The sequence below is a fragment of the Lithobates pipiens genome, unplaced genomic scaffold (genome assembly GCF_037356315.1).
Source record: "Lithobates pipiens isolate NorthernLeopardFrog02 unplaced genomic scaffold, aLitPip1_a1.2 Scaffold_22, whole genome shotgun sequence".
Lineage (NCBI taxonomy): Eukaryota > Metazoa > Chordata > Amphibia > Anura > Ranidae > Lithobates > Lithobates pipiens.
The window spans coordinates 310,961,332-311,249,689 of NW_027507784.1; the positions used below are offsets into that span (position 1 = coordinate 310,961,332).

At 43.3% G+C, this 288,358-nt stretch overlaps 1 protein-coding gene and 1 long non-coding RNA gene across 2 annotated transcripts; one reads left to right on the forward strand and one right to left on the reverse strand.

Moving 5' to 3' along the window:
- Positions 1–96,391: 96,391 nt before the first annotated feature.
- On the forward strand, positions 96,392–217,409 carry HS3ST6 (heparan sulfate-glucosamine 3-sulfotransferase 6). The gene is made up of 2 exons (XM_077449388.1): positions 96,392–97,062; positions 216,143–217,409. The coding sequence occupies exons 1-2, from the start codon at positions 96,623–96,625 to the stop codon at positions 216,759–216,761; spliced, it is 1,059 nt and encodes a 352-aa protein (XP_077305514.1). The 5' UTR covers positions 96,392–96,622; the 3' UTR covers positions 216,762–217,409.
- LOC143924884 (uncharacterized) lies at positions 207,815–242,261 on the reverse strand. Its single transcript, XR_013261919.1, has 4 exons — positions 242,131–242,261; positions 214,747–214,804; positions 213,164–213,305; positions 207,815–208,083 (listed from the first exon to the last, which is right to left on the reverse strand). It is a non-coding gene; the product is annotated as an uncharacterized LOC143924884 (long non-coding RNA).
- Between the last annotated feature and the right edge of the window lie 46,097 nt (positions 242,262–288,358).

Sequence of the window (288,358 nt, forward strand, 5' to 3'; positions counted from 1 at the left end):
GTCCCTTGAAGTTTTATTCCTGTGCTATGTCCTAATATCTCAGTGTGAAGTGCTGGTGCTAATGCTGCCCAGCTCTGCCCTATTGTTGTGTGCAAGTGACTCACCTGCGGACCCTGTGTTTACATGTAAATAACCGGCATTCATATGTAAATAGCGGCGACAATACTAAGTAAATAGTTGCGGCTGGCGGCATTGATTTGTAAATAAAGGCGGCATTCCTATGTATATCATGCTCCCCTGCTGTGAGGAGGTGATGTGCTGTAACCTCTAGCAACTAATCAGTGAGCCGTAACATGTGCTGTAACCTCTAGCAACTAGTAGTAAGCAGTAATGATATGCTGTAACTGCTGGCACCCAATCACAAATTGCTGCCTGATCTGATACAGAATGTATGTATGTTTCAGAGTAGGTGGAGAGGGAAATTGCATGGGGGGGGGGGGGGGGGCCAAGAAAAATCTTGCATGGGGGGGGGGGGGCCAAGAAAAATCTTGCCCAGGGCCCTGCCCAGCTGCCCTAATGAAATAGGCTGAACACACCTATGCTCAGCAATGATATAAGCAGTGGGCTTGCTCTTGGGAGGAGCTATGAAAATACTTTGCCAGGTGGGTGTCAGTCTGGAGGAGTAAGCGTTTTTTAGATAGGCTGTATTTGCATGGTCCTTCAAAGGTCCTTTTAAACTACCCCCAGTGAACTTCAATTTTCCTTATTTTTCTGCATATCATATTTATTTATTTTTAAATATTTACCAATAAAATACACCAAATAGGGAAAAAACGCAAATATATTTTGAGAATAAAAAAATAAACAAAGAAATAGATACACAAGGGAAAAGAAATATGCTAACATTTGTGCTACTACTCTTTTTTAAAAGAATTTTTCATTAACTGCTCCATTTTCCTTTTTTTTTAAATGAATTTTATTATTATTATTATTGATATTATATTTTTTATAAGTATCAATATTGGTGTATTGTCTCTTTACATTTTTTTTAAGTTGCTATTTTTGCTTCTTTTTTCTTCATATGAAAAATAAAAAACACCAGACATAAAAAGAATAAATAAATGTATAAATAAATAAAACCACAATGGCAAAGTAATATACTAACATTTGTGCTCAGACTTTTTTTTTTTTTTTTATAGTAATAAATATTTAATTTATATCATTTTTCTAGTTCTGTTTATGTTTGATATCATTAGTTATTTAAGCTTATTGGCAATGCCGGATCATATTTAGTGGTGGCAGCTGTGGGTCTATAAATTTATTGAAATGTTGGTAGCATTGTGATACACACGGGGCCCCGTGGTTTGTGTAACAGTTTGTAACATGATATATGTGAGAACATTAAAATTTATGTAAAACCCTCTCTAAAAAAACGATTTGTTTGCTGAAACACTCTGCATTATTAAAAATTTTTCATATTAATAAAAATAAAATAAATGAATAAAAATGTATTATAAAATAATAAAATACTTGTTTTCTGTTTTGTTTTTATTGTTACATCTCAGTGCTGAAACCACTTGCAGATTTTTTGCTGCCACTTTCTGTCTCCATACACTCCACTGATAGCAGCTTTCCATTTTTTAGGGCAGATTTGCTGATGGTGACAACAGTGGAGCATGTGCCCTGCAAAGTCCATCAGCTCAGCTGCTTGTGGTCTCCATTGATAAAGCATGGGACAACGTTCCCTTCTAATTGGTTGTATGTAGCCATTTCAAATGCTTACCATTGTAAAAATAAATACAAACAATAACCTACACTATATTGTCAAAAGTATTGGGACACCTGCCTTTACACACACACATGAACTTTAATGGCATCCCAGTCTTGGTCCGTAGGGTTCAATATTGAGTTGGCCCACCCTTTGCAGCTATAATAGCTTCAACTCTTCTGGGAAGGCCGTCCACAAGGTTTAGGAGTGTGTCTATGGGAATGTGTGACCTTTCTTCCAGACGCACATTTGTGAGGTCAGGCACTGATGTGGATGCGAATGCCTGGCTCCACTCTAATTCATCCCAAAAGTGTTCTATCGGGTTGAGGTCAGGACTCTGTGCAGGCCAGTCAAGTTCCTCTACCCCAAAATCGCTGATCTATGTGTTTATGGACTTTGCTTTGTGCACTGGTCCAAATCATTTGGTGGAGGGGGATTATGGTCAGGGGTTGTTTTTTTCAGGGGTTGGGCTTAGTCCCTTAGTTCCAGTGAAAGGAACTCTTATGCCCTGTACACACAGTTGGACATTCCGACCACAAAATCCGTCAGATTTTTTCAGACAGATTTTGTCTGAAACTTGTGTTGCATACATATGATCAGACAAGTTGTCGGAAAATCCGATTGTTCGGAACATAGTGATGTGCGCTATGTACGACGGGACTACGTAGAGGCTAGTAGCCAATAGCTTTGGTCTCGTAATTTGATCTGAGCATGCGTGGCACTTTGTCTGTTGGAATTCTCTACAAACAATCGGAAAAAGTCAGATCGGATTTTTTTGTCTGAAAATTTTAGATCCTGCTCTCAAATTGTTTCCGTCGGAAGGTCTGATAGAGCTCACACACGATCGGATTTTCTGTCAATATAATCCGATGGGACCTTTTCCGTTGGAATTTCCGACCGTGGCTTCTTTCACACTGGGGCATTATGGATTGCGGGTGCTAGTAGTAATTCGGCCACTAGCGGGGAAGTTTTAACCCCCTGTAGCGGCCGAAAAAGGGTTAAAACCGCCCGCAGCGGCGCTTTGCAGGGCGGGTTTGCAGCACTGCCCCATTGTTTTCTATGGGAAGGTGTGCTTTAGGAGCAGTACATACACCGCTCCTACAGCGCTCCAAAGATGCGGCTTGCAAGACTTTTTTGACCATCCTGCAAGCGCACCACCCGAGGGCTTTCACACTGGAGAGACAGCAGTGGCTGTTTCAGGGCGCTATTTTAGTGCTGTAGCACCTGCAAAGTGCCCCAGTGTGAAAGGGGCCTTAAGACGTCAGCATACCAAGACATTTTGGACAATTTCATGCTTCCACCTTTGTGTAAACAGCTCGGGGATGGCCCCTTTCTGTTCCAAAATGACTGCGCACCAGTGCACAGAGCAAGGTCCATAAAGACATAGCCAGTTTGAGGTAGAGGAACTTGACTGGCCTGCACAGAGTCCTGACCTTAATCCGATAGAACACCTTTGGGATAAATTAGAACAGAGACTGCAAGCCAGGCCTTCTCGTCCACATCAGTGCCTGACCTCACAAATGCGCTTCTAGAACGAAAGGTCAAAAATTCCCATAGACACACTCCTAAACCTTGTGGACGGTCTTCCCAGAAGAGTTGAAGCTGTTATCGTTTTTTCATTTTCTCCATCAGCTCACCTCCCACAGTTATTACCTTTTGTTTCCACGTGACCCTCCCTTCTAGAGTGTAAGCTCTAATGAGCAGGGCCCTCTGATCCCTCTTGTATTGATTTGTATTGTAAATGTACCGTCTGCCCTCATGTTGTAAAGCGCTGCACAAACTGTTGGCGCTATATAAATCCTGTATAATAATAATAATAGCTGCAAATGGTAGACCAACTCAATATTGAACCCTACGGACTAAGACTGGGATGCCATTAAAATTCATGTGCGTTTAAAGGCAGGCGTCCCAATACTTTTGCCAATATAGTGTACATTTTAAAGTTATTTTTAATATAAAATACCGATATATTTTCAAAGTCACAATGGGTCTGTATTGCATGCAAGCAGTACATTCCTTTGGATCCCACATAGATTTTCTTTACTGACACATGAAAAAATAGACAGAGCTTCATTAAAGTAAAGCACGCATTATCCAGCTATTATGACTTCAGTGGGGGCGCACCTGCCAGGGAAGGGAAACTTTAACGTCTGGATGAAATTAGACATGCAGGTACCTGATGGTTGTGGAAAAAACATTTATCTTAATTCCCTCACCCCCCCCCCCCCCCCCCCCATCCAGAGGAAGCCGGGTTTTAAAGGGTGGAAGGTTTAGAGCCCCCAACATATGTGCCTCATTTGTTCTTTACATTACTGGTGGCTCCAGGTTACTTTCAACTGCATCATTGCCTATCTAATGCCATATTAGCCATATTAAAGTGTACCTGTCTCTGACACTAAGACCCCTTTCACACCAGGGCGTTTTGCAGGTGCTATAGCGTTAGAAATAGCGCCTGCAAAACGCCCTAAAGAAGCTGCACCATTGTTTGTAGTGTGAAAGCCCCGAGGGCTTTCACACTACAGCGGTGCGCTGGCAGGACGTCAGAAAAAAGTCCTGCCAGCAGCTTCTTTGGAGCGGTGAAGGAGCGGTGTGTTTACCGCTCCTCCACCGCTGCTGCCCATTGAAATCAATGGGGCAGCGCTGTAATGCCGCCGGCAAAACGCCGCTATTGCGGCGTATTGCCGGCGGTTTTAACTCTTTCGCGGCCGCTAGTGGGGGTAAAAGCGCCCCGCTAGCAGCCGAAATGCACCGCAAATCCGGCGGTAAAACGCCGCCAAAAATAGCGGCGTTTTACCGCCGACGCAAGGTGCGGTGTGGTGTGAAAGGGGTCTTAGGGAAAGTAGCTGTTTTGTACAATGAACCTATGCTCCTGAACAAAAGAGACTGGTGTTATCAAATATGAAGGGGTAACTTTGTCACACTGTAATGTACAGCATTACTTCCTTTTTGGCAAATTAGAGATTTACGATGGGGAAGTCAAGGGTTAGAACCCCTGTCAGGTTTTATTGCTATTGCACATGCCTAAGAGGCAGTAGATCTCCTATTATTATTATCCAGTATTGTAAATGACCATGTCATTGGTCAAGCACACTTGCTTTGGTGGTACCAGATCATCCCCAAATAGAGGAGTCCAAATATGTGAGAAGCAGTAAAAGTCCCACACCAAAGGTCATAGAATCTAGAATTAATTTTTTTTTCATTATATGAATAATAGAATAGGAAATTCAACATGTTTCAGGGGTTGCAAGGGTCCTTTTAAGGCTTGGGCTGGAAGATCTAAGAAATTGAAATTTGATTATAATGCTCTTGGAATGCCTCTTCCAGCATTCTGTTGGTTGAACTCGATGGACTTGTGTCTTTTTTTCAACCAGACTAACTATGTAACTATGAGTTTGGCAGGTGAAGGATGCTAGAAAATGCATTCTGCAAGTATTATAATCAGTTTTGCATTTCTTTGATCTCCCAGCCCAAGCTAGATCTCAATTTTTCAAGCCTTAAATAAGCGGGACCCTTGCCACTCCCACAAAGTGTTGGATTACTCCATTAATAATTTTTGCCTTAAACAAAAAAAAAAAAAAACAACAACATTGTGGATTACACGCTTCACCATAAATTCACAAGATCTGCTCCTGAAGACATTGCAAACTGATGACGAAATGCATAGGGCGGGATTCCTGGGTGACTTCATACCTGATACTCTGAGAGCACGGCAGCCATATTGGAAGCAGTACTTCCTGGTTCTAATAGGTGGCTTGATGTCTTAAAGCAGACCTTCAGTCTATTTCTCATGTTGGCTCTGTATGAATGGTCCCCCCCCCATCTTTAATAGCATTGGAATAAAACACAAAATTTTTCTATGTGCAAATACCTTTTTCTGTACATCTGCTCTTCAGCCCATGTTAGTCACCTAGGCGAATGACATAGGATCTTCTAATCCCCTTGACACCTGGGATGTTTTCAATGCTAGGAGATTCAGCTGTGAGGGGAAAGCTGGAGAAAGTCTGGAAGAAGGGCTGAAGGGAAGAGAGGGGTGGAGACAGGTGGAGAAGGTCAGAGACCATTACTGCGCATGCGCAGTGCTGTGTTACAGTAAGGTCCCTGCCACTGTACCGCTGTGCCGCACTGAATATGTGCCCCCCACACTTCTGTACTGTGCACGTGTGTGATTTGACTCTACTGCAGGCAGTTACAAGGAAGCGAAAGGGCGATGGCTTAATTTGCCCAGAGTTAACATGGTGGCGGTGTCATTACAAGGTTAATGTTGTTCCAAGCTACATTCCATAGGATTGGAGAGGCTTTGGAAAAGTCCTGGAGGCGAGTATGGGAGGAGGTGATGAGCAAGCTAGAGAGCAGAAGGTTTTGAAAGGAACGAAGAGAACGAGTAGGTTGGTATTTAGAGACTAGGCTAGTGATGTAGCTGGGGGCTACATTGTGGATGGCTTTGTACGTAGTTCTTAGTATTTTGAATTGAATTCTTTGTCCGAGCGGAAGCCAGTGGGTGGATTGACAGAGAGGTGTAGCAGATACAGAGCGATTGGTAAGGTGGATGAGTCTGGCAGCAGAATTCATGATGGATTGAAGAGGTGATGGACTATGTAGAGGTAAGCCAATAAGAAGGGAGTTGCAGTGGTTGAGGCGAGAGATGACCAGCGAGTAAATTAAGAGCTTTGTTGTGTCATTGGTTAGAAAGGGGCGTATTTTGGAGACGTTGAGGAGGTTGAGGCGTCAGGATTTGGACAGTGATTGGATGTGTTGCTTAAAGAGGAAGTAAACCCTGATGGGTTTACTTCCTCTTTTTTTCCCTGCAAAGGCAAAGCATAATGGACTACTATGCATCGCATAGTAGCTCATTATGTGTCACTTACCTGACACAGGAGCCAGCGAAGTCGCCGCTGATCCCTGTAGTCCGCCGCGTTCATCTTGCTGGTGGCGTCTCGCAGCTCCGACCAATGACAGCGGCGAAGCCGCGATGACGTCACTCCCGCGCATGCGCACGGGAGTCGCGTCTCGCAGCTCCGACGCTGCCATTCGGCGAAGCCGCGATGACGTCACTCCCGCGCATGCGCACGGGAGTCGACAAATTAGGCAAATCCATTCTTGGACTTGCCGCATTTAGTGCGCCTGCGCGCCGCTGTCTACGGCGCATGCACCGTAGACAGCGGTGCCCATTTTCGGGCAAATATCTCCTAAACCATATAGGTTTAGGAGATATTGCTTGGACCTACAGGTAAGCCTTAATCTAGGCTTACCTGTAGGTCAAAGTGGTTTGAAGGGGTTTACTTCCTCTTTAAAGGAGAGTTCAGAGTCCAGGACTACACCTAGAACCTTGACGTGTGAGGATGGGCTTCTAGTTGTGCTATCGATTTTGAGATCAGGGGAAGGGGCATATGGGGGAGGAAAAATTATAAATTCGGTTTTGGATAGATTGATTTTGAGGAAGTGGTGTGACATCCAGACTGATATATCTGATAGTAAATTAGTGATACGTGAGGAGACAGAGGGAGTGAGCTGAGGGGTAGAGAAATAGATTTGGGTGTCGTCAGCGTAGAGGTGGTATTGGAAGCCATGGGAGGCTATCAGCTGACCCAGGGAGGTGGTGTAGATTGAAAATAGGAGAGGTCCAAGAACAGAACCTTGGGGGACCCCAACTGAGAAAGGAAGAGGAGAAGAGGAAGTAGAGTTGTAGGAAACGCTAAAGGTGCGGTTGGATAAGTAGGAAGAGAACCAGCGAAGAGTACAGTCATGGAGACCAAAGGTGTGGAGTCTTTTGAGGAGGGACTTTAATTTAATGTCACCTTATGGAACATTTGCAATATACAGTATCTCACAAAAGTGAGTACACCCCTCACATTTTTGTAAATATTTTATTTACGGCACTATGGTTGCTGGTTGCCTCAGGGCCGGATTTACCACAAGGCCACCGAGGCCAGGCCTTGGGGCGGCAGTGGTGCAGGGGCCTTGTACCGGCCCTGCGCGAGACCATTTACTGGAGGAAGGGGGGCACAGTAGAGGCCACTCTACAGGCCGCCTGTCCTGGGGCCACAGCCGCTTTGATCTGTGGCTGCAGCGCTCTCCTTCCACCTCCTCCTGTTGTTTGTCACACAGCGCTGGGAGTGCTGTGTGTCAGGGAGCCGGGTCTGTGTGTGTTTTTGGCGGCGCCGTAACAAGGACCCACCCCTCTAGACCGGCTCATGTGGTAGCAGATTTAATCAGTGTTCCACCTATCACACAAGCCGTTCTAGGGGGGGGGGGGGGTGAGACCTTGTTATGGCGCCGCCGAACACACACACAGACCCAGCTGTGTGACACAGTGCTGCGGGAGGTGTGTGATCCATCCAGGGCAGGCTATAGTGAGTCTGCATTCATAGGCAAAGTGAGGCACAGAGAGGCTGCAAATATGGTCACAAAGGCTGCTAATATGGGCACAGAGAGGCTGCGATTAAACTTTTAAATACTTTGTCCTACGAAGATATTATCGATGAGTTTGCCAAAGGAAAAGTTAGAATTAAAAAATTGTAGGGAGCTTCTTACTGCTATAATCTTTAAAAGGCATTTTCTGCATTACAGAGTATTTATAGTCTTTACAATTAAAGCCAGTTATTTTCAGTGTTCTCGTGTGTGGAGATGAGATTTTTAATTGATCTATTGTAGCAGTCATCGATAAAGGACAAGAGTGGTGGTGTGTGTGTATGGGGGGGGGGGGGGGGGGTGGCATTGAAGGACCCGGCCTTGGGGTGGCAAAGGGAGTAAATCCGGGCCTGGGTGGCCTTATTTCTAAATGACCCTGAACCCAAGTGTGGCCAATCGTTTCCTGTTTCTGAACACAGAAGCAGATTGCACAGCATCATGTGACCAAAAACTACAGACACACCCAGAAGAAGAGGCACTTCTGCTGACTCCGGCTACAAAAGATTTGATAAAAATTATAGAAATCTATAAAGATTCTATAAAAATCAGATTGAAACCGAATTGATCTCGGTTTCACCAACAGCTGTAACGTTTCCTAAGGAGGCTTGGCAGTTCATGGATTGCTTTTACTTGTTACTCTGGAGTTTTATATACTTGTCACCCTTTTTAAACATATGTCATCATTTGTTTATATTGCCTTTTTTCCCAACTGGAAAATGAAATGTGAAATATAGGAAAAAGATGTTCCGGATTACCATATATGAGCCACCCAGTTTAACAAAGAGCCCTTGCATGACACGGAGAGGAAGTGAGATGTTATCGGGCACTTTACTCCACGTAACATTCAATTACAATTCACACGGGATGTCTGGAGCACGGTGAAAAAAAACATCTTTGGAAATGGGATGAAGAGGAGTCCCGAGCGTTACCAATTCTGACACACATATAAAAAAATAGATCTTGTATATAAAGATTGTCATAGCCTAGTGCAGCAGTTCCCAACTTTTATCACTTGAATACCCATTGGCAGCCTATTTGCATGAGTTGTACCCATCAATGGTGGTGGAACAGTGGGCAGAGTAGAGGGTATGACCAACATTTGGGCTCAAAGTGGCCAAATTGTTCTAAAAGAGGGAGGGGCTTAAAGCAGTACAAGTGTAAAAGAGTAAAAATACTGCTGCATTGGTGTCAGTGGGATGAAAGAGTGAGCTTGGAGCTGGGGTAAGCAGTCTTTGGGGTGCACTATATTGCAGTGTTATATTTGGGCCTGTTTAGGGGTATAGCCTGTGACACTGGGTTTCATGGTTCTGGGGTCTTGGTGATTCTGTGGGTTGGCGGGTAGGCATTCCTCCATGATGTGCATCTAGGCCATGGAGGATGTAGCTCATTGGTACAGTCTTTTGGCTCACCTGTATATCACAAATCAAGGAGAGTCATAGCAGCTCCATGAAGAGTTGAGTGGAGGGAACAAATTCTGTAGTGTGGTACTGCTCTTATTTGTTGAGAACACTTTAATGGACTGACAGCCAGTGTGACCCTGCGAAGAGGTGGTTTGGGGTTATTCTGGTGTGGCTCAGAACTTAGGACTCAGGAAAAAAGGATCAGGTCTCAGGACTTAGAACTCAGGACATAGGACTCAGGTCTCAGGACTTAGAACTCAGGACTTAGAACCCAGAGCAACAGAGCAGACAGTGGTGACTGACAGTCATGGCTCTCAGCTCAGATTGGCAGGGAGGACTGAGCAATTAGCATTGTTTGAACGCTCAGTTCATACCCTTAGAGACAGCGGGAGACAGATGCAGCATCGTATCAATGCTGCATCCACCTAGGTAAGTATGATTTAAAAAAAATCCCATTCTTCTCTTCAGGGCCAGATTAACAGCATCATGGGCCTGGTGCTGAGGATTTTGGTGGGCCTTTTTTACGGAAACAAAATGAAAATGCAAAAATGTTTTGCTAAAACAAATTAAATATACTTTCACCAGTAATATCGGCCGTGCAGCCTTTGAGCAGCAGGAACACCCCCAATACCACCTGCTATGCGGTCTCTCAACAGCAGCAACATAGGAGACCACATTTCCAAACTGCCATTCAGGGAGATCCCCCCCTTCCCAAAAAAAAAAAAAGAGGGGGGATGTAGTCTCGGGTTGATGGGGAAATAGGTGGCGGGGGGTGATTTTTCAGGCAAATGGCACTTAGCACTTAAAATCATCCTGACGCTATGCTTGATATGGCATCGGGATGATCAAATTCCATTATTTCTATTACTACATTGTAATATATAGTGAAATAGTTCAACTCACCATGATGCATTATCAGTGGGAACCTGAGCTTGTCACTTCCCACCAGATGCAGTGTGTCGCTTGCCACCATTGCCTGCTGCCAGATGCCACCCGCAGCCTGCCACCAGATACAGTGTGCCACTTGCCACCAGATACAATGTGCCACTTGCCATCAGCATGCCACCAGATACAGTGTGCCACTTGCCACCAGCAGCCTGTCACCAGATACAGTGTGCCACTGGCAGCCTGCCACCAGATACAGTGTGCCACTTGCCACCAGATACAGTGTGCCACCAGATACAGTGCCACTAGCAGCCTGCCACCAGATACAGTGTGCCACTTGCCACCAGATACAGTGTGCCACTTGCCACCAGCAACCTGACACCAGATACGGTGTGCCACTTGTCACAAGCAGCATGCCAGATAGTGTGCCACTTGCTACCAGCAGCATGCCACCAGATTAAAGCGGGATTCCACCCTAAAGTGGAACCTCCGCTGATCGGAACCCTCCCCCCATCCGGTGTCACAATTGACACCTTTCAGGGGGGAGGGGGGTATTTTCACCCACTTCCGGGCATAGACTCCCACGGGAGTCTACGCCATTTCCTGCCCTGCCGCGCTGTCTGCTGGGACACACACGGGTCCCAGTGACAGCGCGGAGATTTCCTATTGCGCGGCGCAGCTCGCGCAGTAGGGAACCGGGAAGTGAAGCCGATTCGCTTTACTTCCTGATTCCCTCACCTAGAATGGTGGCGGCAGCAGCCGAGGCACGAGCGGTCGATCGGCCTCGGCATCGCTGGAACCCGGGACAGGTGAGTGTCCATTTATTAAAAGTCAGCAGCTGTAGTATTTATAGCTGCTGGCTTTTAATATTTTTTTTTGGGCGGAATCCCTCTTTAAGTGTGCCACTTGCCACCAGCAGTCTGCCACCAGATACAGTGTACCACTTGTCACAAGCAGCCTGCCACCAGATAGTGTGCCACTTGCCACCAGCAGCATGCCACTTGCCACCAGCAACCTGCCACCAGATACGGTGTGCCACTTGTCACAAGCAGCATGCCAGATAGTGTGCCACTTGCTACCAGCAGCATGCCACCAGATACAGTGTGCCACTTGCCAACAGCAGCCTGCCACCAGTTACAGTGTGCCACTTGCCACAAGCAGCCTGCCACCAGTTACAGTGTGCCACTTGTCACAAGCAGCATGCCAGATAGTGTGCCACTTGCTACCAGCAGCATGCCACCAGATACAGTGTGCCACTTGCCAACAGCAGCCTGCCACCAGTTACAGTGTGCCACTTGCCACAAGCAGCCTGCCACCAGTTACAGTGTGCCACTTGCCACAAGCAGCCTGCCAGATATAGTGTGCCACTTGCCACAAGCAGCATGCCAGATACAGTGTGACACTTGCCACCAGCAGCATGCCAGATACAGTGTGACACTTGCCACCAGCAGCATGTCACCAGATACAGTGTGCCACTTGCCACAAGCAGCCTTCCACCAGATACAGTGTGCCACTTGCCACAAGCCGCCTTCCACCAGATACAGTGTGCCACTTGCCACAAGCCGCCTGCCACCAGATACAGTGTGCCACTTGCCACAAGCAGCCTGCCACCAGATACAGTGTGCTACTTGCCACAAGCAGCCTGCCACCAGATACAGTGTGCTACTTGCCATCAGCAGCCTGCCACCAGCAGCAGTGTACCACCAGATACAGTGTGCCACTTGCCACAAGCAGCATGCCAGATACAGTGTACCACTTGACACAAGCAACATGCCACCAGATACAGTGTGCCATTTGCCACAAGCAGCCTGCCATCAGATACAGTGTGCCACTTGCCACCAGCAGCATGCCAGATACAATGTGCCACTTGCCACCAGCAGAATGTCACCAGATACAGTGTGCCACTTACCACCAGCAGTGTGCCACCAGATACAGTGTGCCACTTGCCACCAGCAGTGTGCCATCAGCAGCCTTCCACCAGATAGTGTGCTACTTGCCACCAGCAGCAGTGTGCAACCAGCAGCCTTCCACAAGATAGTGTGCTACTTGCCATCAGCAGCCTGCCACCAGATACAGTGTGCCACTTGCCACCAGCATGCAACCAGATACAGTGTGCCACTCGCCACCCACAGCCTGTCACCAGATACAGTGTGCCACTTACCACCAGCAGCCTGCCACTGCCTCCAAGACTCTCCCCAATTGGTTAGAAGAGACAGGGCCTGCATAGTCAATCAAATCCCTGGAGCCCCCACCCCTCCTGAGCTGGGATGGTATGGCTGTATGCCAGGAGTTTTGTTTAGACCAAGTTGTACAGGGTTGTGTGTGCAAGCTTTTGGGCTCACACTGGTGTGCTGCAGTTGGCTGCACTGCTCATGTATCTGCAGTTTTAGCTGCAGTCCTATTGATTTATATCAGGTTGCAGGTTTTTGCTGCATTTTCTGACAGTGTGCCAAAGATGCAGCATGCAGGAATTTTGGTGCGCTTTCAGAAAATGCAGAAAAAACAAACAACCTAATAGAAATCTATAGGACTGGGGGTAAAACGCAGGAAAACTGTGGATACACCAGCAATGGGCCAAAACACAGCAAATCAGTGTGAACCACCTAAAAGCACAAGGGACCACCAAGCACTGCCACAGGCTGATGACACAATTCTAAACACTTTGGCTGCAGTTATAACAGCTACTGCTGGAGAAAAAAGTTAAAAACGAGGGAAAGGGATATAAGAAACCAGTCACTGAGCTCACATGTGGACGGTCCCTGGAGGCTCATCACTCAGAGATATCCTGTTCACCTTCTATCTGCCGGTGTTTCCCACCCACACGGCTCCTTCACTGCACAGACTTCACAGAGGGGGAGGGGAAAGGCAGAGCCAACTCAGCCTCTCCCATTTGTGTAGGGGGGGAACTGTGCACTGTGACATTGTAATAACCACAGTGAGCAAACACAGATGCAGCCAGACACCCCTACATTTACACACACTTCTCCTGTCCCATAGAAGTTTATGGACAGGAAAAAAAAAAAATCGGGCTTATGCTGCTGGCTGGGTGGGCCTATTTTAAGGCAGGGGCTTGGTGCTGCAGCTCCATCAGCCCCTATGTTAATCCGGCCCTGCTTCTCTTTTAAGTGTAGCGCTATGGTTTTTGAAAAGTTAATTTGCCTGAAGCCACAGTTGGGTTTCGGTACTATTTCTCTAAATTTCTGGTCTCAGTACCACTCCAGCTGGGTTTCACTGGGTTCTCCTTGACCGCAGGTGTCACTGCCACTGCCAGCAAGAGTAGAAACGCAGTCTAGCTGGGTGCATTGAATGCCACTATTCTCTCGGAACCAGCCCAGTGGGAGTGTTTTCCTGCTGCGCATTCCGGGGGGTGGTATTTAAGGTACCGATGCCACGTTGGCGGGGAGATTATTTTCTGTCTGTTCAGTTCTGGTGGTCCTCCTGATCCAGCCCCATGGCCCTCCTGGCCTGGGGTGTGGAACCATGCATCTTGAGTCTTGGGGGCCTGCTGGCCTGAGGCGACGCAACTGCAGGGACAGGCCCAAGTGAATTTCGTGGCCTACTGATCCAAGGGTGGTCTGGTGCTGTCTCATCTGAAGGGAGAGGCCCAGCAACTGAAGAACCCCAGGGGAGGACTCTTTCAGGAGAAGACCTTGCGCAAAGCTGGTTTCTCTGAAGGAGCCTGGAGGCTTAGTTGAAGGACGTAACCTGGATCAACACTCATACGGTATCGCCGGATCGGCTGAGAGAAACTGGTACTGTATGTCAGTTCTTTAAATTTATCTACATCCCTTAGTAACGCTCAAGTGTATCTCACAAGTCTGTGGCAGAGACTTTGTCGAGCATCCCGCCGGCTGCTAGGCTTAGTGAGAGAGGTCTATGCGGGGGGTTGATAAATCAAGTTGTGAAACAGTTTCTATTCTCTGGATTTTCTCTAAAGACTTCTATTTTGCAATCTGACCTCACTCCTAACCCTCTACCCTTTATTGAGAGACTTTGTTTTGTTTTAAATGAATAACCCAAAAAGAGGATTCACTGTCAGTTTCCACATTCTTTGGGCCATCTACCACGGGAACCCCAAGAGGGAGAAGCAAACAAGTGAGGTAACGGTAAACCCAAATAAAACCAGCAGCTCCTTCGGGGGTCAGTGCTACATAAGTAAAACATTACTTTTGAATATGCAGTCACTATAACAGTCAGAGATAGCAGTTGCACCATTAGGAGTATGATATCAATCAGGTGTTGCAATCCTACAAGGAAAAGCTAAACAATTTCTCCATGCAGTACAGTAATAGCTAAAAGCAATATGCATATTTTTCTGCTTTGGCCTGAACAGCTCCTCAATCATATTATAGCCCAAATACAGGTTCATAGATGACATCCCTTGTACCCACCACTGGAACACAGTTCAGTACGGTCAGTAAATTCTGTCTGTAACTTCAGTTACCTCCACTAGAGGTCTCCCCATCACACACCAGTCAGAATTCTCATTGGATGCTGATCACATACTGAACTTTTAACCAGTGACCTTTACCTTGCAGACCCAGACTGGATGCGCCCGGGGCTAAAGAAGCTCAAATTAATGTCAAATAACAAAAAAAAGAAAAAAAAATACAAGCTTCTTTGTCTGAGGACCTAATTTTTCTGTTATTAGTTTAGAGAAACATTGAGTGAAGTTGAATTCTGAGCATGGGAAGAATTATTCTTATAATTCCATTACAACAAATGGATGGTACGGTTTTTGGAATGTTATTCTGTCAAGCCTGTCCGACTCGTACCACGCCGAATACATCCCTTTTCCCAGGCTGCTCATTCGGGGTAATGTGCATTTTCTGAGATGCGGTAATGGAGCTGTATTGAAGAGTGTTATTTTCTCAGCGGGATCTGAAATGCTAAGCGTTATGGCAGCTAAGACAAGCTTCTGCCTGGTAGCCGTCATTTTTCAAATTCAGATAGTGTTACATTTAATAACAGTATAATAATGGGATACTGCATTGCAGCTGAAGGTTAAAATCAGGCTTGCAATTAGGGCTGTCTGGTCTGTAAGATGAGGGAAGGAGCACTGAGTTGGCCCCATTAGTTCAGCAGTGTTTGGCTGTAATCCTAGTAGTGGGGGGACAGGGTGGGGGAGCAGTGGTATGGAGTTGGCAGGTTTGCCAACTTTGAGTGTAATAAACCATTCTGACCAGAACGCCTCCCTAAAGAAGCTTGAAATCAAATCTTCCTCCCTGTAGTCACACACGCACACACTAGTGCCAGTTTTATTTGGAATCAATCCACCAGCAAAAACATATCGTTGGCCATAGCAAATCATGCGACTCCCGTTGGGCCCAGAGTTGTTTGAGTACAGAGTAATTTACAGTATACAGGTACCCTGTTTCCCCGAAAATAAGACCTAGCGTGATTGTTGGTGATGGTTGCAATATAAGCCCTACCCCCCCAAGTAAGCCCTAGTTAAAGTCCTTTTAGGTCTTATTTTCGGGGAAACAGAGTAGGGCTTATTTGGGCTTATTTGGGGGGTAGGGCTTATATTACAGCCATCACTGACAACCACGCTAGGTCTTATTTTGGGGGAAACAGAGTAGTAATACCATTTGGATATAAGCACATTATTAGGTACACCTTGCTAGTACCGGATTGGACCCCCTTTTGTCTTCAGAACTGCCTTCATTCTTCGTGGCATAAGTAAAAATTTAAATTATGTGGAGTGCTCAAAACGTTGAAATACATATGTATACAAACTAATGTACACTGTGCAATGACTAGTGATGGACAAACTTCCGACGGGACGTTTCGCGAACGCGGCCGATAGTTTGCGAACCGTAACGTTCGTGGCGGCCCCATTGACTTCAATGGGAGGCGAACTTTGCAAACCTACAGGTCAAATTTGCAGCCACAAAATAATTACTAGCTGTGCAAACATAGTCCCACCACATGGCCAATGACATAACACATCTATGAGGTGAATCTGGGATCGACAACTACAAGCATTCTTTTTTTATATGTGAAATTGTTGTGACAATTCAGGACTGTGGAGCGCATGAAGGCAATGGAGGAGAGGGAAGGTCAGGGTAGGCAAAGAAGAGGGTGCAGGAGATGATCACCAGCAGCGTGACATACAGCAATGACACCTGCACCGTGATAGAGGGATCTGACACCAGCACCGTGATAGAGAGCACTGACATCAGCAGCGTGACATACAGCAATGACACCTGTACCGTGATAGAGTGATCTGACACCAGCACCGTGATAGAGAGCACTGACATCAGCAGTGTGACATAAAGCACTGACACCAGCACCATGATATACAGCACTGACACCAGCACCGTGATAGAGAGCACTGACATCAGCAGCGTGACATACAGCAATGACACCTGCACCGTGATAGAGTGATCTGACACCAGCACCGTGATAGAGAGCACTGACATCAGTAGCGTGACATAAAGCACTGACACCAGCACCATGATATACAGCACTGACACCAGCACCGTGATGGAGATCACTGACATCAGCAGCGTGACATACAGCAATGACACCTGCACCGTGATTGAGTGATCTGACACCAGCACCGTGATAGAGAGCACTGACATCAGCAGCGTGACATAAAGCACTGACACCAGCACCATGATATACAGCACTGACACCAGCACCGTGATAGAGAGCACTGACATCAGCAGCGTGACATAAAGCACTCACGCCAGCACCGTGATATACAGCACTGACACCTGCACCGTAAGCAACCCCAGGAGGAAGTCAGCATAGCACAGGGATGGTGGGAGCCCCTCATAATAAGCAGCCCCAGGAGGAAGTCAGCACAGCACAGGGATGGTGGGAGCCCCTCATAATGAGCATAGCACAGGGATGGTGGGAGCCCCTCATAATATGCACAGCATAGGTACAGCCCCAGGAGGAAGTCAGCACAGCACAGGGATGGTGGGAGCCCCTCATAATAAGCAGCCACAGTAGAAATATGACACCGCTCAACCTCTTCAAACAGGAGGGTACGGGCATATAGTACAGTGTGCTTTTTTTGGACAAGGAAGTCTACTGGTCACATGTGTTGAATTCCTCCGAGATCCATGCCTCATTCATTTTTAGAAATGTGAGGTAGTTAACACTGTCGTGAGCTAGGCGAGTACGCTTATCGGTCACGATCCCCCCTGCTGCGCTGAACGTCCTTTCTGCAACTTCCCACTTTGGCTCAAGCCTGTTGCTCCTGCCCTACCCCTACCACCCCTGCGGAAGGGCCTGCCTCTTCCTCTGCCTGTCATTTTTTAAATGACCCTGTGACAAAACTCTCAGTCCCTATACTGATAAAGGACTGCTGCAGTATAGGGCAGCAGTCAGCAGTAGTGCACCTCAACCCTATGTTTTGTGGACCTATACCAGTCCTTAAGGAATAGCAGACTGTACCTCACTCAACCCTATGTACTGTAGTACCCTATACCTTACCAGTCCTTATAAGGACCTTTGTGGAACAAGTAGGTTGTGAATGATTAGCAGACTGTACCTCAGTCCCTATACTGATAAAGGACTACTGCAGCAGAAGGGCAGCAGTCAGCAGTAGTGCACCTCAACCCTATGTATTGTGGACCTATACCAGTCCTTAAGGAATAGCAGACTGTACTTCACTCAACCCTATGTACTGTAGTACCCTATACCTTACCAGTCCTTATAAGGACCTTTGTGGAACAAGTAGGTTGTGAATGATTAGCAGACTGTACCTCAGTCCCTATACTAATAAAGGACTACTGCAGCAGAAGGGCAGCAGTCAGCAGTAGTGCACCTCAACCCTATGTATTGTGGACCTATACCAGTCCTTAAGGAATAGCAGACTGTACCTCACTCAACCCTATGTACTGTAGTACCCTATACCTTACCAGTCCTTATAAGGACCTTTGTGGAACAAGTAGGTTGTGAATGATTAGCAGACTGTACCTCAGTCTCTATACTGATAAAGGACTACTGCAGCAGAAGGGCAGCAGTCAGCAGTAGTGCACCTCATATTCTTTCTATATTTGGAAGAAAGAATATTATACCTGTACAAGCCTATTACCATACCAGTCCTGAAAAGAACCTTTGTGGACCTAATAGTAACAGCTACTGATTAAACTGACTGTCCCTCACTGCCTCACACACAGCTTCCTGCCTGTCCCTATTTAAACTGACAAAACAGAGGCTGCTGGAACAATAACTTGAATAGCACTTTTGTGGACCTAATAGTAACAGCTTATGATTAAACTGACTGTCCCTGCAGCACACAGCGTCCTGTCCCTCTCTCTACACTGACAAAAGACAGGCTGCTGCAAAAATCAGTAGCACAGCAGTGCCTCAAACCTATATCCTGAACTACACCTAACACCTATACCAGTCCTGAAAATAACTTTTGTGGACCAAATAGCTAGCGATTTGGGTCACTGCAGTCTCTCCCTGCTCCACACAGCAACCTCTCCCTATAGTGACCGTAGAAAGAATGTAAAATGGCCGCCGGATCGGGTCTATTTATAAGTTAGGGGGAATGTCCAAGTGTCCATGTGCTGTAATGTCTCAATTGGCTGTCCTGTACCCCATGATGGATGTGTCATCATAGGTCAAAGTTCTTTTACACAGTAAACACGGAAGTCCGCCGGGCGAACGGCGGCAATAGTCCCGCCGATCGGGTGGACGGCGAACAGCCGAAATTTGCAGCGAAACAACCGCCGGGCGAACCCTTCGGCCATCCCTAGCAATGACCACAAAAACTAATAATAATGAAAATGAGATGTGAAATTCACACCCAAACTAAAGTCCATGTGCCATCATACAAAAGTTGTTTTAAAACATATATATATAGCAATCTTTAAATAAACAGTGAAAACAAATTGTTTAACTAGAATTGGGTTTCCAGGTGACATCAATGTAGAGGTGAGGACACAGACAGCAGAACCACCACTGGTTAGTGAAGAGGCTTACCGGAGTGAGAGGACTCAAATGGGCATATGCTCAGTGATGCCGCGTACACACGATCGGAATTTTGGTTGGAAAATGTTCCGATGGTATTCACGACGGAATTCTAACGGGATTTCGCTAAAGCTGTCTTGCATACACGCGGTCACACCAAATTCCGACCGTCCAGAAATCGGTGACGTACAACACGGACGACGGGACTAGAAAAAGGAAGTTCAATAGCCAGTAGCCAATAGCTTCCGTCTCATAGTTTAATCTGAGTATGCGTGAGTTTTTGCGTGTCGGAATTGCATACACGCAATCGGAATTTCTGATAGAAACTTTTTCCGTCAGAAAAATTGAGAACCTGCGCTCAATCTTTTGCTGGCGGAAATTCGGCCAGCAAAATTCTGATGGAGCATACACACGGTCACATTTTTCGACGAAAATCTCTCATCGGTCTTTTGCTGGCCGAAATTCAGACTGTGTGTACGCGGCATGAGTCAACAAGGCTTATGGTGCAACCACCAAAATATGGGACTTCCTGGGATCCAGATCAAGTTGTAAGGCAATCCAATTGGTCAAGAGAAGTCACCAAGAAGCGGTCTTCAGAAGCAGCCAACTTGTCAGATCAAATCCTCTCAAGTGTTCAAAGTAGCTTGACCAAAAAAGAAAATACTCCACATAGTGTGAATCCGTATAAACGTAAAATTTATTAAAAGATAATTGGAAACACTCACATTTAGAAAGTGGATCAAGCTCTTAAAATTGAAGTTTGTGGGTAACGCAATGACATCAGCAGGGCTCGTCCCTTTATTAGGTACACCTTGCTAGTACCAGGTTGGACCCCCTTTTGTCTTCAGAACTGCCTTCATTCTTTGTGGCATAGATTCAACAAGGTGTTGGAAACATTCCTCCGATTTTTGGTCCATATTCACATGATAGCATTACGCAGTTACTGCAGATTTGTCGGCTGTACATCCATGACCTGAATCCCCTGTTCCACCACATCCCAAATGTGCTCTATTGGATGAGATCTGGTGACTGTGGAGGCCATTGGAGTACAGTGAGCTTGTTGTCATGTTCAAGAAACCAGTGGTGAGATGCTTTGAGCTTTGTGACATGGTGCATCATCCTGCTGGAAGGAGCCTTCAGAAGATGGGTACACTGTAGTCATAAAGGGATGGACATGGTCAGCAACATGGCGTTTAAACAATGCTCAATTGGTACTAAAGGTCCCAAATTGTGCCAAGAAAATATCCCCCACACCATTACACCACCATCTCCTCTGACCTCAACAAAGCATTTCCTCCACACCACTGCCGCTCACTGGATATTTTCTCTTTTACAAGCCATTCTCTGTAAACCCTAGATGGTTGTGTGTGAATATTCCAGTAGATCAGCAATTTTTGAAATACTCAGACCAGCCCATCTGACACCAACAACCATGCCATGTTCAATGTCACTAAAATCCCCTTTCTTCCCTATTCTGATGCTCGGTTTGAACTTCAGCTCAAGTTGTAAGGATTAAGGATTCTATATATTAAGATAAAAAAAACTTCAGTGTGCAGCAGCCCCCCCCCCCCTCAATACTTACCTGAGCCCCATCTCTATCCAGCGATGTTGCATGAGAGACTCGACTGTCCAGGACTCTCCCTCCTGATTGGCTGAGACACACAGCGGGCTCCATTGGCTTCTGCTGTTGTCAATCAAAGTCAGTGAGCCAATGAGGAGAGAGAGGGAGCGGGGCCGAAGTACAAAGCAAACACAAAGCAGCGGCTCTGCTCGGGTGCCCCCATAGCAAGCTGCTTGCTGTGGGAGCCCTCAGCAGGAGAGAGGGGACAGGAGTGCCGGCGGGGGAGCCGATAAGGTGAGGATCTGGGCTGCTCTGTGCAAAACCATTACACAGAGCAGGTAAGTATAACATGTTTGTTATTTTTAAACAAAAAAAACATGAAACTTTGGTATCACTTCAAGGCCTCTTTCAGACGAGTATTTTTTCAAGTAGACCTGATGGGACCCTCCATTATTCCCTATGGACTGGTAGATGTAAATGGACATGTGTCCATTTACACTCACCATGAACAAAAATGTAAGAAGTACTAATGCACACAACCAAATATCTACTACCTATAAAAAAGCCAATGTCTAAAAAATATATTGGGAAGCTGCCAACATATAAAAGTGATCTCTGCACAGTTTTAGGAATATTGATTAATGATATGTGGCGCTACCTCACCATAGGAGTATTATAGGTGAGGTAGCGCCACATATCATTAAAGCGGAGCTCCACCCTAAAGTGGAGCTTCCGCTCATTGGAACCCCCCCTCTGGCGCCACAATTGGCACCTTTCAGGGGGGAGGGGGGTGCAAATACCTGTATAGTACAGGTATTTGCACCCACTTCCGGCATAGATATCCGCAGAATCTGCGGATATTTACGCCACTTTCTGCGGGTCCCTCGCTGTCTGCTGGGAAACACATGGATCACAGAGACAGCGGGGACCATCCTTATTGCGCAGCGCGACTCGCGCATGCGCAGTAGGGAACCGGGAAGTGAAGTCCACTTCCTGATTCCCATACCCAAGATGGCGACGGCAGCACCCGAGAGCCGATCGAGAGATCGGCTTCGGGTGCCGACATCGCGGGCGCGCTGGGCGGGTAAGTGTCCTTATTTTAAAAGTCAGCAGCTGCAGTATTTGTAGCTGCTGACTTTAAAAAAAAACGGCGGAACTCCCGCTTTAATCAACATTTACACTCGCCGACATCCAGTCTGATCTGATTCGCTAAAAACAGTCAGATGTTCCCCTTCCATCTAGCGCAGGGATATGCAATTAGCGGACCTCCAGCTGTTGCAGAACTACAATTCCCATGAGGCATAGCAAGACTCTGACACCCACAAGCATGACACCCAGAGGCAGAGGCATGATGGGACTTGTAGTTTAGCAACAGCTGGAGGTCCGCTAATTGCCTATCAATGATCTAGTGGATCGGATGGCAGTCGAGAGTACATGAACAGGTGGCACATAAGCAGAACAGACACAGACCAACCATCTGTCTGCTCAGCGGGGATCAGTGGATAGAGGCCCATGTGCAAGGGCCTAAAGTTGCTGGAGCATCCCACAGTTACCCTATACCAGTGATGGCGAATATTGACACCCCAGATGTTTTGGAACTACATTTCCCATGATGCTCAACTACATTGCAGAGTGCATGAGCATTATGGGAAATGTAGTTCCAAAACATCTGGAGTGCCAAGGTTCACCATCACTGCCCTATACTTGTTCAAGATCAAGCTTTTTCCAATAAAGCATCAGAAAAGCATAGCTCTAGACTGATTACTGAGCGAAGAGACTGACCGATGTGTGCTAGCTGTGAGATCAGCTACTGGGAAAGAGTCTAGGGACCGAAACTGCAATCTCCTACGGGGGTGAGCGCTAGATTTACATTCACATTTAATGCACCAATACAAGTGAACATTGAAGAATAGACTATGATCTTATGTCTATGGCTAACTCCAGAGACTGTTCCTCAAATCTGAGCTCACATTATCTCAGAGGGTTCTCCAGACTTATAGACTCGCCCCCCCCCCCCCCTTTCTGGGAAGACGCCTGCACTACAGACAAAGGTCTTGGTAAGATTTGTTCTCTAATAATTTCTTGCGGCTGTAAGTATGTATCATCTACTGTACTTCTATAGGACTGTGGGGACTGGAGAGGTGGTAATATATAGAGTTCATTTCTCCATAGTCTGCCATTTGTTGCCCCGGAATGGACACAATACGAAGGGAAGAGTGTAACTCCTGCGTTAACCTTTCCTCCGGTCAGAGCTATGCCGGGGACCAAGAGAGTTATGATATGTCTACACACCAGACACAAAGGGTAATAAACTTTTTGTTTATGTTACTTTCCAGATCATATGATTGATTAGTATCAGGGGCCATGGCAGGGCTATTCCTATCATAAGCCAAGGTGAGAAATTGGTCCAAGGTGGCACCATATAGGGAAGGCATGTATTACCATTATCACCTTGGCTTGCCGATCTCATCCTGGCTCTTGCCGTAAAGTAGATCTAAACCCTAATTAGAAAACATTAAAACAGAACACCAATTTTTTTTTTTAATTATAAGATCCCCCTTCTGTTTTGAAAAAAAAAAAATGCCAATCTCTACTTAAGCTGGCCATACATGGTCGAATATTCCAAAGAACTATCTTTTGAAAATCAGAAAATTTGTGCGTTTTGTGATCCGATGGTGCCACCATTGATTTCGAAATTCGGCCAACCAAGCCTTCAATTTCACCTCACGTTGCTACAGAAAAGAATTTTGGTGGCCGGGAATCTTCTTTTCTTTCCAGGAATTTTCTTTTCTTGTACATGTGCATTTCTTTTTCGATTAAATTTCTAGCACGATTCTCCCATCATTGATTAGAAAATCGTTTGTTTTTCAAAAAATTTCCAACATGTCCGATCACTCAAATTTGATTGCTGCACGGAAATCGTCTGTTGCTGCAGCCCACTAATGGTGCGAAATACGAATGAAAATTCTTAGAAAATGTTTTCGAAAGAAAATTCTTTCAAAATTCGATCCATGTATGACCTGCCTTACCCTTTTCACATTCCGGCTCTGTCCCCGACTTTGGTCAAGTGTTGTCAATTCTTTTTGGGGTAGAATGACACTTGTGCCATTCTTCTCAATTCTTTATGTGAGCACGACCTGTCCTGTGCCTGACCACTAGGGGGCGTCTCATCACACAACCTGGGCCCACAGTACTCCAGGATTGATCGGCGCTCACATATCATTAGGTAAGGGATGTTCAGTCCTGGAAGAATGCAGAAGAAAGAAGATAAAGTACTTGTGATGTCCCTGGACCAGGAGGAAGACTATAGCAAAAAGGGTACGCATAGGGGTCTTTATAGCAAGGTTAGTCAAAAAGCTAAAGTTCCACTTTAGTTTTTCTAAACAACTGTGTATTATAAACAGCTGACAGTTTTTTTTTGTCTGCACTAAATACACCAGTATCAGTTCACTAGTGTCATTTCTTTTTACATCTCAGTGCTGCTCATCTCCTGCAGCCTCCTTCCCCACTTCTTGTCTACATGCGCTTGTTCCAGCATCGGCTGCATATCACAGCTCTAGGCCTGGCTTCCTGACATAGACAACGATAGATCAATGTGAGTCAGCATGGCCACTTGTCATTTCCATCAGTTTTAGATGTGACAGGCTGATAACAGGAGCACCATTGGTAGATAGTTGTCATCCCACAACAGGATGTGTCTAAAGAGGGACCTTCATGGCAAGATCTCCAAGTATTATTTTAATAAAAGCTGCTGATTTTAGAAGATTGAAAATAACTTTTTAAATGATATTAGCATGACCACTTGCTACCCAGGCCAATTCTTACATTTCACTCCTACATGTAAAAATCATAATTTATTTGCTAGAAAATTACACAGAACCCCCATACATTATTCATGTTTTTTTTTAGCAGAGACCCTAGAGAAGAAAATGGCGGTCACTGCAACTTTTTATCTCGCGCGGTATTTGCTCAGCAATTTTTCAAACATGTTTTTTTTGGAAGAAAAAACATTTCATGCATTAAAAAAACAAAAGAAACAGTATAGTTAGCCCAATTTTTGTTGCATAATATGAAAGTTTTTTTTTTTCTAATTGTTAATTTTACTTTTATTTTTCTAGTTTGATTTTTTCTTTTGACATTTTTTTTTTTGATCACTTTTATTCCTGTTAGAAGAAAAGTAAACATCCCTTGTAATAGGAATATGGTGTGAAAGGTCCTCTTTACAGTGAGATCTGGGGTCAATAGGTCCCCAGACCTCACCTCTAGGCTGGGAAGCCTGAATAAAAAAAAAAACGATCCGGACTTCCCAGCCGAGGCAGCGGCAGTTTTTGAAATGCAGAGGCCGTGCGTGACATCATAACATCGTGCCTGGCCTCTGAACCATCATAGAGACTTTGCGGACAATCTGGCCTGCCGGAAAGCTCTATGGTCAACCAGTCGGTTCCTTCTCCAGTCCACCGATTGCAAGGGCGAGCTGGGAGAAGCACCGGAGGGCGTCGGGTAGAGGGGGGACTTCCACTCCCGCCGCCTGTAAGAACAATCAAGCGTCTGAACACCTGCTATGATTGTTCTTATGGTGAAGGGAATTGCCAGATGAAAAAGAAGATATCTGAATGATGCCTGTAGCTGCAGGCATCACTCAGCTACCACAGCTCAAAGTCAACAAAGTCAACGTCCAACCGTTGGGCGGTTGGGAAGTATTTAAGGCTTCTGTGAGATTTTGGTAATTGGGTCAAGATCTCAACATACATTGTGAACATAGTTTTATGGTGCAAAACCTGCACTCTACATTTACAGTGATGTCCCTTAAAGCAGCAGAACCCCAATCTTTATTAACTTCTTGCCACCCGCGCTATAGCCGAAAGAGGGCTGAAGAGCGGCCCTAATTTCCGGGAGGGCGTCCATGGACGTCCTTCCAAGCAAGCACAGGCAAGCACAGGCAAGCACAAGCACCAAATCTATGAGATTCGGCTGATCCCAGATCGGAGTAAGGGGTCGATCCTGGCCCCTTACCACGTGATCAGCTGTCAGCCAATGACGGCTGATCACATGATGTAAACAGAAGCTCGGTAATCAGTATTTTTTTTTCCCTCACGCTATCAGTGTATCGGGGAAAAAAAAAATCCTATCACCGGCTTCTGTCAGAGGGACATCTGCCCCGCACTCAGAAAGCTCTGGCTGTGCCCACCAGTGTCACCTGCCAGTGCCCACTGTGCCACCTACCAGTGCCACCTATCAGTATCCACCAGTGCCACCTACCAGTGCCCACAGTGCCACCTACCAGTGCCACCCATCAATGCCCACCAGTACTGCCAATCAATTAATGACCATCAGTGTCTAATAATCAGTGCCACAGATCAGTGCTGCCTATCAGTGTCACCTACCAGTGCCCATCAGTGCCACCCATCAGTGCCACCTATCAGTGCCCTACAGTGTCACCCACCAGTGCCGCATCATTAGTGCCACCTATCAGTACCCATCAGTGCCCATCAGTGCCACCTATCAGTGCCCATCAGCGCAGCCTATCAGTGCCCATCAGCGCAGCCTATCAGCGCACATCAGTGAAGGAGAAATACGAAAATACGAAACTGTTTTTTGTTTTTTTTTCCAAAATGTGAGCCCCTTTTTGTTTTATTTAGCAAAAAAAATAAAATACCCAGTAGCATTTAAATACCACAAAAAAAAGCTCTATCTGTGGGAAAAAAATTATAAAAAATTCATTTGGGTAAACTGTAGCATGACCGCGCAATTGTCATTCAAAGAGTAACAGTGCTGAAAGCTGGAAATTGGTCTGGGCAGGAAGGGGGTTTACATGCTCTGTAAGCAAGTGGTTAAAGAATGACTAAAGAACATGGTAAACAAACCAGCCAGGGATTTGTCATTTAGTGTTGATAGCACAACCACTGCTAAATGACAGCTCTCCAGAGGGTTTCTGTTTTTAAACCAACCAGCGGGGGATGCTGGAAAATATTATTGGTGAAACCATGACCTTAAATGGACAATGATGTCATGCAGGATCCCCGGGTGGTTTGTTTACAAACAGCAGCCTGCCGGGGATCTGTCATTTTGCGGTGGTAGTGTTGGATTGGGTGGCGATATTTTCATGCAGAGGGTGGATTTATTGGCAGAGTAACATTATCGAGAGGAGGGTAGTTGCGGCATTGGATCATCTATAGTACATTGTTGGATGACTTACATCTGGGAACATTGTTTACATTTTGTATATTGTAATGTACAACCCTAAGTCCAAAAAAGTTGGGATGGTGCGTAAAATATACAAACATGCAATGATTTTCAAATCTCAGATTTTTTTCACAATAGAAAACATGTCAAATGTTTAATATGAGACAGACCTGGTGGCTCATACAGGCACAGTGGCATTCTGGGTGCAGGGTGTGCGCGCCCCCCTCCCAACTCCCGCAAGGGAATTTTGTCAGCAACTTTCAACCTATGATTCATGGCCGAGACCTGCTAATCGGCTGTGTCCAATCACAGCTCAGAGCCCTGTGTTGACAAACACACAGTGATCTGTACAGAGGGAATAATATGTGTCTGTTTTCTCTCCCTGCAAACAGATATTTAGCAAAAAGCAGCACATATTACACACATTAACACTTGTTAGGCACAGACTTAACCCCTCGATTACCCCATAATGTTAACCTCTTCCCAGCCAGTGTCATTAGTACAGTGACAGTGTATAATATTATCACTGATCAGTGTGTCAGTGTCACTGGTGATGTCATTGTCAGTTTGTCTTTCTCCCACCTAGTGTCAGTTAGTGTCAGATTGTCACCACACTATCACAGTGCCACTATAAGTTGCTGACCACTGTCAATTTCAGTATATATACTATAGTTTGTAGATGCTATAACTATAAATCAAACACCACTGTGCTCTGAGCAGAGAGTTGGTGATTGTCAGTCAATTAAATGACAATTGCGCAGTCATGACTTAGGCCGCGTACACACGCGGGGACTGTTCGCCCAACTTTGTCCGTCAAACAGTTTCGGCAAACAGTCCGCTCAAAATTAGCATGGACGGACATGCCCACACACGACGAACGAACAGTTTGCTGAAACCGTGCGCGATGACGTGAACGGCACGTACGACGGGACGAAAAATACGACGTCCTATACACTGCATTATAACTTTCGGCGTGTAAATCCTTTCTGAGCATGCGCGGAACTTAGTTTGACGAACAAGCCTACACACGGGCGGACTGTTCGCTCAAACAAGGTTTCAGCGGACAGTTTTACGGAATTTCCGAAAAACCTTGTTCGTCAAACTGTCCGCTGAAACTGTCCGCTGAAAGCCCACACACGAGCGGACTGTCCGCCCAAACACTGTTCAGCGGACAAAGTTGGGCGAACAGTCCGCCCGTGTGTACGCGGCCACACTGTACCCAAACAAATGTTTATCATTTTTTTCCCCACAAATAGAGCTTTCTTTTGGTGGTATTTGATCACCTCTGCTGTTTTTTTTGCTAAACCAATAACAAAAAGACTGAAAATTTTGGAATTTTTTTTTTTTTTTTGCTTCGGTTATAAAATTTTGTAAATAAGAACGTTTTCTCTTTCACCGATAGGCACTGATGAGGCTGCACTGATGGGCACTAATAAGGCAGCACCGATGAGGTGCCACCAATGAGGAGGCACTGATGAGGTGGCACTGATGGGCACTGGCGAAGGGCACTGATAGGTGGCACTGATATGCAGCACTGATGGGCATTGATAGGCAGCACTGAAAGGCTGTACTGATGGATACTTATGAGTGGCACTGATAGGTGGCACTAATGGGCATTGATGGGCACTGATAGGCAGCACTGATGGGCATTGATGGGCACTGATAGGCGACACTGATGGGCATTTAATGAGTGACACTGATAGGCGGCACTGATGGGCATTGATGGGCACTGATAGGCGGCACTGATAAGCACTGATGGGTGGCACCGATAGATGACACTGATAGGCATCACTTATGGCACTGGCAGGCATTGCTTCTGGGTACTGATTGGCATATCCCTGGTAGTCCAGGGCAGCATACCTGGTGGGCTTCTTTTGCAGGCATCCCTGGTGGTCCTGGCAGCATCCCTGGTAATCTTGGGCAGGCATCTGTGGGGGGGGGGAGGGGGCTGTGCTGATAAACAATCAGCACAGACCCCCCTTCAGGAGAGTAGCCGATCGTCTCTCCTCTACTCGTGTCTGACTGATGTTGGACTAGAAGGCCTGGCTCGCAGTCTCCGCTCTAAATCATCCCAAAGATGTTCTATCGGGTTGAGGTCAGGACTCTGTGCAGACCAATCAATCAGCCTCCACCCCAAACGCGCTCATCCATGTCTTTATGGACCTTGCTTTGTGCACTGATCCAAATCATTTGGTGGGGTGGGGATTATGGTGTGGGGTTTATTTTCAGGGGTTGGGCTTGGCCCCTCAGTTCCAGTATCCATTAGAATGCATGTGCCTCCACTGTGGGGACACTCATACTTTAGTGTTAGGACCACAGATACAAGGGTGCCTTGACGAGGCTCTGTGGCTTACGCATGCGTTTGCAAATGCGTGCAGACTAAACCCCTGTTTTTAACGTACTGTTAGACAGGTCAATTTGGTTGTCTGCGAGCTGGTGGTAAGTAGGCTTGGATTTTTCCTGGGCAAACCCCAGGCCTTGTTATTACCTCAGTTCCAGTGAAGGGAACTCTTAAGGCATCAGCATACCAAAAGCGCACAAAGAAAATAAGTGTAGAGTAACTCTCCAGCTGCTACTTATAAATAATATATAGATGTGTGATTTCGAATGAATAAAATAGTAGCGCTAATATTCACAACTGAATGAATAAACTAAAACAATCACCCTGTGAATTCAAGTGATCAATAATAATAGTGTCCATAAATTCAAACTCAAGTCCGTGAGTAATTAAATAATTGAAACATCCAAGTGATTAGATTCCAAAAGTGAACAGATAATCTTGAAGTGAATTGAAGCAATCTTCCACCACACCATATGTGTTCAGTGTCACCGCTCCCTTAAGAAATGCACTGGCCAATAGAACATGCCTTGCACTCTCATGCTTGGCAGTATCGCTGTCAGGTCACCTTGAGGCGAGGTGACAGATGCACCCCGTAGGGATCAGGAGTGCACCGCAAGGTTGTGGACCCTACGACTGACTGCTGCAGACGGGGGACAGATCCCACTGGGGTTAGAGCGTAAGATTCCCTGGGGCGCGGAGTCTAAGAGCCAGCAGGTGTTCACCAGCACCTCTGGTGGTGAGGATGGACTTGGCTGCAACTGGCTCCAGGTCGCGACCCCCAGGGTCCCCCAGCTCACACCCACAGTAGGCAACAGGAGGATAGGGATGGTGAGGGACAAAGCCAAGGTCGGGGCCACAAGCAGACAAGAATAGTCGGGACACGCCAAAAGGTCAGGATCACAGGCAAACAGGGATAGTCAAACACGCCAAAGTCGGAAAACAGAAGCAGAGCACACGGCAGGAAACAGGAAACTAACACACAAAGGAATACACAATGGTTGATCAGCACTGATGGCCTGCAGTGCACAGGTTAATATAGGGCTCCCTGATAGGGCCTGGGGTGGAGCCATGCTTAGAGGAGAGGTTATAAAAACCACCAGGTGGAAGTGGCTGGCCTCTTAGTCTGAAGACATGAGGGGAGGTAAGCAAACACAGGAAGATCACTGCATAACCATGACAATCGCTTAATATCCCCCAAGGGTATCAAATAATTCCAAAGGTGTTCTTTAAACAATTCGCAATCCTTTTATCACACAAAGACGCTTCAACATAAACTTATCAAAGTGGGGAATTCGCAGTGGTAACACGATGTAGTGCGGTCTCGGCGGACCTAGAAATACCTTGTAAGTCTCACCCTCCACTCCGCTCGCTCTCCTATCCACTCCACTTTTCTCCACTTCAGATGCACTGCACACTCAATGGCCGGTATCTGAACGTTATAAGCTCCTAGTATTTGCCGTGTAGCCATGCCCAGACATGTTTCGCCAATACGGCTTAATCATTGGGGTTCAAGTCACTTCAAGATTATCTGTTCACTTTTGGAGTCTAACCACTTGGATGTTTCAATTATTTAATTACTCACGGACTTGAGTTTGAATTTATGGACACTATTATTAATATCCATCTTTTCCACAGTTTACTTAAATTGTGAGGTATGCCCCTGTTACAATAGATTTGTTGTTCCTTCAGAAGGTTGTCATTTACTTGAAGGCGCCATTCCTCAAATAAGGGTACGCTCGGAGATATCCACTTTAGTGCAATTAGCTTTTGTGCTATAAACAATAATCTTCTAACTGATATCAGTATTTCGATGGGCAAAAACTCTTAATCAAGTAAGTCCAGTAAACACGTCTTAGGATCCAAATTGATATGTGTGTTAAAAGTCTCATTAATTGTATTCACCACCTTTCACCAATAGCTATCCAGTTTCGGACATTTCCACATCTTATGTATTAATTCAGCGGGGGGGGATTTTTGGCATCTTGGACAATTCAGAGAATCACGCCTACCCCACTTAAATAAATGTATGGACCTCAAAAGGGTATGGAGCTACATGCTTGGAAGGCAAACTTCCTACTGGATGCGCTGAACCTCCTTCATCGTTAACTGCACTTTTGCTCATCACTAATAAATAGTGTTATCATACTGCAGTATAACGAATTGTTGGCAGGCTATCTAGCATGTAACAGAACAGCCCAGGAACCCCATTATCATAAAATAAGGCCTGACTCCTGGACAATTCCTTAGCACAGACACTGAGGATTCATTGCTGGATATTTAATAAGGTCCGTATATCAGAGCTCGGGCTTTGCAATGCCAAGCTACCAGAGAAGCCCATATATGAAATGCTCATGAATTATGAACCTTTCTATTAATAATCTGTATAGGCAATCACCATGTTTTATTGGCTGCGCTTGTCTCTGCAGACCTTTGGCCTCTTCTTCCTGCCTGCAGAGTTCCAACAGCAGCTACTTAATATTAAGGTTGACAACCATTGGCTTTAAAAATACCATACCTCCCAACCTTTTGAAATGGAAATGAGGGACACCTTTTAGGACAAAGTATATAGGGAAGGGGTACATTTATCTATTATATATTTGCATCAAATCCGAAAATGCCTATTACCTTACAGCTCATTTTCTTTCCAAAGCAGCCATAGCCTCTTAAAAAAGGCCTGTCCCCCGCCAGCATGCCATAGAGAAGGACCCTTGCTCACTGTGTGGAAGTGGTGGCCTCCCTATCGAGGTCTGACACACACCCTGCTGATTTAGTCCTCCAATCAACAAACTCATGCTCCTTGTTAATTGGGGAGCTCAAGCTCCGACCCTGCAAGAGGGAGTGCCGGACCCCTGCATAAAGACCCCTGCTTCCCGATAGACTGCAAGAGTCCTTCTCTGCAGCATATTGGAAGACACTGGCTTTTCTACTCAGGATGTTGCTGTGTTCTGTTTAAAATACTGCTTTATGCATTGACATGATTCGTTTAATATAGAAGAAAAAAAATTGGGCTATGGACTTTTTAGGCACAGTACAATAGCTTGATAGGTTAAAAATATAAATTTGTATTTACAAAAAATTCTACAACACATAATAACTACAAAGACATACAATAATAGATCAGAGAATCATCCCTATTATGTTACCGCTGTTTGCTAGAATGATGGAAACCACCAACAAACACTCTAAAAAGTGAAATAATAGATAATCCAAAATTATGTTAATGTTCCGCCATTTTGGATTATCTATTATTTCACTGTTTAGAGTGTTTATTGGTGGTTTTCATCATTCTAGGATTGTTTTAAAACGGTGGTAACATAATAGGGATGATTCTCTGATCTATTATTCTATATCTTTGTAGTTATTATGTGTTGTAGATTTTTTTGTATTATTGTATTATTGTATTGTATTATTTTTAACCTATCAAGCTATTGTACTGTGCCTAAAAAGTCCATAGCCCAATTTTATTTCTTCTATATTTAAAGCCCAATTTTAGGACGTGGCAAGTTTTTACTTATAACGCTGTATCCACCTTACCACATGGTGCATTGATACATGTAGAAATTTTCGACATAACTAGACACAGTAGGGATTATTTACTAAAGCTGGAGAGTCCAAAATCTGGAGCAGCTCTGCACAGAAATCAGCTTCCAGGTTTTATTTGCAAAGCTTAATTGACCAAACTGAAATTAGAAGCTGATTGGCTAACACGTACAGCTACACAAGATTCTGAGTGCACCAGTTTAAGTAACTCAACCCTGTCTGGCCAGTATGGTCACCTGCTGACTTGGTACCATCCACAAGCAGCTTAAAGTGGTTGTTAACCCACTAAATTAAAATTACACCATCCTCGCTGTGTATTCATGTAATGTCCCCCTGTGACTGTGCTCTATAAAAAAAATGCAGCTGTATACCTGTTTACAGAGCGCAGATTGGCGCTGCAGTGGGCGGGTGCTGAGGATCCCCCGCTGATGTCAGTCAGGTGGGGAGGAGGAGAGAGGCGGCCCCGCTCGCTGCAGCTGTGATATGAGAGAGGAGAGAGGTGGTGGGTCACGTGAGCGCCGATATGTACTCTGTAAACAGATATATAGCTGCATTTTTTTATAAGGCACAGTCACAGGGCACATTACATGAATACATGGAGAGGATGGTAATTTTAACCCTAATTTTAGTAGCAGGAGGGGAGGGGGGGGGTACTGGGTACGGGGGGGGAGGACAGAGGAGAGCTGCGGATGATGGTGGCAAACTGACCATGGTGTCAGGGCTTAGCAGCCATGATAAACTGTGGTCATTTTACAAAGGGAAGGGCAGAACCAGGTAGCATCAGCCAGGTATTTCAGGTGATACAGGGGACCAAAAGATACAGAAAAGTTCTTGTGCTGTGTCAACGTGCTTTAAAGGAACAGGATCTTTATTTTTATTTTTTTAGGTTAACAAACGCTTTAACTCATCAATAAAATACGAAAGTTAATTTGGATAATTGCAGTACAGAGGATGTTTTTTTCCCCAGTTTTTTTAAATGAAAGAAGACAATGATTTTTCAATCCCTGTCTCTGTATATATCTAACTGACTGAGGGAACATGGCAGAAGTGGAGAGGGTCCTAAATAGCCCTAAACAGGAGGGCAGGACAGAGGAGGATACCAAAATCAATTAGCAAACATGCTATAGTGGCCAGAAACTACCACTAGATGTCTGCATACTACAGAAAAATGATAACCTCATGTAGTTCAACACAACAAATAAAAATGAAATGAAAGTGTGGTACAATAGGTGGCAAAAATTAAGACATTGCAAACCTTTAGTTTTGATGCACTTGCTATGTATTAAGCTGGTTTCAATTTAAAATTAAGTTGGGCTTTAAACAAATCATTTTATATATAATAAAATAACAATTCATAAGACTCCCGAAGAAGCAATATTTTTGTGAAACCTGTAGAGCTGAAGTTACTGTATCAGTACCCAAGCCGCACAGATCTTCAGTGATCTTTTAAGAATTATACCTTGATGGTGTTGTTTTTAACATTCTGTAAATACAATAAAATTGATAATTATATTATATATAAAATGTTTTTGTGAAGTATTGGTTTTGGCACCTTTAAAATCCCAATTTTTTTATTTTTTCCATCAGATCATCAGAAACTAGGGACATGCTTCAGGAGACCATCAGAGATGGGTGCATTATCCAGGAGACCATCAGAGATGGGGGCATGCTTCATGCTTCCGGAGACCATCAGAAACTGAGGACATCAGAGACTGCGGACATGCTTTAGGAGACCATCAGACACTGGAGGCATGCTTCAGGAGACTAACAGAAACTGGGGACATGTTTCAGAAAACCATCAGAGACTGGGGACGTGCTTCATGAGACCATCAGAGACTGGGGACATGCTTCAGGAGACCATCAGAGAATGGGGAAAGTCTTCAGGAGACCATCTGAAACTAGGGTTATGCTTCAGGATGCCATCAGAGACTGGGGACGTGCTTCAGGAGACCATCAGAGACTGAGGACATACTTCAGGAGACCCTCAGAGACTGGGGACATGCTTCAGGAGACCATCTGAAACTGGGGTTATGCTTCATGAGGCCATCAGAGACTGGGGACATGCTTCATGAGACCATTAGAGACCGGGGGCATACTTCAGGAGATCACCAGAGACTGGGGACATGCTTCAGGAGACCATCAGAGACTAGGAGCATGCTTCAGTAGACCCTCAGTGACCAGGGATATACTTCAAGAGACCATCAGAGACTGGGGGCATGCTTCAGTAGACAATCGGAGACTGGGGACATGCTCTAGGAGGCCATCAGAAACTGGGGACATGCTTCAGGAGACCATCAGAGACTGAGAAAATGTGTCAGAAGTTCATTAGAGACTGGGGAAATGCTTCAGGAGACCATCAGAGACTGGGGCCATGCTTCAAGAATGTTTGGTGACTATGGGCATGCTACAGAGGGCAATGTGAGACTAAGGATATGCTGTAAGACATTATCAGAGACCATGGAACTGTTACTGAAGGCTGTCACTGGCTAGACTGGCTTCACTTTAAATCCTTGTAGGTCAGTAAAAGGTTTACCGCTAACCTCCAGCCTTTTGTTCAGTCTTGCGCAGTTGTGCAGGTTCCTCTCCTGTACTGAAATAGATTTTACTGCACACTGAGCTTCTCAAAATGTGCATTAGAAGTTGCAACAAGTCAGATAGATCACACTTCATGGCAGCATCATCTAGCGCTTTTCTCCTCAGCCTGACTTTGCCTGGCCTGCCCCTTTCATTCTTTGTATTTCAGTTTGTTCAATCATGGAGCTTCAGCATCACATGTAAATGTTAACATAGTATGCCTGCAAGTGCATTCTGCCTAGGAACGCCCATTCCTCCAGACTGATACCCCTCCATTTGGAGATTTGGATACTTGCATAACTCCTATCAAGAGCCATCATACTGCTTGCATCGGGGCTGATGGCTCTTGAGTATTGAGGCAGTTTTGAGGCAGGGTGCTGGGATGTTTTCGGGAAGCTCCCTGCCAGCAACTCTCGCCAGCCATGATCTGCCTGCATTGTATAGAGAAGCGCAGAGATCCAATGATGACATGAGTGTGTCAAAAAAATATTTTTTTTAAAAAGTTTTCATTAGCATGTTGATATTGTGGGGTGGGTGTCAGGTAGGGCAAAATTTTAACAAAAAAACTGCTTTAAACACTTAAATTTTAGTGTGATTGGCCAATTTTAGAAATAATGGTGTGCTCTTGCTTGACCAGAAGATGTTTTTTTTCCCTCCGTACCTCTATGTTTGGAGCAGACAGGTGCCCAGCATGGAGGATTAATCGCAGGGATGAGACAGCCTGGGACAGAAGAGCAGAAGGTCAGGGGAAAGGAGAGCAGCTGCCCCCTCACCCCAGAGACACTATGACAACATGGACAGACCTGATCGGGCTCTTCTCCGAAGACCAATCTGCCCCAGAGAGGACAATGCCTGCTGCTCTCTATTATGACCGATATAACACCGCTTATTGCCTGCCGGATTCAGGCGTATAAATTATGAGCAGCCAAGCAGAAGGTGAACGCGCACAACGCGGCCGGTTAAGGCACAAGTGGGCTCAGGGCAATGATTCAATTAACAGCCAGACTGCTATAAATAAAAGGGACATATGTATTCCTGAAGAAGTCTATAGTGACTTTCTCAAGAGAGTAGCTCAGCAGTAGATAAATGTCTCCAGGATCCAAGGACAGTTCCCCCCTTTCAAGATCTCTGGAATTATTGTCTCTGGAAATGTCTCCTTCTATTGTACTGGTGTCCAGTTTACCATAAATTCTTTTGCCTATATTATATTTGCTTTTTTTTAATCCTTCAGCAGCCAGATTGAGTAGGGCTTTCACAGTGCCTCTAGGCAGCATTATGGCTTCTCAATATAAACCTCCTCCTATATATATATATATATATATATATATTTTTTTTTTTTTTTTTTTTGAGGAGAAATCTGCTCTGGCAGCTTTCTCCGGATTTTACTATCTTCTGATGGGGCTTTGTAGTTTCCGTCTTGGGTGGGACGGAATCTCCAACCCTGTGTCCGGGTCTTGAGGACAGCCAGCAGGGTGTGTGCCCGGGTGCACAAAGCCCATATAATGAGGGGCTGGTGAGAGCAGAAGTGGAAGGAAGGTGGAGTGTGAGCAGCTTGCTGCTGCTGTTTGAAGACAAACCTGTGTTTGGAGAGTGGTCTGTCCTGTGGGAAACTGTAGCCCGTGTAAGGGGGATTCTTTGCCCAGGGACTGGGAAAGGCTGGCCAGCCTTGAGAGTCGGGAAGACTATGGAAGCCAGTGAGTCCAGGGGGCTGTAAAGAATCAACTCTGTTGAAAGCAAGCAGAGGAACAAGAGAGAGCCAAGTGGCTTTGTATATTTTCATTTATGAGTGCTTAATAAAGTTAAACTCCTGTGTGGGATTTCTGGATGGACTTTTGTGTTGTATTTCCCTTTAATAAACGTGGGGTATCAGACCCTTGACTATACATGCCTGTCTGATGTGGACTCACTGCACAAAAATGCATCTATCCACTTGAGCTAAACACCCCAATATCACAATATATATACATTGGGTATAGAAAAGAATCCCCCCCCCCCCTTAAAATAACTACATTTAGTTGCTTTGCAGCCTGAAATTAAGACAGACACGGTTTTTGTTTTATCCAGCTGTATTTACTAGTGCAACATGTAAATACCCCCCCCCCCCTGTCAATATTTTGCTGAACCATCTTTTGCATTAACCACTTCAGCCCCGGAAGATTTGGCTGCTCAATTACCAGGCCATTTTTTGCGATTCGGCACTGCGTCGCTTTAACTGAATTTGCGCAGCCGTGCGACGATGAACCCAAACAAAATTGATGTCATTTTTCCCCACAAATGGAACTTTCTTTTGGTGGTATTTGATCATCTCTGCGGTTTTTATTTTTTGCGCTATAAACAAAAAAATAGCGACTTTTGTACTTTTTGCTATGATAAATATCCCCAGTTTTTTTTTTTTTTTAAAAGGAAAGAGCCTAATGGCCACAACATCCTCTCACTAGACTTCATGGTAGGCCCAAAGACCCACTCTCCATAGCTCTCAGGTGTCCCTGATTTTGAGGGACTGTCCCTAATTTGGAACAGTCCTGCCTCCATCCATCTTTCCCTCATTATGGTCTGATCTATATAGTTGTATATAAAATGCACTATTTATCTACCATGAATTTTTTCCCAGTGCTAAACTTTTTATCCAATTTCTAAATTGCGGTATTTGTAAATGTCAAAAGCCAGTATAAGAGAATAGTAGTGGTAATAAAAGCACTTGTGGGTTTAAATAATATTTTTTTTGTAGAATTCTTTTTTAAAAGGGGCATGACATAAGGTGTGTCCTATGCCTACATACTTTGCTAAAACGTGTCCATCGTTCTCATCCCAAAAAGTTGGGAGGTATGCACACCCTAGCTTGTGAGTGAAGAAGAAAAACAGAACACATAAGTGTAGGGTGAGGCACACGTGGAGAAAAAAAAAAAGAAAAGCAAAATAAAAAAGTGCCAGGGGAACTGCATTGGCTAGGCCTTGCAACCTGATAACAAAAATTGCCCCGGTTTCAGCCAAAAGTTGTGGCCCATGAGGCGCAATGCAAAAAGCATCTGGTGAAGTGACCTAGTGCTGTTTCACACATGTGGTCCCAAACCTATGGTGATACCCTGGCACTCACGCGCACCACTTCTAAGGGGTGCTTGACACCATGGGCCCTTTGGTTTCCCAGCCCCCGACTAGACAAGGTTGCACAGCCAAATCAAGAAGAGGCAGTAGGCCCCTCAGGATCTTCCATATCAGAGAATTACTCCTGTGCCCCACCTTACCCAGTGAGTGTCCCAGTTTCTGTTCCCAGGGGAAGATCCCTCAGGACCCCCATCATAGCAGAAGGGGTATTATATTGACAGCCATTCCAGACTGAAGGTCAAAATGGCAGTGAGTGAAGCACCCCTACCGCACACTGATAAGCACAGATACTAAGCTTGATCTTATCCAAAAGGCTGGGAAGTGACCACCTCACAACTTACAGGACTTAAAGGATTTGCTAGAGTTCTAGTGGAGTCCATGCCTGGAAGGGGTTATGGTGTGTGGATATATTGTTATGGCTGATTGGTGAATATACAGTGCCTTGAAAAAGTATGCATATCCCCTTGAAATTTTTCACATTTTGTCATATTACAACCAAAAACGTAAATGTATTTTATTGGGATTTTATGTGATAGACCAACACAAAGTGGCCCATGATTGTAAAGTGGAAGGAAAATTATAAATGGCTTTAAACATTTTTTACAAATAAATGTGTAGCACTTACCCCCGAAGGAGCTGCTTTATTTTTCTGGGCTTACCGATTACCTCCTCCAGCTCGTACTTGTTGTCCTTGTCTAGGGGTTCCCAGGGTTGATAACCCAGTAACTGCAGAAACCGACACTTGAATTCCTTGTCAGGATTTTTATTTTGCATAAAACGGTTGAACAAACTCAGTCTCTAAGTTGGGAATAGAGGGTATCAGGGTAGAGTTTAGCTCAGGTGCTCGGAACTGCTGACTTCAACAAAAGTCTCTCTCTATGTACACAATTCAGGGAACAGCCACTCGCAACTGGACTCTTTAACTGTTGGATAAATCCTTGAGTTTGGGTTTAGCAGCCAACAGGTAATTCTAGCATTCAAAGTCTCTCACACAGATTTGGTTGGAAACTTGGTTACAACTGGAAGGGTAGAAGTAGGAACTTTTCTTACTGTACCAGAATCTTTCAACCGGTCCGGCAATACCGTAAGAATTGTAGATTCAATCAATGTCCATGGTAGCTCAGCTTCCAGGTTCTTACCGAGCAGCCAGCCTTGTGCGTGGTTCTCTCAATGAAGAGTCCTCCCCTGGTCGCATGTAGAGTTGCTGGGCCTCTCCAAAACCCAAGGTGGCACCAGAACACCTTAGAATCCTCCTTCCAATTACTGTGCCTTGAACTAGCCAGTTCTGAGGCTCGGAAATGGATGGATCCGCACCCCAAGCTATGAGGGCTCCTGGGGGCTGGTCAGGAGGACCAGGGCCATGGAGTCAGCAACAACTTCTGGACCAGAATCCCGAACCACGTGACTTCGGCACCTTAAGTACCCCTTCCCGGATTACACAGTGAGACAAACGCTCCCACTGATTGGTTCCGAGATAGAGATTGGTACCCAATGCGTCCAACCAGACTGCGTTCTATAGCCTCCCACAGGTGTACAACCCCACCTATGACCAGGCAGAACTTCTATACAGCCCAGCCAAACTGATTCCAAAGTACAATTTAGCACAATTAGTCCCAAAACGCATTACAGTTTTGGGCAAAAACTAAATTGAAACATATAGCGCATACTTGTTAGGAGTACCGGCGCTACAAATGTTTGAAAGTGTGGTGTGCATTTGTATTCAGCCCCCTTTACTCTGATACCCCTAACTAAAATCTAGTGGAACCAATTGCCTTCAGAAGTCACCATTAGTAAAAAAAGTCCACCTGTGTAATGTAATCTCAGCATAAATACAGCTGTTCTGTGAAGCCCTCAGAGGTTTGTTAGCGAACCTTAGTGAACAAAAAGCATCATGAAGGCCAAGGAACACACCAGACAGGTCAGGGATAAAGTTGTGGAGAAGTTTAAAGCAGGGTTAGGTTATAAAAAAAATCCCACGCTTTGATCATCTCATGAAGCACTGTTCAATCCATCATCCGAAAACTGAAAGAGTATGGCACAACTGCAAACCTGCTAAGACATGGCCGTCCACCTAAACTGACAGGCCGGGCAAGGAGAGCATTAATCAGAGAAGCAGCCAAGAGGTCCATGGTAACTCTGGGGGAGCTGCAGGTGTTTAGGCAGAGTTGCCAGTAAATTTAGTTTGTCAGACAGTAGTTGCCCTTGGTTAATTTTTAGTAGATCCACTGATTCCTCTATAGTTCCTCTATAGTTCTGGACTTGCTGCACCTTCTCTCTTCTGTTGTTAGGTGGTGTTATGCTGGTGACCAGTGATGTAACTAACGGAGTTAAAGTAAACAGCGTTACTTAACGCCGTTACTTTAGAGGGTAACGAGTAATCTAACTGATTACTCTTCCCCTCATGGTAACGCTGTTCCCATTACTTGGGCGGCATTACCACAGTTACATCTACCGCCACTAGTGGCACACCAGCCGCAATCCGCGGAGCGCTCCGCGGCCTCGGCCTTAGGAAAGGGTGCGGCTTCGGCCTAGCTCAAATGATGGAGCCATCACTTGTAAACAAATCATGATGACGCCAGTTCCTCTCTCCCCTCTGTGTACAGATCTGTACAGTGGAGGGGAGAGATCGGATGGCAGCAGCGCTGTGGGCTGCTCTGTGACAATTGCAGTCACAGCCATCCCTCCATACCCTGCCAATACTCTGCAATTCCCTGCCAATACTCTGCAATACCCAGCCAATACTCTGCAATACCCTGCCAATACTCTGCCAGTACTCTGCAATACTCTGCAATACTCTGCAATACCCTAACAATACTCTGCAATACCCTGACAATACTCTGCCAGTACTCTGCAATACTCTGCAATACTCTGCAATACCCTGACAATACTCTGCCAATACTCTGCAATACCCTGCCAATACTCTGCAATATTCTGCAATACCCTGCCAATACTCTGCAATACCCAGACAATATTCTGCCATACCCAGCCAATACTCTGCCATTCCCAGCCAATACTCTGCCATTCCCAGCCAATACTCTGCAATACCCTGCCAATACTCTGCAATACCCTGCCAATACCCTGCCAATACCCTGCAATACCCTGAAAATACTCTGCAATACCCTGACAATACTCTGCCATACCCTGCCATACTCGGTAATACCCAGCCATACTCTGCCATACTCAGTAATACCCAGCCATACTCTGCAATACTCGGTAATACCCAGCCATACTCAGCGATACCCAGCTGTACCCAGCCATGCTCAGCTGTACCCAGCCATGCTCGGCCAATATTACAGTGGGGGAGATGACGTAGATATTACAGTGGGGGAGATGTATATTACAGTGGGGGAGATGTATTTTACAGTGAGGGAGATTGTGGATATTACAGTGGGGGAGATTGTGGATATTACAGTGGGGGAGATTGTGGATATTACAGTGGGGACTATATGGTAGTGGAATTTTCACAGGTTTTTGCAAATTGAATTATTATTTGCTGATCCGAAAAATTATCTGATCCGTGACTCTGATCTGAGGAACAATCTGATCCGTGAGTTTGGGGGGGGGGGACAGATGTACAGAGGGGAAACAGATATATGTGTATGGGGGGGTGACAGACGTGCAGTGGGGTACAGAGGGGGAACAGATATATGTGTGGGGGGGGAACAGATGTGCAGGGGGGTACAGAGGGGAAATAGACGTGCAGGGGGGAACGTGCCCCTTGCTTACAGTCACAGTTACTTTGCTGAGTAACTAATTACTTTTCCAATGTAGTAACTGAGTTACTAACGCAATTACTTTTTGGGAGAAGTAATTTGTAACTTAACTAATTACTTTTTAAAGTAAGATGACCAACACTGCTGGTGACATTAGATAGACAAGGGCTTAGCAAGGTCAGGTTACAAATGGATGGGATGTCTCAGCCAATGGGCAGGGGTTTCTTTAAGCTCCTTGGCCTGCTGGGAGAGCCTATTTATTTGGGTGGAGTGGTTCGGTGCCTCCTTGACAGCTGTCTTGGTTAGGGTTGCCACCTTATCCCTTTAAAACCGAACATATAATAATTACACAGGTTCTGAGGCTAATTTAGTGTAGGTAAGGCACAAAGTGAATTTCATTACCACCGTAATCAGCCACTGAACCTGTGTAATTAATATGAGTTTTGGTTTAAAGGGATGAGGTGGTAAGCCTAGTCTTGGTGGATGTGTATTATGCTGCCCCGGGCTGCTAGTCCGGAATCCTGAGGCTTATTCCAGGGACATCTGGCTGGGAGGCTGCCTGAGGACCTATCCAGAAGCAGGATTGGGACTGCAGGATTGGAGTCCAACTGAGAGTAAAATTCAGCCGGACGAGGAACCAGTTGTGGTCGAAAGTAGAGGGGAAGCTGTTGCCACTAAGGAGCCAGCCACCTTGTTACTGGTGGAGACCACTGTGAGTAAGCTGGAGCCAGTACCAGCCAGGAACGGTGAAGAAGTGGGAAAAATTGAGCAAGTGCCAAGCCAGGGACCCAGCAGGACAGCAAAGGTGACACTTGAGGAGCATCAGTGAGTGCCAAGCCAGGGACCTAGCGGGTGAGCAGAGGTGATACTTGAAGAGTACCTGTGAGTGCCAAGCCAGGGACCCAGCAGGGTGATGCTTGAGGAAGATACAGAGTTATGGAAGTGGATAAGCTCAGGGGATCCAGTGGCGATTGGGTCTGAGAGTCTAGTGAGAGACTAGGAACTCAATGAGTAAAAGTCTACAGTGAGAGACTGTAGTGTAAGAGAAGAACTATTCTGTGTTACCAATAGTTAAGTAAAATACGGTTAATGACTGTCACAAGATTTGTTGCCACAGCAGACAGCAGTCCTACCTATACAGAAGTGGTATCCGGCTGGAGGCCTTCCACTGTATAGCTGTCTACCTATAGAAGTCTCGAAGTCTGCCAATTATCATTGCATCTACTTAAGGGTGTCCTGGCCCTAACCCACTCTCCCACAGTTCTGTTAAGAGACAGTAAATCTCTTGCATTCAAAAAGTGTCTGGTGCCCATCACTCTATCTTGCATCACACCCACCATGCCTTGTAACCCACTTCACAAAGATGGATGTAAGCTATCCAGGGGCATACCAAGAGCATTCAGCACCCACGGTGGATCCTTTACCTTGCACCCCCCCCCCCCCCCCACGTTAAAATGTAAAAACACCTTACGGTGCCCCCTGCATAACTCTGCATCCTTCAATATCTCTTTGTTACTACTGTGTACCCCCTCTCCACAACTGCACCTCTGGAACCCTTTACATTACACAGCCCCCTGCACCTCTGGACTCCTTTACATTACACAGTACCCTGCCCCAATGGACCCCTTTACATTACACAGCCCCCTGCACCTCTGGACTCCTTTACATCACACAGCCCCCTGCATCCCTGGACCCCTTTACAGTACACAGCTCCCTGCACCTCTGGACCCCTTTACATTACACAGCACCCTGCACCTCTGGACCCCTTCAGTGCATGGGCGTCCGCACCATAGGGCAAGGGGGGTCAATTGACCCCCCTCGGAATCGTAAGAGTGTTGAAGTCAGAGTGAAGACACTTGCCCCCTGTGTTGCAATGGCTGCCGCAGCCGCCTCCGTGGCAGCCGTGGACTTTTTTTTTTCAAAGTCTGCTGCTGGTCTGGGGCCTGGGGCTGCTCTCAGTCTTTTCCGACTACACATCCGTCCCTCCCTCCTCACCCCCAGCCCGAGCATCAGATTGGCTCTGCTGCTCGGGCCTCTGCATAAAGGGATTGTAAAGGTAAACATTTTTTCACCTTAATGCATTCTATGCATTAAGGTGAAAAACATCTGACAGTGCTGCCCCCCCCCCCCCCCAGCCCCCTATTTTAATTATCTGACCCCTTGAAAGTCCCGCGCTTGCCTCCGACATCCTCTTCGCTGCTCAGCCTGGCCGTTGATTGGCTAGAGTGGATGGATTGAAAGCAGTGCAGCCATTGGCTCGCGCTGCTGTCAATCACATCCAATGACGCGGCCAGCCGGGGGGCAGGGGCGAGTGATACAGTGAGCGGCTATAGCCGCCGGCTGTATCACGGGATCGTGCCCGCAAGTACTTCTCACCATGCGAGGGAGCTCGCATGAATGTGAGAAGTACTTGTGGGGGGAAGCAGAGACAGCCGCTGAGGGACCCCAGAAGAGCAGGTTCGGGGTCACTCTGTGCAAAACGAGCTGCTCAGTGGAGGTAAGTATAACATGTTTGTTATTTTAAAAAAAAATTATTACATTTAAAAAAAAACTTTAACATCACCGTGACCCGGCTGTTCCGTGATTGGCTGCTGTCTCAGCCTGCTTCTGCCTGTGTAAGTGTTGTGCCTATGCCGATCCGGCCGGCGTGGCACTGTCTCCTCCCACAGGTCACAGGTGCATGGCGTGCAGTGGCCGAGACGACAGAGAATACACTGCCTGGCTGCCAGTGCCTGTCCTGGACCTATCGCTGAAGAACCACAGGTAACAGCAGTGCCTGTGCCATGACACCACTGTGTACATCTTTTTGTATTGCAAATTGCAATACATGACTTTAAAATGATGCCCCCCCCCCTGAAAAAAGTTCAGGGGACGCCCATACTTCAGTGCAAACCGCCCGCCCTTCAGTGCAGAACTCCCTCCAGTACCTCAGATCAGCGTGACACGTGCACAGCAGGCCCCCTCCACCTGTGTACACATAAACAGAGAGGAGGGGGAGGTGGCTTCACTCTGCTCGGCTGTGCCTGTGTGACATTCGGGACCACTCAGACAGCCCGCGGCTACGATGGTTGGTGCAGTGGTTTCACGCTGCACCCCCTGCCCCCCCCCCCCCTTAGTTTTAGTGCCCAAAACTAAAACTGGTAATGCAATATTGCTTAAGCTCTGCTCTCCACCCACAGGAGAGATCCCTCAGATGCGTTTTACCCCCTAATGGGTTTAATCGTTGAATCCTCGCTGATTAAGCTCGCTAGGGGGCAAAATATGTGAGAGATCTCTCCTGGGGGTAGAGAGCAGAGCTGAAGCAACTTTGTATTACCTGGTTTTGTTTTGGTCACAGTGAGTTGGCGTCCTGTGTGCGATCGGTTGCCGTTTTTCTGTAGGTGTTGTTGTGCATTGTATTTGGGCAGCCCATTAAAATCAACAGGCTTCCGATGCACCAAAATGTCCCAGAAAGTCACACGTCTAATAAAATATTTGCTACAGCAGAGTTCAATACACTATGGTGTGATGCCTTGCATTGCTTTATTGCGGGGGTCAGCAACCTGTAGATTGTGAACTACCGGTAGATTGCGGACAGGACGCTGATCGCGATCTGGGCTCGCTGACCCGCCATTCCAGAGCATCAAACAGAGTGCACTGCAGAGAGACTACTTGTAAAGTTGTAGGTGTAGTAGGGAACAAGAGCTGCATAAGCCGATGCCTCCTCTGTAGTTCCGGCTTCTCTCCCATGTGGAGTGATATCAACTGCACTCTGCCATTTATCCCTACTAGTGGTCTCCAGAGTGGTGCCAGCAGCTGTAAAGAAGAGATCTTCAGGCCAGTGTGAAGAAATACATCAGGCATAATAGTATAGGGCTGCTTTCACACTGATCTGCTGCGGTTTACCCACACCACGGGTGCAGTGCAGTGTATCTGCAGCTTTCCTGCGGGATTTGCTACACTTAGCCATAGACTTCTATTATATCCTGCGGGTTTGGTGTGCTTTAGCAAGTGCACCACACCTGGAGCAAATGTAGCAATAACCCAGGAAAGTCACAGATGCTCTGCGCTACACCCACGGTACAGGTAAACTGCAGCACATCACTGTGAAAGCAGCCTTAGCGGGGGCAGAAAGGAGAACAGTAAGGGTTCATATACTGTACATTGGTTCATATACTGTACTATTTGGGGGGGGGGTGGTAAAACTCCATGGTTAAGATGTGTATTTTATCACCCCCCAGTGATGGCCAGTCCATTAGGGGCACCGCCCCACTATTCATGCGTCCGGCCCCCTTATCTACATGCAGGGTGCTGCACGAATGGATTCTAAGGGCTCTAATAGGCTTCAAAAAAGGGTGGGCTCAGGGCACAAAGCACTGCACCCTGATCATACCCAGTTGTGTGGCAATTGCGAGTGAATAAGAGGAGGGAAGAGCCAAATGAGGAGGGAGGTGATGCCCGGGCGGAAGCCATCATGATGCCTGCGGTGGAGAGCAGGGGAAGGGGAAGCTGCTGCCTGTTACCTAGGATGCCTGCAGAGGAGAGCAGGGGAAGCCGCTGCCCATCACCCGTGATGCTTGCGAGGAGAGCAAGGGAAGCCACTGCCCGTTGACTGTGATGCCTGCAGAGGAGAGCAAGGGAAGCGACTTCCCATTGCCGTGAGGCTGAGGAGGAGAGCAGGGGAAGCTGCTGCCCATCACCCATGATGCCGAGGACGAGAGCAATGGGAGGGGAAGCTGTCACCCAGGTGAAGCGTTGTCCTTCATAGATGGGGTAAGTGCCGGTTCTCCTTATGACCCGACTGGCTGTGGGTGCACTGTTTGCCGCCCTCCCACGTCAAAAAAAGTAACCACCAGCTGCCACTGCCGCTGCTACCCCTGCCGCAACCGTAACTACAGGGGTGTACACATGTCGCAGCCGCAGCAGGAGTTATATGCCCTGTCATGGTTGTTGGTCCCACAGAAGCATGCAGTTGCAGAGCACTTGCAGAGTGGCCCCATTCACTTGGGTCGTTATTGGCGGGCGATAGTACCCACCAAAAGCAACAGGGGGTATAATTCTTGCTGCGCTATATGTACACCTTTGGCTGCTGATCAGCCGCTTAAGGTGGTAGGGATTGTGGGGTGGTAAAACCGTGACTCGACCACAGGGTTTTACCACCAACCCCCCCAAATGATGTGTAAAGCTGTCTTAAGGGTGCCACTGCTGATCCTCTGATAAGCAATCTGAGTGTGTTTGATAGGTGGCGATGAGGCGATATATTGCCTCCTCACCACCTGATTTAAACCCATGATTGCGGTACAATGCAGGCGATTGTGAAATAGTAGTACGGAAGTTTGGGGTGTAAGGAGTACTGTACTGTGCCTGGTGATCTTGGTGATCCCATGTTGTTCAGGTAGATCTCCACCTCTGCCTACCCCTACTTTAGTGTGTTGGGGTGCTATTCTAAATGAATGGCAGTGCAATGCCTCAATGCATGTAACGTGTGTTGCGATAATGCGTGTGCTAACAGTATGTCAAGGCATAGATGTAAATTGGACATTAAAGCTCATGTGAAATTTTGGTTATTTTTTTTTCTTTTTTAAAGCTCAGTATGTGAAAATTTATTTTTCTGGTTGTATTAAAAACATTTTTTGGAAGTCTAAAGCCTCGTTCACACGATCTGATTGTTCGCCAACAAAACTGAATTTTTGTCTGAAGGGCATTGGCCCAAACTTGTCTTGCATACAAACGGCACACAATTTTTGGCCAACAATCATGAACGTAGTGACGTACTAAACTTAACATGGTTTTTCAGCTCTTTAGCGCCACCCTTTGGGCTCCTTCTGCTAATTTTGTTTCTGAAATTTTCATTCCGTTTCTGAACAAGCATTCGTCAACCAGCCATGTTGCGGAATCGGAGGATATAACGTGTTATTTATTATTGGCCTTGGAGTTATTGCTTTGACATTATATTTTTTGTTGAATAATAATGATTTGATTTGGTATATTTTCTATAATTTTGGATGTATAGAATGTACTTTTTGGTTAAGTTCTATTGGCAGATAGCGTGTCTAATTTTATTTGTTTTATTTTTTAATGCACAATAAAAAATATTGTGTAGAATAATACTTGGCTATGTGTTTTACTTCAAATGACAGTTAGTGAGTAGGCAGTTACATTAAAAAAAAAATACAATGTAAAATTGACAAGAGACACCAACATAGTTGTATCTTTGATCTTAAAAACTGCATAATAATGACGCTGTGGTAATTTGCCCAAAAAAATCAAATAAACATAACACAATAATATTATTCTTGATATCATTAGAAAAAAAAGCCTTTGAAAATGTGTTTGCAATAACTCCATCAGTATCACCAGCAAAGCAGCTTTATTATTATCCCATTAAAGAAGAAGAGAATTGTGCGCTGCATTTGGAGATTTCATAATTTGCCACGTCATGAATGTTAATTCTCCATTACAAACGCTAGTTTACAAGACCGACCGCTTCTGCTTCCGAGCATGCGTGTTTGTACTTTGGACTTTTGTCAGATGGACTTGTGTACACATGTTAGGAAAATCCGACAACAGACATTTGTCCGCGGAAAATTTTAAAACCTGCTATCCAACATTTGTCCGCGGAAAATCCGGCAACAATTGTCCGATGGAGCGTACACACAGCTGGATTTTCTGCCAACAGCCTGTCATCCAACATTTCCCATTGGACAATCTGATTGTGTGTGCGAGGCTTAACACTTGAGCCAACCAACAATGAGAACGCAGAACCTACTAGGGAAGTTTAGGTGAGAACGGTGCTTAGTGGAATGAAATCGGTCATCTTTGAGTAGAGTTTCCCTTTAATGTTGCAGCTGAACGCTCCCCAGGCACCTTCGAAGTTTTCCATGTATGATGTATGGAGGTCACATAAAGTTTATTGGCGGTGGGGGAGTCTGACAGAGCGGAATGGTCACCTCACCTCTTATTACAACAACAAATCATGTTATGTAAAGAGCAGTAGGAACAGGCGATGAATGGCCGGCGTCCCTGTCTGCGCCTAATGAGAGTCTCTCATTTGTCTCCTGAGCGGCAGATGAGTCCATTCTAGAATAATAACCGAATGATACTACACCGAGGCGGAGGGGACCTGCAGCCTAATCATTACACACTGCTAAAAAATAAAGGCCTGGTCAGTGGTCATAGGAGAGGTCAGCGGTCTGCTGCAACAAAGACTGCAGCTGCTGCAGAACTTCTTCATCAGTACTGCTGGTAATGCAGGTCCGCTGTCTGCGGCTTGTGTGTCTGTGAAGGTTCTTGTGTATTCAGCTCATACTATAGCTAGTAGTATTTATTGAAGGTTTACACAGTATAGCACCAACAATTGACATATATTGTACATTCATATCAGTCCCTACCCCCAAGGAGCTTACAATCTAATACTAGCCATACACCTGTTGAAAAAATCCATTTGATCGGGTTTTCGAAAAATGAACACACGGTTGTGAGAGCAAACAATTTTGCCATCATGTAATCAATAAATCAGTCAGTGGACATAAATTAATCAGTTTTTCGTTCATTTTGTCACATGTGCCTAGTGCAAACTGTTCAAGGGAGAAACATATTAGGCCGGGTTCACATATGTGAGAATTGGATCAGGGCTGGTGCAAGAATTTTTGACACCCTAGGTGAAACCTAATTTCGCCGCCCCCTTGGCTCCACCCCTGACCCCACCCTCTTTCCCCTGCCCATGTAGACCCCACCTTTTTTAATGAAGCACCCATCAAATGCAGCCTCACCAGTGCTCATCCAAGACAGCCTCACCAGCGCCCATCAAATGTAGTCTCACCAGCGCCCATCAAATGTAGCCTCACCAGCACCCATCAATGCAGCCTCGCCAGCCTCCATCAATGCAGTCTCACCAGCGCCCATCACATTCAGCCTCACCAGGACCCATCAAATGTAGCCTCACCGGCGCCCATCAAATGTAGCCTCACAAGCGCCCATCAAATGCAGCCACACCAGCGCCCATCAAATGCAGCCTCACCAGCGCCCATCAAATTCAGCCTCACCAGCGCCCATAAAACGCAGCCTCACCAGCACCCATCAATGCAGCCTCACCAGCCCCCATCAATGCAACCTCACCAATGCCCATCAAATTCAGCCTCACCAGCGCCCATCAAATGTAGCCTCACCAGCGCCCATCAAATGTAGCCTCACCAGCACCCATCAAATTCAGCCTCACCAGCGCCATAAATGCAACCTCACCAGCGTCCATCAATGCAGCCTCACCAGCCTCCATCAATGCAGCCTCACCAGTGCCCCTCAAATGTAGCCTCACCAGCGCCAATCAAATGCAGCCTCACCAGCGCCCATCAAATGCAGCCTCACCAGCGCCCATCAATGTAGCTTCACCAGCGCCCATCAAATTTAGCCTTACCATCCCCCATCAATGCAGCCTCACCAGCCTCCATCAATGCAGCCTCACCAGCGTCCATCAAATGTAGCCTCACCAGTGCCCATCAAATGAAGCATTGCCAGCGCCCATCAATGCAACCTCACCAGCGCCCATCAAATGAAGCATTACCAGCTCCCATCAATGCAGCTTCACCAGCGTCCATCAAATGTAGCCTCACCAGTGCCCATCAAATGCAGCCTCACCAGCGCCCCTCAAAGCAGCCTACCAGTGCTCATCAATGAATGTTTGCTTGCTTCCATTCATTCGGGAGTCGGGACACAGACACAGTCCTCCTCCTTGCCTGCTGATGCTGAGACTTAGTTACTTGCTGCAGAGAGAAGAGAGTAGGAACACCAGTGGCCGGGCACCCTAGAACATCAGGTAAGTTTTAGGGGGGCTGGGGCGGCTGCTGCACACAGAAGTTTTTTTTTATCTTATTTTTTATTTTTATTCTTTTAATTTGAATAACTATATATTACTATATCACCCAATCAATTAAAAAATTGTTTCAGGAAAAAAACTGCCATCACTTTATGTGTCCCCATATACATCAAAGCAATATCAGTGTAAATTAGTGAGGAGCATATTTCCATACCATACAAATAGCCCAGCAATAGTTGATAAATGATAAAATAATGCAAATAAAATTTTCTGTTTCAAACGTTTTTACTGATATTTTGAAAAAAGGCATAAAGTAAATGAGTACTATACAGAGCTGCAGCAAGCGAATAAACTTTTATCAGATAAACAATGTGTGTGTTTTCTTGCTAAGCTTCTTGAAACCTTTTATCTTTAAATAATATATATATATATATTTATATATATATAGACATTTATGTGAAAATGTGCAAAAAGCTGTGCTTCAACTACACAAATAATGTACACTGCTCAAAAAAATTAAAGGAACACTTTGAAAACACATCAGATCTCAATGGAGAGAAATATCATGCTGGATATCTATACCGATATGGACTCGGTAATGTGTTAGGAATGAAAGGATGCCACATCGTTTGATGGAAATTATCAACCTACAGAGAGCAGAATTCAAAGACACCCCAAAAATCAAAGTGAAAAAATGATGGTGCGGGTTAGTCCATTTTGCTGAAATTTCATGCGTTGTACCAGAAACATAATTTTTGTGTCTTTTTAAATAGGATAAAATGTATGTTATTCAGGTACAGTAAAATTAACACCGGTCAAAATAGAAAAAAAATACATCTTTTGTGTATCCACTGACCTCCTTCAAGAGGAAGTAAACTCTCCCACGCTGATGCTTCTTTTCATTTAGTCCATTATAATAAGTAATTATCAAACTATAGCCACTGTAATCCAGCCCAAATCACATATTACTTACTGTTTAAAGAATCTTTAAAAAAACTTGTTTCCAGGGGTTAGGCAGCTCCATGTTAAGTATTGTTTTCTGAGTCCACAGTGGAGTGTATTTCCACCCTTACAATGAGCACTTCCTGTACTGTTAACCAAGCCTCCTTCTCAATCCAACGTTTCTATGGCAACCCGGCTTCCCTGCTCATAGCTGACTTGTTTCATTTCATAGTATTTACTTGTGCTGATTCTATCTGATCTAGTGTTTGCATATGTCAGTCTTATCAGCTTCAGCTGATAAGACTGCAGTAATGCTGTCCAATGCCCTGGTTTACATTGCATGTGATGTCACATGGTCACATGGGGTGTAGGAGGAAGCTCTGAATGATTCTGCAGTTTCCTGGGATTTCAGTGTTGTGCAGTAGGAAGTCCTGATAATAGATAGACAAAGTACACAGAGTGTTCCGTAAATCAGGGGAGATCTCGACATGCTCAGTGACATAATTCTAAAGAACAAAAAGGATTACAACAATACTAAGCAAGTAAGGAGATATCTACAAGCAGTGTTCATTAGGGGTTTTTATGCTGATTTACATGGGACAAAGTTGTGGGGGAGGGCTTACAGCCACTTTCATGACTAGGACATTTTTTGCTTTTTGAAACTGCTATGCTTTAGCTGACAATTGTACGGTCATGCAACACTGTACCCAAGTGGAATTGATATAATTTTTTCACACAAATAGAGCTGGTGGTATTTAATCACCTCTGGATTTTTTTTTATTATATAAGAAAAAATATTTTGAAAAATAAACCCAATATTTTTTGCTTTCTGCTATAAAACATATCCAATAAAAAATGGTATAAAAAAAAAATCAAAAATGTATTATGTATATTTTTGGTTAAAAAAATATTGATTGGTTTGTGCAAAAGTTAGAGTGTCTACAAAGTATGGGATATAAAGTGTACTGGAATTTTTATTTATACTAGTAATGGAGTTGATCAGTGGGACTGTGATAGTATGACGGACAATCTGACACTAACTGACACTTTGTGGGAACCAGTGACACTAATCAGTGCTAATAATATACACAGACACTGTACTAATCACACTTGCTGAGGAGGAGTTAACATCTAGGGGCAGTCAAAGGGTTATCTGTGTGCCTAATGCCCCATACACACAGTCGGACCTTCCGACCACAAAATCCTTCGGATTTTTTCCAACGGATTTTGGCCAAAACTTGTGTTGCATACACACAGTTGCACAAAGTTGTCGGAAAATCCGATCGTTTGGAACGAGGTGATGTAAAAAACATATGACGGGACTATGTAGAGGCCAGTAGCCAATAGCTTTCGTCTCCAAATTTTTTCTGAGCATGCGTGGCACTTTGTGCATCGGAATTCTCTACACACGATCGAAAAAAGTCAGATCAGATTTTGTTGTCGGAAAATTTTAGATCCAGCTCTCAAACTTTTTCCGTCGGAAATTCAGACGGAAAAAGTCTGATAGAGCCAACACACGATCGGATTTTCCAACAACATAATCTGTTCGGACTTTTTCCGTTGAAATTTCCGACCGCGTGTATGGAGCATAACAGTGCTTGGTGCATTCGTTGTGTGCTGTTTTTACTAAGGGATGCACAAGTTTTTATTCCTTGCCTTGCAGGGAAACAAAAACCGGAACATCCCTGCTCTGAGGACAGAACTCTGTGTTGTTTACATTCACAGAGCTCTGTCCTGTCCTCCTCATCACCGATGAGCAGGTCCCCTCCGGCAATCAATGGCAAGCACCCATTTAGCAGCTTGCACTGTGATTAATCACAGCACAGCTGGGAGAGCAGGATCACGTTTTAGCAGGGCCGGTGCTACCACCAGGCGAACTAGGCAGCCTTCTAGGGTGCACTGCTGTCTAGGGTGTAGCCACAGCCGCTGGTTCGTACTGTTTGACCTTGACCTACAGTAGTCCCTGACGTTTTTATTTTTATTTTTTGGATGCCTGAGTCTTTGGGGTCATGCAGACAGGTTGTCCCACACTTCCTGTTGCCTCCAATGTCTGGAGCTCGGTATGCCGCTGCTCTGCCCTCTTTCAAGATGGCAACAGCAGTCATTGGTTCTGCTGTGGGTCTTGAACCTGGTGAGCACTGCGCACCGGATGGGATACTGGTGTGGGTGGTGCCTTCTCTCCTGTGGGGAGTATACGGGGAGGTTTGGTAGGTCTGTAGCCTTGTGGTGGCACTGCTGGTACTGTTCTTTGTTTCTTTCCCTGGATTGTGCAGTTGGACTGGTAAGCCTGTTACAGCCTTGTGTTCATTCAGGGGAGTTTATTTCATGTCCTATATTTCTTCACAGATATAACATTGCTGGGGGGTAGCTGGCCTTGCCTAGGGTGCAAAATAGTCTAGCGCCGGCCCTGCGTATCAGATACGTGATCTAGTGCAGGAGAGCAGTTCTGCTGCCAAACTTCTACGTGAGGTGGCCAGCAAGTGGGTATTGATTACATTGGAGTAAACATATTTTTTTTTTGCAAGTTGTTATTGCCAAATGTAATGTTTGTCCCCAAAAAACAATGAATATACTGTATTTCTTTGTTATCTTAAATAATAGCGCTGTTATTGCTGAAAGAACCAGCCCATAGTGGACATGTAAAAATTGTTTTAGTCCAGGTAGAAGAGCTAAAGAGGTTATCAGGAATTTATAGGAAAATCAGATTAACCGAAATGAGCTTTCGGACTTTAACACAATTGCATTTTCTCCTGGATAGGATTGGCTCCCCACTGATGGATATTGCTTGTTCCTCGGAGATGGACCTCTACAAGAAGAGCATCCCTCTCCTGTTGCAGATGTGGATGAGGTGCCAGGTTCGTACAAAGGCTTGTGTTAGAAGGGGACCCTCAGGAAGGAAAGTGATATGGAGCAAAGGGACGAGGCTTCCTCTTCCTCTCAGTAACTGAATCCACCATTCTGCTGACAAGAGCTGACACTCGGTCCTCCATCGAACACATGTTCCTTATCTCATAGAATTAGCCAGCTGAGTGTAATACTAAGAAGGCTTCAACTGTGACAGAGGACTCAGAGCTCTGTACGGCCTACGTCTCTCCCACCTCTGCTGGGATGAATGATAAGGCTGGGTGCACTCAATGTATGGAGCCTCTATGATCTTATTTCTCAGATTACAGATAATGTGCAGCTGTTTGTACAGTCCCCCAGCTACACAGCTAACAATCTGTATATATATATATATATATATATATATATATATATATATACACAGTGCCTTGAAAAAAAGTATTCATGCCCTTGAAATTTTCCACATTTTGTTATGTTACAACCAAAAACATACATTTATTTTATTAGAATTGTATGTGATAGACCAACACAAAGCGGGACATGAATGTGAAGTGGAAGGAAATGGTTTTCCACATTTTTTTTTTTTTTTTAATTATTTTTTTATTGGGTTTTCAAATATAAGTACAAATAAGGTTTACAGATACATTTATAATAAAAATAGTAAAAAGCTTGATATCCATAGTTATCATATTCAACATATGCATGAACCATACAAGAATCGATTTGCATCGTAAAATTGAAACAGTATATATTAAATTACCGTCATATACACTGTGTTGTTTTACACTAAGACCGATGAGAAAGAAGAAAAATTTAGCAAATCCCTGTATGTTGTGTTGCGACATTTCTATAGTAGTATATATAACGTATATAAACAAGTATAAACAGATATAACAAGTATAGTAAGGCAATATTTCCAGTTTGCGGGTGACCAAATTAATTCGTCTTATTAAATTTGTCCCATAAGGACCACTGGGCTATTACTTTTTTTTGGTTTCCCTCCTTCCATGCTATTGTTTTTTCGTATGCGCATGAGTCATTTACCAATTGAAAAACTTCCCTGATCAGGGGGGGAGAAGTTGACTTCCAGTGACAAGCTATGACCAGGCGGGCAGCTTGAAGAATATGTAGCACCAAGGTGCGGCAGGTGCTGGGATAAATATCGAAGTCAATACTCAGGATCGCCATTATTTTTTTTTTTTTGTCAAAATATTTTATTGAAATTGTCAGAAAGATATACAGAAATATCCAACAGAGAGAGATATGCTTGGTTAAAAAGAACAACATTCGTAGAAAATCATAAGGGGGGAAAGACAAGGAGGGGAGGGGGGGGGGGATTTGGGTAGGGGTACAAGTGGCACAAACAGTCTGAGCCCCTTTCACATGGACGGCTGTTCTGCCGCAGTTTAGCATGTTTATTTTTTTCTGTGAAATTCAAGACTCCAGGCACAGCGATCAGCTGCATTTGTACAGTGCAATTACCTGCGTTTATGTGCGTTTCTGTGCAGTTGCGTTCAGCTGCAGTTATCTAATATAGTCGTTCCCATAGCAACCCTTTTTTTTTATTTAAATTTTTTGATTCCTTCTCACGCTGCTATCCGCAGTTGACACAAGCGACTGTGATTACCTGCGGTTATGTGCATATAGCTGCGCTACATTGCACCTGGACACATTCAATTCTATTTTTTCTATTCGCACCGAACCGCATGTAATGAAATCGCAGCTAAACGCTGTGTGTGAATGGGGCCATAGGAAAGCATTGTGTGCTTTTAGCTGCGGTAGAAAACTAGAAAATCTGAAGCTAAAAGCACCATTCTATCCGTCCGTGTGAAAGGGGCCTTAGACTTTGTCAGAATAGTTACATAGTAAGGTTGAATAAAGACACCAGTCCAACCATCAGTGTACTTTGCACACTCACATCAGTCCCTACCCTCAAGGAGCCCACAATCCAAGGTCCCCATTTATATACTAGGGCCAATTTTGGACAAAAGCCAATTAACCTACCCACGTGTCTTTAGAGTGTGGGAGGAAACCCACGCAGGCACAGGGAGAACATGCAAACTCCAGGCAGGTAGTGTCGTGGTTGGGATTTGAACCAGCAACCCTTCTTACAGCTAGGTGAGAGTGCTAACCACTACACCACTGTGCTGCCTGCTCTAATCTGCTTTACCAACGTAATGCATGTGGCGATGTCTGTTCCCACTTTGCCACCCCATATGGGCTTTAACTGTGGCAAAGCAGGGGCAGCTCGCCACAAAAGGATATTTTGGCAGATAGAGTGTGTTAGGGTTATTGTGGCTTGATTACTATTACTTGCGAATGGATATGCTAATGTTGCTGTACCTTTGTTTCAGACAAGCTATCAAGGAGTATCAGTAACTGGGCATGGAACAACGTGTGGAAATGTGGCATTCAGATAGTAATCTCATGACCGTTAACAAAGTGACAGTATACACGGGTTATGACAGTTACACGGGTATCCATAGCGCCAAGCAGGTGTGTGCAATCGGGTACCCATCATTGCTATGTTCCCATCAGTACTTTAGGCGTCACTGACCATAAGTTAAAGATTAAGATGGTCCAATGCTCATGTGTATGGTAACCTTACTTCTACATGATTGCCTAAGTTATGATTGATTTGGCCTGCGGAATAATGTAGGTATTGGCTTTCCAAATTTTTTACAAATAAGGCTCCATGCACACTGGATGTTAAAATAATGTTATAAAAACTCCAGTAGCTTTGCAGTGAGTCTTTCCATATTTTTTAAAGTTTTTGCAATAGCGGGTTTTTTTTAGCGTTTTTTCTCGTTATCGTTTTTTTAGCGTATTTTTTTTTTTTTGGAAATGTTTTTTTTTCAACGGATCAAAAACGTTGGCTGGCGAGCCACATTTTTGAGAGTTTATCGATGTTTATTAGCGTTTATGAGCGTTTGCCATTTTTGGTGGTCAGAAAAACGACTCCTGAACGCGATTTTATGGCGTTCAGAAAACAGCCCATAAACTCCACTGCTGATAAACATCCGAAAACGTCCATGTGTGCATGGACACATCGGATAACATAGACAGGAGTTTATGGGCTGATAAAAAAAAAAACGCCCAAACTCCCAAAAACAGGCATTTATGAGCTTCAGTGTGCATAGAGCCTCAAGGTTTTTTAACGTTTTTGCAATAGCGGTCATTCGTTTTTTTGTCTTTTTCTGCGTCAGCATTTTTTAAAGCTTTTTAACATAGAGGGGAGTTTATGGACTGTTAAAAAAAAACGCCCAAACTCCCTAAAACGGACGTTTATGAGCTCCAGTGTCCATGGAGCCTAAATATGTGAAAAGTGTGGCGTGCATTTATATTCAGCTCCCTTTATTCTGATACCCATAACTAAAATCTAGTGCAGTGATTCTCAACCAGGGTTCCGTGGAACACTAGGGTTCCTCCAGAGGTTGCTAGGGGTTCCTTCAGCATTGGGCAATTTCTGCCTCTCAGATAAGTTCCCACTGACACCATTGATCTTTTTAGCTATCTGTAAGGAGGTAATTCTTCCCAATGACCACAAGTGTAAGGACCATTCTTCCCACTGTCCATCACACTAATGTATCATGAGTTGTAGATTTCAAATTTTTAGAAGGGGTTCCTCGAGAACGGAGAACTATTTCAAGGGTTCCTCTATGTTGAAAAGGTTGAGAGAGGCTGATCTAGTGGAACCAATTGCCTTCAAAGTCACCTAATTAGTATATATAGTCCATCTGTGTGTAATTTAATCTCAGTATAAATACAGCTGTTCTGTGAAGCCATCCAAGGTTTATTAGAGAACCTTAGTGAACAAACAGCATCAAGAAGGCCAAGGAACACACCAGACAGGTCAGGGATAAAATTGTGGAGAAGTTTAAAGCAGGGTTAGGTTCTAAAAAAAAAACATCTCACGGAGCACTGTTCAATCCATCATTTGAAAATGGAAAGAGTATGGTACAACTGAAAACCTACCAAGACCCGGCAAGACAGATAAAAAAAGAAAAGGATTATTACTCGTTCTATCACTTATCCAAAAAAATAAAAACATTAGATTATTCCTCATTGTAGAATAGTGGGTGTGTAGGCAGAGCTTGGCACAAGGCACTCACTCGGGGGGGGGGACCATATAAACACAGAGCCTTAGCACTGCAATCGTTTTAAAGTAATGGTTCTCAATTTGTGCAACCACAATTGGAGAACGTTATGGCATCTGACAAAAAAGACAGTTTCAACACAGCTCACTGTAGAATAGTTTTTACAGTAATGTTAACGGAGAACGGCTTCTGCTAAAGAGGTGGTGGTATTTTGTATAACCACGCTCTACCGGCCCACTGAAAAGGATCCTTGGAAGGTTTTTCAGCACCGGACATTGTTTCTTATTCAGGTCCCACTTGCCAGAAACTTTTCCTAGCGCCATAAACTGTCCTAACCAGCAGAAGGTCCCTCAACCTAACCTACCACTCACAAAAAGCGCACCCGAATGATGTGGATTCCCCTATTTAAAATCTTCCTTGTTCAGATGGCTGCCTAAACTTTTACAGGACTTTGGCCTTAAAACAGATACCTACCTTCCCAGTGAGCAGGGGAGGGCTGGCAGCCTTAGGCCTGGGGGGCAAGTCTAGTCAAGTGGCCCATTAATCCACGAATCACCTCACCATCAACAGTGCCCATCAATGCAGCCTCACCAATGCCTATCAATGCAGCCTCATCAGTGCTCATCAATGCAGCCTCACCAGTGCTCATCAATGCAGCCTCACCAGTGCCCATCAGCTCAGCCTTGTCAGTGCACATCAATGCAGCCTCACCAGTGCCCATCAGCTCAGCCTTGTCAGTGCCCATCAATGCAGTCTGTTCAGTGCATGGGGATTAGAGAGAGAAAAGCTGCTGGATAACACAGAGCGGAGATCTCCTGCTTACCCAGTGCGGCTTCTGTCATACGAAGTCGTGCCTCCTGGACCAGGTTCTATGATAGATGTCACCAGTGTGCTCTTTATCATAGGACATCCTTGGCTTCCTGGCAGTACACTGAGGTACACGTCACAGAGGAGCCGATGCACGTACCCGGTTGCTGTGATATCTGCCGGGCACCCGCAATCGCTCATGACAGAGCAGGAATGTGGATCTGTGTGTGTAAATACACAGATCCACGTCCTGTCAGGGGAGAGGAGACAGATCGTATGTTCCTAGTATATAGGATTGGTCTCCTCCCTAGTCAGTCCCATCTCCCCCACAGTTAGAATCACTCCCTAGGTAACACATTTAACCCCTTGATTGCCCCCTAGTGTTAACCCCTTCCCTTCCAGTGATATTTATACAGTAATCAGTGCATTTTTATAGCACTGATCGCTGTATAAAAGTCACTGATCCCAAAATAGGGTCAAAAGTGTCCGATCTGTCCACCGCAATGTCACAGTCACAATAAAAATTGCAGCATTACTAGTAAAAATAAAAAAATAATAAAAATTCCATAAATCAATAACCTATTTTGTAGACGCTATAACTTATTACTGCTTATCGCAATTTTTTTTACCAAAAATATGTAGAAAATTACACATCAGCCTAAACTGTTAAGCCTTAAGTTGGCATATTATAGCAAAAAGTAAAAAATATTGTGTTTTTTTTAACCAGTTCCCGACCAGCGCACGCCGATGTACGTCGGCACAATGGCACAGGCAGGCATATTGGCGTACAGGTACGTCCAATCTGGTCGGGACCCCTGTGAGTCCGGTCGCGGGTCCCGCGGACTCGATCGCCACGGGCATACCCGCGATCGTCTCACGGGGCGGCTGAACGGAGAGATGCTGTTGTAAACAGCATCTCCCCGTTCTGCCTAGCAACAAATGACGCTGATCTCTGCTCCATGTGATTGGAGCAGAGATCAGTGACCCCCCCCCAGTTAGTAACACACCCCTAGGAACACTTAACCCCTACACTGCCACCCCCTGGTTAACCCCTTCACTGCCAGTGTCATTTACACAGGAATCACTGCATTTGTATAGCAGTGATTGCTGTATAAATGACAATGGTCCCAAAAATGTGTCAAAAATGTCCGATGTGTCCGCCACAATGTCGCAGTCACAATAAAAATCACTGATCGCCGCCATTACTAGTAAAAAAAATTATTACTAAAAATGCCATAAAACTATCCCCTATTTTGTAAACGCTATAACTTTTGCGCAAACAAATCAATAATCGCTTATTGCGATTTTTTTTTTACCAAAAATATGTAGAAGAATACGTATCGGCCTAAACTGAGGGAAAAATAATTTTTTTTATATATTTTTGGGGGATATTTATTATAACAAAAAGTAAAAAATAATGTGTTTTTTTCAAAATTGTCGCTCTATTTTTGTTTATAGCGCAAAAAATAAAAACCGCAGGGGTGATCAAATACCACCAAAAGAAAGCTCTATTTGTAGGAAAAAAAGGACGTCAATTTTGTTTGGGAGCCACGTCGCACGACCGCCAAATTGTCAGTTAAAAAGGGAGTTCGCCGGGAGTCCGCTTTTTTTTTTTTTTTTTTTTAAAGCCAGCAGCTACAAATACTGCAGCTGCTGACTTTTAAAATAGTGACACTTACCTGTCCAGCGCGCCCGCGATGTCGGCACCCGAAGCCGATCTCGCGATAGTCTCTCGGGTGCTGCCGCCGCCATCTTGGGTATGGGAATCAGGAAGTGGAGCCTTTCGGCTTCATTTCCCGGTTCCCTACTGCGCATGTGCGAGTCGCGCTGCGCAATAAGGATGGACCTGCTGCCTCTGGGATCTGTGTGTTTCCCAGCAGGCAGCGGGGGACTTTCGGAAAGGGGCGTAATCTACGCCCCTTTCCGCAGAGAGCTATCCCGGAAGTGGGTGCAGATACCTGTACTGTAGAAGAATTCCAATGAGCGGAAGGTCCACTTTAGGGTGGATCTCCGCTTTAAAACGACGCAGTGCCCGAATCGCAAAAAAGTGGTCTGGTCTTTGGCCAGTAAAATGGTCCGGGGCTGAAGTGGTTAAAGTTGGCACTCTTTTTTTGTTTAAAGTGCAAATAATAAAAACCGCAGAGGGGATCAAATACCACCAAAAGAAAGCTCTATTTGTTGGAAAAAATTAATTTGGGTACAATGTTGCATGACCGCACAATGAAAACTGACCTGGGCAGGAAGGGATGAAAATGCCCGGTATTGAAGTGGTAAATTAATGAAAGTGTATTTCTTCCAAAAAAAATTGTATTTGAAAAACAGCTACATAAATACCGTGTGACATAAAATATTGCAACAATTGCCATTTTATTCTCTAGGGTCTCTGCTAAAAAAAATAAAAAAAATAAATTATATATATATATATATATATATATATATATATATATATATATATATATATATATATATATATATATAATGCTATAATGCTTGGGGGTTCTAAGTAATTTTCTAACAAAAGATTTGTTACTTGTAAAGAAGTGTCAAAAAAGGTTTAGGCATGAAGGGGTTAATAATATCAGCTCCCAGCTTGAAACAATGGGAAAGAAGTGAGAAATCTTCATAGTGTAATAAAAAATAAAAAAAACACATTTACCAAAAAACTTACATTATCTGTGTTCTGTCTTTAGGATCAGCCTCATGGGGTGACAGTCTGCTCCCCCACAGCCTCTCGTTTGTTCTCTTCCTGTGGTCAGGCTAGGGAATTTTTTGCGCCCAGGAATTGCTATTAGGCCACTAGGACTACATGTCCCATGATGCTTTGCAGCTGCTGGAGGCTCTGATGGGCTCCCTCCCTCTACCAATGAGGAAGCAGGGGAGGGAACAGAGTGGGCGGACGCTCACACAGGCTGCAAACTTCGGAGGAGAGGAGAGGAGGGGAGGGGGGGGAATGAACTGACAGGTCTGGTTGGCTCTCACTCCACTGTCAGTGGATTAGTGTGAGTGCGACTGATGGGAGACAGAGACAGAGAGGCAGGGAGGACAGAGCGGCCTCCACTACATAAGTGAGTGTGAGTGCCTCTTGAGTTTCCGCGCCCGTCCCTCTGCCTCAGCTGGCAGCCCCTGCCCTGACCCAAAAAAAAAAAAAAAAACGGGAGCAGTGGCCGCCGGCCATTATGTGTATATTGTTAGGGCAGCCTAGGGGGAAATTGCCACCCTGCCCCCCGGCCCAGCCCGCCCCTGCCAGTGAGGACTGATAGAGTCCATATGGGGACAATTTTCCTTCACAGATCTCTCTTCCCCTGTAGCATCAGCACAATGCAATCTTCAGGAAGGAACAATACCTGCACCTGCCTACAGGCGGAGCCATGTAAATTCTTCCTTTATGCCCCAAGCAGCCAAATGCAGACACAAAACCACTGGTGTATAGTGCAAATGTAGCCTAATATTATAAAGCAGTCTTTCTCAACCTTTTCAACACAGAGGAACCCTTGAAATAACTCACTAGTCTCAGGGAACCCCTGCTAAAAATGACTATATCTACAACTCATGATACATTACTGTGATGGTCAGTGGGAAGAATGCTCCTTACACTTGTGGTCATTGGGAAGAATTACCTCCTTACAGATAGGTAAAAAGATAAACAGTGTCAGCAGGAACTTATCTGAGAGGCAGAAATTGCTCATAGCTCAAAGAACCCCTAGCAACTTTTGGAGGGACCCCAGTTGAGGAACCCTGTTATAGGGCCATTTATTAGCTTTTTAGCCATTATCAGTGCAGTGTATGCAATAGACTGTGGGAAACCGCCATAGAAGTCATGGCTTTAATACACTGCACTGTGACCAAAAAATCTGAAATATTATGTACATAGGAGCATTATACATACTCAGACTTACTCAGACTCCTATTATGTAGTGCTACACAATGGTTGGCCTGCCCCTATCTGGAGCCTTGTCCCCTGGGGGTGGGGGTGGGGGGTGGGGATTGAGTTCCCTTCTTCTTGGAGGTTGAATACCTCTTACATTGTTTTGTGTGCTGCTATTTCATGGTTCACCTTTTTTGTTGACAGGGCACCAACAAGCACTGCGGAGCTCTGAAAGAGAAAATAAAACAATGGTGGTGCCTTACTGCTCCAGGTATATGAGTTGCATATGTAGATAAAGGAAAGCTGGCAGCTCGATCTTCCGCAATGAATACATTTATTAATCCAGGCATGGTACAAAATAATACAGGGCTTACGCATTTCGGCATGTGGCCTTAGTCATATGAGTCGCATACTTACCAACATATTAGTCCCAGTCCCTGACGTCAACTTTCCGAATGGTCATGCCAAGACCACACCCCCTTTCTGGTGTGGACCTACCCCTATTTATGTGTGTTCCACCCACTTACATATCTAATATCTTCAGTTAATACTTTTTTTTTTCATTACTGCACAAGCTTAATAACTTAAATAAGAGTGATGCTGTGATCCCTGGACACAGCCCGGGACTGAGCATCATCATGATGGAGGCTCAAGATGTAGGACTGTCCTGGTTAATCCAAGACAGTTGGCATACATAGATGTGCCTGTTTTAATCATCAGCAATGTGAGTTGCTAAATGTTGTACCTTCATTAAATGTAACCATATTGTACACACGACTTTCCGACATAAAGGTCCTACAGTCTTCCTGACGGTCTTCCCGACGGAGTTCCGACCGAACGGACTTCCCCACACACAAACTGACTAAAGTCTGTGATGACGTACGAGGGGACTAAAAAAAAGAAGGTCAATAGCCAGCAGCCAATAGCTACTCTTGCGTCGTATTTGGTCTGTCGGACCAGCATACAGACAAACGATTTTCCCGATAGAAATTGATTTCATCAGACAGATTTGAAACATGTTCTATTTCCTGGTCCTTCTGAATTTTTTAAGAAAAAAGTCAGATGAAGCCCACGCACGATCATAATATCCAACGGAATGATTGCATCGGACCTTTTCTGCTAGAAAGTCCGGTCGTGTGTACGTGGCATTAGAGGCGTCTCTCTTCTCTTTTATACTCTGTAGCTCCTGCTGGATTTTGCTTCTAATCCCCTTGTGGAGGCTTCAATTTGTGGATGGACATGTTACACAACCTGGTCACATTAAAATAATCTTTTTATATGGACTATAAACTGAAGGACTTACGAATAAATTGTCGTGGAACGAATCATTTGAGTTTCCATAATTTCTTTTGGGGAAATCCAATTTGATATAAGAGTGCTTTGGATTACAAGCATGTTTCTGGAACAAATTATGCTCGCAATCCAAGGTTTTACTGTATAGGCGAATACCGTTTGTTAAGCGACATTATTTCATGTGGACACTTTAATACATAAAACCTCAGAACTGCAGCCAGAGGATTGGCATGAGAACCAGCCAGCAGGTTAAGAAGCTACCTTGTTCTCAATACCGTGAAATCCTCTTGTCCTGATTTTGCTCCTTTCCTTTCAGGCATTACTCTCATTGTGATTTGTGTCCTCTATTATTAGAGCGAGAAGGCGCTGCCAGTCCTGAGCCGTATAATACTTCGCCGACTAACGACCTGCAGCCGCCGTGATAAATTTCGAGTTTGCTCTGTTTCATGCAGATACAGCAGAAAATAGCGTGCGGCATAAAAACACGGGCTCACCTCGCACCTGCTGAAATATCGCCAGCTAACCTCATTCATTCCCCAGCAGGATCCATGAAGATTAAAAAAGATCAGCGGGTCTGCTGATAAACACTCCATACATGTGGAAGGGCTCAGGAGACAGAATGGACACAAATAAGAATACAGAGTCTTTGCTTCCAGGATACAAGTGGAGGCTTCTCCCTTATTCAATAGTTACATAGTTAGTAAGGTTGAATAAAGACACCAGTCCATCCTGAGTGAGTGTCTACAATTGCCCCTATCCCTGTACATTGCACACTCACATCGGTCCCTACCCTCAAAGAGCCCACAATCCAAGGTCCCCATTCATATATTAGGGTCAATTTTGGACAGAAGCCAATTAACCTACCTGCATGTCTTTGGAGTGTGGGAGGAAACCGGAGTACCCGGAGGAAACCCACGCAGGCACAGGGAGAACATGCAAACTCCAGGCAGGTGGTGCTGTGGTTGGGATTTTAACCAGCGACCCTTCTTACTGCTAGGTGAGAGTGCTAACCACTACATCACTGTGCCACCCAGTGTCTCTAAGTTCAAAACAAAAATGGAATATAGTGTAGCTTACCAGTCACTTCATGTCCTAGGGTGACAACGCTCACTGCACTGTATATCTGGAGGAGCAGTGTTGTCATCAGGGCTGGTGCAAGGATTTTTGGCACCCTTGGCTCCACCCCTGACTCCACCCACATTGCCCTGCCCATGTATACCCCACCTTTTTTAATGAAGCGACCCATCAAATGCAGCCCACCAGCGCCTATCAAATGTAGCCTCACCATTGCCCATCAAATGCAACCTCACCATTGCCCATCAAATGCAGCCTACCAGCACCCATCAAATGCAGCCTTACTAGCACCCACCAAATGCAGCCTCACCAGCGCCCATCAATGCAGCCTACCAGTGCCCATCAATGAATGTTTTCTTGCTTTCATTCATTTGGGAGTCAGGACACAGACACGGTCCTCTGCCGCCGCTGTGCCTCTGATAATATGTGCGAACGGAGTGGAGGCTGAAATAATTGGATTTTTTTTCCCACTCTAAATGCCTGTTGCTAGGGGGTTCCTCGTAGTCTGCCTCCTTCATAGCCCGGGCTGGTGACGTCACTTCCCCTCGGCGCCGCACAGTCATCTGGGACCTGCCACGTGTCCCAGATAACTGCGGCGTATCACGGCGCCACTCGCGCATGCGCAGTGGGTGCCCGGCTGCAAAGCCACAGCCGGGTGCCCACAGTAAGAACGCCGCGAGCGGAGCAGGGAATGAGGAGGGGCTTCGTTCCTCCGCATCGCTGGACCCTGGGACAGGTAAGTGTCCGATTATTAAAAGTCAGCAGCTGCAGTATTTGTAGCTGCTGACTTTACATTTTTTTTTTTAGGGGGCACCCCACTTTAAAGAGGAAGTAAAGTTGGAAAAAAAATTACACCATGCAAGTCAAAGACATAATGAGCTAGTATACATAGCATACTAGCTCATTATGAATTACTTACCTGAGATCGAAGCCCCCACAGCGGTCCTCGGCTACCTCCTCCGTCGCCGCCATGATATCTGGAGTGACTTGCATGCACGTGGGAACGTCATCTTCTGCTTCACTTGCGGCACGCTCAATGCGCCTGCACCGTTGTCTACAGCGCGCATGCGCCGTAGACGTTGGTGCCCGGTTTTTGGAAAATATCTCCTAACTGTGTAGGTTAAGGAGATATTTCTTGGACCTACAGGTAAGCCTTAATCTAGGCTTACCTGTAGGTCAAAGTGGTCTGTAATGCCGCGTACACACGACCAGACTTTTCGAGGGACTAAGCCTAAAAGACTTTCGACGGAGTTCTGACAGAGTTCTGACGGACTTTACGAATGAACGGACTTGGCCACACACAATCACACCAAAGTCCGACGGATTTGAACGTGATGACGTACGACTGGACTAGAATAAGGAAGTTCATAGCCAGTAGCCAATAGCTGCCCTAGCGTCGGTTTTTGTCCATCGGACTAGCATCCACACGAGCGGATTTCTGGGTCCGGCAGAGTTCTGTCGGAAAAATTTGAAACATGTTCCATTTCTAAAGTCTGTCAGACTTTTGCAAATCAAAAGTCCGCTGCAGCCCACACACGTTCGAATAGTCTGCCGGAATCATTCCGTCAGACTTTTGATGTTGAAAAGTCTGGTCGTGTGTACGGGGCATTAGGGTTTACAACCACTTTAAGTTTAAAGTGATATTAATGTAAAGATTAAAAAAACAAACAAAACAAATAACAACCATGTCATACTTACCCGCCCAATTTGGACGTTTTAACTTAGGGGTATACAAATTTTTGTTGCCAGTGGTTTAGACATTAATGGCTGGGTGTTGAGTTATTTTGAGGGGACAGCAAATTTACACTGTTATACAAGCTGTACACTCACTACTTTACATTGTAGCAAAGTGTCATTTCTTCAGTGTTGTCACATGAAAAGATATAATAAAATATTTACAAAAATGTGAGGGGTGTACTCACTTTTGTGAGATACTGTATATATATATATATATATATATATATATATATATATATATATATATATATATATATACAGTATGTATGGATTTGAGCAACTTTGACAAGTGCCAAACTGTACTGACTAGCCGACTGGGTCAAAACATCTCCAAAACTGCAGCCCTTGTGGGATGCTCTGGTCTGTAGTGGTCAGGACAACCCAAAACTGGTCCAAGGAATGAAAACTGGCAAACCAAATCACACACCACAATACTGCCCAGCCACCCAGTGAAAGGTAGTGATGTGCTGTAATCTCTAGCACACAATCAGTGAGCGATAATGATAAAAACTTTTTTTTAGATACTGTAAGTCTATGTGCGTGTTTGTTTTTTGGAATGTTGGGGTGGAGAGTGAAATTGCTAGGGGTGGGGAGCACGAGAAAAATGTTTGCCCAGGTGTCCCCAGGCTGGTGGGGGATGAGCAGGCTGGCACACACTGGGGTAAAGCCATGGAGGTTTCAGCCAGCTGTAATACCCCCCCCTGAGAACATCTCATCAGCTGCAGCCAATAGCAGGCTCTACCACCGTCCTAGCCTTCTCCCAAAGCCTGCACCACATAGCATGGTAGGCATTGTAGTTCTTCACACCACACACTAGACTTGGCCCGCCAGTGCCTGTGCTCTGTAGAGACTACACCTCCCAGAATGCACTGCAGGCACTCAAAGCAAATGTGTCTGCTTCTCCTGATTGTAGTAAGGGATGGAGGAGTGTATGGATCATCTTTATAACACAAAAAGGGCAGGGGAGACGGGGAAGAGGGAAAACGGGGGATTTTTATACGGTGCTAAGTATAACAAAAGATCTAATTACGATGTACTAAAAATTCATAGAAAATTGTATTAATGTACATTAAAAAACATGACAACAGCAAATGCGATGTGTGAGATTGTTAAAAACAATGTGCACAATGTTACTCTGCGGGTGGAATCCCAGAGATAAAGGTTGACAGGCTGACAGCACTTATTCCCAACATGTTTCGCAGATTGCTTCGTCAGGGGAAATATGCAACTAACAACAAACAATAATAGTAATTTATATATGAACAAAGAATGACATACACTAAATTCATAATGCATAACTAATAATTTCAAATAAAAAATGATAACATCACAATTAGAAAACCTTGTAAAGTAGCAAGCCTAAAGAGGTGTGATCTAATGGGATGGCGCTTACCCACTATTTGCCAGAAAAACCGCTTGCCATAAGATCACAGCATAGGTGTAAAACAAGGTCTACACCTGACCTAATCACCAGCCGCCTCACCCTAAAGGAGGACATAGATAGGGGTAAGTGCAGTGCTAAGGTAATAGGAAAAGGATGATGAGGAGTAATTATATGGGAGAGACATATGAAATGGATATATGAAAAAATTATTATGAAAAGTATTTTTTATAAGGATAGAGAAAAATATAGTACAATGATAAGACAACCTCAATACTATGAGGAAAACGGGCAACAGCCTCAATGACTAGAATTGGGTAAAAGGGACAAGACAGATGTAAGAATAAGATGATAATTGGTAAAAGAAATATGAAATAACAAATTCAATCAAAATAAGGAAAAAAGGAGGAAATATAGGAGATGAGAAAGCGTAATAAATAAAATAAAAAATGCATTGTAAAAAGGAATTAGTGGCAGATTGAAATGAACTTACTATAATGATATAATTAGTAATGGAACAGATATCAGTATCCACTAAGGGGTTTCTCACACATGTGGTTTTTATGGCTCAAGAATCTGTCTGGTGTGTTTGGTGGCTGCTGCAGCAATGTAGTGTTACCGTGTTAATAAGGTGACAGTTTGCTTGTCATTACCATAATAAGACCATCTATTGTATGATGTCTGCACAGTCTCTGGCCATCTCTTGTATCATGTCTGCAGTCTGTGACCATCTCTTGTATCTCATGTCTGCAGTCCCTGGCCACCACTTGTATCATGTTTGCAGTCTCTGACCATCTACAGTATAATGTCTGCACAGTCTCTGACCATCTCTTGTATCATGTCTGCAGTCTCTGACAATCTCTTGTATCATGTCTGCAGTCGCTGACCATCTCTTGTATCATGTCTGCACAGTCTATGACAATCTCTTGTGTTATGTCTATAGTCTCTGACCATTTCTTCTATCATGTCTGCACAGTCTCTGACCATCTCCTGTATCATGTCTGCAGTCTCTGACCATCTCCTGTATCATGTCTGCACAGTCTCTGACCATCTCTTGTATCATGTCTGCAGTCTCTGACATCTCCTGTATCATGTCAGCACAGTCTCTGACCATCTCTTCTATCATGTCTGCAGTCTCTGACCATCTCTTCTATAATGTCTGCACAGTCTCTGACCACCTCTTGTATCATGTCTGCAGTCTCTGACCATCTCCGGTATCATGTCTGCAAAGTCTCTGACCATCTCTTATATCATGTCTGCAGTCTTTGACCATCTCTTGTATCATGACCACACAGTCTCTAAACAGCTCTTTTATTATGGATGCACAGTCTCTGAATATCTCCTAATATCTCCTATATCATATTCTTACAGTCTCTGACCATTGCTAGTATTATGTCTGTACAGTCTCTGACCATCCCTTGTACCATGTCTGCATTCTCTGATCATCTCTTGTATCATGTCTTCACAGTAACTGACCATCTCCTGTATTATAGCCGCACAGTCTTTGACCATCGCTTGTATCATGTCTGTAGTCTGTGACCATCTCTTGTATCCTGTCTGCAAAGTCTCTGACCATCTCCTGTATCATGTCTGCAGGCTCTGACCATCTCCTGTATCATGTCTGCACAGTCTCTGACTATCCCCTTTATCATGTCTGCAGTCTTTGACCATCTCCTGTATCATGTCTGCAGTCTCTGACCATCTCTTGTATCGTGTCTGCAATCTCTGACCATCTCTTGTATCATATCAGCACAGTCTCTGACCATCTCTTGTATCATGTCTGTACAGTCTCTGACCATCTCTTGTATCATGTCTGCAGTCTCTGACGATCTCCTGTCATGTCTGCACAGTCTCTGATCATTTCTTGTATCATGTCTGCAGTCTCAGACCATCCCTTGCATCATGGCCGCCCAGTCTCTGACCATCTCTTGCATTATGGACGCACAGTCTCTAAATATCTCCTGTATCATATCCTTACAGTCTCTCACCATCGCTAGTATTATGTCTGTACAGTCTCTGACAATCTCTTGTACCATGTCTACAGTTTCTGACCATCCCTTGTACCATGTCTGTAGTCTCTAACCATCTCTTTTTTTTAAACAACAGGAGTGCTTTATTGTCAAACATACATATACAGTATAAAATGAAAAAGAATACAATGGGTCAAACTACCGGCGCAGCCGGAGCACAGTAGAGTGTAAAACACATTACATACATCAGCATACGTCACTCAGTAGTGCGAGGATACAAACTCAAAGGACGGGGGGGCTCTACAAAGACCCAGCAACAACATCAGCATCCCGATGTCCATGGGAGCCAGATTCTATCAAATTTCCACGGACAACCTCGATTGAGGTAAGTTATTTTATACAGAGGCAAAATATTGTTCACACTGTTCTCCCACTTAGTCACACTAGGAGGAGTGGACGAAAACCACTTACAGACAATTTCTTTCTTGGCATAAAAAAGTAAATATGAAATCAGCAACTTAGTGTAGTAGGGTTTATGTTCATCTGCGTGAATGCCCAGTAAGGCCATCTCAGGGGTCCAACCATCTCTTTTTAAATGCAAGTTGGAACTCTGGGGACCTTGATGTAAAGGGGAATGCTGTGCACTCTTATATAAGGTGATCTCTGGTCACCAGAGCCCCCTTACATACATCAAAGTCTGCAGCATTCCCCCTTAGATCATGATCCGCAGCATTCCCCTTTACATCACAGTTCCCCTTGCACTGTAAGGGGGAATCCTGCAGACTCTGATGTAAGGGGAAACTCTTTGTTGGCATTAACCTGAACTTCATGGTTTTTTACCTTTGTTATAACTTACACACATTGCTAGTAGCAGCCACCCAAATTGTATCTATCTTTGTGTGTGTAATATATATCTATGTTTAATGATATTTGATAAAAGAGTAATTGGTTAGAGAAAGTTTTAGAAATGGTGAATTCATAGTTCATGGGATTTAAGACTCCTAATAAATGCAATTTATATAATTCATTTCAATCGCTTTAATTATTTTTCCTATTGCAGAAGTGAGTGGGGCCCCATGTCTAAGATTTGCCTAAGGCCTCATAAAGCCTAGAGCCGCCTCTGCTTCAGATGTCTAGTGGAGTCCATGCCTTGATGGGTCAGGGCTGTTTGGTGGCAAAAGGGGGACCTGCACAATATTAGGTGGGTGGTCATAATGTTATGGCTGATTGGGGTATATATAAAGTTTATATATAATGTATATATCATATGTTTGCGATACACAGTGCTTTAACAAATTAAACTCAAGAGTGAAGGCTGCACGGCAAAGCATATGCTGAGAATAATGGTGTTAGACATCTCTTACCAGTAGTGGTGCATCCATAAAGGGCGCAGAAGTGCCACCCCCTCTCTCCTGGCACAGCTCTATCACCATAGACATATTCATGCATTGCATGAATCTATCTATGGTCGCCGCTGATACCCCCTATTCAGGTGTCTGGGCCCTTTTCGAGCGCCGGGTACCTGAATTACAGTGGTGGTAGTGTTTTCTGGAAGCACCCAAAAAGGTGAAAAGCGGGCCAATGGTGTGCGTTCGCTGTTCACTTAGCTGAGTGTTAGCAAAGCAAAGGAATTCCCTTTGCTAACAATGAACCGCCTCTCAGCCAATCAGGTCTGTTACCTGTCACCTGATTGGCTGAAACGTCAGGTGTTGTGGACACCTGATAGAGAGGATGGAAGAAGACATCAAGAAGCGTGCAGGACACCGCCGCTGACCCATTGCGATTCAGGTAAGTGTCGGGCGATGCACACTGGCAGCATTTGATGGGGCACAGTAGCGGCAATTGATGGGCACACTGGCAGCATTTGATGGGTACTGTAGCTGCGTTTGATGGCACAGTGGCTGTGTTTGATGGGCTCAGTGGCTGCGTTTGATGGCCACAGTGGCTGCACTTGATGGGCACAAGGGCTGTGTTTGATGGGCACAGTGGCTGCACTTAATGGGCACAGTGGCTGCATGTGATGGGAGCAGTGGTGGCAATTGATGGGCACAGTGGCTGCTGTTTGATGGCACAGTGGCTGCGTTTGATGGGGACAGTAGCTGCGTCTGATGGGCACAGTGGCTGCTCTTGATGGGCACAGTGGTGGCAATTGATGGGCACAGTAGCTGCGTTTGATGGGCACTGTGGCTGCGCTTAATGGGCATAGTGGCTGCGTTTAATGGGCACAGTGGCAGCTGTTTGATGGCACAGTGGCTGCGTTTGATAGGGACAGTGACTGTGTCTGATGGGCACAGTGGCTGCGCTTGATGGGCACAGTGGTGGCAATTGATGGGCACATTAGCTGTGTTTGATAGCGCAGTGGCTGAAATTGATTTTTTCTTTTCAGTTTGCGCCCCCCCCCCCCCAAAAAAAAACTCAATACACGAAAATTGGGTCATACTGCAATTTTTTGCTTGCGATGTGGGGATGCCTTGGAAGAGATGTCTTTCAACATGAATGACACCACTATACACCAACGCATGCACATGGTGCCGCAATGCACTTGTGTGAATGAGCCCTCAATGCTAGGGGAAGGGAAAGTTTCTTTTAAAGTGTTAGGTTAATGATTAGGTTTAATAATTATAACTCCGGACAAAATTTGGTTTGGCTAGATTCTTTGTTTCTGATATCCGCTGCACTCCGGTTGTGACAGTTTGGTAGAGTGTTTGGTGACAGAGTGTCCTCCCCTGCAGTGAGCAGTTGTGCCGTGTGTTGCAGAGTGACGTGCTGTGAGTCGCAGTGTGTGACAATAAATTATGTGTAGTCCTCAATCCTCTGACATCAACAGGTGCTGATACCACAAATTCGGGGCACTGACAGTGACGCCACAAATCTGTCACCTTCCAGACCAGACAGAAAAATCCCAACAAATGACTCCGGGAAAGAATGTGGCTTCTGTTTTTATACTGTTCTATTCATATTCTTTATCTGCTGATCCAACATGGCTGCAGCCACATCATACCAATAAGCTACGCAGTTGCAGGGGGCATACAGTAGGCTTTAAGGGAATAAAAAGTGGGGTTTATACCTATTTTGTTATTTATTTATAGCTATTGGAAGTAAAACAAAACAAAAAAGAAACAACTTTTTTAATATGTTTCTTTTAAATATAAAATGTTACATATTAATATTGTGTTCCTTCCAGAATTAATATTGCAATAATAATATTGTATTGTTTTTCCTTCCAGCAGATGAAGCTATAGTATCCTCTTTCCCATATTTAACTATTTCAGCTTTATACTGTGCAAAAATAAACCTTATCAAACAGTCAGTCAGGCATTTCATCCAAACAAACTCAGACACACAGCAGTCAATGCCTGCTTTGTTAGTTATCCCACTGGGCTGTAGAAATCCTTTTTCATGTATTAAAAAATGATTTTTAAAACAAAAACTCTATACATATAAAAAAAAAAAAGAAAAGAAAACCTTAGATACAATAGTTTAAACACTAATACACTAATAATAAAATAAACTAATGCCGTGTACACACGACCAGACTTTTCCGGCACAAAAGGTCAGACGGAATAATTTCATCGGATATTCCGATCATGTGTGGGCTTCAGCTGACTTTTTTTTTCAAAAAGTCTGACGGACCTAGAAATAGAACATGTTTTAAATCTTTCAGACGGAATCAATTCCTATCGGGAAAACCTTTTGTCTGTATGCTAGTCCGACAGACCAAATACGACGCAAGGGCAGATATTAGCTACTGACTATTGAACTTCCTTTTCTAGTCCCGTCGTACGTCATCGCATTCGAAACTAACAGACTTAGGTGTGATCGTGTGTAGGCAAGTCCATTTGGTCGGAACTCCATCGGAAACTCAGTCGGAAAGACCATCAGAGTTTATTGTGATGGAAAGTCCGGTTGTGTGTACGCAGCATAATAAACTATAACTGGAGTATCTTCAATTTTGAAGGTTTGCCTTCTTTGCCTAAGAAAAGGGGATTAGTTGACACACACCTTTAGAGCAGTGAAAAGGGTCTTCGTCTGATGTTAAACATAAAACTTGGTGGGAAATATAACGATTTAGGCCATGGGTCTCCAATCTTTCCAAAGTATAGAGCCAGTTTATTGTCCTTCAGACTTTCAGAGGGACAGATTTTGCCCAGTTGGAATTGAAAATTGCCTGGCGTCAGTGGATGTAACCAATGCCCCATCATTGGTATTAGTGGGAGGAATGGGGCCCCATTGTTGGTATCAGTGGGCGGAATAAGGCCCCAAAGCGGCTGTCTGTGGGAAGAAGAGTCTAAATCACTGGCATCAGTTTGAGGAATAATGCCTCATATCAGTGGAAGAAATAGTGCCCCAGCATTGGTGTCAGTAGAAGAATGCCCCATCGTTGATTTCAGTGGGTAAATAGTGCCAAATCGTTTGTAACAGCTGGAGAAACAGTGCCCCATTGTTGGTGACAGTTGGAGATATAGCGCCCCATCATTGGTGTCGGTGGAAGGAAGAATGCCCCATAGTAGGTATCAGTGGGAGAAATAGTGCCCCAAGGCCCAGATAATGGCTTGTTTGGAGACCACTGGTGTAGGCCATTCCCATGTCATGCAAATTAGCCTTAGCCTCTCTAAAATGCATATGAAATTTCCACACCAGTGGAATAATCAGATTACAGTGAGATGTTTGCTTTATTCACTTTCAAGGATCTCTCACCCTGTGAAATGTATAGTCCCTGTCTCTAAAATCCAAGAGGCAAATCACTTTTTGACATGGTGGCCTGCCCGGAAGGAAGGGACGCTCTTATACACACGATCAGACTTTACGACAACAAAACCGTGGACTTTTGTTTGAAGGATGTTGGCTGTCTTGCATACACACGGTCACAGAAATGTTGGTCAACAATTACAAACGTAGTGACGTACAAGACGTACGTTATATCTCATTACGAACGCTACCTTTACAAGACCGAGCGCTTCTGGCTAGTCCTTGCTTCCGAGCATGTGTGTTTGTACTTAGAACTTTTGTCCGACGGACTTGTGAACACACAATCAGAAAGTTCAAAAGCAAACATTTGTTGGCGAAAAATTTGAGAACATGCTAGCCAACACTTGTTGGCGGAAAGTCTGACAACAAATGTCCGATGGAGCATACACACGACCGGACTTTCAGCCAACAAGCTCACATCCAACATTTCCCATCAGAAAATCTGATCCTATGTACGTGGCATTAAACTTAATAACAAAACAGGGAGAGAGGTTATTCCCACCAAATTTTAGAAATTCTACAAGTTGATTGTCTGCCATTTTTTAAGAGAGGCCAACCAGATGAAAATTATTCAGATGTAAGCGATTCACAAGGTCTTCAACCTTTTTCAGCCAATTTCATTCTATTTTGCAGTATTTAGTAGGGTCCAAAAATATTCTCAAGATCACTGATATTTTGTTTACCATTGAACCATCTCTACTACTAGGCTTGTGCAATTCGTTTCGTAACGAATCGAAATTCGGCCGAATTTTGCATCTTTCGGACATTCGGATGCATCCGAATGTCCAAATAAAAAATAACAAATTACAACGAATACGAAAGAAATATAACGAATGAATTCAAATGAATTCGACATGATTCGAAATTATTTCAACCGCATTCGAAATTATTTCAACCGCATTCGACATTATTTCAACTGCATTCGAAATGATTTCAACATGATTCGAAAATATTTTGTGACCCGACTTTAGGGCCATGTATCTCAGGGTCACTTGGTGCTAGACACTTCAAATTTGGATATGTTGTAGTGCTAGCATTATTATAAATTTGGGGTTTCTAGCTATAAGTGACCCCGAGATATGTGGCCCCAAAATCGGGTCGCAAAATGTTATTAGTTATTAGAGCAGAGAATGACATTTTGCGACCCGATTTTGGGGCCACATATCTCAGGGTCACTTATAGCTAGAAACCCCAAATCTGGTATGCAAACACAATGGTACTAGCACTACAACATATCCAAATTTGAAGTGTCTAGCACCAAGTGACCCAGAAATACATGGCCCTAAAGTCGGGTCACAAAATATTTTCGAATGCGGTTGAAATAATGTTGAATCATGTTGAAATAATTTCGAATGCATTCGAAATTATTTCAACATGATTCGACATTATTTCAACTGCGACCCGATTTTGGGGCCACATATCTCGGGGTCACTTATAGCTAGAAACCCAAAATTTGGTATGCAAACACAATAGTACTAGCACTACAACATATCCAAATTTGGAGTTTCTATCAGCAAGTGACCCCGAGATACATGGCCCTATATTCGGGTCACAAAATATTTTCGAATGTGGTTGAAATAATGTCGAATCATGTTGAAATCATTTCGAATCCGGTAGAAATATTTTCGAATTTCGTTGAAATATTTTCGAATGTGGCCGATTTTTCGAATTCGGTAGAAAACGAAACGAAATCCGAAAACGAATTTAAGGAAGTTAACGAATATAAATAAACGAAATTAATGAATTAACAAATTAAAACGAAACGAAACTAAACGAATTGTTTCCTTTTGCACATGTCTATCTACTACATGCCATTTCTGAGGATGTTGAGACCCAGCTGCTTCTCAAACAGCTCTGGGAATGCAGGAGATATTGGGGTCGGCAGGAAACAGCTGCTAGCTTGAATTGGCTACACAGCCTCATGCAAGGTCCTCAGTGGTTGCATCTTGAGGTGTCCCATCCATGGCCCCAAAACCACCACGGGAATGAGAGAAGTGTCTATGGAGCAGATACAGGCTCAGTGGATCCCTACGGATGGAGCTTGGAGGCAGGATGGCTCAGGATTTTCGGGTGCTGAGATGGAGCACCGGGATTAAGCATCCTCCCACACAGTGTGCTTGGTGTTCAGCTTTAATTAAAAAAAAAAAACTTATTAAAGAACCACTTTTGTGCCACTTCATATGCCTCCATCCTAAACAAAAATTGAAATATGAGTTTTGGGTGGATTAACCCTCTAAGTGGATGTTTAGCATATAAATATTTAGATATATTTTTTTTAAGTATCTTTCTATCAGCATGCAATGCTTGGATCGGTTTGCCTTTCTTGTGATAATTGGACTGTACATGGATGAGCTAACAGATGACAAGTAATACAAGACATTCTTAGTAAAAATCACATTCAGTACATTTTGCTTGTGATGTTCTCCTCTTATTCCATCCCATCAGTCAGTATTTACTTAAATAAATCCAGTTGTCTATCCTCCCCTCCAGGAGTATTTGTACGTCTTTCACTTGTCCTTGCTTTCTCTGTGGCGTCTTAAAGAATTTTGCAGAGTCTCCTAGAAGAAAAATATCAAGTATCATGGATATAAAAAAGAAAAGGAAGACCTTTTTTGTATTTTTAACAATGGAAATAGTTCAGAGTTGGTTTACTTGGAGGCAATCTTGCTTTAAAGCCAGCTCCTATAAAACATTTCTATAGAATTATTTTAAAATAAGGATTTGTTGAAAGACCTGGCTTTAGGTATTTTAGTTCATGTTAAGTTTATGCAAGTGAACATGTTAGGTTCAAGTAATGTGTCACTGTAACCCTTCCAAGTATTTATTAGCTGTCACAGAGATTACGGTATTCCCCCTGACAATGCCTTCATCTGCTTTTCTCTCCAGGATGGAGCCATGTTTCTTCAGGCATCATACAAAGTTACCACCTACTCCCTGGACTGCTATGACTGCTTAGAGGTGACACAATCATGTAAAATCCCAGACTTGTGGAGTTCTTGAGAGTGTTCACAAATACACTATATTGTAAAAAGAATTGCGATACCTGCCTTTACACACACACACGTGAGCTTTAATGACGTCTTAGTCCATAGGGTTCAATATTGAATTGGCCCAACCTTTGCAGCTTTAAGGCCGGTTCACACTGCGGCGCGAGGCGAGGCGACACGGCTCGCCTCGCCTCGCTCCCGCAAGTCGTCCCCATTGAGTACAATGGAACCGTTCTGAGAGGAGCGACTCGAGTCGCTCCGACTCAGAAAAAAGGTTCCTGTACTACTTCGGGGCGACTTCGGGGGCGACTTGCATTGACTTCTATGCAGAAGTCCTCTGCAAGTCGCCGCTGACCCCCCCTGCAAGTCGCGGCGAGGAAGTCGGAGACGCCTCGCCGCGGCTCGCAGTGTGAACCGGCCCTTAGAGTCCATTCACACAGGGGCAACACGACTTTGAGTGAGACTTTGGGAGGCAACTTGGACACGACTTGAGTATGAATCACAGCACGACTTGAGGCAACTTGAAGTTGCTTCCAGGACAGGGGACTTTACCAGTGGTCAATCACATAATAATCAGCTCTGTGGGAGGGAGGGGTTTGCAGAGAAAACTATTTTTACTTCCAGGAAAGTTGCTTCAGTTAAGACAGGGGATCAGACTTGGAGGCAACTTCTATTGAAATCAATGGGTACAAGTTGCCAAGAAGTCAGATTGAAGTAGTACAGGAACCTTTTCCGAAGTCGGAGCGACTTCAGTAGTGTACATCACTTACATTGATTTTATCATGTTGCCCGACTTGAGGCAACATGGGATGACTTCAAGTCGGATCCAAAGTTGCTCCTGTGTGAATGGACTCTTAAGAGCTTCAACTTTTCTGGGAAGGCTGTCCACAAGGTTTAGGAGTGTGTCTATGGGGATGTCTGACCATTCTTCTAGAAGTGCATTTGTGAGATCAGGCTCTGATGTTACACAAGAAGGTCTGGCTCGCAGTGTCCGCTTTAATTCATCCCAAAGGTGTTCTATCAGCTTGAGGACAGGACCTTGTGCAGGCCAGTCAAATTCCTCCACCCCAAACTCGCTCATCTTTGTCTTTATGGACCTTGCTTTGTGCACCGTTTTTCAGGGGTTGGGCTTGGCCCCTTAGTTCCAGTGAAGGGAACTCTTAAGGCAACAGCATGGGCATTATTATGGGGTTGACCAAACTTAACAGTCTTCCTTCTTTTGGGAAGACTTTCTACAAGATTTTGGAGTGTGTTTGTGGGAATGTGCACCCATTTAGCCAAAAGAATTTGTGAGGTCAGGTACTGATGTTAGATGAGAAGACTTGGCTTACATTCAGTGTCTCAATTCATCCCAAAGGTGTTCAATAGGGTCAGCGGCATAACTAGAACCTTCAGGGCCATGCTGCAAGAAACCATGAAGGGCCCCCCTGACCCCCAACTTTGACCCTTCCCTCTGTAGTGAAACACCAGGGCCTGGTCGCAAATGCACCCTTTGTGACCCTGGTAGTTCAGCCACTGGTGTCAGTAGTTTTTTTTTTTTGTTATTTTATTTTATTACCATTTTTTTATTTGTATTTTTTGGTTTACATATTTATTTATTTTTACCTTTTTTCTAGAAGCCCTATTGGGGGGCGTTGGTGAAATAACAGATCTCTGATGTTTCACCTTTGAGAAAAAGAAAGGAGATTGAAGATACAGCCCTCAATCTTCTGCTCTGAGGCATCAGCAGCACAGAATGAGTGGACAGGAATAGCTCTGTACAGAGCTTCCTGTTCATTCACAAACTGAAGCATTGTAAACACAGTTTACTATGTTTCAGTTATCAATGGACAGAGTCAGTGGTCAGTATGGATCACTGACTCTCCATTCAGAAAAAGAAGGGGGAAGTAACTGACACATATACAGGCCCTTTCCCCTGCTCTCCATCCTGGCAGATCTGACAGATTCCCCACATCGGCCACTGGTAGAGGGGAGGGGGAAACCTGGCAGCGCTGCAGAGGACGAGGAAGGGGGCCAGGTGAGAGCCAGAAAAGAGCAAAGGGGGACTGCAGAGCACACAAGGAGGCAGTAGAAAGAAGCTGGATAGGAGGAGTGGAAAAGGCGGCTGCATATAGAGGATACATTCTCTCTATTTTCCTCCTGAATGCCTGCATGGGGGAGAGGAGGAGACACAGGCATTCATTGGCTGCAAATGTTAAATTATAGTGTAGCGCTATATAAAATATGATTAAACCACTAAGTGATGTGACAATAATATATAAGTATCAAAATTGCATGACATACAAAAGTGCTTGCCCAAACTGCCCAGCAATTGCATAAATAATGAAAAAATTATGATGAACCCAAAAAAATGTGAAAACAGTCCAAAAAATCTGTTATTCGATTAAATCCAATCCACACGTGAGAGGGAAAGAGCCATCCACCTTCGTCCTATGAAGATCACATGCAGGCACCCTGTGGCATATCCATCACCAAATAAGATGTAGGCTTACCAGATAGAATGGATCCAAACGAATATACATTCGAAGGATCAATCAAACTTCAGAATATTCTCATATAGAGTTGTCCAACATAAAAAGGCTCTCCTGGGAATTCTCAATCAAGTATTCAAACGATGGGAAAATCTTCCACTTTAAACCTCAACGCCCATTGTAGAACTCATACAGGAGGAAAAATGAGGGCCACAATAGTGTAAATCCGTTTTTAAAAAATTTAATGAAATAAGTAATGAACTTACATGAATCCAAATGAATAAAGCGCTTTTATCATAAAAACAGAGCTGCAGTAGGAGTCCCGACGCGTTTCGTCCTCAAAAGACGTCATCTGGGGTACTACTCCACTGCAGACCACTTCCTTTTATACTTAACTTACTAATTTGGGCGAAAATTCGATCTGCCTGTGTCACCGCATATTACTTCCGGTTCGACCAGACTTCCGGCGTGCGTTCCACGCCTCGTTACTGTGTTATTTAATAATTGACCCCGTATTAATATATCACCGAATGATGGAATAAAGCTTAACTTAATAAGCGTCAAAACCAGCCTCATAAACGTTACTGAGTAAAGAGAGGTGAGTATATTAAGATCGTGACATTATGCATAGTACGTCACTTCCGGGTCACGAGTACCAGTAAGCTGGTTGACCAATCAAAGGGCCAACCCACAAATTATTCCGACATCACTTCCGCTTTTCGCTGAGCTGTGACGGAAGTGATGTCAGCCAAACAAAGGCTAAGACGCACCACGCCTCCGGAATTCCCACGTGAGGACACGTCGAATCCCGAAGTCCTCACGTGGGAATTCCGGAGGCGTGGTGCGTCTTAGCCTTTGTTTGGCTGACATCACTTCCGTCACAGCTCAGCGAAAAGCGGAAGTGATGTCGGAATAATTTGTGGGTTGGCCCTTTGATTGGTCAACCAGCTTACTGGTACTCGTGACCCGGAAGTGACGTACTATGCATAATGTCACGATCTTAATATACTCACCTCTCTTTACTCAGTAACGTTTATGAGGCTGGTTTTGACGCTTATTAAGTTAAGCTTTATTCCATCATTCGGTGATATATTAATACGGGGTCAATTATTAAATAACACAGTAACGAGGCGTGGAACGCACGCCGGAAGTCTGGTCGAACCGGAAGTAATATGCGGTGACACAGGCAGATCGAATTTTCGCCCAAATTAGTAAGTTAAGTATAAAAGGAAGTGGTCTGCAGTGGAGTAGTACCCCAGATGACGTCTTTTGAGGACGAAACGCGTCGGGACTCCTACTACAGCTCTGTTTTTATGATAAAAGCGCTTTATTCATTTGGATTCATGTAAGTTCATTACTTATTTCATTAAATTTTTTAAAAACGGATTTACACTATTGTGGCCCTCATTTTTCCTCCTGTATGAGTTCTACAATGGGCGTTGAGGTTTAAAGTGGAAGATTTTCCCATCGTTTGAATACTTGATTGAGAATTCCCAGGAGAGCCTTTTTATGTTGGACAACTCTATATGAGAATATTCTGAAGTTTGATTGATCCTTCGAATGTATATTCGTTTGGATCCATTCTATCTGGTAAGCCTACATCTTATTTGGTGATGGATATGCCACAGGGTGCCTGCATGTGATCTTCATAGGACGAAGGTGGATGGCTCTTTCCCTCTCACGTGTGGATTGGATTTAATCGAATAACAGATTTTTTGGACTGTTTTCACATTTTTTTGGGTTCATCATAATTTTTTCATTATTTATGCAATTGCTGGGCAGTTTGGGCAAGCACTTTTGTATGTCATGCAATTTTGATACTTATATATTATTGTCACATCACTTAGTGGTTTAATCATATTTTATATAGCGCTACACTATAATTTAACATTTGGAATTTTCTTCACTACTGTATATCCTTGTGATTGTGTTAGCAGCTTTTTTGTATGTAATTTTTGGGGTTAGCGCAGTGTTGATTGTCATTGACAGTTTTTTTTGGATATTCATTGGCTGCAGGAGGAAAATGTAGAGATCAGTTCCTCTATATGCCGCTCCTATCCAGGTGTACAGGGGGGCCGCATGGGCTCCCTGCAGCATGGGGCCGAGTCGCAATTGTGACCCCTGAGACCCCTGTTGGTATGCCCCTGAGTAGGGTTGAATTAAGGAGTCAGTACCCACCCATCAGTGCCCATCCGTGCCACCCATAAGTACCCATCAGTGCCACCCATAAGTACCCATGAGTGCCACCTATGAGTGCCCATCAGTGCCGCGTATTCGTGCCCATCAGTGCCACCTATGAGTGTCCATCAGTGCCACATACCAGTGCCACCTATCAGTGCCCATCAGTGCCACCTATCAGTGCTGCCTATCAGTGCCCATCATCAGTGCCTATCAGTGCCACCTCATCAGTGCCACCTCATTGGTGCCACCTCATCGGTGCCCATCAGTGCAGCCATATCAGTGCCCGTCAGTGCAGCCATATCAGTGCCCGTCATTGAAGAAGAAGACTTACTTTTAACAGAAACAAAGAAAAACTTTTTTTTTCAAAATTTTCGGCCTTTTTTTATTTGTTGTGCAAAAAATAAAAAACACAGAGGTGATCAAATACCACCAAAAGAAAGATCTATTTGTGGGAACAAAATGATAAAAAAAATTGTTTTGGTACAGTGTTGTATGACCGCGCAATTGTCATTCAAATTGCGACAGTGCCGAAAGCTGAAAATTGGCTTGGGCAGGGAGGTGTCTAAGTGCCCGGTATTGAAGAGGTTAAACCTTTTTGGATTTATGTTCATACTTTTTTGCAAAACCTTTTGAACATTGATATTCCTTTGAATCCTATCCATTATTTGTTAGGGCCGCCTTTCCCGGAAATCTCCAAACATGAGCGCAAGCTAATGACTTACGTCTTATTAGCAGCCAAGTGAGTTATACCGTATTGCTGGCTATCTACCTCTCCCCTACACATTTTCAAATACTGTCTTCTATTGAGGATATTCATAAGATGGAGAATTTAATTGCTTTGGCTGAGGATTTGATGTTGAGATTTACCAAAATTTGGGACATTTGGGATAGCTCAAAGTATTGTCTTGGTAAAACATCTATAGATACCTAGCTAGATATCTCTTATGATTTTATGCTATGCATGCCTACAGAATCATGGTGTCCCCACTTCCCTTTTTTCTTTTGTTAATTTCTTATGCCACTATAGTTTTGCCTGTCTTATTGTATTATGGTATAATGCTATTCAGTTGTTGATATGCTCTCACACTTATTAGCAGCTTTCATTTTTGACATTTCTCATACTGATAACAGTTTTCACACTTCTGATATAGATTTATACTATCAATGTTTTGTATTTACTAAAAAAACTCTATAAACATATAATAAAAAAAAGTACTAAAAAAACCCAAAGAAACAAAGAAACAAAAAACAAACAAATGGCCAGTTTACTGTGTGTCAGTGGGAGGAAGAGTGCCTCATCATCGGTGTCAGTGGGAGGAATAGTGCCTCGTCATCGGTGTCAGTGAGAGGAATAGTGCCTCGTCATTGGTGTCAGTGGGAGGAATAGTGCTCATAATTGGTGTCAGTGGAAGGTATAGTGCCCCCATCATTGGTGTCAGTGGAAGGTATAGTGCCCCCATCATTGGTGTCAGTGGAAGGTATAGTGCCCCCATCATTGGTGTCAGTGAGAGGAATAGTGCCTCATCATTGGTGTCAGTGGAAGGTATAGTGCCCCATCATTGGTGTCAGTGGGAGGAATAGTGCCTCATCATTGGTGTCAGTGGAAGGTATAGTGCCCCATCATTGGTGTCAGTGGGAGGAATAGTGCCTCATCATCGGTGTCAGTGGGAGGAATAGTGCCTCGTCATCGGTGTCAGTGGGAGGAATAGTGCCTCGTCATTGGTGTCAGTGGGAGGAATAGTGCCTCGTCATTGGTGTCAGTGGGAGGAATAGTGCCTCGTCATTGGTGTCAGTGGAAGGAATAGTGCCTCGTCATTGGTGTCAGTGGGAGGAATAGTGCCTCGTCATTGGTGTCAGTGGGAGGAATAGTGCTCATAATTGGTGTCAGTGGAAGGTATAGTGCTCCCATCATTGGTGTCAGTGGAAGGTATAGTGCCCCCATCATTGGTGTCAGTGAGAGGAATAGTGCCTCATCATTGGTGTCAGTGGAAGGTATAGTGCCCCATCATTGGTGTCAGTGGGAGGAATAGTGCCTCATCACTGGTGTCAGTGGAAGGTATAGTGCCCCATCATTGGTGTCAGTGGAAGGAATAGTGCCTCGTCATTGGTATCAGTGGGAGGAATAGTGCCTCATCATTGGTGTCAGTGGAAGGTATAGTGCCCCCAATCATTGGTGTCAGTGGGAGGAATAATCCACCATTGTTGATGTCAGAGGGAGTGAGGGGAGAGGGAAGAGTGTTAAAGGGCTGGATATTGGCAGGCAAAAGGCTGCATCTGGCCCATGCGTTGCAGTGTGGGGACCCCTGATCTAGGGTAAAAAGGTTGCAGAAGGATGGTTTAGGTTCTATTGATACTTTTGACATGCCGTTTTTACAGAGGCTGTCTCACTGATAATGTATTTTCCACCATATTCTCTCCTTAGGAGGGGTTCACCTTTAGAAATGTTAAAAATTCAGGACCTTGAAAAACATATTGTGGCTGGACTTGTACAATATTTCAGTTCATTCTCAGCCTGTAAGGAATTCTTGTATACTCTTCTTATACATACACGGGCCAGGTGGAACGTACCTGTTTTAATTACTGTAATTCTGTAATTGTATTTTGCTATGATCTCTAAAGTGCTCATTTGTGGTCAATCTTCTATACCTTGTTACGCAACTTTGAAAAACCCAATAAAAAATTTAGTAATGTAGAAATGTAAAAAATTCAAAGCAAATACTTCAATAGGCGTGGTTGGTACTCTTAAGCCAAGCCCTATAAAACATCCCATTTCTGTGTATCTCAAAAGATGTTGATATCCTTTAAGTGCTTTTTAAGAAAAAAGTTGTAAGTCTCCCACGTTCATTAATATGGGGTGTGTATTTAAAACTTTGGATTTTTTTTTGTACAAATAAAGGAGGGTTTGAAAGGCAAAAGGTTTTTTTTTTTTAAATCAGATTTTTTAGTTTTAGATGCAAACATTAAAAACGATACAAACAAATTATCCAAACAGAATCACATAAACCAAACAGACACTACATAAAAATAAATAAATAAGACAAACCCTCCCCCACCCTATTTCTTGGATTATGTAAAAAAAAAAAAAAAACTTTAATTCATTAGGATGGTCATCTACAAACCAACATCTGATATTACAATATACTGTACATAATATAGATGTGATGGTGATGGTGAACCTTGGCACCCCAGATGATTTGGAACTACATTTCCCATGATGCTCATGCACTCTGCAGTGTAGTGGAGCATCATGGGAAATGTAGTTTCAAAACATCTGGGGTGCCAAGGTTCGCCATCACTGGTCTATACCAATGCCAGAGACATAGACTCAAGACACTTTGACCAGATAGCATCAAACTTATTCATGGTGTTCCTTAAAAAATGTATGTTTTTCAATTATCATAATCCCATTAAGGTCTGAAATCCAGTCAGATACAGTTGGCGGATGGAGAGAGATCCACTTAAGGGCAATCTGTCTGCGGGCACAAAGAATGCTCGCCTAATAGTGTTGCCTGTGGAAAAAGTATAAGTAGAGATATCACAGTAGCCCAATAGGCACATCAGTGGTTCAGCCGAGACATTGATATCCAGTAGCCCATTTAATGTACCAATCACCTTCGCCAAGTATCTCTGGAGTTTGGGACACCGCCAGAGAAGATGAATCAATGTACCTGTGTTACCACATCTAGCATAGACTGGCTCAGATCTCAAGCCAATGGTATGCAAAAATTGAGGAGAGGGATACCCAAGGCAAAGACCGGAGAACATCATCCCAGACCTCTTCAGGAATGGGTCCAAGATCCTGTTCCCATCTGACCCTATGGAGCGAATGGAAAAGTTCAACAGAATCCTATCTAACAGCACCCTATATGTAACAGAGGTAAGACCCTTTGTTAACCTTGCTTGTACGATCTTGTCAAAAACAGGGCTAGGGGGAAAGAGTATTTCAGAGGATGAAAACTGAGCATGCAGAGCATGTCTCAATTGAAGGAATTGATAAAACCAATTTGATTGTAAAGGAAACTCTCCCCTTAACTCTTCAAAGAACTTAAGTGAACCGTTCTCATACAGCTGAACTAGCGTTGTTATTCCTGATTTTTCCCACCTCTGAAAGCCTCTAAGAACAGAAAGTTGGGAGAGTCTATCATTTTCCCATATCGGAGTATATCTAGTGGATTATGAAATACCCATTTTTTTTTTGACTGTATCCAATATTTTACAAATTAACGTACAGGTGGGCATATCCGTACATGAAACACCCCCTCTTACCCTGTCTGGAACATATAGTGGTGACTGACCCTTAAATACATAGGAAAATTATCGTCGAGCAGGAAGGGGTAGCTGTTCAAGCTCCTATCCAGCAAAATGCTGTATTTGTGATGCAAAGAAATATATTCTTGGGTTAGGAACTGCCAATCCACCTGCATTTTTGGGAAGTTAAAGACTCTCCAATTTAAAACGGGGGTTTTTATTCTGCATATTACCGCCCAAATATACTATTAATCTTAGTAAAAATCCATAAGGGTATCCAGATTGGAGCATTATGTAAGAAATACAGAAGCTGAGGCATCCATATCAACTTAATTAGATTAATACAGCCTAATAACTAGAGAGGGAGTTTATTCCAGATTTTACTTTGGTCTTGGAATCTAGTAGTCAAGTATGTTGTCTACAATATACGACTGAGGGGAGTCAGAAATAGCTATGCCCAAGTATTTTATGGAAGACACAACCCCGAGCTGAGAAAGTGAGGATGGTAGTGGGTCCTGGAGGGGAGATCTAAGGGCATCAACATGGACTTCTCCCAATTTATACCTAACCCGCAAAACCTACCAAACTTCTTAAGATATTTCATAATTGCCGGTAAAGATGAGTGGATATTGGTCAAAAAAAGAAGAAGATCGTCTTCATATAATGATACCTTTTCCTCCATGTCTCCCCTAATCAGACCGGTAACATCACATGAAGCCCACATAAGACAAGCCAGGGGCTCTATAGCTGTGGCAAAGGGCAGGGGGGGACAATGGGCACCCCTGACAATTCCCCCGGCAAAGTCTGAAACTAGAAGATTGGAGGCCATTAACCCTAATTGATGCCATAGGAGCTGCATACAACAACCGCACCCATTGTCAAAAATTAGAACCAAGCTCGAATTTTTCCAGAATGGCCCATAGATAAGGCCATTCAACACTATCGAAGACCTTTATGGCATCCAGTGCCAAAAAGGCACAAATTGGATGATCCGGGACCGGAACCTGCATATTTAAGTATGCACATCTAATATTAACTGCTGTTGACATATTGGACATAAATCCTACCTGATCTGAGTGAATAATACGTTTAATAACCTTGTTTAATCTGGTAGCGAGTACAAAAAGCAGCAAGGCAAGTAGAGAGGCAAAAGGGTAATTAACAAATAATGAGTTCCTCAGACTTCACTTTCGAAAAAATAAAATGTCAGAAGTATTAGAATTATTGCGAGCAGTAGGGATGAGCCTAAAGTACTTGGATTTGGTATGAGGGAGGTTTTATGAATTGTGCTGAGGTTCTCTGACAATGATAAAAGTAAACTCTGACAATGATACCACATTTAAGCAATATATCAATCAAGTTAGTTGTTTTCAATTAAAATGACACTAATGATATGCTCCAAAAGTGTTCTTACTGTTAGAAATAAAGAGACTTGTGATCGCTTCTGCATGTTCTTAGCCGCCGCCATCACAACTATGGTCCTTCCGTGTTTGTGCTGTGCTTTTTTTCCGCCCTCAGTAGGTTTCCCTGGACATAATTCCGCGCATTGCGCATTATTCGCCGCATCCATGCCTCGTTTTTGTTTCCGGTCACTACAGAAACCTTCTGCAGCGAATAGAGGCTGATCCTGTTGCTGCCTTAGGCCGCGTACACACGCGGGGACTGTTCGCCCAACTTTGTCCGTCAAACAGTTTCGGCAAACAGTCCGCTCAAAATTAGCATGGACGGACATGCCCACACACGACGAACGAACAGTTTGCTGAAACCGTGCGCGATGACGTGAACGGCACGTACGACGGGACGAAAAATACGACGTCCTATACACTGCATTATAACTTTCGGCGTGTAAATCCTTTCTGAGCATGCGCGGAACTTAGTTTGACGAACAAGCCTACACACGGGCGGACTGTTCGCTCAAACAAGGTTTCAGCGGACAGTTTTACGGAATTTCCGAAAAACCTTGTTCGTCAAACTGTGCACACACGAGCGGACTGTCCGCCCAAACACTGTTCAGCGGACAAAGTTGGGCGAACAGTCCGCGCGTGTGTACGCGGCCTTACTCCAGAAGGGTTAGAAGTCTTGCAGGATCTTGGGGCCAACAGTAGGAAATGAGGCAGCCCCGGCATAGACCCGGTATTTTTCCAGCAGGGTCTGTGCTTGCCGGAAAATTAGTTCTCATGGCGCTTGCACAGATGCTGTCATTTAAAAGAAAAACAACGATTACTCAGTAAAAAAGCAGGTAAGACAAGAATAAAAAAATTGAAAATTATACTATAGCCTGCGATTATTAATTTATTGAAAAAATATCAGAATGGGTATACAGCCACTTTAGTCTTAATATAAATTCCAATATAGTCAATGGGAGCCAAATCTTTCAAATCAATTCTGGCCATTTTCAAAGTTAATAGGCAAGGGATTGTTAAAGTGGTAATAAACCGCCTGCGATATATATATTTTCTTAACCTGCAAGGTAAAATTATAATGTGCTAGTATGCATCGCATACTAGCACATTATGTGAAACTTACCTTAGAACGAAGCCCCTGAAGGCGCTTCCATCTTCACCTAGTTTACCTTCCGGGTTGGCGGATACCATCAGTGTGAGTGGCCGGAGCCGCGATTACATCACTCCCGCGCATGTGTGCGGGACCCGCTGTTTACTGCACAGGACTCTGAAGGAATGGCTTGGGTGGCCGTTCCTTCAGAGCGAATGCGCCGGTAATGTTACCAGCTGCATGTACAGTGAATATTCCCTAAACGGCAGACATTCAGAAGATATTTACAGTACCAATAGGTAAGACTTATTATAGGCTTACCTATAGGTAAAATTCATGCATGGGAGTTTACTCCCACTTTAAACAAATGGCATGGTGAGATGGGCACTGCCCTGAGGAATATGTACCAATGCAAGAAACATGTAGAAAAAAAAACAGTTTGGAGGTAGCCACAATTTTAATAATGCTTCAAGTGAAACAATAAAAATAATGTGCCTGGGGAAGGCTGGGGCGTCCTTAAGCTGAGCACATCTGTTCGCTGTATATAGTCTACTACAACAAAACTGACATTTACAAAGAAAAAAATAAATGACCACTAAAGAACAGCTCCCAGCGCCTTCCCTCTGTTTGTAAACTATATCCTTATTCTTGAAGGGGGCTCTACTTAAAAATAAAACTTGCGCCCCCATCCCCCCCTCCCCAAAATCCATACCAACAATTTCTATGCATGCAGCCTGGTTGGCCAAGAATGAGGGTACTTTGCCACGGGGGGGGGGGGGGGGCTCCCTGGCAAGTATCCTTTCTCAATGTTGATGAGGTCAATGACCTCTTCTCAACAACCCTGGCGCAGTGGTTGTGGGGCTCTGTGGTTGAGGGTGCTAATCGAAATCTGGAAGCCCTCTTCAAAAATAAGGGGTCCTTTAGATTCTTCACCTCCCATGTGAAGTAGTAAGGAGTACACAGTATCCCTGGATACTCATTCACAAACAAACTGAAAAGTAGATAAAGACCAGGAAGAAAGACCACAACTAACGTGCACAGTGCCTTCCAAATAAACAAAAGTAAACAGGAAAAGGATAGGATTAGGAGCCCATGGAGGGCGTTCATAGGAGGCAGAAAAACTCACTAAGAAACTATTTTGTCAAAAATGTATTACATGACAATGTATGTATGGATTGTTTTGGGAGAAAAAGGATATCAGTTAGTGTAGATTAATGGGGCCAGTTGAGTGGCAGTAAAACCGCAGTTTAATTGCATATTTTTACTGCCTCCTCCGCCTGTGTGAAGGAGCCCTTAATGCAGGGGTGCCCAACCACTGGCCTGCTGGCCACATGTTCACCCTCTGATGTGGCCCATCATGTCTTGTTCTGAGATGGTGGATCGGCAAGCCCAGATCGTGGGTTCCCGACCCGCCATCTCCGAGCATTAGTGCGAAGAACAGGGCCACTGCTAGGGGAAGCAGAGCCGATGCTTCCTGTATAGCACCGGCTCCTTCACAGGCGGAGTGATACCAAATGTACTCCGCCTGTGACAGGAAGCACCGGCTCTGCTATCTACTGCAGCTGCATGCTTCTGTCACAATTATGCTTGGGGATGGCGGGTCAGGACACAGGAACTTGCGATCTGGGACAGCAGCCACCAGTATCAGGACCAGCCACCAGTATCAGTACCAGCCAGCAGTACCAGTACCAACCAACAGTACCAGTACCAGCCAGCAGTACCAGTACCAACCAACAGTACCAGTACCAACCAGCAGTACCAGTAGCAGCCAGCAGTACCAACAGTACCAGTACCAACCAGCAGTACCAGTACCAGCCAGCAGCATCAGTCGTCAGTACCAGTACCTGACAGAAGTACCTGCCAGCAGCACCAGCACCCACCATCCATACCAGTCATCAGTACCAGCCAGCAGTATAAACCAGCAGTACCGGTAACAGCCAGAAGTACCCGCCAGCAGTACCAGAACCCACCATCCATACCAGTCATCAGTACCAGCCAGCAGTATAAAAAAGCAGTACCTGTACCAGCCAGCAGTATCTGCCAACAGTATCAGTAACAGCCAGCAGTGCCAGTACACACCAACAGCACCAGCAGTACCAGTCATCAGTAGTAGTACCAGCCAGCAGTGCGAGTACCTGCCAGCAGTGCTAGCCAGCAGTACCAGTGAGCAGTACCAGTACCAGCCAACAGTACCCACCAGCAGTACCAGCACCTGTCAGCAGTACCCACCGGCAGTATCAGCCAGCAGTACCAGCCAGCTGCAGGAATCCTGAGGAAAAAGTGAAGATTGAGGTAAGTTGAGGAGCAGATAGACCGCTGTGAAAGCAGCCTTAGGCCCCTTTCACGCGATTGTTCCGATCGGATCCGCATGTCTGTTTTTCAGGTGGACTCAAACGGACTCTCCATTCACCTCTATAGACGGCAACAGAAAACAGAATCGTGTCCATTTACACTCGCATATCTGCAATCCAATCTCCTTAAAAATAAAAAAACAGAAGAGGATCTGTCCCCTTCTGTCTGGGCAGAACGGAGGGCCCTTAGGGTAAAGTGGGTTGCATCTGTGTCTGCTCTACATATGCAGAGTAGACACAGACCTGCCATCCCCTTTACGCTCATTGTGGCCCACGACCGGTTACCAAGTCGATAAAGGTTGGGCACCCCTGCCTTAAAGTATAACTAAAGGCAAAACTTTTTTTTTAGTTTTGGATAGAATGGAGAGCGATTAGAACACCTGTCAGTTTTTATTACTGTCTGTGCCCCCGTAAGGGAGAGTCACCCTCTCTATTTGTCCTGTTTAACATTATCATTGAAAGTAAAAGAAAATCCCAAATTTTGGGTTGTCCCCAGAAAAGTAATAGGGGAAATCTTCCAATGGGGACACCAGTTCTGGTGACCTCAGGATCCTCAAAGAATTCCCCTAATTTGCAGAGATTTCCTCTCACTCCCTGTGTTGGCTATGGCACATGAAGTGAAGGGAAATCTCTGCAATGAGACACAAAGTGAAAAAAATCTGACAGGGGTTATAACTAGTGCTGTGGAAATTAAAGATGAATTCCTCGATTAATCGATTAATTTTTTCGATTGATCAAAATTCTTTTGATCGGTACTCACCTCTCCGCTGCCTTCCAGGTCTTCAGGGAGTTCCGTTGGAGATCCGGTGATGTGCCTGAGGCCACAGACATCATTCAGATATCAGCATTTTCAGCCGGCGATTCCCTGCACCATAAGAACGATCATAGTGGCTGTTCCGCCGTTTGATCATTCTTATGGGCGGCGGGAGGGGACCCCCCCTCCCGCCGCCCTCCGGTGCTTCTACTGACTCACCGCTTCCATCGGTGAGTCGGTCACAGGATCCGCTGGCCCCCGGATGATACCATAGAGATTTCCGGTGGACCAGATGGTCCCTGGAGACTCTATGATCGTTCGGAGGGCGGGCGCGATGTTATGACGTCATGCCCGGCCTCTGAATTCAAAATAACGGCGCCACCTTGGCTGGGAAGCCGTGATCGTTTTTAAAAATTTTTTTTATTTTAGGCTTCCCAGCCTAGAGGTGAGATATGGGGTCTTATTGACCCCATATCTCACTGTAAATAGGTCCGATAGGTGCCATATTCCTATTACAAGGGATGTTTACATTCCTCGTAATAGGAATAAAAGTAATCAATTTTTTTTTTTTTTAAGTGTCAAACTAAAAAAATAAAAGTAAAATGAACAATAATAATAAAAAAAAATTAAAGTGCCCCTGTCCCCGTGAGCTCCTACGCAGAAGCGAATGCATACGTAAGTCCCGCCCACATATATGAAAACGGTGTGCAAACCACACATGTGAGGCATCGCCGCAAATGTTAGAGTGAGAGCAATAATTCTAGCACTAGACCTCCTCTGTTATGCAAAACATGTAACCAGTAAAAAAATTTAAAGCGTCACCTATGGGGATTTTTAAATACCAAAGTTTGGCGCTATTCCACGAGCGCGTGCAATTTTGAAGCATGACATGTTGGGTATCTATTTACTCGGCGTATCTTCATCTATCACATTATGCAAAAAAATTGGGCTAACTTTACTGTTTTGTTTTTTTTAAGCATGAAACTGTTTTTTTTTTCTGAAAAAAACGCGTTCGAAAAATTGCTGCACAAATACCGTGCGAGATAAAAAATGGCAACAACCGCCATTGTATTCTCTAGGGTCTTTGCTAAAAAAAACATACATAATGTTTGGGGGTTCTATGTAATTTTCTAGCAAAAAAATTATGAATTTTACATGTAGGAGAGAAATGTCAGAATTGGCCTGGATGCGAAGTGGTTAATTACTAATCTCCCTTTTTATAAACCCTTGTACTATATCACTATACCTGCCTTCTTTATTCCTCTCTTTATAACTATCTATCTATTCTATCTATATCTATCTATCTATCTATATATATATATATATATATATATATATATATATATATAATATATAAAATATTGGGCAATCATCTATTGATTTATTGATCTATTTATCTATCAATCTCTCTCTCTACCTATTTTTTATTTTCTTTCTTTCTTTCTCCTTTTCTTCATCAATCTATCTCATCTTACCTTTCTTTCTTTATCTATCTATCTATCTATCTATCTATCTATCTATCTATCTATCTATCTATCTATCTATCTATCTATCTATCCATTTATCTTCTGTATCTATCTATCTATCTATCTATCTATCTATCTATCTGTCTATCTCTATCTATCCATTTATCTACTGTGTCTATCTATCTATCTATCTATCTATCTATCTATCTATCTATCTATCTATCTATCTACTGTATCTATCTATCTGTCTATCTCTATCTATCCATTTATCTACTGTGTCTATCTATCTATCTATCTATCTATCTATCTATCTATCTATCTACTGTATCTATCTATCTATCTATCTATCTATCTATCTATCTATCTATCTATCTATCTATCTATCTATCTATCTATCTATCTACTGTATCTATCTATTTATCTACCTACTTTTTCTTTTTTTCTTTTTCTTTCTTCTTTTTTTCATCAATCTATCTCGTCTTACCTTTCCTTCTTTCATCTATATCTAATCTTTCTTTCTTTCTCTGACGTTTCCTTCATCAACCTATCTTTCTCTTAATTACTAATCTATCGATCTATCTATATATCTATGTATCAATCTATCTACTATTTTTTTTATCCAATATTGAGCAATCATATTTTTATTTTTAGTTCTTTCTTTTTTTTTCTTTTGTATCTATCTATTTTTCTATATATTCTTTATATATTTATATATAAAATATTGGGAAATTATCTATCTATCTATCTATCTATCTATTTTCTTTTTTTTTTTTATTTCTTTCTTTCTCCTTTTCGTCATCATTTTATCTCGTCTTACCTTTCCGTCTTTCATTTATATTTATCTAATCTTTCTTTCTCTGACATTTCCTTCATCGACCTATCTCTCTCTTAATTACTAATCTACCACTTAAACCTTTCTACTATACTTCCTTGCCTTTATTCCTATCTAACTCTCTATCTATCAATCTACTCTTTTTTTATCTAATACCGAGTAATCATATTTTCATCTTTCTTTCTTTCTTTCTTTCTTTCTTTCTTTCTTTCTTTCTTTCTTTCTTTCTTTCTTTCTTTCTATCTCTCTCTCTCTCCATCTAATAATGACATATTCTTTATGTATCTATAAATACATCTTCCTTTCTTTCCATGGACTTTTTATAGTGGATTGCAGACTTTGGTCTCCTAGCTGGGTGCCCGATATGAAGTTAATTGACCTTCTCCACCATGATCCATTCATGAGTCGGGTTCGGTCCATTCATCATGTTGCAGGTTCTAAGCCTGTCCCATTTTCTCAAAAAAAGTAAATAACAATGTACGACTGTGTGTTCTGTAGTGGCCGGTTGGTTGCACAGAATTGATCATGTATGCTGAGATCTGTTCTGGAAAGTAATATTGTATCCTGTGATGTGTTACATTGTGGAATGTGTAGACAGAGGTAAATGTTTGATGTGAGAAGCTCTGATGGAAGCTGTGTTGTGATGTTAGGAGGAGCTGTCAGATGTCAGGCTCGCCCCCCCCATACACTCCCCCTAGCAGCACAGAGCACGCTGCACTCATGAAAACTCCAGCACTGTGTGCAGACAGTCCATGTACAGAGCGCACAGTCCTATCCTCATCCTCCGGCTTCTCTCCTGTGGATCTATGGATGGATGATGCTGTCCCCTCTCCCCCCACACACCCCTCTCCTAGGACTTAGATCTCAGCACAGGCTCGGGTAGAAGTAGTGGGCACAGCAGTGCCATGCCTGCCCTCCCTGCCCCCCGGACCCACTCATGGGATGTGGCACCCTGAACCCCACCATCGGATCTGCCGGCCACCTGGAAGCGCTGCGGGCTCAGCCCAGAGTCTCCCTGCTGCTGACTATGATCTTCCTCTTCACCTTCTTCTTCTACAGCCTGAGCGGCTCTTCCTGCGACCCCCAGCCCGGCCCACCATTGTACGGACAGCGCTCTGCGGACCAGTCGGCGCCGACCCTGCTGGACTATCATCAGCCGGAGAGAATGAACAGGACGCGGGACCTACCGCACAGAACCCTCCCCAGTCACAGCACCTCCGGGACCAAGAGTTTCCCCCAAGCCATCATTGTGGGGGTGAAGAAGGGGGGGACCCGGGCCCTGCTGGAGTTCCTCAGGGTGCACCCCGATGTCCGGGCGCTGGGCGCTGAACCCCACTTCTTCGACAGGTGCTATGACAAAGGGCTGGAGTGGTACAGGTGAGGACTCTGCTGTCCAACATCGCTTCTGTCTATGCATCCGATATTATTACCTCTCTAATATTATCTATTCTCAGTTTATATATCCGATATTATCTTCTATTCTGTGTCTATCAGATATCACCAAACACCGGGCTATTATCTCCTTTCTTTTCCTTTTCTTTCTTTCTTTTTCTTTTTTTCTTCCTTCCTTCTTTTCTCTGACCTGTTCATCTATTTATTTATCCATCCACCTATCTCTTATCTATCTCTGTCCTGATGTTAACTATATCTATAGTTTTCTTTTTCTTTCTTTCTTTCTTTCTTTCTTTCTTTCTTTCTTTCTTTCTTTCTTTCTTTCTTTCTTTCTTTCTTTCTTTCTCTGACCTGTTCATCTCTATCTATCTATTTATCCATCCATTATCTATCTCTGACATGTTGTCTAGCTGTAGTTTTTTCTTCCTTCCTTCCTTTCATTCATTCTTCCTCTGACATATTTATCTACCTATTTATCCATCCATCCATTATCAATCTCTGACCTGTTGTCTATTTATAGTTTTTTCTTTCTTTCTTTCTTTCTTTCTTTCTTTCTTTCTTTCTTTCTTTCTTTCTTTCTTTCTTTCTTTCTTTCTTTCTTTCTTTCTTTCTTTCTTTCTTTCTTTCTTTCTTTCTCTGACCTGTTCATCTCTTATATCTATCTATTTATCCATCCATTATCTATCTCTGACCTGTTGTCTATAGTTTTCTCTGTCTTTCTTTCTTTCTTTCTTTCTTTCTTTCTTTCTTTCTTTCTTTCTTTCTTTCTTTCTTTCTCTTACCTGTTTATCTCTTAGATCTATCTATTTATCTATCCATTATCTATCTCTGACCTGTTGTCTATCTATAGTTTTCGCTCTTTCTTTCTTTCTTTCTTTCTTTCTTTCTTTCTTTCTTTCTTTCTTTCTTTCTTTCTTTCTTTCTTTCTTTCTTTCTTTCTTTCTTTCTCCTGTTCATCTCTTATATCTATCTATTTATCCATCCATTATCTATCTCTGACCTGTTGTCTATAGTTTTTTCTTTCTTTCTTTCTTTCTTTCTTTCTTTCTTTCTTTCTTTCTTTCTTTCTTTCTTTCTTTCTTTCTTTCTTTCTTTCTTTCTTTCTTTCACCTGTTTATCTCTTATATCTATATATTTATCCATCCATTATCTATCTCTGACCTGTTGTCTATAGTTTTCTCTTTCTTTCTTTCTTTCTTTCTTTCTTTCTTTCTTTCTTTCTTTCTTTCTTTCTTTCTTTCTTTCTTCCTTTGACTGACTTGTCCATTTTCTTCTATCTATCTATCTATCTATCTATCTATCTATCTATCTATCTATCTATCTATCTATCTATCTATCGTTGTTTCTATCTATTCCTTCTTTCATTTCTTGCATACAAATCTATGACTATATTTTTTTAAACTCTTCTACCTATAGTATACCCCTCTGCCTTTTTTCTTCCACTCTATCTCAGCTGTGCCCTGGGCAGGCAGTTATTGGGACCTTCTAAAAAGTACACATTTTGGGGCAGGAGGCATGGAATACCTTCTATCTTCTCCCTAGAAACTGAGCTGGGCCTCTGTAAGAATCATCTGCCTCCCTTGTTCTTGTAGTGCAATATAGACAATTGTGCGCTGTAAATGTTCAGTAGAACTCAGCGAGGAAGCCTTATATTACATTGTAGACAATCTGAGCGTGAATCTGGAAGAAGGTGAAGAGTTGTAGGTAGGATAAGAAGAGTCGTAGGAAGGTGAAGAGTTGTAGGAAGGATAAGAAGGGTTCATAGGATGGTGAAGAGTTCTAGTAGGGATAAGAAGAGTCGTAGGAAGGATAAGAAGTGTTGTAGGAAGGTGAAGAGTTGTAGGAAGGATAAGAAGAGTTGTAGGAAGGTGAAGAGTTATAGGAAGGATAAGAAGAGTTGTAGGAAGGTGAAGAGTTGTAGGAAGGATAAGAAGAGTTGTAGGAAGAATATGAAGAGTTATAGGAAGGTGAAGAGTTGTAGGAAGGATAAGAAGAGTTGTAGGAAGGTGAAGAGTTGTAGAAAGGATAAGAAGAGTCGCAGGAAGGATAAGAAGAGTTGTAGGAAGGATAAGAAGAGTTGTAGGAAGGTGATGAGTTGTAGGAAGGATAAGAAGAGTTATAGGAAGGATAAGAAGAGTTATAGGAAGGATAAGAAGGGCCCAGGGGCGGACTGACAACTCATGGGGCCCCCGGGCAATAGGAGATTATGGGGCCCCCAGGCAATCTGGATTTTTACATACTGTCCCTGGTTTTAATGAGGCTGGCAACCCTGATGGGGCCCCCTAGTGGCCCGGGGCCCTCTGGCAGTGGCCAAATGGTTAGTCCGCCCCTGGAAGGGCCGTAGGAAGATGAAGAGTTGTAGGAAGGATAAGAAGAGTCACAGGAAGGATAAGAAGAGTCGTAGGAAGGTGAAGAGTTGAGGAAGAATAAGAAAAATTGTATGAAGGATAAGAAGAGTTGTAGGAAGGTGAAGAGTTGTAGGAAGGTGAAGAATTGTAGGAAGGATAAGAAGAGTTGGAGGAAGGTGAAGAGTTGTAGGAATAATAAGAAGAGTTGTAGGAAGGATAAGAATAGTTGTAGGAAGGTGAAGAGTTGTAGGAAGGATAAGAAGAGTTGTAGGAAGGATAAGCAGCATGCACTCTATTTCCAGAAAGGTGACACAATCATATACCAGAATCTACCTTCACATTCTAAAAGGATGGATCAGCAGTTCTGTTAGCAGGGATGATTCAGGCAGCAACATTCATTCTTTTGCCTTAAATCAGAAATATAAAATCAGAGATCAATAATGTAGCATCGGTCTGCAGACTCCATAACAAATTGTTTGCTGTGCATTGTAAATCGTAATGCGTTCGCTGAGGACATAGCAGTGGAAAATCAGTAAATTTAGAACCTTGTGTTTTACACCTTGTATTTGACAGCAGAGACCTGGACAGTGCCGGGAGCTCTATAGACACTGTGCTGAGTCTGAATTCTGGTTCTGCTGACCTCGATAGATCCGCTGGCCATCCCTGAAAAGGTTCCATAGTTTTAAACTGCCCTATGCATTATAATTAGTCAACTTTGTTGATGTAGCAGATGTAATGTGAAAGAATATCTGACTGTGTGTATTCAGCTCTAGCATGCCATTGTAAAGCAATGGGCGCCGGGGCACAGAATGGCATCCAGCATCTCTCTGGCATTCGTTATCCGCATAAAAGTGGATATAAGGGCTCCTGTACACCATTGCGTTTTATGTGCGCTACAATACTGGGTCACAGCGAGCTAAAAGCCCATGAAAGCAAGTGACCATTGTATTATGAAGTTGTTCAATATGTGTGCTGAGTTAGTTCCCATTCAGATCTGACGTAGCGGCAACGTACGTTCCCACTCGCAATTTTTTAAGCGCAATTTACACACGTTTCAGTGTGTCGTGCATAGGGCAGCCCGGTCACATCAATAAGCTGTAGCGCTTTAGTCATCCTAAATAAGCTCATGCTCCCTTTTTAGGCAACGAGCTTCATGCGATTTTTAAAGGACCATTTCGGTGCAATCCTGTCAAGCGACAATTGTAGCAAAATTGCACCATATTTAGGGTGCCATTAAGAACAATGGAATTCATGTGCTAGTCCGTTAAATACTGTATATAAACACAAGTTTTTTTTTATCAGCCCTTCATTAGTTTTCTCTTTGGACTACAGAACACCTTCCCCATTGTTATGGAGTAAGGGGGGGGGGGGCGTCTGTAGTTCTCAGGGTGACAACACTGCTACTTCATATGCAAAGCTGCTGTTAGAGATCACAGGGCCCCATACAGCCTACCTGAGAGGCCCCCCCCCCCGGCCAAAAGTGTCTTAGGACATACTGTAGATTTATTAGTATCTTTCTATGTAGCCTCAGCTGCACAGGTGAACAAATAGAAAGCACTCTGAAGCTTCCTGTTCTTTCACACACTGAAGCATAGTAAACACAATTTACTAGGCTTCAGCGATGAACGGGCACAGGACCGATTGGTACCGATCGCTCACTATGTTCATTCCGCAAAGGAATGGGCCAGTAAACAACATATTTACCTTCTCCCTTCCCTCGCTCTCCATCATGAAACATCCCCCTATGTGCCCACAGAAGTCTCTCGGCAGGAGAGGAGGGAAGCTGTCAGCGCTGTAGGGGGAAAGGGGCACACAGGAGGGCCCAAACAGCAGATGGAAGGTGCTCATGTGCTAGAACAAATCCCCTGCAGGGGGAAGCAGAAAAGGATCGGTGTCTGCAATAAGACAGTACAGCCAGCCCTCCTGCTCAGCAGGTGCCCGGGCCCCTTTTGAACTGATGAGGCCCGGACTCAGTATAGGAGGGCCGGCTACACTGCCCTATCAGCAGCCCTGTCCATACACACCTTCTATTGGGTACACAATGATACCCTGGGAAACAGGGTGTGTTACCTGTAGTTAATTACGATTGAAAGGGGTTTGTTATATCTGTTTGGAAGAGAGAACGGGTAAAGGGCCACAGGGCCCTAATTCAGACTTTACAGGCAAGATGGACAATGAAATAGTACAAAAATATATTTTATTAACAATAAGTCATATCAAACAGGTCAAGTAAAAAAGAATTAAAAACATACAATAGGCATATGATAGTAATGAGCATCTAGTGTAAACAAGAGAGTTGACACCAGATAAACGGCAGCAAGCCCTTGTACATCAACGCGTTTTGCTGTTTTACTTCATCAGGACTAGGGGCGGACTGACAACTCATGGGGCCCCCGGGCAATAGGAGATTATGGGACCCCCAGGCAATCAGAGATTATGGGGCCACACAGTATACACACACACAGTATACAATCACACAGTATACACAGACATGTTTCTATTGGCTGAGAAGGTACTGGAGAGGTGGGGCAGCTATAATTTATGGATTTTTAGACCAAAAGCATGTCGGTAAGGGACATTTCAGAGACAGATGAAAAAAAACACAGATTTTTACATACTGTCCCTGGTTTTACTGAGGCTGGCAACCCTGATGGGGCCCCCTAGTGGCCCGGGGCCCACGGGCAGTGCCCAAGTGGCCAAATGGTCAGTCAGCCCCTGGTCAGGACACACTCGGGGGTAGTTGGAAGGAACAGGTCTCACTAGCAAAGATAAAATAAATCCATCAGAAATTATATTATATTATTATATATATATATATATGATAAAAAACTTTCAAATATTGCTATATCCAGAGGACATACGCACATCAGATACAAATTGCTACCTTGTCAGCATGTTTGATAAGTACAAAAATACCTGAAATCAGGTGGGCAAATAACTTTCCGTAGTGGGAGTCGAAACTACAAACATTTTTTTAGCAGTTGCCTCTGTGGACTACAGAACACCTCCCCGTGTGTTATGGAGGTGTTCTGTAGTCTTGTTCTAGAGTGACAACACTGCTTCTCTATACATACAGTAGGGGGAGCGTTGTCACCATAGGACAGGTAGTTTGTTACTGGCAGGTGAAAAGCCTTTGCAATCGTAGGTGACCAAAGCAGGGAATCCGCACTTTTCCCAGTTGATGATTCCATGGTCCTGCCCTGCCATGTCCAATTTTCCAGAAGGGTGGAATTGCACTTTAATTCTTCCTGAAGCGTCACTCAGTCATTACGACCGAGCCTCAGAAAAGCAGTCAGTGTGTCAGATGAGACGGCTTTATCACAACCTATCTATTTCGGCATTATATAAGGCGTCTTTTTTGGTAAATTAATCCCGGGATTTATTAGCTGTGCCGTTCCGGCTGAAGCGGCAAAATTTATTGTTGGGGAAATATATCTGATCGCCAAGGTTGCTAGAGAGGCAAGCAGGTCTGTCCTGGAGTTTAAATGGAACAGCCGTGACCGGAAGCTGCATTTACTTATTCAAATTTTTAATTTTTTTGAATCTTTCTGCCCAATTAAATGATTTAACACCCAAGCACTTGACAAGCCTAAACACATCTAAGCGCAGAAAGTGTCAAGCGTTTTTTTTTTCTGCCAAAACGCTGCTGCCAGGAGGAAAGGCGTCTAGGAGAGATGGCCAAATGGCCAGTGTGTATGAGGCCTAACCGCTGATGTTTAACGCCTTGGCGCCAGCTGCACGCAAATATGCGGTCTCTCGGCAGCTGGGCCTTGGTGCTGATTGGCCACATATTTGTGTGCAGTAGTCCAAACAATTACATATATACAAAGTGCAGCGCTAATAAAATACCAGCATAACAATATTTTCAAATTTTGAAGTAAACAAAATGTAAAAAGGAAAACTAAAGCAGTGTCCCAGTGAAAAATTTCAGTCCATGAATAATGAGTAAAGCAAACATCCATCCATTGTGAGATATGGGTGGCAAATTACAAAGATTGAAATCGTGAAAGATCCTTCAAAGAATGTGCATCCAACTCCACCACCCAAGTGAGTAAGCAGGCTGCTTACCAGCTATCTGTGACTACTAAAACAGTAGTCTCACCCAGCACAGGGAAATCGCTCTCCCCAAGACCATTAACCACTTCAGCCCCGGAAGGATTTACCCCCTTCCTGACCAGAGCACTTTTTGCAATTCGGCACTGCGTCGCTTTAACTGACAATTGCGCGGTCATGCGACGCGGAAACAAAATTGACGTCCTTTTTTTCCCCACAAATAGAACTTTCTTTTGGTGGTATTTGATCACCTCTGCTGTTTTTATTTTTTGCGCTATAAACAAAAAAAAGCGTCAATTTTGAAAAAAAGCATAATTTTTTACTTTTTGTTATAATAAATATCCCCAATAAATATATAAAAACGTATTTTTTCCTCAGTTTAGGCCAATACGTATTCTTCTATATATTTTTGGTAAAAAAAAATTCCAATAAGCGTTTATTGATTGGTTTGCGCAAAAGTTATAGCGTCTACAAAACAGGGGATAGTTTTATGGCATTTTTATAAATTTTTCTTTTTTACTAGTAGAGGCGATCATCAATTTTTATTGTGACTGCAACAATAGGGCAGACACATCGGACAATTTTGACACATTTTTGGGACCGTTGTCATTTATACAGCGATCAATGCTAGAAAATGGCATTGATCACTGTAAAAATGTCACTGGCAGTGAAGGGGTTAACCACTGGGGAGGGGTTAAATGTCTCCTGGGGAGTGATTCTAACTGTCTGGGGGATGGGCTAGCAGTGACACGACAGGGAGCAGACGATCAGTGTCCTGTCACTAGGCAGAATGGGGAGGTGCTGTTTACATTGGCATCCCCCGTTCCTCAGCTCTGTGACACGATTGCGGGTATCCCAGCAGCGATCGAGTCTGCGAATCCCGCGGGCATGGTCATGGAGCTTGCAGCAGGTGCGCGCTCATGCAGGGTGGGAAATTCAAAGTAACATACGGGTACGTTACTGCCCAGCCGTGCCATTCTACCGACGTATATTTCCTGACAGCTGTCAGCAAGTGGTTAAAGATGTCTGGAACCACAGCTAGGACGATGCCATTCAGAAAATATAAAAGAAAAATCTTCCATAGTTCAGTACTTTATACAATTGAATTTAATATAACAAGTGGGTTGCACTTACAGGATATAAAATTTTCAAAGGCGATACAGCAATTTGTCTCATAATGAAGACCGTGGCATCTTTTCAAGCTTACCTTCACTTCCTATTCCATTCACCCATCAACCTCCTCAGAGAAAAAGCGTGCTGACGTCACCGACGTATACTCCACCCTACGTGTTTCGTCACTAATGGACGTCCTCTGGGGATTGGCATTGTCCTAGCTGTGGTTCCAGACATTTTTAATGGTCTTGGGGAGACAGATTTCCCTGTGCTGGGTGAGACTACTGTTTTAGAAGTCACAGATAGCTGGTAAGCAGGCTACTTACTGACTTGGGTGGTGGAGTTGGATGCGCATTCTTTGAAGGATTTTTCACGATTTCAGTTTTTGCAATTTGCCACCGATATCTCACAATGGATGGATGTTTTCTCTACTCTTTATTCATGGACTGAAATTGACACTGCTTTAGTTTTCCTTTTTACATATTTTTTCACTTAAAAATTTGAAAATGTTGTTATGCTGGTATTTTATTAGTGCTGCACTTACTTTGTGTGTGTGTGTATGTATATATATATATATATATATATATATGTGTGTATATATATATATATATATATATATATATATATATATATATATATAGTGTATATATATATATATATATATATATATATTTTTTTTTTTTTTTTTGAGTTCTTGTATTAGACTTTTTTAGTGCTGGCAGCTTAGTCTATTCACTATATTTCACATATAACACTAATAACCCTTTTTTTTCTAGTGCAGCGTTAGCCTTTGGGCTTCTTCTTTTATCACATTAGTCCAAACAGTGCTGTGCGGGCAGCACGTGCCCTGCGTGCCCCGACACAGTTACCAATGGCTGACGGAAATTTCCCGATTCAATTGGGAGATTTTTGATCATGTGACAACCAATCACGGTGGTCACATGACCTTAAGCCCACCCCCTCCTCCTGGCATGTAAAACTCCTTAAAGGGCCAACAGGCACTGGCTCTAAGGGGTTGAAGACCAACTCCATCTACAAGCCCTGGTTCACACCAGTGCAGCTTTGAAATTGTGCTACTTCAGTCATGTTCCTTTAAGGGGAGAGTATCACACTACACGCAGGGCCGTCCACATGTCTGCACTTTTTTTTTTTACTATGCATTTTTAAGCATATTTTATGCCTTTTTCCATTAGTCGCAGTGTGTTTCCGGAGTGCGGTTTGATGTTTTTAATGTTCATTTTCTATTTTCTGTCCATTGTGTGCAGCTGCCTGCTTTTTTAAAGTGTACGAAAACCCTAAACCTAGATTTCACTGTGTTTGGCATAAAAAAACAAAACATTGTTTAGATGTTTCTTAAGAAATTTTTTTTTGCTAATCTGTTGCAAAGTTCCTTATCTGGAGATCCTACCAGTAACAGCATTTCCTGTTGCAAGCTATTAGCCATCTGTGTCAGCTTGCCATAGGGGCTCCTTCAGTTGGTTGTTGGGCTGCCTTAGCAGGTCTGCCCATGCCTACTGTAGACCTGTTCTAGAGCTGGGGGTGTATTTGGGTAAGTTTTCTTTTTATTTTGAGTTCTTTGCAGTTTTTGTTCGTTTTGTGTATTTGATCTTTTTTTTTTTTACTTTTTTTTGCTGTCTGATTTTTTTTCTTTCGATTAGGGACCATTTTTTGGAACCAGAACAGGTCCAGTAAAGTAATCTTCAGCATCCATTTAAAACGTATTAAACCCTTTAAAAAACCATCAAAAGCCAACCAAATTTTATCTATGCCTTTGACTCTAATATAGAGTTAGGTCCATATATATTTGGACACAGGCACCATTTTTTTCATACTTTTGGCTCTGTATGCCACCAGAATAAAAAGAAAATGAAAAAAAATCCAAATTAATTTGAAGTGCACACTTTCAGCTTTAATTCAAGGGGTTGAACATAAATATCAAGTACAAATTTTAGGAACTGCAACTATTTTTATACACCACCCCCCCATTACAAATGTAATTGGATAAATGAATATAATCGTAAATAAATTGTTCATTTTTAATATTTTGTTGAGAATCCATTACTGGCAATGACTGCTTGAAGTCCGGAACCCATGGGCATTACCAAAGACTGGGTTCCCTCCTTTCTGATACTTTGCCAGACTCTAACTGCAGCTGTCTTCGGTTGTTCTTTGTTTGTGGGTCTTTCTACCTTTAGTTTTGCCTTCAGCAAGTGAAATACATACTCAATTAAGTTGCGATCAGGCGATTGACTTGGCCATTGCAGAATATTCCACTTCTTTTCCTTCAAAAGCTCCTGGATTGCTTTTGCAGTGTGTTTTGGATCATTGTCCATCTGTGAAGCACCATCCAATCAACTTTGCTGCATTTGGCTGAATCTGGGCTGACAGTATATCTCTAAACACTGCAGAATTCATCCAACTGCTTCTGCATTCTGCCACATCATCAATAAACAACAATGACCCAGTGCCGCTGGAAGCCATGCATGCCCATGCCATCACGCTGCCTCCACCATGTTTTACAGATGACGTTGTGTGCTTTGGATTATGAGCTGTTCCAAGCCTTCTCCACACTTTTTTCTTTCTTTCATTCTAGCACAGATTAATCTTAGTTTCATCCATCCAAAGAATGCTTTTCATGTTCATGTTTTTTGCTGAAAGTTTGGGATAATGACATGAAAACTCTTCAAAGTTTACACTTTTTCATTGTGGCAATGGGGTTGATTTACTAAAACTGGAGCATGCAAAATCTGGTGTAGCTCTGCATAGAATCCAATCAGCTTCCATTTTTTTGTCAAAGCTTAAATGAAGAAGCTGAAGATAGAAGCTGATTGGCTACACCAGGTTTTGCACTCTCCAGTTTCAATAAATCAACCCCAATGAGTACTAAAATGCATGCATTAATGTGCTCTACCGCAACACATGGCAACGCACCTGCATTATATGTGGTGCATTGCAATGCCATTCACTTATTGTGAATGGTACGCCAACCATTGTACAGAAGAGTTCAATGCACAACGCATCACAGTGTACTACAAGATATAGCCCATGCATTTGTGGTGCACTTGCATCCCATTAATAATGAATGAGCTGGCTGTCCTAATGTAACACACATTAACACATTGTATTGCATTGTGTGCATTAACAGATAGCAACAGAATTCTTTCATTTGAATGAGCCCTTCATTTCACTCACCCCTATGGTTGGCAACTGGGGATCCTCATTTTTAAAGATTTCCTCTCCTGTTGTGTCTATAGCACAGGAAGTGAGTGGACATCTCCCCAGTAAGACCCAGATGGCCAAAAACTATTAACCAGTTCCTTCTCTATCCAAAATAACATAAAAAACTGCCCCATGGTGGCTTCTGAAAAGAACTCTTTTCAAAACGTGGACTAATGTGAACATAGCCTCAGCATGGTTATATAGAGTAAGATAAAACGCACTTCATGAAGATACATTGACGATATCTCTATAATAGGAAACAAGGATGCAGAACCCCATATGTTTTAGATACAGGAAAGTATACCTATACACAGAGGTGTAAATAGGCCCGCGCACTAATCCTTTCCTTGGCAAGCGTATAGGCTGTCGCCAATCGCCATATACATCTAAATCCGGTTTCTTTTTAAAGTTTTCTCCAGCAGCTGTTCCGTATTGAATGTGAAAAGCCCGCTCTTCAAGTATTCACAGAATCAAACGTTTTCCCTCGCACTGTAATAATTAATAGTGTTTGATCTCCCGTGTGTGTCCCTGCCAAACATACTGTAGAAGTTTGTAAAAAATGACTTTGGAGGAATAGCAGATGCAGTGGTGAGGGGTCCTGGATGAAAAGGAAGTGCGTTTTTTATTTGGCCATTGTATGGAGGAAAAGCTGGCTTTAATTTTTTGAGATTTGTCTCCAATATCTATATTCTGAAGGCTAGCATTGCACGGTAATCGTTCTATGCTGTAGGCCACGTATGGGATTTCAGAGGCTGTCACAAGTTATAAGACACCTAAGAATTAGAGAATTATAAAATACCATTAAAAGCCCAACTCCAGACATATATTTTTAATTTGGATGGCGCAAAGCCAATTCAGAAGCTTTGTCAGTGTTTAGTAACTGTATGAGAGATCACTTCCTGCAAATAAAAGCAATGGGGGGCACACCAATGGCATCCTGGAACTTTAGTCAAGGTTTTTGAGTAGGGAAGAGTAACATTTAGCACCCACTGCAAAATTCACACCTTGATCTATGAACCTGACGCGTTTCATCCATATGCTTGGGCCCTGCTATGGGTTAAACACGTTAGAGGCATGACTGAAGATGGGAGCTTTGCAGTGTGCACTATATGTTACTCTTGTCTTCTCAGTGAACTTGACTGAAGTTCCAGGATGTCATTAGTGCACATTCTTCTTACTTGCAGGTAGCATGGAGCAAAAACAGGCTCCTGGGAATTTCTCAAATGGGGGGACATACATAAGTTCACTTCTTTTTCAGAAAAGTTTTCTGATGGGCAGAAAGTGAGAAAAATGCCCCCATTGGACACAACAGTGACATAGGGATGGGAGGATAAAAACGACACACAGAGAGGGACACAGACATCCAGTGCACAGAGAGGGACACAGACACCCTGAAAGTGTCAAATGTTGCGTGAAGGTAGGAGACACATATCACCAAAGAGGTGCTTTTAGGACCTTCTCTTTTACAGGGCACCTTTATTTGGATTTTTTTAAAATCCTGACAGGAAATATATAAGAAATACTGTATTGGTATTAGACAATAATTTTTTGTTTAATAATTCTTAATGGTCCCCAGAACTGGGGACATGGCAGGGTGTGTGGCTGTTGGCTTTTGTGCTAAAGGATGTCCCTCATTCCCATAACAGAACATTGGGAGGTATGTAACAGAATAGCTAAACAAGCCACCACTACCTTTTGAAGCTGCAGACAATGTGGATCAATTCATCTTTGATGTTTACATAAGACAGTACTTTCAGTTTCAATTCAGCATCTCAGCCTCCCTACCTCCCTTCCAAGTAGTATCTTCTAATTGCTAACATAAACACAAAGCAGGCACACAGGAAGAGGGGAGAGAGCAGAGCGCTGAGACCCAACTTGAAGAACTTTACTGCTTCTCTGTATAACTTTAAAGCGGAGCACCACCCGATTTTAACATAACATCTCAAGCTGGTTGCATACATGTCATCCTTCAAAAACGGAAAGTTTTTTTTTTTCAGCATTACCTTTTTTTTTTTTTGTTATGTTGTCCATTTCCTGTCTATGGTGATCGCGTATATGGGTGGGGATAGTGTGGATAGTTCGTAATATCCTCAATCCGCACTGTCTCCTTGTGTTCCCAGGAGTAGGTTCCACGGCCCGCTGACGCGAGTTATCATGTGATTTCTTACTTGCACAGCTCCGTTGCCATCACAATGGGGCGGGACTTCTGACGCCGCCGCCAGTTGCGATGGCAACCTTAGCTGTTGACGGCGCTCCTCTTTACAGTTACTGCGCATGCGCGAGATCGGGAATACAAGGCGCAGTGCCTCCTGGTTGAGAAGGGGCAATGTATCCTGGAAGAGGATGCCTGTGGGCTTCACATGCCCACAGGTAAGATGAGACCCGGCTACAAGAATTATTAAAAGTTGATATTGCTATAGAAAACGGACATCTTTAAGACTGAAAACATGCAACAAGTGAGTTATAAATGTTAAGGACATAATCTTTGTGTACCAAAAAAAAAAAAAAAAAAAAATGTTTAGGGCAGTGGAGCCCTGCTTTAATGCTTCTCTGTGTTCACAGCTACAGATGTCAGTAAGGGTTTGTTATTTTTTTCTATATATTTGAATATCTGTAGCTTGGCCACAGTTCTACTTGATCCTTAATGCTACACTGATGAAGGCGTAGTGATGAGGTGGCATTGATGATGAGACCACACTGATGAGGCAGCACTGACGAGGAGGCACTGATGAGGTGGCACTGATAATGTGCACTGATGATTTGCACTGATGGGAACTGATTAGCACTGATGGGGCTGCACTGATAATCAGGGGGCATGTTGGAGGCGTGGTCCTGGGAGGACATCCAGGGCATCCTCCTAGAACTGGAGAACCACTCTGTAGCTGTCTTTTGGCTATAGTGTGGGCATGAAGGGGTTAAAGTGGACCTTGTACTTTAGGCAAGTTCTATTTATTCAGTGAGCTTCCTTAAACGCTGCATAAGAGTCCAAAAATGAATCTGTAGAGGGAACTCATCTATACTCTATACCAGGAGTCTTAAACTGGTGGCCCTCCAGCTGTTGCAAAACTACAAGTCCCATCATGCCTCTGCCTGTGTGAGTCATGCTTGTAACTGTCAGCCTTGCAATGCCTCATGGGACTTGTAGTTTCACAACAGCTGGAGGGCTGCCAGTTTGAGACCCCTGCTCTATACTCATCTATAATCTCATTTTCTTAGTGCAGGGGGTGATGTCATCCTCATGCCAACAAGATCCCTGGTAGTGTTGAGTAGCTAAAAGAAGATGATCCTGCACTGGTGAGCTACTCAACATTCTCCACCACTAGGGATGTTATCGCCCTTGCCTAGTCATTGTTGGAGAAAGTCAGAGAAAGATGAGTATAATGTCTAACCACTCCACCATAAGTTTTATCTTCGCACTTATATTGAGCGTTTTAGGGAGGCAGGTGCAAGGTCTGAGGTGCAAGGCCCACATTCTTGTGATCTACCTTCCCGCGGGTTACAGTTGTGAAGAACAGTCTGTTAAAGCTGCCCTGCGTGCCAGTCTTTGACCAGTCTTTCATGTTAGAAACTTTATTTTGTAAAAATTAGCAACCACATTGAGAAAGGAAAGGGTCTTTTTTTTTTATTTTTTTGCCAAATAGTTCAATTCAATTTTTAAAGGAGAAATTCATGTTCTGATTAAGGCAAATTTTAAAAAGACAGTGCAAATATCAAGTAATATTTTTCAATGATACAGGCAGTATAGTAGTTTAGTCGTTAGCACTTTTCCCTTGCAGCACTGGGGTTCTTGGTTTGAATCCCAGCCAAGATACTATCTGCATGGAGTTTGCATATTTCCCCTGCGTTTTTTTTGGGGTTTCCTCCAGGTATTCAGGTTTCCTCCTCCACTCCAAAGACATGCTGGAAGGTTAATTGGCTGCTGTTTAAATTAGCCTTAGATTGTAAGAGGCTTGAGGAACTTATATTGAGCGATGTGAATATACAGTATGTAAGGTTCTGTGTAAATTGTTGGTGCTATATAAATACCTGTAATATAAAATAAGATTTTTTTTTAAGATGCAAAGAAAAGCGTTTAAATCATCATCATTTGAGGTTGTCGGAATGCAAAGTTTCCATATAAATATAGCACAGGCTCCTCTATTTCCAAGTCTCAGGCATGTATGTTACATGAGAAGCCCTTGTGTTCCTGATCTGTGTTCTGATTTACAACCCTCATGACAGCCATGAAAATGCCTTCTCTGCTGCCGTGAAAAGAGAAAGCCCCTAAATATTTTCTGTGTATCGTTCACGCCACCTACAACACCACTCGCCATTCAAGAGCGCAGCTTGTGGCATAAGTGTGAGACACAACAAGCCATTATGTACCAACAGGCCCCAGAAGTCAAAGGATCGATCAGTGAAGAAGATTATCAGTGCTGAGGCATTTCCCACTTTCTTACAATAGACCTTTTAGGATCGTAAATGTGTCTGGACCGTTCCTAGGCCAGGAATGAGGTGACCTCTGACCTTCGGCCCCTAGGCAGTTGTTATTTTGGAGTATAGTTTCTCTATTAGGGTTAACAAGAGGGTCACAGCCTTTGTAACGTGAGAAATGGCAGATCTGAGGACTTAGGTGTCAGAGTTCTTAAAAGGTGCCAAGTTTATGAGAGGCCTCTAGAATATTAACTTGGCCATTGTGCTTAAACTGCTACAGCTTAAAGAAAGCCCATTCTGAAAGTGCCAGAAGACCTTAGAGAAGGTTCAGCATTCTATCGGTCTGGCGTCAGTTTGTGGGGAGTTCATGTCTTAACAGGAACCTTTTTGACCCTTTCCAATGCTCCCTGGACAAGCATGCTCAACTGAAAGTGCAGGCTGTGGTGCATGTTATTCTTAATAACTATATCTTAAAGCAGAACTTAAGTTTGGGAAAATGGCTAGGAGGTATAATTTCTGGTCCTTCTGTCAAAAAACTTTTTGTTTTTTTTATGTAGTACAATGCAGTGTACATTATCAGTCCGCTCTTGGCATCTGTAGGGTGCTTCAAATGGTACCAAATGGCAGAATAATTTGATGTAAAAGAAGCTGCTGAGAAGATGGCGCTGATGTAGTTCATGGACTTGTCAACGTTGGAGGACTTTATGGAAAGTGCTCTAATGGCCAGACCAACCTCAAGTCCTACTTTAAAATATAGTTCATAAATTTGTCAAAGTTGGAGGACTTTATGGAAAGTGCTCTAATGGCCAGACCAACCTCAAGTCCTACTTTAAAATATATCAAATTTTTTGAGTGCGTTGGAAGGATTAGAACCTCTGTCATGTTTTTATTGCTGTCTATGTCCCCACTGGAGAGATTTACCCCCTCATTTTGTCCTAATAATCATTATCAATGGGACAGAAAGTGATGGGAAATCCTAAATTTTGCAGTAGCCACCAGAACAGAAGGGGAGGGTAAATCTTCAACAGGACCAACTAAATCAGGCCATGAACCAGTTGAAACTTCCATTCAAAATTATCAAAAAAGTTAACTACTTTGGTTTGAAATTTTCTATCCATGTCTACTGCTTAAGAATTTTTGAAGAAAGAACAAGCAGCGCTGGTCTGTACTCCTTTCTATACTCACTCTTGGTTACACTAGTGAGACACTTATTAACCATATAAAATATGTGCTACAATAAGCTGTGAACCAAAAATATAGTAAATAGTAACTAATGCCTACATAAAAAATATATACCAATCAAGTGATCAATATCTACAAAGTAGTACAATCTTGTCCAAAGGCAACCTGTAAAAAATGCTTAATCATAGTGCAATTAATGCATGAAAGTGCAAATACAGTGCTATAAATATAATTAAAAAGAAAGTGCAAAGTGCAAAATAAATTGTTCAATCAAAAATCAAAAAAACGTCCACATGTGATTCAGAAGGAAAAATCCCAAAGAAACACTCCAAACTTGTGCTGTATCCTTCTTAAAATATTATTCAGGTCACAGCATGCAGCACCCAATGTGATCCTTCACCCTCCACACTACCACCCTTAAGGGTTAATCGCCACAGTACTGGCTTCCGGTTTAGTCTCTCACACTTGAACCCTCTCATGCAAGCCCCAGCCACACATAGAAGCAGGATAGAGAAAGCAGGCTTTCATAACGTAAAAACATTTTTAAAAACAGGAATTATTAAAAAAAAATTAAACCCCTCACATGTGCCGAGTGTCTCCCCGACACTAGGGCAATAACGCTTGTTTGTGTTGCCTATTGTGTAGCACAAGCCGCGAGTGTGATACTGGCGTGCGGGCTGATGTCAGCCTCCTTGTCCCGTCCTACGCGTTTCCTCATGTGACATCCTCACGGAGCAGAAGGCATTGATTACTTACTATTTAATATATGATTTGTGGTTCACAGCTTATTGTAGAACCTATTTTATATGGTTGAAAAGTCACTTTTTTCACTAGTTACTAGTGCAACCAAGAGTGAGTATAGAAAGGAGTACAGACCAGCTCCACTTGTTCTTTCTTCAATAGTGTTTTTGGTGTATCACCAAAATAAAGTGGCATTGGTTTCATATGCTCCCCTATTTCCCAACAATATTCTTGGCGCTGTACTTTCTTTTTTTCTTTTACATGTCTAGTACTTGAATGGAATTCCAGATGTATTTAATGGGTTTCTGTTGTGTCACAATATGTGTAATTTTTCCCCAACGGAAACCACATCGACGGCTAGAAATCTGTTTGTTCATTTAAGAAATTAGAAAGATTTTCCATCCTGCTTCTTTAAATGGTCGAAAATGATTGCTGATTTGATCCCACTAACCAATAAAAATTGAAGGAACAAGAACATTTTCAAGCAAAAATGTTCCCGGTGTATGGCCAGCTTAAAAGAAACTTTGGAGAGGCTTACCACTTCCGATTGTGTCCCCAGGAAAGGAATTAAATCTCCCTAACAGGGCACTAACTTGTCAGGGTTTTACCCATTCTATACTCAAACCAAACTAAAATGTTCTGGCTTCATATACACTTTAAATGAAAAATACAGTACACATAGATTGTTAGCTTATAGGGTAGTCAGTCCTAATGTTTTATATATTTGTTTTGTATATTATAAAGTTTTTGTTTTACTCTCTTTGTTTAGTGCTATGCTGAGGCTATTTACATCAATAAAATAGAAATGAATAAATGGTCCACGATCTTCTAAGACATTGCACAGGGCGAGCTTGATTACACCATGTCCCTGGAAATTATTCTAAAACATGGGCGTTCTGCCTCTCCCAGATTGAAAGGCAGAATTTAAATACTGTCCTGAATAGAGCACATCTTGGAGCTATTGTAAGTGACATACAAATGGATTAGTCTGAGTGACAGAGACGGCAATTATGCCACTCAGTATAACTTGACAGGGCAACTTAAGGTCAACATTGAAAAAGTCTGCGGTGTACAATGGCATCTATGAGCTCCCGAGGGATGTTCCTGACACATATTGATTGCACAGACCAGGGGAAGTCAGTCTTTACATACTAGAGATCCAAGGAATGTAGCGCCATCAGTGTCAATTCTTTAGGAATGAACCTGCTAATGTTCCGATGTGGCCAAGTGGGACATCCTCCAGATACCCTAGGAGACATTCTGGTCATGGTTACATCCTTTTTAAAACTTTAAAGAAGAAATATACTTAAGTGGTGCAATGTTTCTATCATTTTAAACAAAAAAAAAAGCCATAACACTGGACATAAAGTAATAAAGTAATAAAAATATAATTAACACAACCAATCATTGGAACTTGAATTGGCCAGGGGACTCCAGCCAGTCAATATTATTAACAGGCTTAAAGGCCACTGGGAGTTCCCTCTGGCTCATCCACTGATTGGCTGAGTAGTGATGTCAGAACCCAAAGCAGACTGAGGTTATTGTCCCTACTTTTTATTGGCTATGTGTTGTTTTTTGCCCAGATATTAACATAAATGACTGTTTTTTACCTGAATTTTGTCACAATTATCCCTTTGTTACTCAAGTAGTGCCTAAATTGGCAATTTGTTGCTTATGTAGTGCCTTGATTGCTCATTTATTGCCAATGTAGTGTTCTGTTTGCTCTTTTGTTGACACTGTATTGCCATGATTGCACCTATTACCTTTATTGCCCATTTGTTGTCCATGTATTGCCATGCATGATTGCCTATTTGCATGCCTATGTATTGCTATGACTTCCCTTTTGTCGCCTACGTATTTATCTGATTACAGTTTGTTACCTAAATTTTGTCACAATTATCCCTTTGTTACTCAATTAGTGCCTAAATTGGCAATTTGTTGCTTGTGTAGTGCCTTGATTGCTCATTTATTGCCAATGTAGTGTTCTATTTGCTCGTTTCTTGCCACTGTATTGCCATGATTGCACCTATTACCTTTATTGCCCATTTGTTGTCCATGTATTGCCATGAATGATTGCCTATTTGCATGCCCATGTATTGCTATGACTTCCCTTTTGTTGCCTAAGTATTTATATGATTACATGTTTGTTGCCAATGCTGATTGCTTACCTATTGCCACATATTGTCCTGATTGCCCATTGGTTGCCTGTGTTTTGTCCTGATTGCTCATTTGTTGCCAATGAATTTCCACAATTGCACATTAGGCCGGCCATAGATGGTTCAAAACTTGGCAGGTTCAGTATGAACTGGCTGAGATTTGAAACGTTACTGGGCAGGTGAATGTACCAAGTTGATCGATTAATCAGCTTGGGTACAACCAGACTTCTGGATTCACTTACGATTATCACAATAAGCCATAACCACTGTCTTCTCTCCCCCCCTTTGGCAGAAGGTGATGGCCCGGCAGGAGGGATTCCCACATCAACACTGTATGTGTTGGTAGGGGAATCAAGCACATTTCTTTCCTGCAACCAGTGCTCCATGTATGGCCGGCCTTAGTTGCCCATGTGCTTTCCTGGTTGCTTATGTATTGCACATGTATTGTCTTGACTTCCCAGTGTTGCCCATGCATTGTCCCGATCTCCCATCTATTGCCCATGTTTTGTCTTGATTACCCATTTGTTGCCCATGTATTGCCACAATTGTCCATCTGATTTCCATGTATTGTCACAATGCCAGTGTAAAACTCATGTATGCCACAACTGCCGGCATATTACCATTATTATAAGCAAATCCCAGGCTTGTCACTATTAGATCACATCTCTTGTCACTCCTCTAAGTGCCTGTGCTATGTGTGGTACCCCTTCCTCTACAGGATCTCAAGCTGACATGTTTACAAAAGTCCCCAGTTAAGAAATCCACCCTGCCAAAATATAAATGACTTTTTCTCAGGTAACCATTGCAGTAAAAGCTCAGATCGTTTATTCTTTAAACACACAGCACAATTCCATATTAACTGCAATGTCAGCTGAAATGCAAACTTGTCATAGCACATTTCTGGCATAGTCAGCTCTGCATGGGTCCTTATGATTCTCTACACACATTGAATAATGCAGAATGCTATTGGCTGTAAATAGAGCGATTCTTCCTTTTACAGTTATATGTAATGTGTGAACATAAGGCAGACACAGGAACATATGTGGGTGGGGATTAGGGGTGATCATTGGGAGTGAAAAGATGGATAATGCAGATATATTTTGAGACTTTACCCATAGAAGGACAAAGTTTGCTATGACAATCCCTACCCAAAAATCTGAAAATACTTTCCATTTGTTTCCCTTATGTTATCCATTTTTTATCCCATACTCCTTTTGCCTAGTTTTATTCAGAGACAGTGGTGATGCTTTTCAAAATATAATTAAAGGCATATTCAATATTTTACAAGAATTTAATAAATGCACCCACATTAACCACTTGCCTACCAGGCACTTTCACCCCTTTCCTGACAGGCCACTTCACAGCTTTCATCTTTCTTCATTTCTGTTAATTTTTTTTGCAAATAAGTATTTTTTTTCTTCATTGATGTATCCTGATGAGGCTGCACTGATGAGGAGGCACTGATGAGGAGGCACTGATGAGGCTGCACTGATGAGGAGGCACTGATGAGGAGGCACTGATGAGGCTGCACTGATGAGGAGGCACTGATGAGGAGGCGCTGATGAGGCTGCACTAATAAATGGGCACTGATAATTTGCACTGATGGGCACTGATAGGCTTTACTGATGGACACTAATGGGCACTGATGGGCACTGATAGGCTTCACTGATGGGCACAGATGAGGCGGCACAGATGAGGAGGCACTGATGAGGCTGCACTAATAAATGGGGACTGATTGATTGCACTGATGGGCACTAATGGGCACTGACAGGCTTCACTGATAGGCACTGATGAGGCGGCACTGATGAGGAGGCACTGGTGAGGCTGCACTAATAAATGATAGTTTACACTAATAAATGGGCATTGATAGTTTGCACTGATGGAAACTGATAGGCTTTACTGATGGGCACTAATGGGCACTGATAGGCTTTACTGATGGGCGCTAATGGTCACTGATGAGGAGGCACTAATGGGCACTGACAGGCTTCACTGATGGGCACTGATGAGGAGGAACTGATGAGGCTGCACTAATAAATGGGCACTGATAGTTTGCACTGATGGGCACGGATAGACTTTACTGATGGGCACTAATAGGCACTGATAGGCTTCACTGATGAGCACTGATGAGGAGGCACTGATGAGGCTGCACTAATAAATGGGGACTGAACGATTGCACTGATGGGCACTGCTAGTTTGCATTGAGGGGCGCTAATGGGCACTGATGGGCATTGATAGGCTTCACTGATGGCCACTGATGAGGCTGCACCAGGGCTGTCTTTAAGGCAGGGCAAAAGGGGCAGCTGCCCTGGGCCCTGTCATTGTTGTGGGGCCCAAAGCAGCTGCCTCATACTTGCCAACTATCCCAGTTTAAATTCCCTTGAAGTTTCAGTGCCGTGCTGTGTCCCGATATCTCAGTGTGAAGTGCTGGTAATAATGCTGCCCAGCTCTGCCCTATTGTTGTGTACAGATGACTCACCTGCAGATCCTGTGTTTACATGTAAATTCCCTGGCATTCATATGTAAATAGCTTAACCCGACGTCATAGATATGTAAATGAAGGTGGCATTCATATGTATATCATGCCCCCTGCAGTGAGGAGATCATAGACTCCAACCTCTAGCAACCAATCAGTGAGCAATATTACTGTACAGTAATCTCTAGCAACCAATCAACAAGCAGAAATCATGTAGTGCAGGGATATGCAATTAGCGGACTTCCAGCTGTTGCAAAACTACAAGTCCCATCATGCCTCTGCCTCTGGGTGTCATGCTTGTGGCTGTCAGAGTCTTGCTATGCCTCATAGGAGTTGTAGTTTTGCAACAGCTGGAGGTCCACTAATTGGATATCCCTGATGTAGTGTAACATCTAGCAACTAATCAGTGAGCGGTAATGTGTGCTGTAACCTCTAGCAACCAGTCAGTAAGCGGTAATGATACACTGTAACCTATGGCAACCAATCGCAATTGCTGCCTGATCTGATACAGTAAACTGATTTTAAGTCTAGATGCTATTTATTGTAGGTCTCAGAGCAGGTGGAGAGCAAAATTGTATGGGGGGGGGGGGCAAGAAAACGTTTGCCCAGGGTCCAATCATTATTAAAGACGGCCCTGGGCTGCAGTAATAAATGGGCACTGATGGGCACTGATAGGCTGCACTGATATGCTGCACTGAAGAACACTAATAAGCTGCAATTTACATATGAATAAAAAGCACTAAATATTGTAAAACCTTAAAGCGGTGTTCTGCCTGCAATTTTTTTTATTTTTTACTGTAGCTGCTGACTTTTAATAAGTACACCTACCTGTCCAGGGACCCCGCGAAGTCGACCCCCCAAGGCCGATCCGTCCATCGGATCGTGTGCAGGTGCCGCCATTCTAATTAAGGGAAACCGACAGTGGAGCCTTTGTGAATGGTCCCAGAAGACAGCGAGGGGGGCTCGCCAAAGAAGAGGATATGACGTCCTGCGCTGCGGACCGGATGGGTCAGAAGTACAGGCTGTGGTCTTTCATTTAAGACCACATCTCAAAAGTGGGTGGAACTGCTTTGGAGACAAAATTTTAGTTAAAAGCAAGGGCAACTTACAAGTAAAAGAACATGTGCATGTCTCCATAAACAAATCCCAATCAAGATGGCATCCGCCTCCACTTCCAGGTAATGTGATGACGTGACCAAGCCACTCTGCTGGGTTCCCCCGGAATAAGTCCTATGGTAATGAAACGCGTAGGGATGAGTGGCTTTCTCACGTCATCACGTTACCCGGAAGTGGAGGCGGACACCATCTTGCTTGAACAGGATTTGTTTATGGAGACATGCGCATGTTCTTTTACTTGTGTGAGTAGCCCTTGCTTTTAAATACAATTTTGTCTTAAGATTTTACACTATTTAGTGCTTTTTATTCATTCTTATAGGGAGCTGGTGATATCTTTCTGGATTCATACCCTGGGACATCATCCCTGAGGTTGTGCTTTCTGGTTCAAGTACTGCTAGAGAGAGCGGGTCTCCAAAAGCCCCTTTGACCCACCTGTATTTAGGGGGTCCACGAACTCTGGTAAGCGGACATCTTATTAGGGTGTTGGTGATTCGGATCTTTAGTGAAGGGTAGGCGATAACATCCATCTTCAATCTTTTGGCTGTTGGAACCACAAATCTTTCACTATTTTCATTGTGGGACTGGTTTTCACGTTGGATATATATGTGATTAATATATACAGTACAAAATAACTATAACATCAAGACGTGTGTGTGTGTGTGGTCTCTCCCTGATTTGGTACCCTGGACCTAGGCCCTACCTACATGCCCATACCCCTTGCACTGCAGCTAACTAGTTCCTTGTGCTGCTTCTGCCCCCCCCCCCCCAGGTTGAGCTCTGCTTAGATATGTGCAGAACGAAAAAATATGTTTAGTTTAGTTTAGTTTCGATTCATTATTTACATAAATTTTTTCAGTTAAATTCGTTTAATTTGTTTTCAGGATTCATTTCTTTGTTTTTCAAATTGTTTAGAAAAGTTTTCGAATCAATTTTGAATAGTTTTTTAATTCGAAAACTTTTTGAATCAATTTTGAATAGTTTTTGAATTCTAAAAGTTTTCAAATCAGTTTTGAATAGTTTTCGAATTAAAATCATTTTCCAACTTGCAGAAAGAATAAAATAGACTAGAAAATAAAGGAATAGAATAATAAAAAAAAAATCTATTTTATTCCTTTATTTTCTATTCTATTTTATTCTCTTTGGAAATTGGAAAACTATTCAAATTCGAAAATTTTTCGAATCAATTTTGAATAGTTTTCAAATTCAAAAACTTTTTGAATCAATTTCGAATAGTTTTTGAATTCAAATTTTTCGAATCAATTTTGAATAGTTTTCAAATTCAAAAGCTTTTTGAATCAATTTCGAATAGTTTTTGAATTCGAAAACTTTTTGAATCAATTTCGAATAGTTTTTGAATTCGAAAAGTTTTCGAATCAATTTCGAATAGTTTTTGAATTCGAAAAGTTTTTGAATCAATTTTGAATAGTTTTTGAATTTAAAAAGTTTTTGAATCAATTTTCAATTCCTTTTTGAATTTAGAAAACTTTTTGAATCAATTTGGAATAGTTTTCGAATTCAAATTATTTTGCAATTTCCAAAAAGAATAAAATAAAATAGAAAATAAAGGAATAGAATAGAAAATTGAAAATTGGAAAACGATTCGAATTTGAAAAGTTTTTAAATCAATTTCAAATAGTTTTCAAATTCAAATCATTTTGCAATTTCCAAAAAGAATAAAATAGAATAGAAAATAAAGGAATAGAATAGAAAATAATAATTTTTTTCTATTTTATTCCTTTATTTTCTATTCTATTTTATTCTCTTTGGAAATAGTTTTGCAATTTAAAAAAAGAATAAAATAGAATCGAAAATAAAGGTATAGAATAGAAAAACCTTTTTTTCCCCTATTTTATTTCTTTATTTTCTATTCTATTTTATTCTTTTTGGAAATTGGAAAAAGGTTTGAATTCGAAAAGTTTTTGAATTCAAATCATTTTGCAACTTCCAAAAATAAAATAGAATACAAAATAAAGGAATAGAATAGAAAAAAATGTTTTTACTTTTTTTATTCCTTTGTTTTATATTCTATTTTATTCTCATTGAAAATTGGAAAAGGATTCAAATTGGAAAAGTTTTTGAATCAATTTCAAATAGTTTTTAAATTCAAATCATTTTGCAACTTCCAAAAAGAATAAAATAGAATAGAAAATAAAGGAATAGAATAGAAAATAATTATTTTTTCTATTTTATTCCTTTATTTTCTATTCTATTTTATTCTCTTTGGAAATAGTTTTGCAATTTCAAAAAAGAATAAAATAGAATCGAAAATAAAGGAATAGAACAGAAAAAAACTTTTTTCCCCTATTTTATTCCTTTATTTTCTATTCTATTTTATTCTCATTGAAAATTTGAAAAGGATTCAAATTCGGAAAGTTTTTGACTCAATTTCGAATAGTTTTCAAATTAAAATCATTTTGCAACTTCCAAAAAGAATAAAATAGAAAATAAAGGAACAGAATAGAAAAAACTTTTTTTTCCTATTGTATTCCTTTATTTTCTATTCTATTTTATTCTCTTTGGAAATTGGAAAAGGATTCGAAGTTAAAAAGTTTTCGAATTCAAATCATTTTGCAACTTCTAAAAAGAATAAAATAGAATACAAAATAAAGGAATAGAATAGAAATTTTTTTTTTTACGGTTTTTTATTCCTTTGTTTTATATTCTATTTTATGCTCATTGGAAAACGATTCGAATTTGATAAAATAGAATAGAAAATAAAGAAATAGAATAGAAAACATTTTTTTAAAATTTTATTCCTTTATTTTCTTTTCTTTTTTATTCTTTTTGGAAATTGGAAAATGATTCGAATCCAAAAAGTTTTCGAATCAATATCGAATAGTTTTTGAATCCAACTTCCAAAAAGAATAAAGTAGAAAATAAAGGAACAGAATAGAAGTTTTTTTTTTCCTATTGTATTCCTTTATTTTCTTTTCTATTTTATTCTCTTTGGAAAATGGAAAAGGATTCGAATTCAAAAAGTTTTCGAATCAATTTGGAATAGTTTTCGAATTCAAATAGTTTTGCAATTTCCAAATAGAATAAAATAGAATAGAAAACCAAGAAATAGAATAGAAAAAAAATTCTAATTCATTCCTTTATTTTCTATTCTATTCTATTCTCTTTGGAAATTGGAAAACAATTTAAATCCGAAAAGTTTTCGAATCAATATCGAATCGTTTTTGAATCCAAATCGTTTTGCCACCTCCAAAAAGAATAAAATAGAAAATAAAGGAACAGAATAGAAACATTTTTTTTCCTATTGTATTCCTTTATTTTATTTTCTATTTTATTCTCTTTGGAAAATGGAAAAGGATTCGAATTTGAAAAGTTTTTGAATCAATTTCGAATAGTTTTCGAATTCAAATCATTTTGCAACTTCCAAAAAGAATAAAATAGAAAATAAAGGAACAGAATAGAAAAAAAATGTTCTCCTATTTTATTCCTTTATTTTCTTTTCTAATTTATTCTCTTTGGAAAATGGAAAAGGATTCGAATTCAAAAAGTTTTCGAATCAATTTGGAATAGTTTTCGAATTCAAATAGTTTTGCAATTTCCAAATAGAATAAAATAGAATAGAAAACCAAGAAATAGAATAGAAAAAAAATTCTAATTCATTCCTTTATTTTCTATTCTATTCTATTCTCTTTGGAAATTGGAAAACAATTCGAATCCGAAAAGTTTTCGAATCAATATCGAATCGTTTTTGAATCCAAATCGTTTTGCCACCTCCAAAAAGAATAAAATAGAAAATAAAGGAACAGAATAGAAAAAAATTTTTTCCTATTGTATTCCTTTATTTTATTTTCTATTTTATTCTCTTTGGAAAAAGGAAAAGGATTCGAATTTGAAAAGTTTTTGAATCAATTTCGAATAGTTTTCGAATTCAAATCATTTTGCAACTTCCAAAAAGAATAAAATAGAAAATAAAGGAACAGAATAGAAAAAAAAATTTCTCCTATTTTATTCCTTTATTTTCTTTTCTATTTTATTCTCCTTGGAAATTGGAAAACGATTCAAATCAATTTTGAATAGTTTTCAAATTCAAATCATTTTGCAACTTCCAAAAAGAGTAAAATAGAAAAAAATAATTATTTTGTATTCTGTTCCTTTATTTTCTATTTTACTCTTTTTGGAATGATTTGAATTCGAAACTATTCGAAATCGATTCGAAAAATTGATTCGAAAAATTTTCGAATTCGAATTGTTTTCCAAGAGAAAATAAAATAAAGGAATAAAATAGAAAAAAAATAATTATTTTCTATTCTGTTCCTTTATTTTTTATTTTATTCCTTTATTTTCTTTTCTATTTCATTCTCTTTGGAAATTGGAAAACGATTTGAATTCGAAAAGTTTTCAAATCAATTTCGAATAGTTTTCAAATTCAAATCATTTTGCAACTTCCAAAAAGAGTAAAATAGAAAAAAATAATTATTTTGTATTCTGTTCCTTTATTTTCTATTTTACTCTTTTTGGAATGATTTGAATTCGAAACTATTCGAAATCGATTCGAAAAATTGATTCGAAAAATTTTCGAATTGTTTTCCAAGAGAAAATAAAATAAAGGAATAAAATAGAAAAAAAATAATTATTTTCTATTCTGTTCCTTTATTTTTTATTTTATTCCTTTATTTTCTTTTCTATTTCATTCTCTTTGGAAATTGGAAAACGATTTGAATTCGAAAAGTTTTCAAATCAATTTCGAATAGTTTTCAAATTCAAATCATTTTGCAACTTCCAAAAAGAATAAAAAATGTTTTGAATTTCAAAATGATTTGAAGTCGAAAAGTTTTTGAATTCGAAAACGATTCGAATTCGAATTTCGTCCGAATCCAAATTTCGTTATTTCGGATTCGTTTAAATTCAGTACTATTCTAATTCGGGGGATTCAGATACATCCGAATTTCCGCATAAGGAAAATTTGGCCGAATTTTAACTCCAAACCGCACATGTCTAGCTCTGTTTACAAGGACTGTAAGGGTCTGATACCAAGTAAAATGCAAATACTCGCACTGCTTGCAATTACAAAAAATAAATGGAAGGGTGTAATAATAAATACACAGCTGCATTCATTTGTCTTTTATATCTGCCATGGAATTCAGCTTTAATCTCCCAAATAAAACATCGTCTCTAATAAGCCTTAGATGGCTGCTTATAGCATTACACATATGACAGCGATGTTTGTTCTTACATGCGTGTCTTTTTGATGTGTCCCAGTCATCTTAAAGTAAATTGATCCCATAAACGTACCTATGTAACACAAGCTGGTTAAAACTTTACATTCTTGGGTTTTATTTTTTTGCGTTTTTTTTTTTACAGAGTGCAGAATTTCTTAGCCATTAATCTATATTTTTGATCTCTTCTCCATTATCTTGGAAATTTGACTAAAGCGTTTAAGAGGCTACTCTATCCTGATCCCCTGTAATCCCCCGAAGATTACTGGATCGGTGTAACATTGTCTGTGTCATTATAGACTCAACACAGAAAGGAGTTTTGTGATGTTATTAGTGTCAGACTGTCTATAAATGGAATTAGGGATCCGAGGAAGGAGGCAGCGCGCTCCCGAAACCTCCCGTCTAGCTCAGTGCCGATTCTCAGGCCCATCCGCCTTGGAACATGAGTAAAAAGATGAGTGGCGGTGGCGGGTCAATCAATACGCCAAGTCAATACCCCCGGGAGATCTCCTGACACAATGTTTGGGGTTGTTTGACATCCTCTGAAATCCAATCCATAAAGTATAATGGGAGTTTACATTGCAGATAATCCGCTGACTTTATTGACACAAGGAAAACAGATTTGACGGCTGCGGTGAGGCAAGATTTGTGGGAAAAAGATTTGATCTCTATACATATATACATTGTATTACCAAAAGTATTGGGACACCTGCCTTTACACACAAATGAACTTTAATGGCATCCCAGCCTTGTACACACAGTCGGAAATTCCAATGGAAAAGGTCAGATCGGATTATATTGTCGGAAAATCCGATTGTGTGTGTGGGCGCTATCGGACTTTTTCTATCGGAAATCCAGACGGAAAATTTTTCCACAAAAAAATCTGATCGGACTTTTTCCCATCGTTTGTAGAGAATTCCGATCGGACAAAGTGCCCTGCATGCTCAAATTAAAGAGACTAAAGCTATTGGCTACTAGCCTCAACGTAGTCCCGTCGTAGGCAACAAACCTCATCACGTTCCGAACGATCAGATTTTCCCACAACTTTGTCCGACCGTGTGTATGCAACACCAGTTTAGGACAAAATCCGTCGGAAAAAATCAGACGGATATAGGGGTCGGAATGTCCAATCGTGTGTACAGGGCATTAGTCCGTAGGGTTGAATATTGAGTAGACCCACCCTTCGCAGCTATAACAGCTTCAACTCTTCTGGGAAGGCTGTCCACAAGGTTTAGTAGTGTGTCTATGGAAATGTTTGACCATTCTTTTAGAAGCGCATTTGTGAGGCCAAGCACTGATGTGGACAAGAAGGCCTTGCTTGCAGAATCCACTCAAAAGCCTCCACCCGAAATTCGCTCATCCATGTCTTTATAGATCTTGTTTGTGCACTGGTACGCAGTCATGTTGGAACAGGAAGGGGCCATCCCCAAACTGTTCCCACAAAGTTGGGAGCCTGAAATTGTCCAAAATGTCTTGGTATACTGACACCTTAAGAGTTCCCTTCACTGGAACTAAGGAGCCAAGCCCACCCCCTGAAAAACAACCCAAACCATAATCCCCCCTCCACCAAATGATTTGGACCAGTGCACAAAGCAAGGCCCAAAAAAACATGGATGAGCGAGTCTGGGGTGGAGAAACTTAACTGGACTGTACCTCAACCTGATAGAACACCTTTGGGATTAATTAGAATGGACACTGTGAGCCAGGCCTTCTCGTCCACATCAGTGCCTAACCTCACAAATGAGCTTCTGGAAGAATGGTCAAACATTCCTATGGACACACTCCTAAACTTTGTGGACAGACTTCCCAGAAGAGTTGAAGCTGTTATAGCTGCAAAAGGTGGGCCAACTCAATATTGAACCCTACGGACTAAGACAGGGTAAAGGCAGGCATCCCAATACTTCTGGTAATATAGTGTAAATGTGTGCTCCTTTTTGATTTGTGTATGCAAAGAAATTAAAGCGGAGGTCCACCCTAAAGTGGACCTCCGCTCATCAGAACCCCCCCCCCCCTCCGGCGCCACAATTGGCACCTTTCAGGGGGGAGGGGGGTGCAGATACCTGTACAGTACAGGTATCTGTACCCACTTCCGGGATAGCTCTCTGCGGAAAGGGGCGTATATTACGCCCCTTTCCGCAAGTGCCCGCCCCTTCCCGCAAGTGCCCCGCTGCCTGCTGGGAAAACACACAGATCCCAGAGGCAGCGGGGACCGTCCTTATTGCGCAGCGCGGCTCGCGCATGCGCAGTAGGGAACCGGGAAATGAAGCCGAAAGGCTCCATTTTCTGATTCCCATACCCAAGATGGCGGCGGCAGCACCCGAGATACGATCTACAGATCGGCTTCGGGTGCCGACATCGTGGGCGCGCTGGACAGGTAAGTGTCACTATTTTAAAAGTCAGCAGCTGCAGTATTTGTAGCTGCTGGCTTTAAAAAAAAAAAAAAAAAACGCGGAGTCCCGGTGGACTCCCGCTTTAAGGAGAGATGTAAGATGGAGCCGTTCTTATTGTATCCAGTGCATTATGGTATATCATTCAAGGGCTGCAGACAGGTGGATATAACTTTTTTAGGTTATATAGGTTATTATAATATCACATGTTGGTACAATAACTCTTCATATATAGCAGTGGTCTTCAACATGTGGCCCAGGGGCCGGATGTGACCCTTTGCTTGCCTTTCTCTGACCCTCAAGGTACTATTCCACCAGCTGACCTAAATGATAGGGCACCATTCCTCCCACTGACACCATTGATGGGGCACTATTCCTCCCACTGAAACCATTGATGGGGCACCATTCCTCCCACTGACACCATCAATGGGGAACCATTCCTCCCACTGACACTATTGATGGGGCACCATTCCTCCCACTGACACCATCGATGGGGCATTATTCCTCCCACTGACACTATTGATGGGGCACCATTCCTCCCACTGACACCATCGATGGGGCATTATTCCTCCCACTGACACCAATGATGGGGCACCATTCCTCCCACTGACACCATCGATGGGGCACTATTCCTCCCACTGACACCAATGATGGGGCACCATTCCTCCCACTGACACCATTGATGGGGAACCATTCCTCCCACTGACACCAATGATGTGGGACCATTCCTCCCACTGACACCAATGATGGGGCACCATCCCAACCATTGACACCAATGATGGGGCACTCTCTCTCCCACTGACATGGGGCCAGGGCTGGACTGGGTCAAAAATGTGGCCCTGGACTTCATCATGACCAGCCCACTTTAATTTTGAGTGTCCCCAACAGCATCCCCCTTACATCAGTGTGTCCCCACCAGCAGCCCCTTCACATCAGAGTCCCCATCTGCAGCCCCCTTCACATCAGAGTCCCGACCAGAAGCCCCCTTCATGTCAGAGTCCCCGTCAGAAACCCCCTTCACAGCAGAGTTCCCATCAGCAGCCCCTTTCACATCGGAGTCCCCACCAGCAGCCCCCTTCACATCAGAGTCCCTATCAGAAGCCCCCTTCACATCAGAGTCCCCATCAGCAGCCCCTTCACATCAGAGTCCCCATCAGAAGCCCCCTTCACATTAGAGTCCCCATCAGCAGCCCCCTTCACATCAAAGTCCCCACCAGCAGCCCCCTGCACATCAGAGTCCCCATCAGAAGACCCCTTCACATCAGAGTCCCCATCAGAAGCCCCCTTCACATCAGAGTCCCTATCAGAAGCTCCCTTCACATCAGAGTGTCCTCCCTCTCCTCCGCCTCCCACATGTACTCACAGTTTTGAAGGCAGCTTCTGTTCCTCTCTCCAGTCATGTGATAACAAGTGATGAGGGGAGAGAGGAAGCAAAGTCTGCTGGCTGTCTATCCTCTCTGCAGGCTGGAGGGACCATAATGCCTAATGCCCTCTCCAGCAAGTGACAGAAGCAGCTCCACCTGACAGGAGTGAAATTGCGATCACTCACTGTCAGAGAGGAGCGGCTCCAGGACTGCACCTGACTGGCCCACTGAGCCATTCGGCCCACCGGGAAACTCCCGGTAGTCTTGATGGCCAATCCATGCCTGCATGGGACACTCTTCTTCCTACTGACACTATCAGTGGGGCATTATCCCTCCCATTATAACCAAAGTAAACTGACCCTTTGTTTGGAGACCCCTGATCTTTAGCAACTCCTCTTTATCTTTTTCATTGCAGGTACAGTGACTTGAAAAAGTTTTCATACCCCTTAAAATTTTTCACATTTTGTCATGTTACAACCAAAACGTAAATGTATTTTAATGGGATTTTATGTGATAGATCAACACAAAGTGGCACATAATTGTGAAGTGGAAGGAAAATGATAAATGGTTTTCAAACTTGTTTACAAATAAATATGTGAAAAGTGTGGCGAGCATTTATATTCAGCCCCCCTGAATCAATACTTTATAGAACCTTTTGCTGCAATTACATCTGCAAGTCTTTTTGGGGATGTCTCTACCAGCTTTGCACATCTAGAGAGTGACATTTTTGCTCATTCTTCTTTGAAAAATAGCTCAAGCTCTGCCAGATTGGATGGAGAGCATCTGTGAACAGCAATTTTCAAACCATGCTACAGATTCTCAATTTGATTTAGGTCTGGAATTTGCCCGGACCATTCCAACACAACAATATGCTTTGATCTAAACCATTCCATTGTAGCTCTGGCTGTATATTTAGGGTCATTGTCCTGCTGGAAGGTGAACCTCCGCCCCAGTCTCAAGTCTTTTGCAGACTCTAACTTTCTTCTAAGATTATCCTCTATTTGGTTCCATCCATCTTCCCGTAAACTCTGACCAGCTTTCCTGTCTCTGCTGAAGTAAAGCATCCCCACAACATGATCATGCCACCACCATGTTTCACGGTGGGGATGGTGTGTTCAGGGTGATGTGCAGTGTTAGTTTTCCACCACACATAACATTTTGCTTTTAGGCTAAAAATTTACGTATTGGTCTCATCTGACCAGAGCACAATCTTCTTGTTTTTCAAGGAACTGTAATTAATGGATTCCAAGCAGAGACAACTTGCCGTTATTGAGTTCTTGATGAAGGAAGGCACAGGCTGTCCAACATCCACAGAAGGCTACAGAATGTTTATTGAAATGACACCATTGATAAGATCAATGTCTTGTCATTGGTGACTCTTGTCAATGGTGTAATCTCCATAAACATTCTGTAGCCCTCTGTGAATGTTGAAACAGCCAGCACCCTTACTTCATCAAGAACTCAATGACAACACGTTGCTCCTGCTTGGAATCCATTATTTACCTAAAATGAAAAAGCAGGAGAGGAGTGCAGACATTATGGCAGTTGGTAGTATGGGCAGGAGAGGAATGCAGAGGGTATGACAGTGGGAAGTATGTGCAGGAGAGGTGTGCAGCAATTATAGCAGTGGGCAGTATGTGCAGTAGAGGAGTGCTGAGAGTATAGCAGTAGGCAGTATGTGCAGGAGAGGAGTGCAGCAGTTATGGCAGTGGGCAGTATGTGCAGGAGAGGAGTGCTGAGGGTATGACAGTGGGCAGTATGTGCAGGAGAGAAGGGTAGACAGTATGGCATTGGGCAGTATGTGCAGTGGAGGAGTGCAGCAATTATTGCAGTGGGCAGTATGTGCAGGAGAGAAGTGCAGAGAGTATGGCAGTGGGCAGTATGTGCAGGAGAGGAGTGCAGAGAGTATGACAATGGGCAGTATGTGCAGGAAAGGAGTGCAGAGAGTATGGCAGGGGGCACTATGTGCAGGAGAGAAGTACAGAGGGTATGACAGTGGGCAGTATGTACAGGAGAGAAGTGCAGATGGTATGGCAGTGGGCAGTGTGTTGAGGAGAGGAGTATGGAGGATATGACAGTGGGCAATATGTGAAACACCATTGCCCTTTCCCATTCACGTTCTGCATTTTTCATTTGTTGCTCTGTGTTTTACATGTAGTACTGTTGATCTTTATAGATGAGTACCAGAAACCAAAAATTTAGCAAGTAGGATTTATTTTAGTTTTAACAAATCACAATTAAACTCTAAGCCCTTGTACACACGGTCGGAGATTCCGACAACCAAATCCGTCGGATTTTGTCCGTCGGATCTTGTCCGAAACTGTTGCATACACATGGTCAGACAAAGTTGTCAAAAAATCCGATCTTTCAGAACGTGATGACGTAATTTAGTTACGATGGGACTACGTTCAGGCTAGTAGCCAATAGCTTTGATGTAGGAATTTGATCTGAGCATGCGTGGCACTTTGTCCGATCGGAATTCTCTACACATGATCGGAGTATGTCCTGTCGGACCAGTTTGTCTGAAAATATTTCCAGCAAGTTGGAAAATTTGGTCCGACGGATATTCCGACGGAAACAGTTCGATGCATACCACACACAGTCGGATTATCCGACAACACGGTCCGATAGGACACATTCCGACGGATTCTCCGACCGTGTGTACAAGGGCTAAGATGTGAACTGTAGCAACATTTCAGTGGCTGGCTTTTATTTTGCTCAGAGCTTCTATTGACCACATGCCCCTTCCTTCCAATACACATGGGTAAATGATGGCTGGACGTTCGGAGCGTACAACGGTGCGCTAAATAATCAGCCTCACAGCCCATGGTAGAGAGCGCTGGTTGACGTGTGTGATTAATTAGCTGAGGCAGCGAGCTCTTATCATTACTGCCATTCATTGCTTGCATCTGCCAATAATGTCTCAGAGTTTGCCGTGAGGAAATGACAGCCGGGTCAGCGTTATGTCAATTAACCCCTTTTCTAGCTATAGACAGGAGCTGCCAAACGAAAGCGTTACTCTCCCTTTGGAGTTAAGGTGGAATTAACCCCCTTTTTAGTTTTGTTCTGTTGACACTTATGAGCTTCAGATTCCATCGACTAGAATTCCATGTTCGGTCGTATATGAAGATATTGCATTTAATCCCAGTCACTGGGGTGGTATTTTATCTATGCGGTAGATATTTGTTACAATACATTGTTTTTTGATACCGAAAACCTCTCCCTGGCTGGAAACGGGAATAAAGAAAAATGTAAGCCCCATCAACTGACATCTAACCTATGCAGGGCAAAGCAGAAGGTTCACATTCATGGCTGCAACACCAGTAGGTTATTGATACTCACCCTCTCATTGCTCCCCACTGATTCACTTGGCCCTCCAGGGCAAAGAACAACCAAGGTACTTCCAGGTATGGAAAGGATCTAATTCACCCCTCCCCTCTTCTTCCCATGTGAGAACACTAGTTCTTGGTGAATGGTGACTGTCCAACGAGGAACCCATTGCCATCACATGGAGGCAGGAAGAGAGTCCTCAACCATGGGCAATCTCCAAGACCCACATGTGGACTTTCTATCCTCACTGCTGGCCAATGATCCAAGGGAGCAAAAGGTTATACAAGTATGTGCAACCTTAAAGCGGAAATTTTGTAATTTTTTCATCTTTCCATCTATTAAATCTTCTGCCCTTGTTTTAACTTTGGATAGTAAAATATTTTTTTCTGCCAGTAAATATCTTATACAGCCTAGGCTTATGACATCTTGCACAGCTCTCTCTCTAATGCCGCATACACACGATCAGATTTTCCGGCAAACTTGGTCCAGCAGACTGGAACCCGTCGGACAATTTGATCATGTGTAGGCTCCAGCTGACTTTTTTTCCCCAAAAGTCCAACAGACCTAGAAATAAAACATGTTTCAAATCTATCCCACGGACTCAAGTTTGACGGACTAAAAATCGGGAAAACCGTTCGTCTGTATGCTAGTCCGACAGACCAAATATGACGCAAGGGCAGCTATTGGCTACTGGCTATTGAACTTCCTTGTTTAGTCCTGTTTATGTCATCACGTTCAAAACTAACTGAGTTTCGAACGGACTTAGTCCGATCGTGTGTGGCCAAGTCAGTTTCGTTCAGAAAGTCCTTCGGACCTCTGCCAAAAGTCCGTCAGGAAGACAGTCGGACCTAGTCCGTTGAAAAGCCTGGTCATGTTTACACAGCATAACTCTTGTAAGAGTTTGCCAGGAAAGGAGGGGGGATGAGTCATAAGAAGGCCAATGAGAGCTGCAGAGCTGGAGGTGTGCCTCTGTGTGTCTTTATAAATCCAGGAAGTGAACAGGCAGCAGCTTCAGCTGCCCACAGTTAAAGCGGGAGTGCACCTAAAAAAAAAAATTAAAAGCCAGCAGCTACAAATACTGCAGTTGCTGACTTTTAATAAATGGACACTTACCTATCCTGGAGTCCAGCAATATCGGCAGCCGAAGCCGATCAATCGCTTGGCTCTTGGCTGCTGCCGCCGCTATTCTCGGTGAGGGAATCAGGAAGTGAAGCGTTACAGCTTCACTTCCCGGTTCCCTACTGTGCATGCACGAGTCACTCTGCGCTTCCTAAATAATCCCCGCTATCTCCTGGGACCTGTGTGTTTAACAGGACACCGGAGGGGGGGAGGAATCAAATGAGCGGAAGTTCCACTTTTGGGTGGAACTCCGCTTTAAAATGATTGCAGCGTATTTGGCAAGTACAGAACCGCAGTATATATAAAAAATAACATGCAAAGTGATTGGAGGGAAGCTTCAGAATGGCAAAGATGTTTTTATTATAAATTATGTGAGCAGACTGCAGTTCCTGTTTAACCACTTGCCGACCAGTCATTATACTGCGGCAGGTCGGCACGATCCCGTGAACCGTCATAGCTGTATGTCAATCCCTTTAAATGGGACAGCAGGCGTGCACTGCATAGCAGTGGTGCCGATACTTGCGACTGGCAGCCTCGATGACCGCTGGCCACGAGCGATTGTGGGCACGAGAAGCAGAACAGGGGCATGTGTGCGTAAACACACACATCCCAGTTCTGTGAGGAGAGGAGAGAGAGATCTTGAGTTCCTACGAGCTGGGAACCACGATCTCTCATCTGCTATAGTCAGTCCTCTTCCCCCCACAGTTAGAACACACACCCAGGGAACACAGTTAACCCCGTGATCGCCCCCTAGTGTTAACCCCTTCCCTGACAGTGACATTTATACAGTAATCAGTGCATTTTTATAGCACCAATTGCTGTATAATTGTCAATCGACCCAAAAATGTGTCAAAAGTGTCCGATGTGTTGCAGTCTTAATAAAAATCGCAGATCACTGCCATTACTAGTAAAACAAAAAAATTATAATAATAATAAAAATGCCATATATCTATCCCCTATTTTGTAGACGCTATAACTTTTGCGCAAACCAATCAATATACCCTTTTTGCGATTTTTATGACCAAAAATATGTAGAAGAATACATACCGGCCTAAACTGAAGAAAAAATGGGAGCTATTGTGCTTTTTTCAAAATTGTCGCTTTTTTTTATGTTCATTGCGCAAAAAATGAAAACCGCGGAGATGATCAAATACTACTATTTGTGGGGGGGGGGGGGGGGAGGAAGGATGGCAACTTTGTTTTTATACAGAATTGCACGACTGCGCAATTGTCCGTTAAAGCAACGCAGTGCCGTATCACAAAAAAATGGCCTGGTCATTGAGCAGCCAGTTCTTCCGAGGCTGAAGCGGTTAACTCTACAACTTAACACTTAGCACCCGGGATAAGGCCGGGTGGAGAAGAAGACGTACAATGTATAGCTGAGGAAGGTGTCTGCAGTAAGAATAGTACACAGGTAGAGAAGATGTGAAGCATACAATTGACCCATAATTCATCTTTTTATTTATTTTTTGTTTCATACATTTTTATTGAGCGAACAGAAAAATCACATACAACATTCCATTGTAACATTCAAACAATAGATTACATTTAGATACAATAAGAAGAAGAAATAAACATAGTTACATAGTTGGTGAGGTTGAAGAAAGACACAAGTCCATCAAGTCCATCCTATGTGTGTCATTATATGTCAGTATTACATTGTATATCCCTGTATATTGTGGTCATTCAAGGGCTTTTAAACAGTTTAAACAGTTCGGGGTTTTACATTTTTTCATCTATGTGCTGATATTATACTATATCTGGTTGGTGTGAAAAGCTCTTTATTTATTTATTTTTTTATTTTTTATTTTTTTAAATTCATCTTTGGCTTTCCAGCCTGACCCTCACTTCTTGGGATAAGATGCGATCCATTGCATTCATTAATTCAGTAGAAAAACTAGAAATTCTTTTTAGCAATAGTACCTATGGTGAACAACAGTCCTTAATTCACTGGATATCTGTCAGCAAGTCAATCTAGACTCTTTACAGTGTTTCATACCTCTGAGGATTAAAAGGGGCCTTTAATGATTATTTCCACTTCTGCGGTCAGTTTGAGAAACCCTAGCTAGTGTATATATATATATTTTTTATGTTTTCCTATTCACACAGCATACATAAAAATAGTAAAAATAAAAATGTCTTAACTTTATAGCAGGTTTATACATAGGGCTCCAAAGGTTGTTCAAAAGTGTTCAAAATAGTTTTTAACCAATTGACCTTTGAAACTTTTTACCCCCCTTCATGACCAAATAATTTTTTCCTATTTAGCACTTTGCTACTTTAACTGGCAATTGCTCAGTCATGCAATACTATAACTAAATGCAATTTATATTTTTTGTTTTCACACAAATAGAGCTTTTTTTTGGTGGTATTTAAAGTGACATTAAAGGTTCATTTTTTTTAAAAGAGGAAGTAAAGCCAAACTATACAAAAAAAATTAAAAATAGACCTCGCAAGGCAAAGGCATAATGAGCTAGTATGCATAGGTGTGCTGGTCTGACGGATCAAATACGACGCCAGGGAAGTTATTGGCTACTGGCTATTGGACTTCCTTGTTTAGTCCCATTTAAGTCATCTGTTTACATCTGCCGGAAAGTCTGGTTGTGTGTATGTAGCATAAGAAGAAAATCTGTTAGCCCTTGTACACACGGTCGGAAATTCTGACCACAAAATCCGTCTGATTTTTTCCGACAGATTATGTCCAAAACTGGTGTTGCATACACATTGTCAGACAAAGTTGTCTGAAAATCTGATAGTTCGGAACATGATGACGTTCGTTCATTAAGACGGGACTATGTAGAGGCCAGTAGCCAATAGCTTTGGTCTCGTAATTTGATCTGAGCATGCGTGGCACTTTGTCCGATTGAAATTCTCTACAAACGATCGGACTTTGTCATGTTGCCGGAAAATTTTATATCCAGCTCTCAAAATTTGTTGTTCGGATATTCCAACGGAAAAAGTCAGATGGAGCCCACACATGGTCGGATTATCCGACAACACGGTCTGATCGGACATTTTCCGTCGGGAGTTTCCAACCGTGTGTACAAGAGCTTAGAGTCTGCAAAAGACTTGAGACTGGGGCGGAGGTTCACCTTCCAGTAGGACAACGACCCTAAACATACAGCCAGAGCTACAATGGAATAGTTTACTTTAGATCAAAGCATATTGATGTGTTCAAAGTCCAGACCTAAATCCAAATAAGAATCTGTGGCAAGACTTAAAAGTTGCTGTTCACAGATGCTATTTTGAAAAGAAGAATTGGCAAAAATCTGACTCTCTAGATGTGCAAAGCTGGTAGAGACATCTCCAAAAAGAATTGCAGCTGTAATTGCAGTGAAAGGCGGTCCTACAAAGTATTGACTCAGGGGGGTGCCATACAAATGCACACCACACTTTTCACATTTATTTGTAAAAAAAAATGTGAAAACCATTTATAATTTTCCTTTCACATCACAATTATGTGCCACTTTGTGTTGGCCTATCATTAAAATCCAAATAAAATACATTGAAGTTTTTGGTTGTAACATGACAAAATGTGGAAAATTTCAAGGGGTATGAATACTTTTTCAAGACACCCTATGTGTATTTCAAATGTGTATTTATCTTCCTGGAGTTTAGCTTTAAAAAAAAAAAATAATAATAATAAACATCTAGAAACTAGCAAAACAGCAATCATTTTAGTAGCAAAAATGTAAACATAAAGCAATAACAGTTCTTTCTCCTGTTTAAATCTGCAGCCCATTTGCACTGTGACAATTCATGTAACAATATTTCTGTGAACAACTGTGAATATGCATTGCTTGTACTGTAATATTGAATAAACATTCTCTTTCTTGTTAAAAAAAAGCAATAAGAGTGATAGTAATAAGAATACAATAGTGTGTCTGGCTCTTTGGTGCTTCTTACATAGCAGATTTCCGGGTGATTTTTAGAATAGATGTACAGCACATGTACTGCAGAGTAAATAGTCGAATGATAACCATTAGGAAGCAGAGACTATGCTGGTCTAGGAAGGACTAAAAATACACTTTAAATTGCAAAGATGAAAAGACAGAGCAGTTGATCTTTATCTGCCGTCAAAAATCGTTATTACTTTTCTTTTTAAAAGGATGCAGAACCGCGTGTACCAGAACACAGGAAAAGCAATTATTGTCTTTTCTGAGGACGGCGCTATTTTTCTTGTGATGGAGCTTTATGTTCTTACGGTAATGTAATTATAGAAAGAGATCGCAGGTGAGCTCGTAATAGTAGTAGTGGGTAGTAAAACATCCAGCATACTAGTCAGTGACCCATCGGCTGATCCTGATCTAGATGAACTAGAACAGCTTCTATCAGTGCCAAATAGATGTTGTTCATCATGTTGTTAATGCTGCTGTTGCTGGAAAATCAGAGAGTTGCAAGTTACCCGTTCTGGACCGATATCAGCCGCGCTGAAGTATGGAGCTCTGCATTTGCATCTATAACACGTTGGTTGTATGGGGACCCTCATGCAATCAATTGTATTTAAATATTAAAGGGATTGAAAATGTTTTTTTCTAATAATAGCAAACATGTTATACTTACCTGCTCTGTGTAATGGTTTTGCACAGAGCAATCCCATCCCTCCCCTTCTCGGGTCCCGCACCAGCACTCCTGGCCAGCCCCCCATTGAGTGACCCCATAATAATCTGCTTGCTTTGGGGGCACTCATGCAAGCTCGATCCTGAGTTACTCATCCATGTGTCTATAGACACACAGAGTGCAGCACGGCCCCGCCCCCTGCTCTCTCACTGGCTGCAATTTACAGCAGTGGAAGCTAATGGCTCCCGTTGCTGCCTCCATATCCAGTGAGAGGAGAGAGAGAGAGAGAAGAGAGACACTGCTCATGGGCACAGTGCTGGATTGAGTTTGGGCTCAGTTTAATGCCGCGTACACACGGTCGGAGAATCCGTCGGAATGCGTCTTATCGGACCGTGTCGTCAGATAATCCGACTGTGTGTGGTATGCATCGCACTGATTCTCCCAATTTTCCAACATGTTGGAAATATTTCCCGACCAACTGGGCCGGTTGGACGTAATCTGATCATGTGTAGAGAATTTTGATCGGACCAAGTGCCACGCATGCTCAGATCAAATTCCTACATCAAAGCTATTGGCTACTAGCCTGAATCTAGTCCCATCGTAAAGAAATTACGTCATCACGTTCTGAAAGATTGGATTTTTCGTCAACTTAGTCCGACCGTGTGTATGCAACAGTTTCGGACACAATCCGTCAGACTAAATCTGACGGACAAAATCCGACGGATTTGGTTGTGGAAATCTCCGACCGTGTGTACAGGGGGCTAAGAGGTTTTAACCCTTAAAAAAAATGGATTCTGATCCCTTATAGCATGTTAAATAACACAGTGCTTGTGCTGTCTAATCTGCCCCACTCTAAGCCCCTGTACACACGGTCGGAGATTCCGACAACCAAATCCGACGGATTCTGTCCGACGGATCTTGTCCAAAACTGTTGCATACACACGGTCGGACAAAGTTGTCGGAAAATCCGATCGTTCAGAACGTGATGACGTTATTTCGTTAGGACGGGACTACATTCAGGCTAGTAGCCAATAGCTTTGGTCTAGGAATTTGATCTGAGCATGCGTGACACTTTGTCCGATCGGAATTCTCTACACATGATCGGAGTATGTCCGATCGGACCAGTTTGTCGGAAAATATTTCCAGCAAGTTGGAAAATTTGGTCCGACGGATATTCCAACAAAAACAGTCCGATGCATACCACACACAGTCGGATTATCTGACAAAACGGTCCGATAGGACACATTCCGACGGATTCTCCGACCGTGTGTACAAGGGCTAAGATGTAAAAAACCTGGTTGATCCTGCCTGTTCCTGTGTCCCACTTAGTGTGCTGACCACAGTAATCGTGGCTGCTGATCCATGATTACCATGGCCAGGTTATGTGTCTCCATCATCCCGCTGCTCTCCTCTCTCCCCCTCCGTCCCTGCCTGTCAGCTCCTGTGTGTTTGTGAGCTGTCGCCTCCGTCCTCCTCCTCCCTTCCTACCACTATTAGTAGCTGGAAAATTGAGGCAGAGGGTTTGAGGCAACTAAGAACTCTTCATGGTACAGCAAAGATTCACATACTATATTTGTAAAAGTATACTAATTTATTTAAGACAAACAACCATCATTAAAAAAGTCCTATGAGGGGAAATATATAATACACAATATTAAATCTCTGAAGAGGAACTCGAAACTTGGATGCATGTCCACCCAGACAGGAGGACCATGGATCTTGTCCTATGTCAGTTCAACCCTCGACATGTTTTGCGGTGTGACCGCTTCTTCGGGAGTATACTTCAGAGGATAATGTGTGTAGATATCTCTATAAAGAACAAATAGTAAATGATCAGGCTAAAGAACAATCAACATATAGATAGTAAAGATAGAATGGATTAGAACATATGCAAGGTCCAGATATGCTGGCAGTAAAGTTAACCACTTAAGGACTAGCCTCGTTATGAGATTTTGGTGTTTACAAGTTTAAAACAGTTTTTTTTTTGCTAGAAAATTACTTAGAAACCCCAAATATTATATATTGTTTTTTTCTAACACCCTAGAGAATAAAATGGGGGTCATTGTAATACTTTTTTTCCACATCGTATTTGCGCAGCAGTCTTATAAGTGCACTTTTTTTGGAAAAAAAATCACTTTTTTGAATAAAAAAATAAGGAAACAGTAAAGTTAGCCAATTTATATTTTATATCGTGAAAGATAATGTTACGCCAAGTAAATTGATACCCAACATATCACGCTTCAAAATTGTGCCCGCTTGTGGAATGGCGTCAAACTTTTACCCTTAAAAATATCCATAGGCGACATTAAAAAAATTCTACAGGTTGCATGTTTTGAGTTACAGAGGAGGTTTAGGGATATAATTATTGCTCTCGCTCTAATGATCGCGGTGATACCTCACATGTGTAGTTCGACCACCGTTTTCATATGCGGGCGCTACCCACGTATGCATTCGCTTCTGCGCGCAATCACGTCGGGATGGATCACTTTAAAAAAATTAATTTTTTCCCTTTTTTATTTTACTTCATTTTATACATTTTTCACAGTTTATAAAAAAAATACAAAATGGATCACTTTTATTCCTATTACAAGGAATGTAAACATCCCTTGTAATAGAAAAAACATGACAGGACCTCTTAAATATGAGATCTGGGGCCAAAAAGTCCTCAGATCTCATATTTGGACTAAAATGCAATAAAAAAATAAAAAAATGTTCCATTTGAAAAAATTACTTTGAAAAAATGTGCCTTTAAGAGCTCTGGGCGGAAGTGACGTTTTGATGTCGCTTCCTCCCTTCTATGGTATGGAGACGGGTGTGGGCCATCTTAGACTCACTTGTCTACATACCCAGGCACAGACAGGACCCAATTGCCTTCGCCGCTGCCGATGGCTCTGGTAAACGGCGAAGGGCGGGGGAGAGCGGCGGCAGTGGGGGCCCTTCTTCCGCCACCGATAAAGGTGATCTTGCGGCAAATCCGTAAATACGACCGTGTCCTGAAAAGATGAATATCTCGGTTGTGTCAGCAGCTGCTGCCTTTACCGAGATATCCATCTTCAAAGTGCCGATGTATATGTACAGGAGCCAGTCGGCAAGTGGTTATTACTGCCAGCCCCTCTGTTCTACTAAGCGATCGTACAATGTGTGCATGTTTGTATAAAATTGTCCCTCTAAATACCTTATTTCAGATAATTTCTGGCTGGTCACATGACCTCTGACTGCTCTTCTCCCTACGGATCTAAGTGCTAAATCGATAGGGGCTGAGCGGAGAGCACACTGGTCACATGACCTCCCAGCTGACGCTACATGGGATCTCAGCCCCTCCTGCTGTTGCCCTTAGTTTGGGGGAGGAGAGCAGCCGGAGGTCACATGAAAGGCCATAAACGATCTGAAATAAGGTATTTACAGACACAGTTTTTTACACCACTTCCTTCCATACAGTCTGATCCAACAATCACATGGCAGTACAATAGGCATTCGATGAATAGTGTTCCCCGTAACAGGTGGCAAATCTTTTTGGCTATGCTGTGATGTCACATACCTTTGACTTCTAACAGTTCCTTGTAACAGTTTCTATCAACTAGAGGTCTGCTAACAGTCTTGATTCAGGGCTGCTATACCACTTGTTGAAAAGCAATCCACCACAGATCACTTTTCAGAGGGCAGCAAGCATTACCACAAATATGAAAGAAACTTGAAACACATCATCCATTTCACACTTTTCACACTTCACCACCAACCAGGTCACTCCCCAGCTACTTCACATGTTAGCCACCTCTCTTCAACTTATATCACAGGTGAGGTGACCACTTCCCAACCTGCAGATGACAGGCCCGGCTCCAAAAGATATCACTCCCAGCTACTTCCCCCATCCGCTGATTGATATCCCTCCATGACCACCTCACACCCCCCTGTTGACAGACTTCTCCCCCCAGCCTGTCACACACACCCTCTCACCTGCTGACCTGTGGATGGGGGAATCACTCCCCTAGTGTTATTGTGTTCTGCCAATGGGGAGCCTTCCCTACCCACACAATACAATGATCAGTGTTGCTATACCATACTTTAGCTGGCAGCACTGATTTTTGGGGGGAAAACCTGACAGGCTGGTTGTACTCAAGTAATAGATTGACTTGTGTACAACCAGCTAGCCCATACATAGATCGACTATGGCTGGTCTCTGCTTAATTGGCTTAATTTCAATCCATATATGGCCCGCTTAACCACTACACAATCCCTAAACATCCTTCCACAAACCTTTACATTTTTCCTTCATCCTCCTCACCTGTACATAGTGCCCGCTGTTATACCTTCCACATTCCACTGCTGTACATACTGCTCACTGTGATACCCTCCACACTCCTCTGTTATACATACTGCTCACTGTCATACCCTCCACACTCCTCTCCTAAACATAGTGCCCACTGTAATACCCTCCAAATTCCTCTCCTGTACATACAGCCCATTGTCATACCCTCCACACTCTTCTCATGTACATACTGCCCACTGTAATACCCTCCACATTCCTCTCCTGTACATACTGCTCACTGTCATACCCTCCACACTTCTCTCCAGTACATACTGCCCACTGTCTTACCCTCCACAGTCCTCACCTGTACATACTGCTCACTGTCATACCATCCACACTCCTCTCCTGTACTTACTGCCCACTTTCATACCCTCCACACTCCCTTCTTGCACACACTACCCTCTGTCATACCCCCCATACTCCTCTCTTGTACATACTGCCAACTGTTTTACCCTCCGCACTCGTATCCTGTACATAATGCCCACTGTCACACCCTCCACACTCCTCTCCTGTACATACTGCCCACTGCCATACCCTCCACACTCCTCTCCTGTACATAGTGCACCCTGTCATACCCTCCACACTCCTCTCCTGTACATACTGCCCACTGTCATACCCCCCACACTCCTCTCTTGTATATACTGCCCACTGTCTTACCCTCCACACTCCTCTCCTGTGCATACACCCAGTTCAGGTGCAATCCAAGTGCACATTTTTTGCCTGAATTTGCACCTGAACCGGTCCCAAAGACGCACTGGACCCATTTTGAAAACGCATTGCGGCCGCCCCCGGACATGTGTGAACTGGCTCCATTGAGAGTTACACTCACATGTAAGGCAAATTGGATGCGGTTTAAAAGGAATCCAATTCACATATATGTGAACCCAGCCTTAGAGAGAAATTATGCACAGCAGCTTCTGAAGTGCAAGAAGTGGTAGCAAAGAGGCTGCAAGAGATGAGCCTCCTAAGGATAATAAAAGGTGAGACAGTCTTTTATTTCAAATAAGTAGTTTAGCAAACGAATTGTCATTTAGGGTTAAGATCGACTCTAATTGACGCAGATTTTCCTGATCTTTCGGCTTTTTGCAGTTTGGCCACCGCAGAGGGAAGCAGCTTGCCAGATTGCCAGCAGCCGGCCGCCCAGACCCCAGGCAAGGTCTAGCTGAGGGTTTAAGTGGATGGGCACAGGGATACGCATCCTGTTTTGTTAGCACAAGAGATGAGTTTAAATGAAACCATATGGCCAGTGGGAGCGACAGAGCAGCAGTGTTCTACACTCGGATCTCATTTCATGGCTTCCCATCTGTTTTTGGCTGGATGGTAATTGTGCGTTGACGGTCAGGAGCCTCTGACATTGGACGCTTCAGACCCTTGTTTGAAAATTTGACCAGTCAGCCGTGAGGACTCGCTGGCCATCTCCGCTTAATGGGGGAAATTGCACCGTACCGAATTCACATTGTGCTAATTAGAAGAGCTCTGTACATCCTGCCCTGCCAAGTTCCCCAAATGTGCGGATGTGATACAATGTGCCAGGGCAGAGCCGATGGCGGCCTGTGGGCCAGATTCAGTACAGGCAAGCCTTTGTACCGTGCATTCGTATTTTCTTGTTGATGTGAAGCTTTTATACAAACTTTCTCTGCTCTTTTGATCTTCCAAGAAACTCTCATCTAAACCCTAATTAGATGATGTTTCGTTTGCAAAAGAACTGTGAATCATAAATAAACAGCGTTTTTTTTTCTTTTAGGAAATACATTTTCACTTTTTTCCTCTTTTGTTGCATCTCTGTGCTGCTGATCTTCTGCGACTTATTTCAGCTACTTCCTGTCTATATGCGCTCAAGCGCTGGTTGCAGTCCATTGCTCAGGATCAGCTTTCTGATCATGACAGTGATGGGAATTGGTTGCACAATGTTTATCTGCACAATTGCTTGTAGTCTCCACTAGGGGCACAAGAGGGTGCCTGTATGTAGGAGAACAACTGGGAGGCTGTCACCACATACTAGCAGGTGCCTAAATGAAAGTCTTCATGGCAGGATCACCAGGTGTTATTGTAATAAAAGCTGTAGATAAAAAAAAAAAAAAAATTAAGACAACTTTTGATATAACATCTCTGAATCTACATTGACACATTGAAACTTTTTTGAGATTTAATGATTGGGTTTAAATTCACTTTACAGACAGTAAAATGTACACAGCATATAGTTACAGACAGTGGGGCCACGGCTCCCGCATAGCTCCCGGTTTCAGCACTTGCCACCCGGCTCCGCCCAATGTGTGTTGTCATGGTCACATGAATTCAAGAAATGACGACACACATTGGGCAGAACCGGGTGGTGAAACCAGAAGTGACACGGAAATCGTGCCCCCCGCTGTCTGTAACTACACTATAATACCAAAAGTATTGGGGCACCTGCCTTAAATTAAGATAACTTTTGATATAACATCTCTGAATTTACATTGACACATTGAAACTTATTTGAGATTTAATGATTGGGTTTAAATTCACTTTACATACAGTAAAATGTACACAGCATATAGTTACAGACAGTGGGGCCACGGCTCCTGCATAGCTTCCGGTTTCAGCACTTGCCACCCAGCTCCGCACAATGTGTGTTGTCATGGTCACATGACTTCAAGAAATGACGACACACATTGGGCAGAACAGGGTGGTGAAACCAGAAGTGACATGGAAGTTGTGCCCCCCCGCTGTCTGTAATTACACTATAATACCAAAAGTATTGGGAGACCTGCCTACACACATCTACCTACACACACATAAATTTTAATCACATCCCAGTCTTAGTCGGTAGGGTTCAATATTGAGTTGGCCTGCCCTTTGCAGCTATAACAGCTTCAACTCTTCTGGGAAGGCTGTCCACAGGGTTTAGGAGTGTGTCTATAGGAATGTTTGACCATTTTTCCAGAAGCGCATTTGTGAGGTCAGGCACTGATGTGGACAAGAAGGCCTGGCTCGCAGTCTCCGCTCTAATTCATCCCAAAGGTGTTCTGTCGGGTTGAGGTCAGGCCAATCAAGTTCCTCAACCCCAAAATCGCTCATCCATGTCTTTATAGACCTTGCTTTGTTTACACTTGTTTATTATGGACTTTGATTTAATAAATATAATTATTTGCTTATTTTATATTTAATATATGCATAATTAATTATTTAGAGATGTGAATATAATTTGATTTTATTGTGGTAAAATTGGGGTAGGCACAGCAAAAGTATTCATGTTTATGTACTATAAGTTGGACTCACCCTGGAAGTTTCAGCAGTGAAACTATGAGAGATAAAAATGGGTGTTATATGGAACATCCTGTGTCTGTCCCAGCTGATGTTTTTCCGGCTCACGAGTTACATGATGAGAACACATGGCGATGTTCTAGACGAGAGGGATTTAACTAAGATTAACAATCCAAAGGAACATTTATATAATACATTGTTATGTGCATTTGGTAATCTTGAAGGCCATACCACAATCCGCTTCAAGGGGCAGGAGGCATCGCTGGGTGGTAGGCAACTGGCCCACTGTCATGATAGTGGTGGTGCAGCCTTCGGTGGTTCACCAATGCCTATCAGGGCAACCCTGACCTCCCTGCATCCAGGGCACGTGCCCTGCATCTCCTGCAGGATGCCCCGGCAGGGGCGTAACTATAGGGGGTGCAGCAGTCGCGACCGCAACCGGGCCCTGTGATGCAGGGGGCCCATGCAGCCCCCTCTACATATGGCCAGCAGCAGCATAGGCAGCTAGGGGTACCAGTGTACCATGCACACGGGTGGCTGGAGGTGGAGGGTGACTAGCAGAGATCCATGCTCGACTATCCCACTGGCTGCTCTTTAGTTGTGCATTCCCCGCATGACCTGTGTCCTCAGCCGGCTCCTCAGAGTACCCCTCTCCTGCTCCATGCATTGCCGCTCAGTCCAATGTCTGTTCTCCCCAGCCAGAGTCCCCCCCCCCCCCCCCGAGTCCGGCCCACACTGCACTGCATACTTCTCCCGGGTAAACAATCTTTAAGCACACAGATGCAGTTCAGCCATATGAGAGCCCCCCAGAGGACACTGCAGGCTTGTCTGCCAGCCCTCCTCCTCCCCCGTCATACACAGATGATGAAAGGTCTTTCTGGGAGATATGCTGATCGCCGTCCAGCACACTGGATGGAGCTCAGGCCAACATGGATGAGTGCGCGGCCTGCAGCTTGGTCATGGTGAGTGAGAGGACCCCATCCCCCACACATCATTACATACCCCCTCCATCTCCCCCTGGGGACAGAGACCCCTTCTCACGTGGGGACAGGGACCCCCACCTCCCCTGGGGACAGGGACTCCTTCTCACCTGGGGGCAGTAACTTCATATGCCCTGGAGAAAAGGACCTCATCTCTTCTGGGGACTAGGACCCCATCCTGCCTAGGTACAGTCCCTCATGGGGCACCTAAAAATTAAAAAAAATTAAATAAAAAAAAACTACTGATACCAGTGGTGGAACTACAGGGCTCGCAAAGGTAATACCTGTGACCACACCCTGGAGTTCCACCGCCAGACTCGGAGGGAAGGGCCCTGGCTGGGGTTCAGGGGGGCCCTTCATGGTTTCTTGCATCGGGCCCTGAAGGTTCTAGTTACGCCACTGTGCCCTGGAGTTCCTGGTGCTGTAGTTGTCAACCCCCACAGCAGCTGGAATCCCTCCCCCAGCCAGCTGCCACCTGTAACAACAGTCAAACAATGCCAGAGCCAAGGAACTTCCCCTAGGCGCCTCCTCAATTCTGACATGGCTTATGACAGTAACACAAGGAGGAGCCGGGGAGGAAAAACCTGGTGTGGGGCCCCCCAAAATCCATAACAGACCCTTATCCAAGCATGCAGCCAGGAAAGGGGGGGCAGAATGAGCGCCCCCCCGCTCCAAAATCATACTAGGCCACATGCCCTTAACATGGGGGGGGGGGGTGATGGGGAGACAAGGAGGCTCATTGAAATCTGGAAGCCTGAAGGGCCTGATATGGACGGGGGGAGGGGCGAACCCCACACTGCTTTTTTAAACATTTCACTATTGCCAGGCAATATCTTTACATTCATCTGTCAGTGGGGAAGCCCTCTGACAGCTGATGAGTCATAATTGTTAAGGATGTGAACGGCCAGCTTCCCGGCCTGCTGCTTAACAACCAGCTATTCTTTACACAGAAATCAAATTGGTCAAACTTTTTTCGACTGATCCGAATTCTAATTGTTCTGAAAAGTTGGAATTCATTAAAAAATTCATAAACAAATTTTAACGAAAATTGAACTAAATTTACCGAAAACAAAATGAAATTAAATGAATTCCAAAACCAAACTAAACGAATTCCATAACAAAACAAAATTAGTAACATATCTAATCTATCTGAAAAGAAACACATTTTTCCATTCTGCACATGTCTAGTTTATTGTGACGGGGGAGATAAAATTTGGTACGAGGAGAGGGAATTGGGGGAAGGGAGGATTTGTGCTGGTAGGGGAAGATTAATGCTGTGAGGGGGGATTGGAATAGAGAGTATTTTTGGGGGGGGTGTATTTTTTTTGGGGGGGGTGGATTTGTGCTGGGAGGGTGGATGTGTGTGATTTGTGCTGGGAGGGTGGACGGGCGTGCTTTGTGCTGGGAGGGTGGATGTGTGTGATTTGTGCTGGGAGGGTGGATGGGTGTGATTTGTGCTGGGAGGGTGGACGAGTGTGATTTGTGCTGGGAGGGTGGGCGGGCGTGATTTGTGCTGGGAGGGTGGATGTGTGTGATTTGTGCTGGGAGGGTGGACAGGTGTGATTTGTGCTGGGAGGGTGGACGAGTGTGATTTGTGCTGGGAGGGTGGGCGGGTGTGATTTGTGCTGGGAGGGTGGACGGGTGTGATTTGTGCTGGGAGGGTGGACGAGTGTGATTTGTGCTGGGAGGGTGGGCGGGTGTGATTTGTGCTGGGAGGGTGGACGGGCGTGCTTTGTGCTGGGAGGGTGGATGTGTGTGATTTGTGCTGGGAGGGTGGACGGGTGTGATTTGTGCTGGGAGGGTGGGCGGGTGTGATTTGTGCTGGGAGGGTGGGTGGGTGTGATTTGTTCTGGGCTCTTTGTTTTATACTGACTGCTACTGTGCATTGCCCACTCCTGCCCTCTGCATTCTGTCCATTCTGTACTCCTGACCCCTGCTCTCTGTGTGTTACTATATACTCCTAAACCCAGAGGTAACTTAACTTGGCCATAGACCAGGGATATGCAACTAGCGGACCTCCAGCTGTTGCAAAACTACAAGTCCCATCATGCCTCTGCCTCTGGGTGTCATGGTTGTGGTTGTCAGAGTCTTGCTATTCCTCATGGGACTTGTAGTTCTGCAACAGCTGGAGGTCCGCTAATTGCATATCCCTGCCATAGACTATTCGAACCATGTACAGGCAGACTGAATGTACACAAATTGATTGATAGATCAACTATGGTACAACTAGACTGTTGGATTTTACACGTGAAGGTTACTAGCAGCTGTTATAGACTCTAGCAATAATCACCGTGTTCCCCCGGTGGGGACAGCTTCCCAGGCCAGGAGAACACAGTGGCTCCATATGAGGGATTCCCCAGCAACAATGTCTGTGGTTGCAGGAAAACAAATTTGCTCTGTCTATGGGAGGCTTTAGTGACTCTAAATGTATGGTAAACATATAGGCTTTCTTACTCCTCGTCATCCAAATTTATCTCGTTAACATCTCTTTTTGATGAACCGGATTTACCCAGGGGTGGGCAATCCTTCTCCATTGTGGATGTCGTGCGCTGCTCTTCTGCCGCGCACACACGACCGTTTTTACCGACGGAGTTCCGCTGGTGAATAGGGGTCCCCCACCCTGCACAGCCAGGCACATAGAATTTTCACACCATTCTGGGTTCAAGAAACGGTCCTTGCAGCTTTGTTTTGTATTTGGTTTTATTAGGGGTATTGAGCTTGGATGGGGCCAGGGTATTATGGCATGCTCACTTAACTTTAGCAGAACTTTTCAGGGACAACTTCTTCTGTACAGTCTATTTACACACTCCTCAGCTCCTCCGGCACAACACTTGCCTGAAGCACAAAATTCCCAGGACCAGCCGACACACTGTTAGGTGATCTGACAATAGGGCTCAGTCAGATTTTAGCAAATGTCCATTGCAGGCAGGGACCGCAGGCATCTTGGTTGTGTATCAAAGTCGTAGTGCCCAGCTGTCCTCCTGTGGCTACTGATCCCCGCACCACCCCTTCAGGCACTGCCAGCCCACCTAGCTGCAGCTGCCCCTTTCCTAGTCCTCTTGGCTAAACTTCCACAGTCCTCTCAGGCTGCCTCTCAGTCCTCCCTGACTGTAACACTCACCAGCCCACCTGGCTGTCTTCTCCTTGGAGCTCTCCCGGACATGCTGACCGGCTTCTGCTGCCCGCACACCTGCTCCCATGCCACTGCACAGGATCCCTCTTTGGGCTATCAGACGATCCTCCCTACACCTGAGCTTCCAGGCCCGAGGTCACCCCCTCCCTGGACTAGGGGGCCCACCGACAGCCTCCTGGCACTCCATCTCCAACTTCCACCCAAACTCTTCTACCCCAGCTGGGTTGACCCTGAGTATTTGAGGGGATCTGCCCTCTGCCAACCCATCTGTTGGGGATTGGTCATAGCCTTCATGAATACTCTAGGCAGCTCCTCCTAACCTCCCTCCCGTTCTTCTTGAAGTTTCCAGCATGTTCCAGAAGTAGAGACGAGTACCAGAGATGCTGCCTTTTGAGTCATACCAGCCCTCCCTGGATCACTCACCTGACCCAGATTAAACACAGACTTGGCTGCCAGCCAAGCAAAACATTTTACCTACACCAACAAAAACCTAACACTACCTATTCTAGCACACTAGAGGACGCTGCACAAAATATATCCAATCACCTGCAAGGAAAATAAAAAAATCTGCATTTTTGCTTGAACATGATTGGATGACAGAGGTCAGCAGAGCTTCTGCTCTGCTCTGGAGCAACTTGCACTTTACAAAGTGCACAGTCTATTTGCCTTTTAGTTAATCCACCCCTTTGTTCCTGCACTACTGACACCAATCCCTATTCTACTGACACCGTCCTCTGCCCTACTGACACCAATCTCTATTCTACTGACACCGTCCTCTGCGCTACTGACACCAATCTCTATTCTACTGACACCGTCCTCTGCGCTACTGACACCAATCTCTATTCTACTGACACTGTCCTCTGCTCTACTGACACCAATCTCTATTCTACTGACACCGTCCTCTGCGCTACTGACACCAATCTCTATTCTACTGACACCGTCCTCTGCGCTACTGACACCAATCTCTATTCTACTGACACCGTCCTCTGCGCTACTGACACCAATCTCTATTCTACTGACACCGTCCTCTGCGCTACTGACACCAATCTCTATTCTACTGACACCGTCCTCTGCGCTACTGACACCAATCTCTATTCTACTGACACCGTCCTCTGCGCTACTGACACCAATCTCTATTCTACTGACACCGTCCTCTGCGCTACTGACACCAATCTCTATTCTACTGACACCGTCCTCTGCGCTACTGACACCAATCTCTATTCTACTGACACTGTCCTCTGTGCTACTGACACCAATCTCTATTCTACTGACACCATCCTCTGCGCTACTGACACCAATCTCTATTCTACTGACACCGTCCTCTGCGCTACTGACACCAATCTCTATTCTACTGACACCGTCCTCTGCTCTACTGACACCAATCTCTATTCTACTGACACCGTCCTCTGCGCTACTGACACCAATCTCTATTCTACTGACACCGTCCTCTGCTCTACTGACACCAATCTCTATTCTACTGACACCGTCCTCTGCGCTACTGACACCAATCTCTATTCTACTGACACTGTCCTCTGCGCTACTGACACCAATCTCTATTCTACTGACACTGTCCTCTGTGCTACTGACACCAATCTCTATTCTACTGACACCGTCCTCTGCTCTACTGACACCAATCTCTATTCTACTGACACCGTCCTCTGCGCTACTGACACCAATCTCTATTCTACTGACACCGTCCTCTGCTCTACTGACACCGATCTCTATTCTACTGACACTGTCCTCTGCGCTACTGACACCAATCTCTATTCTACTGACACTGTCCTCTGCGCTACTGACACCAATCTCTATTCTACTGACACTGTCCTCTGTGCTACTGACACCAATCTCTATTCTACTGACACCATCCTCTGCGCTACTGACACCAATCTCTATTCTACTGACACTGTCCTCTGCTCTACTGACACCAATCTCTATTCTACTGACACCGTCCTCTGCGCTACTGACACCAATCTCTATTCTACTGACACCGTCCCCCGCCCTACTGACACCAATCTCTACCCTGCTGGCAAACTCCACTGCCCTATTGACACTGCTTTAGGGACTGACACCATCCACTGTCCTACTGACACAAACCCCTGCCCTACTGACATGTCCACAGCTCTACTGACACCACCCACTATTCTACTGGCACTGATCCACTGATCTACTGCACTATTATTGGGATTTTATGTGATAGACCAACACAAAGTGGCACATAATTGTGAAGTGGAAGGAAAATGCTAAACGCTTTTCAAAATGTTTTACAAATAAATATGTGAAAAGTGTGGCATACATTTGTATTCAGCCCCCTTTACCCTGATAACCCTAACTAAAATCGAATGGAGCCAGTTGCCTTCAGAAGTCACATAATTATTAAATAGAGTCCACCTGTGTGTAATTTAATCTCAGTATAAATACAGCTGTTCTGTGAAGCCCTCAGAGGTTTGTTTGAGAACCTTAGTGAACAAACAGCATCATTAAGACCAAGGAACACACCAGACAGGTCAGGGATAAAGTTGTGGAGAAGTTTAAAGCAAGGTTTGGTTATAAAAAAATATCCAAAGCTTTGTACATCTCATGGAGCACTGTTTAATCCATCACCTGAAAATGGGAAGAGTATGGCCCAAATGCAAACCTACCAAGATATGGCCGTCCACTGAAACTGATAGGCCAGGCAAGGAGAGCATTAATCAGAGAAGCAGCCAAGAGGCCCATGGTAACTCTGGAGCAGCTGCAGAGATCCACAGCTCAGGTGGGAGAATCTGTCCACAGGACAACTATTAGTCGTGCACTCCACAGATCTGACCTTTATGGAAGAGTGACAAGAAGAAAGACATTGTTGAAAGAAATCCATAAGAAGTCCCATTTTCAGTTTGTGAGAAGCCATGTGGGGGACACTGCAAACATGTGGAAGAATGTGCTCTGGTCAGATGAGACCACAATTTAACTTTTTGGCCTAAAAGCAAAACGCTATGTGTGGCAGAAAACTAACACTGCACATCACCCTGAACACACCATCCCCACCGTGAAACATGGTGGTGGCAGCATCATGTTGTGGGGATGTATTTCTTCAGCAGGAACAGGGAAGCTAGTCAGAGTTGATGAGAAGATGGATGGAGCCAAATACATACATGCATACTCCATCCAGCAGGACAACCACCCTAAACATACAGCCAGAGCTACAATGGAATGGTTTACATCAAAGCATATTCATGTGTTAGAATGGCCCGGTCAAAGTCGAGACCTAAATCCAATTGAGAATCTGTGGCAAGACTTGAAAATTGCTGTTCACAGACTCTCCATCCAATCTGACAGAGCTTGAGCTATTTTCTAAAGAAGAATGGACACAAATGTCACTCTCTAGATGTGCAAAGCTGGTAGAGACATCTCCAAAATGTCTTGCAGCTGTAATTGCAGAAAGGTGGTTTCTCTGCAACTCAGGGGGGGCTGAATACAAATACACACCACACTTTTCACATATTTATTTGTAGAACATTTTGAAAACCATTTATCATTTTCCTTCCACTTCACAATTATGTGCCACTTTGTGTTGGTTTATCACATAAAATCCCAATAAAATACATTTACGTTTTTGGTTGTAACATGACAAAAATGTGGAAAATCTCAAAGGGTATGAATACTTTTTCAAGGCACTGTATGCCTTATGGGAAGATTCATAATACAATAAATGGTCTGGCGATAAGGTCTCTTCATTGTCTCTTTAATTCAATGAAAAGCATGAAATAAACACAGTAGCCCAGAGGACACTTGCATGCTTGCTACTTGGTCAGTCATGCAAAGTATTAAAGCCAGAGACAGCCAGGCAACTAGCATTTTTGGATAGATGCCAGTGATTGTGATCCTTCTATTTCTCTCAGACAGGTTTCCTTTAAACACCCCGAGGTTCAAAATTTCTGTGGTGTGCGGGCACAATTTTCTACAGCAAAAAACATTCTGTGGCGTAGCTTCAAAGCCGGCTCTCCCCCTCGGCACGGCCGGGGACGTCGTCTGCTCTTTCTAACACCGATCTTCCCACATATGTTGTGCATTTGTCCTGCCTCATAGCATTTTACATAAATAGCGCTGCTCTGGGCAGATGAGCTTCAAACTAATCAAAGGCAGCGCCAGGGCCGCTAAGTACTTAAGACCAAATAGATTTCAGTACATTAGTATCCCCCGTTGTTTCCGGAGATTGGATGGCCTTTATATTGAGGGGGAAGGGAAATAACAGAGCTAGATCTGGCCGCACAGTAGTAGGTTTTCAAATGAACATTTGAGCAAAAATTCGTACAAACATTCTCAGTATATTCAATGGCTTGACAAATGTAAAGTACTTGAAAATGTTTTCTTCTTGTAACATCCAATTTTAGAAGGAATGGACTTTCCCGAATGAAAACCACATTCACTGTTATGCCCCATACACACAATCGGATTTTCCGTCAGGAAATCTTGGATGTGAGCTTGTTGATGGTAAGTCCGACCGTGTGTATGCTCCATCTGCCATTTTTTGTCTGACTTTCCGCCAACAAATGTTGGCTAGCATGCTCTCAAATTTTCCACCAACAAATGTGTTTTGTCGAACTTTCCGATCGTGTATACACAAGTCCGTCGGACAAAAGTAAAAACACGCATGCTCTGAAGCAAGGACGAGCTGGAAGGGCTCGGTCTTGTAAAACTAGCGCTCATAATGGAGTTATCACGTTCGTCTTGTATGTCACTGTGTTCTTAATTGTTGGCCAACATTTGTGTGACCGTGTGTATGCAAGACGAGTTGGAGCCAACACCCTTTGAACAAAAATGTCACGGTTTTGTTGTTGGAAAGTCCGATCGTGTGTACAGGGCTTTAGAAGTTAGTCAATTCAAGAAAAAAATTCCATCCTGCTCCTTTCGAATTTTGTCATCACTAAGGTCAAAAATGAATGTTGATTTGACCCCACTAACAATTAGAACATTGAAATAATGTTCTTTTAAAAAAAGGATATATTATATATACAGCGGGTAAAATAAGTATTGAACACATCACCATTTTTTTCTAGGTAAATATATTTCTAAAGGTGCTATTGACATTAAATGTTCACCGTGTGTCTGTAACAATCCATGCAATCCATACATACAAGGACACCAAAACAAATAATTTCAATAATCAAGTTGTATAATAAAATGCCATGACACAGGGAAAAATTATTGAACACATGAAGAAAGGGAGGTGCAAAAAGGCATGGAAAATCTATCAAATTAAATCTATCAGTAATTAGAAAGCAATATTGCCCCTTGTCAATGAAAATTAATATCAGCTGGTTCAGTCTCAACTGATGGCCTATAAAATGTGTCTCATTATCAAGGTGTCACACAAGAAACCTCTCATAATGGGTAAAAGCAAAGAGCTCTCTCAAGACCTTCGTAAACGTATTGTTGCAAAACATACTGATGGAACTGGTTACAGAAAGATTTCTAAACTTCTGAATGTTCCAGTGAGCACTGCTAGGGCCATAATCCAGAATGGTAAAGGACATCAATTTACCAGCCACCACCAGGTGCTCTTCACAAGAGTGAAAATAATTATCAAAAGAGTTGTCCAAGTGCCAAGGACCACTTGTGGAGAGCTTCAGAAAGACCTGGAACTAGCAGGTACAATTGTTTCAAAGAAAACAATAAGTAATGCACTCAACCACCATGGCCTGTATGCATGCTCACCACGCAAGACTCCATTGCCGAAGAAAAAGCATGTTACATGTTGAAGCTCGTTTTAAGTTTGCTGCACAACATTTAGACAGGCCTGTAAAATACTGGGAGAATATAGTCTGGTCAGAAGACCAAAATTGAACTCTTTGGCTGCCATAATACACATCATGTTTGGAGGTCAAATGGCACATCACTGCAAAAACACCCCCATACCAATAGTGAAGTTTGGAGGTGGGAACATCATGGCGTGGGGCTGTTTTTCAGCATATGGTAATGGCAAACTTCATATCATTGAAGGAAGGATGAATGGAAAAATGTACCAAGACATTCTTGATAAAAATCCGCTGCCATCTACCAGGATGATGAAGAAGAAACGAGGGTGGACATTTCAGCAAGACAGACAATGATCCCAAACACAAAGCCAAGGAAACTCTCAATTGGGTTGAAAGAAAGAAAATAAAGCTGCTAGAATGGCCCAACCAATCAGCTGACTTGAATACAATAGAAAATCTATGGAAAGAACTAAAGATCACATTTCAAAGAAGAGGCCCACCGACCCTTCAAGATTTGAAGACTGTGTGGAAGAATGGGCCGAAATCACACCTGAGAAACCAACGCATGTGACTCGTTTCTCCATACAGGAGGCATCATGAATCTGTCATTACAACAAAGGATTTTGTATGAAGTATTAAATACATTTCAGTTAGCATGTTTGTTTAATCCTTTTTCCCTATGTCATTCCATTTTATTACACAGAACTTCTTTCTGTACTTATTTGTTTTGGTTTATTTCTACGTATGGATTTCATGGGTTGTTACCAACATGTGGTGAAAATTTCATGTCAATATCACCTTTAGAAATATATTTACCTAGAAAAATGGTGACGTGTTCAATACTTATTTTACTCACTGTGTATATATATATATATATATATATATATATATATATATATATATATATATATATATATATATGTAGAAATAAATAAAGTCTACTAGTGTATGGCCAGCTTAAAGTGATACTAAACCCTCAGTTTTTTTTTCTGCTAATCCTGCTCTTTTTAGGTAGTGTAGTGTGTTTTCACTTACCGTTTCGTTCATTTTTAAATATTTTTTTTTTGGGGGGGGGGGGAGTCTGTTTACCCCACTTCCTGTACTTCTGCCAGATGTTGCCCCTTCACAGATGTTTGCAGCATATATCACACATATGCTAAAATATTTGTACCTTTACAACCCCTTTAACTCTAATTATCCTTCTTTAGCAACTAAATTATTTTTTCCCACTTCCCTCCTCATCATCCTTCTTCTTGGACATTTTTATTTATGCATTTTACTATAATAAATCTTTTATCTCAAAACTCTTTTAATTATTCCATTTGTTATTTATTTGAAAAAATCTTAAAGTAGTAGGGAAATGTAATGTAATGCGGGTGTAATTTACCTTCATACTCTGCTCCTCTTCCCCATCTGTTGTTGGGAATAGTTAACACCCCCCCCCCCCCCGTGAGGTTATTTTTTGCTATATGCATCCTGTTGGGGAGATTTCCCATTATTTCCTGTCTTAAGGCTTATGTACACACAGACTGGGTTGACCGCGGACCCAGGAAAATGCAAAATGCAGCAAAATCATGCCACTATTTTGCCGCTCCTTGCGGCCGAGGGTCAAAATGTTCCTATTCTGAATGCAATTCTTCCACGTTCAGGAGACGGAGGTTGAGGGAGGTTGACCCTACCCTAACCACAGCAGCTTCTAAACTCTTGTAAAAGCCTATGGGTGCATAGGCTTTTATGGAGTTGAGTTTAGGAGCTTTGGCAAAAAGAACGCCAAAAGTGCCTAAGCCAGTGATGGCGAACCTTGGCACTCCAGATGTTTTGGAACTACATTTCCCATGATGCTCAACTACAATGCAGAGTGCATGAGCATCATGGGAAATGTAGTTCTAAAACATCTGGGGTGCCAAGGTTCGCCATCACTGGCCTAAGCTGTAGTGTACATGAGCCCAAGAGACACCACAGGTAGCCCCCATACACACTATCAGTTTTTCTGCTGAGTTTTTCCTTGAGATTTACCAAAACCATGTAGTGCATGGGCCTGCCTGATTGCATACAAATTGAAACTCCTAAGGTTTCACCTCATATTATATGGTTTTGGTAAATATGAAGGAAAAACTCAACAGAAAAACGGATAGTGTATATGGGGCTTTAGCCTTCATGTACAATAGCCTACACAGGCAGCTCCTAAATTCAAGTTTAGGAGCTTTTGCCAAAGCTCCTAAACTCAACTCCATGAAAGCCTCTGTCAATGTACACATAGGCTTCTACCAGAGTTTAGGAGCTGCCGAGTTTAGGTGAGCTTCAACTTCCCCTTTTCCTGAACGTGGAAGAATCACATTCAAGATAGGAACGTTTTGACCTCTAGCCACGGAAATACGCAAAATGCTGCAAAATTACTGCCACGTTTTTTGCATTTTGTAAATGTAGGCCAGTTTACATGAAGCCTTAGACAGTTGACAAGTGCCCGCATTGAAAGACTTCCCATCGATGTCAGTGGATACCAGGGCATCTAGGGTGAATCTGCTAAGCAGGGACACAGAATATATTCCATCTCTATCTAAAACTTAAAAAAGTTAATACACCTGGTCCTGTATAGAGTATAGATCCTACCCTTATTGAATATAACAAATATCCTAATATAGCAAACAACCTAAAAGTAGAGAGTAACCATTTGGAACTTTTAAAGTACAACTATCATCTATTGTAGTTTCATTACTTGTAGTCCAATTACTACATTTTATATTACTAGCCACTTAAAATGATTATAAATGACCACTTTGTAGAACAACAATTCAGTTTAAAATAGAAATGAGAGGCAAAACATGTGTGTATAGATATAAAAAAATATCTAAATACCTTTTTTCCCCTTTTGTTATAAGTGATCAAATTCCCTCTGTTCTTAGCTGCATAAGAGCTGGGGGAGGAGAAGCAGCAGCACACTGATTTTCCCAGTGAAAGGTTGTTCGGGAGCGGGGTCGTCAGGACAAGATGAACATTGGAGGAGAGCAGGCTGAGTCCCCAGCACAGATAAAAAGCTGACCATGCTGTGTTCTCCTGCTTAGTGTGATCCATTTGTAATAGGAAAGCAGAGGGAAAGCAGGCACAGATCAGGATAATGAACAGTTGGGTTTACATTTTCTTAAAAATATCTTAAAACATATTTTAGACATCATGTGAGTGACTATTCACACCTCCACAAATCAATGCTTCTCTTCTTCTGATCTTCTGGGGTCCCCCCTCCCGGAGTACACATGGGGTGAACACATGTGGTATTAATGATTTCAATAGAGATTATTGTCACATTCACCCCCCCCCCCCCCCCACACACACACACACATATAGATATTTGTGGATGTAGTTGAAGCCCTAGGATTCCATTTTATGATGGTATAATGCGAATATAGTTGATGGGTTATGGGCATGGTGTGGATAGTCACTTGATGTCTCTAATGGGTTTTATGATATTTTAGATGTTTATTAAAGCAATTAAATAAGTTTTAACAGAAATGAGACCACATTAGATTTTTTTGGTATTTAAAATAAAACAATAGCCTGATTTTCAACAAACAATCCTAAAACAGCCACGGTGTGAGAACTTTACAGCACCCATTTGGGCTTAAAATATAACTTTTATTGTACAAAAATAATTAAAAAAGTGTGACAATCCTGACAAGAAAAGCAAAAATATTGAACCTCAAATTGAGACTCCGTCAGGGGTGAGTAATGTGAGGACTCAAATAAGCCATATGGCTAATGGCCATATCTATGTGGCTTATTTTAGTCCTCACATTTATTTATTTTTGTTATCTTGTCACATTTTTCACCCCTGATGAAGTCTCGGTTTGAGGAGAAACATGTTGGGGTTGTTAGGGTACTTTGGGGAATTTTTGAACATGTTTATTTTTTTACTATCTACCCATCAAAATGATGAGAAATTATTTATTTATATGCTTTGTTCATATTTAATGTCTGAGGTTTAAAACCACTTTGAAAGTCCTACATGGTCAATCTCTACTTTTTTGTTGTAAAAAATATGATATATTTTAATCTGTTCTCAAAGTTTCTCATATCACAGGAACATGTAAAGATGTGAATATGCTACATTATAAGCCTTTTTAAAGTATATCTAAACCCCAACCTTTTTTTTTTTTACTACGTAGGAAGCTCTCATTACCACACGGCATAGCCATCGGATGTATGTTTTCTTGTGCAGTAGTTCACTTTATTGGCTCCATCAAAAAAAGTCAGTAAGTGAGTTTTTTGAAGGTTCATATTAATCCAAGTCATGGTGTAGCTTGTTTAGTTACTTTTACCTGGATGTGTTTTATTGTTGAAGATGTTTCACAACTTATCCACAATCGTCTTCATATCTGAGGGTCGGGAACATAGCCCCTTCACCTTAATGTAATCCCCATGGAATGCATCAAGGAAGATGTTGGTTGTCCAAGAACAGAATGTAAGGTGGGAAAGGTGATATGGTCTATACATGGTCTATACATCAGACCAAAAAAAAAAAAAAAAGGGACAGTTGAGGATGAAAGGGGAGGGATTTGCTTCAAAAAGTTGAATTGTCCAATCTAAAGAAGAAGCCTGGTAAGATGAGATGTGGTTGGCTATAATGTGTTACTGCAAGTTGCACATCATTAACCCCCCTAGCGGTAATCCCGAGTCTGGCTCGGGGTAGGAATATACTGACAGGAGCGGTAACCCCGAGCCAGACTCGGGATGGCTTCGCTCGATGCAGGGGAGGACACAGGGAGAGTTACTCATCTTGTCCCCTGGATCCAGCGATGTCCGCCGCGCTGTGCGATCGAGCTGTCCTCCGTTTGATTCACAGTGCCGAATGCCGCCGAGCTCCGTTCCCTGCGACGTTACGGCGCACGGGAGAGGAGAACGGCGGCAAATTCAAAAAAGTTAAAACACACTAAACACACACAGCACTGTAATCTTACAGATTACAGTGCTGTATTAAAAAATACACACCCCCTTTGTCCCTAGTGGTCTGTGCAGTGCCCTGCATGCACTTTTATATTATAAATACTGTTTTTTACTGCCTGGAATTTGGAGATTGTCCATAGCAACCAAAAAGTGTAAATTTTTCAGTGTTTTAGGATTTTATTACATTATTGAATAATTTTTATTATTCTTTATTATATTATAAACTTTATCATACCCGGGATGTCTGCTAGACTCTGGTTTGAACAGAATTAAGAGCGTTATTCCTAAGAATTACAGGACTACAAAATAAAAGCAAGATTTCCGTGCAAAATAATTGTACCGCTTTCAGCACCTAAAACCGGACTGAATCATACCGCCAGGGAGGTTAATGGTCCGTGAACTTCTGTATAAAACTGTCCATGTTCAGGAAGATGTATGGTCTGTGTAAGCCCACGGCATTTCCTTGGCAGGAATTTCCCAGGAAACCCTTTTGCTTGTTCAGTCTTGTTTAGCTGCAGCGAAGCCCAACCACTTTTTCCGGAATGATGCTCGGTGCTCACAGGAGCCTAAAGAAAAAAAGCTGACATATACAATGTGAAGATATGTGATATTCTATCTTCACACAGAACATCTGGAGGACTTGTATCGTGCACTGGAACCTTTCCTCCTCCTGCAAGGTTATCCATTTGCCTGAAAGCAAAATTTTAGATTTGTTATAAAAATTGAAGTGGACCTTTCATGAAAAAATAAAAGGTCAGATTTTGTGCCAGCCCCCCACCACCCACACAAAATTAACAGTAAATAAGAAAAACTTTCAAAATAATGATTAAACAAAAATAATATATATTAAAAAAAATACCTTAGTCCCCTCTTCCAGGACGTTTGGTGATGTCACCTTGCTTTACCACAGGGATAGCTGGGCACAGGGAAATACCATGGGACTACATCCCAGTCCATTGCAGGACAGCATTCTTCTGGGATTTTGAGGGCCAGGAGCCAACATGAGTGGTGGTGACAATATATACGTGACTCCGTGAAGATGAGTTTTTTTTTTGTTGTAAAATTGTATTTACAGATGTAGCGCCAGTACTCCTAAAGAGTATGCGCTATGTTTGTAAATTTAGTTTTTCCCCTAGACTATAGTTTGGTCGTGGGGTTAATTTCACTAAATTGTGATTCTGGCATCAGTTTGGCTAGACTGCACTATGTTGTACCTGGTCATAGGTGCATGTATCACCTCTGACAGGCATTGGAACACAGTCTGGTTGGACCCATTGGTACCAATCTCTCTCTCTCTGAGCCAATCAGTGGGTTTGTTGTTTCGCTGTGTATTCTGGGAGAGGGTACTTAAGGTGCTGAAGTCACGTGGTTCTGGGTTCCGGTCCAGAAGTATGTTCTGACTCCGTGGTCCTGGTCCTCCTGACCAGCCCCCAGAGGCCCTCATGGCCTGGGGTTAGGATCCATCTGTTTTCTGAGTCTCGGGCTGGCTAGTCCGAGGAGCAGTAACTGGAAGGAGGATTTCAAGGTGGTCCGGTGCCATCTCAGGTTTTGGAGAGGCCCAGCAACTCAAACCACAACCAGGGGAAGACTCTTCGGGAAGAGGGCCACGCACGAGGCAGGCTGCTCCGTAAGAGCCTGGAAGCTGAGCTGTAAGGACACCAAGTAAATCCGCATTTTTACGGTATCGCCGGACTGGCTGCAAGATTCTGGTACTGTAAGAAAGTTCCTAATTTCATCCTTCGGTTACAACTACGTTTTTGTGAGAGACTTTCTGTGTTCAACTAAAGTTTTACAACCAAGTCTGTGGCAGAGACTTTGCTAAGTTTGAATCACTTGTCGGCTGCTAAATTCATGAACCAGGATATATCCGACAATTGAAGTATCCAGTTGTGAGTGGCTATTCCCTGGATCATCTAGAGAGAGGCATTTCAAGTGTCAGCAGTTTCTAAACAAGTACCTGAGTTTTCCTACCCATACCCTCTATTCCCAACTGAGAGATAAATAAAAAAATATAAAAATTCCTCAAAAGGGATTCAAGTGTCGGTCTCTGCAGTTATTGGGCCATCAACCTCGGGAACCCTAGACAAGAACAACGAGGTGGAGAAGGTAAAAAAGTAAGCCTATAAAATCAGCCGCTCCTTCGGGGGTCAGTGATACACAGATCATTTGTGTGCCTGGTTAATAGTTGACTGTAATATGATTTATAAACATCAGTTACCTTCATTGAAGCAAATACAAATGGGGAAGACAGAGAGAGCAGAAGAGTTTGGGAAGAGCAGCAGAAATAAGACAACCCCCAAAGAGCTGTGACTTCTGTCAGCTGATTCCTGACAGCCAATTGAAAGGTAGCAAGGAAAGCAGGGCTGCAAGAGATGCCCTCTTTGGAATTTTGCATATACACAGGTCAAAGCCCCAAGTATTGTATGCGTCTGAAGACGGACTAATGTAAACAAAAATCTCTACCCGTTGAGAGGTCTTAGTGGACAGAAAGATAAGGGGAGAAGGTACAAAGTTGTAATTGCTACCTGTTTGATTTGCCTTGATATATTATTTTGCTGATAAAGATGTATTTAAAACCAAGTTCACTTTTTCCACCTATTCTGTTAAGTATTTGCACTGTTGTTCTTTTAACATTTTTACATTGATCACATTTTTTTAAATGTTTTTTTAAATGTTTTTTTTTGTTCATTTGAGGGGGTAAATACTTAAATACTTACTTCCTGTCCCCAAAAAACAAGCGTGTACAATTGTCTATTGTTGGGTAACATACTTTCCAAAGAAATTATTGTGAAAACAATGGGATGGGGAACTACTTATAGCACAACAATATAAAAATATAGCAATAAATAAAAAAAAAAATAAGAAAAAAAAATACAAAAATACAAAAAGAAGCCACTTAAAAAATTGCCTCCCAAGGTCACCAAGATATTAAAAACATTAAAAAATACACAGAACCACACATGAAACTACCCAGTAAAAACGAGATACAGGCTCTAAAAAGTGCATGCTTATCTATCTGTAGCCTCAATATAACATAAGGCCCCATTCACATTATCACATTAAAGGAACGCCCTTTAAGTTTAGTATGAATTTTAAGGGGGACCCCAAGCAAATATCAAGAATAAAGTGTGAGGTAACCCCCCCCCCCCCCAAAAAAAAACAAAAAATCCAGCCCGTTATGTGAGCATAGGCCAGGAAAGGAGAGGATAACGAGCATGAGCCCCTTCCCAAACCATACCAGGTCACACACCCTCAAAATGATGGGGAGTACCCCCCTGGTAATGTACCATGTTGGCGAGGCACAGGGCCAAGGTTGTGGGGGTCTTTAGTAATGTTCACCAAACCTGCCTCCAACCAAACCAAGGTGCACTCCGCAGACAACAGACATACAGACAAGGGGCCCCAGTAGGTTAGCGATCTCCAGATTCCATTATTTTGCTGCTGTGATCCGACTTCATGAAAGAGGGTGGTTGTGTTCATTCTCCATGGTCCCTATGTATGTAGGAACAAAGCCACCCTCTCATACTCCGAAGATGGACTAGGGACTATGGGATTTGTAGTGTGTATAGAGTAGGTTTGAGTGCTCACAGAGGATGTTACAAGGAGGCAGAAAAACACAGTAAGAAACAATTTAGTGAAAAAAAAAAAGTTTACAGGGCCATTAAGTAGTGGATGTGTATGGATGATTTTTGGAGAACAGGGATATAGTTTAGTGTTACTTTAAGTAAGATCACAGACATCCATCAGAGACACGGACCTCCAATATAATTATCAATATTCTTGCAGCTCAAAAACGAATCCACACACATGAAAAAAGATAAGTTCAATAAAGAAAATGAAGCCCTCGTTCACATTGGACGCGGCTTTGAAATTGAGAGACTTTATCTGAAATTGCACGATTTCAAAGCCACATTTCAGTGTGACTTTAGTCCGAGTTGAAAAACATCTGTGCGGCTTCATGCACAGATGTCTATTGAAGTCGCACCCAAAGTCGCCAAAAGTAGTGCAGGAACTACTTTTGCAAATTGGTGCCATTGCTGGCAATAGGCAGTGACTTGTCATGTGAACGAGGGCTAATACAATGGCTAGGCCTTACTTCCTGTTAACAAAAATTGCCCCGGTCTCGGCCAAAAGGACTATCCCTTGAGGCGAATTGCACAAGCCGTACGCAGTTTCAAATACGGGGTGTTGTGCCTTTCCAGCAAATCAGGAGACACTGGGCCCCTCCGAACCAGAGAAATATTCTAGATCCCAACCTTACCCAGTGGGCACTTCATTTCCAACAGGGAAAATCCCTTAGGGGTCTGAAGAAGAAGGACTCTTTCAAAACGCGTCAGCCAGCGGGAATCTAGGCTGGGTCCCCCCCCCCACACACACACACACTGGTGGTCTGGGAGTGTACAGCCACAGATGTAGCAGATGATCAAAGCTCGCCACAGCGCCTAGAGGCGATTCAGTTCACATTGTGCGCTATAAAATGATTTCATTCATTCATTCAGCCACACTTAAAGAGGAAGTAAACCCTGATGAGTTTACTTCCTCTTTTTTTCCCTGCAAAGGTAAAGCATAATGGACTACTATGCATCACATAGTAGCCCATTATGTGTCACTTACCTGACACAGGAGCCAGCGAAGTCGCCGCTGTCCCCTGTAGTCCGCCGCATCCATCTTGCTTGTGGCGTCTCGCAGCTCCGCCGAATGACAGCGGCGAAGCCGCGATGACGTCACTCCCGCGCATGCGCACGGGAGTCGACAAATGCGGCAGCTCCATTCTTGGAACTGCCGCGTTTAGTGCACCTGCGCGCCGCTGTCTACGGCGCATGCGCCGTAGACAGCGGTGCCGGTTTCGGGCAAATATCTCCTAAACCATATAGGTTTAGGAGATATTTCTTGGACCTACAGGTAAGCCTTAATCTAGGCTTACCTGTAGGTCAAAGTGGTTTGTAAGGGTTTACTTCCTCTTTAATGAGCATAATTTATCACCTGTGTTTGTGAGTAGATTTTTATTGTTTACCATTTTTAAATAAATATTTTTTGGATAATGCACTAGGCCACTGCGCCCTCTTTCTTCTATTCATTTCTGCAGTCCTGTAAGGACAACCCCAGTCCTAGTGGGCAGCAAGGTCACGGAGGCACATCCATATAGGCAGTGGTACAGTCACTATTGGGTCCATTCACGTTTGCCCAGGAGTATTGTTGTTTAGGCGGGGCCTAGGCCCAGGTTATCCAATCAGGTAGAGATCACACATGCAGTCCTTGATGTTGTAATTTACCTTGTGGTAATGAGTAACAGTTTTTTGTAGGCACAAAAATAAGGCAATATTACCAGAGGACGGTTTCTGCTGAAGAGGTGGCAGTTTATGGTACTGGAACAACACTATAATGCTTCTGAGAAGAGCCCCACTTTGCTGGTCCAGGTACTAGAGTTTTACCTCTAAACAGGTATTGTCCCTGAGCTGACCCTACTCTCTAGGAACCTCTCCTTGTCCTGTATACACTCTCCCTAACAAGGGTCGGTGTCCCTACCACTCACTCCAGGCGTGCCTGAATAAAGCCGGTACCCTACTATATAAGGTCCCCACACCAAGAGGGTCACCAGGGATCTCAAGAGGTTGCATCATCCAATCAAACAATTGGCTCCTCTGAGATATCTAGGGGAACAATACCCCTAAAAGACCCCCCCCCCCATTTTTAATATTGGAACAGTACCCCTTACAAGATGAATGACCTGCACCTGCCTACAAGCAAGGATACTCTACAGCTAGCCATTTCTGCCAATAGGCCAGAATGATGCCAGAGCCCCAGAATGATGCTGTGTCTGGCGATGTCTCTTCTTGCTGAGCCACCTGAGATGCTGGTCAGCACAACACTCTGTCTGATCCATTGGATAATCTTGCCTTGTGCCTTGTTTCTGCTGAACCTTGAACTCCTTGCTCCTCCCATGAGCTTCTTATTTAAGGCACTCCTTTGTATTTCCTGTTTGCCAAATTATTGTGTTCTCTTCAGCCAATATCTCCCTCTTGTCACTCTAGCTGCCGTCCACATCTCTGCAACCACTCATTAAAGACTTTTGACTTGTACCTTAACTATGCTTCTGCTTGATCCCAACTTGAAACCATTTGTTTATGACCTTAGACTTGTTTACTGACTATGCTTCTGCTTGAGCCCTATCCGCAATATTTGCTACTGGACCCTGGCTGGTTCACCACCTGGTGGGGCAATGCTGAGGACCGCAACCTTGTGCTAACATGCATCTCCACCATCAGGAGTGTTGAACGCCGGGTAGAACTTATGCTGTGTACATGCGATTGAAATTTCAGCCAGCAAAAGACTAAGGCCGCGTACACACGCGGGGACTGTTCGCCCAACTTTGTCCGCTGAACAGTGTTTCGGCGGACAGTCCGCCCGTGTGTGGGCTTTCAGCGGACAGTTTCAGCGAACAGTCTGCTGAACAAAGTTTTTCGGAAATTCCGAAAAACTGTCCGCTGAAACTTGGTTTCAGCGAACAGTCCCCTCGTGTGTAGGCTTGTTCGTCAAACTAAGTTCCGCGCATGCTCAGAAAGGATTTACACGCCGAAAGTTGTAATGCAGTGTATGGGACGTCGTATTTTCCGTCCCGTCGTACGTGCCGTTCACGTCATCGCGCACGGTTTCAGCAAACTGTTCGTTCGTCGTGTGTGGGCAAGTCCGTCCATGCTAATTTTGAGCGGACTGTTCGCTGAAACTGTTTGACGGACAAAGTTGAGCGAACAGTCCCCGCGTGTGGCCTAATGAGAGCTTTTCATCAGAAAATGCAACCGTGTGTATGCTCCATCGGAATTTAGCTGGGCGAATTCCCACAAGCAAAAATTTGATAGCATGTTCTCAATTTTCCCAATGGGAAAACGTTCTATCGGAAATTCCGATCATGTGTATGCAATTCCGACGCGCAAAAACTCACGCATACTCATATGCAACTATGAGATGGAAGCTATTGGCTACTATTGAACTTCCTTTTTCTAGTCCCGTCGTACGTGTTGCACGTCACTGCGTTCTTGGAGGTCGGAATTTGGTGTGACCGTGTGTAGGCAAGACGTTGGAATTCTGACAGGAAAACCATCAGAGCTTTTTCCGATGGGAATTCCGATCGTGTGTACATGGCATTAGACTCTGCACCTCAGGGGAGCCCGTGTCATCCACCAGGGTAACCTGCTGTTACGCTTATCCAGCTGGTCGGTGGGGAAGGCTTTACTGCTATAGCTACTGGCCTCCAAGCCTGACCCCTGACCATGACAGCTCCCCTACTGGACACGGATAAGAACGGACACTACACGTCATCTTTGTGGTGGACTGATCCTTTGGGCAAAATGCAGGTTTAAAGTGCTCAGTCTATAGCGCATGGGCAATAGTCAGACACCGCTTACCTCGCCCTACTCCTTTTAGAGAGGCAGCCTGTATCAGGATGAAATATATACAAATATAGTGAAATTATTCCTCTCCCCGGGGACCATGAAGGAGTTTTCATAACATCTGCTGATTGAGGAAGAGGCAGAATTATAGGGCCTGTCAGCAGGTTTGATTGTGTTGGAGGCTGACAGAGGGGACCTGTATTTAAACAGGGAGCAGCCCGTGGTGATGTTACTCGCAGCGTGCGGAAGATGGAGCGGAGTTATTAGAGAATTAATTTGTATCGCAGCTGTAAAACACCGCGGATGTCTGTCCCAGAGGGCCATAATCAACTTTTTTTTTTTATTTAGCAGCTTTAATCCTTTCACTTCATCAAAGAATCCCGCAGCGTTTATATTCAGCAAGTGGGCAAATGTGTTCTGGCGTGGGACGGGAATTGTTGTCGTGAATCACTAACCAATATGACAGCAGTGTTCATTAGATAGAATAGAAGCAAGTGAAGGCACAAGAGCTTGCACTCAGGCAAGGTAAGGTTTGTGATGTGGGACAAAACGGGTCCAAATACTGTGGCTGTGCTACGATGACAATGTTTTTGGAAAATTTCAGCTGTAACAGGAACAGAAGAACACTACTATGAAAAATGCAAATATTTTCCAGGATGCTGGCAATCAACAGTGGTATCATTACCCCCCTTCATGACCAGGCCATTTTTTTGTGCTACGTCACTGCATTACTTTAACTGACAACTGTGCAGTCATGCAATGCTGTACATAAGTGCAATTTATGTCATTTTTTCCCACAAATAGAGCTTTCTTTTGGTGGTATTTAATCACCTCTGCGTTTTTTATTTTTTGTGCTATAAACAAAAAAAGGCTGACAATTTTTTACTTTCCGCTATAAAACATATCCAATAAAAAAAATGTAAAAAATCAAATTTCTTCATCAATTTAGGCCAATATGTATTCTACTACATAAAGTAATAGACAAAAGTATCCCTGCGCTATCAAAAATCTATTAAGCCTCAATTAGGGTTGTAGCCAAACACCGACAGAGGTATAAGCCCTACCACTGAAACATATAGCAACAAATCAAATAAATGGTGTTGCGCTCCCTTAAACTAAATAATATTAATCCATAAAATACTAACCAATAAAAACATAAATTATCTGTGCATAAATTCTGATTCCCGTGATAAATCGTGATCAGTGATCAAAGTGACTAGTGCAACAAAGCATTCCAAACGAATATATTATATATATATATATATAAAGAAATAGAAACCACATATATAAAATCGCATTGACCAAAGTAAGAATCGCATAAAATCACTTTATGGGTATATGCGATTTCTTTTCTATTTATGCGATTTTATGTGTTTCTATTTACACCGAGTAAGAAAATCTATTTATTGGTATTCATCACTATCACTGTGTGATTTTATGCGATTCTTACTTTGGTCTATGCGATTTTATATATGTGGTTTCTATTTCTTTACATATATATATATATATTCGTTTGGAATGCTTTGTTGCACTAGTCACTTTGATCACTGATCACGATTTATCACGGGAATCAGAATTTATGCACAGATAATTTATTTTTTTATTGGTTAGTATTTTATGGATTAATATTATTTAGTTTAAGGGAGCGCAACACCATTTATTTGATTTGTTGCTATATTCTACTACATATTTCTGGTAAAAAAAAAAATCCCAATAAGCGCTAAATTTATCGCATCTACAAACTATGGTATATATACTGGAATTTTTTTTTTATATATTTTTTTTAATATACTGTACTACTACTATAATGGCAGCGATCAGCTACTTATAGCGAGACTGTGATATTGCGGTGGACAATCAGACACCTAACTGACACTTTTTGGGAACCAGTGACACTAATACAGGCATACCCCACTTTTAAGTACACAATGGGGTTTATTTACTAAAGCTGGAATGTGCAAAATCAGGCTCACTTCTGCATAGAAACCAATTTATAATTTTTTTTTTTTTTTTAATGCTTCTTTATTTTAATTGGTGTTTTTTTTTTTTTTTTATATATTTATGGGATGAGGGGATGATTATGGAACGTCTGCGGGGCCCTTCAGATCCAGCATGTAGACACGTTCCCAGGCTGTCAAGCTGTGTCTCTATTATAAGACTTGTCTCCTTCCATTAGAGACTCGCAGATGCCTTTATGGTAATACCCCCAATGCATTAATCCACTCTTCCTCCACCTCTGCCTTCTTTTCCCTAATAAATCCCATATGTAAATCACAGACTGGCGTTGTTTTATACTTTTAATAAAAGTCTGGGGTTATGAGCTACCGCCGGCAGTCATGACTATTAACCTGTCACCAAAAACAACGCTTTTTACTGGAGCCATTCAGCAGAAGTGATAAAATTCCGCTCAGTGTCCTTATTGTTAATGTAGCAGCACTGACTGGTATTTATAGGGACTAAAATAACATCACCCCAGTGTCACTTCAGGACGCCAATAAATCCTTTCTATGAAAAAAAAAAAAAACTATTGTTTATGGAATCCTTATTGTTCTTACAGTCAGGCACGTGTGTGGAAAGTTAAAGCTGAACTCCAGAATGAGCAAATATTGTCTAAATAAAAGAGATGTGCAGGATTGATACTTGATGTGCTTTGTGTATTTCTTCTAGATCTATACAGTAGTCCAGTGGGGCACTTTTCCTCTGTAATAAAGACCGCTCAATGCTGCTCTCTCTCTCCTTGTGCAGGGTGCCTGGTCTTCTCTCCGCCCCCTCCTGTCGTTTTCTGCAGGCAGCCTGTAGTGGGTGGGGCCTGCGGAGTCCCTCCCACAGCACTGCTCCTCTCTCTCCTTGTGCAGGGTGACTGGTCTTGTCTCCGCCTCCTCCTATAGTTTTCTGCAGGCATCCTGTAGTGGGTGGGGCCTGCGGAGCCACGCCCATAGCTCTGCTCTCTCTCTCTCTCTCTCTCTCTCCTTGTGCAGGGTGACTGGTCTTGTCTCCGCCCCCTCCTGTAGTTTTCTGCAGGCAGCCTGTAGTGGGTGGGGCCTGCGGAGTCCCTCCCACAGCTCTGCTCCTCTCTCTCCTTGTGCAGGGTGACTGGTCTTGTCTCCACCCCCACCTGTAGTTTTCTGCAGACAGCCTGTAGTGGGTGGGGCCTGTGGAGTCCCACCCATAGCTCTGCTCTCTCTCCTTGTGCAGGGTGATTGGTCATGTCTCCGCCCCTTCCTGCAGCTTTATGCAGGCAGCCTGTAATGGGTGGTCCCTCCCACTCCCCCTCCCTTCCCACAGCTCTGCACAGGCCATGTACATCAGAGTGATGATGTTGTGACTACATTTACAAGGTAATATGTGGGTTTGCAAAGGCAAATATAGCTGTGGCTATTGCGGAATATATTCAAATAAAATATTTTCTTCCTGGACTTCAGCTTTTTTTTTTTTTTTTTTTTTAATTAAGAAAATAATTTTCCATAATAACACAGTCAGCTATAGTAATATTAATAAACTGAACTTCAGCTTTTAAAAAAATGTGTGGCTGCTTCTCTCAGCTTATCATAGGGGTACAAATCTGACCCCGGAATAAAACAAGCCCCAGGATGCAACACAATCTTTTTTGTGCCGTCATTTAGGGTGCAGTGAGCTGAAACTGCAAACGGAGAAAATGGGGTTGATTTACTAAACAAGTGGAGACTGTTCACTTTGCATGTGTAATGGTCCATATAACATGCACGCTGGTGTACGTTATTGCAGTTGTAGCGCCCCCTTCCCCTGAAGACAGGATAACACCTCCAGAGGCATGGCATTTACTCCAGGGCTGAGTACATGGCTATAATTGGGAGTCTTGTACAGAAATTGGGCGTCAGTCACTTTTTTCTAATGTTGAACTGAAGAGAGAGTGAGGGGTCTCAGATACCACAGCACATGCCTGATTGAAGGGGTCCTGCATGGCTCCGAAACGTTGCCTTTTTATTTTTTGATACTATGTGATTCAAATTTTGGACCCAATTTTGGAGATCCTGGTGTGCTGGTGACACTTCCTTCTCAAGATACCACAGCAGATCACTTACAGACTCTTCGGATCCAGAACAAAGCACAGCTTCACAGTGTCAGGACCTTTAAGCCAACCCGGCAACGCTGCACGCGCATCTTCAGATTCTGGTGCGTCCTCCAAAAGCGAGTCACCAGGCCCTTCTGAGAGACCAGCCTTCATCCTGGTTCTCTCCTGCAAGGGTCATTCCCTGGATCTTCTCACCTTGGCTCGGCTTCCTCCACACTGGGCAGGACAGCCTCAGAACCACCTCAGCATTCATAGGCACCAATTGGGCTTCTGGGTCTAAACACAGAGAAAAGTTGCCAACAGTCCTGATCTGCCCGGGACATTCGCGGAAATCAGACTGATGTCCCAGTCTGTGCCTGGCAGATTCCTGAAGAATGGATGCTCCGCCGTCACCTGGGTGTCATACCAGCCTGCCCACATAGTAAACTGGGTGGTTTGGTAGTCGGGAGATTATGGATGATGTAAAGAGGGAGGGATGTAACCGCAAACTGCAGCTTTTTGCTGAGAAGGTAGCAGGAGGCGGGCTGTACTGCGTCCCAGGCAATAGGGTTGCTTTCCCGGCATGGAGCTACTCTACAAAGAAATTGCATGAGGTAGGAAGCAGAAACTGTATTGGTGACTCAATGTTCATTTTTTTAAAATTGAGAAGCATGATACTAGCAGCCACGGAGTATTGAAATATGCTTGAAAATCATAAATATTCATCCTGTGACTGCTGTTCTCTGAGAGGTTGGAATTGTTCGTTCTCGCTCTCTCGTTCCTTTCCTTCCTTCTCTCTTTCTTTCTTTCCTTCCTTCTTTTTTTTCTTTCCTTCTCTCTTTCTTTTTTCTTTCACCCTCCCTCCTGCTCTTTCCCTCCATCTCTCTCTGTCCTTTCTCTTTCTCTCTCCATTCATCTTTCCCTTGATTCCCTTTTCTTTTTCTCTATCTCCCTCCTTCCCTCTTGCTCTTTTTCTTTCTTTCTCCCTCCATCCCTCTTTCTCTTTTTTCTTTCCCTATATATTACCACCAGGGCTGGTGCTACCACTAGGTAAACTAGGCAGCCGCCTGGGGCGCACTGCTGCCCAGGGGCGCCCGGTGGCTGGGTTCCTTCCACGTTTGCATGCTCTGCAGGCTGCAGCATCTAACTAACTCAGTCCGACCAATAGTGTAATTAGAGGTGCAGCACAGCACTGGAGCCAGCGCTAGAGGAAGCAGAGCGGATGCTTCCTGTATAGCGGCGCCTGGCAGGGCAGGGCAAAGGGGGTGGAGTCAGGAGTGGGACCAATGGGGCGCAAAATTATATTTTGCTTAGGGCAGTGATGGCGAACCTTGGCACTCCAGATGATGCTCCACTACAGTGCAGAGTGCATGAGCATCATGGGAAATGTAGTTCCAAAACATCTGGGGTGCCAAGGTTCGCCATCACTGGCTTAGGGTGTCAAAAATCCTTGCACCAGCCCTGATTACCACATTCTCCACTATGTAAGTCATCTCAGACTCTATTTAACCACACCCCTTTTAGCCACGCCCAATACGTAGCGTAATTTAAACAACACCCATTTTTCACCTACAAATGAATACCCTGCCCCTAATTAAAATGATACCCACCTACATTAAAAAAAGTCTCCCTAAAAATGTTCTCAGAATGTTGGCAACTATGACAGAGCTCTCTCCAGAAGCACCTCCTCGGGCCTCAGCCTGAGGCAATAGAGCGAGCACATAGCCCACCTCAAATATATATATATATATATATATATATATATATATATATATATATATATATATATATCATATCCCAGAATGCACCAGTGGCGATGAACCTCCTAGTGGGCAGCCTGTTTGTGAAATCAAATTTTATGACCTGCGGTACCAGTGACACCTACTGGCAACAGTGAGAAATGCACAACCCAACTGAGTTTAGGGAAAGGCGAAACACCAACTATGCAATCAAGTCTGAGCTGCCTACAGCCCAGCCAAAAACTAAATTGACATATTAGCCCCAGTTTAAGACCCGGGGGCTACACAGTGCATCACAGTGTTTACTTTTTAAACTTCATTGGAAATGTCAAAATATGACAATTTATTAAATCCTATTTATTATATCCTATGCACAACAGTGCGCTGCGATGGTTTGCGGTGCGCTTTTTTTCACTGTGTTCTATAAAAAATGCAACATGCCTGGTGTGTACAGGGCATACAAAGATCGATGTCAAGCTTTCTATTCTATTCTGATTTAAAATATTTTCTAAATCGCTCAATGCACAGGTGTGAATGAGCTTAGTAAATTGACCCCAATGCGCAAAAGCTGTCTTTCCTTTGTCCCGTGGGCAGAAATGTCAATCTATTCATACCCTCAATGTATTTTAAGGAGTTTTGCACCTTTCTGCACACCCACAACCCTGCTATGACAGAAGGGCTCGGGCTTAACAGAAAGGGGTGGGGCTTACTGCAAGTGACATTTCATTGGTTGAGGGGAGTCAATCTCCACCCTGGTAGCTGAGGACTGCCTTAGAGGAGCTGTGGAATGGTGCTGGCAAGAAGGAAGCATCGTATTACATTTTTTTTCACTTTTCTGCCTATTGGAGGACCTTTTGTGTTCATGCACAAGGTTGACCATGTATTAAAGGCATCAGGTCTTGGTTTCCTTATTAGAAAGAAGAGAAGGGCATCTCTCCTTTTTTTTCCTCCCATAACAGCTCATAAAAGGAAATCTAGAGTCTGTTTAATACTGTTTAGGATATAAAGGTCATCAGCCTGATATGGGTAATCTTGGGGCTCATCCACACGCTCTGCTTTGATCGATGCAAGGACAATAAATCACTTGCTGTCTATGAGCCCAATTCACACCACACTAGGATACTAGAGTCCATTGAGGAAAAAGGTAGGCATGCTGTGTTTTTTATGCAGCACAAGAGACATAAATATGTGTCAGTGTGCATAAATGCAACGCAACCATCAAGTTACATATATGAAAGATGTTAGTATTAGGAATCTTGATGTGGCCTGTGCAGAAAAGGTACATTTAAAGAAAACGAACCTCATCGCACAGGTATTTTATGTATGTTTTTATGTGATGTTTACACAGATCTGCCAGACAGCAGAGCCAGGTGTATGACACCCTTTTTCGTTACGGTTAGAGTATAGAACTAATAAAGCGATGTTCTGTGTCCAGCCTCGGGCCTTCTGATTGGAGAGTAAGAAACAGAAAGAGATTGATGGGGTTAGCCACCTGCTCACTTTTCACTAGTTTTGGTGACAACCACGGATTCCCTCACTTTGGAGGGATTTTCTCTCACTTCCCGTTTTGGCTAGGGGGCAGGAAGTGAAGGGAAATCTCCCCTATGGGACACAAATGGCAAAAAAATAATAAAAAAAACAGAACAAAACAAAACTTCACAGCAGTTATAACCTTCCCTTACTGTTTCAAAGAAAAAAAAATACAGTGGAACCTTGGATTACAAGTAATAATCTGTTTCAGGAGAATGCTTGTAATCCAAAGCACAGGCATATCAAAGCGAGTTTCCCCATAGAAGTCAATGGAAACTAAGATAATGCATTCCGCATTGACTTCTATTGCATGCAATACCGCGTGTGGCCAGAGTTGGGGGGGGCGCTGGAGAGACTCGGAAATACTTGGGGACAGCTCGGCTGCACTCAGAAACCCTCGGAAAGGCTTGGGAATGGAGCATTTATGAGTATTTCGGAACGGCTCTGAACCATTCCGAGTGTCACCAGCGCCTTCACACCTCTGGTACTGCACATTGCAGAGGCTTGAATCCTGCTCGTTTTCCGAGACAACACTCGCAAACCGAGTCAGAATAAAAAAAATAAAAAAATAGCTCGTATTGCAAAATGCTTGTTAACCGTGGTACTCGCACAGGTCCTTCTTTAAGGCAGGGCAAAAGGGGCAGCTGCCCTGGGCCCTGTCATTGTTGTGTGGCCCAAAGCAGCTGCCTCATACTTGCCAACTATCCCAGTGTAAATTTCCTTGTCACTTGAAGTTTTAGTCCTGTGCTGCGTCCCAATATCTCAGTGTGAAGTGATGGTACTAATGCTGCCCAGCTCTGCCCTATTGTTGTGTACAGATAACTCACCTGCAGATCCTGTGTTTACATGTAAATAACCGGCATTCATATGTAAATAGTGGCGGCATTACTAAGTAAATAGATGCGGCCGGCAGCATTGATATGTAAATAAAGGCGGCATTCATTTGTGTATCATGCTCCCCTGCAGTGAGGAGGGTGATGTGCTGTAACCTCCAGCAACCAATCAGTGAGCAGTATTACTTTATAGTAATCTCTAGTAACCAATTAACAAGCAGAAATCATTTACTGTAACCTGTAGCAACTAATCAGTGAGCCGTAACGTGTGCTGTAACGTCTAGCAACCAGTCATTAAGCAGTAATGATATGCTGTAACCACTGGCAACCAATCGCAATTGCTGCCTGATCTGATACAGTAACTGATTTTAAGTCTAGCTGCTATTTATTGTATGTCTCAGAGCAGGTGGAGAGCAAAATTGCATGGGGGGGGGGGCCCCAAGAAAATTTTTGCCCAGGGTCCAATCAATATTAAAGACGGCCCTGTACTCGCAATCTGAGGTTCCACTGTACATTTGTTTGGTGCCTTCATTAGACTGGATATCACATCCAAGATGATGGCGCCCAGCAACAGTCTCAGGGCTTTTGGATGTCTTCACAATGGAGGTTATACAGGTAAATAACATGCCTATAATAGGATAAATGAACATATGATCTTATAGGAAAGTTTTGTTGAAATAGATGGTCTGGTGACAGGGCCTCTTTAAACCAGTATTAAATCCAAAAGCAAACATATATTCGAATGCAGCTTACCAATTCTTACGTCTGGTGGCTGCATTTGTTTTCTTTTTTTTAAGCTTTCTTTCTGCTATTTGTATCTGGTAATCCAGCCAGCATGTCTTTTTTTTTTTTTCAAAAGCACAAGCTCTCCAGCAGAATGTATCAGTTTACATGAATGAGACAAACAGTATAAACACTGGCAGGGGTGCTAAAAATGATCAGCTTTTAGTTATTGATGTAAAATCTTTATCCCAAAAGTGTGTGAGCTGGAGTTTGGCTTCAATTTGTTAGCATATTTAAATCTGCTAATACATTTAACATTACCCTGCCCCTGCACTGACAATGCTGCTGCCTGCTGTTCCTCCTGTGCTCATTCATCCAGAGTGGTGTCTCAGTAACTCAGGAGGTGCATTACTGACCAGGTAAAAATAGGAAAGAAAGCCTAAAAAAATAAAACAAATGCAGCCACCACATATAGGGATTGATAAGCTGCAATGTAATACATTTTGGTTTTGGGTTTAATAGCGATTTAACCTCTCCATAGGTATTTGTCTGAACTACAGCGATGTCAGTCTCTAAAAGGAGGCAGTGGTGATTTATTTTTTCACATAAGTATATTTACATCTAGGCATTTTCCTTCATTAAATATATTTCACTGGAGCTTTGAAATTGTGCTGTAATTAAAGTTTGCCTCTCAGGAATTTTCCATAGTTAGCGCAGGAAAAGTGTAAATTGCGATGTTGTTATATAGGGGTAATTTTGTTTTATGTCGGAATAATTGAATCCTTCGGTCTCCCGGGGAAGGAAGGCCTCTCGTACTCTGACAGCTCAAAGGTTATTTTAATTCTCTTGTTTATTGGCTAAATTTGGCCTAGTGAAGGAAGGTGAGGCCTTGGAGCAGGCATGCCATTGTCTACGCCCCAATCAGATTCACTAAGGAAAATACCCTTTAATGGTCTGACCAGCCACTGCGGCTATAAAGTGAATATCTACGGTTCTCATATTGGTGAAGTTACCTTGTATGAGGACCACCTATAGGATATAAGGAACAAAAATGGAAGGTTTTTTTGGGAGGGGATTAACAGTAGATAATTGATATTACTTAATTTAATAAAAGGAAAGGAAGGAGCAATTCATTCAATGCAATCAACCAGCATCAACTTTACAGGAGTCAAACTAAGCAGTGGCAGCCTGTCCATATGAGGAACAGGGGGCGCCACCCCCCTAATCCATGTTCCTGGCCCCTAATCTACATGCAGGGCACCGGACGCGTGGGTTCCAATGTTTTATTTTTTATTTTTTTAAGCACATGATTAGAGCCTGAGGCTCTAATTGGCTTAAAAAAAAGGGTGGACTCGGGGTGCAGAGCACTGTGTCCGGAGCCCCCCCCCCCAGTTGTGTGATACAAGCAAATTAATATTTACTATTTATATTTGTCTATATAATATTTGTCTTCCAAATTCTCCTACCAGCCAATCAGGAAGTGGGTCCTGAGACCCGATTGGCCAGGGAGTCTTAGGACTCCGTTTGTGTCTTTGGTTTGCCACCCCCCAAAAATATTATGCACCAACCGCCACTGTATAAGAGGAATTCTGATTGGTTGCTGTTAGGGTTACAATTAGTATTTTTCTTATACCAATTTAGTAAATGTTGGAGTTGTAAAATTTAAAGCACTCATGTATGCCTCCCAACTTTAGAAAAGAGGGACAGCCTGGAGAAGTGATAATAGGTTGTGATGAGTATGTCGTTGTGAGAAGGGGCGTGTATGGTTACATAGGGTTTAATATTGGGCATAGTTAAGAAGATTAAATATAGTAAACACTGTACACATTTACCATAGTCCTTGTACCCACAACATTCTCTGTAATTACTTTGAGAGCCTTACAGACACACATAAACCTCAGGACAAAATATTTTCTTTTTAATTCCTCTATCACATATGCTTTCTGCCTGAGCCTATGTTAAAGAGGAACTTTATTAAAACAGTTGAAGGCTACGTAGCAACCAGCAATTGGTTAGAAATTAATATTTGGTCAAGAGCATGTAACATCACACACCATACATAGTGCAGCAGGATAATATAGTGCCCCCCTTACAGTGCTGGTAAGTGAAAAGAAAAAAAATCCAGGGTTGGTGATCAGTGGAGAAAAAAAATTGCCTAGTGTCACTGGTCAGTAAAAAACAAACAAATGCCCCACTGTTGGTTGACAGTGGGAGGAAAACAATGCCCTCTGTTGATCACCAGTGGGAGAAAAAAAATGCCCTGCGTTGGTGGTTAGTGGTGGAAAATGCTTGGTGTCATTGGGCAGTTGGGAAAAATGCCTGGCGTTAAGTTTAAGTGGGAAGAAAATAAAATGCCTCAAATTTAGTGAGGAAGCAAAATGGATCTGGTGTCAGTGGTCAGGGGAAAGAAAAAGTGTCACAGTGACCTCTGATTAAACCCCTATAGATTTCAGGAGGAAAAAAACCCTATGGGGGGATATATGGGACTTTCTGGGTGTTATTCAGATATTCATCAAATATCTCCTAAACCTACATGGTTTAGGAGATATTTACAGTACCTACAGGTAAGCCTTAATCTAGGCTTACCTTTATGTGAAAGTGTGTTGTAAGGGTTTACAACCACTTTAAAGAGGAAGTAAAGGCACTTTAAAGAAAAAACCTCCTCCCTGGACCCGCAATGACATCACTCCCGCGCATGTGCACAGGAGCCGACACGAGTGGCATATCGCCGTGATCTGCGACGTGTTCAGTGCGCCTGCGCGCCGCTGTCTACAGCGCATGCGCTGTAGACAGCGGTGCCTGTCTTTTTGTAAATATCTCCTAAACCGTGTAGGTTTAGGAGATATTTCTTGGACCTACAGGTAAGCCTTAATCTAGTCTTACCTGTAGGTCAAAGTGGTTTGTAAGGGTTTACAACCACTTTAATAAATAGGTGTTGTTAGATTCTGAATATGCCGAAGCTATAAATTAGGAGAATGCTGGAACATTCATTGGGAATAACGTCTGTATTCTGTATACCTAGTATGTGATCTGTCACTTCGGGGTAGAGGGCATGCGCACGTGCTGTTTGGGGCTGTTGTTGCTCAATCGGATGCCGAGGAGTGGGCGGGTGCGGATCTACTTCCAGCGCTGCCGGAGGAGAGATCTGTCACCTATGCTTTTCTCTTTGGCGTCTGGTATGACGCTGGTGGGGACCTACCCTTATCCTTGGGTATATTAGCCGGGGTCAGTGCACAAGCATGCCTTTCTCGGTTCATTCCATGGAGACACAAATGTATGTTTTCCTGGGGGATTCCCATCACTGGGTCACTGGATATTTTATGGCGATTGGAGCACCCTCCTTCTTTTTTGGGTTCTCCTTGGGGGTCTGGTGATTCCAGTATCCCACTATCTTCACTATCTACATTATTCTTGTGCACTATCACCCTTTACCAGTCCCCCTTATGGATGCACAGTGGTGGTGTGTCGATTTTTTCTTCCTTTCATCAACATATTTTCATTTTCCCCTCTTGATTTTTTACTTTCTCTCATTCTTTTTCCTCGTGGTTCATAGCACTATACTCTAAGTGGATAGTCCATACACCTATTCCAGACACTGAAACAGCCATGTTTTCACACGTTTTTCAGATCTGCATGGGTTGGGTGTTTTCCCAACTATTCAACATGGACATTATTTTGTCTATCGGGCCGCTCCCTGGCTTCTACCCAAGCCTGGACGGGATATTTCCTGCCTCAGCCCCGGGGCAGGCACTGATGGGACACCCTTCTTTTCCCCCCATTTATAAACTGGATTATTTTCTGAGCTGACCTGTGAATATCAGACCCTTTGTCCGTTTATCCTTGATTTATGCAAGAGTTAGACCAATCTATAACTTACAGTTATAGATATCCTTGGCAAACTCTCGATGAGTGGCCGTGAGCCATGAAATGCGTAGAGTTACCAATAATGTCAAGATGATCTGACTTCTACATTTCAAACTTTTTATCTACTCCTTATGCAAACTTTATCATGTTTTTGTATATCCACGCAATATCACTTATGTGTTATGTCAGCTCTTTTCAATGGCCTTTTATGCAGTGTTAACTTTGGCAGCAAATTTCGATTTAGTTTTAGTCTCAGGACTAAAATGGCATTTTAGTTTTAGTCCCATTTTAATCTTCTGCAATTGTTTTAGTTTTAGTCATATTTATTCGACTAACTCTCCAGTACATTTCAGTCAACTAAAACTCATTTTAGTTGTCTAAAATATAATGGGTGTAATTAAATTGTAATGCATTAGTTAACATTTCTCTACAATTTCCAAATGCATTATATACTGGTGGAGTGAAAAATCTAATATGTTATTTATTATGGCATTGAACATGCACTACAGACCAATGTTAATTTTGAAGTCAAATTTCAATTTAGTTTTAGTCTTATGCCCCATACACACAGTCAGATTTCCAACAGAAAATGTGCGATCGGATCATGTTGTCGGAAAATCCGGTCCTGTGTGGGCTCCATTGGACTTTTTCCGTCGGATTTCTGTTTAAATTCCGATTGGGTGTAGACAATTCTGACTAACACGCATGCTCAGAATAGACTAAGAGACAAAAACTATTGGCTACTGGCCTCTTTATAGTCCCGTTGTACGTGTTGTACGTCACTGAGTTCTAAACGATCAGATTTTCTGACAACTTTGTGCGACCGTGTGTATGCCAAGTTTGGGCCAACATCAGAAAAAATCTGATGGATTTTGTTGTCGGAATGTCTGACTGTGTGTATGGGGCATTAGTCTTTTGACTAAAATGGCATTTTAGTTTTAGTCCTATTTTAGACTTTTGACTAAAATGGCATTTTAGTTTTAGTCATATTTTAGACATCTCAATTGTTTTAGTTTTAGTGGTATTTTAGTCTACTAAAATAATATCCATTTAGTCGACTAAAATGTTTTAGTCTACAAAATTAACACTGCTTTTATGACCATTATATATCATGAATTTTGAGAATTAAGTGTCCATTTTATGTCAATACATTTTATACTCTATATACTCTGCATTACCATCTTCAATGTGACATGTTTCATTTAAAGTCCCACAACCATTGTTTCTTCTTTTGATCACTGTATTAGTGTCACTGGTTCCCACAAAGTGTCAGAAGTGTCAGTTAGTGTCTGATTGGCCGCCGCAATATTGCAGTCCCCCTATAATTGGCAAATTTTTGCCATTTTGTATTTATTTTTATGGTTGAACCAGATGGACTTCTTTTTTTTTTTTCAACCTGACTAACTATTACTAGTAAAAAATAAAATAAAAAAAATTCCAGTATATATCACATTGTTTGTAGACGCTATAACTTTTGCACAAACCAGTCAATATATACGCTTATTGGGATTTTTTTTCCAGACATGAAGCAGAATATATATTGATCTAAATTATTTAGGAAATAGATTTTTTTATTTTTTATTGGATGTGTTTTAAAGCAGAAAGTAATTTTTTTTTCAAAATTATAAGACTTTTTAGTTTATAACAGAAAAATTAAAAACATAGTGGTGATCAAATACCACCAAAAGAAAGCTCTATTGATAGGAAAAAAAGGGCATAAATTGTATTTACAGTACAGTGTCATACAACCGCGCAATTTTCAGTTAAAATAACGCAGTGCCGTATCGCAAAAAATGGCCTGGTCACATAGGGGGTAAACCTTTCCGGAGGTCAAGTGGTTGAAATAAAAAAAAAAAATCTAACAAAATTCTACTAGAGCGTGGCCAGGTTCTTATATTTAAAATTTCACTTAGGGGTTGACTGACCCTATAAGATGAATGTCGGTTTATAGCACATTTTAGATCCCTAGTTGCTCTGTTTCTGGCATATTTTTCATTGCCCACAGTACAGAACGCTGTCTTTGTAACTGCTTAGTATAGAATTTACTTTTAGCCTTTGCCCAGCTAGTAGGATCTTTTGAAGGGTTCCTAGTTTTCTGGCACAGCCCTCCTTGGCTCCAGACTGTCATGAGGCGTCCGGGGGCAAAGGGGAGATGTTATGAAAATGATTTCACTCGCCACCCCCTTGTCGCTAATTGAAAAGCCTTGAAGTCAGCGGGAGCCGTTTTTATTCCAGACGGATCATTTCCTCATTAGGGACCTCATTAGCATATCCATCCCCGGCTTAAAGGCAATTAAATTTCAGCCGCTGACGGTGAGACGCAGGCTTTGGATCTGACGAGGAGAAAAACCAGAAAAGGGAACAAAATACAAAAACGCCATAAGAAAAAAGAAACATACAGTATATATAAAAGGAAATAACTTAGGTAAACTTAAAAAAATATTTTAGGGGCAAGAGCTATCTATATACACACACACACACACATATATATATAAGCAGCTCTTGCCCCTGAAATATTTTTTTAAGTTTACCTAAGTTATTTCCTTTTATATATACTGTATGTTTCTTTTTTCACACATACATATATATATATATATATATATATATATATATATATATATATATATATATATATACACAAAAAGCATAACTATATCTGCACAAAAAGATATTTGACAAGTTCTCTATGTATCCTACGTTCCTGCTAGCTGTCAGGATGAGGTGCCAGTTGGCAAGATTCCAGATGCATGAAAGAAAATACCATTGCCCCCCATTTTTTATTTCCATCTTATATACACACCTGTTAACCAATTCTGACATTTCTAAAATACACTATATTTCCAAAAGTATTGGGACACCTACCTTTACACGCACATGAACTTTAATGGCATCCCAGTCCGTAGGGTTCAATATTGTGTGGGGCCCCCCCCCATTGCCATATAACAGCTTCATCTATTCTGGGAAGGCTGTCCACAAGGTTTAGGAGTGTGTCTATGGGAATGTTTGACCATTCTTCCAGAAGCGCATTTGTGAGGTCAGGCACTGATGGTGGACGAAAAGGCCTGGCTCACAGTCTACGCTCTTTTTTTTCCTTTATTTTTTTTAATGATTTTTACAAAAGTCCATACAACCATTTGGGAAGCACCTAAAGCCATATACATAGTGTTATAATCTCATTCCATTCCATTACATTATCGTGTATCTTTTTTTTTTTTAAATCCCCATCATTACATTGTTCTGCATCCTACGTACTTATTTCCTTAAAGAAGGGACTCAGTCTACACTCTAATTCATCCCAAAGGTGTTTTATCAGGTTGAGGTCAGGACTCTGTGTAGGCCAGTCAAGTTCCTCCATCCCAAACTCCCTCATCCATGTCTTTATGGACCTTGCTTTGGTGTACAGACATGTTGGAACAGGAAGGGGTCATCCCCAAACTGTTCCCACAAAGTTGGCAGCATGAAATTATCCAAATTGTCTTGGTATGCTGACGCCTTAAGAGTTCCCTTCACTGGAAACAAGGGGCCAATCCCAGAAAAACAACCCCACACCATAATCCCCCCTCCACCAAATGATTTGGACCAGTGCACAGCTCGTGCTGTAGAGGTCATTAGGCTATAGCGTGGGCGTGAAGGGTTTAATGACATCCCAAGCACAGGCTAAGGGCTAACATTTGTTACTTGAAGTTCTTTGGCATGACAAACATCTACAGGTCAGCACATTCAAGTGATTGGGCTGCCCCATGCGTGGCACACCGAGCTAGCGGGATCCACTCTGCGGAATCACTGGTAGAACAGACATTCCATTATTTGTTCATCCCCAAAGCTAGCCTTGTGCTTGTAGATTCTCGAATGAACGTTCGTGTGAAAATTCTCAGCACATTTGATGACTTGACGAACGTCTGTCAAAAAAACTTCGAAATTTCCTTTGCTATTAACATTCAATTTTGATATGAATGTAATTTCTTGACAAAACGTTCACTTGTTAGAAAGTTGTTCCTTTGAGAGGCACTATCCATCCTGCTCCTTTGTATTTTCTCATAACTTTGTATAAAAACGAACGTCAATTGGACCTCGCTAACCTTCAGAAAATCAAAGGAAGGTTTGTACAATGAAGAATTCTGAACAAAATTCTATGTATGTCCAGCTTAAAGAGGAAGTAAACCCTGATGAGTTTACTTCCTCTTTGATTCCCTGCAAAGGTAAAGCATAATGGACTACTATGCATCGCATAGTAGTAGATTATGTGTCACTTACCTGACACAGGAGCCAGCGAAGTCACCGCTGTCCCCTTGTGTACGGAGCCTCCATCTTCTCGGTGGGTCTCGCTGCTCCGGCGCTGTCATTCGACGAAGCCGCGATGACGTCACTCCCGCGCATGCGCACGGGAGCCGCTACAGCATATCGCCATTGACAGCGGTGCGCTCAGTGTGCCTGCGGTGCCTGTGTTTTGGCAAATATCTCCTAAACCGTATAGGTTTAGGAGATATTTCTTGGACCTACAAGTAAGCCTTAATCTAGGCTTACCTGTAGGTTAAAGTGGTTTATAAGGGTTTACAACCACTTTAATATTTGGATAAGTCCTCCCAAAAGCCAGCCCAGTGCTTGCATCAGGGCTGAGGACTCTTGAGAGGAGGACCGAGGAAGGGTGCTAGGATGTTTTCAGCCCCTCCCCCCAGCTACGGTCGTCCTGCATTGCATAGAGAAGCACCGAGACCCAGTGATTATGTCACTGGGCCTATAAAATACCATAGCTCCCAACTGTCCCTGATTTGGAGGGACTGTCCCTGATTTGGAGGGACTGTCCCTGATTTTAAGCAATGTCCCTCTGTACCTCTTTCCTCCTCATTTGTCCCTCATTTTGGTCTGAACTATATAGATGTATATAAAATTCACTTTTTATCTATCAAAAAGTGTTTCCCAGCACTAAACCTTTCATTTGATTTCTAAATCGCTGCGTTTGTAAATTCCAAAAGCCAATATAAAGAAATAGAAGTGATAAAAAAAGGCCTTGTCAGTTTAACCAATCTTGTTTTTTTTGTACAATTCTCCTTTAAGGGGGTGTGGCAAGGGGTGTGTCCTACACCTGATAGGTGTCCCTCATTCCCATCTCTAAAATTTGGAAGGGTATGTAAAAAGGTATATAACAAAAACAGAAATGTTTTATTCAAAAAAAGTCATTAGCATGTTGGTAAGGCGTGAACGAGGATCTAGGGAAGGCATAATATAATCAGATTTCTGGCTTGGCTACTCATGTGAGAGTCAGTCCCTGTATGGCAGAGAGGCAGAGAGATGAAACAGATGCATTTTCCCAGCTCTTGGGGTGTGAGATGGGACCTTGGCAGGCACTGGCTCTCATGGTGGAGAAGGACAGCCAACACGGTTGGCCACAGGAAAGCTGCGCAGCTAATGGGCTGTCACTTGCTTGGTCTTGGCAGCGCCGGAACCTTGGATGACCCGTCTGAGGTTAATTTTCTCATTACCGCACAGCGTGCCGCCGAACTCAGCCCCCTCCCCATGCAGAGTACAGGACAATCGCTGCCTGTTGAGCGAATAAGATTGTGCTCTAATCCAGAAATAACAGCATATGTTCAGAATGGAGGGTATAGAAAAGATGATTGACACAGGCAATGCAGAGGAAAAGACAAAAGTGTCTGCGGCCATCAATCATAGCAAAGATGACGGGCGCGTTCTGATTGGTGGCTGCGAGCAACAGACTTTTTTTTTTGCCTCCAGTTTTCATGCATAAAGCTAAAAAGATGTTGCTGTATTTAAATCTAGAATCCTTTTGTTTTATTAAAGTGGAAGTGTCATTAACCGCTTGCTGCCAAGCGTATGTACAGTAAAACCTTGGTTTGAGAGTAACTTGGTTTGAGAGCGTTTTGCAAGACCAAGCTAAATTTTTTAATAAATTTTGACTTGATATACAAGCGATGTCTTGATATACAAGTAGCGTCATGTCTCAACTGAGTATAAAAGAGAAGAGAGGCGCCTCTAAGTGTAGCAATATGGTTACATTTAATCACTTCAGCCCCAGAAGATGTTACCCCCTTCCCGACCAGAGCACTTTTTGCGATTCTGCACTGCGTCGCTTTAACTGACAATTGCGCGGTCGTGCGACTTGCCTCCCAAACAAAATCGATGTCCTTTTTTCCCCACAAATAGAGCTTTCTTTGATCACCTCTGCAGTTTTTATTTTTTGCACTATAAACAAAAAAAGAGCGACAATTTTGAAAAGAAACGCAATATTTTTAACTTTTTTGTATAATAAATATCCCCCAATAATATATTAAAAAAAATTTTTTTCCTCAGTTTAGGCCAATACGTATTCTTCTACATATTTTTGGTAAAAAAAAAAATCGCAATAAGCGTTTATTGATTGGTTTTCGCAAAATTTATAGCGTCTACAAAATAGGGATAGTTTTATGACATTTTTATTATTAATTTTTTTTATTAGTAATGGCGGCGATCTGCAATTTTTATCAGGACTGCGACATTATGGCGGACACATCGGCCATTTTTTACGCTATTTTGGGACCATTATCATTAATAATTAATTGTCAGCAATCAGTGCTATAAAAATGCATTGATTACTGTGTAAATGACACTGGCAGTGAAGGGGTTAACCGCTAGGGGGCGATCAAGGGGTTAAGTGTGTCCTAGGGAGTGATTCTAACTGTGAGGAGGCTAGGCTTCAACACACATAACAGAGATCACCGCTCTCGATGAGAGAGAGCTGTGATCACTGTCCTGCCACTAGCAGAATGGGGAAATGCTTTGTTTACAAAAGCATCTTCCCGTTCTTCCTCTCCGTGACATGATCGCGGGCACCTGGCAGACATCGAGTCTACGGGACCCACGGTCATGATCACAGACACTGCGGCAGGCACTTGCTCCTCCGGCGGCATGCACGCGCTTGCGACGCCGCTTCTTAAAGGGGACGTACTTGTGCACCCTTTTGCCTGCCAGTGCCATTCTGCTGATGTACATCGGCCTGCACTGGTCGGCAAGCGGTTAATGAAGGTACAACGTTTAGCAACATATTACTACACTTAGAGGTGCCCCTCTTGTCTTTTATACTCTGTAGCTCCTGCTGGATTTTGCTTCTAATCCCCTTGGGGAGGCTTCCATTTGTGGAGGGACATTTTATGGTTACACAATCTGGTCACATTGCTAGAATCCTTTTATATGGACTATAAACTGAAGAATTTATGAATAAATGGTTGTGGAACAAATCATTTAAGTTTCCATTATTTCTTATGGGGAAATTTGCTTTGATATACAAGTGCTTTGGATTACAAGCATGTTTTTGGAACGAATTAGGCTCGCAATCCAAGGTTTTACTGTATACCATTTTTTTTTTAAAGCCAGCAATCAGTGATCAGTTTTACAGAGCTCGGAAAGGATGTCTAAAAACGCACCAATAGGAAACCTGTTTGCATTACCAAATCAGATTATAATTTTACAGAAAAAAAAGTACCTTTTCCTGCCATGTATAGAAATTGCTGCTTCCAAGCTTTTTCCCTAAAGATTAGGCAAAGGCTACATGCAGAGTGAAGTATTAGATAGTATGTGAAGCCGCGCTATACCAAAAACATTAACAAATTAATATACCACATAGAATATATAAAAAAATATATAAAAGTATATAATATTGATCCAATGAAAGTCACATATATATGAAATAATAGTCCATCAACCACAATACAAATGTGAATCTGAAAATCTTGTAAAGTTCTAGTGACTTGAAGCAAATCACATACACCACCACAGAATAGTGCACCGCCACTACATAATCCGTAAGCTTACCAGAGGGCAAGCTAGGGAAAGCTTGCGGCTAATTACCCAGCCAGGCTGGCTACATGGTCTCTGGTTACTTAAAGCGGTTGTAAACCGAGGAATGAAAAAAAAAAAAAAAAACTGGCAAAACAACTAGGGCATAATGTGCTAGTACACATTGAATACTAGCACATTATGAAATACCCACCTTAGAATTAAGCCCTCTCAGCAGCACATGGTCATCGCTTAGAGCAGGGGTCTCAAACTGGCTGCCCTCTAGCTGTTTTTTACGAAACTACAAGTCCCATTTGGCATTGCAAGGCTGAACGTTACAAGCAACAGCTGGAGGGCTGCAAGTTTGAGACCCCTGGCTTAGAGGGCAGACATCTTCTCCCGTCCTTTCTTCAGGGTCCCCATAGCTACCAACTGTCCCTGGTTTGTCCCTCTGTCCCTCATTCCTCCTCATTTGTCCCTCATTTTGGTCTGATCTATATAGATGTATAAAAAATTCACTTTTTATCTATGAAAAAGTGTTTTACAGCTCTAAACCTTTCATCTGATTTCTAATTTGCTGCATTTGTAAATTCCAAAAGGCAATATAAAGGAAGAGTAGTGGTAAAAAAGCACTTTTGGGTTGAACCAATCTTTTATTTTTAGTACAATTCTCCTTTAAGGGGGTGTGGCAAGGGGGTGTGTGCTATACCTGCATACCTTTGCTGATAGGTGTCCCTCATTCCCATCTCTAAAAGTTTTGGGGGGTATGTGTTCCTGTGCTCTGGCGCTGTGAGTGGCCAGAGCCATGATGACGTCACTCCCACACATGCGCGGAGGAGCCCACGTCAGTGGCTGCATGCAGGGGGAATATCTCCTAAACTGTACAGGTTTAGGAGATATTCATTTTACCTACAGGTAAGCCTTATTATAGGCGTACCTGTAGGTAAAAATCACAAAGCGGCGTTTACAATTGCTTTAAAGTGGAATTTCACCCAAAAGGGGAAATTCCACTCTTCCTCCTCCCTCCCTCCTCCTTCATATTTGTTGGGACATCCTTTTTCAGTGGGGGGGGGGGGGGGTTGGGGGGTGTCGGGACACATCCAGTGCCCAGGGCGATAATGAGAAACGAATGAGAACGTTTGCCTGGCCTGCATCCCTGTAGCTGTGTTCCTATTGGGAGTAGCTCACCAAAAATGAATTTTATGTTGCAGGGGATACCTGAAATCTGACTTGTATCTTAGTGCAGACGTCTGGGAAAATTGGTGAGCCAATCACAGAAGCAGGAAATAATGTTTATGGGGGAGTTCTGCATGCATTCTGTGTACAGAACACCTCTGGGTAGCCTTATTGCATTGCATTTTCCAAAAATTACAGAGCTGCAGATTGAAAAGTAAAGGTAATTGTTAATACCAGTCAATTACATTATGACTTGTGTCACAATTGTATGCGCTATATTATTTTTTCTGCTGATTTCCCTGCTGATTGAAGTGGGCTCCATTCCATGTCAAAGGGCTATTAAGGCTCATTCACACATGGGATTTGGGGGCAGTAAAATCGGGTGGTTGAACTGAACACTAAACAAACATACAGCTGCTACGAGATGTACACATGCTGGGTCCATGATGCCGTGCCTAACCATTTGCCTACTGGCCCCCTTCACCCTCTTCCTGCCCAGGCCAATTTTCAGCTTTCAGCGCTGTCATACTTTGAATGACAACTGCGCGGTCATGCTACACTGTACTTTTTTTTTTCACACAGATAGAGCTTTCTTTTGGTGGTATTTAATCACCACTGGGGGGGTTTTATTTTTTGCTAAACAAAAGCTAAGCTTTTGCTATTTTTTTGCTAAAAAAGACCGAAAATGTTGAAAAAATATGTTTTTCTTATGTTATAAAATTTTGTAGATGAGTCCTTTTTCACCTTCACTAATGTACACTGAGGAGGTGGCACTGATGGGCACGGATAGGTAGCATTGACAGGCAACAATGATGGGGACTAATAGGTGTCACTGATAGACAGCACTGATGGGCATTAATAGGCAGAACTGATGGTCATGGATTGGCGGCACTGATGAAGAGGCACTGATAGGCAGCACTAATGGGCACTAATAGGCAAAACTGATGGGCACTGATTGGTGGTAGTGATTAGGAGGCACTGATAGGCAGCACTGATGGGCATTGTTAGGAAGAACTGGCGGGCACTGATTGGCGGCACTGATAGGCAGCACTGATAGGCAGAACTGATGGGCAATGATTGGCGGCACTGATGAGGAGGCACTGATAGGCAGAACTGATGGGCACTGATTGGTGGCACTGAGGGGGAGGCACTGATAGGCAGCACTGATGGGCACCGATGAGGAGGCACTGATTGGCAGCACTGATGGGCATTGTTGGGGCTGCACTGATCATCTGGACATGGATGATCAGTGCCCAGATTATCAGTGTAGATGTCCGCTTTCACACTTGCTGGTTACCGGCTCTCCTCTTCTCATGCTGTGACAGCGCATGAGGAAAGGAGTGCCAATAACCAGAAAGTGTGTTTACATTGTAATCAGCTTTGACTGGACACAGCTCATCACATGGTAAAGGGCTGCTGTGACTCCGCCTAGGACAGAAGTCGGTGCTACAGAGGAAGCATCAGTTTATGCGACTTCTGCTCCCTCCGTGGCCGCCTGCTTCCTCCTCTGCTGGTGCACTCCATGCACTGTGATTGTCAGGGATGGCGAGTCGGCAAGTCCAGATCGTGATCAACAGGGTTGCCGACCCTGGGTATTCGCTTCCCTGGTTTGAGGCCGAAGTCCACATTAGAGGCCTGCGAGGGCCACAGGTTGACCACCCCTGGTACAGGCCCATTAAAAACAATTGGCTGCATGTAGATATGTAAAAATAAAATAAAAAGCCCGAATGCTTAAAAACGTGGCGTTTTTTGCATCCATGTGCAAGAGCCCTCTGGGGAAGTGGGACTTTACAACAAATACGATCTCAATCTTGACACTTACAGCCTGGTTATTGAGCACCATAAAGTACTAATTAATAGGTATGACGGGTAAAGACTGCCCTGCAGTGATTGCCTACGAAGGACTTCCACATTGCTGCAGAACATCTTTCCTGGGAAGGATGGAGCGCTGTTCGCCTGACTCTATCTGGGATGCCCGCTGCCTGTCTACGGGGAATGGCAGATGTCGTTATCTTGTTTCATGTTTTATTGTTATTTCGTTTATTTCATTCACATAAAACATTGCCGCAGCGCCATACCCTCCCTTTATTGTCTGCTGCATAAAAACACAGATGCAGATTTCATAGTATAAAAGGACAAATACATCCCAGCGAGGAAAACTTCAAGGAGATCTCCGTTCTTTGTTCCTCCATTCATATTCTACATTGGGGTTTAATAGTGATACGCTGCAAACATTTATAAGGAGGAAAATCAGCTGAGAAAAGTCAGAAAGTCTGCTTGGTATTCCATAATGAGCGCTACAGATCATCTTCTCATGGGCCATTGTGGTCAGTCTGAGATGGGCTTCTAGGGCTCGTTTGTTCTTGTGGCTATACCCTGCCCCTGGCAGGTGGTCAGGAGCCGACTTTAGCTCTCAAAATGCCAACCCACCACTCTGCAGTTGTGTGTGCGTTTCATGTGGTTGCAAGACGATTGTGCCCCATTCTTTTGTTACTGTGTGACATGTAATTTCCTTTTTGCCACGTCTGCAAAGGCATCATGGCCACGACATGGCACAGCACAGGATACTGCCGTGAGCGGCTGCATTACTGTGTCTGAGTGAATGCTGGTTGAGCAGTAAAACTGCAGCTCAACTGCCTGCTTTTTCCACCCCCCTGGCCACCCACGTGAACGAGCCATTGGAGTTGCTTTGGATATTACTGCAACCTTTACTAGCCATCTTGTGGCATGCAACCTCCCTCTCTCAGAGCCTCACTTTTTCATGCAGTGGGATAGATTTACTAAAGGAGTAGAGGTTTATAAAGGAAAGTCAATATTTACTTTCCAAAGTACAATTCCTCCGGAAACTACTCACATCGCTTCACTTTTTCCACATTTTGTTATGTTACAGCCGTATTCCAACACAATACCCCATAATGACAACGTGAAAGAAGTTTGTTTGAAATCTTTGAAAATTGATTAAAAATAAAAAATGAAAAAAAAATGTACATAAATATTTCCTACCTTTGCTCAATACTTTGCTGAAGCACCTTTGGCACCAATTACAGCCTGGAGTCTTTTTGAGTATGATGCTACAAGCTTGGACTTCTCAAGCTCCATCAGGTTGTATGGAGAATGTTGGTGCACAGCCATTTTCAGATCTCTCCAGAGATGTTCAATCGGGTTCAAGTCTGGGCTCTGGCTGGGCCACTGAAGGATATTCACAGAGTTGTCCCATAGCCACTCCTTTGTTATCTTGGCTGTGTGCTTAGGGTCGTTGTCCTGTTGGAAGATTAACCTTTTCCCCAGTCTGAGCTTCAGAACGCTCTGGAGCAGGTTTATATCAAGGATGCCTCTATACATTGCCGCATTTATCTTTCCCTCGATCCTGACTAGTCTCCAAGTTCCTGCCGCTGAAAAACATCCCCACAGCATGATGCTGCCACCACCATGCTTCACTGTAAGGATGGTATTGTCCAGGTGATGAGCGGTGCCTGGTTTCCTCCAGACATGACGCTTGCCATTCAGGCCAAAGAGTTCAAACTTTGTTATATCAGACCAGAGAATTTTGTTTCTCATGGTCTGAGAGTCCTTCAGGTGCCTTTTTGCAAACTCCAGGTGGGCTGTCTTGTGCCTTTTACTGAGGAGTGGCTTCTCTCTGGTCACTCTACCATACAGGCCTGATTGGTGGAGTGCTAAAGAGATGATTGTTCTTTTAGAAGGTTCTCCTCTCTCCACAGAGAAATGCTGAAACTCTGTAAGAGTGACCATCGGGTTCTTGGTCACCTCCATGACTAAGGCCCTTCTCCCCCGATTGCTCAGTTGGGCCTGGCGGTCTGCTCTAGGAAGAGTCCTGGTGGTTCCAAACTTCTTCTATTTACAGATGATGGAGGCCTCTGTGCTCATTGGGATGGGCCTTCAATGCTGTAGAAATTTGTCTGTATCCTTCCACCGATCTGTGCCTCCATACAATCCTGTCTTGGAGGTCTACAGACAATTCCTTGAACTTGAACTAGGGCTTGGTTTGTGCTCTGACATGCACTGTTAACTGTGGGACCTTATATAGACAGGTGTGTACCTTTCCAAATTATGTCCAATCAACTGAGTTTACCACATGTGGACTCCAGTCAAGTTGTAGGAACTTCTCAAGGGCGATCAGTGGAAACAGAATGCACCTGAGCTCAATTTTGAGCAAAGGATGTTGTTAAGCGTTGCATAAACTGTCGGCGCTATATAAATCCTGTATAATAATAATAATAATACTTATGCTCATTGGATTTTTTACTTTTTTATTCTCAATAAATTTGCAAAGATTTCAAACAAACTTCTTTCACGTTGTCATTATGGGGTATTGTTTGTAGAATTTGAAGGAAAATAATGAATTTAAATGAATTTTGAAAAAAGGCTGTAACCAGGGCCGTCTTTAATATTGATTGGACCCTGGGCAAAACTTTTCTTGGCCCCCCCACCCCATGCAGTTTTGCTCTCTACCTTCTCTGAGACATACAATAAATAGCAGCTAGACTTAAAATCAGTTTACTGAATCAGATCAGGCAGCAATTGTGATTGGTTGTCAGAGGTTACAGTGTATCATTACCGCTCACTGACTGGTTGCTAGAGGTTACACCACACATTATGGCTCACTGATTAGTTGCTAGAGGTTACAGCACATGATTTCTGCTTGTTGATTGGTTGCTAGAGATTACTGTGGATATGACCTCAGGGGGGCATGATATACATATCAATGCTGCCGGACGCCGCTATTTACATATGAATGCCGCAGCGATTTACATGCGAATACCGGTAATTTACATGTTAACACAGGGTCTGCAGGAGCAGCACTTCACACCGAGATATTGGGACACAGCCCAGGACTAAAACCTCAAGGGACAAGGGAATTTAAACCAGGATAGTTGGCAAGCTGCTTTGGGCCCCACAACAATCACAGGGCCTAGGGCATCTGCCCCTTTTGCCCTGCCTTAAAAACGGCCCTGGCTGTAACATAACAAAATGTGGAAAAAGTGAACCGGATGCTTTTTAAGGGTTGTGAGTCAGGTGAACCTGAGCTCACTTCACCCAATCATGTGCGAGATTTGGGGAAGAAAAACAGGATTTTTTTTTCTTTGTAGGTTGAACTGGATGGACTTGTGTCTTTTTTCAACCAAACTAAATACAGTATGTAACTAATACATATGCTAGCACATCACTGGATATTCAAAATGAATGCAAGATGAAAAAAAATCATCAAAGGCCCATTTACATTTTTTTGCGTTGTGGCAATGCGCAACAGTGCAAGTTAAATGCGTTGCTGCATTACATTGTTATTCATTTTGAAAGGTCTCCAATACACTAAAGAAAGCACCATAGCGCATTGCGGTACATTGTGTTAAAAATGTTCAGGTCAATTTTGAGTTCAAATTTTAGGTTCTTATGGTGCCCTTTATTTTTATTGCACGTTAATGCACCACAAAAATGTTAATAGGCCTTAATGCCCCACTTGAGGTTGCTTTTATTTTACCCAAACTGATGCCCCCCTCGCACTGCATGGGATAAAAGCTTGTTTGGCTGGAGGAGAAGGAATATGTCACTTCACTTCACTGTCTGGCTGGTTGTAGCTCTCTGACATCATCAGGTACAAGTCAGGACCAGCAGTCCTAGATTGTACAGGAAAACAATGAAGACATGCCCACATTTTCAGACAGCAGAGGAGAACTCTGGCTGGTGGGGAAGTGTTTAATAACAGGTAAGTATTGATACTTACAGTATCCCCTCCAACCTGAAAGAGGATTAACCCCATGGAGTGTGATGGGGTGACCCCACTGCCTAGGTGAGTATAACAGTCCAGAGTGGATCCTTAAATTTATTTTATGTAGCACCCTCTAGTGTGTGTTAGAAGTAGTGCACGTTGTGTTAGAGTAGGTACATTTTAGTTAGCTCAGGGCTAAGCCAGAGCTGTGGAATCTGGGTCGGGGTTCAGTGACTCAGGGCTGGATGACTCATCCTGACAGCTCCTCTGGTGCCTCCCCCTGTTTCTGGGACTTTGGAGAATGTTCTAGAGCTAGTGAGTGGAGGTCAACCACTTCAGCCCCGGAAGGTTTTACCCCCTTCCTGACCAGAGCACTTTTTACAATTTGGCTCTGCGTCGTTTTAACTGGTAACTGCGTGGTCATGCAATGCTGTACCAAAACAAAATTTGCATCTTTTTTTCCCCACAAAAAGAGATGTATTTTAAAGAGGGATTCCACCAAAAAAAAAAATATTAAAAGCCAGCAGCTATAAATACTACAGCTGCTGACTTTTAATAAATGGACACTCACCTGTCCCGGGTTCCAGCGATGCCGGCAGCCGAGGCCGATCGATCGCTCGGCTCTCGGCTGCTGCCGCCACCATTCTAGGTGAGGGAATCAGGAAGTGAAGCGAATCGGCTTCACTTCCTGGTTCCCTACTGCACATGCGCGAGTCGCGCAGCGCAATAGGAAATCTCCGCGCTGTCACTGGGACCCGTGTGTGTCCCAGCAGACAGCGCGGCAGGGCAGGAAATGGCGTAGACTACCACGGGAGTCTATGCCCGGAAGTGGGTGTAAATACCTGTCTTTGACAGGTATCTCCACCCCCCTCCCCCCTGAAAGGTGTCAATTGTGACACCGGAGGGGGGGAGGGATCCGATCAGAGGAGGTTCCACTTTTGGGTGGAATCCCGCTTTAATGCTATTTAATCACCTCTGTGGTTTTTAATTTTTGCGCTATACACACAAAAAAAAATATATTTGTTTACTTTTTGCTGCAATAAATATCCCCAAAAATGTTTTTAAAAAACAAATTTCTTCATCAGTTTAGGCTAATATATATTCTTTTACATATCTTTGGTAAAAAAAAAAATCGCAATAAGCGTATATTGATTGCATGCGCAAAAGTTATAGCGTCTACAAACTATGGGAAAGATTTATGGCATTTTTATGGCATTTTTATTATTTTTCATTTTTCCACTAGTAATGGTGGTGATCCAAGATGGATTTTTAGCAGTATTGCAACATTATGGTTGGCAGATCGGACACTTTTGACACATTTTTGGGACCATTGACATTTATACAGTGATCAGTGCTATAAAAATGCACTGATTACTGTGTAAATAACACTGGTAGGACTGAGTAGGAGAGGAGACATTTCGCTGTTTCTACTTACTAGGAACAAATGACATGTCTCCTCTCCTCTGACAGCACAGGGATTTGTGTGTTTATACACACAAATCCCTGTGCTGGCACTCGTGCAAGCTTTCGCGCATGGCCGGTGGCAATCACGACCGCTGGCCACGTGCATCGAGTCCTCCACCATGCAGCGTGTGTGTTTGCGCATGCAGTGGTGCCATTGTGCTGCAGTATATGTACGCGAGCCGGTTGGGAACCAGTTAAAGCGGTTCTATACCCGCTAATGTGTTGGATTTTTTTTGCCACCTGCAAAGGAAAAGGTGCATACTAGCTCATTATGAAATACTTACCTTAGAACGAGGCCCCGACATCTGGCCCGATCCACGCCGAGGGAGTTGACATGTTCCCTCTGCGTTTCTTCCGGGTATCGAGGCTCCAGCGCTGTGAGTGGCTGGAGCCGCGACATCGTCACTCCCGCGCGTGTGCGTGGGAGATTTGATCCCGGCAGGGTCCGCCGTCTGGCGGGCTTTCAGCCGAGAATCCCCTTGTGCGCATGCGCAGCTTTAAGAACAGGTGCCTGGATTATTTATGAGGTCTTGGCCAATCCCCAGTAGTGTGCTTGCATGGTGCAGAGTTTACCTCATAGATAGGCATGAGCCATGCCAGCAGGGCAGTCTGGTGGAAGGCTGTCAGTGGCCCTAAGTGGTGCCTCCTAGGTCGGGGGGGGGAGGCTTGACTGTGGGCCAGGGCTCAGGTGCTGGAATGATCCTGCTACAACACACATTAAGGAAGCCCTTCCTGGAGGCACGGGAGCAAGAGAGAGACAGTGTGAGTAGGTCAGCACTGCTGGGGACTAATAAAGGGGGAGACTGCTACATGTAGTGAGTTCTCCCTGAAGACAGCGGTGTTTCTAAGTCTTCATCCCTCCCCAGGAGATCTCCTGAGAATCAGCCGGATGGGCTAGTGAAGAGTCAATCTGGAGGACTTGTGTGGAGTGTTAGCCTGGAGCAGCCTTTTTCAACCTTTTCAACACAGAGGAACCCTTGAAATAATTCTCCGGTCTTGGGGAACTCCTGCTAAAAATTTGAAATCTACAACTCATGATACATTAGTGTGATGATCAGTGGGAAGAATGGTCCTTACACTTGTGGTCATTGGGAAGAATTACCGCCTTAAATATAGCTAAAAAAGATCAATGGTGTCAGTAGGCAGAATTTGCCCAATGCTGAAGGAACCCCTAGCCACCTTTGAAGGAACCCTAGGGTTTCACGGAACCCTGGTTGAGAATCACTGGCCTGGAGGGTTAGTGAAAGAGACAGCTCCAGCCAGGTGGGTTGGCAGTGTCTGAAGAGGTGGTGCTGAGATCAGTAGCCACAGGGAAGAAGTACAAACTGTTCACTGTAATTTTTTCTACACCACATCGGACTAATGCCGCGTACACAAGACCGGACTTTTCAAGGGACTAGGTCCGACGGACGTTCGGCGGAGTTCTGACGGAGTTCTGACGGACTTTCCGAATGAACAGACTTGGCCACACACAATCACACCAAAGTTTGACGGATTTGAACGTGATGACATACGACCGGACTAGAATAAGGAAGTTCATAGCCAATAGCTGCCCTCGCGACGGTTTTTGTCCGTCGGACTAGCATACACAAGAGCGGATTTCTCGGTAGGAACTGGGTCCGGCGGAGTTCCGGTGGAAAAATGTAAAACATGTTCTATTTCTAAAGTTCGCCGGATTTTTGGCAAGCAAAGGTCCGATGGAGCCCACACAAGATCGAATTGTCCGACGGACTCGTTCCGTCAGACCTTTGCTGTCAAAAAGTCCGGTCGTGTGTACGTGGCATAAGAGTTCCTTCCTGTAAGGGGCCATTCCTGGATCTCATTGAGAGCCTGTCATATCAACCAACAGTGATTAGCTTTAGCCAGCAAGCAAAAGTGTGAGTGAGAGCAAAGGAGACTTTATATAGGAAGATGTCCCTGAAGTTGTTGAAGTTTTGCTGAAGTCAAGCAGGAATCTCATAACTTCCCATCCCTATCCTAGTCATTAAAAAAGTAATGGGCCGTTCTCTGACTCTGCCTGTGAAAATTCAGTATCCCTGGCTGTGTAGGAGTGGGGAAACAAGTTCATCTGCGGCTTCTTAGAAGGTACGCTACATTTACATGTCATACTTCCCAACATTTTGAGATAATAATGATGGCCACTTACGACCAAACTTATGTAGGCATAGGACACGCCCCCGCCACATCCCCTTAAAGGAGAATTAACCAAAAAAAAGGTTAATTAAATCCACAAGGGCTTTTTTTTTACCACTACTATTCCTTTATATTTTTTTAAAATTTTATATTTTTTTAAAATTTATATTTTTTTAAAATTTACAAATGCAGCAATTTAGAATTTGGATGAAAAGTTTAGCGCTGGGAAACACTTTTTGAAAGTGTATTTTATATACAACTGTATAGATCAGACCAAAATGAGGGACAAATGAGGAGGAACGACGGACAGAGGGACATTGCTCCAAATCAGGGACAGTCCCTCGAAATCAGGGACAGTTGGGAGCTATGACATGCAACTAGTATATGTACCTAAATATATCTTGATGTTAGCTTCCTGTAATGCTCTGCACAGGATCGCTCGCAGAAGGAGGGGCCAATAATGGGCTCTGTTGATTGGCCCAGTGCTGTCAATCTAACATTGTTGAGTCGCAGGCAGGGGTGTGTACTGGACCAGGCGGCATTTCCTAATTGCAGCGGAGGTCAATGCCCCCTCCCCGTGCTGTTTGGCAGGGGTGCTTGAATCACAAGATTGACAGAACAGAAGTACAAATTCTATGAAAGGGAATGAAGACCACATTTATAGATTTCAGAGTGTGTATTATAATGCTTGCTTGTAGTTCTCTTTACACAGGTAATGTCTTTAGACATTTCCCAAATGTATTTCTGCTTGTCGGGGAGCGCATTTTTATTTTTGGCTTTCCTTCAATTTATTTTTTCTTTCTTTGATTCCCATATCTCCTTTCATTAACCCAATCAGAAAGTTGTCTGTCCTATGCGGTAATGAGGACGTGTGATGTGCAGTCATCTGTTTTATGTGTGAGAGTAATAGCATTACCTTGGAAAATCTATTCCTCCAATTTAAAGTTAAAAACAGGATACTCGTTCAATTGCTCTCTGCACACATTGTAACTCTTGTTTAAGAGAAGATGTCAGCAGCCAGTGTGCCCAGTTTCCTTGGGCACCTTAAAGAGACCCTGTTGGTGGACCTATCTTCCCATGTGATTAACCACTTCAATACCGGGCACTTTCACCCCCTTTCTGCCCAGGACATTTTTTTTTTATTCATACATTTTGTCCAAAATTTATTTTGCTTCTTTTCTTTGGTAAAAAATAACCCAAATCAGTGTATGTTATTTAGTCTGTAGGAAAGTTATAGAGTCCACAAACTATGGTATATATCTGAAAATTGATCAATCCTGATGTACTGAGGGGCTATGTCAATTCTTGAACAAAAATGACAGGACAGTACACATATCCCCCCAAATCGCCCTTTTTGATAAATACACAGTCCAAGGTATTTAGTAAGAGGCATTGCGAGTTTTTTGAATTTCTAATTTTTTGTCATAATCTTTTGAAAAATTAAGAAATGAAACAAATAAATAAAAAAAATCACTTTTTTTTTTCATACTGTCACCAGTGCAATACAGGGTCATCATATGGTGGTGATCAGGGGCACTGACTGGTGACAGTATGTAAAAATATATATATTTTGTTTATTTTTCTTTTTTTTTTCAGTTTTCTTTTTCAATTTTTTTTAAAGATTTTTTTTACACACTGTGACCAGTGCAATATAATTTTACCATAATAATATTGTACTACTCTTTGGAAGTGATCAGGATTTTTTTTTTTTACACATTATGATTACTTATAGCAGTGAATTTCTATTAGCAAGCATTTTACTGAATGAAACTGGTTCATTCAGTTTGTTTTGTTGTGATTAGCTGTGATTAGCTAGAGATAATCACATGGTACAGATGGGCTGGGATTGGCCCTGTCTATGCCATGTGATCACTGTGACCAATCACAGTTTGCAACACAATTGTACACAATGGATTGCATGAAAGGAAGCCATCTATTGTATACAACTGGAATGTAATCTGCTGTGATTTGTCACAGCCATCGCTTGGTACTGGCAGCGAGCTAATACACTGATTAGTCATCGGCTGTCGGTGACAGCTGCAGTGCGCTTTTTAAAGTAGTACATGCACTACTATTGCTGTAGCGCGATTTGAAACCATTCCTGTGCGATTCCTGGTTGTGGATTTGACATATTTTTGTATATTGTTTACTTGTAAAATGCTCCATTATATAGTCATCCTTGAGACTGCTTCTGGGTGCTTCCATTTTGAATGTGATGTCAGCAGCTCCAGCAGACTTAGAGCAGTCACTCAAGTGATACTCTATAGTATTTTTCCTTGCTTCTCCCCTGGGAACTACATTAAAGATTATGTAGGCAGGTGAGGGGAGGGTGGAGGAACTAGGCCAGCACAGAGAGTAATTAGAAGGGCACAAAAGAGGAAGGGTCTATGACATACAAGAAGGGGGGGGGGCTGTACTAGGCAATTGATTTGTCAACCAGGCCATGCCCACAACGTGTTTCACTCTGCCCCCTGGAGCTTTATCATGGAGAATTCCCATGATTAAGCTCTGAGCGGTGGAGTGAAATGCGTTTGAGGCGTGTCCTGGTTGGAGCCAGACCGAAGTTGTCACTCTGACATTCTGATACTACTGAGGGATGTGCAGCTTTAGGGATCACCTACTCCCTTTCCCTTTGGTTTCACTCAGAGTTCCTATTGGAAGCCCAACTCTGTCCCCACCTAAGAACTCAGTTACCCCCTCTCTTGAGGACCCTCCGACAGTATGTTTTGTTTTTCTTTCTTCTTTTCCCATACTTATCTTTTCAGAAGTCTTCAAGCTGGTCACGTAATTTGCAAGGTCCTCTTTCTCTTTGCCTCTTTTCTGGTGATAGGCCTTCTCTGCACATTATACAACGAGTTCAGGGCATTATTGTGAAGCCCCCTAGGAAGGGTGTCCATGTTGACCTGCACTCACATTATGTTTTCAGTCTTCCTAGCTGAATGAGCCTGGGCATTACTCTTCCTGAGATACCAAAGGCATCTTGTGGCAGAGAAGAGGTACTGCAGGTGACAGCATTAGAGAGAAAGTGAGTATTGCAGCTAGAACTGCGTACTTTTTTGGAATCCAGGTGGGGCGCCATTTTCAAAATAGCCTAGAATTGGTCTTTAAGAGGAAAAAAAACACACTCTGGAAAAAGATGTTTTTTTTCAAATGGAGTATATCTCACAATAATGTGATTACGAATGGTTTGCTAGATATTTTAAGTAGGGCACATTAGTGTATATACCTATAGTACAAATAACGCAAGCTATAGTAGAAAGCTCACCAAACACTAAATGGGCTTTTGTTATTCAACCAAATGATTTCCTTGTTAATATTTTAGGCGGTTTTGCCTTTTCTGGCACGTCCTGGCTTTCTATAAACATCCCCGTATAAGTTAATAGGTTTCCTATATCCTGTTCCCGTGTCGCTGGTAGAACGGACTGTGTAATAAAAGACTGACTTCCACCCGGATCCAGTTTCTGCGCCCGTCCTTGTTGGCACCAACTACAATCTGGATGTATTGAGTTACCAGTAAAGGAGAAACATATAAAGCACAGAGATTATTCCTAGTAGAGTGAAGGGTTTTATAAGAACGGTGTTTGAAAATAGGACAGAAATTGGGAGTTGTTGGAGAAGATTGCTGTTGGGCTCCTGGGGACATTTGGTGGGGTGCCACAATAGCGGTAATGGTAGATGTTTTTTTTTTATTCAGCTGACGGAAAAATAATTGTAGATGCTGGTGTAGCTGAAGAACCATAAACACCAGAGAGGAGACATAGTGCTCCATGTAACTGCTTTCACAGCTGTTCTATAAACTGCTACAACGCCCCAGTAAAAGTCTACTGGGCCGGTTATCCTGCTTAACCATTTGACATGAAAGACACTTCTAAATCTCTTTCAATTTTAAAGACTCAATAGGGGTATTTATAATGTAATGTTTTTAGAACAATTCTATAATATTAATCTACAGTATGTCCATGCATTATAAAATAAATTCAAGCCCTTCAAATAGAATGTGGTAAACCAGCTGGTATACCTCTGTGTTTGTCAGCTACTTTGCTTTTTTTCAGGCTGGTATTATCAATCCATTAAAGTAAATCTAAAGTCAGAAAAGCCCAACTGTGACCCCCCTGACCCCCCCATATATCTACTCCCATCCCTGCCTTGTGGCCACCATTGTCACCACAGTCTACACCAGTGATTCCCAAACGGTGTGACATGTGAAATTTGTAGGTGTGCCGTGGGAGTTTTAAAATATATTTAAAATTGATAGCTTTTTAAAACCTTGAACATATCGAAAAATTAAATAGTAAATCAATGTCGCAAAAGTTTAAAAAATAACATATAAAAAAACGCAATCTCTGTCATTTTGTCAAGTTTGAGAAACACTGGTCTACACTCAAGACTGATGATATCTTGTGGCAAAGAAGAGATACTGTGCGGGATAGCTTCAGATTGAAGGTGAGCATGCAGGGGGACCCCATTACAGATTAAAAGTGAACATGTAGGCAGGTGCAGTCTATTTTCTCCTCTACAGATGGTGCTTGTCCATAGCAGCATTGCAGGTGGAGGAGGAAGTCCAGCGGAGCCTCATTCCTCTATGATCTCCTCAGTCACAGAGAGGCATCATCTGATTGGATGCTGGCATCACATGTGACTTTGCAGCCATCTTGGGTCAGGCAGAGTCTATATAGGACCCTGGCTCATGGGTTTGACACGCATTTCACGTGTGGATAGTGTAGGGACAGGTCACCCATCTGTCAGGACAGTACATAGCAACAGCGAGAGGTCCTAGATGAGTAGGAAAAGTGCAGGGACACGCTATTCTTTCTGGAAGCTTCCCGACTTGGGTAAGGCTGAATTCTGCCTCTCAAGACAGACGTTGTTGGCACAACTGAGACCTACTGTACTACTCATCGCTGTACATCCCGTGATTGCAACCGAATGAGTTGTCTTCCCACCGGGCTTGTTGTGCATTACTGAAGTCCAATTTTAATACATTTCTGTTTTCTGCTAACTGGACTGAGTGTTTACTCCCGCCGCGCCACACTGCACCTCCCCACAAACCGATAAATCTACAACTGAAGTATGTAGTATACGTACAGTATGTATATACTGTATATCCGTTTAGTCACATCTGAATCTTTGCTATTCTAGGTGTCATCTCTGTGGGCACCATACCCGATACACTTGAAAGTCATTCTCCATAGAAATTTCTTGGCAAATGTTTTACAGGGTAGGTCACCAGATCTTTCCTCAAACCTCCCCAATTACATGACTTGGGACTGGCATTCAGAATGTGATAAAACATGTTCATAGCCGAATTGTACCCACATAGTAGGGCCAATTTAAACAAGAGACAATTACCTTACCAGGCATGTCTTTGGAGTGTGGAAGGAAATACATATGAACACAGGGAAGACATGTAAACGCCATGCATATAGTATCCTGGCTGAGATATGAACCAAGGGCCCTATTGCTGCAAAGTATAGATGCTAACCTATAATGCAAACATTTGGAACATATGGCACTTTGTTGCTGCACAGATAGGGCATTAATGTATCGTTTTTAAAGTAGAACTATACTCCTCACATTAAAGGACATGTGCCAGTGTACCTTATAATAGTAATACTGCATGCATAGTTTTGCGCAACAATTTCTCAGAAACCTTATTTTATGCACCAATTAGTGCTGCCTGTGCCCCACAATATGCTGAAGCTCCATAAGTCTAAAGCTTGATCTTGTTCTTGTGCACTGCCAATCTCAGGCCGCGTACACACGCGCGGACTGTTCGCCCAACTTTGTCCGCTGAACAGTGTTTGGGCGGACAGTCCGCTCGTGTGTGGGCTTTCAGCGGACAGTTTCAGCGGACAGTTTGACGAACAAGGTTTTACGGAATTTCCGAAAAACTGTCCGCTGAAACCTTGTTTCAGCGAACAGTCCGCTCGTGTGTAGGCTTGTTCGTCAAACTAAGTTCCGCGCATGCTCAGAAAGGATTTACACGCCGAAAGTTATAATGCAGTGTATAGGACGTCGTATTTTTCGTCCCGTCGTACGTGCCGTTCACGTCATCGCGCACGGTTTCAGCAAACTGTTCGTTCGTCGTGTGTGGCCATGTCCGTCCATGCTAATTTTGAGCGGACTGTTTGCCGAAACTGTTGGACGGACAAAGTTGGGCGAACAGTCCGCGCGTGTGTACGCGGCCTCAAACTACACATCACGCGATGCATTGCACTGGTGTTATTCAGTATGCATGCATGCCTGATATTTTTGATATCTTTTAGAAAAGACAAAAGAAGAAGATGAGCATAAATGTGAGTCTCTGTGTGGGCGAGGCTGTCAGCCACCTTGCTGATATACATTCAGAGGCTGGCATTTGCTGAGTGGCAATGTTTTATTGTAGTCCCATGGGAGAGCGCGCAGGGGAGGGTGGTTGGGATAACTGTACAGGTAGACCACAGACGGTGATCCTGGCCATCCTCCTACAGGAAGTGCAGGATTTTAGTAATTAAGTATTTTTACAGAAAAAAATTAGGGAAAGTCAGATACACGTACAAGTAGATCCTGCAATTACCTGTATATTGATTTTTGTAATATGGGTTTAGCAACCATTTGAAGGTTTAGGTTTGCATTGGTCCAGCTTGGAGCAACCTAAGTATGTATATGCCGTACCTGTGTGGAAGCTGGAAACCACTATAGTAGCCACCGCTACTCCAGTGATCTCCTCCAGCTTCTGGGTCTTGTGCTGAGCTCCAACATTGTCAAAAAGGATGAGCCGAACACCCCCCGGTTCGGTTCGCACCAGAACCTGCGAACAGACCTGAACTTCATGTAAACTTCAGAATCCTATTAAAGTCTATGGGACTCGAACGCTCAAAATCTAAAGTGCTAATTTTAAAGGCTAATATGCAAGTTATTGTCCTAAAAAGTGTTTGGAGACCTGGGTCCTGCCCCAGGGGACATTTATCAATGCAAAAAAAAGTTTTAAAAAATATGTTTTTTCGGGAGCACTGATTTTAATAATGCTTAAAGTGAAACAATAAAAGTGTAATATTCCTTTAAATTTCGTACCTCGAGGGTGTCTATAGTATTCCTGTGAAGGGGTGCATGTTTCCCGCGCTTAGAACTGTCCCTGCACAAAGTGTAATTTCTGCAGGAAAAAAGTCATTTAAAATCACTCACGGCTATAATGAATTGTCGGCTCCCCATAATACAGAGAAGTCATTGAAAGTCATTGATAAAAAAAAAAAAAGCGTGGGGTTCTCCCAAATTCAATTACCGGGCCCTTCAGGTCTGGTATGGATATTAAGGGGAACCCCGTGTCAAATTAAAGAAAAAATGACATGGGATTCCCCCTAAATATCCATACCAGACCCTTCAGGTCTGGTATGGATTTTAAGGGGAACTCCATGCCAATTTTTTTTACAAAAATGTCGTGGAGTTCCCCCTAAAAATCCATACCAGACCCTTTATCCGAGCAGGCAACCTGGCAGGTCGCAGGAAAAGAGGGGGGGACGAGAGAGCGACCCCCCCTCCTGAACTGTACCAGGCCACATGCCCTCAACATTGGGAGGATGTTTTGGGGGTCACAGACCCCTCAAAGCACCTTGTTCCCATGTTGATGAGGATAAGGGCCCCATCCCCACAACCCTGGCCGGTGGTTGTGGGGGTCTGCAGGCGGGGGGCTTATCAGAATCTGGAAGCCCCCTTTAACAAAGGGACCCCCAGATCCCGCCCCCCCTGTTTGAAATGGTAAGGGGGTACAAAAGTACCCCTATCATTTCAAAAAGAAAGTGTAAAAGAATGTTAAAAAAGACAAACACACTTTTGAAAAAGTCCTTTATTAAAAATAAAAAAAATAAAAAAAGATTCCAGCGGGGGTAATCCACTCTTGCTATCCAGTGACGGATGATCATTTCTCCGGGGTCCAGCGATGGCTGATCTGATCCAGTGACGGGTGATCTCTCCCTCCAGTCCAGCGCAGCGCAGTCCATCCATCCTCTGTCTCCACTGGCGGAGACACTGCGGGGATCCCGGCAGCCTGACATTTCTTATATGAGGAGGGAGGGGCCATGAGTCACCTGACCCCGCCCCCTCTGACGCAGGGGGGAAATCCTGGCTTCCCCAATGACGTGTGGGTGACCCCGCCCCCCTCTGATTTAACGGAAACCTGCGGGACAGTCATGGTTTTCAGTAAACTGTCCTGAGGTGGCCGTGTTCGGGCTGAGTTTTGGAAATTAGAGCTGCGGGAACAGCAGCAGCCCCGTCTGCTCTCTCTTCCTGCGGCTGCACCATCCCCCACTGCTCTGCCTCTCTTTAGACCTCTCCTGGCCCTCCCATCCACCACAATTCCCTACCCCTGCAGCACTGATCCCCCTGTGGCTCCCCTGCTGCTGGCTTCTCCTCCTCTCTCTTCCTGCTGGATTCAACTGCTGCAGGGGAGCCACAGGAAGATTGAGCTTAGTAATTTAAAGCCCCCACTGCTGTTCTGATCCTCCTTCCTGTATTTGAACCTCCAATGGTGCAAATCGCCCGCCGTGTGCCCCAACCTAGGGGTGGGAGATTGGTGCAGTCTTCAGGATGGAGAGTGGAGGGGGGAGGGGCTGCTAAACAAGTCATTGGGGTTTTCTTCAAAAAGTATGAGAGATCCTGCTGCAGTGCATTACGTAATTACAAAAATTCCACTCTCTATACATCCTAAGGATATGACATTTAGCAGCCATGAATATGGAAATGTTTGACCAGTGTAGAACCAGCCAAGTTATTCCTCAATAAAAAGTCAGATGGATGACTTTGTGAAGTTCTGAAAGTTCCTTCCTAGTTTCCCTGGCGGAGTCTAGTCGGTAGGATTTCGGTTCTCTCAGTGGTGTAAGCCTTAATGTCATCCTTGCTACAGGTTGTGCTCTCTTTAGTATCAGATACCTGTAGGCGATGTTTAACATTCCAAAAGAGAATTCTAAGGTCGCTCAAAATTAGCTGCACTTTTAATTAAAGTTACGAGAACACAAGGGAAATGCTGCATAATGCAAGGCTCGGGGTTTAATGTCCGTGGCGTCTCAGGTACAAATGAACATTATCAATAATTAAGGAAGGCAATATAGGGGAGAGCTTGATGAAAACTGGTCTAGAGAAGGTTAGTAAAGTCAGTAAAAAAAGACTATTTCTCAAGATGTATGATTTAATAAAGTACAAAGATGGGTAGTTACTAGTCCCACTTAACACCACCAATGTAGAACACAAACCAAGGAACAATGGGATCTTATAACTGCAACCTCCATAGAACAACTCAACACATTCAAATACTCATAAAAAGTATTTATTGACAAAAAAAGTAAACATCTCCATTAAATATAGTACTTATAGCTGGTTGTATGCCATTCCTAGTGTGTAATACATAATATGCACAGGTACAGAATATCTCTGATTACTTGCCCAAGAATATTTAAGACTGTTCACTATACACATATGTAAAGTAAATATCAATAACAGCATTAATTATTAAAATTCTGTTCCGGGAATATCACAGCTCAACGCGTTTTGCAATTAGCTTCAGCAGGTGTCCAGAGGTACTGTTGAATAAAACAAACACAATAAACTTGCCTAGTGTGTAATATGGCAGAGCTCTGCAAATCTAAGGACTGGATGGACAGAAATACAATTCCTTTAGGTAGGGAGTAATTTAACCACTTCCCGTCCTTGCCGCCATTTTGAAAAAGGCCTGGCAGGAAGTAGTAAAATTACTTAGATAAACTTGCTTAGACTTTCGTTGTTCCGGGTGGATGTCAACTGACATCCTCCCAGAACGCGCCTCGCATGCGGCTGTGATCTGTCACTGGCTGTGTCCACCGGACACAAGCGATGACAGATCACTGTGCCGGCCTGCTGCTGGTACCATGTGATCGCTGTTACCAATCGCGTAAACAATGTCATGTCATGTGTACAACTGGGTTGCTAGCTGTGATTGGTCACAGTGATCACATGGTACAGACAGGGCCAATCACAGACCATCTTTACCATGTGATTAGCTTTAATCACAACAATACTCACTGAATGAATCCGTTTCATTCCGTAAAAATAGTTGCGTATACCAATGAAATTAATTAAAATAAAAAGTCCTGATCACTTTCCTAGAGTGGTACAGTGTTACTATGGTAACACTCTATACTGTCACCAATCATTTATATAATAACTCTGTGCTGCACTAGTGACAGTATGTAAAACAAAAAAATAAATAAATGCGAATTTCTTTTTTTTTAAATGTCTTCATTTTCCAAAAAATCATGACAAAAAATGACAACTTTAAAAAACTTGCCATGCCTCTTATTAAATACCCTGGACTAACCACTTTCTAAAAATAAGTCATTTGGGGGACATTTGTACTGTCCTACTGTATTTGTGCCACAAAAAATGACATAGGCCAGGTGTAGGCAACCTCTGCCCTCTCATGGGACTTGTAGTTTCAAAACAGCTGGAGGGCCGAGGTTGCCTACCCCTGACATAGGCCATCATTACATCAGGATTGATCAATTTTTAGATATACAGTATATACCATAGTTTGTGGACTAACGTTCGTACAGACTAAATAATATATACTGATTTGGGTTATTTTCACGAAATGTAGCAGAATACATTTTGGCCTACGTTTATGAAGAAAGATTATATATTTGCAAAATGTTATAACAGAAACAAAGAAAAAAAATGTTTTTCCTAAATTTATTTAGCAAAAAATAAATAGGATGGTAGGCCATCCGGGAACATTGTGACCAGGAGCTGAGGCTAGTAGCCCAGCGGCGGCAACCAACACAGGCACCATCCAGGGAGACACAGAATCATAGGGCACTCATGTGGGAATAGGTGATGGGTGAACCAACCAGGTGGGGTATCTGGGGAAAAAAGTAATAACTGATTGGTAATAACTGATTGGTGACTGTGTTGGTTAAGGGAAATATGAAGGGTGGAAAAACAAAAATGGAAACGAATCAAAAAAATATAAAAGAATATCGGGGTAAATGAGGGAATATTACCAGGCCGTAATTTCATTTAAAGTCACAAATAAAACCCCCCTTTGCTTTTTTTAGTACCATATGGGTACAGTGTTGCATGACGGCGGAATTGTTATTCAAAGTGTGATAGCGCTGAAACCTGAAAATTGGCCTGGACATGAAGGGGGTAAAAGTGCACTTCAATCCTGTATTTAAGTGCTTAACTGTCATTATAGAAACAAAAACAGAAAAGTCACGGCAAAAAAATGATCAAGGGATCTATTAAGTCTGCCTCTTTTTAAATTTTTTTATGTTTTTTTTACCTCGTTACCTTTTTTTTTTCAAAAATTCATTCAAAATGTTTATAATAAAAGTTTCAGAATTTATGGCAGGTAGTAAAAAGGGAAGAGAGACTTGCGTAGAACAGGGGATAACAGTGCAGTGTTGGTACATCTTGATATAGAGGTTCTTCACCCTAAAAACAAAAAAGACTGTAGCTGCTACCTTTTAAAAAAAAAAGACGCTAACCTTTCCAAGAATGCAGCTCCATCCTAAACCCGAGCCAGTTCTTCTCTGGTCCCCAGCGCTGGCATGTTAACTGTGGGCAGCCAGGTGTGACTTCACAGCCGGCTGCCCACTGCCCTTTGTGAATGGTCCCATAGCCTTCTGGAGCCTGTGATGTGTCCCAGAAGGCTGTGGACAAAGAGAGGGGAAGGAGAATTCTGGTACATCTGTTGCGGCGATCCAACAGAAGCGGGTACCTGTCAGGTACCCAATCCCCTCCCCCATTCCCCCCAAAATTTTTTCCAAAAGGTAGTGGCTGGGGGTCGGAGGACGAAAATCAGAACTTACCCTGTTGGGTGAGGTTCTGCTTTAATGAGAAGTATGGAATGGAAAGGTAAGTAAAAAGAAGGCAGATTAGGGTCAGGCAAATGATGAGATAAGAGGTAAGATGGGAAGGGCTAGGAGTAGGTGCACACCCTGGGGACAGTAGTCAGAAAAAAAAGGTAATCTGTCCAGGGCCGCTGATAGGGCAGTACAACCAGCCCTGTTGTACCGGGCCTGGCCAGCAGGGGGGGCCCGAGCAGCTTTTAACCTCTAACTAAAAAAAAAAAAAAAAAAAGAAAAAAAAAGCTAAATAACTATATTAACCCGCACCCACTTGATTACTAAGGTATATAAGGAATATATATTCATTTCCTGGGCCCCATCAGGTTACCAGAGGGGCCCAGGAGGTGAAAGCAGAAGAGGGGCTTTTTCCATTTTCGGGTGCAGGGATACAATTGCATGCTGTTCTCAGTATACCTGCACAAACTAAAGTTCTTCCTGCTCACTGTATGCCTCTCCGGTGGATGGATATTATTGTTATACAGCTCCCTTCATTCAGTAAGTGCTGCAGCTTGAGGGACTTATCACTGAGGTGGCTGAGACAGACAGAGCAGCAGGAATAATCTGGACAACGGCAGTGGTACACAGGCAAGCAGTCCCCTGCACACACACACACACACTGACAGGTCACACTATTGTATAATGTGCAGTCCCCAGACTTTGTGTGCTCATGGTCATTATCATTATGATGATCAGGGCACATGACTGTGTGGTGCTGACTTTCCTGATATATGGCTGTACTGTGTGTTACAGACTATAACTCAGCACAGCCATAACAAAGTCAGCACCACACAGTCATGTTACACTGACAGAGCCATACATCATCAGCACATAGTGAGATGCTACTTTTACACATGTGATGGGGGGAAGGGGCAGTAAAAACACAGCCAAGCTGCATTTCTACCACCCCCAAACCACTCCCCTTTGATAACCTTTCACCCAAGCTTTTCAATTAGGTCCTGCAGTTATGAATGGTGGTGCGCTATAAATGTTACATGTTCCAGCTCCTGCCTCCAGAGACCCCCCCCCCCCCCATCCTGACAGCGTGGAGGCAGGGGTGGAATGAGAGGTGGGGTTGTGGGCGGAGCCAGGGTGGGTTGTGGGCGGGGTCAAGGGGGCCCCGTCAGGTACGCTGTATGGGGCCCCATGATTTCTAACAGCGGCCCTGAATCTGTCAAACGTTCACAAATTTGGGCAAAAGTTTCACTGTTAATTTTTCATTGGAGAATATCCAACAAATTCTAGATTTGACCTCAGCCAGTCCAATGTACGAGTGTTGGATAGTAATCCAAATGGTTTGTTTAGTGTCAGAACATAAGCAGGGGCGGACTGACAACTCATAAGGCCCCCAGGCAATAGGAGAAGATTATGGGGCCCCCAGTCAATAGGAGATTATGGGGCGCCCGGGCAATTATGGGGCCCCAGGCAATAGGAGATTATGGGGCCCCCGGGCAATAGATTATGGGGCCACACACTATACACACACACATACAGTATACACACACACAGACACACAATATACACACACAGTATACACATACACACACTGAAAAGGTACTGGAGAGGCGGGGCAGATATAATCTTGGGATTTTTTTTAAAAACACCGATTTTTACATACTGTCCCTGGTTTAATTGAGGCTGCCAACCCTGATGGGGCCCCTTAGTGGCATGGGGCCCTCGGGCAGTGCCTGAGTGCCCCAATGGTCAGTCCGCCCCTGAATATAAGTCATTAGGGTTTTTTTTTTAAAAACACAGATTTTTACATACTGTCCCTGGTTTAATTGAGGCTGCCAACCCTGATGGGGCCCCTTAGTGGCATGGGGCCCTCGGGCAGTGCCCGAGTGCCCGGATGGTCAGTCCGCCCCTGAATATAAGTAATTAGGGTAAAATTTAAGAAGTTCCTCACAAGGGTTTAAGGGGATGGGAATCTGCAGTAGCTTGTGGGAGTTATTTTTTTTCTTTTAATTATATTTATATAAAATAATTGGCAACGAAATGTATGGAGCCTGTTAGGACTTCTGGTACTGCTGAATATTGCCTAAGTCTAGTCAACATTCCTTCACACATCTTAAATCCGTATCCCATTCATTCCCCACAATAAGGTTACAGTGACAACCCCCCCCAACCATCTGTAGTGTACTTGTGCTCTCATCCACAGCTGGTGAATGGAATAGAGTTCAGTCAATACAGTTGGATCTCGTCTATGTAAGAGCCTTGAATGGAGAATGAAAGCTTAATTATAGCATTGGCTGGCTATTCCACATGTTGGGTATCAGATGACAGCAGTAATGGCGTATTATCTGATAGTCCGGAGATGGCTGTGACAATGGAAATGTCGTGTACGCTCCTTTATCTGCTGATGCTTGAGGAATCCCCCGCACAGGTTACTGTTTCAACAAATATTAGATTTGGCTGAGGTCCGTCTTTCAAGATCTCCTCAAATCTCAGGTCCCCCGAGGAGCAGAAAGTGAGAACGCAGCTTTTTTTTTTAAATAAATTGTTTTTTATATAAAAATAGTGCTATTCATTACAGCGCTCCCTTTACACCAGCTGGAACATTACAGAGCTGACTATGACCAGAGGTAACTGGATAGTCACAGAGGTATCTAGGTGTATACGCCTGGTATAAATCTGTATCATTCAACCCTGTGGAAAAACGTGATTCCTTAAAGGGGAACCCCACACATAAAATCTTTCATTTAAATATAATGCTCGAAAGCCACAAAGGATCTAAACATGCACTGTGTGCACCAAATGCCTTTGTAAACCTAGATATTACCTTGTAAATGTAGTGGTGACATCATCACTCTGCTGTACATAGCCTGTGCAGAGAGCGGAGGTATGAGAGAGGCCCAACAGACCCTTGGGGTAAGACTAGTCACCATGCACAAGGAGACCCTGGTCTTCATTGCAGAAAGCTCCTGCACAGGGGAAACATTTTACACTGGATTACTGCACAGATATGAATCGCAGAGAGTAGGAGAAATCAGAGTGATGGAGAGACGAGCCCATCACCGTGCTGCTTTAACTACTTCAGCCCGGACCATTTGGCTACCCAAAGGCCAGAGCACTTTTTGCGATTCGGCACTGCGTCGCTTTAACTGACAATTGCGCGGTCGTGCGACGTGGCTCCCAAACAAAATTTACGTACTTTTTCCCCCACAAATAGAGCTTTCTTTTAGTGGTATTTGATCACCTCTGCGGTTTTTATTTTTTGCGCTATAAACAAAAAAAGAAAGACAATTTTGAAAAAAAAAAGCAGTATTTTTTTTGCTTTTTGCTATAATAAATATCCCCCAAAAATGTATAAAAATGTTTTTTTTTCCTCAGTTTAGGCCGATTTGTATTCTTCTACATATTTTTGGTTAAAAAAAAATCGCAATAAGCGTATGTTGATTGGTTTGCACAAAAGTTATAGCGTCTACAAAATAGGGGATAGTTTTATGGCTTTTTTATTATTATTATTTTTTTTACTACCCTTTCCCCAAAAAGAAAACCTAGCGTGATTGTCAGTGATGGCTGCAATATAAGCCCTACCCCCCAAATAAGCCCTAGTTAAAGTCCTTGTAGGTCTTTTTTTCAGGTGGGGCTTATTTTCAGGGAAACAGGGTAGGGCTTATTTGGGGGGTAGGGCTTATATTGCAGCCATTACTGACAATCATGCTAGGTCTTATTTTCGGGGAAACAGGGTAGTAATGGCGGCAATCTGCGATTTTTATCAGGACTGGGACATTATGGCAGACACGGACAATTTTTACACATTTTTGGGACCATTGTCATTTTTACAGCAATCAGTGCTATAAAATTGCATTGATTGCTGTAAAAATGTCACTGGCAGTGAAGGGGTTAACCACTAAAGGGCAGTGAAGGGGTTAAGTGTGTCCTATTGTGTTTTCTAACTGAAGGAGGGATGGGACTGCGAAGGAGAGATGACAGATCGCTGTTCATACTTTGTATGAACAGATGATCTGTCAGTTCTCCACGCAGAGAATCAGAAGCTGTGTGTTTACAAACACACAGATCCTGGTTCTGTATGTCCCCCGACCGCCGGGCACTCGCATCAGCTCCGTGGGTGAGCATGCGCCCCCTAGTGCCCGTCTATGGTACCGACGTACCATGATGGCGATTTGCGCAGCTGCGGCGGCTGGTCGGCATGTGGTTAATTTTCACTGTCAATTTCACTGACAATTTTCCAGTCGCAGGCTGGGGTAGAGTCCAGTATGACTTGGGTTTAGTGAATTAAATGATTCTGAACACTAGTCTGAGGGCATCTAGTGGCAGAAAAACAAAAGTAAAAAAAGTATTGTGGGGAAACCTCTGGATTGAAGGTGATTATTGCAGCAAAAGTTGGTTTTATTTTACCTTTAATAGGCTTATCCACTTGTATCTTGAATATCTTATATTTTTGATTGGAGATCCCCTTTAAAGAAAAAACAAATGCACATAACAGAATATTAATTTAGGAGAACTAAACCTTTTAAATTTTCCAGCAGGTAGATGTGACTTTTAAAGAATATTTTGCCCAAAAACTCTTCTACCAGTTTGCTAACCAACCTTTGTTATCTGTAGAATGACTGTGGTGTACAATGTACAGTCCCAGCCTATTCCCGGCATCTGTAAGATTGTGCAACTCCAGTTATATGATCAGGAGCTCAATGCTATTGTGAGAAATGACTGTCATGTACAGTACCTACCTAGCTGGTCACGAGTCTCTGGTGGCTGCTACATGTTTACAATGGAATACCATATTAGATGGTCCTTTCAAGGACCAGCCTTACTTATTATATTTATTATAGGGCTGTGGAAATTAAAGATTAATTCCTCGATTAATCAATTAATTTTTTTTGATCGATCAAAATTCTTTAGATTGGTACTCACCTCTCTGCTGCCTTTTGGGTCTTCAGGGAGTTCCGTCTGAGATTTGGTGACATCACGGACATCGACGTCACTGGACTTCCCCAAGTGCCTCCGTCTGCTAAGGAAGGGAAAGGGGGAGGAGTCCGGTGATGTTGAAGTTCTGATTGAACGTAACACGTATGGGGGAGGAGCTACGCATGACATCACCCGCTGATGCCCTACGGAACTAACGCGATTGTCGGCTTTACATGCTGTGTTTTTATCATCTTTATGTGAGTAGTTTGTGTTTGAACACAAAAATGAAATCTTCTACTTAAGCGCTGAGCACTTAGATCTTTTCTTTCTACCCATGACCTGGCGTCCTTGCTGAGATCTAAAGAGACGTGAGAGAAGTTTATGGTCCGTGTTAACCCTTTTGATACCCGCTTGCATGACCACCTGTTTGCACAGGGGTCCATGCCATAAGGTGAGAGTGATTAGTTAGACCGGAGGTGGAGGGATGGTCACGCTACTGTGGAAAAAAAAATGACTTACGTCAGTGCTACAGTTGGAATTTAAAACGTATTTGTGTGAACTGTGAAGTTAAGTCATGGATTGTGGAAACAAACTAGTGTCGGGTGATTGTATATAGTGTATACCACATTTACCACTGACTAATGCAGAGTTGCAATGCAAGGAGATCAGCTAAAAGTAGTTGGATCTGTATGTGCGTTATAGTAAATCTAAATTAGTCGATTAAATGATTAAAAAAATGTTTTAATCAGTAACAGCCCTAATTTATTATGGTAAGCTAAAAGAAAGTATATATCTGGTAACTCTCCATCCTCTTGGCTTTTTTCATTATATTAGGAAATCCCTGTTTGCATACAACTTACCATTCTCCTTATCCTTTCTTTTTTAGAAACTTGATGCCACGGACATTAGAGGGACAAATCACTATGGAGAAGACCCCAAGTTACTTTGTAACCCTTGAGGCGCCAAAAAGGATTTACAACATGTCCAAGGACACCAAGCTCATTGTGGTGGTCAGGAATCCGGTGACCAGGGCTATCTCTGATTACACACAGACACTTTCTAAAACTCCATCACTTCCGTCCTTCCAAGCTCTGGCCTTTAAAAACACCAGCACGGGCACCATTGACACTTCCTGGAGTGCCATAAGAATTGGCATCTATGCTAAGCACTTAGAGAACTGGCTCCAGTACTTCCCTCTCTCCAAATTCCTTTTTGTCAGCGGAGAGAGACTGGTCAGCGACCCAGCTGGAGAGATGGAAAGAGTTCAAGACTTTCTGGGGTTAAAGAGGGTGATAACAGACAAACATTTCTACTTTAACAAAACCAAGGGCTTTCCATGTCTGAAAAAACCTGAGGGAAGCGGCAAGCCACGGTGTCTAGGGAAATCCAAGGGACGGCCACATCCGGATATAGACCAGAAACTCTTGCTACGTCTCCAGGACTTCTATAGACCGTACAATATGAAGTTCTACCAAATGACTGGCCACGACTTTGGCTGGGACTAATATCCTCCGAAAACAGTTTATAGGACCCATATCTTTTGTATGCCAGTATAAATGGAACTTATTTCCTTCTTAAAATTGAATGTACAAATTTTGTTTCCAATATGTACAGGAAAATTCCTTTAATACATCCTTCATGATACCAGGCAGATGTTGGATTCTCAGATGTGTTTTATTGTTGGACTGCTATGGAAAGGTCATCTGAAACTTTTTTTTTATTATTGATAGCATGGGGAAGGTTTGGAAAACCTGTTGGGTTTTTATTTCTGTGTTTGTCTCAATTTGGGAGATTTTTGCTTCTCTTCCTGTACTGAAGAAAACACAGGTGGTGAAGAGAATCTCCACAAATAAATGACATTCTAAACCTCCCCAACTCTACTAAAAAGTGCTTTGAGTGTTTCCAGTATACCATTGAAAAAAATATTCCCTTCAGTTTTCGGTCTCTATGACCACGCAGGAAGTGAAGGGAACTCTTCCCAATGGGAACAAACGCAGCACGAGAAATGAGTCAATTTTTCCTGAGTGTGAAAAATGTTTTGCAATGTATCCATTGGGAATGTTTTTGCTGACTGGGATTAAAGGAATTTTACTGTGCCTGAGATAAATATGTCAAGTCGCATATTAAATCCTATGCACAAAAATGCCTTCAAACAGTGTTCTTCCTTTTTTGATCTTCAGATATTCCCATCAACGTACGTTTTAGGAAATTCTCTCAGCAAGAACAACTGGCATAATTACTAATACAGCAAAATAGTTTAAAGTGGACAGATAAATGTGATTATCAAAGCATGACCCGTAGGGGCATCAAGCTTGCCACAGAGACTCCCTCTTCATCAGTGTCCATTAGGCAAATGAACAGTATAAGGGATAAAAGTAGATGGATGTTTAAAGAGGAAGTAAACCCTGATGGGTTTTACTTCCTCTTTTTTCCCCTGCTATCCTCTGCAAAGTAAAAGCATAATGGGCTAGTATGCATCGCATACTAGCCCATCATGTGGCACTTACCTACAAATGAAGACCACATTGTCCCCACTGGTGGCCGCATCCATCTTCATCTCTCTTCCTTCCGGGGCCACGGTTTCCGGCACGGTAACTGGCCGGAGTTGCATGTAGTAGCTGTCAGTCACATCAGTTGCTAGTGAAGAAATGGCTCAGAGGGCTGTTTCTTCACAGCGCATGCGCCGATGAAGCGTGTATGGTAAATACCTCCTAAGCCGTGCAGGTTTAGGAGATATTTACAGTACCTACAGGTAACCTTATTATAGGCTTACCTGTAGGTACAAGTAGTGTGATGTGGAATTCCCTTCCACAGGCGGTGGTCTCAGCGGGGGGCATCGATAGTTTAAAAAAAAATTAGATAAGCCCCTGAACGACCGCAATATACAGGGATATAAAAATTTAATACTTAGGCTGCATTCACACCTGAGCGTAGCGTCTTCAGGCAGAAAATCTTGTGAAATTTCCCACGATTTTGCAGCGTTTTTTACAGCGATTTCGGTGCATTTTTTACCGTGTTTTGCCGCGATTTTGTACAGGGCAAAAGGTCACCAACGTAAGAAGAAGAAAAACGCCCAAATCTGCCCGATTCAAGCAAAGGGTCCGGAACTTGTTTGAGCTTCAGGCTGTCGGCTTCAGGCGACATGGAGTGGAGATGTGAGCCATCGCCATTGAGAATAATGGATTTTTTCCCCTCTAGCGTTTTGTAGCTTCAGGCTTCAAGCTACAAAATGCTCAGGTGTGAATGCAGCCTTACATATAATCACACACATAGGTTGAACTTCATGGACTTGTGTCTTTTTTCAACCTCACCTAATATGTAACTATATAACTAGGTTTACAACCAATTTAAGATCATGGCAAAGGCTCACTTATATTAAGCTTAAGCAGAAGACCTGCTGTTTGTTGAGCACAATGCAAAGCATCTGAATAGGATGTGTTCCTAGCATATGGCGGGTCCATTGCTCAAGGGGGTTATTGAGCCCGTAAAACAGCTTGTACAGAAACTCCAGCTTGGGTGCCAACTACATTTACCAAAACCATATAATATGAGGTCAAACCTAAACACTTTTAATGTCTATGCAATCAGGAAGGCCCTTGCACCACATAGTTGAAGGTAAATCTGAAGGAAATAAATTAAGAAAATTGTAGAATGTATGGCCAGCTTTAAACAATTGTCTACACACACCCTGAAGTATGAATATTAAGAAGTGGAGTGGTGGAGCGCTGGACCTGGTAAGTATTACAGACTGATGTAAAAGCTCTTTTGGAGCAGCTCCTAAGTGCATGATGAGCCCTGAAACAGCCCTTGAGGTGGCATCTCAATTTTTGTTGAAAAAGAGAGGTGGTTGACAGTCCAGATAATGCTTATTCAACACAGTAGTATTATAAAAACAGCCAACGCATTTCAGGGGGTTCCCAGGGGGCCCCCTTCTCAGGTTTTAATGACGCTGGACTTGAATGGAGGGTCTGGGAAAAAGTTTTATTGGGAAATCTTGCTGTTAAAATTTGATTACAGCACACAAGGTCTGCTCTGGTCACTGGTTTATCTAAATAACTGGGACAATTACAAAGATGATATAATCTCTTTAGGAAACTGGTAGGAAACCCTCTCTAACTATCACATGAGTAATGATGAGATCTATCAATCACAGGGAGTAATAAAAACTATTTCTACAGGAGCAAAGAATAAAATAATGTTCGGACCTTGCTCTAGAGAGGAAAAGGGAGGTTTGGGGGTACATTTGGGTAAAGCCTGAACATACCATTTAGGCACCGTTTTCTACTATGGTATTCATTGGCTACACTATGAAGACTGTTTAGTCGGTTGATAGAGTAGAGAATGGTTGGAACCCCTGCCAGGTTTTTATGCTGTCTAAATCCTGTTGCAGAGATTTCCCTTGATTTTCTGCCCTTTGGACACAGCAAGAAGTGAAAGGAAATCTCTCTAAGGTGAGGGCAAGTTCTTAGGGCCCATTCATGCTATGTGCAGTTACCTGCATTTAAATCATGGATGAACGTGGGAAACCGCAATGACACACAAAAACAATAGTGTGTCATGTTCACACCAGAACAGTGTTAAACTGCAGTGGTTTAGTGTGTCAGCAAGTATCAAGAACCCCTTAGACGGCTGTCATCAGAACACGTTTGCCCACTGGAAAATTTTCCTTCTATTTCTGTTCTAATGTTGATGGGGACAAGGGCCTCTTCCCCACAACCCTTGCCCGGTGGTTGTGGGGATCTGTGGGCGGGGGGCTTATTGGAATCTGGAAGCCCCCTTTAACAAGGGGACCCCCAGATCCCAGCCCCCCCTATGTGAATGGGTATCGGGTACATTGTACCCCTACCCATTCAACAAAAAAAGTGCCAAAAAAGTAAAAATGACAGCAGACAGTTTGGGACAAGTTCTTTATGAAAAAATAAAAAAATAAAAAATGTCCTGTGAGGTCCATTCATCTTCGATCGAAGTGTCCGATGACCCGAGAACAAAAAAAACGGAAAAACTCTACCTCGATGGGAGGCTCCCGCCAACTTCAGCCTTTTTATGCTGACAGCTCTTATGTAGCTGAGGGCAGGGCCACCCGGTGATGTAAGCAGGTGACCCAGCCCCCATCTGACTTCATGTTACATCACATAATGTCAGAGGGGGCGGGTCACCCATTTACGTCCCATTTATTAGCCTCTATACAACAGACCTGAAGTATAGTAAGAAGAAGCAGCACAAGGAGCCAGGAGGAAAAGCAGAAAAAGAGAGAGAAGCTCATTATTGTGCTGCTTTTCCTTCCACTGTCCAGTTACATGCTGGAAGTAGGTCCAGGAAGACCTGGGCTCAGAGGAGGAGCGGTGTCAAACTCAATTTCATTGCGGGCTGCCTCAACATTATGGTTGCCCTCAAAGGGCTGGTTGTATTTAGGTTGTGTTAGACTACTTAAATGTATCTACTCTACTTTATCATATTGAATAATTGCCTCTTCATTCGATTATTACTGGTGTAGTGCTACCCCCTAGAGGGCTGCTGGATTTTGGGTCCCCCTATTCCTGTACAGCCAGGCAACACACATTTTTCCAGGCTCCATCATATTTATAGGCTGACCACCATCCTGCCAGGCTCCCTGCTTGGGGGTTGGCCAGATTTCCCCATGAATATGCAGATCTCAGCCTCTTCGCTTCCACCCACTAACTTCTAGAAACTTCCAACAGCTTCTAGAACCAGGGGGAGGTACCAGAGGCCTGACCTGTAGAGCCCTCCAGCCTGACCTACAGTAACCCCAACCAAGTACCTTGGTGCTTTGCTGGTTTTTAGTAATAAATTAAGACTTAAAGAGGAACTGCAGTCTGCTCACATAATTTGTAATAAAAACATCTTTGTCATTCTGAAGCTTCCCTCCAATCACTTTGCATATTATTTTATATATACTGTGATTCTGTACTTGCCAAATATGCTGCAGAAATCTCCCTCCACTGATTCTGACTGCAGCCATTTTAACTGTGGGCAGCTGAGGCAGACTCCAGCTCTGCAGCCCTGCAGCTCTCATTGGCCCTCTTATGACTCATCCCCCCTCCCTTCCTGGCAAACTCTCACACGAGTGAAAGAAAGCTGTGCATGATGTCCTAAGCCTAGGCTAATGACCAGACAAGAAACAGGAAGTGGGCCGTAAAAGGTATTTACTGGCAGAAAATAAAAGTTTCACTATCCAAAGTTAAAACAACAAGGGCAGAAGATTTAATAGATGGAAAGTTGAAAAAAATCACTGAAGGTCCCCTTTAAGCTGTGAAGGCCAGGTGCAGACTGGCACAGAGCCCACTCACACTCCTGTAGCAGAGGAGCTTTTACAGAATATGGTACCACCATGCTGTTCTATCTGAGCAGTCTCCAATAAAGTTTCTTGTGGATGATACCATTAGCGTGCAACCCTCTTTTTCAGCTGACATAGAATTTTATTATTCTCATAATAATTATAAGCAGATGTCCAGAGCACCCCCCCCCCCATACATCAGATGTCAGGAGCCCCCCCCCCCCTCAACCAATCAGTCCTCCACCCTCCCTTACATCACAGTGCACCCCGTTACCTTGTACTGCTGTCAGGAAGAAGCTTGGGGCAGATCTGGGAAGCAGAAAGTCTGGAGGACAACGAGAGATGGGCTGGAATCAGATGCCGGAGTCTGCTGAATGCTGAGACCTGGAGAGGCGGAGACGAGGGGGTGCTGTGGCTGTCACAGAGAGGCGCAGGATCTGTAGGAGAGGTTTCTGTCCTCTCTGCTGCTGACTGCTGAGACGGGGGTGGGATCGGAGACGAGGGGGGTGCTGTAAGAGAGGTATGAGGGCCACATGAGGCGGCCTTGACACATGTGATGTTGACCATTGACCATCAGCCTGAGGACATCTGGACACAGAAAGAAGTAAACTAAAAGTGAACTAAAGCTGAATTTTTCAGCAATAGCTGGTTTTGTTATTTTATTTTTAATAGACTATTAATTTTGATCTTTTTTTTTTTTGTTCTGCTTTAAATAATGACCTTTTCCAACATAACTGAGCAGAACAGAGAGACAAGGACGTATAGGGGCAGCTCAGTGAAGTGACAAGGCACTTTTTAGGTCAAGTACAATGCAGGTTCTCTTCATGGTTGCCTGCCAGAGTTCTGTCTATGAAGCAAACCTCCTGCCTTCATTATTATAACACCATACCATGGTTTTTGAGAAAAGGGGTGGAGCCTTTATGAAAGGGCATCTCAATCACGAGTGCAGAGGGCAGCATGAATCCTAGATATGGTCCCGTCCATAGCCACACAAGCAGCCTGCCATTAAACCTGACCTATTTCCTCTTCTGTAGTTACCTGCTAAAACTAGAACACGTTTGTACGTTGGAGAGACGTTTACTCAATGAACGCACCCTGGGCCATGCTCACTCGAAGCACTGAGAGAGCAGGGAACAATAGCCGCCATCCGGGAGCAAGGAACACTTTGAAATACAATCACAGAGAAGTTCTAGTGAAACAGGAGACGGAAGGACTTGCCTGTTCAACATCGGACACATGAAAGGCAGCTGTAATAAAAGAGCAAAATCCGAAATACCTCCAACTTTTTTATTAGTTGGGATGAGGAAACATGTTCTTTCATGTGTGATACAAATACTTCTGAGACAGATGAGGACTTGCATTTTAGGTTTTAGATACATTGTCGCTATGTGTCTATCACAGATTAGAAAAGTAATAAGCAAACCTGTCCTCCCGATCTGGAGTCGCCGCAATCTGATCGGTTGCATTTTCTTTGGGGTGCCCCATTGGGGTGTCATATCCTTGTATTGTATTGTGGATACTTCTAAAATGTACTATACAAGGTCCAAATGAGGACTTAGCTAAAACAGAGGTTTGACCAAGATATGTAGACCTGTAAAGGCTTACTCCATCATTAAAAGAAATGCAAATTGAAAAAAGAACAAATGTGCATTTATTATTTTTTTTTGCATTTGAGCCTTTAACCCTAGGTTCACATCTATGCGGTTGTGGTTTTCTGGCACATTTTGCATTGCTGAACCTGTGATTTTGATGCATTTTTGCATGTAATTATCATGCGCTTTGCATTTTGTTTTCCTCTTTAATAAGGTGTGAATAGCTGGTTGTTAAGGAGTGGGCCGGGAAGCCGCCTGCCATGTCCTTAACAAACCATGAGTTATCAGCTGTCAGTGGGGTTGCCCGCTTATAGCTAAATGTAAAAAAAAAAAAAAAAATGGTGGCAATAAAGAAAAAAAAATTGCGGAAATAAAATGGCGTGGGGTCCCCTCCCCCAAATTCTATACCATACCCTCATCAAGCATGTAGCCTAGCAGGTCAAGAAAGGGAGGGAACAAGCATGCACTCCCTCTTGAACCATACCAGGCCACATGCCCTCAACATGGGGAGGTGCTATGGGTCAGGGGGGGCCTATGCCCCCACCCCCAAAACCACCTTGCCCCCATGTTGATGGGGACAAGGGCCTCTTCCCTATGACTGTGGCCGGTGGTTGTGGGGGTCTGTGGGCAAGGGCTTATTGAAATCTGGAATCTTTAAAAAGCGGGCCTCCGGATCCTAAGTTTCCCCTATGTGAATGAGTAGGGGTACTATGTCCTATGTACCCCTACTCATTCACCAAAAAAATGGTGTAGTGCAAAAAAATAGGATTTTTATATACAGCTTACCTGTAAAATCCTTTTCTTGAGAGTACATCATGGGACACAGGAGCTCATTACATAGTGGGTTATATAGTCACCTCTGGTGATTGGACACTGGTTGACCCCAATAAGGAAAATTCCTCCCCTATATAACCCCTCCCTATGGGAGGCACCTCAGTTTTGTAGCAAAACAATAGGAAACCACGTAAAACCCAAGAGGGGCGGGGGCCCTGTGTCCCGTGATGTACTCTCAAGAAAAGGATTTTACAGGTATACTGTATATAAAAATCCTATTTTCTTGATCATACATCACGGGACACAGGAGCTCATTACATAGCGGGATGTCCCAAAGCAATGCTCAGATTGAGGGGAGGGAGACACAGATCATAATTATAGACCGCCATGGGCCAGAGGACCCAAACTGCAGCCTGCAGTACACTGCGCCCAAAGGTGATATCCTCTTGCCCTCTGACATCCACCTGATATAGTCTGGTGAATGTGTGGACTGATGACCAAGTTGCAGCCTTACAGATCTGAGCCAGGGAGGCCTGGTGATGCACTGCCCAAGAAGCACTTACAGCCCTAGTAGAGTGCGCTTTCACTTGAAAAGGAGGGATTTTCCCTCTAACACTATAGGCCTGAGAAAACATCTATCTGATCCACCTTGAGAGAGTGGATTTTGATGCCACCTGGCCCTTCCTAGGGCCTTCCGGCAAAATAAATAAGCAATCAGTTTTTCTTATCTGAGCCGTTGCTTGAAGATAGATACTGATTGCCCTAACCACATTCAAAGTGTGCAAGGATTCTTCTTCTGCGGACTGTGGGTCCGGAAAAAAGGATGGTAGGATTACATCTTGATTCAAATGGAATCCTGAAACCACCTTAGGTAAAAAGGACCTGTTGGGTCGCATGACCACGCGGTCCTTATGAACAATTAGATACGGCTCTTTGCTGGAGAGAGCTGCTAGTTCTGACACTCTTCTAGCCGTGGAAATGGCTACCAAGAAAAAACGATTTTTTGGTCAAAAGAACTAATGAAGCCAGATGCAAAGGTTCAAAAGGTTGCCCCTGCAAAGCCGAGAGAACCAAATTTAGATCCCATGGGCATACCGGAGGTTTGACTGGCGGCCTTATCCGCATAGCCCCCTGGATGAAAGCCCGCACCAGGGAATGCGATGCAAGTGGCTTCTGAAAAAATACTGACAAGGCCGAAATCTGCACCTTGATAGTGCTTACGGCCAAATTCATTTCTAGGCCTGACTGGAGAAAGGCCAAGATACTGCTAATGACATACTTTCTAGGATGCCATCCCCTGAGTTCACACCAGGAAACATATGCCCTCCAGATTTTGTAGTAAATAAGCCTGGAGGCCGGCTTTCTGGCATTAACCAGAGTAGAAAGGACTAGCCCCGAAAGCCCATGATCTCTCAGAATGTGGGTCTCAGCAGCCAAACCGTCAAATTCAGACTGTGTAAAAACAGGATGGTAGATTGGACCCTGTGAGAGCAGATCTGGCCGGAGAGGGAGGATCCATGGCCTGCCTACGGCCAACTTCATGATCTCTGCGTACCACGGTTGCCTGGGCCAAGCCGGGGCTACTAAAAGGACCGACTTTGTTTCCCTCTTGACTCTGCGACAGAAGCGGGCACGGGGGGAAAGCATAAATCAGATTGTACTGATCCCAGGGAACTGTCAGAGCATCTGACCCCTGAGCAAGTGTATCTCTTGTTCTTGACACAAATTTGTCCAGTTTTCTGTTGAACCTGGACGCAAACAGATCTACGTCTGGAGTACCCCACTTGTGACATATGTCCAAAAACACATCGGGGTGCAGAGCCCATTATCCTGGGCACAACTGCTGGCGGCTCAGAAAATCCGCCTGCCAATTTTCCACTCCTGGAATGAAGACTGCAGAAAGGCATGGAACCTGCTTTTCTGCCCAGACAAGTATGCGATTCACCTCTTTTTGCACTACCAGACTCCTGGTAACGCCCTGGTGATTGATATAGGCCACTGCTGTGGCATTGTCGGACTGAACCCGAACAGGGAGACCCCGTAGTCTAGAAGACCATCTTATGTCCCGGATCTCTTCCCACCAGGCTTCCGCAAACTGCCGAAGCCTTCCCCCCACTCGACCCAGCGGGGGCGCCCCTTCACAAGGAAGCTTTCGGGCTCTGCTTGGCAGGCTTCCGCCCCCAAGTCTTTTTCTGCCCTTGGGCCCGGCCCTGAGCCTTTCCTGTAGAGGAGGGTTGAGAAGGCCTGGCTGACCAACCACCATAGACACTGGCGAAAAAACTGAGGTGCCTCCCATATGGGAGGGGTTATATAGGGGAGGAATTCTCCTTATTAGGGTCAACCAGTGTCCAATCACCAGAGGTGACTATATAACCCACTATGTCATGAGCTCCTGTGTCCCGTGATGTATGATCAAGAAATTACAGTTTTTGACAAGTACATTATTTAAAAAACAAAAATAAAAAACAACGCCCCCCCGATGTAGATCCATCATCAATCACGACAACTGCCGCCACCGCCGACCCGGAGAAAGAAAAAAAATCCTGTGTGATCAACAAAGACTTGTTTCATATGGGCCTCAGCTTGTATAAGAGCGAACAGCAAGCTATGACAAAGCATTTGAAGAGCTTTCAGCAAGCTTTTTTGAATCTTTTATGTCTCATGCACACAGTACGTTTTGCAAACTCTCCTAGAAGCCTTTCCTCCAAGCATCAGCATTTTGGCAACAAAAAAAAAGCCTGATGCTTGTAAAAGTATCTAAAGCTTTTACAAGTTTTTAGGCATGTTTACAGGTGTCAAGAGCTTGTAGGTTAATTCAGTTAATTGGCCAGAGTAATAATTTATTCTGACCATTGAAATTAATTAATGCTCAATCGCCTAATAGGCCTAGCGGTAAAAGGAGGCGAAAGGTGAAATTAGTCTTCAACTAAGTACATAATTCTAATTAGCAGTAAAACTGCTTTAACACAATCCCTCACTGATCTCTGTAGTTGCAGGCACTGTGAATGCTCCAATTTCAAAGCAAAAGGAAGATTTCTTTCATTTTCTCTGGACAGATCATTTTGTTTCATCTCCCAGCAGGGATTTGGCAGTCTACAAGAATTCTAATCTCCAATGTAAACACAGAGCTGGTACACAGAAAGAGGGGGAGAGCAGAATGCTAAGTCCTGAATTGTAGACAAAAGCCTGCATCTATTGTAAAATTTGAGAGTGAATTGCTCCATAGCGCCTGTAGCTACAGATGTCAGTGGGGGCTTGTTTTAATGCCCAACCTCAAGCATTTCAAATAAAATAGTCCCCCAAAATCAGCTTGACATAGAAAAACAACCTGGTCTGCAGTCTGGAGCTGTCCTCTGCTTTCTTTCTTTTCACCATAAGTTTTTGGGGTTGATGACGGTATGCTGCATCATGAGCCTGCCCCCAAAGGAGCGTCAACATGGATCCCTCCATTCGCAATGTATAGATGCAGAGAGTGGTGCTGACCTCATCATCTTCAGAGGATTATTTACAACCAGATGGGTGACCTTGTATGTCACAAGAGGAAAAGACTACAGAAAAGGTTGAGTATAAAAAGAGATAAAGAAAAACATACTATGCAAGGGGCCTTAAGGAGGCAAGGAAAGTGATTTTTTTTGGGGGGGGGGGGGGGGGGGGCTGAAGTTGGGCTGGTGTTAAAAAATGCTAAGGTAAGGTAAGTAGTTACCTGCCTATGGTCTGGCCACAATTATTTTTTTAAGCTTGAATAATTGCAACAACACAAGAACAGGACATCTTTACCACTTTAGAGAGACGTTGAGGATAAACTAACTCAGCAATCAGATTGGAAACTTTCACTTTTTTTATATACATTTTTTTTATTTTTATGGAAGAATATTTAGTATAAAAGCATTTCATCTCTTAATAAAAATATTTGAAAAGAAAAGGATTTCATCACAGAAAAAAGTAAAATTACCAAGTAATTGATAAAATTAACCACCTAGATGAATAGACATATTAAAGTACAATCAGGACGAGAAAAGCAGTTATGAACCCCTATTGGATTACATTACAGCAAACATATATAAAATATTTGTGCTGAGTTCACACAAAAGGCCAGTTTTGGTTATTTGGATTTACTAATTGGCAATGATAAATGGTGGATATAAGGGAATACTTATTAAGGTTGCCAAAAGATATACGGTACTAGGTTAAAGGTCTAAGATAATATGCTTAGGCGTGCATTTCACTAAGTTCAGAATTAAGATGCAAGATGTTGACATATTAGGATGCATCTGTCTGCGGTAAGAGGTACAAAGCTAAGATAGGACTGGTTACGCAAGAATATGGTCAGTCAGCAGATGTTGAAATGACGAGATAACTATCAGAAGACTGTATTTCACCTTTGACTTAGATAATGTCATGAGTTTAAGAAAAATGTCGATGTATGTATGAATTACCTGATTGGTTAAACCACAGGGCTGTCCTTCTGTTCAAACTAAATAAAATTGTTGTGTGTGCTTCAATAGGCACATTCATTATTCACGTACAATAGCGTGTATGTGTAATGTTTTGTCCACCGGTGAAAGGGACCTCCGCCCTTCAATCCTAGCCTAGGCTACCAGGGGTTACTTACAGAAGCCGAGCAACCTAACAGTTTTGGTACCAGCAAAGTGGGGTTCGTCTCGTCTTGCGACAGGTAAGTCACTTTACTCTTTTTTACCTGATTGGTGAATGGTGTAAACACTTACTCTGTCCGGGCGGCCGCTACGAACTTAGTTTAAAATTAAAAGAAGTAACTGTGCCTTCGCGATGGACTAGGCTGGTCACTCGGGAGGTGAAAAGGGCTCGCAAGGAATTTATAGGTTTAGGGGAGTCCGACTAGGTTGGTCTGACTTAAAACTATTGGTGATAGTATTTTTAACACGGGAAGTAGTAGATTACGCCCGTGACAAAGGGATTGGTGGAGTGGACGCCCATTTGAAAAATTTTTTTTTTTAAAAAAAAAAGTGCACTATAAATTGATAAATGTATTGCAATACGGTTATTTCATGTCTTAAAGTATATTAAGAATATGTCTGTTTCTCTCTAGGTACACGTGTAAGTATATAGAGTATAAGTTTTAATATAGAGTATAAGGAAAATAATTGTTGTTGTTTAAATGAGTGCAGAATATGAGGAGCCCTCTTGTAGTGACATAGCATCCGCCTGCCCCCATTGCACGTTAGGTCTACTCTTCCTAAGAATAGATGACAAGTGGATTTGACTGACCACCAGACCAGGGGGGTTCTCTTGCAGACTTGGTGTAAGAGGGGTAAATACCGCCACCAGGAAAAATTTACCCTTCATCGTATATTAAGGGTAAATCTTCATAGTTTTATATAAGTCCATCTGCCCCAAAAAAGATCAGGGATCCTACTCCCAGACCAGAGACCGGATTGTTGGACAAACCGGGTGTTATCACCTGTGTCCTGCCACTAGACACACACTGCCCAGACTACTAGATGGGGAATACTGCAGCAACCCAAGCCATGGCCACCCCATCACCCTATGAATTTGTTAGTAATATGATCCCTGGCCCCCAGGTAGAACCATTTTGGACACAAGTCCGAGAAAGGTGTCACCAATTGGGAATCCATGACCCAGGACCCCAAGGTCCTTGTTCAGAGGAAGACTGGCAAGAAGTCAGTAAAATTTGTCAGGTACATAAGCATTCTTATCCTCCCTGCAAAGGGGCTGACCCACAATACATGAAGGATTGTTTCTGTGCATGGAACAAATGCCTTGGAAAATATAGGCAATTGTGGACAGCAAGGACATTGGAAATCCCAGTGCCCTTATAGGACTGGACAGATTAGAGCAAGAGGCAGAGGCAGGGGATTTAACCCCCAGACCCGCCCACAGTATCCCCGTTATCTGCCATACCAGAACCCTCGTCAACCACTACCCCAATATCCTACACAGCCACAAATAATGCACCGAGGGAAACTCTGTTGGTATTAATGGGACACCTGTCACCCATCCCATCACTCCACCACTGACTGTAGCCACTCCAGAAGGACAGAAATTATGTACCCAAACTTTTGCCGTCTTGTCCTCATGCCCTGTGCCCCTTATGGGACGGGACCTCTTGGCACAACTGTGTATTACCATTAAGTTTAATAAAGAAGGTTCCCTTACCGCTAGTTCACCATTATGTGACTTACATGGCCCTAAGCGACATGCACACAGAGGGTTCCCAAAAAGACATGCACACAGGAGTTTCTTTCTAATGATACCTTCCTCCCTTGACCATCACACAATTTGGGCAGAAAACAAAGGTAGTGTGGGCTTTATTAATTGCACACCATATGCACCCCAAATGCGGTCAGATGCAGGGATACAATATCAAAAACAGTATCCCCTACCCCCAGAGAAAGTCAAAGGCATCTCCCCTCAAATTAATGATTACATATCAAAAGGTATCCTGAGACCAATCATCAGTCCCTGGAACACACCCATTTACCCTGTAAAGAAGGCCAGTGGCGAGTGGAGACTCGTCCAAGACCTCAGAGCAGTAAACAAACAAGTGATTCCCCTCCCACCCCTAGTCTCAGACATCACTTTTATTTTCTCATGCATACCGGCAGACTCTCTATGCTACACAGTAATTGATTTAGCGAATGCTTTCTTTAGCATTCCCATTGCAGAGGAAGCCCAACCTATGTTTGCTTTCTCCTGGGCCGGGGGCCAACTAACCTGGCAAGGGTATGTAGACAGTCCAGCCGCCTTCTCTATGGTACTCAACGAGACTGTCAAGTCTTGGACATCTGAGCGAGGGTCGGTACTGATACAGTATGTGGACGACTTGCTCCTGTGCAGTCGAACTGCTGAAGACTGTGCGGTCGATTCAACATCACTGTTGGGACACTTAGCCCGAGCTGGACACCTCGCCTCCAGGAAGAAGGTGCAATGGTGCCAGTCCCAGGTTGAATACTTAGGTTGTATCCTTAGAGAAGGAACAAGGCTGGTGTCACCTAAACGTGCCGCAGCCCTACAAGCTCTCAGTCCGCCAAAAGACAAGGCCGCCCTACTCTCATTTTTGGGTGCAATTGTATATTGCCGCCAATGGATCCCTGACTGTTCTCATTATGATAGTATCCTAAGAGAGGCTACTGGCTCGACAGCCCCTAAATTAATAGATTGGACTGAAGACAGACTACAAGCTTTTCAAGCTCTATTAAACAGTCTGTCAAATGCTCCCGCCCTGGGATTGGTAGACTATGGTAAAGCTTTTCAGCTGTACTGTGTAGTTTCAGGAAGCTCTTTTGCCGCCGTGCTAACACAACAGCATGGAACAGGCTACCGCCCTGTCTCCTACCTATCTAAAAAACTCCCCCTTCAGGTTCAAGGCATGCCATCATGCCTTCAGAATTTAGCCGCCTGTGCTATGGCCGTACAAGATGCCAACAAGATGGTCTTGGGACACCCGATGACACTTTACACCACACATTCTGTCACCCACCTCATACAGAACATGAACACCCAACACATGACCTCACAAAGACTCAGCGGATATGATATTTCCCTCATGAACACAGACAATCTGTCTCTCAAATATGTTCCCGCCAACAACCCTGCCGTCCGTCTCTTGCACTCCATGTTACGCCTACCACAAGACCCAGACCAGTTTCATGACTGTATAACACGAGTGGAGTCTATCACATCACCAAGACCAGACCTCACCGACGTACCGATTACCAATGCAGACGATGTTTTTGTGGACGGTAGTTGCTCCCGTCCCTCTGATTCCACCTTCCAAACAGGATATGCAATAGTCCAGTTGCCAAACAAGGTATTAGAAGCCAAACCACTGCCCCCCTCTTCGGCTCAGGTGGCTGAACTGGAAGCCCTCACCAGGGCCTGCATTTTATTTACAGATAAGAAGGTGAACATTTACACTGACAGTAGATATGCATTTGGGGTGGTGCATGACTTCGGAGTAATATGGGCTAAAAGAGGTTTTAAAACAGCGGATAATAAACCTATTTCCAATGCTACCCAGATTGAGGCACTTCTTCGGGCTATTTTGCTCCCAAAAGAGGTGGCAATAATTAAAGTAAAAGCACATTCTTCAGATAATAGCAAACTTTCCAAGGGAAATGCTTTAGCTGACCGAGAAGCGAAAAAGGCAGCCCAGTCCTCCACCCAGGAGCCCACCCCCACGTCCATGTACTTTAAGGATCATTTCACCTGTCCTAACTTTAAATCTGTAGTGGCACAAATGCAATCATTAGCCACTGAGGAAGATGTCTTGTATTGGGTGAAGGCTGGCTTGACCAAAGACCCAGAGGGTCTGTGGTCAAAAGAGGGGAAGATATTGGGAATACCTGAGGCAAGCAGTATTCTAATTCTCTCCTACCTTCATGGTCCAGGACACATAGGTGCCGTCCCTTTAGCCACTATGTACACCAAATCTTTCTGCACAAACGCCTTGAACAAACAAGTCAAACTCCTGACCACAAGTTGCCTTACCTGTGCTCAAAACAATGTGCAGGGCAAACGGCATGGCCTACATGGTCATCTACCCCCACCAATGGGTCCCCTTACAGATTTACAAGTAGACTTCACACACATGCCAAAACAAAAGGGGAACTTAAGATACCTGTGCGTTGTCATAGATAAATTTTCAGGCTGGGTTGAAGCCACTCCCTGTGCAGGTGAGACAGCCAATATAGCAGCAAAATGCTTGCTGAATAACTGGATTTGTAGGTTTGGCATACCAACATCTATTTGGTCAGATAGGGGACCTGCATTCAGCTCCTCCGTTACCCAGGCTGTGGCTAAATTGTTAGGGCTGCAATGGAAACTACACATCCCCTATCACCCTCAAAGCGCAGGGGTAGTGGAAAGAATGAATAGAAATATAAAGGATAAATTGAAAAAGGCCACAGGGGGCACAATGAAGGGATGGCTTGATCACCTCCCTTCTGTGCTATTCCAGATTAGAACGGCACCCCATGCCAGAACGAAACTTTCACCTTTTGAAATTTTGATGGGAGTCCCCGCAAACATAGAATTACCCCCATTAGACCAAGACACTGATATTGACATTTATTCCCAACAGGAAATGTACGTGAAAAACCTGGTAAGTATGCTTCATGAAATGAACGAACACGTTTCTGTCACCTTTTCTCCTCTTTCCACAGAGCCAACACACCCCTTCATCCCAGGAGATCAAGTGCTAGTCAAGCAACTGGCCCACAAAAAGAGGATCGGACCAATCTACTCTGGACCTTGGAAGGTTGAAAAGGTGTCCAGAACTGCGGTCCTGACTGACCAAGGAAACACCTGGATCCACGCCAGCAGGCTGAAAAAGTGCCCACTGCTTCCCACAACCCCCGACCCCCCACCTATTGAAGGAGAACCCGACCCACCCGAACAGCGACCGGAACTGCAAGAGATTCAGGAAGGCATTGGACAATTAACCCTTGAAACCCTACATGATAGCGAAGAAGAAGGACAAGCATAAGAACTTGTAGAAATGTTTTTACCTTCAGTGTCAGGGAAGGCTGTATGCCTTTGGGGTAGTCTGGTACTATTTGTATTCCTGCCCACATGGTTTATAGCCAACTGTATATATCATCCAGAAGATTTAGGTTTATTAAAAGGGATATGTGGACCACCTAAGATGAATAATACCCCCGGCCAAAGACATAGTAGAAGTATTGTACCCGTTAATGAGTCACCTAAGGGACTGACTAACAAGATGTTACTACTAAAATTCAAATATAGCTATGCTCAAAAATCTGGTTTTGAGAAATGCTGGATTTGCAGCAAGCTACATCCCAGTACAGCTAGAATCCCTCTCATGGCAGTCCCCTTGAATTTTACCCCCCTCCTTAATGGAACACCCCCTATCGTCCTAACGAATGTTACTAGGACCCGTCCAAATAAAACCCTCACTTTCCAAATTATAGGTAGAAGCCACTTCCCAGACTGGTGTTTCCGACTGGGAAACACCACAGATGGAGCCGAGGTTTGCAAACAAGCAAAACTTAACATTTCAATGACATCATTTAACAGTCCTTCTTTCTTCCATACTTCAGATCCCACCCTAAATGCCACCTTTTTAGACTTTCTTAGCTCCAGTACCAAGACTACAATACACCAATTAATGTCAATTCTGGTGCTCTCTGGCCTTTCTGATACTCTTAGGAACGTGTTCCATAAACGACCCCTAGCTCTAGGAAATACCATATATATATGCTGCGGCAAACTCTGTCACCCCTGGATCCCAACCAAACCCCAGGGGTGGTGTTACCTTGCAGCCCTGGTTCCTATTATGGGGGTATTAGGGGATAACAAGGGAAGTCACCTCCTTGAAGCCAGCATGCATCCTAGATATCCCCTTAGACACCGTAATAAACGAGAATTGTTTTTAGGAAAAGATATGGCCTGGGCATGGTTCCCTTCCTGGACAGGGTGGGGAATTGACCTAATGAAAAGATTAAATAATTACACTGGCATAATTGATGAGATTCTGGAGGAAAATTCTGATGACATAACCAAACTAAATCTAGAAACTAGGGCAATTAGGAAGCAACTAGAACTACATGAGTTGGCTATAGAAAGTATGAGTGCAGCCCTTACTGGCCTCTGTGAGACTACTGAGGATTATGAGTGCTGTACCTTGATTCATAATACCAGCATCGAAGTCCCAGACTACTATGACGTTATTGCTCAACACAGGGAAGAGGTAAATAAACTACAGAAAGAGGCAAGGAACATAGGAAAAAACTGGGATCCCTTCTCGAGCAGTTTTAGTTTTGGGGGATTAATATCTTGGCTCCGAAATGCTGCCATGACAATTGTCACTGTGATTCTCTTCATTCTATTTTTATATGCCTGTTATAAGATAATCAAATGTTTATGTAAAAAGGGAAACACGGTCGCTCCGAAGGATCTGAAACTCACTTCCATTGTTAAGGATCCAACGGTATGGTATAGAAACCAAGAGCACAAGGGTTCGGAGTATGAAGCCTGTGCTATTAAATTAGAAAAGGAATGATCATTATGTAAATCACAGAATGATCAAAGGAAGGATTATAAGGGAATACTTATTAAGGTTGCCAAAAGATATACGGTACTAGGTTAAAGGTCTAAGATAATATGCTTAGGCGTGCATTTCACTAAGTTCAGAATTAAGATGCAAGATGTTGACATATTAGGATGCATCTGTCTGCGGTAAGAGGTACAAAGCTAAGATAGGACTGGTTACGCAAGAATATGGTCAGTCAGCAGATGTTGAAATGACGAGATAACTATCAGAAGACTGTATTTCACCTTTGACTTAGATAATGTCATGAGTTTAAGAAAAATGTCGATGTATGTATGAATTACCTGATTGGTTAAACCACAGGGCTGTCCTTCTGTTCAAACTAAATAAAATTGTTGTGTGTGCTTCAATAGGCACATTCATTATTCACGTACAATAGCGTGTATGTGTAATGTTTTGTCCACCGGTGAAAGGGACCTCCGCCCTTCAATCCTAGCCTAGGCTACCAGGGGTTACTTACAGAAGCCGAGCAACCTAACAGTGGAAGGCATTAAAACAACCTGTAAATCATGTATATAGTGGGGAAAATTATTATTTGATCCCCTGCAGATTTTGTAGATTTGCCAATTTACAAAGAAACGAAGGGTCTATAATTTTTATCATAGGTGTATTTTCAATGATAGAGACAGAATATCAACCAAAAATCCAAAAAAAATACACAAAACAAATGCTATAAATTGAGTTGCAGTTCAGTGAGTAAAATAAGTATTTGATCCCTAAGCAAAACATGACTTAGTACTTTGTGGAGAAACCCTTCTTCACAAGCACAGAGGTGAGACGTTTCTTGTAGTTGGTTACCAGGTTTGCACACATCTCAGGAGGGTTTTTGGTCCACTCTTCTTTACAGATCTTCTCCAAATTTTTAAGGTTTCTTGGCTGTTGCCTGGCAATTCAGCTCCCTCCAAAATGTCTATAGGATTAAGCCCCTGGGGACTAGCTAGGCCACTCAATGACCTTATTGTGCTTCTTCTTGAGCTATTCCTTTATGTTTTGGGTCATTGGCATGCTGGAAGACCCCTACACCACCCATCTTTAATGTTCTGGCTGAGGGAAAAAGGTTCTCATCCAAGATTTCACAACACATGGCTCCATCCATTGGCCCCTCAAAAGTCGGCCTGTACCTTTAGCAGAGAAACAGTCCAAAAGCATAATGTTTCCATCTCCATGTTTTACTGTAGGGATGGTGTTTTTGGTCTCATCTGACCACAGCACTTCTTCCCAATCCTTCTCTGAATCATTTAGATGTTCATTGTCAAACTTCAGAGACCAAAATTGAGCTTAGAAGCTGGCTCTCTCATGAAAGTGATCTGAGCGGCTCATTAGCTGTTGGATCACTTTCAGAAACAGCGAGAGGGGACGTCACAGACATCCCACCGTTCGCTGATGTTTTGGACGTCCAAGAAATGATCCAACGGTGCGGACTGCTGGACACAGAGGTGGACAGAGACCAAATTGTCTTTGATCACCTCTGTGGCCTAAGGTGCAATAAACAATTTTTTTTTGATCTTTTGCCCTTTTTACTGCAGATAAAGAGGACCTGTCATCCTTATTTATAATACAATAAATGTTTACATTCCTTGTAATGGGAATAAAAGTGATCAAAAAAATAAATTAAAGGGACAGTGTAAAACAAAAAAATGTAGATATAAGAAAATTTAACGTGCCCCAATTCTTCTGTGCTTGTGTGCAAAAGCTAACTCAAATGTAGGAATAAACAAAAAAAAAGGTGTACCATATCAGTAAACCTAGGCCGGACTTTGAAGGCATAGAAAACAACAAAGAGGTATGAAAATAAACACTATTTATTGAAAAATACATGCATTCTATGCATTAAGGTGAAAAACCTCCTGTGCTGCAGATGGTCCCCAGAGCTCCCCTTTTACTTATGTGAAGCCAGTGTTTCCAGCAACGGGGATGAGTACAGCAACTCCAGTTGGTGTCTCTGGTCCTGATTGGATGTGGAAGCCGAGGGCTGGGGCTGAGTCTTGCTGTCTGTGTGAATACACACAGCAGGACACGGGTGCCCCGAGGGAGAGCGGCTCTGCGATGGGGCACTCGAGAAGAGGAGGAGCTAGGAGAGCCGCTGAGGAACCCCAGAAGAGGAGGATCAAGCCCACTCTGTGCAAAACCAATGCAAGGTAAGCATAAAATGTTTTTTTTTTTAAACAAAGCTTTACATATTCTTTAATAATCAGTTGAAACTACTCTCAGAGGGGCACACACAGCCAAGAACAATCATGCAAGAACCTAAATAAACGATATACTGTCATGTGTGTTCCCAGCATTACTGTGAGTGAAACAAACACACACTGAAGCTGCTAACATAGCATAAAACAATAATTAGTCTTCATGGGAATAGATATCTATTTCTTGGTTAATCAAACGGTAATAAATACCAGCATGATAGATTACACAGAGATAGAGGGGCGCGGGTGCTCTGGGAATGGCACCTAACGAGCAGGAAAGAGATCTATTTTAATGAGGCTGATTTGGTTAATGAATGGAGGAACACCTCATTAACCTCTAATGATCAGCAGCTGATTACCAACTTTGAATCTTCCATTAGCCAATTCTACGTCTTGGGGAAAAGTCCCAGACAAGACACCGCTATTGAATTCCCTTCACTGCCCATTAGCAGTTACAAAGCATTTTGCGGGATAAGTTCAAAGATCTGCCAGTACAAATATTGTTTCCGCAGACAGACAGAACCTCCTTGGGTAGATGGGTTTCCATTTTTTAAATCAAATTTAGAAAATGAAAAGCAGAAAAAGTAAATGTAAAAATTACTGGTCTCTTGGTTAGAACTCTACTCAAATACAAAAGAAAACCTCCAGCTTTTGAAATATCTTGCATGACGCAGGAAATTACATTGCTTGGAAATGCTGTATTTTACAGAACTGATTATTATTCAGAGGTATTAGTATTATACATGGTGCATTCAGGGAATTATTAATATTATTATTATTATTCATGGTGCATACAGAGAATTATTATTATTATTCATGGTGCATACTGGGAATTATTATTATACAAGGCACATACAGGTATTATTATTATTAAAATACAAGTGTATACATGCATTATTATTATTATAATACATGGTACATACAGGTATCATTATTATTATTATTATAAGATACAAGTGTATATAGGTCTTAATATTATGCATGATGCATATAGGCATTATTATTATTATACAAGTGTATACAGGTATTATTATTATTATTATTATTATTATCACTATACAGGTATTATTATATATGGTGCATACATGTATTATTATTATTATGATTATACATGGTGCATACAGGTATTATTATTATTGTAATACAAGTGTATACAGGTATTATTATTATAATACAAGTGTATAAAGGTATTATTATTACACATGGTGTAAACTATTATTATACATGGCGCATACAGGTATTATTATTATTATTATACAAATACATACAGGTATTATTATTATTATTATACAAGTACATACAGGTATTATTATTATTATTATCAGTATACAGGTATTATTATATATGGTGCATACAGGTATTATAATTATTATAATACAAGCGTATACAGGTATAATTATTATTTTTATAATACAAGTGTATAGAGGTATTATTACACATGGTGCAAACTATTATTATACATGGCGCATACAGGTATTATTATTATTATACAAGTACTTACAGGTATTATTATTATACAAGTATATAATATTATTATACATTCTGCATACAGGTATCTTTATTATTATAATATAAGTGTATACAGGTCCTATTATTATGCATGATGCATACAAGCATTATTTTTATTATACAAATGTATACAGGTATTATTATTATTATTATCATTGAACAAGTGTATACAGGTATTATTATTATTATTATTATACATGGTGCATACAGATATTATTATGATTATACATGGTGCATATAGTATTATGATTATTATTATTACTATTATTGTACAAGTGTATACAGGTATTATTATTATTATACATAGTGCACACAAGACATCATTGTTAAGGTGCATACATGTATTATTATGGTGTATACTGGTATTGTTTTTATTATACATTGGGCATACAGGTATTATTATTATTATTATACAGGTGTATACAAGTATTTTATTTGGTATATACAGGTATTAATGTTATATATGGTGTAAACAGGTATTATTATACAGTATTATTATTATTATTATACAGATGTATGCAGGTATTAGTATTATACATAGGGGGTTATTTACGAAAGGCAAATCCACTTTGCACTACAAGTGCACTTGGAAGTGCAGTCGCTGTAGATTTGAGGGAGACATGCCAAGAAAATAAAAAACTGCATTTTAGCTTGCACATGATTGGATAATAAAATCAGCAGCGCTTCCCCTCATTTCAGATCTACCCCTCAGATTTAGAGCGACTGCACTTCCAAGTGCACTTGCAGTGCAAAGTGGGTTTGCCTTTTGTAAATAGTGTATATATGTATTATTTATATATATATATATATATATATATATATATATATATATATATATATATATTAATATACATGGTGTATACAGATATTATTATACAAGTGTACATGGGTGTACATGGGTATTATTATTACACATGGGGGTTTATTTACTAAAGGCAAACCTACTTTGCACTACAAGTACACTTGGAAGTAAAGTCACTGTAGATCTGAGGGGGACATGCAGGGAAAAAAAAACATTTTTGCTTGAACATGATTGGATGATAAAATCAGTAGAGCTTCCCCTAAGACCTAAAACTACTGCACTTCCGAGTGCACTTCTAGTGCAAAGTGGATTTGCTTTTAGTAAATCAACCCCTAGGTGTTCAACTTAGTATATCCCTTTTGCAGAATAGCCCTTTCACTCACTTCAAGGGAGAGGTTAAAGGGGTTGTAAACCCTTTTTTTTTTTTTTAAATAACAACCATGTTATACTTACCTCCACTGTGCATTTTGTTTTGCACAGAGTGGCCCAGGTCCTCCTCTTCTGGGATCCCCCAGCTGCTAGCTCCTCTCTGCATCGAGTGCCCACATTGGAGAAGGCTCTCCTAAGGTCGAGTCCTGCTTCTGTTTCCATTCACACAGAATGCAGGACCCAGTCCCACCCTGGAGCCGTGTCATTGGATTTGATTGACAGCAGCGGGAGCCAATGGCTGCATCTATGCAATCAAGAACTGAGACAAGAGGCAGAGAGGTAGAGCATGTCTCCGCCATGGGAACTAATGGGAACAAATGGGCTCAGGTGAGTATAACAGGGAGGCTAGTCAGTGTCAGAAGTTTTTTCACCTTAAAACTTGAGGGTTTACAACCCCTTTAATGGAGGCAGTCCCTGTTTTAAGCTGGTCATACACATTCAAGCCTGGTACACACTATTCATTTTTTTTTTTTGCTCAAACCTGTTGAAACAGGAAGGGGCCATCCCCAAACTGTTTCCCCAAAGTTGGAAGCATGACATTTTTCAAAATGTCTTGGTACGGTGGCACCTCAAGAGTTCCCTTCACTGGAACTAAGGGGCCAAGCCCAAGCCCTGAAAAACAACCCCACAACATAATCCCCCCTCCACCAAATGATTTTGACCAGAGCACAAAGCAAGAGACTGTGAGCCAGGTCTTCTTGGCCAACATCAGTGCCTGACCTCACAAATGCGATTCTGGAAGAATGGTCAAACTTTCCCATAGACACACTCCTAAACCTTGTGGACGGCCTTCCCAGAAGAGTTGAAGCTGTTATAGCTGCAAAGCGTGGGCCAAGACTGGGATGCTATTAACGTTCATGTACGTGTAAAGGCAGGCGTCCCAATACTTTTAGTAATGTTTGTGGCCCCCAGGCAGTTTTAAAGCTTGCTAGCCTCCTTACCATTATTTTTCCTGGCCAGCTTGATACTAGCACAGAATACTATCAGTACTATACGGTTATCAGAATACATTTTCAGTGGTCCTTTAAACAAGATCAGCAGCAAAGCACCTCTGGCTAATATTAAAGCCGCTGACCTATGCAGCAAAGCATGCTGGTCACTGTAGTTCCTCAGCAGGGCTACAGCCACAGGTGTCCCACCTCACCTCTTACCTAGAGCTGGAGTCTTATATTTCCCCTGCAGCAGCTGCAGCTCTCTAACAATAGTTGGTGTGTGTCTGCGAGAATTTGTCTCGGCCTGACAGGAGGCCGGTGTGTTTACTGCGATATAAAGGGCGCAAATGACATGAAATCAATCGCAGTGGCTCGCCTCACACATAAAGAACATTTTTGTTAGCTGCAGCAAGCTATTTTAAGGTCACTGGTGATGTGCATGACGGAATGGAGAAGTCCGATGGCGGGGCATTAGAGAAAGAGAAGCGCAGGTTTTTCAGATTTCTTCACATAATGCGGATATTTATTTAAGTAATCCGTAACAAACAGTCTTTTCTTCTATAAAAATAATTCCTCTCCTTCTCCAGCCTCTGCGGGATCAGGCTGACAGAGAGAAGGTGCCTGCTTGACTACTGAAATGGCAGATTTAACAGAGGGGGGCTGACTACCATAGGTTGTATCTGCTGCCTCCCCTATCTGCAGCTCTGGAACCTTAAAGGTTCCGGTAGGGTTCAGATTTTTTCAGGAGGCAGAGTTGGGAGACTTCCTGTAGGCCGGTGCAGGTTTCCCTCTGTACAGTAGGTGGCACTGTGCCACTATACAGATGAAGTGGAGTATTTAGAGGGAATTGTCCCTTCAGGGGGTCTGGTCAATGTCTCAGAGGTATCATCTGTGTGATTGGACGCCGTAACTTCTGATGACCTTTAGCAGCCATCTTGGTGTGGAAACATATAAACTAGACTACTGCATCTCTTAGGCTTCACTAGAGCGAGTAGAAGGATGGGAATAGGTACAGAGACCTTGCTTGATAAGGAGAGTATATAGTGGCAGGCAGGGGCGTTGCTAGGTCTGCAAAAGATCTGGGGCTAGAGCCCATAGCAGTGGACACCAACCTTTTTGCATGCCCGCGGGGGGGTACCAGTGGTAAGCAATTTTTCATGGGCAATGGCTGGTGTTGGCGCTTCAGTCATCATGGCATAATGGTTGATATGGTTTCAGGGTGATTGAAGTGCATTATTTCTATTGTTACATTCTAATATATAATGAAGTGGTTCAACTCACCATACTGCAGAATCAGTGGGAGCCCTGGGCATGTCACTTGCCATATCTCCTGCCACCAGATGCAGCATGTCACTTGCCACCGTCGCCTGTCACCAGATGCAGCGTGTTACTTGCCACTATCACCTGCCGCTAAGAAGAGGAAATGGGGTTGGGACTTTATATGGGGCAATAGCTACGACTTACCTCCATCCCCGATAATTTGGAATAAGGAGAGAGATTTGGGACTTTATATGAGGCACACTGCTACATAACATAATTAGAGCCAATCAATGTAAACATTATTTATTTAGTACACATGGCATACATAACATTGTAATATAATTTAAATAGATAAAATAGCATAATCAATAATAGGTTACATATAGAACTTGTAAAATCGGTAAATATTACATATTAAACTCAAAACAATAAACACAATAATGGACCTAGGGTATGTAAACTAGATTGTGATAGTAACATATAAATATATAAACAATGATGAATTGGTTCATAATTGGGTGTGCGGACATGATATAGGAGATGGTCAGAGACTGCAGACGTGCGGGAACGAAAATAGCCTGCACGCATGCCGGGAACGGGTGACGTACAGGCAAATTAGGCAGCCGTGGGGCCCCTAGGATTTGCGAGGCCTAAGGCGGTTGCCTAATTTGCCTAATTAGAGAGCCGCCTCTGGCTGTGAACCAGGGAACCATCCATATGTGCAGTGAGGGTGACAGTGGGCTCCCCCTCCCCTCAGGGGCCTGCACACATGGATGATACACCACTGCCTAGTACACACAATGAGATTATCGGACAAATAATTGTCAATTTTTTGGGGGGTTCTTTTGCATGCTAGTCTCTATATCGAAAAGGAATAAGTTACTAAAGTATGAATTCTCGTACGACAGAATTAAAATTTGGAAGTGATGTAATGTATTTGTATTGTATTGTATTTTTGGACGAAAACCATACTGATTAAACTAAAATCGTACGATCTGGTATCGTACAAGAAAAGTTTTCCTCTTTGTCCCTTCAGAAAATTTTGGCCAAAAGCTGTGTACTAACAATCAGATTATAGTATGATCTCTTCGAAATCAGTATTTTTTGTACGATATTCTGATGTTTCTAGTTTTTGTATAAAGAAGGTAAGGGTTAAAACCTTTTGCTGCAAGAGTTGTTTTTTGCTGCTTTTTGCACACATTTAAAAAAATAATTTAAGGCCTGAAGATTAATGAATGTCCCCATACATTTAGAATTTTCTGAAAGCAGAGACACTGGAGAATAAAATAGCAGTAGTTCAATTTTTTTCCAAAATGTCTTCATAAATTTAGGCCAATATGTATTCTGCTACATGTTTTTGGGGAAAATAAAATCCCAATAAGAGTATATTGATTGGTTTGCGAGAACATTATAGCGTCTACAAACAATGGGATATATTTATGGAATTTTAATTTATTTACTTTTTTATGCTAGTAACGGTGATGATCAGTGATTTATAGCAGGACTGCAATATTGCGGCAGTCAATCAGACACTAACTGACACTTTTGAAATTTTATGGGAACCAGTGACACTGATCAGTGCTAAAAATATGCACTGTTACTGTACTAATGACACTGGCTGGGAAGGGACTAAACATCTAGGGCAATCAAAGGGTTAACTGTGTGCCTTGTCTGTTTACTATGTGTGCTGCTTCTACTAGGGGAAGAGATGGATTCTAGTTCCTGCTTTGCAGATCACAGAATCTATTCCTTCCCCTGTGTAGTTTACTTATGATCGGTGGGTGCCAGAGAACATTGAGTGCCCGGCACCTGCAAATCTATTTATATGTGATCCGCCCCACTGCTGCTGCCCTGTAGCAGTAAAACTGCTATAGGGCAGTCAGCAATCAGTTAAAGCTGTCAAAGCTGTCAACTCTATTGGCTGTAATGCCAGGCTGCAAGTGGAGTGGGGAAGTAAATGGGAGTGAGAGAGTGCACAAGGCAGAACTGGATCGTCTGGGGAGGCTAATCTTTGTAATCATTTGATGAAGATTTTTCTTTTGTTTATTCACTTTGCCGCATTTGAATGGAAAAAATATAACATTTTCGATTTAACCGATTCAAATAGAAAAAAATTGGTAAATTTGAAAATAATTAGAAAGAAGAAATAAAACGAATTCTGAATACGAATTTCCCAATATGATTCCCGAATAAATACGAATCCAACGAATTTAACTAAACTAAAAAACTAGATTAACGAAACAAAATGAAACAAATTGTCATGCACATGTCCATTACCTAATTACTTTAGTAAAATACAAAAGATGGGTTTGAGCGTAGTAAATAGATACCTAGCATGTCAGGTTTTAAATTTGCACACACCCCCTAACAAGCTTCGGTACCCTATATTTTTCATAGGCAATGCTTTAAAAGCCCCCTACAGGTCGTCCATTTAGAGTTAAAGGAGAAGTCCAGCCTGAGCTGGTTTGGCTGGGCTTCTCCTAAGGGTCACAGAAGTTCCCCATAAAGGTTTACTGTACAAAGTAAGGTCCGTTGGCATGGACCATAGAGTGGGTACATGGATTGAAAACTGGCTACAAGGGCGAGTTCAGAGGGTGGTGATAAATGGAAATGCGGACAATATCAAGCTAAGCAGGGCAATAACTTCTCCACAGGATGTGGAAACCTTGCAAGAAGATCTGAACAAATTAATGGGGTGGGCAACTACATGGCAAATGAGGTTTAATGTAGAAAAATGTAAAAGAATGCATTTGGGTGGCAAAAATATGAATGTGATCTACTCACCTGCTAACAAAGCAAACAGTATATTGGCATGCATAAAAAAAGGGGATTAACTCCAAGGATAAAGCGATAATTCTCCCTCTCTACAAGACTCTGGTCCGGCCGCACCTGGAGTATGCTGTCCAGTTGTGGGCCGCGGTCTTCAGGAAGGATGTACTGGAAATGAAGCTTGTACAAAGAAGGGCAGCAAAGCTAATAAAGGGTCTGGAGGATATTAGTTTAGGTTTTGAGCACTGAACTTATTCTCTCTGGAGAAGAGACCCTTGAGAGGAAATATGATTTCAATATACAAATACCATACTGGTGACCCCATAATAGGGATAGGTTTAACCTTAAACTGTGTAGAGGGTACTTTACTCTAAGACCGGTTAGGATGTGGAATTGCCTTCCACAGGCTGTGGTCTCAGCGAGGGGCATCGATAATTTCAAAAAACTATTAGATAAGCACCTGAACGACTGCAACATACAATGAAATACTGACATATAATCACACACATAGGTTGGACTTAATGGACTTTTTTCAACCTCACCTTCTATGTAACTATGTAAGGAGTGCAATTCTTTTGCACTCCTGTGACCCGTTTTCAGAAGAGAATGGTCTGAGGCCCGCTCTCTGCTGATGTCACCAAGATCAGTCCAGGCACCGCGTCATCCCGACTCTGGAAGTCTGGATGCACCGGGTGCCTGGACTGATAGCCGTCTCAGCCTCTCAGCAAACCGCTGAGAGGCTGAGACAGCCGCTCCCCGCCCCTCCACAGCTCAGCGCTCCAATGAGCGAGGAGAAGCAGAGCAGGAGAGCTGCTGAGTGACAGTCAGCAGCTCTCCTGTCACGTACCTGGTGGAAGGAGCCCGGAGTGCAGGGAGCGGCCTCTCGTAAGCCTCTGGCTCGAGATCCCCTTAGAGTGGGAACAGGGACTCTAGAGGTCAGAGGGCACAAGTGCCAAGTCAGTGATGGTGGGTATGGCCCTGGAGCTAACGTCAGACAGTGGCGGGTGCAGGCAGGTGGTTCTGGAACAGCTGGTGAGCAGTCAGCGGCTGGCAGCAGGTGCAGGAGATAGTACAGGAATGGCTGGCAGGCGGGCAACAGGCAGCAGCGGTCACAGAAGGCAGACTGGATCAGCTGGCGAATAGCAGGGTCAAACACAGGCCGGGTCGTCAACGGGCAGGCAGCAGAAGTACCGAAGGAGAAGGCAGAAGCGTGGTCAGGAAGTCCGAGGGTCAGGGCTGGCAGCAAGCAGGAGTAATCAGGAACAGGCCGGGTAGATCAGAGACAGGAACAATCAGGTTAGCAGAGGTAACTCACAGGAACGCTGTAGACAGGACAGCACCGGGCCACTAGAACGGATTCCTTAAGAAGCCCTCTGGGCGCCAAGAACGGTCGCACGGCGTGCCCGCGCGCGCCCACGTGAAACCGTGCAACCGTTCGTGACCCCACGCACCCGCGTGCGCACGTTCGCAACCTCGCGCACCCGCGTGCGCCCGTTCGTACCTGCTCGCACCCACGTGCGTCCGTTCGCGCTAACGCGTGCCCAGGAAGACCTATTAGCGCTCAACGGACCAATTCTGTGGATAGGTCTTCCATGGGCCGCTGGATCTCGGGAACGACCATGACATTGCCCCCCCCAAGGGGCAGCCTCCGGATGCCCAATTGAGCCATTTTATTCGGATGGGCCCTCTCAAAGGCGAGAATCAGTCTCCTGGCATGAATGTTAGATTCAGGTTCCCAAGAATTTTCTTCGGGTCCGTACCCTTTCCACTTCACCAGGAATTGAACTTGATTCCGTCTACGCCTACAGTCCAAGATGGATTCCACCTCGTACTCGACTTCACCGTCGATGATCACAGGTTCAGGTGGAACGACCCTCCGGCTGTCAAAGGGATCCGGGACGGCTGGTTTGAGTAATGCCACGTGAAATACGGGGTGAATCCGGAATGATTCTGGCAGTTTTAGCTCAAATGCTATATCATTTATCTTCTTCACAATTGGGAAGGGACCCACAAACCTTGGCCCCAACTTCTTAGTAGGACAGGCCATCTTTAGGTTCACCGTGGAGAGCCAAACCTGGTCCCCGACTTTGAGTTCAAGTTCCCCCCTTCTCCTCCTGTCAAAGACTTCTTTATTATATCTTTGGGTCTTTGCCATGGTCTCCTGCAGCAGTCTGTTATTGGAGCTGAAAAAGTCAATACTCTCCTGAACCGCTGGTACCGGGCTTTCAGGCAGGTCTTGGGACAGAAATGAGGGATGGAAGCCGTAGTTAGCGAAGAACGGGGACTGACTTGTGGCAGAGTGGATGGAGTTATTGTAAGCAAATTCTGCTAACGGGAGCAAAGGAGCCCAGTCGTCCTGAGAAAAAGACGAGAAGCAGCGCAGGTACTTCTCCAGCGTCTGGTTCGTCCGTTCTGTTTGCCCATTGGTCTGTGGGTGGTAAGCAGATGAGAGACAAAGATCAATCTTCAGGGCCCTGCAGAGTGCTCTCCAGAATTTAGACGTGAATTGCACTCCCCGATCAGAAGTAATATTTGCGGGAACGCCATGTAGCCTCACAATTTCTTTAATAAATACCTCGGCTGTTTCCGCAGCGGAGGGGGTGCCCTTCATCGGCAAGAAGTGGGCCATCTTGGTTAGCCTGTCCACTACCACAAAGATTGTGGAATAGCCTTCTGATGGTGGAAGCTCTACGATAAAGTCCATTGATATCATCCGCCAAGGCCTCTCGGGAACAGGTAATGGTCTCATCAGACCCCAGGCCCTGGACTTGTTGCTCTTGTTCCGGATGCAGATGACACATGCCTCCACGTACTTCTTACAGTCGGACTTCAACTGGGGCCACCAAAAGGTGCGCTGAACCAATTCGGTGGTCTTGAGGGCTCCGAAATGGCCGGCCAGCAGGTGATCATGGCATGCACTGAGGACTGGTACCCGAGTCTCCTGGGGAACAAAAATTTTGCCTTCATACCAGAGAAGTTCGCCTTTGGCCAGAAGTGTGACGTTAGGTGGAGGAGTGGCACCAGCGGAAGCTTGCTTGATCAGAGACAGCAGGTCTGTTTGAAGGAGAAGAAAGTTCCCTGAGTTCAGGATGGTATCTGGATGTGGAGAAGTCTCTGGCTCATTGAACATTCGGGACAGGGCGTCCGGTTTGGTATTCTTGGACCCCGGACGATAAGTTATATGAAATGAAAACCGGGAAAAGAAAAGAGCCCATCTGGCCTGACATGGCCTCAACCTCTTGGCGGACTTCAAATACTCCAGATTTTTATGATCTGTGTAAATAAGGATTGGATGTGTGGCCCCCTCCAGTAGGTAGCGCCATTCTTCAAGGCCACTTTAATGGCTAATAGTTCCCGATCTCCGACGTCGTAATTCGCCTCTGCTTCGGATAGCTTACGGGAAAAGAATGCGACTGGGTGCAAACGGGACCTAAGCCCATGTCTCTGGGATAGAATCGCCCCAACCGCAATTTCAGAGGCATCGACCTCTAGAATATAAGGCCGGGTCGGGTCAGGATGCTTGAGAATAGAGGCCGACACAAACAGGTTCTTCAGAGTAGAGAAGGCTTCCTGAGCCTCTGGGGACCATTGAAACTTCAGACCCTGCCTGGTCAGTCTTGTGATGGGGGCTATAATAGTGGAAAATCCTCTAATAAATTTTCTATAGAAATTCGCAAATCCAACGAATCGCTGGACCCCTTTTCTGTCAGTGGGAGCGGGCCAATCACGGATAGCGGAGATCTTCTGAGGGTCCATCTCGATGCCATCTACAGAAATTACCAGCCCCAGAAATTGAATGCTTTGTTGTTCGAAGGTACATTTCTCCGGTTTGGCATATAGCCCGTGAAGTCGGAGTCGGAATAGTACTTTCCTGACATGTTCCCGGTGTTCTGCCAGGGAGGAGGAGAAGATCAAGATGTCGTCCAGATAGGTAATGACGAACAGGTCTAGGTAGTCTCTGAAGATATCGTTGATGAAGTGCTGGAATGTGGCGGGAGCGTTACATAAACCGAAGGGCATGACCAGGTACTCAAAATGTCCGAAGCGAGTACGGAAGGCAGTCTTCCATTCGTCGCCATCACGGATCCGGACCAGATTGTAGGCCCCCCGGAGATCCAGCTTCGAAAATACTGCTGCTGACCCCAGCCTTTGGAAGAGTTCCGGCACAAGTGGTAGAGGATAACGATTCTTGATAGTTATCTTGTTAAGGGCCCGGTAGTCAACGCAGGGGCGCAGGGTCTGGTCCTTTTTTTCCACGAAAAAGATTCCCGCTCCCGCTGGTGAAGTAGAAGGACGTATAAATCCCTTCCTTAGATTATCATCCAGGTAGGTCTTCAAGGCCACCAACTCAGTCTCTGATAGTGGGAAAATTCTCCCAAAGGGGATTTCTGCCCCTGGAAGTAATTCAATAGGACAGTCATATGGCCTGTGAGGGGGTAAGGTCTCCGCACCCTTTTTACTAAACACATCCAGGTAGTCATGGTAGGCAGGAGGTACAGCTTGGCGGGTTTCTGCGTCAACTTCCAGGCAGAGCAATGAAGAGGAGGCCTGGTTGGATCCCGACAAGCAGTGCTGGAGACAGTAAGGTGAGAGGAATCTTAATTCCCCGGTGGACCAGTCAATAAGGGGGTTATGTGCCTTTAGCCAGGGCATGCCGAGAATGATAGGGAAGAGGGGGGAAGTAATAACATCCAGACAGAGCAACTCTTGGTGGATCCCGGCAATAGAGGTTAGTAAGGGCTGAGTCTCCTGGGTTACAGGACCGGACTTGAGAGTAGAACCATCGGCCAGATGTATAGAAAGTCCCTTTGCCCTGGGCCGGAGAGGGATGTTATGTCTTGTGGCGAAAGATAAGTCCATAAAGCCACTGCAAGCTCCCGAACCAATAATGGCGTTGGTCTGGACGTTCCCTCCTGGTAGCTGCAAGGAAATGGACACAGTCAAATGGGAGGTAGTACTAGGACAGTCTAACGTAAGGGCAGGAGATACGGAGAGGCACTTACGGAGCTTGGCAGGGCAACTACGCACAAAGTGTCCAGACCCTCCACAGTATAAGCAGAGATCTCCCTCCCGACGGCGTTGGCGTTCTTCCGGCGTTAAGGAGGGCCTAAGTAGGCCCAGCTGCATGGGCTCGGGGAGGTCCTGGTTCGTCGTGGTGACAGCGGGAGAAGCAGGATGAGGAGAGCTGGGGACCCGAGGAAGCATCCACACCGGACGAGGAACTGTTGAGGACCGCTCCAGACAGCGTTCCCTCAGCCGCCTATCTATTTGGATAGCTAGCTCCACCAATGCTTCCAAAGTCTCTGGAATGCCCACTCGGGCGAGCTCATCCTTTAAGGGTTCCGATAGGCCCATACGGAACTGATAGCGTAACGCTGCATTGTTCCAATCTGTGTCGGAACTCCAGCGTCGGAATTCCGACACATAGTCCTCCACAGGTCGGCGGCCTTGCTGTAGTGAGTGCAGGGCTGCTTCAGCGGTGGCGGTTAATTGTGGGTCCTCATATAACCGTGACATGGCCTGAAAGAAGATGTCCAGGGTTTCAAGGGAAGGATCCTTTTTCTCTAGCAAGCGGTGGGCCCAGGACTGAGGTTCGCCAGTTAGTAGAGAGATGACATACCCCACCTTGGTGGCCTCGAGGGAAAAGGTCCTGGGCTGGAGAGCGAAGAAAAGTTCACACGAATTGCGAAAGGTCCGGAATTTTCTAAGATCTCCAGAGAATCTCTCGGGTGTGGGCACCCTGGGTTCGGGGGGCAGCATCACTACAGAAGGAGTAGCAGAAGTCCCGGAAGCAGCTGGGGAGGCAGTAGACAGGGCCAGGACCCGTTCCTCCAGCTGACTATAGCCCTCCTGTAAACTCTTCACCGCTTGGGTGAGTCCTGCGAGGTGGCGGCAAAGTTCGTCCATAGGAGAGGCTCCCTGCGTGGGCTCGGACATGGCTGTCCTGTACTGTCACGTACCTGGTGGAAGGAGCCCGGAGTGCAGGGAGCGGCCTCTCGTAAGCCTCTGGCTCGAGATCCCCTGAGAGTGGGAACAGGGACTCTAGAGGTCAGAGGGCACAAGTGCCAAGTCAGTGATGGTGGGTATGGCCCTGGAGCTGACGTCAGACAGTGGCGGGTGCAGGCAGGTGGTTCTGGAACAGCTGGTGAGCAGTCAGCGGCTGGCAGCAGGTGCAGGAGATAGTACAGGAACGGCTGGCAGGCGGGCAACAGGCAGCAGCGGTCACAGAAGGCAGACTGGATCAGCTGGCGAATAGCAGGGTCAAACACAGTCCGGGTCGTCAACGGGCAGGCAGCAGAAGTACCGAAGGAGAAGGCAGAAGCGTGGTCAGGAAGTCCGAGGGTCAGGGCTGGCAGCAAGCAGGAGTAATCAGGAACAGGCCGGGTAGATCAGAGGGAGGAACAATCAGGTTAGCAGAGGTAACTCACAGGAACGCTGTAGACAGGACAGCACCGGGCCACTAGAACGGATTCCTTAAGAAGCCCTCTGGGCGCCAAGAACGGTCGCATGGCGTGCCCGCGCGCGCCCACGTGAAACCGTGCAACCATTCGTGACCCCGCGCACCCGCGTGCGCACGTTCGCAACCTCGCGCACCCGCGTGCGCCCGTTCGTACCTGCTCGCACCCGCGTGCGTCCGTTCGCGCTAACGCGCGCCCAGGAAGACCTATTAGCGCTCAACGGACCAATTCTGTGGATAGGTCTTCCATGGGCCGCTGGATCTCGGGAACGACCATGACATCTCCTCTCTGAGAACCGACCCATCGGCGGTGTTTGGTGGCTCGGTTCTCAGTGCAGAGACGCCGGGGGGCAGATGCAGCATCGGACCAATGCTGCATCCACCTAGGTAAATATGAATGGGGAAAAAAAGCCAAACCCATACTTTTCTGTTAATAGAGAATAATGGACCTAGAATCAGGACTTCTGGGTGATGATGATAATAGCCTTATAGAGCTGAGAGTTTATAGTGACTCTGTCACCTTGCCCATCTTACCAATTCTCCCTTGCCACTCCTGCTTCTGTCATAGACAGTGACAATACACATTGCTTCTGAGCATAAGAAGTATGTGACCTTCTCTTCCAGCACCCCAGACCTGAACATTGTCAAATAACCATGGAGTGATGTCCCTGCTCCCCTTAGTGTGTGACATCTTGGATTTCAATGCAGAGCAGCAGTCGTGAAGGAGCACTGAGAGGGGAATATATCTGGGGCGGGGAAGCCTTTTATACAGACACTGTCACTTTGACCTGCCTGAGCAGAGTGACAAAGTCTCTTCAGAAGGAAAACCATAGAGGCTTTGTATATCTTTTTTTTTCTGTCAGGACTAAAAATATACATTTTAGAATTATTTTATTTTTGGTATGAAATATTGCATATGTATTTTGTATTCTCATGTCTGTCCATCAGGTGGAGCGTTTTACACCTTTACATATGTTTTTTTGTATCTCCCTAAAGCGGAGCTTCAGTCATTTTTGTGCTTAATAAAAGTCTGCAGCTACTAAAACTTTTAGTAGTTTAGTAGTTTTAGTGGCTGTTAATAGAAGCAGAAGGGTCAAATTCCAAACAAATTTTCTTTCGAAAATCTATCATTTTGTGATCTGATGGTGCAACCATTAATTTTGAAATTCAACCAACTAGGGCCCTAATGCTGCGTACACATGAGCGGACTGTATGGCATACTTAGTCCGTTGAAACACATTTCAGCGGTCAATCCGCTCATGTGTTGCCTTCAGCGGACTTTTTCAGCGTGCAGTCCGGCGTACTAAGAATTTCAGTTTTTTCTAAATTCTGTCCGTCGTACTCGCATTTCGGCTGACAATCCGGCCGTGTGTATGCCAGTCCGCCGTACTTTTGAAATGAGCGGACTTTTCCCGCCCGGAGGAAAGTCCGCTCATTTCGAGCGCGTCTCCAGGTAGGCGGGGCCCACGAAGGAGACGTCGCTGGCCCTGCCGCCTGGTATGGACTTAAAGGGGAACCCCAACGCCGAAAAAAATCGGCGTGGGGGTCCCCCCCAAGTCCACAACAGACCCTTGTCCGAGCACGCTACCCGGCCGGCCAGGAAAGGGGGGTGAGCGAGCGCCCCCCCTCCAGAGCCGTACCAGGCTGCGTGCCCTCAACATGGGGGGTGCCTTGGGGAAGGGGGGCCGCGCGGCCCCCCCACCCCAAAGCACCTTGTCCCCATGTTGATGAGGACAAGGGCCTCTTCCCGACAACCCTGGCTGTTGGTTGTCGGGGTCTGCGGGCGGGGGCTTATCGGAATCCGGGAGCCCCCTTTAATAAGGGGGTCCCCGGATACCGGCCCCCCACCCTATGTGAATGAGTATGGGGTACAATGTACCCCTACCCATTCACCTGTAAAAAAAAGTACAAAAAAAACACAACACACGAGATAAAATACTTTATTGCACAGCTCCGGGGGTCTTCCGTCTTCGGGGGTCTTCTCGCCGGACTCCTCCGCTATCTTCTTGTAGCTCTTTTGCTAGCGGAGGAGTCCGGCTTTCTTCCTCGCCACAGGCATCTTCTCCCGACTTCGGGGGTCTTGTCCCCCCTCTTCGGTTCTTCTGCCGGGCCACCGCGCCTTCTTATAGCTCTTTTACAGGCGGTGGCCCGGTCTTCTGTCGCCGCCGCCGCCGCCGCCTTCCGTTCTTCTTCTTCTTCTCCTTCTTCTCCAGGAGATGTTGACTCGACGCTCTCTCCAGCCACAATGCCAGGGACGCACTGCGCGGCCACTTATATAGGGACACGGGGCGGTGTCACATGGCTTTATGTCACATGGGTTGGTCACATGGGTTAATGTCACATGGGGACTGTGACATCGTAAGGGGGCGGGGTCACCATGTGACATCAACCCATGTGACATAAAGCCATGTGACACCGCCCCTTGTCCCTATATAAGTGGCCGCGCAGTGCGTCCCTGGTAGCGGAGGAGTCCGGCGAGAAGACCCCCGAAGACGGAAGACCCCCGGAGCTGTGCAATAAAGTATTTTATCTCGTGTGTTGTGTTTTTTTTTGTACTTTTTTTTACAGGTGAATGGGTAGGGGTACATTGTACCCCATACTCATTCACATAGGGTGGGGGGCCGGTATCCGGGGGCCCCCTTATTAAAGGGGGCTCCCGGATTCCGATAAGCCCCCCGCCCGCAGACCCCGACAACCAACGGCCAGGGTTGTCGGGAAGAAGCCCTTGTCCTCATCAACATGGGGACAAGGTGCTTTGGGGTGGGGGGGCCGCGCGGCCCCCCCCTTCCCCAAGGCACCCCCCCATGTTGAGGACACGCGGCCTGGTACGGCTCAGGAGGGGGGGGGGCTCGCTCGCCCCCCTTTCCTGGCCGGCCGGGTAGCGTGCTCGGACAAGGGTCTGCTGTGGACTTGGGGGGGACCCCCACACGCCGATTTTTTTCGGCGTTGGGGTTCCCCTTTAAGTCTATACCAGGCGGCGGGGCCAGCGACGTCTCCTTCGCGGGCCCCGCCTACCTGGAGACGCGCTCGAAATGAGCGGACTTTCCTCCGCGTGTGTGGACGAGTCCGTTCATTTCAAAAGTAGGGCGGATAGTACGGCGGACTTAGTACGCCGTATTAGTCCGCTCAAAAAGTGCCGTGTGTGGGCAAGTAGCCCGTTCGGAAAGTCGGACGGACAGTCTGGCGGAAAGTACGCCAGGCTAAGTACGTCATACAGTTTGACCGTGTGTACGCGGCATAAGTGTCAATATTTTGTGTGGCCACCATTATTGTCCAGCACTGCCTTAACCCTCTTGGGCATGGAGTTCACCAGAGCTTCACAGGTTGCCACTGAAGTCCTCTTCCACTCCTCTATGATGACATCACTGAGCGGGTGGATGTTAGAGACCTTGCACTCCCCCCCTTCCATTTAAGGATGCCCCACAGATGTTCAATAGGGTTTAGGTCTGGAGACAGACTTCTTTAGCAAGGCAGTGGTTGTCTTGGAGGTGTGTTTGGGGTCGTTATCATGTTGGAATACTGCCCTGCGGCCCAGTCTCCAAAGGGAGGGGATCATGCTCTGCTGCAGTATGTCCCAGTACACGTTGGCATTCATGGTTCCCTCAATGAACTGTAGCTCCCCAGTGTCAGCAGCACTCATGCAGCCCAAGGCCATGACACTTCCACTAGGGCTGTCTTTAATATTGATTGGTCCCTGGGCAAAACTTTTCTTGCCCCCCCCCCCCCCCCCTTACATGCAGTTTCGCTCTCCACTTGCTCTGAGTCTACAATAAATAGCAGCTAGACTTAAAATCCATTACTGAATCAAAAAAGAGGTTACAGCAAACATTACAGCTAACTGATTAGTTGCTAGATGTTACAGCACATGATTTCTGCTTGTTGATTGGTTGCTAGAGATTACCGTACATCAATACTGCTCACTGATTGGTTGCTAGAGGTTACTGTACATCATTACTGCTTAGTGATTGGTTGCTAGAGGTTACAGCACATCATCTCCTCACTGCCTGCACACCATGGACTGAGGAGGTAAGGGGACCCATTAATAGACAGAAAACTCCTAGGGATACTAGAACTCCTGAGATCAGGGGCAGTGCTGGGGGGAGGGTGTGAATAATGGAAATGCAGATTTTTTTTACCGACTACAAATATAAAGAGGAGTTTCAGCACTGGCCACCAATGTAATAGGGATATACATTGACCACTAATGTAGTAGAAGCATTCACAGTAACCGCCAATGTAAGGAGAGATTTACACATGACCTCCAATGTAAGGGGGACATTAACACTGGCCACTACTGTGAATGAAACACCAAGCACCAATGTAATGAGAATATTTACACTGACCACCAATGCAATGGAGACATTTGACCTGCATTCACATTTGTGTGTGTTGGGAACGCATGCAAAATCGCTTTCCTGACACCACAGAAACGTGCTGCCCTTTAGCAGATACGCAGCAGTGCCATTAATTGTTAATGACACCCTCACGCATCTGCTGACATGTGCCTTGGCACCGTGTGATTTTGAAAAAAAGGTTTGGGACTTTCTTCCGCATTTGTAGCTCATAGAGCAGCCCATTGAAATTAATGGGCTACCCTACACGTGACCTACATCTTTATCCACCCTGTCAGTACACCTTTGCATCCTAAAACCCATGCTAACCTCTATACCCCAAGCCTCCCCCATCCTCTCCATTCCAATCCCCCTCCACTTTAACTCTACCTGCCTCCTCTGCTCATCTTTGCACCCACCTTCCTTACCTCTATACATCCTCTCCTTGCTCACCTGTGCACCCCAGACTGTAATTCCTTCTCTGCCTACCTCTGCATACCCTACACTACCCACCCACATCCACTAATTTGATTAATTTTCCAGAACAGGCTGTTAGGCTTCATGACCACAATTGCAGGCAGGACTGCCCCTTTATCTCCCCAGTGGGCAGCATACAGTATATGGTGGATATGACTTCATGGAGGCATGATATACATATGAATATTACCTCTATTTATATATGAATGCTGACGGTTCACCGCTATTTACATATCAATGCAGATATTTACATGTAAACACAGGGTCTGCAGGTGAGTCATCTGTACACAACATTAGGGCAGAGCTGGGTTGGGCTGCATTAGTAACAGAACTTCACACTGAGATATCAGGACACAGCACAGGACTAAAACCTCAAGGGACAGGGGAATTTAAACTGGGATAGTTGGAAAGTATGAGGCAGCTGCTTTGGGCCCCACAACAATGACAGTGCACAGGGCAGCTGCCTCCTTTGCCCCGCCTTAAAGACGGCCATGACTCCCACCACCATGCTTGACTGTAGACAAGACACACTTGTCTTTGTACTCCTAACCTGGTTTCCAGAAATCCATGTCCTTAATCTGCTTGTCTTCAGCAAACTGTTTGTTGGTTTTCTTGTGCATCATCTTTAGAAGAGGCTTTCTTCTGGGACGACAGCCACGCAGACCAATTTGATGCAGTGTGCTGTGTATGATCTGAGCACTTATTTTTCACTAAGGTTTTCTAACAAATCTCTGAGGGCTTAACAGAACAGCTGTATTTATACTGAGAATAAATTACACACAGGTGGACTCTATTTACTAATTAGGTGACTTCTGAAGGCAATTGGTTCCAATAAATTTCAGTTAGGAGTATCAGAGTAAAGGGGGCTAAATACAAATGCAGGCCACGCTTTTCATATATTTATTTGTAAAACAAAATTTTAAAACCATTTATCATTTTCCTTCCACTTCACTATTATGTGCCAGTTTGTGTTGGTCTTTCACATAAAAACCCAATAAAATACATTTACGTTTTTGGTTGTAATATGATAAAATGTGGAAAATTTCAAGGGGTATTATCAAATAAAATAAAATGTGATATAAAACACAATTTCTATACTGCATTTTTTTTATTTCAAAATGTATACACGTGAAAAATTATAAAACATGAAACAAACTTACAAATATTACTGTCTCCAAAACCATTATAGATACCCTTTAAAGCCCAACTTCAGCCAAACTTTTTTATTTGTAGACAGAGTTGGGAATATTTAGAAACCCTGTTAGTTTTTTAATGCCATCTCTGCCCCTACTGGGTGAGTGTTATTATACGATACGGGTCTCAACGAGACAGGAACTGAGGGAAATTTTTCAAACCTAAGCCCTTTCAAACCTAAAAAAATATATATATATATATATATATATATTTTTGGAGTTGCACTTTAAATCTCACCAGTAACTAAGCAGTTTTTTCCTTCAGGGTCGATATGACGCGTTGAGTAGCCAGTATGTGTTTCTCTTGGAAAGCCCCTGGGCCCTGATGCTGGTGACCCTCCAGGGTGTCGGGTTGTCAGAGCCTCTCTATGGTTGCTTGTTTTCCCGAGTAATAGACTGCACTCTCTTGCTCTGTCTTTTGTTTCCAAGCAATACATCCGACCATATTATTCTCCCCAAACAGCTTTTTTTTTTTTTTCAAGAGTTTTCCCAAGTGCCCATAAAACTCCAGATATGGTGATACAGATCCTATTTATCAGCTGAGTGGCCACATTCAGGGACAGCTTTATTCTTATGTAAAAGCGCAGCGTCCAGCTTTCCAGGCAGCTCGTGAATGGAGGCTACACTATCCGTACTGGGAGCTTTTCTATAGCAACCTCATTCTATGTAGACTACGCCATTAAAAGCATGTGAAATGGCCCCCCGACTTAGAGAAAGGCTCCCATTGCTGTGTCATTCTCTGGGCTTCAATAGGCTTCAGCAGAGGCCGGTGAGAAGTATGGCAGTCCGGATTAAGACTTTGGAAGGGTTACATAAACCCTTTACTAAGAAAAACTAATTGCTGCCCTTGATTCAGGATGGTCAAGTATTGCTATTCATGGGCTGAGCCAGAAGCCACTCGGGGGAAATGTTTGGCTAAGGAGCCCACTTCATTACATGGACATAAAGAACAAGCCTCTCACAAGAAAGTAAATAATTTGAGCAAGTCAGTGGTTGATACCCTGGTCGGTATTATAACAAGGAGGTGATAGAGAATTTTGTGGATTGGAACTTGTTATATTTGTGCTAAATGTTCTTAAAGGGATACTCTTGTCTTTTTTGCCATAAAATATTGTTTTCGCTTTTTTTTGCATCTCAGTGTTGCTGATATCCTCCATCCTATTTTAACCATGTCCATCTACGTGCACTCTGGATTGGAGTCTAGTAGTCAATACAGGGCCAATTAGCTTTCGGAGGGAGACTCTCTGCCCCCCCCCCCCCCCCCCACAGCTGCACGTATACAGGGGTGATATTGGTGCTAAAACTAGCTTTAGCGCTAAAGCCCGGTGCTTTCAGTGTGAAAGCAGTCTAACTAATGTATTTTTTGACTTTTGATTTAGTGCACATTAAGCACCATACACACTATCAGTTTTTCTGCTGAGTATTTACTTCAGGTTTACAGAGACCATATAGTACAAGGGCCGTCCTGATTGCATACAAACTGAAACTCCTAAAGTTTGACCTCATATTACATGGTTTTGGTAAATCTGAAGGAAAAACTCAGCAGAAAAAACTGATGTATGGGGCTTAAAGGGGTTTTAAAGTAAAAATTTTTTCACCTTAATGCATCTGACATCCTCTTTGCTGCTCAGCCTGGCCATTGATTGGCTAGAGTGGATGGATTGAAAGCAGCGCAGCCATTGGCTCACGCTGCTGTCAATCACATCCAATGACACGGCGCGCCGGAGGGCGGGGCCGAGTGATACGCGGGAGCGCGCTCTGCAATTGCTTCTCACCATGCAAGGGAGCTTGCATGAACGTGAGAAGTACTTGCGGGAGGAAGCCGAGACAGCCACCGAGGGACCCCAGAAGAGCAGGTTCGGGGGCCACTCTGTGCAAAACGAGCTGCACAGTGGAGGTAAGTATAACATGTTTGTTATTTTTTGAAAATAAAAATTCCCTTTACAATTCCTTTAAGTTTTGTGCTAATTTTCACACTTCGCCATTTTAAACCAACTGTTGCTTTATCACTTGGTAAGTCATGAGTATAAAAAAAAAAAAAAAAAGGAAATACTTGTAAAATACATGAAATTTGTAATTGTGTGCAAAATAATTTTCACCGAAATCACCTTGCCTAACCCTAATGGTGACTTTTCATCTCTAAACTCTTTTACATTTTTGTGATTTTCCTGTTTGTTTTACTCTTTGGTGTTATTTTATTTATTTCTTTGTGACGTGTGCGCGGTGTTGTACTAGAAGCTGACAATTACATTTGTGTTTTGTGGCAGGGTCATACGGTCCTGTCAGTCTTGGAACTTATTACGAGTCTTGCATTTCAAGAAAAGTGACCTTGTCAAACTTGAAGATGAAGGGCAAAATCGGCGTGCTTATGCTTACATGTACGTGTGGGAATAAGATCACTGGATGTGGTCTAATAGTAAGTGACAAATCATCCAGGTTTAGTTTTACCCTAGATCCAATACAGGATTTTCCATCTTCGCAAAACACCTGTGTGGTTAGGCTTCGGGAAAAGCCACCATCCATCCACTGATTTATATGCTACAAGCTAAATGCAGGGCATATGTAAAAGAGGAAGATGGTGGCCCCTTTAAATGTTATGCTACTCAAGGAGGTATCATCCCTGAATAAATGCCACAATACAAATAAATTAGATATGGGACTTTGTATATATAGTGCCTTGAAAAATAATTCATACCCGTTGAAACTTTCCACATTTTGTCATGTTACAAATTTAAAAACTTATTTTATTGGGACTTTATGTGATAGACCAACACAAAGTGGCACATAATTGTGAAGTGGAAGGAAAATGATAAATGGTTTTCAAAATGTTCTACAAATAAATATGTGAAAAGTGTGGCGTGAATTTGTATTCAGCCCCCCTGTGTTGCAGAGAAACCACCTTTTCTGCATTATGCACCTTCGAATGGATGCTGTTCCCTGCAAAAGGTCCGCTTGTGGTTGGGACTCACTGGGTGGCAGTGATATATAGGGACCGGGCGAGACAACATCTTCTGAAAGTCTTCAGATTTATACAATTAATAATGCAGTACAGCAATGTGGGACAAAAAACAAAGTATTCCTATGTACAATCAGGCATTTTACAGCTCCATAACATGGTAGTATCCTCATGAAGAACTTACAGGTGGCAGTGTGCTGGAGGAGTGCTCCTTCAACAGATCCCCCAGATAGACATGTGAAATTAGTTTTTTTACTAATCTAAATTAGGATGAGATTTTTGTTAATCGCAGATTTGGATGTATCCGAATTTCTGAATTACACTAGTGACAAATTTCAACTAATGCGAAATACATTTTAACATAACGTAACGAAATAACGAATTTGAAAAATTTGAATAAGAATTTGAATTTGAAAAATGTGAAAAATAAATTTGACTTCCAAAAAGAATTCAAATTTGAAATAGAAACATATTGCAATAAATACAGTGAGGTATAAAAGTGAAATAAGATGATTACAAGAATAGAAAATAATTAGAATAAAATAGATCAGATTAGAATAGAACGAATATAGCTGTCTTCCGAAAATAAGGAATATATTAATCAAATCCGAATATACAAAACGAATACAATTATACGAACAAATTCCGAAAAAGAATCATTGTAGCTAGCATAATGAGTACTAGAAAAATAAGATATTAACAAACAAATCCGAAATTAAACAAAATACATTTCCGTTGTGCATATCTCTACCACTAGGTTGGCATTAAGTGGCCATATTGTTGCTAGCTGGATTGACTATACCGGACACACAAATGTGCTAAACCAAATGCAGGCCAGAACAGGGTCCTTCCCCAAATAGGGCCTTTCTAGATCATCACTACATTGTCCCTCTTCTTCAGGGACCTTTACCTGCACTTGTTTAAATTTTCCCAAGCTAGTGTGTATTCAATCCCTGTCTAATCACTCCCCACATTGCAGGTGTGGCACATTTTCCCAAGCAGGGGCATGGCATAGCTCTGAAGAAGGGGGTATATCTCTTGAAATGCGTTAACATTCATGCAGTAGTTTGTGTGTTGCCAAGGTCTCCCAGTTCATAGAAGTCCAAGATACTGTTGTACTGATATACCTCTGACCAAATTTCATGAGGGATCTGTGTCAAATTAGACACAGGCTTCCTCAAGATAGCCTCATGGAAGCCCAGTACAGAGGACAAGTAAGGTACCCCTAGTGTCAGAGGTAAGCAGCGATCACATGATCGCTGTGCCTACTTCTGGCACTAATAAGGAACGTGTAGGCAATCTGCATTCTCAATGCTGTTACCCACCTGACCAGTATCACCACCACACAGCAGCACTCCCTACACGCATCTCTACCAGATGGTGCTTCTCTTCTGGGCTAAATTTTGGCCAGCATTATTCAACCCACTTACTCTGAGCTCAGGATGTCATAAACCCACCTCCTGGAGCAGCATCATCACACCAGCCTGTGCCCAGAGTGCTATTACACTGAAAAGCACCACTGCCACCAGAGGAGAAGAGAAAAGATCTAATGCCAACAGACTGCCAAGAAAACAATTGGGAAGAAAAGCTTCATTTTTTTATAGTGGGAAGGGGGTTGGGTGGGTAGATGTCACTCAAATAAAACTTGAGGTGGACTTTGGACAATCCTAACCACTTCACTCCAAGCCTTCCATCTCTGCTCCACTGACCGATGGGTGCTGGTTCCAGACTGAACATGATTCGCTAACAAATATAGCACCAAAAACAAAAGTTGTGCCGCTCGCCTTCTAAAGCCCCCATATTTTATTTACTCCCCTTTCACATTTTACCCCCTAAAAGCCTAGACTCTATGACTTAGACCCTATGACCAAGCACCTATTAATGTTAATAAAACCCATTCTGGGCTTTTAGAAGGCAAGAGGATCTGTTTTTGTTTTTGAACTTTATTGCCCCCCCCAAAAAAAACCTGTATGCTACACCAAAGCCAGCAGATGTCTGCTTGTTTTATCTGAGGATATTCAGACCAGAGTGTTCCCCAGTTCCAATCATTACCCTGGCAGCCCATCACAGAATCACCTGACAAGAGGCTACAATCCCATTCGGTGGCATTGTGAAAAGTCTGACAAACTTAGCTGCACAGCATTTAATAAAATTTTATGTGATATACAATTTTTATACCCCAACCAAAAAAATTTAAAATAGTGTACATAACTACATATACATACAGTAAATACATTAAAAGCTATGTAGGGGTTTCTCAGAGCTGAATTAAAATGCAATGGTTGCATAAATAGGAAGCATCTCTTTACCATAACATATGTTTTTTTTGTTCCAAAGGTAATTAGCCTATATTTTTGAAATGAGCAACATAGGTTTTTTTGTTAGTTTTTTTTACACTTTTTGCACAGCAGATGCTATTCCAGGCACAAAATAGACCACACATTTGTTCTATTTTTACAGTATGTTCGGAAGTAGCTAAAATTATCCAGGATATTAAAAAATAAAAGCAGCAAGACAGAGTCTGGCTCTCTGGTAGGGTTACAGGCATACTTAAGTGCATTTAAGTCCCACATAACGTGCATACTGTTTTAATCAGCCCAATGCTTTGTGTTTCTGGCAGAGGTCAAGATCCAGAACCCACCCCCATCCTATTTCACAACGGAGAAAACAAATTCATTACTCAGGAAAATAAAGGGAAAAAAAAAAGTCACACACTATTTAAGCCGAGTCCTGGTTCCCAGAGGAACGCAGCGCAAACGTGGTCTTTCTCATTAAAGAACTTCACAAGTTTAGAGATCCCATCAGATGATGAGGAATGTGACATGGAGATGGAATGAATTAAAACCATTTAAGAGCAACTTTGTATAACAAGTAACAGGGATCAAGGAACATTGTAACTTTGCTAAAGTCAAAAGGTTGCTACAGTTATTAGCCGATAGTCACTTGTTCTTTAATGCAAAAGAGGTTCACCACTCATCCGAGTAGCTTCCTCAGTGTGTACCCTTGCAAATCATTTGCCCCAATGCACAATTATCATTTATTCCAGGTGCAAGAGGCTCCGACATTTAGGTGTACTGTCCAGCCCCAATGTCAAAGGTCAAACTCAGAGACCGAGACCTGCTGCCGATGGACAGGGCTGGATGGTGCACATAGCAGTACCTATGTTTAAGGCAGTATGCGCCCAGAGACGAATGGCCAGATTACAAACGGCTTGTATTTGAGACACTGAGTGCACCATCAAACCCCGTCCAATCACAATAGCCTCTCATTAGTAATTTTCATATCAGGATTCCTCATTTGCATAACTGCACATACTACTCACATACTACTCACTGCCATGCCCTCCACATTCTCTCCTGCACATACTGTCATACCCTCTGTACTTCTCTCCTGTATATACTATACACTGTCATACCCTTCACACTCTTCTCCTACACCTACCGTCTCCTATCATACCTCCCGCCCCACATACTTCTCTCCTACACATACTGCCTACTGTCATACCGTCCGGACTCAACTCCTGCACATACTGCCTACTGCTATGCCCCCCACAGTCCTCTTCTGCACATACTGCCCACTGTTATACCTTCTGTGTTTTTCTCCTGTACATACTGCCCATGGCCATAACCTGTCCAATGTTATACTCTCCATCTTCCTCTCCAACACATATTTCCTCCTGCCATACCCTTCACACTCCTCTACTGAATATACTTCCCACTGTCATACACTCCACATTCCTCTCCTAAATAACACGGATTCGTCATTTCCAGATTTGGTGTGACATCATATCCAGGCTTGCAGTGAGAACGAGGCTTATGCCACGTACACATGATCCGAAATTCGGCCAGCAAAAGAGCGATGAGAGCTTTTGGTCGGAAAATGCGATCGTGTGTATGCTCCATCGTACCATAGATTGAGAGCATGTTATCAATTTTTCGGTCGGAAAAAGTTCCTATCCGAAAATACGTTTGTGTGTATGCAATTCGGACGTGCAAAAACTCACACATGTTCAGATTCAACTACGAGATGGAAGCTAATGGCTACTGGCTATTGAACTTCCTTTTTCTAGTCCCGTTGTACGTGTTGTACGTCACCGCATTCTTGACAGCTTGAGTGAAATCCCATCGGAAAAACCATCAGAGCTTTTTCCGAACAAAATTCTGATCGTGTTTATGCGGCATTAGACCTCATGCCAGCGCCATAGGAACAAACAGATATCTGCTCAAGCTGTACACATCAGTTCCAGGTTTAGGTACTTATACACGTGAGTGCAAATATCTTATTTTATCCTTTTACCATCAATAAATAAAAATACTACAGTATGGAACCTTTTAATTATGTCTCTTGTGGAGTCACTTCACCTACCCTTACCTCATATTAATTGGAGGAAACAAGTGGAGCGGTTGCAGCAGAGGAATTCCATCTTTGGGTATTCTAAGCGCTTTTTGACCTTCCTGTAACAAGGGGTCACACACCTCTAGTGATTTTACACCTATCACTTGAGCACTAGCAGTGAAGATAAATGGGGCATCTCCATACTGAAGTAATTTGTTGGTGTTGGGAACAGTCACACTGGGCTTTATTTATTCATCAGTCATTTTTTACTATTATGTTCATTTTCTTTATGATTGTTTGTTGATGGATTATATATCTATGCTAACAATCTATTTCATGAATCTATGTTTATTCACTATGGTGGATTGCAACTAAGTGTATCTATACATGTGTTATGTGAGCGCTTATTTTTTTTTTTATGATTAGAGGTGTATTTTTTACTTTTGCAAAGGGCAGCTACATTCTTTATTTTTTATTTTTTTCCATTTATCAGGGTGCCATACACTGGTAATATATTTTTACCCACCGTCATACCCTCCACACTCCTCTTTTGAATAAACTGCCCACTGTCATACCCTCCACACTTCTATTCTGAATAAACTGCCCACTGTCAAACCCTCCACACTCCTCTACTGAATAAACTGCCCAGTGTTATACCCACCAAACTCCTCTCCTACCCTCCTCACTGATCTCCTGAATAAACTGCCCACTGTCATACCATCCACACTCCTCTCTTGCACATACTGCCTCCGGTTATACCCTCCACACTCCTCCCCTGACTATACTACCCACTGTCATAAGCGCCACACTCCTGTCATGAATAAACTGCCCACTGTCATACCCTTCACACTCCTGCCATGAATAAACCGCCCACTGTCATACCCTTCACACTCCTGTCATGAATAAACTGCCCACTGTCGTACCCTCCACACTCCTCTCATGAAAAATTGTCCACTGTCATAATTTCCGTTCTCCTCTCCTGAATATGCTGCCCAATATCATACCCCCCACACGCCGCTCCAGAATAAACTGCTTACTGTCACCCTCCACACTCCTCTCCTGCACATACCGCCTCCTGTTATACCCTCCACACTCCTCTCCTGCATATATTGAAAGCTGTCATGCCCTCTGCACTCTTCCCCTCCGGCACATACTGCCCACTATCATAACCTCTGCTCTCTTCCATTGCACATACTGCCCACTGTCATACCCTCTGTAGTCTTCCCCTGAACATACTGCCCACTGTCATACCCTGCACACTTCTCTCTTGAATATACTGTCCACTATCATAGTCTCTGCACTTACCGTTATATACTCTGCACTCCTTATCTTACCCACTAAAACCTTTTTTAAAGCATTGTTCGTATTATCCCCAATTGTTCCTGTTCTGTAACATGCTCACAAATGATAAACGTGATTTTCAAAGCATGTAAGTAAAATATATATAACAACCTGAATGTAGAGTACATTTTTTCATTATTTCCTATTTTCTTTTTTTCTTAAACTGTTATGATATCATTTTATGTTGTGAAGGGAAGTATTAATCAATACAGAGCTTTTCCTAAATGTGCTTTAATCTTGTCCATGGCTGCCGCGATTGATCCACGCAGTTCCAAAGAAACATGTAACGGGTCATGTGTTCATAACAAAGTGTCGCTATAGAAGATTTGCAGGAAAATCAATAGCAGCCCATAAGCATAAGCAATAATATATTGATGAGGTCAGGCAGAAAATGACACCCGGGACACTTTTTAGCCCCCCTTCTATGTTTACTCCAGTCCATTTATTTAACCTAATAGCAGGCACAAATCACTGGGAGAGATCAGAGGGTTCATGTATGACGGTTTACTTCTTTCCATAATGGATGGGAAATCCAGAAAATATTTCAAGAAAGATGGATTCTGTCCCTAGAGAGTACAGTTCAGAAAAACAAAATGTTCTCAATAAACATGTTACAGTATCTTCTTCCTAATGGAAGTTTTTCGTTTTTCCCCCTTAAAACAATTGATCGAAAAAAATAAAAATAAATTAGGGGTCAATTTATTAATGTTTTTAGGCAAGATTCACCCAATTTTAGAAAAAATTGTAAATCATGGGTTTAAGTTGTGTGAATTGTGGGTGAAAAAACATGAAATAAATAGACCCATTAAAAGGAAGGATACCTTCAAAACCTAATTTAAAGAAATTATAAACCTACATTCTAAAATCACATATAAGCTTTACTAAATTCAAAGGTCATTTTCAATATTTTTAAATCTGCAACTTTCATTAAAGCGGAGTTCCAGTCGTTTTTCAGTTTATTAAAAGTCAGCAGCTACAAAAAGTGTAGCTGCTGACTTTTAATAACCAGCCAATCACCTGTCCCACGGTCCAGCGATGCGGTCGCCCGAATCCTCCATTCTCTCCCTCTCCTCTTCCCGGCGCTGACATTGCAAGTGTGGGCACCCAGCTGTGACAGCTTGCGGCTTCACAGCCGGGTGTGCACTGCGCATGCACGAGTTACGCTGAACTGTCCTGAATGGCAGAGCAATCTTCTGGGACCTGTGATGTGTTCCAGAAGATTGCAGGGAGGGAGAGGGAGAGGAGGAGTCATCTAAGTGGTGGGCAGAAGTGGGAGCTGGGTACCTGTCAAAACTAGGTACCCACTCCCCCCCCCAAAAAAAAAGCGAATACCCATTTAACAATTTTTTTCCAAATTTTCAAAAATTTGAATATTTGAAAATTTCGAATTTCTGGATTTCCGATTGACAAAATTAGAAAATTAGAAAATCTGGAAATTCGAAAAATTCTGAAATCCGAAAATCTGGAAATTCAAAAATCAGAAAATTAGAAAATCAGAAAATTCAAAAGTAGAACAAAAATCCAAAAATGAAATAATATCTAATTAATAATAACTTAATTACTAACAATTAAATTATAGGTATTGGAATTTTCTTTCAAATTTGGCTGTTATTGAACATAACGAATACAAATTTACTAAAACAACGAATGCCGTATCTGAACGAATTGAACATAATGAATTAATAATAATAATAATAAACAATAATAAAAACTTTTTATTATTATTATAAATTATTAATTTGTTCTGTTCCATTTGTTTAGATGCGACATTCATTATTTTGGATAATTCGTAACATGACAAGTGCAAAGTGCACTTGAAATTGCACTGAGAGTGCACTTGGAAGTTCAGTCACTGTAGATCTGAGGGGAAGATCTGAAATGAGTGGAAGCTCTGCTGATTTTATCAACCAATCATATGCAAGCTAAAATGCTTTTTTTTATTTTCCTTGCATGTCCCCCTCGGATCCACAGCGACTGCACTTCCAAGTGCACTTTCAGTGCAATTTCAAGTGCACTTTGCACTTGTAGTGCAAAGTGGATTTGCCTTTAGTAAATAACCCCCACTATCTGTTACTTTTTTCTATAGTAAATATCCCAATGTCACTGGCAGGGAATGGGGTTAACACTAGGGGGCGATCAAGGGGTTACATGTGTTCCTTAGGTGTGTTCTAACTGTAGGGCAGATGGGACTGTCTAGGGCAGTGATGGCGAACCTTGGCACCCCAGATGTTTTGGAACTACATTTCCCATGATGCTCAACTACACTTCAGAGTGCATGAGCATCATGGGAAATGTAGTTCCAAAACATCTGGGGTGCCAAGGTTCGCCATCACTGGTCTAGGGGAAGAGAGAGATCAGTGTTCATACTTAGTATGAACACACGATTTGTCTCCACTCCCCTGAAAGAACCGGGATTTGAGTGTTTACACACACAGATCCCACTTCTCGCTATGTGCCCGGGGGCCCACCGGAGTGACTCGCATCGGCTCTGGGCACACGCTGCAGGCACATTCCGTGCCCCTAGTGGCCAAAAGGTGAAGAAATGTAAGGTAACGTTGTTTTGCCCAGCCTTGCCATTCTGCCGCAGTAAAACTGTGGCAGCTGGTCGGCAAGCAGTTAAGCTGTCTTTGGTGGAATTCCTCTACTGAGTCTGTGCTGTTATTCAGAACTCGGTTGATATATTGCCCTCTGTTACAAACTAATACTACTTTGCTACATCAGTAAAAGCAGAGATACCGTAAGTATACTGTATTGACTTGTGTGACATGTTATTTAAAGGTGCTTGGGAAGAAATGTTGGAACCCAGAGTGTCAGGTGGATTGGAAGGTTCACAGGGTCACAGTGATGCAGATGAGCAGGTAAATCCAAGCAGTCCTCAAGGGGACCATGCTACATATGAAATTCCTGGTGTTCCTACCAGCCCCTCTGCTTTCCTATTAAAAACTGAACACACTAAGCAGGAGAACACACCCTGGTCAGTTCTCTAGCTATGCTAGGAACTCAGTGTACTCTCCTCCAATGATCACACTTCCGATGCACAGCCATTCACTGGGAAGATCAGTGTGCTGCTGCTTCTCCTCCCCTCAGCTCTTACGCAGCTGAGAACAGAGGGAATGTGATCACTTATAAAAAGAGAAAAAGGTATTTATAATGTTTTTTTTATATCTATACAAAAATGTTTTCCGTTCCATTTCTATTTTAAACTGAATGAGTTGTTTTACAAGGCGATCGTATACAATCACTTTAAGCTGGATACACACTATAAGAAAATCGGGAGAATGATCGGTTTTCCCTGGTGTTTCACAGCAAGTCGATACTGAGGATGAAAATAAAGTATGAAAAATCTCATAAGACAAAGGCTTTTTTTGTTTTTGTTTGTTATTGTTTATGATCGTGCATAGTCTTTCTTATCTGCTTTTTCTCCTACAGTACACATTAAATGAAAATCATTCATTCTGTTCACATACAATAAAAATTTTGGAGTTTGTTCCTTCGGAAATTGACGTTTGGAAAAGTATGAATATGCACTATACGAAAATCAAATGATCGTTCCTGGTACGGAATTATTCTTTTGATTTTCTCAAAGTGTATACCCAGCTTTAGATTCAGCAAATAATAAAAAAAAAAAAAGGAAAGAAATATAATAAACAATAGATAATAAATCAGCACAACAAGAAGTGAAGAATACAATGCAGTTCTACAAAAATAAAAAAATAAAATAGGGAAATACTTGTAATATTTTCAAACATTAAAAATCATATTTATAATAATGTCCCTTTAAAATGCATTTCGCGTGTTACAAACATACGGGAATGGCCCTGCTGGCTGTTATAGATTGAATGCTGTATTGAGCTGATTGAACAATGTATCTTTAAGCCGGCCGTATCATACATCAGTCATGCATTGTAGTCGTATTTGCATCGTTAGAAGTCATTTAGAATGCAGAGTCCAGCACTGGTAAAGGAAAGCTCTGTAGTGATTGGAATACTTTGGAAATTAGTGTCTAATGGAGCTTGAACAGTTGTGCTGCACTGCTCTGTGCGGGGACTCCATCAGATCAAGAATGACTAGATATGGATCATGCGTTTAGTACTCCCAGGAGAAGCACAAGGGGGGGCTTGCTGGGGTATTAACCCTTTGTCTGCTTTGTAGAGCTGAATTCAAAGTCACATACAAACCACTTGCTTACCGCTTAATAGCAGTTGTATGCGCAAGATTACATATGTATACCAGGGACATGCAGTCAGGGGAGGCACCTGCCATGAACATAAAAAAAAAAAACAATGATCGAGCATTTGAGGGCTGTAGCTCGGCGACCTGGGGTCACAGAGACTCACGACTGGTCAAAATTTGGGACTCCTACGACTTATGGTTCTGGAGATACAGTGATTTTTGTGCAGCCTGTCAGAAGCTACATAGAGGCCAGTTTAACTACTTCCCACCCGGCCAATGTACATAAACAGCCGGGGGGGGGGCGCTCTCTCCTTCTGAGTGGACATTCAGGAACGTCCCTCAGAAGGAGGGGGATCGCGAGCATGCACGCACGTGCCCACGCAGCGGCGTAATCCCATTTTGCTCGTGTCTCCCGCACACAGCACATCTCCAAATCGGCAGGAGGGTTCTCTGATTGGCCCTCCTGATCACATGATAGCCGTGTATAATCACAGCCATAATGTGATGTAAACACAGAGCCGTGTGCTAGGCAATCGGCTCTCCTCTCCTCTCCTCTCCTCACACAGAAGTTGTCGTTGAGGAGAGGAGATCGGATTGCTGCAGCCGCCTGGTGATCAGTGAGTATGAGCTGTTTTTTACAGCTTTTTACTCACTGATCACCAGCCTAGTCTCACCACACAATGTAAGACACACAATGTCCCCACACAATGTCCCCAAAACACAAAAACACATGTCCCCTACATATGTCCCACTAAAATCACATGTCCCAATGATTATCTGCACACATATGTCCGTGATCACCTGCGCACATCTGTATATGATCAATTGCGTGCATCTGTCCGTGATCACACAAAACCAATTATTATACACTTAACTGAATTTTTTTTACCAAAAACATGTAGCAGAATACATTTTGGCTTAAATTTATGAAAAAATTTGATTTTATTGGATTTCTTTTAAAATAGAAGAAAATATTGTTTTTTTTTTTTCACATTTATGCTATTTTTGCGCTTATATCGCAAAAAATAAAAAACGAAGTCATGAATAAATACCACCAAAAGAAATCTCTATTTGTGCGAACAAAATGATAAAAATGTTATTTGGGTACAGCATAGTATGACCACGCAATTGTCATTGAAATTGCAAGAGCGCTGAAAGCTGAAAATTGGTCTGGGAAGGAAGGGGGCGGAAGTGCCCAGTATTGATGTGGTTAAATACAAGCTGACATTCAGAGAGGATGAGCTCACAGTGCCTCTTCCTTACTTCTTGTCAGAGGCACTGAGCTCAATGGACAGCTTGGAGTCTTGGACCAATGGTAAAGTACCATTGGCCCAAGCTGTCCAAAAGAAATGCTGCAGTGGATGCACACCTCTCACTGCAGTGTCATAGAAGGGGGTGTGTGTCTAAGCCCTTGTACACACGGTTGGATATTCTGACGGAAAATGTCCGATCGGACCGTGTTGTCAGATAATCTGACCATGTGTGGGCTCCATCGGACTGTTTCCGTTATATCCGACCGACAAAGTTTTAGTACTGGGCTATAAAATTTTCCGACAACATGATCCGATCGGACTTTGTCTGATTGTTTGTAGAGAATTCCGATCGGACAAAGTGCCACGCATGCTCAGATCAAATTACGACACCAAAGCTATTGGCTACTAGTTGAAACGTAGTCCCGTCGCAAGGCACGAACGTCATCACGTTCCGAATGATCGGATTTTCCGACAACTTTGTCCGACCGTGTGTATGCAACACCACTTTCGGACAAAATCAATCGGAAAAAATCAGACGGATTTTGTTGTTGGAATGTCCGACCGTGTGTACAAGGACTTAAAGACAAATACTCCCTTCCAGCCCAGCTCTCTAAACTAGAAGGAAAAAAATTGGGACACTTCTCTCCTATGTGTAAAAATCATATTTTTTTTTGCTAGAAAACTACAAAGAACCATGAATCATATATATTTATTTATTTAGCAGACACCCTGCAACTTTTTATGCCACACGGTATTTGCACAGGATTTTTCAAACGTGTTTTTTTGTTTTTTTATGGAAAGAAACTGTTTGATGAAAAAAATTAAAAAACAGTAAAGTTAGCCCGATTTTTTAATATAATGTGAAAGATGATGTTACTGGTCTTGTGTCAACTTTATTTCATTACCTAACCTTTGTTTTAATTGTTCATGTGGTGACTGCCCCTCTTGTTAAAGAGTATTAAACAACTTGTATTTCTGTGCAATAAACAGACATTCCTTTGGTCTTCACCTCAACATCTTGTCTGTGTTCGATACTTGGGGTAAAAGGGCTGGTATTAGCTATTGGTCTGCTGGAGGGGCTTGGACGGCAGGAGGCACTGTTTGGAGGAGGCACCCAGGCGGGGTGCCAGGCGGTCCGTCCTATCCTCAGATTATATCCTAAGCGGGCTTGAATGTGTTTTTCTACAGCGGGCTTGAATGTGTTTTTTTATAGTTGCCGGCACCCAAGCATTGTGGTTCACCAGAGCATTGATAGGTACTTGGAGTGATGATGTAAGCAATTACATGGGGTCACTGCTTCCTTAGCAACTATTGAAAGCCAGAAGTTGTCACATTGGTCCATGTTGAACTACCTAAACATTCTGCATTTGGAAATAAAGTCCAAAACAGCCAGCATTCTGTTCAAAGTTACATCTGGACCTAACATTGAGCTAATCTCTAGTGATGACACCAAGAGACAGTCCAATGCCGGAACATTGGGGAGTGTTGCCTGCCAGGGAGAGGAGGGTCAGGTAAGTAAAATCGCTTTCTACTTTCCCTAAACAAGCATTTAAAGCAGAACTAAATCCATTGATTTAATGGTTTAAAAAAAAACAGTTATATTCCTGGCATGCCAGGAATGCCAACTGTTGTCATAATTGATCACATGTGCAGCACCATGACAGTTGAAGATCAAACAGAGGCCAAGGTGGCAGCTTCTCTGGCTGAAAACAATAGGAGGGTTTAGTTCTGCTTCTGTAGTGCAGATGCAGCTCCACTGCAAAGGATAAATTTCAAGTTTCCTCCTGGAGTTTGGAGTGGGCTTTAATAATAATGCTATGGAAAAAATCAAATAATTTTTTCCCATTTTTTGTTCTCAAACCTTCATGACGAAAATGAAAACCAACAAGAAACCCATAACCAGCAGTGATGTGTGTTCCATTTGAAGCAAAAATTTAATTTCAGGCAATGGTACGTGACAGCATTCCTCCCCGTTTAGATCCTTCCTGTTTACAAACTCTCCTCTGTGAAAAAGTGAGAGAGGCACGACATCTTGGCCACGTGTTGGCCCCGCGCTGCCTCTTCCAGGCTCTCCTCATTATTGTCCTCTCTCAGTATAAATAGCGCGAACATGTTTGTGTTTCCGTACACATGCCAAACATCTGCGGGAATTACAGTTGATGGTGCACTTCAGACGCACCAAACATCTGTCACTTCAGTTTAGCAATGTAATTAAAAAAAAAGAAAAAATATGCAACATATTGAAGAAGTTGAAAGCCTTTTCCGAGGTGCTGTGCTTGCCTTCATCCTGTGCCAGCTGATCACTCAGCAAAGGAATTTACTGCCATCTTTCCTGGTTGTTAGAATTAAATATTCAGACCTGCTTTCCTCTGTGCTGGGTACTTTGGGATGTCGTGTTAAAGTGACACTAAATTATATCCTTTTTCTCCAAAACGAATCCATATACATTATATTATCAAATGTATTGGGACCCTTTACACGCACATGAACTTTAATGGCATCCCAGTCTTAGTCCGTAGAGTTCAATATTGAGTTGGCCCACCCTTTGCAGCTATAAAAGCTTCAACTCTTCTGGGAAGGCTGTCCACAAGGTTTAGGAGTGTGTCTATGGGAATGTTTGACCATTCTCCACTCTAATTCATCCTAAAGGTGTTCTATCAGGTTGAGGTCGGGTCTTTGTGCAGGCCAGTTCAAGTTCCTTCACCCCATATTCGCTCATTCATGTCTTTATGGACCTTGCTTTGTGCACTGGTCCAAATCATTTGGTGGAGGGGGGATTATGGTGTGGGGTTGTTTTTTTAGGGGTTGGGCTTGGCCCCTTATGCCGCGTACACACAAGCGGACTGTATGGCATACTTAGTTCGTCATACAATCCGACGGACAGTCCGTCGTACTTTCCACTGAACGGACTTGACCACACACGGATGCACAAACAGTCCGTCGAAAGCTTGCGCGATGACGTGTACAGCACGTACGACGGGACTAGAAATAGGAAGTCCAAGACACAGCAAAGAAGCACCCTTCCGCCGTGTAAATCCTTTCTGGGCATGCGCCATTCTTAGTCCGTCGAACTAGCATACTGACGACCGTACTGTCCGCTGAAACCAAAGTACGACGGACAGAATTTTGAAAAAAACGAAATACTTAGTACGCCAGACTGCACGCTGAAAAAGTCAGCTGAAGCCCACACACGAGCGGATTGTCCGCTGAAATGTGTTTCGACGGACTAAGTACGCCATACATATGTGTACGCGGCATTAGTTCTAGTGAAGGGAACTCTTAAGGCTTCTGCATGCCAAGTAATTTTGGACAATTTCATGTTCTCAACTTTGTGAGAACAGTTTGGGGATGGCCCCTTCCATAAAGACATGTATGAACGAGTTTGGGGTGGAGGAACTTGACTGGCCTGCACAGAATCCTGAACTCAACCCAACAGAAAACCTTTGGGATGAATTAGAGAGGCGACTGTGAGCCAGGCCTTTTCATTCATCATCAGTGCCTGACCTCCCAAATGCGCTTCTGGAAGAATGGTCAAACTTTCCCTAAACCTTGCGGACAACCTTCGCAGAAGAGTTGAAGCTGTTATAGCCACAAAGGGTGGGCCAACTCAATATTGAACCCAATGGACCAATACTGGGATGCCATTAAAATTCATGTGCGTGTAAAGGCAGGTGTCCCAATACTTTTGTCAATACAGTGTATTTCAAATACTTGATGACCTGTAGTCTATTGAATTTTGGCACCTTGGCACTGTGTCCTCCTAGTTCGTAGCCTAACCTAGTAGATCCAAGCTAGCACACACACATTCACCACAGCTGCTAGTGTGTTTGCCCCCCCCCCCCCCCCCCCGAAAATTGTAATAAATTACAACTTACCTGTCCTTAGACATGGTGGCATTTCTTTTCATGAATGTAATCTCCTTATTGTCACCTGGCGATCCTCCAATGGTATATTCAACAGACCACAAGGTAACAGATAAGACAAGTTCACTGTTAGGCTGTATTCACACCTAGAGGTTTGGAAAACACAGGCAAAAATGCCTGGGTTTTCGGAAACGCGCTACAAACGTGGCAAAGCACGAAACATGCTTGTGGTGCCAATATTTAATAATGCCATTAATTTCCTAATGGCACCCCAAACGTGGGCAGCAGTCCCGAGTTTTGTTGCATGTTTTTGGTGTGACAAAACATGCTAAAAAAAAGGACAACAAAATGCAGGATGCAAATCCGCTTGACTCAGTGCCAAACAAAGGTACTTGAGCTACTTTGTGATGTTTGTCCCTTGTGGGGAATCTCATTAAGTGAATGGGCTTCCTTATGCTGTCGAGGACAAAAACACAAGCAGAAGGCGCTTCTAAGTGCAGTAACATCAGGATATTTATTGCCTCAAAACATATTAAAAACACCTACTAGAAACAGAAGATATATAAGCTCATCAAATCACATCTGATCCTAATCTGACAGCGGGCTCTGTCCCAGAGGGGTGTATCGATGTGGGTGGTATCGCTGAATGGGGGATCCTTGGCCAGCCAGCAGTGGAGAACCATGTCGAGTAAATCCAGGAAGGGCAGCGGTGCTGTCAGGACCAGCGTAGACCCAAAAGTGACACCAGAGTGGGTGGGGGAGATGCGTTTCAAGACTTGCCCGTTCGCTCCTTCTTAATGCTGTGGATAGCAAACAAGTGGAGAGACTATATAAAGCAGCAGGAGCATGGCTATAGTCCAAGGGCCTGCCCTTAAAAGCGCCTTCTGTTTGTGTTTTTGCCCTTACCAGAGAGTTGCTTCCCTTGTCTTGGAGTGCTGTCACATGACAAATCCACCAAAAAATGCACCAGAAAAAGCTACGTATAGCACCACGCAGGTGTGGATGGGGCCTTACAGTTTAGATTAATCTGGACCAAATACCAGCCAATGGCACAAACTTGCTAGCAGCTGCTGGATATTGTTACAACTGATAAGCTTGTGCCAGTCCTTTACCATCTCTATAATATCTATTATCCTGTCCAGGTTCAGTATCTTCTATCCTTTGGGCACTGATGAAGGGGCAAGGCTTAACCCCCAAAACGCATTGGACTTCTATACAGTTTCCACCTGACCTTTGATTAAAAAATGTATTAACGACTCGATTCTTCTTTCTGAACATCACACTGTCCACAGGAAGCAAATCCCATGAGCTCTATATAGTCAAACAGACCAGATGTTCCACACGTGTTGGTGACTCACTCAATAGATGAAGGGTTACCATACATGCTGTGTGTGAGCTGAACTCAAAAGCAGGTCACAGACTGGATAAATATGATAAATGCTTCCGAAATAGCAGTGTGGGAACTAGCCCACCAAAAGGCCTGAAAACAGTACTATCTACAGCTATAAGGTAAGGATAGTGTGAGTACCTCTAAACCGCCAGGGCCTACAAGGGAGAGTGCTGCTAGGTGCCATACCCAACCAATTCTCCCTGGTACAGAGCTTCAAGTCTGTTCTGGAATCCCTTGCTCTGGGAAACTCTTCAAGGCAGCCAGGTGGGCTGGTAGTTTCTAGCTGGGGAATTAAAGTGAAAAACTCACACTAAAAAAAATTTATAATAGAACTAATTGTCTGCTGCTCCCCTCAAAGAGCATTGTGCTCCTATTATGTGAAGAAATTAGATGTAGGGGGCGCTGTGATAAATAATAATCATTACCTGATACTTATTCTCAAAATTGAAACAGTAATGTATGTCCTATAAAATAGTCGTATATACAAATATTAATCAAAAACATCCACCAAAATTGAATAAATATAGTCCCAACTAAGTTTTTGATTAATATTTGTATATACGACTATTTTATAGGACATATATTACTGCTTCAGAATTGTCCACACTAAAGATGGCCACCAAGGTCATTCAGTGTCCCAAGATCCAATCGGACTGCTGCTTCCCTGATGACACCTACAGAGCTTGCGGAGGAGCAACCTACAGCAAGGAAGGTAAAATGCACCTGCCTTCAACTCAGCATGGGCACCATACAGAGGAGTCTTTGCATTTTCTCACTCAGCACCAGTTCCAGAAGCATGTGGAAATCACTGGAGTAGCAGTGCCAACTACAGCGATTTCCAGCTTCTAGGGGGATCCCACAGGTATGGTACATGCATAGTTACATTGGTTCACAACTGGACCAATGTAACTGTGCAAAAATACCCATAACTGGAATTCTTTCTCTACCCCTTCGACCGCCTCCATGCTCTTTAAAAGTTCTAAAAGCCAGGAGGTGGAGGCAGGCATTTGGGTCCTGTGCCCGCTGTGATTGTCAGTCACAATGGTCACATGAGCAAATCACAAGTATGTATCGGGAGCTTACTGATCATCGCCGGCTACCGTACTGGGAGCAGCGAGGCTCCATATATGCTGGCCGCCAGTGTCAAGAGGTTATAGGATACAGTCATGTAGTCCATATCGGGAGAGAAGCCTAGGGTGACAACCATGGCCCCCTCCATAGATACAGTGTAGGAGTAATGTAGCCACCCAGGGGCTGAAAGTGTATTATTTGCAGGATTACCAGGTGAAAATGTTGTGATAACTTGTTTTGTTTGAGACATTTATCACAGCTCCCAGCTGTCCCTCATTTGAGACCAAATCCCTCTGTCGCTCATGTAAACTCAATTGTCCTTCTTTTAAGTCTAATTTTCACACCTCCATACTATTTTTCAAAATAAGGGTTATCCTGCACTAAGCTTTTTATCCAACCTCTATAGTAATGCATTTATTATTTCCATATAGAGGAAAAATAGAGGTAAAAAAAAGAGCACTTGGGTGTTTTAGCTAATTATTTTCTGCATATTAAACCTTTGTGGCCCCTGGGCATTTTGTACATACTACGTGCTATAAGGTGTCCCTTTTCACCATTTCACAATGGTGGAATCTATGCATTTACTGATTATTCTTGAGCTATCCACCGGATGTTGGAGCCAATCCCAAATGATCTCAGTTTAGATTGTCTATGTGGAAGAGATATCTATTGCAAAGTAAAACAAATGGGAAATACTCTCATCAAATCCATAAGGATATATAAATTTGGGATAGACTGTTCAGCAAAGATGAAAGGTTTTGTTAAGGAATAATTATTAACACACATGGTGAAAAGGGCTCCATGGACTCTTTTGTCTTGATGTAAAAGTTTTATTGAGATACCTAAAGGCTGGTTACTATACATATATCTTATAGACAGGCCTGTGTAGATGTTTTTATTATATCTTTATATATATATATATATATATATATATATATATATATATATATATATATATAAAAAATATGCAGAGATTAAAAAAAAAAAACCTCAACTTTTGACAACAGCGCTAGCAGAATATCTAGAAATATTCAGTGCAATAAAATAACATTCAGTGGGCTATACATATAAAAAGTGAGCCATGTCAAAGTCCATGCAAAGTCCAAAAATACGTGCACGGTGCCGTATCCCATCAGAAATTTAAACAGCAAACGTTCCTTTCCTGAATACCATCACCAATCCACTTCGTGAACACCCCTTTGGTGATGCACTCACCGCAATTAAAGTGATTGTAAACCCTTACAACCAACTTTGACCTACAGGGAAGCCTAGATTAAGGCTTACCTGTAGGTCCAAGAAATATCTCCTAAACCTACACGGTTTAGGAGATATTTACCCGAAGACAGCCACCGCTGTCTACGGCGCGCAGGCGCACTGGGGCAGGCCACCGATCGCGGCAACATGCCGCGAGTGTTGGCTCCCCTGCGCATGCACGGGAGTGACATCATCGCGGCTGCAGCGAATCACAGCGCTGGAGCCACAAGACCCGGAAGTCACTCCGGGATCCATGGCAGCGGCGAAGAGGAAGAGGGAGGACCGCCTCGGGGGCTTCGTTCTCAGGTAAATTATTCTTAATGAGCTAGTATGCTATGCATACTAGCTCATTATGCCTTTGCCTTACAGGGTGTGCTTTTAAAAAAAAATTGCCTTTACTTCCTCTTTAAGAATTAGATAAGCCTGAAATCTCCCCAAGGGAATTGAAAAAATTGGACACTCCCCAAGGTTACCAAAGATCCCTCCTGGAACGGCCCAGCTCAGCAGGTGCAACATAGAAAAACCACAAGGGAATGCTTTTCACTCTGGAGATGTGTGCCTTTTAGGCGATATTAATTTAGAAAATTATTAAAAGGTACATTTTTTAAATATTTATGGTGGTGGTGGTTGTGTAAGCCCCTCTACACACGGTCAGAGATTTCCACAACCAAATCCGTCGGATTTTGCCCGTCGGATTTTGTCCGAAACTGTTGCATACACACGGTCGGACAAAGTTGGCGAAAAATCCGATCTTTCAGAACGTGATGACGTAATTTCGTTACGATGGGACTATATTCAGGCTAGTAGCCAATAGCTTTGATGTAGGAATTTGATCTGAGCATGCGTGGCACTTTGTCCGATCTAAATTCTCTACACATGATCGGAGTATGTCCGATCGAACCAGTTGGTCGGGAAATATTTCCAACATGTTGGAAAATTGGGTCCGACGGATATTCAGATGGAAACAGTCCGATGCATACCACACACAGTCGGATTATCCGACAACACGGTCCGATAGGACTCATTCCGACGGATTCTCCGACCGTGTGTACAAGGGCTAAGAGTTTTTGAGTATTTTTCTGGTTTTAGGTGTTTTCTGAGAGAAGATTCCTCATACTTTCCATCGTGGTATAGGAACCACAGGAACAGGACATGAGGTGAAGTTTCTGCATTGAAAACAGAGACAGCAATCAAAATAATTTTTAAAGGGATTGTAAAGTCTAGAATTTTTCAAAAAAACTAATTTTTACACATAGCAGCCCGAACCTCCTCTTCTGGGGTCCCCCGTCAGGGCTCTTGGCTCCTCCTCTTTTTTATGTGCCCCCATAGCAGCCTTTTTCTTCAGGGGTGCCCTGGCAAATATGCCTAAAAATTATCCAAAATTTGTATACAAGCCAGCAACTGGATCAAACCTACTTGGACAAAGCCACAGGTTTTCAATGTGCACCATTACAACATTCCAGCTACTGCCGTCCTAACAACAACCAATGATGCCACCAATTGATAAGGAGAACATTGGGTGCCTGCACAGCATCCTTGTTTGCCCCTCCGCTTCCCCTCCCCGTCAGCACTGTAGTCACATTAGTTGAAAGAAACTGAGGGAGAAGAGAAACATTGGTATACTAGTCAGTACCCATGTACAAAGGTGAATTGTTTTGGAAGAATAAATCACCAATAATGTTGGGTGTCCTACATAGGTGGATGTTGCTGCATTATGTTAAACTATTTGTTTCGTTTTTTACATTAAAATGGGGTGTCTTGAGACTGTGTATGTAATTTTAAAGGGTGCATTGCTGGAATATGGTTGGAAAGACACTGCCCCATAGGAAGCATTTGTTTTGTTGTCAGTGACCCCCGTTAGAGAGATCTAACATCCCTTCCTACTCTGACCAGAAATGAGAGGAAATCTCCCCAAAAGAGTCAGTAATATAAACCTGACAAATGCTGTAACCCTTTCCCTCTCTATCCAAAAAATAATTTTGATGATGTAATTTCATGCTTTTGATTGAAAAGTAATATTTTTTTGCTGCTTTCCAATTCTTGTGGTGATGTGGTGGCTGCATTCGTTTTATTTTTTAGGTAATTTGACAAAATACTGGGACTTTTCAGGTGCAACACAAATGTATTACACATACTGAATTTCTCTTTCTAAAAGTGTTTAATTTCATTGTATAGAAAAAAAAAAAAAAAAAAAACATTTAGGGCTAAATACATTTCCTGCAATAACAGGGGAAAAAATGTGGATCCTGTCAGAAATGCAGTTTCCTTGTAACTTTCTGTGCACAGGACTGAAATCTCAAACAATTTCATTTGTTTTCTCAGCAATCTTTTGTGAACTTCAAAGCAAAACCCTTCATCTAATGGAGATAAGAAGAGGAAGAGGTGTTTATAGTCCAAATCAAGCAATCAGACTAGGGTGTCAGTGCTACTCCTCTATAGATCAAGTATGGAGAGAGACCATTGTCACTCTAGAACACTGGTCTCCGAAATTTGGCCCGGGGGGGCAGGTGTGGCACATTGCTTGCCTTCATCCGATCCCTAGGGCACCATTCCATCCACTGACTCCAACAATAGGGCATTATTCCTCCCATGACACCAACGATGGGGCACTATTTCTCCTACTGGTACCAATGATGGGGCACTATTCCCCCTACTGACACCAATGATGGGGCACTATTCCTCCTACTGATACTAATGATGGGGTACTATTCCTCCTACCGATACCAATGATGGAGCACTATTCCTCCTACTGATACTAATGATGGGGTACTATTTCTCCTACCGATACCAATGATACCAATGATGGGGCACTATTCCTCCGTCTGATACCAATGATCGGGCACTATTCCTTCCATGGACATCAACAATGGGGCACTTTTCCTTCCACTAATGGCAACAATGGGGCACTATTCCTCCCACTGACACCAGTGATGGGGCGCTATTTCTCCCACTGACACCAATGATGGGGCACTATTCCACCTACTGATACCAATAATGGGACACTATTCCTCCTACTGATACCAATGATGGGGCACTATTCCTTTCACGGACATCAACAATGAGGCACTTTTCCTTCCACTAATGGCAACAATGGGGCACTATCCCTCCCAATGATACCAGTGATGGGGTGCTATTTCTCCCACTGACACCAATGACGGGGCACTATTCCTCCTACTGATACTAATGATGGGGCATTATTCCTCCCACTGATACCAACAATGCACCACTATTCCTTCCACTGATAACAATGTTGGGGCACTATTCCTTCCATTGACACCAGTGATGGGGCCATATTTCTCCCACTGACACCAATGATGGAGCACTATTCCTCCCACTGATACCAACGATGTGCCAATATTCCTTTCACTGATAAAAATTTTGGGGCACTATTCCTCCCACTGATACCAATGATGTGCCACTATTCCTTCCACTGATAAAAATGTTGGGGCACTATTCCTTCCTCTGATACCAATGATGGGGCACTATTCCTCCCACTGACACCAACAATAGGGCAATATTCCTTCCACTGATACCAATGATGGGGCACTTTTTCTCCCAACGACACCAAAGATGGAACACTATTTCTCCCACTGACACTAATGATGGGGCACTATTCCTCCCATAATACCAAAGATGACGCATTTTCTACTAGTCAGTAAAAGTCAGTAAACTGTCCCTTTGTTTGATAAGTTTGGAGACCCCTGCTCTAGAACACAAATTGTGCTATTTAGATCCTTTTTGACTGTTTTTACAGCACTGAATCCATTATGTGATCAGATCAGTTGGACATTTTCGATCTCTACAGTAAATGCTGTTTGTGTAACTTTTAGTTGAACAAGTAAACTGATTGTTTTAAGCTTTTGGCATTAAAAACAATTGGTTCCATGCAAGTAGTTTTACCTTTGGTTTACATCAGTCTGATGAATGAAAATGATTGAATGGATGAATGGAACCAGATATAATGTTGCTGTGTGTACAGCCAGTGTTAGAATCTTAGAATTGAATGCACTTTCAGTTTAAAGGAACCTGTCACCTTGCCCATTTAGGCCACTCCAGAATCCACTGATACTTAACTTCCTAATGTGTGTTCAAGTGTCACAAACAATTCACCGGCACACTGTCCAGCTAGACATCAAAAAAACCTTACAAACTTTTTCCAACATTGCATACATTTACAAATACCTATGAAACCACACTGCCCCATGAAGGTTGCTCTGTAAAGAGTAGATACTTACTCAAGACTAGTTCCCAATTATGGAACATATATAGCAACACATGAACTGAGAGCAGGTTTACCTGGAGGCAGCCCCCTCCTCATGGTCTGTGAACTTTTAGAGGATTAAGACATGACAGGGTTCGTCCTTGGAAATTGACCAGTCAGGCCCAAATACTGCATCCTGGGAGGAATAGGAAGTCATACACTCCTCGAATCCAGAAGTAACAGGTATATTGGAGGGATCCATCTTGTTTTTTGTTTTTTTTTTAAAGCTGGACATTTCAAAGTATGACTAAAGACAACACTTTTTTCTTTAGTTTTGGATAGAGTGGAGTGGGATTAGAACATCTGTCAGTTTTTATTGCCGTCTGTGTCCCCATTAAGGAGATTTACCCTCTCTATTTGTCCTGTTTACTGTTATCATTGAAGGTGAAAGTAAAAGAAAATACACACAAAAGTAATAGAAGGGAAATTTTCCAATGGTGAATTGGGGGTCCCCAAGGAATTCCCTTAATTTGCAGGTATCTACTCCCAATTCCTGTTTGGCAATGGAACAGGAAGTGATTGGAAATCTCCACAATGGGACATAGATGGCGAAAAATAATCTGAGAGGGGTAATAACCCTCTCTTGTTTTGCCTATCGTTCAACTTTAACAATGAAAAGCCATTTTAGAGCTTTAGTCAGGCGACTTTGCCTAGGTTGAGTTGATGTCTGCTGCAGGTGGAAGGACTCATTTACTGAATCTCCTCTTCTCCAGGGATCAAACTGTACATTGTAACTTCGTAGGACTTGCTCAAAAGTGAGAAGCTGTCATAGGGGCAGATCTTTGTCAGACATTTGGGGACACAGCCAGAGACTGCTGAGGATTTACGTGACTGTATCATCTCTTAGCCCTTGTACACACGGTCGGAGAATCCGTCGGAATGTGTCCTATCGGACCGTGTCGTCGGATAATCCGACTGTGTGTGGTATGCATTGGAATGTTTCCGTCGGAATATCCGTCGGACCCAATTTTCCAACATGTTGGAAATATTTCCCGACCAACTGGTTTGATCGGACATACTTTTGATCGGACCAAGTGCCACGCATGCTCAGATCAAATTCCTACATCAAAGCTATTGGCTACTAGCCTGAATGTAGCCCCATCGTAACGAAATTACGTCATCACCTTCTGAAAGATCGGATTTTTCGACAACTTAGTCCGACCGTGTGTATGCAACAGTTTCGGACACAATCCGTCGGACTAAATGCGATGGACAAAATCCGACGGATTTGGTTGGCAGAATCTCCGACCGTGTGTACAGGGGCTAAGGCTTCATCTCAGTCCAAGAAGCAGACGCTGACCCTGGATGATGCTTAGACAACGATGTCCCAATCTTCTGGAGAAAAGCAGATGATGTGATTTCTGTGAGAGGTTATTAATACCTGGAAGTGTTACACTTACACATTACTTAGCATACATGCACTTAATTTATAAAACATATGATCCTGAGTCCACTTTATGCCTGAGGATTTGCTATGTAACCCTCAAACTCAAGGCAGCAACTTCATAGGAAATCTCTAAGGACATTGTCTGCATTTCATTTGCAAGATAAGTTGACAGCTGACATAGTTAAGGACCTCCACTTGAAGATCCAAGCAAACTCACTTGATATTCTTTCAAGTAATGCAAGTGATACCAAGCGAGGTCTTACTCCGGCTGCTACTCTTCTATATCTCATTCGGCCCCGGTAATGACTTCCATGCAGGTTCTTGTTGAGCAGTGATCACCACCATGTCAAGGTCATTAAGCCAAGCAGGCGAGCCTCTCTGCCAAACAAAACATTACGTTTTACACTTGCATCTGGCCTGACAATAAACAAGTTGACAAATACGGTTTTGCCGTAATGAATAATGGGTATTTACATTACTCTTCTTAATGCAAACCGTCTCACAGAAACAAAGTATCTCTGGCCATCTGTTCAGAGCAATCAGCGCTGATTATTGAATGAGCCGTTACGGAAAAAGGTCATTGCTTGGTGCACCTCTGAAGCAATTATGAGCAGGTTACAAACTGACGGGTGGATAAAAGAAAAATGTACGTTTTTTTGTTACATGATTATTTTTTTCCAGCATTTCTTTTTTTTATTTGCCATTCTTGCATATAGACGTTCATTTTGATACAGCTCATTTTTTAGGGTGGAATGGAAATGGAACATTGTGTATGAGAGTAAATCAGGCTCACTGACGGTTTGGTCTCGCTCTTTAGTAAGCTTTATTAACACAAGGAGACTCTGGGAAAGTGGTCAATGTATCAAGCTCATCAATGGACTGAAGGGAATTTGTGAAAGCATTTAGAGAACACTGTAACATGATGTAATCCTCTTTGGCTGCGTAAACCCAAATATCAAAAAGGACAACCATGGCCAAGGACTTAATGACCAACCTAGAATGCTGCAGCATAATAGTTTTCATCGGGACAAAAGGATGTGCTTAGAATTATATATATTTTTTCCAATTTAAGTTTCTATAAAAGTATACATAAAATTCATGGTTTTGTTTAAAAAAAATAAAGAAGAGCAAAACTACCAGTAAGCTGTTTATGATACCCAGAAGGTACTACAACTGGGCTAAGGTCGAAAAGTCAGTCAGACAGATTAAGAAAGTTAATCTGGATGTGACTGCAGTCTCTATTCACATGATTCTGTGGTAGGCAGTTTCCTGCTCTGAGGACTTTGGATTGAGCAAGGATTGGTTGGAACCCATGTCAGGTTTATTATAAAGTCTATGTTCTCATTAGAGAGATCCACCCCCTCTATTTGTCCTGGGGATCACTTTAAGCAGCCCCTGTCTTTTAAAATTAGGAACACCCCCCCCCCCCCCCTCTTGTGACAGGTGATATGATGACTAGTGTATGGTGTAAAGTTCAAGAAGCAGCAGCAGAGGTCAAGAAGATCAACAGAATAAAGTCAGAGCAGGGAGGCCCTTGCACTGCAGTTTCTCAGGTACAGCTTTATCTCCAGCAAGCCGCCCTTAGAACAGTGGTCTCCAAACTGCAGCCCATGGGCCAGATACATCCCTTTGCTTGCATTGATCAGGTCCTTGGGGCACCATTTCTCCCACTGGTACAAGGCACTTTTCTTCCCACTGACACCAACAATGGGATACTTTTCTTCCCACTATCACCAATGATGGAGCAACTTTCCTCTCAATTACACTAATTAATTATGAGACATTATTCCTGCCCCTGACACCTAAGATGAGACACCATTTCTTTCACTGACACCAACGATAAGGCACTATTCCTCCCACTTACACCAATGAAGGGGCACTATTTCTCCAACTGATAATAACACTCCCACTATTCCTCCCACTAATACCAACACTCCCATTGACATCCAAACATGTACATTGCTTGCACCAGGGCACTTTTTACTCCCATTGGCCACAATCCGGCCCCCTTAAAGTCTAAAGTACAGTAACCTGGCCCATTGTTTATAAAGTTTGGAGACCCTTGCCTTAGAAGAATAATAAGCCACGAGGGAGCATTATAATGAACTCTTTCTACACTAAGGAAAACACCTCAAATCTGATAAAAATAGCAGTCCACAGGAGCAGGAGCGGGCAGGATATACCTTAGAGCAAGGGTTCTTGACTGGGGGTAGCCTTAATCCTTGGGGTTAAGGACTGGATCTCTGAATATATATAAAAAAAATGTTTTAGCAAAGGATGATGTCCCCGATTTCACATAAGCCCCAAGAAAGAAGTCTGATTTTATAAATACTGGGCTGGATATCAAGTTCTAGTGTGAGCAGATCACAGCTTATCCTAGCTATTCAACTATTAATCTTGGTAAGACAGGATTCTCTGAATTATTGAGCCTGAAATCAAAGCGGCGAAATTGACTTGATGTGTCAGATGACATGCGAGTAACATTCTCAGCAACTGACATTATTTATCAAAAACAACTGCAAAAAACATTCTCAACAGTTGTAACAAGCTTGTTTATTTGTGATTCAATATGAAGCACCTTCCAAGTTAGGCTACTAGGCAAATTTAGTTTTTGGCTTCTGCTGCAATCATAGGAGTAGTGTTTGTTTGGTTTGGTCTGCTCAGGGTTTCACAAGCTTGATTACTCCCCCTTGCCTCTAGAAGAAGTTTCTATAGCTTAGGGCTGCAGGATTCAAATATCCAGTCTGAATGTTCAGTAGTGTCTATCCAATCCCTGGAGAGGTGTGCTCAGGCTAAATTGCTGTTAAAAAGCCCCTTCAACGGTCTGAAGGGAATATCATGCAATCATAAAAAGGTAGATGTAAAAACTAACTGGAAGGCATCCTCATTGCCGTCGCTAACTGTCTACATGCACTCCAGCGATCGTTACATGATAGTTCTCAGGACAGATTTACTGTCAGTGTTGAATTGGCCACTTAATAGGTCATATAATAATTTTGTTAAAAAGTCCCGTTATTTCTACTTACATCTGTTTACCACAATTAAAATGCCCCTAAAAAATTTTCTTTCAAACTTCTACGACAATATTTTTCACCAACGTTTTGTTCCTGTCACCCCTTGGAGTTAAAATTCTTCACTTGTAGCTGAGGGATTTTCCTGTGTTGCGCACACATTACATTGCCGTAACGTAGCAAAAAATATCGAAGAGGAATTTAAACAGCTTATGAGCAATTTATTCTGATTATTTGCAGGACAAGGTCGTTTTCGGCAAATAAAAAGGTTAAAATGTGCAGCGTGGCAGCAGGTTTGTGAAAGGTCATTCCCTCATCTCCAAATGTCAGTACGCTTACTGACCAGTAAAGAAATATTGCGGCTTTAATAGGTCTTTTGTGGCAGGGTAATTCTTTTTTTAAGGTGAATTTTACACATTGATATTTTAGTAAATGTATCTGATGCTCCTGGGAATACCCTGCAAGAGCACACCAAGGCCAAGCAGTATGTGCTGCATGATAAAACAGAAAAGGCATGCTGTACTATATATAAACATTATCTCACAAAAATGAGTACACCCCTCACATTTTTGTAAATATTTTATTATATCTTTGTGACAACACTGAAGAAATGACACTTTGCTACAATGTAAAGTAGTGTGTATACAGCTTGTATAACAGTGTAAATTTGCTGTCCCCTCAAAATAACTCAACGCACAGCCATTAATGTCTAAACTGCTGGCAGCAA

Bases quoted from the DNA above. Each gene is read 5' to 3' on its own strand.
- HS3ST6 (XM_077449388.1), top strand. From the start codon at position 96,623: ATGGGATGTGGCACCCTGAACCCCACCATCGGATCTGCCGGCCACCTG. The intron at 97,063-216,142 runs GTGAGGACTCTG...TTTCTTTTTTAG, and splicing joins AAAGGGCTGGAGTGGTACAG to AAACTTGATGCCACGGACAT.